This window comes from Tubulanus polymorphus, chromosome 7, assembly GCF_964204645.1.
Source record: "Tubulanus polymorphus chromosome 7, tnTubPoly1.2, whole genome shotgun sequence".
NCBI lineage: Eukaryota > Metazoa > Nemertea > Palaeonemertea > Tubulaniformes > Tubulanidae > Tubulanus > Tubulanus polymorphus.
The window spans coordinates 1,446,705-1,654,056 of NC_134031.1; the positions used below are offsets into that span (position 1 = coordinate 1,446,705).

Sequence of the window (207,352 nt, forward strand, 5' to 3'; positions counted from 1 at the left end):
TTTTTCTCATCTTTATTGTGCAAAACCCATAATGTAAAGCATTACGGAATAATAAAGATATTTTGAATTGAATTGAATACGATCGTAACCATTTGTCGGCACAGTTGGGAATGGATTCGAAGTTAAAGATCATTAATTTAAAAAAAATTTCTTTTCTCTTTCATACAGTCATTAGAATGTATAAGATATATAAGTGTTTGTTAGATTTGGCGGTTCGGTTGTGTTGAGTTTGTCAGGAACACTAAAAAAAACCTTGAAAACAATTCAGATCAGAGCAATCAAATAAACAATAGGGAACAGTCAATGATCTAAAAAAAAACTGTCGACCTTCTCCCACTGCTTGACCTTGCCGGAATCTCAGGTGGATTGAAAAATACGATGTTTTGCTGAAATTGATAGTTGAATATCGCGAGTTCGCGTCGGAAAGAATTCTCAGAAAAAAATCCTGACAACGAAGACGATCTATTTTCAAAGCCCCTCGAGCCGAACTATCGGGTTTGCGGCCCGTAATTGCTGTGAAGCTCTACCGATACAGGAAAATACATTCGCCATCCATCATTCGATCCGTTCGCGATAAATTATTACGATTTCCCGGTAAATCCTGACACATTTCTCGAACCCTTGACGATGGTGATTTGGAGAGAGGAAGGACACAACGGAAGGGCAGCCACGCGTACTTTCGGCCAAAAGAACAAAATGGTTCCGGTATGGGCTGGTTATTCCATCGACATCAATCAAAATTATTCATTGTATTAATAATTCCGCCAGTGAATGCGTCTCTGGTAAGCGATGTATATGAATAAAGCATTAAAACAGAGAAGAGAGAGGGCGAGAGGGGCGAGTGAGAGAGATTCGGTTCAACATCAAATATCATGTTGCGGTTCAATGAACAGAATCGTGATAAGAAAGTGTCATAAACTTTCCGAACTCGTGACGTCGCCAAATCAATGTTTGTTTACGCTAACGCAAGACAGGAGCACGTCATTATTATTATATATATGTGCTTGAATGATGTGTTCGTGAGATTGAGTGGGTTAAATATTGAGGTATTAATCAAAGACGTCGGATCAAGTCGGATATAACGAAGCATATGGTTTATACACGTAACATATGTCAACAAGAACCAATAACAGACACAGGCCCACATGCCAACCTGTCCAGCTTAATTCACTTCGATTGTGTCTGGCCAGACTTTACGTGTTAACCAGTGGTCACTGATCGCTCCAGCACGAGATGGTTTTGGCTTTCCAAATATTATCCCAATTGTATGAAGCCCGTTTTTCTTGCAGTCGTTCTGTATTTGAACTGATGTCGATTTTAGGGAAGCGTGACCACCGACCAAAACGATACCCTTCCATTAGACATCCAGTCAACCGGTCACCCAGTCCACCAGTCGCCCAGTCCTTCAGTCCTCCAGTCGCCCAGTACCATATCGCCTGTATAGTCGATGGGTCTTCACGTAAAAATGAAGAACCTAATCACTATCAACGTGTGGAACATGTTCATACCCTGTCACTATACTACCCGCATTCTACGCGTTGGGCTGACTTCAGCTTATAGCAGAATTCTTATTTGACTAACTTGCTGTACGGATATTTCGATGAAACAATCTGTCCGTGTTGTTCCCTGCACCAGAAAAGAAAATACGGTCCGAAATATTTATACCATATCTAATATTTTATTACCAATAATCATTAGTATTCTTGAAGATAACTATTAGGGTATAAACTTCTATATGATATCAACAAACTTCTAGCTCAGGAAACATGCTGTTTATGAATTGGTTTTGTGAATTAGAATAGAAACTCATCATAAGACTGGATTGAGGCGGATGTTTCACAGTGTCCGTGGCTGGAACACTCGCTCGTCAAAAGTCAGGCAACAGTTCATGGTGAAATTTAACTAAGCCAATTACAACACCGTCAGATCTCAGAGATAGCGCTGTCAATGTCTAAATTCTATCCAACCAACCTATCAAAGCCGCTTTTCTTATTTCCGGTAAACAAAGGCATCGGATTTTGTTATCACCGTTAGCAGAGCTGCCAACACTGTCCCTGATTGTCAGGGACAGTCCCTGAAAATGCCGCACTGTCTCTGCTCTTGTTTTTATGCTATTGAAAATCTATTGTTGATCTTGCAACAATTTTCTACTGCCCCTCTCTCTAAAACTGGTTCTAATTCTTCACTTAATATTTCCCTGTTTTCTTTTTATCCCTGATGTGACACGTAATTGATAAGTTGGCGATTGTAAAGTTTCGACTGCAAAATTTGAGAATTTGCCGTTTTTTCTAACAGCTTTCGTGTAGCTATCATTCATATCTTTACGATGTTGAACTTTTGCTAGAACGTTACAAGTAATAGTCGTAATAACCGACGATACTTTACTCGAAATTAGCTCGGAGTAAAATTACAAAATCAAACACCCTACAACGCGAATTAGCCTTTTGTCTTTTCTTATCTTCCTTTTCGACCATAAAACTTTGGGCCGTAAAACTTTCTCGTGTTGCTAAAATAAGTCCCGAAGGATATCGTTGAACTGGATACGCGAACTGGAAACGGCCAGCGAGTAATATACGTTTTAATCAGCACTTGCGGGGCTTTATTTCCCATCTTAGCGTAAAGTAACACGATATATTCGGCGTATGATGAATTATCACACATGTGGTTTATTTCACGTACATTAGCGGCGACCATCAGGAGGTTGACGATGATCGCACAAAATACATGTTTTATGAATGATGACTCAGAGGTGAAAAGCTTTTAAGACTTCGTAATTATGAAGATATGGGAATTGCTGTTCTAATCCTTGAAAATATTATAACCCCAAGGTTCTTCTAAGAACCCTTCATTCTACGTGAACAGGTAGGTTCTTTATCTGAGTGATAGTTCTTCGGGGAACCTTTGAATGGGGTTCTCCAACGACCCACTTAACAGTTTATTTCGTGAACAAGGGTTCCTGCGCTGAGGAAAGCCGAAAAACCCCTGACGAGTTTTCCAGAGGAACGATGGATTTGTTCTAAAGAAGAGTGCATAGGAGAGGTCATCGATAGAAGATGGAGACTTCAGTGTCAAAAACACACACGACTCCCGATCCATGTCCATCAGTAAGTAGAGGCGGTGTCTCAAAGAAAACATTTTCTATCCGGTAAAGAGAACTAGCGGGTAGTTAGTGTGGTTATATATGTACACTGTCAGTGTACGATGTATTTAGTAAGTAATTATGACGCGTAAATAGTGACACCCAGGCGGAAGTTGAGGTGATCGGCAGGCCACTCAGGATATAACGGCATAAACACGTAAAACTGACATCTTTCCAAAGTCTTTCGTATCATGGCCGTATTTTATACCACTTTCAAGGTCACGAATGTCATCTTCATCATACCGACAAATTTCTCAAGACCTTCATGTAAGCGATATGAATATTTCTCTAGAAATACCTGGATCGACTTTGAGAATAAGAAAAGAAGACAGACGAATGAATCGATTTAATCATTGTTGCAATAAGGCAATGATGAGCCGTCACTGCTGCAGACGACATCCGTTAGCGCGTGGGAGAATTCGGGTTTGTACCAAAAAAAAATTGGAACAGCATGCGCGACTGGCTGTGACAGCAATTTTGTCTAAATGACATAAGTCATGATTGTCGATCTCGTCGAAATTTTTCGTCACTCGTCTGGAAACTGCCGCATGCGGCGCCGAGAACACGAAGAGCAGCACGGTTTCTCGAGTATCGCTAGTCGATGTCGTACGACGAGTTTTAACGAAGTTTACAAATTAGCTGATAAAACAAGCTGCTAATAACTTCACAAATATTTGCTAATCATTTAATACGTCATTACTACACGGTGTATTGTTCGTCGACGTCGGGACGACGTTTATTAGACATTCGACATTCGATGTTCGATTCGGGCTCGTACGCTGATCCGTAATGGTTTGGCAAACAATTCAATCGTTTAATGAACCCAGTTGTTTCAATACAGCCTCGAAGTGCTACTCGAATCACGCCATATTACCCGCACGCATTCACTAATGCCTCGTGAACTTCACCATTTATATCTTGACAACTCAAAGTTTTGACGGACTGTCGTCGAATTGACGAAATCCAAATCAACTTGACGAAAGATACCGAGGTAACGAAGTAAATTCGATATCAGTTGCAAACGACAGCCTCAAGAATATCATCGCGTTTTTAATGAAATTTTTATTAGCGGAAACGATCTCGATAAATTCAACCAACACCATCAGATATTTTGACGACGTAAAGTAAACATGTCCCAAACATGGAGTCAATTGGTATCGATCCCATAGATATCTGTTGAAGATAAAATCCATTCGGGCCAAACGCTTAAGTGATATTTCTTTAAAAGAAATGTGTACAAAGTTTAAAAATCTTACTTGATTCAGCTTGATAGATTACTTTAATCAGATTACGTAGGAGTTAAGTGGGAGTCAAAACTGAGCCAAGGCTGCTTCCGTAAATCTACGGTTTCATAGTATATTTTGTTTTGCTAAGAAGCCCGCGCAACGTTACATGAAGATACTTGGAAGCCACGTGTAGTAAAATCGAGTTAAATAGATCGCGTGATTTACATGCTGTTTAAAAACCATTAAGCGAATACACTGGAATACACGGCCGAACGTAGTTTCTGATGCAAACTAGGCACGCGAAGTCAAATATTCGCTAAGATGCGTTTCAACCAATTAACCTGAAGATTCATAAAACAAACCCGCAATTAACCGCTGAAATATACTGCGATTACGCCGCCATTTTTTTAAAAACTTTCAAACCGAACGCACGTCAGACGTCACGGCGGTATTATCGATGTTATACATCAGGCTCTGAGTTTAGCCAGTAAAGTTTCTTAACCGTAAATTCTCATGATCGATTTTATTTATTGCCGTAATTTTCCTCTGGAAACAGTAGCAGTAATAAGTATGTTTGAGCGATGATGTACTATTTTCTATTTTGACAGTTGGGCGGAATCGATGCCGGCAAATTATAGACTTCAAAACGACTCGAGCATCGCTCGAAATTCGCAGACGCAAAATTATTTATATCTCTTTCTATTTCTAAGTCGATAAAATGCCGAACACGGCCGATGTTTATTCGACTAACACAAGACGATTTGTTTGGGAGATGACGTCGTTGATAGTAATTGTATTTTTAAAAATACCGCTTTATGTTACACACCCGAATAGATTACTCATCTTCACTCGTAAATCTACGCGGGAATTGGGTATTGTTTCAGCCAGCTCTTATCAACACGTATGCTCCAATGAACTGATGGACCTCGTAAAAAATCTTATTTCTCTGTTGCCAGTAATTAGTGTTCTGTGACTACGACCTGATTCAAAGGAGGATGTTTAGAAACCGGTAGCGACTCCGTTAATAATAAAAGAGTCGATACACAGGATTCTCCCTCTGGCAATTGAGGATATTATGGCATAATTGTTCTCTTGGAAAAAAGTCCAAATAGAAGCAGGCCCAAAATCTGCCCCACGAAAACTGTTTTTCATTCGTGGTTCGTTTATAGAGTTAGCGCTTAATTAGTGCCACCAAACATTTTAACATTGGAGTAATTCAATGATTACTGCTTTAACTGATTTGTGTGACAGATTTAAATCAATCATATCAATGATATGTTGTTATGTTTGGCAAGTCACCAGCTCTGTGAAGGATTCTACATCCAGAATAACCAACAGCGAGCCCCTCCCATTGCGGTGAAAAGTTACCGAAGTAGGTTCATCGATTTCGCTAGATTCTGGAAGACGGTCGTACTGTGAAAAAAAGATACTTGAAAAGCAAGTTAGGATAATTCTAAACTATAAATAGCTCGTCGCGCCGATAAACTGTTTCGTAATCTGGTGTGATCTCGTGTGATCATGATCGATGTGTATTAACTAACGTCCATCATGTGATCAAATTGAAATAACCACTCGTAAGATATATATATATATATATATATATATATATATACATATATCAATATTATATATTCGAATTTTAGAACGTTCGAGATTGTTGTGTCAGTGATTAATACCGGATGCCTTCCAGTAACAAAACCATTTACTGACGATCGAAATCATGTCTCTAATAGTTACAGAAATTGATAGAAATGTTATTCGAATTATCTACGCCAATCCTACTGTCGATATTTCCACGTAAACTTTACAACTTTTTTTAGTCTTCAAATGTTACAGTAAATGATTCCATACAACATTTTTATTCTGAATTTGATACATGAAGATACTAACATTTTGATCAAATTGAAAAGTTAAAAAATTGAAATAAAAGTTCTGGGGCTTCGTTTTATGTATCGACATGAACTTTGAGAGTTTTTTTCGATGATTCAATTTAAAACTGTTTTCATGCAGAATTACAAAGGTTTCTTTGTTTTGCGATACCTGGAAGTTGATGAGGATGGAAAAGAAATACATTTTTTCGTTCGTACAAAAAAGGCATCGACTGCAGGGCTTCGGCATCGACACATTCACATGCAAACAAGTGAAAAAGCTCTATTAATGGCCGACAAATAGTTGGCTTTTTGATCGTGACAGATAAGTTGATTATTCTCGACGTAGACGACAAAAATAGTCGAGTTGAGATCGGATAATGAAACGTTTCGTTGTTTGCTTCGTAAACGCGTCAAGCTACAGAGCCTGTGGCCACCAACAATAGACCCGTTACTATTGACAATCGCTGCAGATGTGACGCATTAATTCAAAGATAAACATCTTTGATTTTTAAATGAAATAAGCTTTTTGCAATCGGCGAATGATTCCAAGGAATCGGGTTTTACTTGTGGAGCGTGTTGGAAAAATGACCGTCTACGGAAATTCTGAGGAAATATCACAAAGAAGCTGGATGAAAAGTGTTCTGATTGTTTGCTTATATCAGATTAGTTCAACTTCTCAAATTCCCAAAGTAGACAAAGTACCCATTAGTTGTTTCCTCGTTTGTGGATCTAGATTTGAAAAGATACCAGATAAAAAGGATTTCGCCGAGCGAGTCACGCTGCCATGTACTTCATGCGACTACCCCACATTAACGGTCAAACACAATTCAAATGATTCTCACGACAGATTCTGAGAAGTTTGAAATAGTTTGTAAATCCTATGAGCCCAGTTGAACAGTCTAAGTCCAAAAGTGATCTAAAAATCTTGCAGATGGTCTTAGACTTGTATTAAATCTAAGCCATGGCTGAACAGCTGGTCCTGGGTCTCCAGCGCCGATTGACAAACAAAGTGTGACGTCACATGCAGAAGTTATACACGAGCGCCCGTGTCATTGGCCGTCTTATGGCCGTATGACAAATGACTTTTTACTAGTACCCCCTGCGCTTGACGGTCAGTATGATGCGCTGTGACGTCACGTACATAAGTCAGACTGATTTTCGATCGCGTGAGTTATAACGGGTGCAGTTACGAGGACGAACCGACGACCTTTTCAGTTAATCGCCTCTCACCCAGGCGTAGTCGATCACGTGATTCACGGGCGTATTCGATCACGGTCATATCGCGGTGATAAATAAGTAATGTCGTCTAGTAACCGAAAATCGGTATTTGTGTGGAGATCGTTTATCTTTTAGCGCCTACACCGAAGAGGTAGTATATGGAAGGGCTATTAGCGTTCACAACCGGCGTCATTTGCGTCAAGCTTGAACCACTTTTAGACGGAATCATCGCAATTTACGCCGTGGTGATAGTCGACATCCAGTACATTATTGATGATTTATAGATAACCATGAGTTAGTCGTATAATTGCCCGGAACGTGTTACATTATAGTTTACTATTCCCGAGTCATCGAGAATTTACGGTCACATCTCCACATCTTCTGATTCGATTAATTTCATCCGATTTACGACAATTAATTGAAATGAGGTGTTTAATTTATTCACCGTTAACTGGACTCAGTAGGGAATTGAAAGTGTTTTGAAATTGACTTAGTACAGAGGTAAAATCCCTTATGGGTTTCAGTGAAGCTGCGACCACATGGCTCACGTCAATCTACGAGGCCCCAGTCAAATTTGACCCGTTCACAAGTAAATCACTCACTTTTTGCTAAAATTCTATCAAAATGATGCCGTAACAAACGAGGCAATCGTCAGTTTCAAATCCAGTTAGCATTCACTTGGAATCATATGACCCTTGCTAGTTTTTGGCACGGGCCTGTGCAAGCTGGGGGTACGACGGCCAAATCTGGGTCGGAAACGTACTCGTGTGGTCACCGTATATCTAAATACCCGGCATCGTCTAGACCGAATAAACATAGTGAATTCTAGTGTTGATGTCAAAAACAAACTTTGATGAACATTTTTGATGAACATTTTCGTCTGGCAAAAATAAGTTTTTTCTCGAATCGTCTGCGATGTCATGATTGTATGATTTCTAGCGCTGTTTTTTGCGGTGTCGGAATTGACGAAATCAATCATTACACAAACAAACTGAGACTCGATCTACAACCAGAACAAGACGATACCATTCACACGTCACTAAACGGGCACGATTTTTTTCTACGAATTAAAACATGTTTGAAATTGATTTTCCGTGTTGCGTTGTGATGTTACAAATTCCGCAAGTACTGCTACGAGTCGCTGTTCACTCATTACCGAAACTGACTATGAATTTTTTTCCACCTGGCTTTGCTCTCATAAGATTTGCCGAACCCCGAGACTATAGACGCTTTATCCATCGTAACAGCTTTGAAATTTCCTCGACTGTTTCTCCCGTGATGTTCTTACGCTTCCTGCACTGTGTTCCAACGACGGAAGTGTATATTTCGTTTGCCTGGAGGGGAATTTGACGAAAGATACTATTTTATATAGCATTTTATATGTTTCCATTCTGTTGTCCATAACATCAAATGTACGTGAAACATATATATACGATATTCTATGTAGAAATTGGATTGATGAAAGAGCAAACTAAATTTTCTTATACAAAAGAAAAATTACAATAGCATATTCAGAATATATATGATTTTTGTAAGTTTTATGAAAGAAAATTTCATATATGAAGAATAAAACTTAATAAAAAAAATTCCAACGAGATTATTCCAATTTCTGGTCACGGGTCAAAGCAGGGTTCGAATCGTAGAAGTAGCAGAGTTTCTTGATTGAAGGTTCTTCTGAGGTCGCTCTACCAATCGCAGTGTAGCTCATTGGCTTGACGGATGATAAAACGAATTCCTCATAGTATTTCATATATTGCTGGCTTTGCTATTTCAAATTTGAAGATGTGCTGGAATGTTGGACCACGTGTACAGATCTAGACGGATTATCTTCGAGGTTATTCGACATTTACTGCAACGAATGCTTCACACGATCAGCGAACGCGTTTTTCCATTAGTAATCAAATACCAAATAAAATGTATCAAGTCAAATTGCCTTACTTCATCGAATCTTCGGAGACAGGTCTGCAAAACAGGTCTGAATTAAAAAGCAACCGAATAACAACCGTCTTGTATGTAGGCTATGTATTTACATTGTCGACATTTGTGAACTCGAGACCCGTAAAACAACGTAAGCTTCTATTTAGAAAAGAAATCCGTTTCTGATACGTACCAAATCTTCTTGAATTGTTAGAGAGATCGCGTGTTATCTTATTTTACCCTAAGCAAGTGTATCGTAAACAATAATTGGCAGAAACGAAATTCGCATCGAGGATTGCAGTGGTTTTATCTGTTTCTTGATTGATCGTTACAAGGCGTTAAAAATCATCGTTTTCTCCAGCGCTATCGCGTCGGAACTTCTCTAGTACACTGTCGACTAAGTATTACCATCAGTCGTAAAATAAATGACATCTCGCAATACTAGCTATAACATTGCGTGTAATTGATCGAATTCGGGACAATTTGTATCAATTTTCTTACGCTAAACTAACCCCCGACCAGCGGACTATCCGGGCAGCCGATTCACACGCCAGTTCCATGTTACTCGTGTATCACGATGACGACGGGTCAGGGAAAAAAATCGATACATCCGCGTCGCAGACGTACCGGAAGTAAATAATACCGTAAATAACAGGTGACAGTGAGCACGAATAGGGGTCGAGAAATAACAAAAAGGCCATTTGCCCAAAAGCTGGTTTCGTAAGTTGTCCACTGGAAAGTTCCAACCGTGGACGATTTATCAATTTTTAGAAAATCATTTTTGTCATCTGTTAACTGAAAAAAACCTAAAACTTTGAATATTCTGAGAAAAATCTCCTTTAAACCTGTAACTCAAGATTTGTCAATTCATTTATGACATCGTTTTTACAGATTTAGAAAAAAATAAATTCTGTACGGCTGATATTGGAAATCCTGTGCTGAAAATACTGTAAACTTTCCCGTGTCCTGGGAGGACACTTCCAGATACTCCAAAAGGCTCATATTGAAAATCCTATACTAAAAGAAACTGCACATTTTTTATGTTCCGAGGTTTTTACCTGTACTCGATGCTTAGTGAGTATCCCGTAGGTGCAACAAAAATAATCCGCTGATTACTTTATTCACACCTAAAGCATTCAATTTGTTTAGAAAATGAAATCCGAATCGACCTGGAGGGGAAGACTATGTTTCATGTATACTGTGTGAGGCGGGAAGAAAGAACGTGTCTACACTTTTCTTTAAACAATGTTTTTCAAAGCGAAAATGTTCATGTGAATATCGTGTTTCGGAAACAATGCGTCAAGGTTGCATTTATGAATTGAGTCCTTTTGAAAAAAACCTCATCAATGAGATCTAGACTGAGAAGAATTGATATATATATATATATATATATATATATATATATATATATATTTACTTACAGTGTCATTTATGATTTGATGAATTGTTAATGGAAAGATCGAGTGGTTGCACAATGCGTGTTAACAAGGGGAATATTGAGTTTGAATTATACTGGACATAATATTCATGCGATCAAACGTATCTCTTGTGGCCATCAAATTACCGACGTCCATCCGCCCGCTAGGACACCCTAACGATACCCGAGCCTCGTTTCGTCTGCTAAGGTCTCACGATAAGCACCTCAGGCAAGCCAACCCCTGTATTCTCAACGGACCGTCGTCATGTATAGTATGATAAATAAGATCAATTTGATACGGCCGCGACGGCAACTCTCCCGAGATACATCACCGGCTCATAAAAGCAGGGCAAATAGCACCGAAAAGCTGCCGTCTATATCAAGAAATCCGTGCGAATTAGTGTAGATTCTATTTAGTGAAACCGGCAGATGAAATGCTATCGATCGCCGTTTTCTTATTTGCCTTATTATCACTACTATTTTTGATATACTGAGCCGTCTAATGAGACGTTTCACTAGCCATGACTTTACTTGTGACCTTCCTAATTAGTAGCCGTCATTGGTTTTACATTTGTATTCGTTAGGGTGCGTCATCTCACTCTATAGAACACCTTGTCGTTGATTCGGGTGATGAGACACAGGACGTGTACGGCGACGTCTACAAGAATCTCTAAATATAATCGTACTCAAAACATGACGCAGTTTGAGTGCTTTTGACAGCTGAGTTTTGGACTGGTTGACTGGGGCAAGGTATCATCCGTATGGGTAACTGGGCCTTCAATCATCTGTCTGGACAAACTGGGGCAAGAGATCTTTCATCAGACTTAGCCTTGAATCTCTGCCCGGGCATCTGGGCCTTCGATCTCTCGCGGGGGGATGACTCGGGTAAGAGAGATTTGCCGATGTTTCACCCTCCAATATGATTTATAAATTTATCATTGGTAAACAATAAGCTTTCGGGTGTCCCATCATTCATTCTACAACAAGATGAAGAATATCCGAATGACGACATTTATGATCAATGAACAACAAATGAACAACACTAGGATTAATCATTAGAGAGAAGTCATTACAAACTACGTAACATGGTGACATATGAACTTTCTGTACTGATTTCCCCATCGATAAACATTTCGTATCCTATAATATGGACCTCATAGGCACAACCTTATATACGGTTTGTTGATTAAAGATTAACTATCATATTATAAATGATTAATCTTATACCACTAAATATATGCAACATGAATATGTAATACGTATGTTAAAAATCCATAGCAGCAAAAACAGTACAAATCTCATTTCTAATGAGTAACATATATTTATTATAGCGAACGTTTTCGGGAGTTACATTATCCCCTCTTCAGGCATAGCGCAAGTGATTAAATTTACATATCATACTGCACTACTAATAAATTCAATCTCTTGCGCTATGCCTGAAGAGGGGATAATGTAACTCCCGAAAACGTTCGCTATAATAAACATATGTTACTCATTAGAAATGAGATTTGCTATGGATTTTTAATTATCTAGACTCTCTTCCCAAGATCTACTTCTAATACGTATTGTATGTAATGTATTTGAAATTGTGCGGTTTGTAAGACTTTATAGGCTGGCTGATAATCTGTACGGGGAAATTTGCATTATCTAATTCTACTTCATTAAACCACGGCGTGTTTTATGTGTATTTAAGAGTTTAATAGTTTGAATAACCGTAACAGATTTCAAACGCGATGAAAGTAGATTCAGAATGTTAAAGGTGGAACTTTATTCTCCGTAACGAGAATATTCTTTACAAATAAAATCAACGCGTTGAGCGCTGAAGGCGACACGATAAGAAATTTATATAAATCACCGAATTGATGAGTTAGCCGATGTCATAAAAATATTCTCCGTATCATAATGGGACCGAAAATGTCCAGAGATCGCGCTCTTTCCCTCTTCTTATTTATCAGATAATTTAAAGGTCCCTCGATGCTACTTAGACGCACCGGCTCCGTACCGCCTTACCGGAGATAGGCGACTGACGGTGAACCCGGCACTGACGTGTATTTCCTCCCGCGACCAATAACCGTTCCTGCCGGCCATAATGAAGTATGATGGAACGAGGGAGACGCGTAATTCTCACGGGTAACCGTCGCGCAGCTGCGAAACCCACACTCGTCATCACTCGATCCATCCGTAAGCTCGGGCGCCATGGTGATTTACCGGTATATCATTCATAGCCCGCAACTTGTAGAATACCTCGTTTCAAGTGAGGATCTGAAAACCGAGTGACCACGGGAAAACTTCCTAACAATGGCTTCACGTGTAACCAACCCCCCCCCCCCCCCAACGTGAAAAACATAAATTCAAAAGTTTAATTTCTAAAAGAGAATTCCTGCTTTCGAATAATTTGTCATAGATTTTTTATCATACAATTCTACATTTTTTGTTCTGTAATCAAGAGTTCTAGAACAGCATTGAACATTCGGGGGAACTCTAGACGTCGTTTCAGCGATTGATCCTTTTTTTAAGTCAGTCGACCAGTCAGGTGGCGGCATTGGTCAAAAGAGTCTTTCCTAGCTAATGCGTCGTGGCAAAATTCCTCTACAAATTTTGTTAAAAGCTTTGCGTCAGTCATATTCTATATACTTTATTGGAGAACAATTTAGCCCCGAAGGACGCAATTTCTGTCAGCAATCTGCTGAAGAGAGACAGAGAGAGAGAACAGCTCAGTGCGGCCCGGTTTACGGAGGCTTCTGGCAACGGTGACGTCACCGTGCCATCGATAGCGTCGTGAATTGAATCGTCGCATTTTCTGAAATCAGATCTGCAAATAAAATTATTCGTAGATCGCCGCTGAAAACTGCTGTCTAACCACCACAAGTCGTGAATAAGAAATGACGACAATTAGATAGTTTTCACCGCCGTCTGAGGACCTAATCGATACACCACAGCGCAGCGCGACCAACGCCGTTTTTCTCACCTTCACGACGATTGCAGCGGCCGATTATTTCGTCACCGGTGAAGCGTATAAACCGGAGAACGGATTATAATTTGTCTGTACTCAAAATCATCTCGACGCTCACATCCGTTAAGTTTAATTCTCTAAAAGCATGAATAGAGTCACCTTAAAGATTGAAATCTGGCACCGAAAAATGACGAACTATCAGAATAGACGTTTTCCTCAGCATCCAATGATTCCCACGTCAGAATTCAGGTCGTTAATCTCCAGGGGCCGGTTCCATAGTCATGACTTAGACTTAAGACCAGTCTAAGACTCTCTTGTTATATAGCTAATCTAACAGCTTAAGACCAGTCTTAAGATTTAAGACCACTTTTGGACTTAAGTCTCGACTATGGAACCGGCCCCAGTATCCTTCAGTATTAACCTGAGGATATAGTCGAAACGTTGAATAAACTATTAGTTCACGGATACTATTCGCCTTTTTTTATTTTTCATTTTTCAATGAGGGACTTTCTATCACAATCCCAAGAAGACTTACAATATTCAGATTACGTACTGGGTATGGACAATTCGTATGGTTAATATTGACAATCCTCAACAGCGTCTTTAGAACAGTAACCAGACGTGGTTATATTATCGATTTAAACCGTTTTATGATAGAAACGACAATTTCAGCTATCAAAGAGCAAAATTGCACGAAAACGCTGTTCGGAAAACTGGCGCTGAAACATTCAGATCGATACTTTCCGGTTCACAAGTTTAATAGTCTATAAATTTCACATGAAAAGAGACGCGATTTTCGAAAAAGCTGTAGCTATATTTGTAAACCGCGGTATTTGGTGACTCGACGCGTTTATTGCAAATACTTAAAAGCACTCTTTCAATAACCGCACGAACTAAAAACCGACGAAGCTTCAAAAAGTCGTATTAAACGTAGCGTGACTAATTTGCGCACGGTTATCGTAAGAGTTTAAAGAATTTAAGTGGCTTATCAGTTCTCGTTGGCGCCTCTTAGGGATACGTGAATCGGTTGTCGAATGTCATAATTTCGAAACGATTTTTACATTTCTGATACCCGACTGAATATGCCTTTTCTGTAGGATTGAATTTAAACTCCATTCAGTGTCGATGATCTGGCGATTATCTATTTCCCCTACAAAAAAAATGAAATGGACACGTACGGAGCCCCGGAGGGGACATGGAGAGAAACAAATACATTTTTTCGTTCGAAAAGATTACTTCGTTCGAACGAAAAGAATATATATATTTCTCACCATGTCCCCTCCGGGGCTCCGTAGACACGAGTGTACCTTATCGCTATAGTTTTAGCAATACTTGAGCTTTTTAAAGAGCTCGAATGATCAATAGTTCTTAGAGCCGGAATATCGTCCGTTATCCAGCAGACGAACACGCTGCTACCGGAGTCATAATAGGAAAACACGTCGGAAATAAGTGTCAACACCTAAAAATGGCCAATGTGACAACGGAAACGACTGTCAATATTGTAAATGTATTCTAAAATGTATAAAGTAAAAAAGACTTTGACCTTGACACGTGGAAGAGTTTTTACGAAGTTCGTCCGACATTTTGTTTCCGTTCGTTAACGATGAGAATTTCTGTAGTCAATTAGTCTCGCACGGCGAGTTATGATAATTACTCGGATTCCAAGTCAGCGACTCGAGTTAGCGGTGAATTTTTGTTAAAACAGGTTGCGCGGGAAGAAAGAGATCGACGATGATTCTATCTCTGTGCGCGTTGGTTCCTTTCATTCGCAGCAGTTTCAAAATAAAAATATGATAGTTTGAATTGAAATGCCTCAGGCGGGAACTAGATGCTTAGTTTAATATTCGTATCGCTTATATCTCAAAACCCGCACCTCTTTTGTTAACAAGATTCACGAGGACAAAAAACTCACGGTTTTCGGTTCACTTACGAGCAATCATCTGAAGAGATGATCGCTCGTTGGGTTCACCCAGTCGGTTCACCCCAATCCGGGGTGTAATTGTATCCACAGCGATCTCCGTCGCTCTACGAAAACCTTCACTAAGAACATAATCAGACACTAAGTTTCTTGGTGAATGTTTTCGGTATCTTCTGAAACCGACTCGCTGATATTACTACACCATATAGATATTTCCTTCCATTCTCATTTTCCTCTCATCCAATCGTCATTTTTAATCTAACTCTAACAGAAATGTCATTTACAGAGAGTTGTATTTAGATTTGAATAATGCGCGAGAATTTGTCAAACGCTGCTGGCTACTACTACTGCTGCTGCTGCTGCTGCTGCTGCTGCTGCTGCTGCTGCTGCTGCTGCTGCTGCTGCTGCTGCTGCTGCTGCTGCTGCTGCTGCTGCTGCTGCTGCTGCTGCTGCTGCTGCTGCTGCTGCTGCTGCTGCTGCTGCTGCTGCTGCTGCTGCTGCTGCTGCTACTACTGCTACTGCTGCTGCTGCTGCTGCTGCTGCTACTGCTGCTGCTTGTCCAAATACTACCCTAGCGTATAAGCCTATAAAAGCATTAAAATACGACATTTTGACATGTGCGGCGGGTTCGTATTAAAAAACTGTCAGTTAAAGTTTTTTTTCTATGTTTGCTTCGCTTGACTGAATATCTGTGTCGTTTATTAGCGCGAGGTGAACTGCGCTTCAGTCGCGATTAAAATCGAGTGCTTAAAAATAAGTTCGTCTCGTAAAATGTGCTGCGGCATGCGAGGTTCATATGTGTCGATTACGTTGCTTGAACTGGTTCAAAATAAGGTTTCAGTTTTTGATGAACTGAAACATTTTGAAATATAGTAATAGTATTAAACCTGTCGATAAGATGCGCTCAAATTTCAATTCATCAGCCAAGATAGGGTTTCATTTACGGAAACAAATTTTAACGTCAAAAGAAACCAATGATTAATAAAAAAAAACTGATTTCTTTTTAGTTAAAAACGTTTTACACCAAACATCTTTCGGTCAGGATATTGACATCATTGTTCGCTTCCAGAAAGCCATATTCATACGAATACAGGAGATTATTATCGCATCATCCGGAATGGTTTAATGTGCCTTTCACACAAAACCGTTGTAACATTACGAGTTATTGGTTGGGGGCAGGCTACTTATTTCTATGACCCTCGATTGGATGAAGAGGCGCCTGAACGGCGTCTTATCCTACATATTCCTCTCACATTTAATCGCACAATGTAAATATGAATATAAAAGACCGGTTTCTCTGATGCATGGAACCTTTTTTTTATATATTCTTAGACGCAAAAAATGTGGTAAATGATAAACGTCTTTCTGCAGTGACGAATGCACTTAAAGGAAAACGTGATATTTTCGTTTACTTCGTAAAATTCTACGGTTGCAAATTTAGCTCGGATTCTTTGATACCATCATGCTGTGCGACTTGACACTAGATATGTATATTTGAGACTTTACGGGGGATCTATCAGAGTTTAATTTTCACTAACTCATAATGAAAAAGGGCCTTATTTCTGAAAGTGGCATTACAGGATTCAACCCGAATTCGCGGTATAAGGTATTTTCAACCCAAAAGTCATCAGATTTTCTGTATATAGTATGTCATTCAATCGGGAAATTTTGCCACATAAAACATTCCAAAAGTTTTCGAAGTAGTTCCGCAATTTTCTTCAGGATAGGAATTTCAGATTCTCACGTGGTGCTCTCACAGTGAGGCATGCGAGGCATCCTGGATCCGACCCGAATAGTTTTGGTCTTAACCATGAATTTCTACCGCTACATTTTCTCAATACCTTTTCTGTTCACTGCACGACGGCTTTTCTGTTCACTGCACGACGGCTTTTCTGTTCACTGCACGGCGGCTGCTGCATATTCGACGTTTAAACCGATGAAACAACACTGCAGCCGTTGGGCAAGTTTCGTAATTGGGCCAACTTTGAACGAGCCGGTGACATCCTGTCGAGACGCCTTTTGATAATGCGACAAGAAGAGATGTAAAAAGGTTGTAAAAAGAACATCGCATATAAGTATCAGAGATATCGAGCGAGTGGTTGTGTCGGTAAGATGCTCTTCTATCCACAAGTACAGTGTCACAGAAGAGAGAAGTGCTATGGTAGATCAGAAGGCAGTTTGGATGAGTTGCCCGAGCGTGAACTATATCCATTTTCCAGGAGAGAGAGAGAGAAATACTTGGATGATGGTCTAAGTATGCACATCAGACGCGCAGAACTAGTTCTTAAACTTTGTTTTACGAACTATTCACACATGCAGTTTGTTTGAATTACCTTTGAACCAAAACTAGGGCACAGTGTCTAGTGGTACAGTGCCGTAGCCGTGTAATTAAAGTTTCAACCTTGAAAGTCTGCAATGAAGTCTTGAAACTACAGATATACAAAAGAAATTTGAACGTTTAAGGGGGCGTTGAACGGACGATGATTAGCGTGGGATTGAGATGTCGCCGTAAAGGGGCGCTGATATCGTGCTGACGAGAGCGGACACGTGATGTGGGTGTCACCGTAAGCAGGCGTTTACATCAAACAGACGACGGTTACGTTAATGTCACCGTAAGGGGGCGCTGATATCGCGCAGACGAGAGTGGGTACGTGATGTTAGAGGTCGCTATATTTACACGAGCGATTGAAATATTCAGTTTGACTGTTCGGCGCCGAGAAAACGCATCAAAGGTTCGCGGTTGTATAAGAGATCAGAAAGACTCGGTAAAATCTTCCCCGGGGGTCGAACGAAAGTGCGTGACGATTTCACAACGATCTACGTGGCGTATGTCACAACTTATATCCACTCAGTCGTGACTATTCGCTTCGTAATTTCTTTCAAATCAAAGGAAAGTACGAAGTTCACAGAAACTCCTAAATAGCACCTATCTCTCTCTCGATTACGCCGGTATGACGGTGTTTGAATTATGAAGTTGTAAAATTCCAAAACTAAATTTTGCAACATTGTCCATGGCCCAGTTCCACAGTTCTCAGTTAAGATTTGATCAAGAATTAACTCATTCCAAATGAGTTAATTTCCATTCAAATTTACCTCTAACTCTGTGGAACTGGAACCTGAGTTGAATGTCCTCGCAGAACCAACCGCGTTCTCTTGTCTCTCCGTACATTGACATTTAAAAAACATGTCAGGTGTTTGAGATTGAAATTCGCTAACGCAAGTGAATGATTGAATTTAACCAGAACCGGAGCCGACCCACCCGCGACCGAATACCCTCGGCGTATTACTAGAAATTACATACAATGAATTTTGAGTTAGTTCAAACCAATCGGTGACATTTCGTGTCATATCTACTACTGCTAAATAAAATTTGCACACGACGAAAAATCCCCCGTGTAAAATACTCATTACCGTGACACAGATGGAATACCTTTTTGATAACTAACTAATCGACGGACATCGTTCATTTGGGGTTTAGTTTCACAACTCCGAGTATAGGCGCTAGACATTTTTAACTCGCTACCGCAATCGACAGCTACAATCATTCAATTATACTGTCTCTCCTCAACACGGGATGAAGTCGTTCACCGAGGTGAAGTCGTTCACCAAGCGTTGATCATTCACCTAAAAGCCTTGTTTGAAAAATTCCATCACCGAATTGGGAAAAAATCATCGAAAACTACGGCGCATTCTCTGATATGAAGAAACACTTTCGTTTATTGGTAATAACTGGCACACTCGCGGTCATAAACGCGACTTAGAAAATAGAGACGAAATGACAACAAATCACTTCCTAACGATGGCGAGCAATTTCTCGTGAAACTAGCGGCGAATTTTGTAAATCTAATTGTTCGATTGATATCTGGTCGAGTTGGCGCTGTATACAAATAACCAGATTCTAAAATAGATATATAAACATCGCTGAGTTTATTACATTCAATTTATAATGATTAAATTAGATATACATTTCTCCAATTCGAACCGAATGTGTTTATTTTTGTTTATTATGTGTGTTTAATGAATGTATGCGATGATTTGAAGAGCAATAAACAAAATCTTTTAGGTCTTCTAAATATGTGGTGAATTGGAAAACAAAACATTCAGAAGTCGACCAACTACAGAAGTGTCAAGGATGCTTTCGGTGTAAAATCGAATTCATTATCCTTTTAGTTCGGTTCAAACCATTTTTACAAAATACGTTTAACGTTTTATGAGAATATTTCACCAGTAATTTGTTACTTTTAAGTCATTCTGCTGACCTCAATTTGTACCGTCCTCGAGATGTGACATCCTCAATCAAGATAACACATTGAAGAATCTAATTAAACGTATAGTTTTAGTATCAGGGTAAGACCAGGGTAAAAAGAAGTACTAAGAAGGACTTTTTCGGCAATTTCGACCCCAAAAGGAGGGACTTTTTGACTCAGAAAGAAGTAATTTCCAGTAAAATGAGGGCCCATTAGGGAGCATTTTCGCAATACCTTTGCCGGAATACTAGTCATGTTGACCAGTCATATATTTCAGGGTAAATCCATAACACTTTCCTGTATATTCAATCTTACTGATAATTGAATTAACAGGCCCGAGTAAAAAACTTCAACAGTCGAATTCGCGACAAAATTACGCGCGACAATACATAAAAATCTAATTTGGAAGGACCTTTTTTATCAAAAGGAAGGACTCAGTGTCAAAAAGAAGGACAAAGATGATGTTTGTCCAAACATTCTCCAAAAGAAGGACAAAGAAGGACTTGGACGGACCGCTGGAAACCCTGTACAATCAAGTACCCTCGGGATACCGGGATACTGCTGGATTCTGACAAAATCGAAGTCCTGTTCTATTTGAACGACCTTCGTGTTTCGTGTCAATAGCTGTGATGTGATCTTAATTTCAGTGGCACTGGTTTCAGGATGTCTGAAAAACCGTTCCGATTATTTACCATAAGTGTTAAATCGTAGCTACGACAAAGATGGATCGGGCGAGTGAATTTCCATTTTCTTCGAATCGCTGTTTCAGATAAACCATTCAAACATACATACATACATATACATAGGAATAATGAACAATGTAAATACACTGTATCGGAATACATTGTGATCTAATGTTTTTCTTGTATTTGGCCGCATCATTAACAACCTTATATGATTTAGAATAATGTCGCTAGGTTTAATCACTTAGAGATTCAAGGTTTTTTATCTCGTCATTCGACAAATGACACCGATTATTTTTGCGGTGGAAAACCCGAATAAAACGTCATTCAAATGATAGAATATATACATTTAACGATAGCGTGTTTGGCTTTATTTATCGCCGTATCGCGTATACAATTGCTGTTTATTAAATTGAGATCTTTACCGCGGAGATGATCTTTTAAAATTCCTAGAAATAACCGTCGGGATTGATTTCAAACACGCGGGATCTTAGAATTTAAAAATCTCACAATGATTAATGCACTTGAATGTTTATAAGAACATAGAAATATTTCTTATGGTAACTTTATGGTCAATTTGTGGGATTTTTACGTTTTATTACATCATCGCGGATGTGAGTCAACTCTGGGGATCTCACTTGATGATCTAAACAGCAAGAACGAGATATTCAAATATAGAATTCGCATGATATTTTCAATTATTTAGTTTCGTCAAAAATGAACAAATGGATATCACTAGTGAGTTGGTTAATTGTAAAATTACATTATTATGATATAAAGCCGTTTTCTCAAGGGTTTCATCACAGATAATTATATCTATGATGCGCCTTGGATGACGATATCATCGCTGCATATACATGCAATAAAACAAACATATATATCCCGATGCGGGTTCCTCAAAGTGAGAGATCTTTTCGTCGTGAAATATCCCTCTCAATCTCAAGGTCGTACAGAAAGTGTTAACTATCGATTCTGAAACCGGGAGACAGTCAAAATTTTCAAATTGAAATGAGTAAAAATAACGGCATAAGATTCTTAATAACGGCATAAGAGTTATTTAGATTTATAAATCTATTTACCACGTCAGCGAATATTTTTCTCTATATTCATCCAGTGTTTGCAGACGGGATTTTCTAAGCGTCATATGGATTTATCCACGCAGAAATCAAAACCACATAAACCACAATTTTTAAATGCCATTTATGAATAAGCGTTATGTGCATTCGTATTGGCGTGAAGAGATTACTGAAGTGGTTAAGTGTAGATTCAGCCTTGTAACAACCATAGATGAAATTCGTTTTTTAGAGTCCTCAGTTTTAAATCTGTGACTAAACATGAGAAATATACACCCCGCAAGTTCCACCGGGTGGAAATGAAAACCTGAATGAAGCTAGTTTCGTATGTAGATTTAGACTCGTATCACACAACGATTGAATAAACGAAAATGAACTAATTCTGACGGCGTGTCTCAATCAACGGGAATCAACATCATCCACGACACCGATATCAGAATCTTAGATTCTCCTCATTCAAGTAATCACGTTGACAGTCGAAGATAAGGTCAGACCGTGATGATGACCGTAATGATCACGTGCGCATTACCATAGCAAAGTGACCACAGCGCATTAATGATCAGAATGACCATGGAGGTAAATAAAAGACCAAAGCCTCAGCTGAAACGATGATGGGCAGCGATTGAGTGAAAAATTACGACCATAACGGTGATGTACAGGTGACAGTGCTCACTGAATCTCTCACCAATACAAGTGATAAAACTGAAACTAATTTGTAAGAAGCGCTTTCAGGGACGTTAGGATACAATTCCCATATTGTATCTATCGGTCTATAGATCGGTCAAATTATCAAAGTCTGAAGCTTATTATCGATAGCAATAAAGTCTAGCAATTCACCGGGTTAACAAGACATTGATTAGGAATACATTGAATATGATCTTGTTTCCGACATGGTAACCGCGTCCAGATGACCTTGAGAATATCAGCAGACTATCTTTACTAGCAGACTAGTGGGGGATAAGATCTAACTTCATCCCTCGACACCGACTTCAAAAACAGCAACATCGAGTGTAGAAATCCATTACTTAAAAGATCGGCTTTCGCTGTCGCTGCGTCGGATTTTTCCAAAATGAAAGTGGTGTTTAAAAAACAGTAAAATGGTTTTCTCAATGTATATACATGTCATCAGTTCAGGATGCGACGATCGCCATTTTTCAAATTTTTAAAGGGAAGAAAAACCTAATTGTTAATTCTGTAGTTGAAAAATATCTGTTCATTAATCGCTCTGCCTGTGCCCTGCGGGTTGTGATTGGTCTAGAACTGGTCACATGATGTAAACAAACAGGTCACACCTAGGATTGCCATAGTTGACTGACCCTAGGATTTTGATTGGTCCAACGCTGTCACCTGTAATCAAAAGGCCACACCATGGGCTTATCATGGCTGACTTAATCTAGCGTTGCGATTGGTCGAGAGATGCCACCTGATGTAAACATACGTATGATGTCATTCATTTTGAAATTGTGAAGAGATCTTAACAAAAATAATTCAGGACTCCTTTTTAAAGTTGAAACAATGATAAGACCGCGGTTGATGTACGATTTGTTTTCTTCAAATCTGAGGATTTTTATCGTCGATGTTGAATGTAGAGTCGTTCGCGTAAATGTGGTTCGGGTTTTGTGACACAAACGAGCGATTGTTCGTCGCAATATTCCATTTTTCACAATCTAACGAGCGGAAAATAAAACGCAATGCGTTCAGAATCGGATACTAGACCGTGGCGACCGGTGAGAACAAAACACAACGTATTGAATTTCGTTTGTATCGAATCCTCAGCGGGTAACACTAATCCAGGGACATTGTTCTGCTATTGGACTGTTTCAGAACGTATGGGAATCGTTGACACAGCGACATTCAATACACTTCCACATCTGACGATACGTTCATTTCTCGTGTTCCATCGACAAAAAGGAGAACAACACATTTTGCGGGATGAATCTTAATCATGAAATTACTATTCATTTCACAGTATCAATGCTTACTTGATTAAGATCCAGGTTTAAAAATATCCGATAAAATGGCCCATTCATAATGACATGGAATCATCATTCAAACTGCTTATTATGTAGAATAAATTAAACGCTGTTATTCAACTCAATACAGTCATTCTCAACTCATGCCTACATCTCAAATCTATGACTCAATGCTGTCAATCTCAACTCATTCCTATATCTCAAATCTTTGACTCAATACTGTCAATCTCAACTCATTCCTATATCTCAAATCTTTGACTCAATGCTGTCAATCTCAACTCATTCCTATATCTCAAATCTTTGACTCAATACTGTCAATCTCAACTCATTCCTATATCTCAAATCTTTGACTCAATGCTGTCAATCTCAACTCATTCCTATATCTCAAATCTTTAACTCGATGCTGTCAATCTCAACTCATTCCTACATCTCAAATCTTTAACTCGATACTGTCAATCTCAACTCATTCCTACATCTCAAATCTTTAACTCGATGTTGTCAATCTCAACTCATTCCTACATCTCAAATCTTTAACTTAATACTGTCATTCTCAACTCATTCCTTCATCTCAAATCTTTGACTCAATACTGTCATTCTCAAATCTTTATCATATCTCAAATCTTTATATATCTATATCTCAAATCTTTAATACTGTCATTCTCAACTCATATCTCAAATCTTTATATATCTATATCTCAAATCTTTAATACTGTCATTCTCAACTCATATCTCAAATCTTTATATATCTATATCTCAAATCTTTAACTCAATACTGTCATTCTCAACTCATTCCTATATCTCAAATCTTTAACTCGAAACTGTCATTCTCAACTCATTCCTGTAACTCAAATCTATGACTCAATACTGTCAATACGACTGAGATATCAATCATTCCTACATCTCTTAATTTCAGCCTTAATTTCTTTACTTTTCTTAATACGTACGTATAGTACATATGAAGCATAATCAAAAAATAGTCGAGCGGTTTCGAAAAGCAATCACCAGGAAATTATCTCGACATGAAATTTCTGCCAATTTCCGTTTGGTCCGCGTGGAAACTTCCACACTCGATAGCGCAGCCTCCACCGCCGGGTTACATCGCGCTATTTAAGTTACATTTTCTCGTAACCCGAAGAAAGCGTACGCACTTCCGGTTTTATTGACATCCGCTTTAATGATGCCGATTTAAAATAGAAATGCCCGAAAAACTCCGCAGGCAATGTTTTACATCCCTTCCTCGCATTACCGTGACCAGAATAGCCGTTAAATTGTTCACCTTCCCACCGAGGGAACGTGACATTGAAAAGTCTAGACGCCGCGAAAATGAACTTTTCCGCGATACTTTTGAATCGTCATACCGTATAACAAAGCTTGATATGCCACAAGGGAAATTAATGTCAACTTCATGCACTTCAAACCGCACAGATTAACAGCGTGCTACAACATGACTATCATTGTTCGCATTATTTCCAAGATAAAGCGAATCAAATAAAGAGAAGAAATACATTTGCTGCTGTAAATTTTGTATTCGGTGTGTCTTATATATTAGTTAGTTTCGGCTGAATGAAAATGAATGTACACGATTCATAACAACGCATCATTCCAAATAATTCGAGGAAACACTCTGAGTCCGTATTGAAACGCTGCGATGAAAATCCCACATGACCCCTATTTCTTTTCTGGGATTTTACTGTATTACGGCTATATCATTCCAAATAAACTACACTGGAATTATTTTTTGTACGACCAGAGTTAATTAGGGGTGTTTACGGGCTAGTTTACTCAGGGGAAGTTGTTCGGTTGTGTGTATAAACAATTTTTTCTCATGTTTTCAATATGTCGCCGTCGCAGAGAAATCTTGGACGGGTTTTTCACACACTATTATTTTCCGCGTATCATAGAGCGAGAGAGAGTGAGAGAGATAATCATGGTGATTAGGAGAGACTGCGTTCGGAAATTCATCCGTAGTATCGCAGACGAATTGCTCGAGCTTATGGCTATCAATTTGCTGACCCCCGACGTACGTTACGTCAACATTATCTGTCAAGCACATCGTTCGCTTTTGTCCTTTTTGACGCGTCGTAAAAACCGTTAAAATAATGTTTTTATACGTGTCATTTAAGGGGTTCCGTGTGAGTCGATGTGCACTACGTCACCAATACTGGCTATGCTTTGATTCCAAAATCTCTTCCCCTTGCCAATCTAGTTATGAACCGATGGTGTTTTCATTATTTGTCACAATTTCTATTCCCGTAAATAAAGATGAGAAACTTTCATTTATAGATTGAATTGACGTCATAAGGAGATTTCATAGAGACGTCCATGTTTTCTGGTGGAGCTTATAAGGGAGGAAGTCGATTGTTTGACTCGGAAAAAACTGTAGGGGTTCTGTGTGAGTCGATGTGCACTACGTCATTAGTATTGGCGTTCCAAAATTACAATTATCCAAATTGATCGGATAAATCTAATGACAAATCTGATGTTGAATGAATTTGTTTGTGTTTTTGATAATGCATTTTCGAGTAGATGCGCACCACATCATTATTCGGGCTACACTCACTGGTTGCCGGTCAATTCAATTCAACTGACGTCAGAATTCTTTCAGCGCTTCGCGGTTCCGTCTGTCCTTGTTTTGTATGCGATTCACTTCGTAAGTTTATATCATCAGATAAATAAGAGAATAACAAATTGACCGTAAAATCAAAGATGCGTGACTGACTGCAATTCGACTTCACCCGAGACAAGCCGTTGGCAGTAATTTGCCAAGCAAAACCACGGAACTGTGAAACAGTACCGTCGATAATCTGAAAGATGGTAGAGCGCCGCCGATCTATAAAATACTTGAACCGGTTATCACCAGACCGACGAAATTTCCGAATATATTCATATATTGACGCACCTCAGATTCGTTGAAAGTGAAATCACGAAGTTGAAGACTGAAATATTTCGACTAGATCGAGTAGACGCCACGACGTTTTGGCGGTTTTCTAACAGACTTCATCGGGTGAAACGATTCAGTTTCCTCGATACAACTTTATTTTTATACAGTGATTTTCGAATATTCACTGCGTAATTAGTAAAAGTATTAGAAAAGAGTAAAAGTTTTGTGGTGCGTTTTAAAAACGGAATCAGTTGAGTTATCACAAACATTCTTCAGAAGGGAATTTTATCAAATATGGCGAAGCTTGTTCTCCCTACAGATTTGATCGGATGGAGCCCTAAAATTCGAAGTAAGAAAACTACGTGTCTAATCTATAGTTTAAATAGTGGTAATTTATGATTACATCTTTTTTATTTCTGTTAATTACATGAAGGAATCACATGAACAATTTATTCTATCCAGAAACGCAAGTATTTCACTGAGACCACGACCGAGTCGTATATATATATATATATATATATATATATATATATATATATATATATATATATATATATATATATATATATATATATATATATATATATATATATATATATATATATATATATATATATATATATATATATATATATATATATATATATATATATATATATATATATATATATATATATATATATATATATATATATATATATATATATATATATATATATATATATATATATATATATATATATATATATTCCAGTGTGTTTTGCAGACTTGTCGTGTGGGAGTTTAGTGCCGCTAGAAGCCGTTTTAATTAACAATATAAGAAAGAGAATATTTTCTATGTCTTATCTTGTGTAACAAATTACAAATGACACTAAAACGTCCTACGCGCAGGGAAAGACAAAAATCAGATAAAACGAGTGACCAATGATTTAAAACAACGGAAGAATTTGGCATTTTTCTGAGAAACCAGACATTTCGTTCAGGCATCCTAATCTATCTATTAATCGATTCTGGGAAGCGGCGTCAGTCGGAACATGATTTTATTTCAATTTAGCGAATCACGTAGGATAAGAGTGTGACCAGAAAACTGACAGACTGATCAGCTCCGGGGGTTATACCACCACAACGTCACACAATAAAAGGTCAAATTTTTAACGGAGTCGCGGCGAAGAATTCCGCTGCAGTTTTTCGTAGGTAAAATCGACCGATTTCCAAGTAAGTTTATAGAGATTGACTCCTGACGACAAAATGCGGTAAAGATTGCGAGCTCAGCTTAAACATCTCGTTAGGAATGTTGAAAAATATCTTAAGTAATTCCTGCAAACTCGATATTTCACGAATTCACATTCCCAGAATTTTTTTTGTTAAGTTGAAGATGCACTGACCACACATGTTCAAATGAAAAGATACATATTAGAGGAAACTATTGAATTAGTGAAATCTTTTCTAGACGCCTGTCGTATTAAAGGTTATTATTACCTCTGAATACACACGTACATATCGCAATTACATGGACTTCGACGTGAACTCGCTGCGATAGCGATTGCCATTAATTATTATGAACAATCGGATAAATTGTCTGAGTATTGCGATCAACTTCAGACGGGATACATGTATCTGTATGTATTCGCGCCGGTGTTGCTGGAGTAAATGGATTGTCAATTAGTTACAAACGATGCCATACGCAGCTCTCATCGGCCCAATAGTCATTGTCAATAAGATACCCGTCATTTCGGAAATGTCATAGCAACTATTTGCTATAAAGATAGCATTTATTCATTAATTGTTTCGCATACCTTCGTTACATGGCAATAAAAGGCTTTGAAATACAGATCCAGATCCAGATATCTTACCGATAATCGTATGACATATTGTACCAAGTAAAAATTAACCCACAATTTGTTTGAGTAGATAGTTAAAATCTTGAGATCTTGAAATAATATATACCAAAATGTTCGGTAAAGACTTTTTTAGAAACTGGATGACTCCTGGCCTTGACTGCAATTAACTGATATCAATCTCAGTGCAGAGTTAACAAATAAAAACCCACAGTTAGATCTGCAAAAACAGTTTATTTTCCTTGCAGTTTTTTAGGATTTAACTAAGCCTTATCATCAGAGGAACAAAAAACATTTTTTGTTCCTCTGATGATGAGGCTTAGTTAAAGCCTCTAAACTATAAGGAAAATAAACTGTTTTTACAGATCTAACTGTGGGTTTTTATTTGTTAACTCCATCGTCTTGTCGATAATACTGTTTATGAAATATCTTTTTTTAAATGAATCTTCGATGTTAAGAACACCAGACCCGCAGTCGCAATAAGATGTTCTTACATGATAAGACTAGTTTTAAGTTATAAGATTGGCTAGATAACTAAGTTGGTCTTAGAAAGGTCGTAAATCTAAGCCATTGTCATAACTGTATGACTGTTTTCCCCTGATGCTAAATTAGTATCGAAGACAACATTTCGTAATCAAACAAAATATCATCACACTAAAAACGTCATTACGTTCAGATAAGTATTCGTGATTGAATATTGTGAATGAAAATGATGCATACATTTATCTTTCTTAGAAAAAGCTTTTCGTGATGGTTGTCTAAACATTCGTTTACGACCGACGCAATCATCATAACAACTCGATAACGAATAGATCAACTTTTCGCGAATCAGCTGAAATCGTATTTGATAGAGCATGAAAAATAAGGATGAAAAATGATAAAAGCAAAAATACTCACATCGTCATCAAAAGCCAGAGATCCACAAATGAAGCCGAACAATACTAAAACAACAATTGTCGTCGATTTCGAATCCATTTTTAAATATTGTCGGTTGCGATTGAGTTTGTTTTTCTTTCTTAATTCACCACGTGAATACTTTCTTATTTCTTCTTCTTCGTCTTCTTCAACCGAAAAGTTAACGCAGTTTTTTTTTTGTCTCTAGTTTTATAGATTTGTTCCCGTTGTGTAAGCGATTACACTATTGCCCTTGTTATCTCGCTGTTTCTCCGGTCCTTTCTCTTATACCTGGTTCTCTCTTTTGAGTCGCGCTCGAAGTTTCGGTGTTTTTCGCGAAGTTTGCGGCCACGATCACAATCGAATGGTATTTATGAGGGAATGTCGCGAGTGTTGAAGAGTACGGTGTTACTGGTAAGCGTTAGGTTGCGTAGGCATTAGAACTGCGCGCGCACTGTGCGGACGCCTGGTACAGAATCACTAAACCTTTCAACTCTTCACTTCTCAACCCCACCCACCATAAAACAAATTTAGAAATGATTTTTAATTTCATCTTATTCAAATTTCATCGACAATCATTTCTTTATGCAAACATTGGAAATTTGAGATAAGTTTTGATGAAAATTGGTATTGCAATCAAGAACCGTTTGGTGTCAAGAGTTACGATTCTTTCCATCATTGAACTGATTTTCCATTTTTTGAAGATTTAAATTTAGCCCTAGAATCAAATCTAAACCAAAAACTGTGAATCCGGTTCGTAGTTTGATTTTTAATATTCCGCTCACATTTTTATCGTGTAACTTGACTTTACGTAAATTCATTCTCTTTAGACATATCATTGAGATTGTTTTCCTTCATTTCAACGTCATTGACAGTGACGTCACGATCTTCTGCAGCGCCCGTGACAAACGTTCTTTATTCGGGATAAACGGTTGTTATTCTAACAGCCCTAAAAAACCTCTGTAACAAATTCCTTTACGAGTTGCTGAAAATATAACTAGATTTGTAGACTATTAGCCATAAGTTATCACGCACACAAAAAAAACGATTTTTGAGTACGAATACAAGAGGATAATGATACACTGACGCAATACCTTCATGGAAATAACTTTCCAGTCACATCAGCACCCACACTTATCAATAAATCACTCTTCTATTTAGAGAGCTTTTGTGATTAGACACTATTTTTCTGTACGTCTTTTCACTATTACATTCATGGTAATAAATTAATTGATATCAATACAGGAATAATCATAGATCATTATTATTATGTTATCATGTTGCATTCGGCGATTCATTTATTTCAGACGTAAATATGACTCCGAAGATTTAGGGTACATTTGACCTTTAACATCTCGGATCAACCATCAACAGAATTATAGATTCTAAATTTGATGACGCTTATATCGCATGTGTATTTGGATTATGTGAGAGTCGAACACCTTATTTAAACCGATTTGTAGCCCGAAACCTTAATGGATCTTATCACGACCAATGTTTCGAGTTTTCATAGATCTAAATCAGTAAAATCTGGATAAAAGTGGTACATTTACGGGGATACCGTTTATTCATAATGAATGGACCTTTAAGTAGGGTATTTTGTTTTGCAGGAGTCCGGACAATGATTAGGATGTTGATTAATTAGTGAAACTCATCTTATGTTGACAGTAAAATGACACACCCCAGATTGAGATGTGCAGTCTATTATTGTTCCTGGCCGCTTTCGCCTAGAATACTAGTATACTATTTCAGTTTTGTAATCGAGTTTTGTACAGAAATTGAAATATTGATTTTATATCCAATTTCGCCCCACCTAAGACGTTACGCAGTTTAAATTAGTTTATTCTGCGTTTGACTCGCAATTTTAGACCGAACGTGTCAAACAGAGTGATCGTGTTATGTAAGAATTTGACTTTGAATTGATATTCCAGAATTTCCGATACATTTTCTCTTTAACCTTTGTTTTTTGCATAACTAAATTACTTCGCTCCGATAAATAAAACATTTTATACAATGTTTTCGTCGGAATCGCTGTACGATAAACGACAGGTAGCGGGGATCAAACAGAATGTACTTTGAGTATTCGTCACGACATGGCTGAACGGAAATTTGACTCTATCTACTGTTTCTAAAACGTTTGGAGAACCTCCTAATAACGAGGTAAAACTACGCAATGAATCGTGAGAGGCGGTTGAAATATAAATCCCACAATCCCGAGATCAAAAAGTTATTACAAAATTTTCGAAACTTTATAATTCATTGAAAACCCGAATTGCCGGTTTTACGCTAAAAACCATTATCAAGGAATTTTTGATCTCGTGATTGTGGAGAACCTCCTGTTTCATTCCCGGCAGGTGTCGCTGGTGGGTTTGTAAAAGGGACAGCGAATCAATCGAATAAATAAAAGGGGCAACGTCTGAATCGAGATAAAAAGATATTCACAATAAGTCAATTTCAATTCTATTGAGTCTGATAAACCGAGAATTGTTGACAGAATTCGATGCAGAGTTTTTGGAACTGAAAATAAACCCAATTTTTATACATCGTTAATACTATAATGAGACATGTTACATCTGAAATATTCCTAGGATATCGCGAACTAATTTGAGATGAACTTGCCGTATACAGGGAGTACACGTACCAGGGCGCCTTGAAGAACGACTGTAGTGCTGGTTTTTTGTTCGGTATTCACCTCTTTATTTTCTATTGTATAGTCATAGGCGATTAATCTTTACGGTACATGCCGTGAAAATCTGTAAAGGGCTTATGGTATTATCCGACACTTCCTGCAGCTACGTTTTCGCGTAGATCTAACGACTTAAACTGTTACTGGCTGTAAATAGACCCAAAATGCGCTTTGATCTTAGTAATATCTCAGTCCGCGGATAGGTATTCGAGAGCAGAGACCTAGCAAATCATTCATGAATAATATATTGTTAATGAAAAAAAAAAACATGCAATTTATTGGTTACAAAAATTCAAGTTGCATCATTATTCACAAATTGTATTGGTCAGCTGGTATCGGTCTTGCCATTATGATAGGTATATCGCGTTGCTTATGAGGATGGCTCCGAAAGCCCAACGCACACCACGATCGAAACAGGAGACAGAAACGTGTTTCCGAGGGTTTCCCCGAGTCGCATGCTTTGGACATTGAAATGAATATCTTCATATTACGTGGAAATTTAACCTCAAAATTTTACACGTGTCATTGAAACGGTAAATGAAAACTTTCTAATAAGTAAATCAAATCCTTCATTTGACGATATGATATTGGCTTTCCTGCAGTTGTTATTCTAATTTTACCACTTATTTCCGCCAATTCTTATTGTCATTTTACGACCGCACGTCAAACATATTTGATGTTTGGCATTGAGTGTAACATTCCCGGGTGAATGCGAATAAAATATTCGGTGACCATCGTTTTCGCGTTGACTCATTTAACGATGTTTAACACAAACACTCGGTGTAGCGGTAATATCGTCATATACGTTAATTGTGATTACAAAGGTATTGCAAATTACGTGTTGAGTGTGATCGCTGGAGGGTATAAAACTCATATACACACTCCCCACACGCCCCACACGCCCACTAATAAATCACCTTCCACTAAAAGCTGATTCCATTCTTGATGTTATTGCGATGACTTTTATTGGCACTGGCGATGATCAAAATGGACCGAAATGAGAATTTAAACAATTCTATTGTCTCACACAGACGGCTGATCGAATTGATTCCATCGCTGCATCGTTCGGATTAGTTTATAACTAGTATCGCAGACTGATTTAACGCCTGTCTAGCAGTACCATATAATACCCTTAAACCATATAGTCCTATCCATACCCCTAAACCGTACACCCTTCCGCTGGTTACATGTACATCACCGGTCATTTCTTTGTCTCTCGTTGATTTTTAAGATAAGCGTATATGTGAAAGGAACGTATTCTATCTTTAGTTTTGACACACTGCTTCTATTTCAGATCCTGTGAGTTTATATGCTTTGTTACTTGTTTTTCTGGTCATTCCACCTGATGATGGCTGTTAGTCAACAGCCGAAACGTTGTGGTTTCATAATGATAAATTTGATCGTATAATTTTGAATTCGAAGTGTGGGATTTCTTCATTTATCTACAGTATACACGGATTATAGTGTTTATTCGACAACTAACGTATTCTTAGTCGGGGTCCTGATTGTGTTCTCAGGCGCGGGGTCTTCTCCTGAGTGTTCAAATCAGCGGTTGCCAGAAAATTTCGCTTCATTTTCAAGTAAGTTTGAAAGCATATTTCAAACGAGAACTGAAAAAATGTCACCAATGAGGGAATTTATTTTCAATCGATGCTAATATTTACAACCCCTGAATAAAAATCCTGAAACACGTAGATCATCAAATGGAATACTCTCGAAATCGACTTCCAATTACTTCGTTTGGTGGCCACGGGTTCGGTTACATGTATTTCACGTGTGCAACGACTATAAGACAAATGATACAATAAACATTCATGTTTGAACTTCAGCGACAGAGTGAAGAATACTCGATTCATGACATTACGAGACTTTTTAATTCCGTATGAACTGATTCGATGTTCATCATTCGACAGTCAATGGTTCAATATCATTATGAAATGAGGCATAGGACATTAATCTCTAAAAAAAGATGTAAGCCTTATAAAAAAGGTGTAGAAGGCATATGTTTAATCGGACCACTGCGGTCTCCTCTGATGGGAACAAGCTTCCACTTACATTTCTACGATGCAACAGACGTAACCAGACAACGACTGAAATGCATCCCGATTGCGTCCAAATCGAATCGACCGTTTAATAATAGATCGAGTCTCGATTGATGTCGGAAAAAAGAAAGATCGTGATATTAATGAATAATGAAACAAAGCGCGGTGGCGATTGAGCGTTGGGAGATTTGGTCGCGGACGTGGAATTCAATCAACCGATACGAGATGTGAACTGGTTACAGCACTCTCAGCCGATGGAGAAACCTTGTCCTGTTATCAGTTCGCGAAAGTCATCTTCGCAATTCTAATCGGTTCCGCGGGCCGATCCATCCCTGGTAATTGGCCTAAGTGTCCAGATAGACCGTATTAACGAAGCACCCGTAAGACAGCGGCCCGGGTGAAGTTACGGGTAGCCGAGACTGCCCGTATATTCTTGCTAGATTTCCAGGCAGATGCACGTGACACGTATATTCCTTCGGAAGCTTCGAGACAACAGTTTATGACCAGTACGCGACGCGAATAGAATGGATTATACCTGGTCCAGATATAGACTGGTCACCGTGTGAATGAAACAGTTGACTGCTGGGGTCTGCGGCGTCTAAACAACTTCAGAAATGCGTTACGAAACCTGGTTCCAGTCAAACAATATAGGTAGAAATTGATAGCGCTGTTTAGGTAATACGGAAAACGAAGTAAATCGCGTATCCAACCTTCGAATGGATAAACACGAGTCACTCCGACCAGGTAGATATGCGATGGACTCGTTAGAACTAAATAAACGACACCCACAACGACTAGCATCATTGTAACGTTTCTTGACGTTGACATTTTATCTTTTGTTTGCGTCGGTCCCGTCGTGAGTTTTTGCCTTTGCTTCGAATCCATGTGTAACTTGGTAATAATTGCCAAGTTGAAGAGCATTAGTAAAGCGAATGGAATTATAGAATTTGTAAAATTGCAAATGGTTTGAAATTTTTTATATTCTTCTTTGTAATCATGTGCATAACACGATTTGTTTATAGACATATACACTAACGTGATACTATTGAAAGCTAAAGATGAACAGCAAACAACAAAAACGACAACTTTCCCATTTCGTAGAGAACAGATTATCTGTATTTTCAACGGATGATACACAGAAATCAACCTTTCACAGGTGATAATAACCAGGAGCCAACCGCAAATCTGCCCGAAAAAATGCACCAATAAACCATCGAGTTTGCAGGTGAGTAGATGCCAAATCGACCATCGGTGACCGATTGACGAACCGACTACGCGAGGAAGAGCGCTAAGCAGAAGATACCCGAGATCGCAAACAGCTAGCGATCGTAGATAGAAACTAGTCGATGAGCTTCTCATCGCCGACTGGCTCAAAACTACGATTGATAATATATTTCCAACTGCACCGATAGAAATGATAGTCATCATTCCGTATAAATAAATCTGTTCATTGACCGTTGAATTCTTCATGGCTGTTTTACTTTTACCGTTTGACGAATATGATCACTGATATATAAATGATGAGCGAATACATCATTTGGATGATATATTTTTTCGGGCTATGATTGAAATCGATTTGTAAATTTCCACTTCTCTGATTTTAACGTGATTACAGATAATTTATGTTTCAGCAAAAATAATTCGCGCATGTTTGAGCTTCGCGCACGATTAGAAATCCATATTTTTTATATTTTTCACGCCATATGATTTCGTTTCAGATCGGGTCAAAAATTTTTTTTCTGCGTTTCTTGTCACTTTGTACCTTTACTAACTGATTCATTTTAGTAGACAGGTATAACAACCCGAACAAGGTCTCGTCCGACCAAAACTAAAGTCCGAAATTTCACACGAATTTGAACTATGACCGACCTAGTTACAGGGACGTGATACTAGTGTTGATTGTAAAATACGCAGTAACTGACTCGATCCCGGACTGATTTGTGTGACGAATTCAAAAGCTCCGTTTCATTAATCGGATAAATTGTAACATGGTAATCTAAGGTAATATGTGTAGATATTTTTTTCATTCAGATGGAAGAGATTTTATATTCAATCTGTCCAAAATAAAATGGTTGCGATGAAACGAGTTAGTCGCTGGTTGGACTACGGACCAGGTTTAGACCAAGCGCACTCACACAGTGAGGGTTAGTCTCCTGTCCCTAGGCACAATGCCGGTATGCATGTGGAGGACGGGCTTCGCTCGACTGAGGGTTAATCAGCCAGATGCCATTAGATCGCGAGTCAGGGCACGAGTGCAGCTGTCACGGACCGTGTGCCCAGTTCCAAAGTGCCATTTCATGACATGGCACTTTGGAACACTGTTTTGAATTTATCACGACATAGGGCAAATTATGTATCCCGTATATCCATAATATCATATATCTATACATATCTATATACTGCCGTTTGTCACCCGGTACTGGGCCGCCCTCCGGGTGAACTCAGTGTAAGTTCATTCCGTCCGAGCCGGTGTCCGGCTAGTAGGTGGCAGCACTAACTGGACAGTGGCAGGTTGCAGGAATCTCTGCGATGTATGTATGATATAAAACCTTCAAATATCAGAAACCTGTCATTTGATTCACTTCATTCATTTAAAATATATTTGTTAAACGAATTTATCTTCCCATATAACTAGAATTCTAAACCAATTTCTGCTGAACTTTGACGTTAATTTGCGACATTCAATTCATTCGGCACCCTCACTTGCCAGTGTTTGCATGATCTTGTCACTTGTCAAAACTACACCCCCATAATCTGTAGCTTTTGGATTTCAACATTGAAATGAAGTACAGAATTGTCCTCGTTAAAAGAGAACTGTTCAAAGTAAATGAAATACTATCAACTGTTATTCAGATAAAATAGACATGTTTTTGAAGTGGCTACTTGACCTGCAAACCCGTCCTGGCTGGAGGAGATAGATTTAAAAACATGACAAACATTTGACTTGTGTTCAATTTTACAGAGTAACAACAAGTGAAAGAAAAAAGAAGGAATAAGTGAAAAAATGGCTACAACAACGCAAACAGTAAAAACCATAGAGAACAGTGCCGGGATCCCATCTATCGCAGAATTCTACGCTGGGCGTTCTATATTCATAACCGGTGCAACTGGGTTTATGGGTAAAGTTTTGATGGAAAAACTATTGAGATCTTGTCCTGATGTTGTATGTATATATATCCTCATCAGACCGAAGAAAGGATTGGACCCACGACAGAGACTAGAAAACTTACTGTCATCAAGGGTATGTACCTTTATGTATACACATCGACCCGCAACTCCACTTCAACCTGGAACCATCCCAGTTCAGTTCTGAACCACTACCTTCAACCTGGAGCCAACCCGCTTCAATCTGGGACCATCCCAGTTCAGTCCTGAACCACACCTGTCCTTCCCCCTAGAGCCAACCCACTTCAGTCTGGAACCATCCCAGTTCAGTTCTGAACCACTACCTTCAACCTGGAGCCAACCCGCTTCAATCTGGGACCATCCCAGTTCAGTCCTGAACCACACCTGTCCTTCCCCCTAGAGCCAACCCACTTCAGTCTGGAACCATCCCAGTTCAGTTCTGAACCACTACCTTCAACCTGGAGCCAACCCGCTTCAGTCTGGGACCACCCCGCTTCAGTCCTGAACCACACCTCCCTCCGTGGAGCCATTCTACTTCCGCCTGGAACCAACCAAGACTTCACATTATCCTGGAACCACCCTACTTCAGCGTGGGACCACCCCATAAGACATTCTGATTCACCATCGTAATTTGAAGCCTGGATGGGTACTTATTAAGAGTGTGCTGATAAAAATTAATGCCATATGCCTGTCTGGGGTGCAGGGTCCAAGCTGAAAATTGGGGTCTGTAACGAAATCTAGATTTATTTTGAACAATCAACTTTATTAAGTGCGCTGTCTTTCAATGAGGCCAAGTTTAAATGTCTCGGTTCAATTCATTCTCGATTGTTGTTTTATAGATTAATTCACCTTGGTGCTTGAATTGTGTGGCGTGATTTTAATCATTAAGTCTACAGTCTGTATTTGAACTGGATTAATCCTGATTTTTCTTATCAACTCGATTCATGATCGTTTTCTCTCGTTCAGATATAAATAGTTTTGCAAAAAAATCGATTGAAATCAGTTCATTTTGAGCAATTCATGCATTATCTCCAGGCAGTTGTCGATACTTGACCCTTCTCTCCCCTGAACCCTTTTATTGCTGACAGTTACGGCTGGAGATCATTTGAAAATTTCAGAAAATTCGACCCCAGTACTTTGTGTAACAGGCATACCACTAAGTGCATCTACCACACAACGCGGTGTATCTAAAGTTACATTATTTACTATTATTAGTACATTGTATAATAGAATAACATCACAATAAATGTGTGCGGTGTTTATCTATTTTACGTAGGTTTACGGAAAAAATTTAAGAACAGTTTTTTTTCTCCCCAAATATTCAGCTTTTCGATCAACTGAGACAAGAACAGCCGCTATTCGCCGAGAAGATTCAACCGGTACCCGGAGATATCCTGCAACCAAACATGGGTCTCAGTGAAGCCGATGAGGAACTGCTCATTTCTGAAGTGTCGATTGTTTTTCACTCGGCAGCCACTGTCCGCTTCGACGAACCGATGAAGTATGTTTCCCTTATCCCTGAAAAAATAGAAATAAGAACGGAAAAGAAATTAACCCTTTCAGTGCTTGCTAATTAATACACGAAAGTGCTGGAAATAATTTGGAAATGTTTATAAATTCCACCGCAGTATGATGAATAACACAATGATATTGTTATTTACTAATATTTCGCCATGTTTGACAGGTGCTGCTATCTTTCAATACAGATAAAAACTGATTACATCACTACACTGCAATGCGGTGTAATAGCAAAGGCTATCGCCGATTTGTACACCGCACTGCGGTGTAAACGCACTGAAAGGGTTAAGGAAGAAATCAGTTACATTTTTGTAGATACGTTTTGGCACGAGTACAAATTTCAAGAAATAGAATACAAAAAGTATTTTTGTACGCGATAGATCCCATGTGTTATTTTGCTGAAATGTTTGTTTATATTTTAGAATATCGATAGATATGAATGTAACAGCGACACAACGCGTTATAGATCTAACTAAAAAGTTCACAAAACTCGCGGTACGTGTGTAAAAACTAGTCAAATTTATTGAAAACGACTCAAGACTTTGTTCTGTAACTGTAACAATGTGTGTATTGTTGATTCGTTGCAGTCGTTTCTACACACATCGACAGCGTACGCGAACTGTGACCAAACAGAAATCAGTGAATCAGTTTATACACCTCCGATACATCCTCAGAAACTCATCGACGCTGTTGAGTAAGTCACTCGTAGATTTCATTATCTACTGTTTATAATATGAGATTAGAAATGAGTCAAGAGCCAGAAAACGGTCTTAGTGAGGGGAGAGGCCTCACTTGAATACTTATACTCTTTTTGATTGAGCTCTTCTGGAAGGGAAATTATCAAGTATCTTTTGTTTGCCCCATTTAGAAGTTTCTGCCAATTTTTGCATCTCTTTGAAGACAAAAGTCTCCTGCTGAGAAGAATATTCCGGCTTCCAGAAGAGCGCGATCTTACGTGGAAATCAGGGGATAGTCGGGGAATTATGTAAAAAGCTAATATTCAGGGAAACAGTTTCTGTCTATGCCTTACGTATTTGACTGTGTTAATGGATTGAATTCTTAGCAGAATCAGGGAAAACAATGTGCATGTCAGGGAATAGTCAGGGAAAAAAGTCAAGTATAAGTGACTGCTCTGATAATGAAAAAGGCCATTAAACTGTTCTGATTTTACAGATGGATGGATGAAGATGTACTGAACGCTTTAACACCTAAAATGTTAATTAATCGTCCGAATACATACACATACACGAAATCATTAGCAGAATTCCTGATCGCTGAGCAGTGTAAACAAATACCGACCGCTATATTCAGACCTTCCATCGTCGGTGCTTCCTGGAAAGATCCGATACCGGTCAGTGTAATATGTTTGATATGTCTGGAAAAAATCTAATTTCTAGAAGATCGATGTTTAATAAAACTGTGTATACTTTTTACAGGGTTGGGTCGATAATTATAATGGACCTACAGGAATTATAGCTGCCGTAAGTTACTTATTATGAATCCTGATAACACGAGTTGGAAGAAAGAGTTGAATTGTGTTTTGATGAAGATGGTTTATGATAATTTTCAGATGGGTAAGGGTATATTGCGTACGATGGTAGGATGTCGAGATGAGACCGCTGATTTGATACCCGTCGATACAGCTGTTAATATGATGATAGCAATAGGATGGCATACCGGTGTCTACAGGTAAACAACACCCTAAGCCATCAATAACCATTTAATACGGTTTAAATAGCGTTTCAGCCCGATGTTGATAAAACAAAGAAGTACATGTATCATATTGTCATTTAGGTGAATCAAATAAACCATCCAAACTCTGATAATGCTTCAAGTCTGTGAAATATTCACATGGTGATTAGAAATATCAAGTGAAGTCAACTGCATGAATCATAAACTCCTTTATTATATAAACATGTAATTTCAGGCCTGAAGTAATGAAAGTATATCATGGTACAACTGGACAAATAAACCGTCTAAAATGGGGACAAATCGGTACGTATACACATATCCATACACGAGTGACTTTTTAATTCAATTGAATAAAACTCCACAATTACGACACAAAACTAAATATAGGATTGATGTTTCAACTCGAATGATGATACAAACGATTTTCAAAATGTTTGGAAAATGGCTCGTAGGATTTGACTCAAAACACCAATTCTCAATTTAGTTTTACTGTAATTGTGGGTTGTTTTTCTTCAGTAGATTACGTTTGATGATAGTTTCTGCGTAGGTTGTTTACTGTTAGGTTTTACTTTTAGAGAAACAGATTCTGCGAGTATTTGAACATCATCCCGTAGACGGTATGATCAGAGTTCCTAACGCTAGTTTCACGTGTTCCAGGTACGTTTGAACTCGCAGCTGCGTCTCTCGTGTTGAATATCGTGAACAAAATGAAATACGTTGTAATTCAATTTTCAGATTGTGGCATGAAATAAGGGTACGGTTTGATCACATGGTACCGGCTTACATGATGGATCTGTTCTTGTGGATTACGGGCAGAAAACCGATGTAAGCGATTTTATTTATATTAAATTTTTCGTGAACAAGTTCAGTTTCTGTAAGACGTTTTATGTGAATATGAACTATGTTTTCAGATTTGTAAAAGTACAGGACAAATTATGCAAATCAATGAACAGTTTGGCATATTTCACTTCACACGGTTGGACATTTAGTAATGATAATATGTTTATGTTGCTCGATGTAATGACTGATACCGATAAACAGGTAATAACTCAATCTTACCGCGATTCTAAGATTCCCTGTTCTGAATTTCCATTTAATGATTCTATGCTATTCTATTTACAGGTGTTCGATTTCGACGTTAGTAAAATTGATTGGATGAAATACATTGAGACCTATTGTTTAGGAACGAAGGAGTTTGTGCTGAAAGAGGATCCAAATAAAACTAATCTCGCGCGAATGGCTTTAAAACGGTTTGTACCCCCATAGATACTGAATAACGAATGGTCTTCATCAATTAGCTTTACCCAAATTTATACAGTGGAACCTCGTTTTACAGCGAACTTCACGGGACCATAAAATATGTCCGTTATAACTGATAGTTTGTTTTATCCAGTATGAAATCTATCAAATTGTCTCACTTGGGTCAAAGTTTATATCGGATGAATCGTTGTACCTGAGTTCGTTATAACGAGGTTCCACTGTATTATGTTGGGTCATCCATTAGTCTATGACTAATCCACTTACAAAATTGATTTGAAAATACTAATTTTGACTGAAGAATAGAGATGACTTAGACCATGTTCACTTAAACTAGATAAACTGTATTGCCATTAATTTCAAGTCAAACACCTTCATCAAGACACCTGGTTCCACAGTTATGAGTAAGAGTTAACTCATAGTTGAAATTAGTTAGTTTCCTAATCGTTGGTGGTAAGCCTTATACCAACCTTGTGGTTTGTGAGAATATCCGATCGTGAAACTAAACCACAGACAGGTTACTGACTAAAGTTGAAATTAGTTCATTTACATTGCGAACTATGAATCAAATCTTATTTACGGAAGCGATAAAGGGCCTCGAGTTGTCGCGTTCAAACTCGACAAGTCGCCATATTTATGTCGATATATCGCGATATATCGCGTAAAGTCGACATGAATTTGTCGACATATCGTGACTTTTTCACGACAAATTTCGCTTTTTCACCCATTTTCCGCGGGACAAGCCGTCATTTGAAGACACGTCGAAATGTAAGATGAGGACGCCAGTGATATGACGACTGAGTTTCAAGTCGTCATGAATATGTCGACTTGTCGCGAGGAAAGGGGTCGTGAAAACGAAATATGTCGTCAAAACGTCACGATATATCGACATATTCATGTCGACTTGACGCGATATATCGCGATATGTCGACATAAATATGGCGACTTGTCGAGTTGGAACGCGACAACTCGAGGCCCCTTATAGGGTTGCCGTAGGATCCTGTTAAATGAAAATAATCTGACGATGATTTGTTGATTGTTTTCTAGGATGCAGAGAATAAATACGTTTTTGAACTGTGTAACTGTATTCGTTGTGTGGAGGTTATTGATGACACGGGTGAAGATCGCCAGCACTGTGTGGTATCGATTAGTGAACATCATCATGAAATTATACAATCAAATACCGAAAATATTCCTGTCCTAAACCATAAAATCAATCATCAGCAGTAGAGTAAGACACGGGTCAATACCCGTGTACCGCGTGTCGCAGGACTCTTCGGTAGGAAGTACCACATCGTTACTGTAGATCTACGATCGTGACGTCTGAAAATAACATTCACTGATCTCAATAATAAAAGTGTTCAAGAAAATCTCAACATCATCGTCGTCGACATGAACAGTTTATTCAGAGCTGATTCTTCCAATGAAACTCGGGACCAGAAACTGAAATGTATAGATACTAGACAGGACTCTATCGATAAATCTGAAATAAGCGAGTTTTCTTCAAGCGATTCTGTGATTATTTCATGTTTGGGGTAAAGCTATAATTAGCCTCCGGTGATTATGTTAATGTGCTATTTTTCGTATATTCATTGTATTCGGTTTTATTTTTGTCTGCATGCGTTCTGTGGAAGTAGTCGGTGATCTACACAGTCGGCAGCCAGCGCTCAGGCAGGCGCCTAGTGTAGATAATAGTATTCTAATATTTTGTCAATGTATTTTTATAGAATTTAGAGTTATGGGTCCACTATGGAGTAAACCTTAATTGATTATGGATGAATCATTAAACTGAGTCTTCGTTAGATTAAGCCTATAATAATCAATTGGTTTGAACACTTCAGATGGTTCAATTGTATTATTTTATACAATTTGATAATTTTCCAGTATTTTTTTCATATTTGTATGATTATGATTATGATTATGTGGGTGATTACTATCTGCTATTATTCCTATTGACTTATATAATTGTTTTATCTATTCTCATAATTTGCATGCGACTGAAAGCTAGAGTATTAACTAGTGTTATAAATGTTCTCGAAGCAATAAATATATGAATATTCGATCTCAAAAGTATTTCATATTATATTTCATTGAGGCTCAATCTATCGAGTAAGTTTTTATTACGGGTTGACAATCAGTCATGTCAATCAAACGTAGACTGGTTCCCTGTACTCGTCCGGTAACCAGTCAAAATAAACGCAACAAAGTGGCAGCACCATACGTTCACCTAGCGGAGTTTCTGTGAACTAATGTAATACTGCGGAAAGGTGATATGAAATGTTTATTTAGAGCGCTGTCTGTTCTTTAATAGTTTTGAAGGTGGAAATGGTGCGTTATTCGATTATTGTAAAGTGTATTATTAATCAATCGTGACTCCAAGGTATTACATTAGTTCACAGAAATTCCGCTAGGTGACCGTACGGTGCTGCCACCATAGACTGGTTACCGGTCTCTATCTTCCCATATTTAATGAGACAGGCAACCAGTCTATACCGCGGCAATCTCGATGCCTTCAGGTTCGAATCCCTCCCTGGGGGAGGATGGGCAAAAAACCTCTACCTTTCAACTTCAAGTGAAAAGCTCGTGGTGATTTCAGCGTCTAAATCTACCAAACGATACATCAATGAAGCACAACATCTTATATTTTGTTCATAACCAGATTCATCAAATGAATGTATTCTGAGCTTAGGAGAGCAAAATTTGCAGGTCAGGGGCGACTGGCAGGGTCGGGTTATGGGGTGATTTACTGGAAGGTCGGGCTATGGGGTGATTAACTGGAAGGTCGGGATCATTGGTGATTTACTGCTGAATAGAGGATGTACAGGGGGGTCCCGGGTTTGAAACCTAGTAATTACTGCCGACACTGATTCAGAGTGGTCCTGGTGCTGAATAGAGGATGTACAGGGTTGTCCCGGGTTTTTGCAGGTCAGGGGCGACTGGCAGGGTCGGGCTATGGGTAATTTACTGGTAGGGTCGGGCTATGGGGTGATTAACTGGAAGGTCAGGATCATGGGTGATTTACTGCTGAATAGAGGATGTACAGGGGTGTCCCGGGTTTTTTGCAGGTCAGGGGCGACTGGCAGGGTCGGGCTATGGGTAATTTACTGGTAGGGTCGGGCTATGGGGTGATGAACTGGAAGGTCGGGATCATGGGTGATTTACTGCTGAATAGAGGATGTACAGGGGTGTCCCGGGTTTGAAACCTAGTAATTATTGCCGACACTGATTCAGAGTGGTCCTGATGCTGAATAGAGGATGTACAGGGTTGTCCCGGGTTTTTTGCAGGTCAGGGGCAACTGGCAGGGTCGGGCTATGGGTAATTTACTGGTAGGGTCGGGCTATGGGGTGATTAACTGGAAGGTCGGGATCATGGGTGATTTACTGCTGAATAGAGGATGTACAGGGGTGTCCCGGGTTTGAAACCTAGTTATTATTGCCGACACTGATTCAGAGTGGTCCTGATGCTGAATAGAGGATGTACAGGGTTGTCCCGGGTTCGAACCCAGTAATTACTGATACTGATTCAGAGTGGTCCATATGCTGAATAGAGGATGTACAGGGGTGTCCCGGGTTTGAAACCCAGTGATTACTGACACTGATTCAGAGTGGTCCTGATGCTGAATAGAGGATGTACAGGGTTGTCCCGGGTTCGAACCCAGTAATTCCTGATACTGATTCAGAGTGCTCCAGATGCTGAATAGACGATGTACAGGGGTGTCCCGGGTTTGAAACCTAGTAATTACTGACACTGATTCAGAGTGGTCCTGATGCTGGATAGAGGATGTACAGGGGTGTCCCGGGTTCGAACCCAGTAATTACTGATAATGATTCAGAGTGGTCCAGATGCTGAATAAAGGATGTACCGTGGATTAGCGGATTTTTCATACACTAATGTGAATTGTCTCTGGCAACCTAGAGTCTACTGCCAGAGTCAGTTCGTGTTAGTTTATGCAAATCCAAGCATAGTGAATCTTAAGAATCGGCAGAACATAGCATCACAACCACTGACTGGTGAACAAATTAAGTTCAGAGTAGCTAATTAACTAAACAAACAAAGAGTTTCTAACAACTATGTTTACTCTCATACAACAATTATACGAAATGCCAGGTGTGCTCGAGGAATTATAACTTAAGTTCCTCAAACACGTGGACTGTATTTCAAAAACAGTCTCAATAATTAAAGTGTTCAAGAAAATCTCAACATCATCGTCGTCGACATGAACAGTTTATACAGAGCTGATTCTTCCAAAGAAACTCGGGACCAGAAACTGAAATGTATAGATACTAGACAGGACTCTATCGATAAATCTGAAATAAGCGAGTTTTCTTCAAGCGATTCTGTGATTATTTCATGTTTGGGGTAAAGCTATAATTAGCCTCCGGTGATTATGTTAATGTGCTATTTTTCGTATATTCATTGTATTCGGTATTATTTTTGTCTGCATGCGTTCTGTGGAAGTAGTCGATGATCTACACAGTCGGCAGCCAGCGCTCAGGCGGGCACCTAGTGTAGATAATAGTATTCTAATATTTTGTCAATGTATTTTTATAGAATTCAGAGTTATGGGTCCACTTTGGAGTAAACCTTAATTGATTATGGATGAATTATTAAAATGAGTCTTCGTTAGATGAAGCCTATAATAATCAATTGGTTTGAACACTTCAGATGGTTCAATTGTATTATTTTATACAATTTGATAATTTTCCAGTATTTTTTTCATATTTGTATGATTATGATTATGATTATGTGGGTGATTACTATCTGCTATTATTCCTATTGACTTATATAATTGTTTTATCTATTCTCATAATTTGCATGCGACTGAAAGCTAGAGTATTAACTATCAGAGAACTTTATTTGGACAGGAACTTTTTTCTAATTCCTAACTTTATTTTGTATGAAATAGTGTTATATGTGGCTGTTCTAAATGTTCTCGAAGCAATAGATATATGAATATTCGATCTCAAAAGTATTTCATATTATATTTCATTGAGGCTCAATCTATCGAGTATGTTTTTATTACGAGTTGACAATCTGTCATATGTCAATCAAACGTAGACTGGTTCCCTGTACTCGTCCGGTAACCAGTCAAAATCAACGCAACAAAGTGGCAGCACTATACGTTCACCTAGCGGAATTTCTGTGAACTAATGTAATACTGCGGGAAGGTGATATGAAATGTTTATTTAGAGCGCTGTCTGTTCTTTAATAGTTCTAAAGGTGGAAATGGTGCGTTATTCGATTATTTTAAAGTGTTTTATTAATCAATCGTGACTCCAAGGTATTACATTAGTTCACAGAAATTCCGCTAGGTGACCGTACGGTGCTGCTACCATAGACTGGTTACCGGTCTCTATCTTCCCATATTGAATGGGACATGCAACCAGTCTATACCGCGGCAATCTCGATGCCATCAGGTTCCAATCCCTCCCTGGGGGAGGATGGGCAAAAATCCTCTACCTTCAAGTGAAGAGCTCGTGGTGATTTCAGCGTCTAAATCCAACAAACGATACATCAATGAAGCACAACATCTTATATTTTGTTCATAACCGGATTCATCAAATGAACGTATTCTGAGCTTGGGAGAGCAAAATTTGCAGCAGGTCAGGGGGGACTGGTAGGGTCGGGCTATGGGGTGATTTACTGGTAGGGTCGGGCTATGGGGTGATTAACTGGAAGGTCGGGATCATGGGTGATTTACTGCTGAATAGAGGATGTACAGGGGTGTCCCGGGTTTGAAACCTAGTAATTACTGACACTGATTCAGAGTGGTCCTGATGCTGAATAGAGGATGTACAGGGGTGTCCCGGGTTTGAAACCTAGTAATTACTGACACTGATTCAGAGTGGTCCTGATGCTGAATAGAGGATGTACAGGGTTGTCCCGGGTTTTTTGCAGGTCAGGGGCGACTGGCAGGGTCGGGCTATGGGTAATTTACTGGTAGGGTCGGGCTATGGGGTGATTAACTGAAGGTCGGGATCATGGGTGATTTACTGCTGAATAGAGGATGTACACTAGGGGTGTCCAGGGTTCGAACCTAGTAATTACTGATACTGATTCAGAGTGGTCCAGATGCTGAATAAAGGATGTACCGTGGATTAGCGGAATTTTCATACACTAATGTGAATTGTCTCTGGCAACCAAGAGTCTACTGCCAGAGTCAGTTCGTGTTAGTTAATGCAAATCCAAGCATAGTGAATCTTAAGAATCGGCAGAACATAGCATCACAACCACTGACTGGTGAATTGATTAAGTTCAGAGTAGCTAATTAACTAAACAAACAAAGAGTTTCAAATAATTATATTTACTCTCATACAACAATTATACAAAATGCCAGGTGTGCTCGAGGAATTATAACTTAAGTTCCGCAAACACGTGGACTGTATTTCAAAAACAGTCCAACCATGGACGTATAAACTATAAACTAGAGTTTATACGTCCATGGTCCAAGCATAGACTCTAAAACAGACACGTCTATAGCACACAACCATGGACTCTAAACTGTGAGAGTCCATGGCTCCCCGCACTAAAACCAGAGATAAACCTGGCCGAATACCCTGGAAAGCGTAAGATTTAATGAATCGTTTACCTGGCCGGCCGCCTATCTACCTTAGACCTTACATTACTTTTTTAAAAATCATGATCAAGCTAACCATAACAGACGCGGCAGATTACAAATTTCATTGATTTATGAAATGACCCGGCCGATCAGGAAAAACAAGGTATTATCATTAGCCTTTTAATGGCTTAGATTATCCAAAATATAAGATTACTAGCTTTTAAGACTACTAGATAACATCACATATACTACATCATGGAAGGTATTTCAAGGTTTTATTCGCCAAAAACATTTCCACTGCAACTGATTCATACAATTTGAATCAATAGGAAAATAACAAAATTACACACAGAATTGTAAACCTGGATCCATAAAACACCAACATTTAGGACTAGTCTGAAAGTCTAAGACTATTAATTTGACATTCGTGAAGTCACTGGGCATAAGTGACACTTGGTTATTTCATGAAATGTGGAGTATTCAATCATATCAACTATTCAAATGACAATGTAAGAGAGATTTAAGATATTCTGTTTATACAAAAAACTGCATAACATATCTCCAACATATAAACATTAAAACTGGACATAAAACAAATTCACTCTCTCAAATAATCGATCCCTAATTTCATTAACATTATTTTTACAACAAAACTGAAATTTTGCAAACTTTGCTTTGTATTCAAGGAATTATCATGTAAGTTCTTCGTTAACAAATGGGTGAACTGTATTCGAAAAACATAAAAGCATTAAAACTATAGATAAAACCTACAGATTCACTGTGGAAAGCTTCAGATAAACTAATCAACTAATCAATCTTTATTTTCATTAACATTATTTTACAAGATAACTAGAATTTTGCCAACTTTGCCTGAGATTTTCAAACATTATCAACGTTATTTTCTCCACATTGTTTCGTTTAATGAAAAGTATTTTGAAGGTTTTTTAATTAAGATATATTGAGTATCATGATATAAATATTGTTCAACTATCCATATGAATATAGCTAGGTAAATTACAAATAACTGATTGCTAAAGTATTTACAATTATCTACAACTTTTTTCGATATTTGAAATGGTCTAGTGCCTTAATTCTAAGCACTGCCAGCTGGCTAGCACTGGATCCTCTATAACCATATAGCGCACATAAAACCTGTACAACATCGTATGCATGAGTTATGAAAAATAAATATACTATAGCCATTGTCAAACCGACAATCAAAACATAGCTAGGATAATTTACTAATCAACACTGTTCATATATCCTCATTTATAAAAACTACTGCTCCACTTTATTTGATAGGACATCAGTTTAGTGGTTGCTATAAACTGAACTGACCAATCGAAAAGTTTTAAGATGAATAATGAACACGTATGTGTCATTTTATTCTCAAGACAAAATTACACCTTGCTAAATGACAGGTATTTAATCGAGGAATTATCTTGTAGGTTCCTAGTAAACAAATGAACTGCACTTTAAAAACAGCCCAACATAAAAGCATTCAAACTAGAGACAAATCCTACTAAGTCATCCTGGAAAGCTTAGTATTAACTTAACGTTCTGAATTTCATTTTCATTAACATCATTTTCTAAATTACTTGATTCTCCTCAACAACTCCTCTCCGAATTTAGCGCCGCCTGTTTTTTAGGCGTTTTTGTGGCCGATAGATCGAGGGTAGATAAGCAGTGATGATATCGCGCATGGTGAATTATATGGAAGACCTGAAGGGACATGCCAGTTGCTAGTTGCTAGTTGCCAAATACCACTTGATAATTGTTCTCCGCCCGCTAGCGCCACCTGGGTATATACCATTTGTTATTCATTGCCGCGAAATAGCATGATCAAAAGTATGATCATGAACCCTATAAAAGTTGGTATCATACATCGATAAAATGCAAAAATATCCCATTCAATCGGAATGATATTTTTAATGATTATTTTGGATGACACCTGGACCGGACCAGGCCAAGAGCACTGCTGATCGACCAGACTGACTGAGGCGCGTCGTACCCACGACTCGGAGCTGTCGCCCGCCCAGCGGCCGTGCTCGTTGCTATTTCATTGATTTCTAAAACTGAAGAAAATGTTGAAATTTGGCCGATACGTCGTTCACTGCAGTCAGACTCGAGCTGCAGTTTTGGTATAACTAGTGCGCTTGCCGGTCCATATTTGTCTTAAATCATCGTTCCTGTTTTGAAAAAGGGGACAGTCACTTAATACGTTGAATGACTAAAACGTAATTTGCGACTGCGCCCGAGTGACGCGTGTGTGCCCGAGTAAAATTCCGTGACTATTTCGTATCGGTTAACCAACGGAGGCATCATATGCCTATTTCTAGGCATATAATGCCTGTATTTAATCAATGATTATGGGTACTACCATAAGTGCAATGGTGTTAGATGTGTAAAATCATAGTCTTAACCACTCCCCACTTCATCTCTGAGTCAGGGGTCCGCCTATGAAAAATTTCATGCATTCTCAGTCCGCAGATCGAGACACGACCCGAGAGAGCCGCGCTGCCAGAATCCCACCTTGTAGTACCGGACCATGTGTCACAACAGGGCTAGGTGGGGAGTTTTACAGAACCTAGTGGATGACAGCAATAAAATCACGACCACCGTTGATACAATACCGGACTGCCACAATTTGTCACAATTAATTTTGATGGAGGATGGATGATGGGCCAATATCCCTATATAAACAAGAATATTTTTCTTATTTAGGGATACTGGTATCATCCACTCCTCCATCAAATTGTGACAAGCCCGTCAGAACCCGAGCCTGACACCGACCCGCGTTGATATTATTGTTTGCGAATTTATCTGGTCAAATCAGATTTGATTTGCCTAATTATAATTTGCTAGTCACGTGTAATCTAATCAAATAAGAGGCGAATTTATCTTGTCAAATCAGATTTGATTTTCCTAATCATAATTTGCTAGTCACGTGTAATCTAATCAAATAAGATTTGCACAACAGGATGAATTTGACGTCTTGTTCCAAACAGCTGACAAGAAAATACTGTCCCACTTTTCAAAATATTATTTCCCATGAATGGGTTTCAGGTTTCTCTTTCAGTTTTGACATTAATATCAGTTTTTCGACAAAAAATTTGTGAGTCCACTATCTTCAAATCGCATCAAATCGCCTCCGGAGGTGATTTTACCTAAAATCAAATTTGATTTGACGTGATAAATTCGCCTAAGATTTGCACAACAGGATGAATTTGACGACTTGTTCAAAACGGCTGACAAGAAAATACTACCCCGGTTATTGAAATATTATTTCCTATGAATGAGTTTCAGTTTTTCTTTAAGTTGTGACCAGTTATTATCAGTTTTTCGAAAATATTTGTGAGTCCACCATCTTCATTCAAATCGTATGAAATCACCTCCGATTTGTGATTTGATGAATCGATTTGAATTTGATACCGTGTTAAATTCAAAGATTAGACCAAATCAAATTTAATTTTGCCAGGATGAATTATACGATTTTCCTTAAAATCAAATTTAATTTGACGTGATAGATTTGCCTTATGGTAAAAATCTTTAAGGAAACATATATTGAGGTGGCGCTAGCGTGAACGGATCGAAAAAATCTTCAACTAGCAAGTGGCATTTGACAACTAGCAATTAGCAACAAGCCCAACTAGCAAATGGCAACTAGCAACTGGCAGCTGGCATGCCGTCTTCCATAGAGGAATTGCCCATTGCACCTACTTGTCAGTCATGCTCCGTGTCACACGGAAGCGAATGCGTTCACGGCTTTAAACTGATTAAAATCTTTATTTGCCGAAAAAATGTCTAGCGTGTGAGAATTACAAGTGGAAGGAAAAGGCTACTTCATGTATTTCTAGTCAATGGAGCAAAGCCATTAGGTTAGTATTGACGAAGCTCCAACCCGGAGCGCTTTCCTGTTAGCGTCCAAACATTATGTAGACTGGTTACCGGTCTCTATCTTCATATTGAATGGCACAGGCAACCAGTCTACGGCCACCAAACTCTATTGGCTATTGAATTTTTTAAGTAAGGTCGATGTGGAGTCACTTCCGGTTTGAAGCAAACAAACTATTTTTTAGTAATTAAGAAATTGTAAACATTCTAATCGACGATGAAAGAAGACGAACCAGGTAAATCTACATCAATTAGATATCTATCTCTTAAAAGGAAAACTTGTCATCATAAACCACAACAACCACTGACCACCCTCTCCGTCCGGTCGCCAGCCAGTCGGTACTCTAAACTCTTCTGACTTTTAGTCTTACGTGTACGTACTACTCACTCGGCACCTTCCCTGTGTAATCTTTAATTAGATCTGACACTGATCAGAGATAACTCAATCCAGATAGAATCAAACTTGTCTGCATGTTTATGGATGCTGAATGAACTGTCAATCTGCATTCATCCTCATCCTGCTCTCTCATCACATCATCTCTGTATCACCCACAATTTATTTTCAGCTGCAGCAGAAGAGAAGACTCAACTGGCGTATGCCGCTATAGGTGTAGCTACAGTATGTTTATTAGTAGGAGTTCCGTTATGGTGGAAGACTACGACTGTTTATAGAGTCAATTTACCATACGATGATATGTACGCTCTCATCGAGAAGAAGGTCTGTATTTACTACTGTCTGTGAGGGTTTTAGTCAGTAACCTGTCTGTGGTTTAGTTTCACGATCGGATATTTTCACATAAGCCCATCGGATTATAGAAAGCTAACCACCAAAGATTAGGTAACTGACTATAGGCTACCGTGATTCTAATGATATGTTTTATATCTTTCTTTTCTAGCTGGAATATACAACTCCGTTTACTGTTGTATACATGGGCGAGAACCCTAAGAAACAAGATTTGGCAACGTTTGCAAAGGAACTTCGTAAAACTATGCTATCATCAGGTATATCATATCTACATGATGAGAATATTCGTAGAGTAGCCGTGTTAACCGGGTTTAAAATAAGTAACAGAGACGAGTAGTACTGTGTAGGTTAACTATTTATTTGACGCACGAGATTTCGCTTCTAATGAATAGAAGCTTCATCAGGTGAACGACTCATTGACCTGATGAAGCTTCTACCGTATGTCGGTATGTATGTAGCTTAAAACCACTCCCTTCAGATAGACAATCTGCAGCTCTGACCATTCCCCCTTCAGGCAGTTATCCCTTATAGTCTTGGTAGTGAAAGCGTGCTGATAAAATGTCTATGTCTGGTGTTTGCAGTTCATTTTTAATTAGAAATGTCTCCGGGTGAAGTACTGAACACATGTGAAGCGTGGACGATCAGTCTTTGAAATTGTGCTGATAAAATATCTGATGTTTGTAGTTGAAATTCAATTAAAAATGTCTCAGGTGAAGTTCTGAATACGTGTGAAGTGTGGACGATCAAAACTTGTTTTTGTGTTGTGACAGGGAGGGAGTCAGAGATCACCGCTGTGTATCGCGGTAACGTCAGACGATGGTTCGAGGAAGAGAAACAGTTATTCACGGCAGCCGTCGACGTTAATGATTTCACGGAGAAGATCGAAGCGGCGAAACTGATCGATGACATCGGACGTTATAAATTCTACATTTTCCCGTTGAATAATAAAATCAAACTGAGCCGATATCACATCACTAACAGACAAAATATTTATATATCTGAACCTGGTACGTAAACTAACAGTAGACTCGGGGCCTCATGAGATCTCACCTGTGTTAGGAGGTTGCGTTTTCATTTAATACTGATAATTAAATACGTTGTTTTTAAAGATGATTGGAGCGGACTTGCTGATGAAATTAAAGTGTTAATGAATAACGTACTGGTGAATGAGGATCTGCTGGAGAATAGTTACCAAACTGCGAAAGGTCATCGATTGAGTCTAAAGGTAAAAATGGCGTAACTGTTGCATTGATTAAACTGTCCTGAATGCACAGTTAAGTTGAGGATCAGTTGCTCAATAATTGGTTAATGTTTATCAATGAATGGTTGACATATGACAATACAAAATCCACTGTTTGTCTTTATCCTATATTTGCGCAACTGACCTCTAATCGTTTGCGGTTTCTATTTTTCAGCCCGATAAAGATAGCATGAGATCAGTAGGATATCATCCTAACTACGATCTGACGTTTACATTAATCAATCCACAGCCGGACATCATTAGAGTTTCCTGGAACATCGAGACTGCTGTTAAAAGTAAGTATATTTTAGGGCCATAGAGGCCAGATATGGAGCCAATTGTGATCATGTTAAGTGAATAATAATCAACTCTCCTCAATTCTAGATTATTTGAATCCATTTCTACAAGCGATGCAAGAATATTCGACATTTTCCGTAAAATCGCAGGTACATTTTTAGAGACGGTTTTGAATTTTTCGGTTAAAAATGTGTTTAATTAATAAATTGATGATATTGGTTTCAGGTTTTATATTATACATCGATTTCGGTTCGTCCAAGTAAAGATAATGCGGCGAACTGTTTCTATTTGAAACCACACGAACTTCCTCATTTAATTAATCCTATAGAAAGAGATTTAGGTAAGATTCAAATCAATCTTTATAAATCACGACTATTTCAAACTTCTTAAGATCTAAAATATGTTTTTCACTTCAATTTCAGCTTCATTCGCGTCAAAAGACCCGAGTTTGAATTTTATCTTGTACATTCCGTACAGAGGACATTCACCTTTACACATCTATACAGCACAAGGTATACTACCCTTCATACTTACTAGAAATAAAATATTCTAATGGGAAAATATTCAAATTCTCCTTTTTCATTTTTCCAGGGAAACCGGCTTCTACAAATGCGTTTTTAAGTCCGCGTTGGGGAGGCGTAGTCATCGAAAATGTACCGAACCCAAAAAATCGTACACAGCTTCCGAGTCGGGAGACGTTAAATATGCAGCCGATAATGGGCAAATTTATAGAACAGTTGAGACAACTGATAGGAATTCAAACTCGTCTGCCATACGCTAATATCGAGTTCCAATCAGCGGGGATAACTGCAGTTACGCAATGGGTAAGAATATCACTACTACCCTGTTCTACAGTTGTGTAGGGTTCACTGAGATCTAGTTTCTGTAGTTTGTTACTTTCCAGTTCACTTTACTGTGGCTCCGGTTCACTTTACTGTGGCTCCGGTTCACTTTACTGTGGCTCCGGTTCACTTTACTGTGGCTCCGGTTCACTTTACTGTGGCTCCGGTTCACTTTACTGTGGTTCCGGTTCACTTTACTGTGGCTCCAGTTCACTTTACTGTGGCTCCGGTTCACTTTACTGTGGCTCCAGTTCACTTTACTGTGGTTCCGGTTCACTTTACTGTGGCTCCGGTTCACTTTACTGTGGTTCCGGTTCACTTTACTGTGGCTCCGGTTCACTTTACTGTGGCTCCGGTTCACTTTACTGTGGCTCCGGTTCACTTTACTGTGGCTCCGGTTCACTTTACTGTGGCTCCGGTTCACTTTACTGTGGCTCCGGTTCACTTTACTGTGGCTCCGGTTCACTTTACTGTGGTCCCGGTTCACTTTACTGTGGCTCCGGTTCACTTTACTGTGGTTCCTTTCCCTGTTTTTAGGAATTGAATATTTGGCTGAGAAAACGAACGATTGAAAACATAGCGACGTCAGCGGCTACCCTGAAATCATTGGCCGATCTTTTGGGTAAAATTAAAAACATGGTCATTAACGACGACATTGGAAACGAGGTAAAGCCACAAACACGAACCTTCAGATTCAAAACTGACAGCATTCATCAGAGTTGAATCAATATTTGACTGGTTTCAGGTTCAGTTAGCAGTTGACTCAGTAACGAACGCGCATCAACACCTAAAACAAGGACTTCTACGAGACGCGTTTGAAGCATCGAAACAAGCACTGCAGGCTTCAGGTAACTATTCCTGCTAAACCTTACACAGGACCAGACACTTCACACATCAGCGTCGTATAGGAATAGTGTACATAATATATGTGGCCTTAAAGGTCCTCGATTAATAGAACTGAAATTGCATATAGCTCCAGAGAATTTAAACAGTGAGCAGAGTATCAATAATCTACCTATATCTGTGTAAGAATCTTTCGTTTTATATTGTATCGTATCTAATTTTTAGAAAAGGCATTTTTTGACCCGTCACTGCTGGAGTTACTGTATTTCCCTGAAGATCAAAAGTATGTAATATATAATACAGTCAACCCCCAATATTACCGCCCTCCCATTTACCGCCACCCGCCAGGTTTTCTCAATGTACATCACTATACAAATACAGAGCAAAACATCCCGATACACCGCCATACTCTCTACATTCTGCACCGATGTGGGCGGTATATCAGGGGTTGACTGTACTTCAATCAGTATCCTCATACTTTATCCTCTTGATTGACGACAACTTGTTTTGTTTTTGTTTCAGGTTTGCTATTTATATCCCACTGTTTCTGCCGATCAGTCTCCCCATACTCACTTCGCTGTATTCCGCGTTCAAATATTTCCGAGGTAGAAATCAACAGAAACAAAAATCGAGTTGAGGTTTTTCGATGTAACAAATAGATGGCGATAGCGTACGATCTCGGCTTTTTTCAAACCAACGAAAAACATTCACAGCTACATTGATCACGTGCTGTAAGCTTTAGACAATGACTCGCAGCTCTAGATAAATGTTGTAATTCAAAGGAAAGTTCAATTTTTAAGCTTCTATTGAAGTCTGCTGTAATTCGTTCCACATCGAAAAGACTCTGCCGCAAATTCATCATTGTTTTCATTCAGGGCGGTCGGGCTTTATATTCATGTACAGTACAGTAAACTGACTTGCCTCGGTTCTCGCAGAACCAATTGGATTCCACCGAGACAGCGGCAAGTGAAAATTCCGAGACAGTCTGAGCAGTCTACTGTACTTTTCATTCATGGTTTGTTTATATTTATGTCTCGATCGATGTCAAATAAAATACTGATTTTATAAGAAAAGACACAGAGCTTGTCTTCGATAAATGTAGGGTAGAGTTCATCGGAGTTTGAGAATTTCAGAAACCTGACAGAAACATCATTTACCCACAAGACATTTTGATATTTATTTCACGATTAGATTTAAAACATATTTCTACCATTTTGCACCTTTGCCTTTCTTCTTTTTCTTGTTGGCACCCTGAGGTTTCTGTTGTCGAGGTCCAGGGGTCGGGGTAGGTTGACTCGACTGTGAGGGTTTAGGAGAACTGATGTTACTCGCGCTCGGAGATGACATTACTCGAGTATCACTGGAAAAAAAATATGTAAAATAACATCAAGAATCAAGTGGTCAAACGTGAGAGGAATCGATCTTGCCACAGGAGTTTGTTTACATAACTGGGAACAGTTGTATAGTCGTGATCACTTAAGTCTGAAATTGGTCTCAAAGATTGACTATAGAATCCAAGATTAGTGTGATTAGATCTTGCAACAGGAGTGTGTTTACCGTGGGAACAGTTGTATCGTCTAGACAAAAGTCTGAAACTGGTCTGACTATAGAACCCAAAATGGCATTAGAGTGGTCTTAAATCTAAGCCATGACTACAATTGGCCTCATTGGTTTCAGTCAATCTGAATCCCGAATCAGGTAAGGTCTATTACATCTATGTAACTAACTACAAAATGTTTATGAGCAAAACACTGTTGACAATGATGATGAAATTTACTCCAAATAAACTGTCCAAATAAATTTTTATATCATCAACTGTGGTTTTTGCTCATTAACACTATCAGTCGAACAGTCAAAATGTTCGCTTTTCTTACCTTTCATAAGCAGACGAACCCTGGGTACCTTTTCCTAAAAACAGAACAAAATTATTTGTTAAATAATTGTAATTTGATGACGTCATAGGGGGATTGAGGAGGCAGCCATTAATAAAGTACCTATTTCTTTTCTCTTGTCTTTCCTCTTTCCGCGGTAGTAAGAACGTTCTCGTTTGGGTAACCATCGTTCCGGATCGATAACGGCGTTCGGGTCGTAGTCTTTTGGAAGTCTCTTCTTTTTCTTTTTCTTCTTTTTCTTTTCGATCAGTTCATCGCCGGCCCCACTGGAATACGAGAACACGTTATTTATCCCGGAAACAATGATGATCAATTATATAAACGAATTGATCCAAATGATGACAAAAACACTTAGTAAATTGACTTTATCCAAATGACTTTAAAATGACTTTATCCAAATGACAACTTAACCAAGTTTTAACTAGTTTTGCCGATGTAAAATTTACCGTTCCGGAGATTTCGGTGTTTTCGGACTCTGTTCAGTTTTGCCCATTTTTTTCACGTATCTCGTACCGAGCGTAGATACTGCTGATTCTAACGCGTCAACGTCTATATCGGCGCTAGCGTCCGCTACTGACGGTAGATCTTTACTAATACTGTATCAATAGAGCGTTAAGTTGTCAAAACATTCTCAAGTTTAGTGAAAATTGCTAAGGGCACAGTTCCACAGTTCTGAATCCAGTTCAACAGATCGACTGCAAGTTTTCCTCCGATCTCGAAATTTTCTCCGTAAAGCATCGATTGAATTCTGGGGCAGTCGGAGTCGGAGCGGGTTATTATCACATGAATTGGAGTACATCGGGAAATTTTAAATATTTTGCATCATATTTACGGATTTTCGATAGGCGCAACTGTGGTATAGATTTGAAAGGATACGCTTGAGCTTTCTTCTGGTCGAATTTAGAATAAGCAGAAATGAGCTGAGCCAATGTTTTCATATCTTGTGGATTCTTCCTACAAAAACAAAAACACTAAATTTGAATTTCTCTTTACGAAAACACGTTGCACAATGACCGAAGAGCTGCCTCTGAAGATGGTCTACTCACCTGTAAACTTCTTCCAATAATCTGCTAGCGTTTTCTGGTTTGCCGTGTTTCAGATGCATATCGGCACAAATCTGTATCATGGACGCCAGATCTTTACTGTCCGACTAGAAATAATATACAATTTCATTTCAGAAAATATGAAATACCGGTACATATTATACGATCAAATCAAAGGTTTTCCTGAAGCCTTGAAAGTTCTCCTTACATCATTTTTCTGATACCACTCGACAGCATTGTCTAAAACCTCGATCGCTTCGTCCATATCTTCCTGGTGTTTGTATAAAGTGACTAGTGATGAAACCTAAATAAACGCACAATAACAACAGAGTTTAGAAATATCACCGGTTAAAGATTTTCTCCTTTCTACCAGAACAGACCACTTGACATCTCTAATTGTAGTAATCATTACCAAAAGTAATTTGCCATCTTTAATGAAAAGATGAACTAGAAATAATTCAGATTTAATGAAAAGATGAACTAGAAATTATTCAGATCTAATGAAAAGATGAACTAGAAATTACTCAGATTTAATGAAAAAAGATGAACTAGAAATTATTCAGATTTAATGAAAAGATGAACTAGAAATTATTCAGATTTAATGAAAAAAGATGAACTAGAAATTATTCAGATTTAATGAAAAGATGAACTAGAAATTACTCAGATTTAATGAAAAGATGAACTCGAAATTATTCAGATTTAATGAAAAAAGATGAACTAGAAATTATTCAGATTTAATGAAAAGATGAACTAGAAATTACTCAGATTTAATGAAAAGATGAACTCGAAATTATTCAGATTTAATGAAAAAAGATGAACTAGAAATTATTCAGATCTAATGAAAAGATGAACTAGAAATTACTCAGATTTAATGAAAAGATGAACTAGAAATTACTCAGATTTAATGAAAAGATGAACTAGAAATTATTCAGATTTAATGAAAAACGATGAACTAGAAATTATTCAGATTTTGAGAGTATTTTGATATTTTAAGTAGTAAGTTGAGCTCCTAAAAAGAAAGTGCAGAAACTACTCTCACTAATAGTAGTTGTAATCAGGTGTGTTCTACTGATTGAATGAAATCTCTTACCACGCCAGGTCTATGATCGTCAGATCCGAGGTTTTTCAGAATATCACACGCCTTGTAAACGTGTCCTTGCGTCAGATACATTTGAGCGAGAACGAGTTTCGTACGTAATGAAATATCTTCGTTATCATCGACCGATTTCTGTAATAATTCCGTAGCTTTTTCCGTATGTTTTTCTCTACACAGTTGAGCTACTTGTATCAATCTCGGTAAATCACTGTCACGATTCTTTTCTTGTAATTCTTCGGCCATTTTAATGCACTGTTCGCCCTGTAAATAATGCCACAGCAGCATAAAAATAAATCAAGACCCAGTTCTAGAGTCAAATCTTATAAATTGACAGCTCTGTGGAATTGGTAGTCAGTACAAGTAACCTGTCTGTAGTTTAGTATCAAGGTCAAATATTTTCACAAACCACACAGTATAAGCCAATCTGATCATAAAAGCAAACCACGGTCAACAATTAGGTAACTAAATATGGAACTGGGTGCAGCTGCTGCAGCTGGTGTTTGTATTGTACCTGATTCATGTACATGTACAGTAAACAATGATTCATACTGATCACTTTACGCTGAGCGATCGTCAGTTTATGTTGAAGTCCGTCTGCCGTCGCGACCTTCATTTTCTTCTTCGAATCAAATACATTTTGATCCTAAAATCAATAAATATGACATCAAATATCGGAGGAGAGGAAATATACTGAAAATGTGACGATTGAATATGAATTTTACCTTGTTACAAGCGACAATGTTATTTGAGGCTACAGCAGTTAATCCAATATCAGTAGGTCTGAAACATCACACAAACAATCATTTCAAATCATCACCTTTATACTGTTAAATACTTTTACAATAATTTTCAACAAAATATTACCTTTGTTTAATGACTTGGTTGTAAAGTTTTAACGCTTGATCATTTTTACCCATCATTTGTAAAGCACAGCCTCGTTGTACTCTGTAAAATAATTGAAATGAGTAAATCTGAAGTCGAGCTTTCATCCAAAATAAAACGGGATTTCTGATTGGCTGATAATGACATCATCTAAGCTGCGCATGTAGCTGCCACTCGGACTAGTGCGGCAGGGTTTCGTACCGTCGCAATCTCGTTGCCATTAGGTTCGAATCCCAGCCGGGGGAGGATGATCCCCACCGGACGTAGGAGTTTTAATACAATACGAACCGGATGACTCCTAATTCAGCATCTATTTCCTCTTCAGTAACGTCGGGATCATCTTCCAAAAACTTACGACATAATTCTAAAATATGAGATAAACATCATTCACTCAATATTATCTTACTGCATGGGGGCTGATTTTTTGATGTTATAACACTATGAGAATTAGAGAAATTTCTAGGTTTATAACGTTTTAATTCATTTATTTTTCATTCAAAGTTTTCCAGGTCAGTAGCCACACTGTCAAAGATCATCTTTAGGTCTAAGTTTTTTATTAAGTATAACAACCAAAGACTAGGGGTCAGTTGCTCAAAAGTTGGTTTAGAGTTAACCAGTGGATAGTTGGCATAGTGACAATTAAACTTTCATTGTTACTATGGTATTTATCCACTGGTTATCTTTAACCAACTTTTGAGCAACTGGCCCTAGGCTTTTGAGACTGAACTTTTAAGTCATGATTATGCAAATGGAACCTGAATTTGCTGCATTTGGGCGACTAACACAAACATGGCTTATGAGTTAAGACTGGTCTAACTGGGTGGCGTCACTTTTCACCCATTTACAAATTCCCGGATTTTTTCTGATGTTACAAGACAAAGTGAATTAGAGAAATTTCTAGGTTTAAAACTATATTCAATTCATTCATTTTTCATTGAATCACGTATTGATAAAGAAACATGTGGTCAATTCAGTTATCTGCCATTATTTCTAGATTTTTCTGATTCCCTGAGTTTTCCAGGTTTTCCAGGCGAGTCACCACACTGTCAAAAACACTTCTGTTCTTTATTTAAGTCTAACATCCAAAGACTCTAGGCTTTTGAAACTGAATTTTTGAGTCATGATTATGCAAATGGAACCTGAATTTGCTGACTGTTAATACATAAATTCCGAACATTTCATACCTTCAGTTTCGTGTAGTTTAGCGACTGCTTCTGAGAACTTTCCGCAAGCGAGTAATTGACAAGCCGCGTTATAACTCAATTCATACGTATCCTCTCGAATCGGACAAATCACTTCATCATCCTCTTTATCCTGCTGTAGAGCTACGACAACCGCTGATAAATTAGTCTCTCGCTCATCTTCAAAATCATCCTGAAAATCATCACGAAATATTGAAAATCAGTTGATTACAGGTTGAGAATCAAAAACACGCGGATGAATTCGATTCTTACCGATGAATTACGAATGAGGTCTTTATAAACTTCAAAACATTCTTCATGTTCTTCTAATCTGTATAACTGAAAAAAATAAAAGAGGCAATTAACCTATTATCCACAACTCAGTTTTACAGGCAAAATCAGTTAATTTCCAATGTTTCAACACTAGAGACATAGCGTCTAAATTATGTTACACTTACAACTTGAGCCAAAAGTTCTTTAATTTTCAGGCTGGGATTCTGAACGGAACGCAGCGTAGTTAAAGCTTCTTTTGTGCGATTCAAACGATATTCGCAATACGCCTGTTCGAACGACAGATCGCTGAAAAACAATTAAAACATGCATTTCATGAGCCGTTAATCAATATCTATATATAGTTATAATGAGTATTACACCGGTACTGATATAATGATGGATTAGCGGTAGTAATACTTACACATCGACAGTGGCTGATTTACGAATCAGGTGCAGAGCATCGGTAAATCGATTTAAATGTAAAAAACAAACCACTTTACAATGAACGGCTTGAGGTTCACCGGGTAATTCATTCAATACTGAAATATATACATTTAAACATTAATACATCGGTCAATTAGAATTACAGGTCAGGCCATATGTCAGCAGACAGGAGCCGGACCGGAGGGCCTGAAAATGACTGCGACTGCGAGAGGTCCTATCTGGACTGTGTGCAAAGTATGGACACACTCCCAAATTGGTGTTCTGGAATTTTTTCAATACTAAAATCATTTGACCTTCATGGTGTTTGGTCTAATCATGGCTCCAACCACCCCAATAAAATTATCAAGCTGCTCCAGTCTAAAATGTATCTCTTTTATTCTTCTTCGTGGCTATTTCAAATCAACGACAGTAATTCCAACCCCAAATTAAGGACTTATAAACTTTTTAAAAAACGCTTTGAACTAGAAAAATATATTATTTCGAACTCTTTCCTTAAAAGACGCGAATTTTCCAAACTGCGTCTCGGTTCCCATCGGCTTAGAATCGAGACGGGGCGTCACTGTCGTCCATTTTTACCAGCCAATGAGAGATTTTGCCTCTACTGTACTGTAAATAAAGTCGTTGAGGACGAATCCCACTTTTTACTCGAGTGTCCCTCGCTTCATCCTGCCAGAGTCTCCATTTTATCCTCACTTGTATGTTTCACAGAGTTTGAGTCTTTTTGTGTTTTCGATAAATTCCTATTTTTGATGTCCTATAACAACGGAGACTATGAAATTGCCAGCCTTATGTGTAACCTAGTTAACTCTTTATTTGCCCTCCGTTCAACACTTTGATTCTTTTATATTATATTCACTTGATTGTATCGCCACCTAGTTTCCTTGCTGTAATATTATATTTTGTTTTACGTTTAACATATTTTATTTGTAAATATTCTCTATTCCTATGTTATCCATTATAAAAGCGATTTTAAATGTATGTCCACTCTTGTACTGTTTTCCCTGTGTCTTGATGTTAATATTTTATTGCATGTCATTTCCTATGTAACTTGTGTATTATATGGAGCAATAAAATTAAAGTTCAAGTTCAAGTTCAAGTTCAAGGTCCCTGCTCATCTGGCTTAGATTAGAATGGACCAGCAGGCAGGACACTGGTTTCTGGGAAGACTGACAGTTTTACTCACATTTATTGACGGTTTTTAAAGCGGCCTCGTAATTCTGATTCTGTCCATATTTATTCAGATCCGACCATAAACTGGCCACACCAGCAGTAGCAGCCATATTTACTACAGCAATACACTTTTAAACGGCGTCGAATCCGTGACGGTTAGTGTGTTAGAATCTATAGAATCGTGCTCGCTGCGGTACTCTAATACCCGGCGCCTTATCTCCTCCTTCATTTGGGCTCATTCTGTTGGTAGATTCAGACTCGATGATCAGTAGATCACGTGGTTCATTAGGGTTAGGGTTAAGGGTCCAGATTTACCAACAGAATAAGCCCCTTCAACGCGAACCAGGAAGTGAAATTCAGTAACTCCAGAATCATGGATGAATTAAAAGCTTCTTTCTCGCAGTTAATTAAAGATATCGACCCTGTTTTACTGGGTGTACTGACAGCTGTTGTTGTAATCTTTCTCACAATCGGTAATTATTTAAATATTTCCCCGATTTCTCCACGAAAACGTCACTTGATTACCGACATATGTTCGTCATATAGTCTGTGCGGGCACCTTTCAACAAATTCTTTTTCACTTTCAGTTTTGCTCAAATTTGCTAAAGGAGGCAGAAAAGGTTCTCATGTTGTTTTTGTCGGTTTATGCGATGCTGGTAAAACATTGATATTCAGCAAAGTAGGTAGTTTTGAATTCAATTTCAGTAATGACACCTGTTGAATCAGTAGTCTCGAACTATTTTCTTTTTTCAATGTTTTCAGCTCGCTCATGGGAGACATATTACCACTCATACCTCAATGAAAGAAAACCTGGGAAAATATACCATCTCAGAGAAGGTAAACTACAATGATACTGATATGATCTTATTTTGGGGACCAGGGGTCAGTTGCTCAAAAGTTGGTTACAGTTAACGAGTGGATAGTTGACATAGTGACAATTAAAAATTCATTGTTACTATGGTATTTATCCGCTGGTTATCTGTAACCAACTTTTAAGCAACTGGCCCCTGAAAGTGTCTAAATTCAGATCATTATACTTGCAGAATAAGACAGTTCAAATAGTCGATATACCCGGTCATGAAAGGAGTCGTCAAAAGTTTGTTGATCAGTATAAGAGCCTGGCAAGGTTAGTCTTAATTCTACTCCTGATAATAAACATTTATAACATTTGTAGCAAAGTAAATCTATCGCGAAAATCTTATTTACAGTAGATTTTACGATGGATTTTTCGATGATTTTCAGAGCTATAGTATTTGTAGTCGATAGTACGACTTTCCAGAAGGAATATAAAGATGTAGCTGAGTAAGTTTAACGACACCACATTTGTTACGCAAGTTTTCACCAAACATGAAAATCAATAATTGCTCGAAATCCCTGTTTTCTAGGTATCTGTACAACTTGTTGACCGATGCAGTCATTTCTAGAAATTGTCCACCGATTCTAATGTTGTGTAATAAACAGGATTACACGCTGGCTAAAGGTGCTAAAGTCATTCAGACTCAACTTCAGAAAGAAATGTAAGTAACCAGTTCAGTTCAGTCAAACTCAGTTTAGTCGTCATTAGATAGCTGCGTCAAATAAACTGAAATCACTTCTATGTTTAGATGCCTCACTTGATGAAATATCTTGTTTATTATTTAGCAGTTTTCAAAACTGCTTAAAAATGAACAAGATATTTCAAAATCCAAAACTTTTGGATTTTGTCTCCAAATCCCATCATCAGGGATCTAAATTCTGTATTCCTTCGTTACTCAAGTGACTAGTTAAAGATTCATGTTTTCTGATTTCAGAAATACTTTGCGTAAAACTCGAGCTGCCGCGTTAGATGCGACGGACGGCGACGTCGGAAATAATAACACATTCCTCGGAAAACGCAATAAAGACTTTGAATTTACGGATATAAAACCGTTCTGTGTTGAGTTCGCTGAATGCAGCGCGGGAACCAGCGCTGATGACTCTAAGTTAGACGAATTAGAACAGTGGATCGTGAAAATATCATAAATTTTAATGATCATTTTTCAGAGGAATTATATTTATGGAAAGTGAAAATGAGATTTTGATGTTGTGGTGAAGGGTTGAAACTCAAGAGCAGCTGCGCGGCATGTCTGTTTCTCTTCAGGAAACCAGACATTTTTTGGAAGCATTTTGAGAACTATTGCTAAGACGGAAGTGTTTACACTCGTATGTTCAGTCACAATGTGTTTAGTCAGTCACTGTATGGTCTCTCTCACTGATACAACACTAAGCTTGAATCGATGTTCATTAGGTTTACAATCAACGTGGCGACATTGTGTTATTATGAATGTATCTGTTCATGATGTTTGTTTTATAACCAAAGATTTGGAAATCAATAAAATAATATATACATTAAAATATGATTTGTCTGTATTTTAATGAAGTAACCGGGTACAGCTAAGTTATTCTTTAAAATCTATGACTGCCACAGTAGGATTCACGTGGAAAAGTAATGAATAGCCACGAGCGACACGTAACAGCGTTACATAATCTAGACCTGAAATACTCAGTTGACCTGGTGGAGTCTGGATAAAGAAAGTCTTCCAAGAAACGACGGCTGTACATTGTGTGATCCATATAGGCTATAATGATATTCAAATCCTTGTAGGGTCATATATATGTAGTAGGTCCAGGAACCGAGTTCAATGTTTAGGATAGGATTAGTGTGTTAAACGTGCGTTCAGTTGAATGATGATCAGTGGATATTGGTGAAAAGAGATTGAGAAAAAACAAACATAAACAACTCAGTTATAATAACGTATAAAAGGCTAGCTGCCTGTATTTTTGGAATATGTTTGATTTTTATCCACAAGATCTTAATATCGGAATGTCTGCATCTTACATGATTGATTGAAGAGCTGTCTCTGGTTATAACGTGTACCAAAACATCATATCAAAAATACAAAACAATACTGAGAATTACAAATAATACAATAACAACAGATTAATTTTATATATTTATAAATATTAATATTAAAACAATAATTATAACTATTTGATCGAAGGTAATGTCACTGGCGTCATGTCTATATACAGTACACTCCACCCAAGTCAGATCTGTTCAACCCTGATGTTTTTTAAATATTTATTGTGACGCTATATATGAAATATTGGGACAAACTCAAGTTATTACTCAAGTTGGACATATTTTTACGGCCCCAAATGATCCAACTTGAGCGAAGTCTACTGTACATGTATTAGGATCGTTTTATTTACAGAAGTTCAGAATAAATAAACTACACATAATTCAGAAAGTATTCTGATCGAAAAAAGATTTCAAATCGAAAGTGGCACTAATTGCTTAGTTGAGGTTAAACATCAAAAGGGTTTTGAATTGTTTAAGATTTAAAACCATCATGCATTAAGAATGGTCTCGAATCCAAGCCTCGACTGCATAACTTGCCCCATAAAAGACAAAAAGATAACCAGGGCCAGGAAAATCAAAACGCTTTCTCCGTTAGTGGCAGTCGAACTGGAAGAATTCAGCTGTGTTCAACTGTACTCGAAATGACATACGAAACGACAAATTTAGATAAAAACCACACCAAAAATCATCAATGATCTGGTTTGATGGCGTTGGGAAAAATTGCAGGAAGAATTAAATACTAAAAGATGCTACAGTAGGTGTACACATGTACATAGTTTCTAGTACAGATGTACATAGTTTCTAGTACACATGTACATCGTTCTAAGTTAGCTGAGCTCTAAAAACAGTAGCGATGATTATGAACTTATTTACAAATGAGACACATTAGAAGAGAGAGTAAATTACTGGATATCTATAGCACCGCAGCTTCAGTAGAGAGAAACGGAGAGCATCGAAACCATGGATTCAACGTACTGATCTCTGGACACCTCCTCTCTCAACCATGGCTATATCGGCACTCGACATACACAGCAGTGTTTCTAACTATATAGAAGTATCACAGACTAAAAATATCATCATTTCATTCAGCATTTTAAAATCTATTCCATGTAACAGTATTATTGCTTATCTCTATGAATAAATATATACCATCATACGACTCGCATTGAATTTGTTGAACTGATTGTTCATTTCTAGCTAAAATTGTATGAAAACAAAACATGAAACTTTAGAACAATCAGTTTAAAAAGAGATCTTTCAGTAACATGCATGTATCCTACATCAGGAAGTAACACCTCAGGACTCAGTTCCAAGGTTTTTGAGTTAGATTTTACTCAGAGTGTAATGAAGTATATCGTAGTAAATTGTAGAATGATATTTCAACTTACTGAGGAACCAAGTCCAGGTACATGTATATCTATAAACGAACTATTTAAAAGTAGCCCCTTGAATTCAATAGCACATTAAAACAAGGAAATCGTAAAACCCTCATGGTACAAAATGTCACCTTCATAAAAATCTTTTAAAAACGTTTATAAAATATTTGATCATCAGTCATGAAAGCACCCTTCAATTATTACTTTGTCAACAGTTTTAATGGTCTTGAGAAAAAGTAGAAACCTAAGAGCGAAATTCCAGAGTCCGATCTGAGTTGTAAAGTCGTGACTCATGTCCTGGGACCGGTTCCATATTCAAGAGTCAAATACAAAAATTCATCATAAATTCTAACACTGATTGTCTTACGTTGTTAGATTGGCAAGTATTGAACTGAGAAGTTCTTAGACTGATCTTTAATAAGTCTAAGCCATGACTATGGAACCAGCCCCAGAAGTCGTCATCAATCCTAAGACTATAGTCTTATCTTATTTGATTGGCTATAGAACGAAATTGGTCATAGACTGGTCCTGAATCTCGAGCCATGACTGTATAACTAGTCACAGTGCTGCAATTTTCAGTATTTTTCATTAATACTTTTAAACGTACAATTGTTGCATTGAAATCGATCGTTTGACGTCGTCGTGTAAACTATCACGTATTTTACCCGAATGTTGTTCGATATCCTTCGCTAATTTCACACAACTATCCAACAATAAACTGCTACCGGTTTTCACAGCATCTTTAGATTTCTGTAAATAGATGAAAAATTCATCCACATTTAAACGGCACAATCGAGCACAACATTAATCGAATTCATTAGTTAATTCAACAATGAAGTCAATACATTTACAGTACCGGGTAAATTGGGTTAAGCATAAAACTATTTGTATCAAAATATTACATTTATTGGTGAATGAGAAACTAAAAGCATTCACAGCAATTTCCATTAATTCAGTCATTATTTCAAATTAGGTGTAAATTCTACTTGTCATAGAAGGCATTTTCAAAAATCAAAATATAGTGTATGTATATGATGGTTATTTTCAAAGGGTAAATGATTACTGATTAGAAACACGAAGCAAACAGCAATGAATCATTAGAAAGAGAAAATTTAAGGGTCAGTTCCACAGTGGAGGTTCAGACCAGTCTAAGACCATCTTAGCTCAATAAATGAAACAAGTCTTGACTGTCTGAAGATCTAAGACAACTGTGGACTCGATGATTGTGCAACTGAGCCCCAGGGCTCTTGATTCTTAGAAAGCCTGATATATTAGATATTAAACAACAAGTGATCTGTTTAAATGCACTAGAGAACTGCACACGCACACACACACACACTAGAGGTCGGGTATATGTACCGTACTTACATGTGGTTTAATATTATGGGTTACACTTTCTGAAGCAATGCTTTCATTGTCAGAAGTAACGACACCCAACGAACTTTTCTTTAAATTACGCGGTAGACTTGCGCTCCTACATGTATAGTAAAAATCTATTACATGTACTATCGATACATGTACATGTGCACAATTATTGATTGATCGAGTGTAAACCAATTTAGTATTTTATAATTTTAGTAATTTATGTGATTGTGAATAACGTCTATCGTTTCCGTTTTTGTTTCTAAGTTACGCGGATTCTTAAGCTGTTCTATTTTTTTACCTTCTCGAACCGCGTTCGAATTTCGATCCGGTTCCCGATTTACGATCCGATCGTCTGCGATGACCGTGACCTTCGTTTTTCAACGATTCCGAATATTCGCGAACGAAATATTTCACGTCTTTTTTCTCCTCGTAAACGCGTAACGGCAACTGTATGAATTTTTCGGGTTCAGGTTTTTGAGGCGGTGCTGATTGCTGATTGGTGCTATATAAATATGCAAATTATTGATATATAAATTATTCGGGATTTAACGCATATATTATGATCGGTATTGTGTATGAAGCCGAGTATCTTACCTATGGACGGATGATTGTTGATTTAAAGATGGCTGATAGGCAGCTACGTATGATTGCATCTGTGGCTGCTGGTGCTGTGTATATGCCATTGGTACGGGCGATGCGCAGTATAAAACCGGTTGTTGCTGCATCTGTATTGGTACCGCTTGCTGCGCCATCCGTATTGGTACTGGTTGTGCTACTGGTTCAGGTGGTATATATGGCTGTGGCGATGGTTGTGGTGCGTACGGCTGTGGCGATGGTTGTGGTATATATGGTTGTGGCGATGGTTGTGGTATATACGGTTGCGGTATCGGTTGAGGTGGTTGCGCGATAGGTTGCATCATCACCGGAGATGGCGCCATCACATGTTGAACAGGTATCATCATAGGTGGCGTTGCAGCCAGTGCCTGTGTTGTTTGTTGCGGAGATGGTTGATAGGTCGGTATTTGATAAGCCGGTATATGTAGCGGACTCTGAGGAGGTGGATAAGGTGGATGGTAATAGTTTATTTCTGTATGCGAGTGTTTTCCCGATCCACCGCAGTGCGGACACGGTATCGATCGCGTCTGCGTCGACTGTCGACGATCACGTGATCGGCTCCGTCGTCCGTCCTCCGAGTAAGTATCGCTTCGTTTCTCAGATTTATGAATTTTATCCATTGAATACGAGCGTCTGAGATGTCGCGGGGTGCTGTGTCCCGTAATGCTGCTGTCGCGATCTCTTGATCGCCCGTCTCGTGATCGCCCATCTCTCTCCTGAGATCGCCCATCTCGTGATCGCCCATCTCTCTCCTGAGATCGCCCATCCCGATCACGTGATCGCCCATCTCTCTCCGCTCTATCGCGTGATCGCTCGTGATCTCTAGCCCGTTCATCTCGACTGCGATCTAGCGATTGCGATCGCGACAGGTACCGATCGTATTTCCTCAGATGTTCGGGAATCGCCGAACGACTCGGCGAGGGCGCCACCGGTGCGTCGTTTCGTCGAGCTCGTTCCGGCGACTCGTAACGTGTCGACGTTAGATTCGTAGCGAACGCTTTCATCGGAACACGTCTCGGCTCGCGGGACGTATCACGACCGACCGGCCCTGGTGGCGGGCTGCGGAAATAATCGAGGGAACTGTTTTGAAGTTTTTTCAACTGTCGGTGATCACGTTGCGATAAATGATCTCTGATTTTACGTTCACCTCGTTCGACTCCGGCGTCCGCGTCCTCGCTCAGATAATCATCGTCCGACGTGATTCGACTGTCCTCCGTTATACGTCGTAACCGTGACGTCGATTTGTTATTGTTGTTATTTCTCGTCGAGTATTGATCGTACGAATCGTAATCGTCTGCCGAAGAGTGACGCCCTCTACCGCGCTGATTTTCGAACTCCGGTTTTACGTTTTCTTTGATTTGTTCCCGCGACGATCCCGGTGATTGTTGAATATTAAACCGGCCGTATTGCTCCATCAGAGCTGGATTCCAGTATGGTGGCGTCGCTGGTACCGCCACGGCCGGTATCGTTATCTTATCCTGTTTTTTCTCCAGATCTTGTTTCAACTGATTTATTTCTTCTTTCAGCAGACGGATTCTCTCACTACAAATAACAATCAATCATTCAAAAATTGTGAAATTTCATATATCGGAGCAGCCACTTTGACTTCCTTCTACCCGACTATTCCCTGACATGCACATGTTGTTTTCCCTGACTTGATCTACTAAGATTCCAAGCAATGTAAGGCAGTCAAATACGTAAGACATAGACAGAAACTGTTTGATTATACGCGTGATCTAGCAATCTCAACAAGTTTCCCTGCTTTATGCATTTTAAAAGATTCCCTGATTCTTTGGAAAGAAAATTCCCTTACTTTTCCCCCATTTCCCGGTAATTGGCCACAGTGATATATAACAGTTTACTCATAAAGTTATAAAGATATATAAGCATAAGGATATTTCATCAGAATGTATTTTTGTTGTACCTTTTTCCGCTTCTCTGAGTTTCTGCTCCTTCGCTTTCCGAAGCGTCGCGATCGAAGTGACGCGAAGTCGGACGCGAGGCTCGTTTATGCGGAGGACTCCTCGTCGTGTGTCGATTCTTCTGACGACTCGGTGCACTTTCTGAAATCACGACGATAAACAATTAACTATCGAAGATGGAATTGAAAACTAATCAAACAAAATGAGGACACTTTTATTTGACTTTTCCCCGACTATTTCCAGACATGCACATGTCATTTTCCCTGACTTAATCTGTTAAGAATCCAATCAATTAACGCAGTCAAATACGTAAGACATAGATGGAAACTGATTTTATGCACAATCTATCAATCTCAACAAATTTCCTTGACTTTTCCCTTGATTTCCGATTTTTTTCCAAAATTCCCTGACTTTTTTTAAAGAAAAAAAAATCCAGATTTCCAGGCCCCCACCCTGTGAAGTTAATTTAGAATTAGATTATTACCGGAGGCGACTGATGAGAGGCTGCGTTGTTGTTTATTGCGTTGTAACGGAGGTCGCGACGTGTGATCACGAGCAGACGACATATCGCTATCGGTCCATTGTTGTTGAGGTGGAGGTCGTATCGCAGCGACCGGTAGAGCAGACGGACCGGGAGGAGGAATACTCGTAGGTTCGTCAGACGCTTCTTTAATCGGCGTCGTTGGTTGAGAACCGTTTTGATGCCTGTTTTTCAAAAACAAAAAAGATATTAAGTTAAATAACAATCGAAGAAACAATTCCGAGTCCGTGTTGTAATGCTAATACAAAATCCCACATTGAGAACAAAAAGAGTTCAAAATGTTTCCTTGAGCTTTAATCAAACTTTTCATGATAACCTGAAGTCATAGTCAGGATTTCACTTAAAGTCATCTTCAGGAATATTGTATTCCTTGAGCAAGTATTTCGTTCAAAGTTTTGACAATATCCTAATAGTCATCTTAAGGAAAACTATGAGGATATAGTGGAAAGGTCCAATTAACTATAGCTCAAGTAAACTTGTAATCCTGTAGATGAATATTAGGATCTAGTCCAAACATTGAAATAAACTTCTAGTTCAAGGAAACATTTTCAGACTTAATTTCTTAATCTAATCAGGGGATTTTATACCATTCAGGTTTTTCAGTAAAGATTTAATTCAGGAAAGATTTATTGATACCTTTCTTGAAGCATCTGTTGATATTTAAGTCGAGCCGATCTACTGCTCTCTGAACCGATGAATCCACTATCAGCATCCAGTTCTCCGGGTCTCAGCGTTTTCTGGCCCGGAGTTGACTGACTGAAACTATCCGGAGGACTACTGTAACTGTTACCATCACTCGTCTGAAATAAACATTTAAATAGAAGTGATCGGAAAAAAAATATAAATTCAATTCTAGACTTCGAAAGATCAACAATACCTTTGGTTTATTCTTCGTTAAACTGTCATTGCCAGGGCGACCGAGACGTTTATTCAGATGCTCCGTCGAGTACGGGTCATCGTCTATGTCATTGGCATGGTAACTCATCAGTGTTGCTCCAACCGGAATCTGCATACCGATTTCATTGCGTTGACTTGAATTCATTGAGAAATTCGGCAACTCCTACAAAATCGAAAAACGCACCCGTGAAATTAGAATCTCTCAGCTGTAGTGAATGCGTGTAATTTGTCAGTGTATGCAGATATACTATGAACAATGGTTTACGCACGTTTCCTGCCCCTAAAGGCAAATGTAAATAAATGCTGCCTAAGCCGGCATGAAAATATTTTATGAGGCTTGAAAATCATTCCGATTAAATATCTTTAAAGATATTGTATTTTTCTAATACCAACTTGATTAAAATTTTGATAAAACCAAATCCACCTTTAATAATCTAACTTTTTTAGACGAGTGAAAGATTATCGGACAACTTCAACAATATGATTTAGAATAGTTGATCATGTATGTAAGGTTGTATAGTTTATTGAGTGGAGAGGGAGTTATGGTCGACCATAAAAAGGATTAATGAAATAAACAGTTAGAGTTGATAATAGTAGGGATTGTACCTGTGGAGTTCTCACAATAGCTTATTCTAAAACAGTTCTACATTTTATATACCCCAATATAACCAGTACATCATACAATTAGAAATAATCCGCACTCATTGCTTGGATTTAAGATCAACTACCGGTAGTTGTATAGCCAATCTAACAACTTAAGACCGCCTTTGGACTTAAGCCTCGACCATTGAACTGGCCCTGGAATCTGAATCAATTCATATCATTTTAAACTGATTTGTTTAAGTACATGTAATGCTACAAACCTCTTTATAAGACGAATCCTGGTTCAGATAATTAGATTCCGGAGGTGAGACTGCACCGGGACTGAGTTTATGATGATCTCCGGGAGTTGATTTCACCGGACTAGATGGTTCAGTCAGCGTACCAGTACTGTCAATCAAAACACAAACATAGTCAAAACTACTTCATTCAGATTAAATCCTAATCTAGACAGTATGAACAGTCTACTGGTAGACTGGTGCATAATTATCAGCTATGATCCAGATTAAGTTGGTTTTACCCGATACAAGAAACACTAAAACAATCCAAATACTACAACATACAATGCTACTATTGTTACTTGAATTCACAGATTAAATATGAATTAGTTATGCCTCAAAATCGTCCTCATGTTTTCTATATATCAACCACAAAACTAAGGAGAATTTAGGGCAGGCATATACAAGATTCATATTGTCTTATTAGATATTAGGTTTGAGGCGTCTGCCATTTTACTAGGCATACTGGGGCATGTTTGAATAGCTCTGGTTTTTTCATTCATATATTTCAGCTTCGGCGAAGTTTGTATTCGCGAAAAGCTGAAAGAAATCTGATGCTTGTTTTAGAAGTCGTTTATCTAGTAGTACTACCCGGCGGTATCTATACACTGATTCATTGATTCAATGTCTATCCGTATAACGACATTTCTGAATAGTGAAAATATATTTGCCGAGGGAAAAAAACTTGTTTGCGCGAAATCAAGTAGGTCGCTTATAGAAACGCTCCAACAACGGATCAATTATCGAATATAATGGAAAAACGAGCTAATTGGTGGAACGGTATAAAAGACACCGGAAACTTTCTCTTTCATAATGAAATATTAAGCAGTACTCTATCCATTGACAAGAGCTTCTCGCTGAACTGGACTAACCTTTCGTCATCAGATAGTGAAGGCAATCGGTGTAATAATGATGGATCAGGAGCCTGGTTATATAGACGCAGCAATTTCTACAAAATAGAAAACATTTCTAAAATTGCTTGGAATCAGTTTTGTTAGAACCACCTACACAATTACACAAAATTTACCAGGTGCAAGAAATTACAGAACCCGGCCGGGTATCATAAGACTGTTGCATTCAAATTTCAACCTGGCCTTAATTTTAAAGGGATCATTAATTCCAAAATCAAATTAACATGAACTGAATTCATGAAGAAATTGAATGAATAAAAGATTTACAGGGATTGTGACAGATATGTCTAAAATAGTCATTTTGAAAATCAGTCACAATTTCTTAAAACTTTTAAAGAACTTGGTCCAGCGCGTTCAATATGAAACGTATTCCGTTACCTTCGTCAATGCATCAATGTCTTTATCTCTTTCGGGAGTTTTCGGCATTTTCTTCATTCGTCGATACAAATCTAACAGAGCGTTATAATCTCGCTGTAACTGACGCCATTGAGGGTCAAGGTCAGCGCCGTCCATTGTCGTTTCAACGGCTGCGAAAAAAAAACAAAAGTCGAAATTCAAAATCGTTCTGACGTCTAGAATTAGAAAACGGTATCAGGTTCAAACGTCACGTACCGATACGGTCGCCATCTTGCATCACTTTATCAATGGGTGTTTGCGGTTGGCTGTACGCGGAGGTCGCCATGTTTGATTTACTAAAAGATGGCCGCTGTAGTTGCGACATCGGGCGACCCATATCCTGAAACGGTGTCCGTCGTTTCGCCAGTTTTATGTTATCTTCAACTTTCTCGTGTAAATCATCGAGTTTCATTCCCAACCTGAACAGATCACCTTGAAGTGTCTAAAAATAGAAAATGGAAAGTGCATGAGGTAAAAGTTCAGTGTTAGATCATAGTTAAGATACCCCTGTCCAAAAATTCCCTGATTAGATTATAAGATATTCTTCTCTATGGGGGCTGTTTCTTATCAAGAGGTTCTTTACCTAAGATCTAAAAGAACCCAGTAAGGTCTATTGCTAAGTCTGCTGTGATGTTTATTGTAAGGACTACTGTAGGATCTACTGTATAATCTACTGTAAGGACTACTGTAGGATCTACTATAGGATCTACTATACCTTATCATCATCGAATTCATTCTCAGGTCCCGACATATTGAGTCGTTTCAGTAAATCTGTGTCGTCTTTAGCTTGTTTGTAATCCTCTTGTAATTTCTCGTAATCGGCTTTGATTTTATCCCAAATACGTTCTTGTTCTTCGACGGACAATTGTTCTTCCTCGAGCAAAACACGAAATGATTCCATCTGAAATAACGACAACGAATCAGTTACATTAAACGATTCATGGATTTTCCAAGAGGTCTAAATACGATTAACAAAGTCTTTCCTAGTTAGAAGCAATAAGATATTTGCAGCTTTCTGAGTCTTAAATAAGCAAAAACTGTATAAAGCTAAGGCCTGCATATATATTAGCAGTGTACTGACTGAAAGCCCCTTTCATAATCTTGTTACTGCATTAAGAGTCAGGATTTTAAATATAGCTAATACTGAATCTATAAAAAGACTTGTTCATCGATCAACTTGTTGTGGAGCTGTTCTCAGCTGAACTACGGTAAGAAGCTTATGAGTAATAACTGTAGCAGCTCGTTTATATTCACACACATTACCTGTTCAGCTAAACTTTGAGCCTGGAACATCAAACTCATTTTGATGCTGTCGCCACTACCGGTTACTTGAACGACGGGATCGCTAGAGAACTCTGACGGTTCCTCTAATCCATCCATATCAAAATTCACCGGAGTCATCTGAGTGCTGTGAGATTGTGCGAAGCCGTTCTGTGACTGCGGACGACTGCCTCCTAAAAACAACACAATCATCGTGTATTTCCTCTACATCTAGTTTAAATGGTAAAACTTAATTCCGAGATATTTTATGACTTTAAAAATTGAAATATAGCTCCATCCATTGAGCATGTGTATGTACCCAGTGTTATGCTGGAATCCTGCATTATGATATCGCGGCTGCTAAAAGAAGCAAGGCTTTCAATCCGCCCAAAAATACAGAAACTTTAACTTAATCTTGATGTAATCTTACATTTTTCACATTAGCTCAATATATTTCAATGCAATTATCAGCATTGATTGAATATTGACATCCACCCTGTTAGGAGCAGCAGATATCTTATAAGAGCTGGCTGATTCTGATTCTGAGAGAGGTGGATGCAAAAATGAAAGGGGTTGCTGCCCCTTTAAAACCTGTAGTGGAAAACACTGAGCACCGGTACTGAGGGAAAACCAGGTCGATCTATGAAACCCCTTCTTGTAAAAAGCCATCATTATGTGGCCTACCTGTAGCGGTGTGATGAATGTCACCCATTGAGAACGCTTTCTGTTTACTAGGAGTAGAAGCGATCATTCCGGCCTGCGTCATGTGACTGATATTGAACGCCGATACGTGGTGAGCAGACGGAACGTGACCGGTCGAGAACTGAACCGGCGTCGGAGAATCGGAATACAAGTTCAGTTTAGCACCTAATCTCAACTGATCGATCGTTACCTGAAAAACAACACAAAATTCATTTCATAATAATAATCTTACGTATATAGCTCACTCCTATAAATTATAATCAGTATGATTTACATCGGTTTTCTAGATAAACATGAGCTGATTAGAAAAATGATTTAAATAAAACACTTTGAGCATAAATAATACTTAAAATTAACAGGGCCCGTATTTATAGACTGGTATAACTTTTAACCCGGGGGTTAATACAATTCATTGTCAATTAAGTTAGCCCCCCCCCCCCGGTTAAAGGTAATACCAGTCTATAAAACCGGGCCCAGGTGACTAAGATTAATAACAGTCCTTTTTCTTTAAAAAAAAACTTAGTTTTCAAATTCTTCTTAAAACGTTGAATTGATTTACTTTATCTAATACTTAAGGGCAGTTGGTTCAAAAAGACAGGTGCTATAAATCTATATGCCCTGTCACCTCTTTTAGACTGGTTTAACTGGGCCTACTAAATGACTTGTCTAAAACAAACTGTGTAATTGGAATTTAACATGGATGTTGTGTATATTATTGGATGATTATGTGGAAAATTTTGTGTTTAATTAGAAATTTGATACGTGTATCAAAAAACACAGAGGAATGATAAATGAGTTTTAGAAATCAGTGATAATTTGACCTGACGACACGTGACATGTGACACACCGACCGACCGACCGTTATTAAGAATTTGTTTCGCTTGCTTGAACTAACAGTAAAATCACATAAAGTGTAGATTTAATTTTCAAAAGACGAAGACAAACTGTATGTACATATGTGATAAATGAAGCGAATGCTTTTGAAAGGAATTCGGATTATAAACGAACAATGTCGTGAGCTGCCTTATACCGACCAGTACACTGTTCACATAGCTGCCCGGTTTGTGTCGTTAGCTGGCTGAATTTCAAATTCATTTCGTCTTCGCAGCAAATGTACATTGAAATATGGGCAAAGTCATTAAATATAGCGAACACCTTACTTCAACTTATCAACACACAAACACCATACAAACTGAATGATTTCAAATGAAATTTTTTAAATATCTAAACATAACTTGTCCCCCCTTTAACCAACTGCATCCAGTTCCACATGTCTTACCTCAGTTTGACTCTGGAGTCATGAATTTTGGAACTGAATTCCCGGGTATAAGTCTAATATGATCGATCTGATTTCTGATTGACAATGTGGGTTTTATATCACGCTACATCAACTGCTACTAATGTCTATTTCAACTATGCTTCAGAAGACGTTGGGTGGCCCTAGCTCAGTCAGTTTTGGTGGTACGATGTACATACCTGATATACGTGTCAATAGGACCAGTACAATTATGGGCAGTTGAATTAAAACATCTATTCTTAATCCATTTATACTGTATTGAAGGATTGCAAAAGAGTCTTCATTGAAAAGGGTTGAAGAGAGAAAAGTAACCCGACACCCTCTCGAGCCGGGTTGAAATAAACATTTAGTCTAAATTGATTTCGTCAGACTTACCTCGGCTAATGCATATTTCGTAAGTAATTTATCGTAATCATCCTGTAATTGTTGAATGACTTCGTCTTGTTGTTTTCTCGTGTGACCCTCCGCTTTCAGACGTTTGCGTAAATCACGCTGCGTTACGTCTAAATCGGACTCGGAGTTTTCGCCGGCTAGCGCCGTTTTATCTAAATCTAAATTCGGAACTCGTTGCTGCGATCCGCCGCCGCCGCTGCTCCTAGTTTTCATCGGCCCCGTTTTAGATTCATTCTTCGGTTGCGATCGTATTTTATAAGACGACGGCGTCGTCAACGGGTCGGATTTCTTTTTTGGCGGAGATTTCTTCGTCGTTTTATTGTCCTTTTTCGCGCTCTTTTTCGCCGGGGTACCCTTACTACCGTCCGAGTCGGACGCGTGCGAACTCACCTGACCGCCCGCGTTCTTACCGGTTTCCGTCGGTTTCAATTTCAAATTCGGTATCAAACTATCGCGAGAACCGCGTCGAGAACCGCCGCGACTCAGGTTTAAACTCTGTTGCGAATTCGATCGCGATCTCGCCGGAGACTGACCCGGTGTACGTCGTTTCAACTGCGGGATTTTACTCAAACTCGGCGACATACGCCTGGATCCGGGCTGCGACCCGTGCCCGGAACGCCCCGAGTGTTCGGCGGGCGACGCTGATTTCGCGTTGTTGTTGAACTCGGTGTTTTCGGTGTTCTGTAAGAATTCTCCCAGTACGTCTGCTTCGTCGTTTAAACGTCGTCGTTCGGCCTCGATGTGACGCTGAACTTCGGTCGCTTCGAATTCGATCAACGAATGAGCGATATCTCCGGCGTGACTGATCTCGGCTTCGTTCTCCGCGTGTTCTAACATCTGTTGTTTAATCAGCTGATCGACGGTTTCCGCGCCGTCCTCGCCGCTCTCGATGAACGGAATCGACGCTCCGTAATCGATACTCATCGGGAACGCGGAGACCTCGGTTTTCACGGCCGCGACTCGGTCGTCGTCGTCCTCGCGGATATGACTCATATCCTGGAATTGATACGGCGGATCTAAATCCGAAGACGGCGATTGTTTTTTCGAGCTCGTTTTCGGAGATGGCGCCACCGCTGCGTACACGCTGTCCTGCGACGGTCCTTCCACGTGGATTTCCACCGGTTGAATCATTATTTCATCCTCAGGTTCCGTCGTCGTTCTATTCGTCTCATCGTCTGCGAATTCGTTCTCCGGCTCCGACGCCGCGACTCGTTCGTTCGCGACCTCCGGCTCCGCTTCACCTTGAGAATTCAGGTATTTATCGAGGAATCCTTCGTCGCGATCGTTAACGGTAGGATTCACGTGACGACCATTCGGAACGCGTTGATCGGGCGACGGATCGCGATCGTAACGCTCGAGATTCGCGACCTCCAGATCCATCTGATCCTCGTCGGCCGACGTGTCGCGACCTTCCTCTGACTCGGAGCGCATATCGACGGAGACGGCCGACGATCGGATGATCGCGTCGATCACCGCCTCCGATTCACGTTTCAGTTCATCGATCGGGGAATCGAGATCGACGCGTTGTTGTCGCTGCTGCTGTAACGCCGGTACCGGCGGAGACTGCGACGCACGCGGAGATCGTATCGGAGTCCACGTCTGCGGAGTCGTCGTAGGTGGCGCCACTTCGAATACGCTATTGTTGCCGTGCGACGGCGTGCGTCGTTTCAACAATAACGGATCTAAGAAGTGATCGTCTTGCGGATCGGAATGTTCCTGCGAACTCTGCGTTTTCGTTCCGTCGCGACTATCCGGAGCAGACGCCGCATGCTGGTGCTCGAGGTAATTATGAGGATTCACAGACCTCAACGACTCTTCGAAATACGAGATTTCCTTCGTCGAGTAATCGCTGAGATTCAGACTCTTCTCGTCGAGGGGGTGCGTGCCGTCCGATAGGAACTCCGGTGCTGATAACGCCGGTTTATTAAACGGATCCGATAGTTTATTAGACGGAGTACGTCCGATACCGGAGTCGGTGTGCTGTGTTAGATACGGTAACGGTTGACTGCTATCCTGATATATACCATTCTCATCCAGCGGGATTCCTGCAAGGCACGACCAAATCAAATCTATCAATCAAATGTTCGAAACCGATGGGAGATTAATGAGCTTAAGTAATTTTTGCGGCCAGAAGCAATAAATATTGGGAAATCACTATCAATTCCGTTCACATCACATCAATATTTTATAGTCATCAATAATATGAATATTTAGCAGGATATAAATGATTGCAGCGCAGGACGTTATAGATCAGAGAATCATTGAAAAACACATCGTTAATCAATCAATAATTTCTATATGAAGTGATTTCCTATTTAATATTGATCTGTAATGAATCGATATATTCCATTAATAGCTACGTGTATTTCATGAGCAAAGAAATCTAGTTGAGACCAAAAGTAAATACGTTTTGTTTATTGACTCTGAGGTCTTATGAAAATATTCACTAATCACGGAACTGAGCCGCGCACTGAGTATACATATAATGATTATTGTTGGAATACATGAAATTCCTGTGACGGTGCAAAACACTTGATAATGAATAGAGACCGGCGCAGGCGGAGCTAGTCTAGGTTCATCTGAGAGGAAATAATATGTTTACGCAGGCCTCCAGTTGGGATTCCTACTAAGTTACCAAACTTCTTTGATAACAAAAACCTGTTTGTCATGACAAATATCTAAAAGTTTGACATAAGAAGAGTTATGGAAATAAATACCGCACATTTTTTGGAAAATCTGATCTGACTTCAAATAAATTTGAGTTTCGCTTTTCTTGAAACTGTGAATCCAGTTCTACAGTTACGAGTTTACTAAACTCTTGTTCATTTTTAGAGTTAACTCTAATTGAATTTTTAGCTCACAGCTGTGGAACAGGATCCTCATTCTGCATCAAATTTGAGTTTCCCTTGGCCTTATTCTTTAAACTCTTGATCTGATTTATTAAGTTAAAAACATTAAACTTTCCACAGCAAAGAACTCGAAACTCACCGGAACTTTGTCGACGCCGAAGATCTTGAAGAATTCCGTCTTCATCGACATCAAAGTCGTCCAGATATCGAAATGAAGCCATAATTTATTTGAACCCTTTTTATCACAACATATCATAGAACTTTACATCCTGAAATATGAATATAAAACTAATTGTCACAATCATTTAGAAAGAGTGAGTGAAATCAATGTGTGATTCAGAGTGCACAAGTTACTTGACATTTCTTGAATAAAATACATTTACATCATCTGAAAAATCAGCACTTCGAAAACTTAGATTTTACGTCTTAAGAGAAATGATTTTACCTTTGAGAAAAACAACTTTGCTCAGGAAAAACTCATTATTAATCCATTAAGAAATATTTCAATTCCATTTTTATGAATTCGCTATTTTAACGACCAAAGCGCAAATAACTGCTTAAATCGAAAAACGTTTTAAAATCGTTAATATTTCGCAGGGAACTTCGTTAATTTCCCAAATCAGTTTAATTCCACTTGACACGACAAACAGCGCATAGCGAATAGCTGAATACCTGTGCTAGATCAGTGAAACATGAATTGACTTGCGCAGTACACTTAAAGGTTCTTTATGACACCGGGCCACGCACATAGACAATTACACACTGGACTCCTGCCAATCAGTACATACTGATCCTGTATTGTCAAAAAATCAGTTATTTACAAATTATGATGACTACTCACTTGAAATTAGCGGTCGCTTTGTAATTAATGAAATTATAGCCATAGGGGAAATCGGTGGTTGGCCTGATGTTTGGCCTGGAGTATTTGTGGTTTTAAATCGCCCAGGGGCGATTCCGATCCATGTCAACTCATATACTATCTCGATCATAGAAAAAATAGTGTTTAAGAATTATTTGGGAAAATGAGAAATTCACAATTCATTGAAGACAGTGAACTGTCTTGGGAGACTCGATGAAGTATTTCCCAAGAAAACTTTAGTCAACATTGTCGTGTTATGTCAAAGTTATGAGAAAAAAGTAGTGAATTGTGTAAAGATTGACAGACATGCACTGATTGAGCCAACCTACCTAGGTTAACATAATAGTGGAAGAGCCGTGTACTCAAACAGGGAGAAAAGATTAAATGATAAAAAACCCCTGATTTCTTAATAATAAATCATGCTTCTAGATTTGTACGTAATGAGTTTTTATCATATAGTTCTGTCTTCATTCTATGGGAGAGAGATTATTCAATTTCTTCTGAATTATTAATTACTCTATAAAACTGAGTTTTTATAGAACTCTAAAACGAATAGTAAATCAATGCTAATTGAATCCTATAACCTGTGTGTTAGAATAGAAATGTTTATGACACGTTTGATTGGAACGCCTCAAAACAATTCATTCACACTTCAATCCTTTCAGACAAATACTGAACTACTGTTTAACCAGGGAAGTGTCTCATCACACTTCCCTGGTTTAACCAACAACAATATAAGGAGATTAGTTATCATTTTAACCACAACAGAAACCATAACAAAATCATCATGATTGAGCAAAGCCAACAAGGCACCTCCCCGGTTAAAACCCCAAAATTAACACAGTTTTGCCTAAAAAAAAATCTATAAAACCTGAAGTACTCTGATTCTTAAAGGGTTGATTGCTAAATAATATAGAATTCCTCAAAATTCTTATAAAATACCTCATTTACCCAGCACAATGACAAAGTAACTTTAACCTAGACCCATTTTCATGAAAAAGAGTTCAACTCAACTTTTGGTTCAATCATGAATTTATTAAACCAGATTAGGCCTATACGTCCATGGTTTAATTGCAATCAAGACCTACTTCACAATGAACAATTTCAACTAAACCAATTTAAACATAAACTTTCTCATACTGAAACCCTTAACTTAAAATTCAGCGTCTAAAACAGAATAAGACCTATTCCTATAATTTTTTTCCTTTTAAAGAACTTTTGAACCAGGCTGATTAAAATCTAAGCCTTCCTTACCCGACAAAGTATAACATTCACTCTGTCAACAATCTATTCTCAGAGATCAAGTCTTGATTTCTGACTTAAAGAAAACAGGCAAAACTCACTCTTCAATAGAAAGCAGCTAAATTTGGCCTAATTAGTGCGTCCTGGTAGAACAGACTATGAAAACAGCTTTTCAACGCATAAAAAATACACACACACACTATAGAGGGTATACATTCTAAAGGAATTCTAATCGGAAATTCAATAGGAAAGATTTTTAATAGAATACCCGTAGAGCGCGAGTAGTCATTGTGACAGTGACGACAGCTACTAGCTTCAATAGAAAAATTCTATATATGCAAATATCACTCAAGGGAATCCACGCTAATCTTTATCTAGGATTCTAGCTAGGGGTAGGCCGAAATATTAATTTGCATTCAGATAAACTTTAAGGTAGGCTATCCAATCCAAGCTAAGCTGAGAAAGAATTCAACTACTTTATCAATAATTCATAATCCTTGTTCCTCTATATAAGGAATGCATTTTGAAATTGTTTCTGTGCTTTTGGCCCCAAAGTCAACGACTCGAAAGTTGAAAAAGAGAGGCTTTTTACCATTTAGTTTTTGGCCTAATCTTGTACATTATTTCTTAATTTTTAAGTAAATACGATAAGAATATACTATACCTAATCATTTCAACAGTTTTAAGACGGCAAACACATGTAAAGCGTCGTAGAATTCAAAATATATCCAATAACCCAAATTTCTATTTTTTGATTTCCCGTCTTATACCGCATCACCACCTGGCGTCAAAAATCGGCATCACTTTATTTTCGACGATCCTGGTTCAAAAACAACTCTTCTAAATGTTTATTTTAGATTAATTTTCATCATCGTCGATTCTTACTGGTATTGATTATCAGCGAAGATGTCATTTTTGGCGCCGATTCGTCGTAATTTCCTGAAAGTTTCGCGTCACGTCGTCGCGGTCGGAAAGTATAATTTTAGTATCAGCCAGGGTCGTTGTGTGGAGGTCACTGATAAACGGTCTACAAGCTCCTCGGTTCCAGGTAAATAAACCTCTTATATCTGCTAAAATAAACGTCTTGAAGCGTGAATTAATCGTGCACTATGTAAAAGAAATGTTAAACTAGTGTTGCCGATGTTCGATTCTGCTCGAAATTGTTTTTGTTTGGAGAATTTCCACTTCAAATGATGCCGGTTTTTGACCTTGTCACTGACACTGAAACGGTGACATCCTGCTGGCCCAGCCTCAGCTGGCCGGCTCTGTCGTATGTCGCTGTTTGTCTGCTTCTTAAAGTCAGCCTTGTTTGTATATTTTGCAGTTAACGTTGTGAAGATGAGTATCGTAAAAGTTCACGCCCGACAGATTTATGACAGTCGTGGAAACCCAACAGTCGAGGTCGACCTTACAACCGATAAAGGTGGGTAAAAAAAAAAGTTGCGATCATTTTGCATTGAAATACAGATTCTCTGGTGAAACTGTAGTTCAGGGAAGCGCCTTTCCGCTTTCTGGTGCTACAAAGGGTCGGGTTATGGTCAGATTATTAGATTAGAGACATAACCTTTCTCAAAAAGTCAAAGAAAGACCTCAAATCCTTTTTCATCATAGACGGCTGCTTTCATTGGAACTTTGAACCCCATATTGTTAACGAGAAAATTAATTTTAATAAATTATTTGACGCCTGCGAAAAAATGTAAAATTTCTGGGATAAGCTAATGTGGAATTGCAAATTTGAAATCGAAGTTTTAAGAAATTTTGGGTATGAGATTTGACAATTGGGTAGATGATACATGTCTTCGACTGGAGTGGATGATAGATGATAATTCAGTTCGTTTTTATTTTGAAGGTACGTTCCGAGCTGCTGTCCCGAGTGGAGCATCCACCGGTATCCACGAGGCTCTCGAACTCCGCGATAAAGACAAGGCCGTACATCACGGTAAAGGAGTTCTGAAAGCGGTCCAGAATGTGAACTCGATCATCGGACCAGCGTTAGTATCGTCTGCTGTGAAAGTCACCGACCAATCAGCAGCCGATAAAATGATGTTGGAGTTGGATGGAACGGAGAATAAATCTAAACTTGGAGCGAATGCCGTTCTCGGAGTTTCAATGGCTATTTGTAAAGCCGGAGCGGCTCATAAGGTAAAATACAATCTGAAAATCACTGTATTCTGAATAATATTCTTACTGATCAGTAAAAATCAGGGAATTCCAGATTTTTGATGTCTCAGGCCTGATTTCGAAATTTGAGAATTAGTTCCCACTCTTTTCAACAGCTTGACTTCTCAACGAAAATATCGAAATATTTTCGAAATCAAAATCAGTTTCTTGTGCTTTTCCAATTAAACTACTATTTTTGATGTCAAATTATTCCCTCTCTTAGAAATGAGGGAATTTGAATTTTTGGTGTCTTGTTGTTCTTGCTGTTGACAAGTGGGACAACGAACATCTTGAGAAGAAACGGACTCCACTGAGAATATCTTATGATTTAATCATGGAATTTATTGGCTAGGGTCAAGGAAATATCAGGGAATTTAGGATTCACCAATCTGTAAGAACCCTGGGAAGATCTTGATGGAAACAGCTTCCACGAATTTAGGTCGAGGAATTGAGTATGATGCGTTAATGATGTATTTGTAGGGAATTCCGTTATATCGTCACATCGCTGACCTCGCCGGTCATAAAGACGTCATTTTACCGGTCCCAGCGTTCAACGTTATCAACGGTGGAAGCCACGCCGGTAATAAACTAGCCATGCAAGAATTCATGATTCTGCCGACAGGAGCGAAGAATTTCACCGAAGCCATGCGTATGGGATCGGAGATTTATCATCATTTGAAAGCGGTGATTAAATCCAAATACGGACAGGACGCGTGTAACGTCGGAGACGAGGGAGGTTTCGCTCCTAATATCCAAGATAACAAAGAAGGTTAGATGAGAATTTTAAATGTCGAATATCAACAAATGAATGTGACACTCAGTATTGGTGTTATTACCCCTAGCCCGGTCAGGTGCTCACTTAACTCCTGGGTCCAGTTTCACGAAAAGGTTTAACTCTTAAATCGGTTTAATTTCTTTGTTAATTCAGTTTATCTTAAATCGATTTAGGCCTTAATCATCTTTGTGAAACTGGGCCCTGGAGAGACTCTTGGGGACATTAGAGCCACCAAATTGGATCTCCCATTCCTCATATTGCATGATTTAATCTTGACCTTAGACCCTCCCTCGCTAATGAATGTATTTCTAATGTATAGGTCTGGAATTGTTGAAGACCGCGATTGCGAAAGCCGGTTACACCGATAAAATCAAGATCGGAATGGACGTAGCCGCCTCGGAGTTCTATAAAGATGGCAAGTATGATCTAGACTTCAAAAATCCAAACTCGGACGCGAGCAAACACGTGAGTTATTTTCTATCACTATTAAAACTACAGACATTAGACATTGAAAAACTGAAGAGTTCACAATCAAAACTAAGGGCTCTGGTTGAGAGCTGCAGATTGATAATGAAAGTAATGACCTGTAAGTTTATTATTGTTGTTGTATGATTTCAGTTAAGTGCTGCACAGTTGGCTGATTTATATAAAGATTTCGTAGCCAATTACCCGGTCGTTTCCATTGAAGACGCTTTCGATCAGGATGATTGGTCGGCCTGGTCTGATTTAATGAAAAGTCTCGACAGCAGTGTTCAACTTGTTGGGTAAGAGACCAGTACAACTTGAAGTCTTAATCATTCTAGAAAAAGAGATGTTTATTTCAACATTGAATTCCACTTAATCCGGTCTTGGCAGTTTCATACTCTGGAGCCAGTTTCATAGTCATGGCAAAAACCTAAGACGAACTTAGTTCTATAGCCAATCTAGCAACTTAAAACCATTTGTAACATTTAAGATCACCTTTGGACTTAAGTCATGACTGTGCAATATCTGTGATGAGATATTATGAGAATTTTGGAAAATATAAACCGAGCACATGCCATTGTATAATGGGAATTGGGACCGCTATATTGCGTGTACCCTGCAATGCTGTGTATGAATACATTACACCACGGATATATGCAATTTAGGATGGGTGGATGATACACCTCAGTGGACTAAAGGGGTTGTATAAATTCCTTCTAATTTCTGTTTCTAATTCAATTCAGGGATGATTTAACGGTGACCAACCCGAAACGTATTAAAACGGCGATCGATAAGAAAGCCTGTAACTGTTTATTGTTGAAAGTGAATCAGATCGGATCGGTTTCGGAATCGATTGAAGCTTGTAAACTATCGAACGCCAACGGCTGGGGCGTAATGGTGTCTCATAGGAGCGGTGAAACTGAAGATTCGTTCATCGCTGATCTGGTCGTAGGTTTATGCACCGGTCAGGTACGTCCTCATTAACAAACGCACTATCTCTACTAGACTGCACCTAGTATGGTAGACTTTCACTCGACTAGGATTTCTTCAGACTGAAAATTTGCCTGACTTAGAAGTGATGTCTGAGTTTGATGATGGTATATGATTCATATATTTTATACTGTGCTGAAGTCAGAACTTTTTGGACTGTAAAAATATGTTTGACTTGAGAGTGATATCCGATGTGTTGAATATTTCATATCATATGGTGGTCACTATAAAATATCTCAACAACAAACATCTGCATTAAACATTTAAACTTCAAGGTGATCGGATCCTATTTGAACCCTGTCTACTGTAATAATGTCAGAAAGATATTTCAACAAATAATCTCTTGGGTTAAACATTCTTAGGTTGATTGGGTCCATCTTGAGTCTAACTACCAACTATTGCTGATCTTCACACATGTCATTAGATATACACTTTGATAAACTCGTTAATTTGTGTTGTTTATTTCTCTTCAACAGATTAAAACCGGCGCACCGTGTCGCTCGGAGCGTCTCGCCAAATACAACCAGATCCTGAGAATCGAAGAGGAACTCGGTGGCTCGGCGAAATACGCCGGAGAAAAATTCCAACATCCACTTAAATAGATCTTCATCTCGTCGATTACTCCCTGGTACTCATAGAGTACTCACTCACACACAGACGAGACAGTACTCACTCATATCATCAGCTATCTAGCGATATATGTATTACAACAATACAAACTAACGTTTTTTCAGTCATTTCTAGAGATTAATTAGAAATATGTTTAGAATGGAAGAAAAGTATTTTAAAAAATCAACTCGTTTAATTTAGATATAGTAATATTTACTACTCAGGATTTTTCTGATAAGATCGTGATGTATTTGGAATAGTTCTAGTTTCTTACATTCAGATTATTTCAATCTACTAGTAGAATGCTCAATGATTTATTTATTGAAATTCCTGGTAGCTTTAACGTGTTGTAGTAAATTGTTTTTGAAGTTGGTAAATATCGATACTGAAGTGATGAGTGTCTCCGAAAACATTCAACAGTCGGTTGATATTAGGCCATCTTGATCTTAACATCGTAAACTGTGAAAGATCGTTGTAAGATTCTGTGATAAGGAATTTAAGATTGTTTCCATCAGAATCGTGTTGTCTATATATAGTATCTAGTTAGTAGTTAGTGCTGCTGTAGGGAGTATTTTGTATGTATATAATATGTGTTGTTTTATCCTTCAAATTATGCTTTAACGATACTATTCTTAGGGAAAATGGTCACAAACTGTTCCATTCGTCCGCGGAAATGGTTTTCCAATGGAAAGATTTGAAATGTGCTCCGTTGAAGTTTTGAATTCACTGTTTTGGTGCATTATAATAATGACACACAATGTTGTATAGTAATTATAATATGATTATAATTAAAGCTATTAATATAAATCAGTAATTCGTTACTGTACAGGAGGATATCTAATACTACCGAAATCAGAGATATAGTTAATGACCTGGATCCAGTTCCACAGTTCTGAGTTAAGATTAGACTCAGAGTTAACTCTAACTCACAACTGTGGAACTGGGTCCTGAGTTCACAGTTAACTCTAACTCACAACTGTGGAACTGGGTCCTGAGGATCATTGTTAAACCTACTCTCTACTCGACTGTCATGTGCTTATTTACCTTTGCTTTCGAACATTTCTATATTTATGTTGCCCGTTCAGATTAATAAACTGATAAAACTTATTAAGTAGGATAAGCTTATTTTGGATTTTTTTGATTCATCGTTGGTTTTACTGGAATCGTTGTAAAGGTGGAAGTGCTGCAACAGCTAGTGGTTGTTAGCCGAAGTTGAGAAGTTGAGAAAGATGACTATGCCCCGGATTGATGATCAAGCACTGTAGCTCAAGAGGAGGTCTGATACCCCGAAGGAATTACTGTTACAAGCTTATCACAGCAAGTGGAATTCAAAACTAAGGATGGAGGCTTGATGGGTTGGTGCGTTATTGAACCAAACAAAAACTTCAATTATCGAAAAATGATGATAGTGATATGACAATCAATAACCTTAGATTTGAACCTCCAACCTTTAACTTGCCAGTCAAGTGTGCTAACCACTAGACCACCAAGTTGTAGCAATTGTCAGGGTTTGAAAGTTTGATTTGAATGCTAATAGTGTGGCGAGTGTTATGTCAATGACCAGTCAGAAATGACCAGTGAGGTGCGACTGCTCTACTCAATGGTGGTGTTTGGTCTCATTCAACACCACGGCACCATTCCCCTCTGGGGCCGGTTCAGACTTAACACCAAGGCCATGTTACTTCTATGGAGATTCTAATAACTGAAGACCATTCCTTAAGATTGAAGATTAATTTTGGACTAAAGTCTCAACTATGGAACAGGCACCTGAGTTTTAGAGTTGGATTCTCCTTGAATGATAGATTGAAAACAAACATGTATTACTTTTTTATCCATAAAATAATATATGTATATTTATTTTCTCAAAGGTTTTTTTTTCATTTCAATGGCATAAACTTTTTATAACCAATAAAACAGTGAAGAGCAGTTGTCATGCATAAGCAAAAATGGCAGCAGAAGTCAGAAAAATTTCATTTTTTATAAAAGATCTTCTATATTACACGTAGGACTGAACTATCAGTATAAAATCCATCATAAATCTCAAATTACAACACCGATATAAATACTAAATTGTTTAATCTTAGAATCAAAAACTTTCAACTTTTTTATAAAAAATCTGATGCCAAACTTGTCAGAAATCATGCAAACATTGAGAACAATATTGGAAGATTTTTTTTCAACAATAAAAACATACAAATTAAACAACAACAAAATAACGATTTCATCAAATTTCAAATTACAGGCCACGTATAGACATCAGTCGTAATTAATTGATCACCACAAAAAGGAAAGTTATTTTAGATTTTTACCTAGAATACAAAAATGGTAATTAAAAATACTTCAGCTTTTTAAACTGACAAATTTTTTGCATAGGTCGTGTAAAATACCTGGCCTCTTACTGGCCGTAGAAAACTTATATCTTTTTAATTTGTAAATATTAAAACTACAAATATTATCCAAAGTTATCCGCGTGCAACAGTAACAGGGAATTGTTACTTCATTTAAAACTTCATAAGTTGAAATTGTTTCTATAGAACATCAGTGACGAGTATTGAAATTTTTCTGCTAATCTGGATCGTTAAAAGATTACTCATCGACTAGATTTAAAGTAGCAATGAGTATAAGGTATAAAAGTAATCTATTATGCCTATTTACACAAGAGCCAAGTCATGTACATTGTTTAGTATTTTTCATAGTAAAGCTCTATTTTTTATCCATCAGATACTCGCTAATTAGAGACTTATTATATTAATTCTTTCGAACAGCAACGATTAGGACCAGTTTTATAGTTCTTTAAAACTCGGGCCAGTTCTGCAGCCCAGTCCGAAACATGCTACACTATAAAACTGAGCCCAAAGCGCGTGTCAGACATCACAGCACCAATACAAATATCAGAATAATTAATTCCTATCTTTGATAATACTTTCTATTCATATTTATACATATTTATAATATGTCTTCTCTTTTGAAACAAATTACATTATTTACATCCTGGTGGCCTATTCATAAACTAACTTGTAGAAAATTATGTACACATTCTTTGAGCAGGGAGTGACTTTATGAAAGTTATTAGTATTACTATAGTATCTTGAGTATTACTGACGTGACCTTTTGATGACCTGAACTGCTACATCATAATTCAATCACAGCCTTATAAAAGCAAAAAAAATCAAAACAGCAAAATATCAAGATGACATAATTCCATATTCGCGATCGTTAACTTTTCGACGGCTGAGGATTTTCATTTTGTTGCTGAGCAATTTTCAGTAAATGTAGTTGGTCTTCTTGTAATTTCTGTAAAGTTTTCTCACGTTTTGAAACGTGTTGATCGAGTGTTTCATACTTCGACGCGTAATGCTCCATCATTTCATGGTCCCGAGCTTGTACTTTTTTATTTTGCGCGGCCAAACTGAAAATAGACAGCATCGACGTGAAAATCATCATCATAGTTAAAGCTGAAGTTGAAATCATGAATTCAATGAATTACAAACCGGAGTTTCTTTAGTTGAACGATTTCGCGCTTGGTTTTTCGAATTTCCAGATTAACATCCTCTGAAAAACATTAATTCATTACATTCAATATAATTCTCTATAAAAGTAACTTCTCACGAATTTCACACATAAGTTTCTATTGAAAGTATTCCGGTTTAGGGACATCCAATCCCGATTATAAACTCTCTACCGGGGCCGCTTCTATCAGGTTTACAGATTACAAACTCTCTACCGGGCGCTTCTATCAGGTTTACAGATTACAAACTCTCTACCGGGCGCTTCTATCAGGTTTACAGATTACAAACTCTCTACCGGCCGCTTCTATCAGGTTTACAGATTACAAACTCTCTACCGGCCGCTTCTATCGGGTTTACAGATTACAAACTCTCTACCGGCCGCTTCTATCAGGTTTACAGATTACAAACTCTCTACTGACCGCTTCTATCAGGTTTACAGATTACTAACTCTCTACCGACCGCTTCTATCAGGTTTACAGATTATGCTATTCCTCAATAGGTAAGGTGTATTCTGGTCAAAGCAAACGATGATTCCAGAATCAGTAGAAACCGATCGAAACCTGTCATTATAAGTCTTCAACTTAATGAAACTTTACCTATTTTCTGAAGTCGTTGTTGTTTTTCTTCAGACGTTTCCTCTTCGTTTTCGAATTCACTTCCCGACGTTTCAACCGTTTGTTTTCTCGTCTCACCGGCCTCGGTCGTCACGCCGACGTTTTGCGGAAATTCGACCGGATCGTAATCGTCGGAATCTTCGGTCGTCGTCGAAGTCGTCGCCGCCGAGAAACTCGAACGCTCCGATTTCTCCAACAATGACATCTGATCGCACGACGACGACGAATCTTCATCGAAACTTAAATCTAAATTGTTTAAAATATCCGAAGTGACGCTTCCGAAACTACAAATACTGAATTTCTTCACGAGTTTACGTTTCGGAGAATGTTGTTGTTGTTGTTGTTGATTGGAATCACTAACGGCAGACGTCGCTCCGATCAGATCATCGACGTTAAACGTATCGTCGTCCTCGGCGTCCGCGTAATCGATCTCGATCTGATCGCGATTAGTTCGTTCACTAGAGTCTTTATTCAACACGTTTAACACATTGACCGCACTATCGCGTCGCACGATAATCCCCGTAGCTTTCATCTCCGTCGTGTCATCGTTATGACGACTATTGTCTAAACTGTTCGCGTCGATATCGTCGTAATCGTGATCGGATAATTCGCTCTCTGCGATTGGAGCGACGAAACTCATCTTTCGAACCGGTTCCATCTGCTTGGAGTCCTCCTCCGTTTGCTCAGTGGTCTCTGTTATCTTGGAGTTATCCTTTGTCTGCCCAGAGTTTTCTTCCGTCTGCTCGGAGCTCTCCGAGTCTTTCTGCTGCTCACAATCTGTGGAATGATTGACTTCTACATTGTTATTTTCTACATTTGTCTCTCCCGGTTCGATCTTTCGAATGTTTCCATCCGATGGTTTCGGAGGTAAGGGTGGCACCGGCGGAGGCGGCAGACGCTTTTTCTCTGTCGAATCGACGCTTTTCGATCGTAAATATTTCACGACGATACTCGGCTCGCTCGGTTTAACGCCACGCGGAGGTAACGCCGGCGGCGCAGACGGCGTTTTGTCCTGATCGGATTTCAGACCGCGTAGATCTTCGATCATTTCGTAATCGTCCTGGTAACAATCATCCGATTGCGCGACACAACCAGCTCCGGCGCTTAATCTATTTTCTAATAAAGAATCATCACAATCAATGCCACTGTCTTTTTTACGACCTTCCTGATCTTTATCAACGCTGGAAGATGCAGTTTTTTGAGAATCTTCCACATTTTCTACAATTTCCACATTATTCCCATTTTTCAAATCATCCCCATTTTCTAGATTATCCACATTTTCCACGACAGTTTGATCGTGTTTATTATTATCACTGATATCGTCCCCGGACTGATATCCGGACGCGACCGAATCTCGTTTATCGTTATCACTCGGAACCGAATCGAAAACAACATCGTCACCGACGCTATCTCGATTACTCTCTAAAACAGCGCCATCTACGACCGGAAAATCGGTTTCCATCGGCGACGACACAGCGTCGAGATTCTCCAGCGAAAACTGGCGATGTATTTCTAAAACGGCGTCGAGTATTTCGTCGTCCTCGGCGTCGTCAACCGCCGGAATGTCGAAATCGGAACTGACCGAAGCTGATTTACTACGAACGCTACTCGAACGCTTCTTATCAATATCTACCATCGCGTAGGGCGCAACGAGGGGGGTCATTTCAGAATCACAGGGCTCTCCGTCTGCTATGAGAGGGGTCATCTCAGAATCACCGAGATCCCCGTCTGCAACAAGAGGGGTTGTCTCAGAATCACCGCGATCCCCATCTGCAACAAGAGGGGTCGTCTCAGAATCACCGCGATCCCCATCTGCAACAAGAGGGGTCGTCTCAAAATCACCGCGATCCCCGTCAGTTCTATCATCACAATTATCATCAGTTTGTTTTTTACTCTGCACCGCGTCGTATGGAGAAGTCGAACCAGATTTTCGTTCATCTCGTTCGTCGTCATTGTTGTCACGACGACGTTGTCGCGTTTTTTCGTAGCCGCTGTTCGTTTCATCGGTTTGTTTCGTCGTTGCGAACACGTCGAGATCTTTCGTCGAACTGCTTTCGGTCGACGAATCTTTCAAGAAGAATTGTTCCTCGTACGAGTTGATGCTCATTCGTTGCGCCCACTCGTCGCTGGTCATCGACGCCGGTGATTTCGGTGAGATCGTACTCTGATTGTCATCGTCTTCGTCCGATGATTCCGGTAAAGGTTGACCGATTCCTGTCTCTTTAATCAGTATCGCGATCCATTTACCCTGTTCTATTGTATTCTGGGGCTGAAAAATAAATACGTTACATCAATAAAACCTTCAAGTACTGGACTCAGTCGTCACAAATCTCAGGTTAGAATTACAGTAAACTTCACCTAACACGGACAGACTAGGATCGAGTTTAGTGAAGTATGAATTCAGGTTCAGAAATCTGAAATAATTTTGCTTTTGTCCAAGTTAGTGAATGTACAAATTGATCATGTTTGGCGAGGTTTATATCTGTTTATTTCATATGTATTAACATTTGAGTCAAGCGCTAACTGAAAACTGTGGCTCTGGATCGAGGGTACAATTTATAGAAAAAGTTTTAACTTAAAAACGGATCAGTTTGAATTGTTGCCAGCATTTAAAAACATGAAACAAGCAACAGCAATCAAATTAATTCACGTTTTCACTGAAACTGGTCCCTGTTCTAAATACAGGGAAGTCCAAAAATCCATTCGCTGAAACTTCAAACTGATTTATGGCTCTTACCTCAATAAATGCCTTCACTTTGTCGCCTTGGAATATTTTAATCGAAAGCGGACGATTCATTTCCTCCTGAGCAGACGTGATCTCGCAGCCGAGCAACGGAAAACAGAATTCGTATTTATAATCGGCGATATTACGGAAACATTCAAACAGACCGTTTTTAATGCGACAATATCGTTTACTCCAGTCGGACATGTTCGCTAAACTGCTCAATATATTCACATGACCTGAAAAATCAAACAGTTTAAATGATTAAACCAGCCTGAATTTTCGAATTACATACTGTGTTATCACTATTTCCTATGCTTTAAATTTGTTTATTTTACTGTAAGATATAGTCGAAACATCGAATAAACTACTATAGGGAGACGGCCACTTTCCACCAATTTACCAAATCCCTCAAGTTTTCTCTGATTTTTCCATGTTATTACACAAAATTCCCCGAGTGACTCAAAGAAATTTCTAGGTTTAAGATGTTGAAATGTCGTAATTCATTCATTCTAATGAATCATGAATTGATAAAGAATCACATGGTCAATAGACTATCCGAATTCCCTGAATTGAAATTGTCAAATTTTTCCAGATAGTTTTCCAGCGATATTTCTGATTCCCTGAGTTTCTAGGTTTTCCAGGTCAGAGGCCAGCTTGTACTACCCTGCACTACCTCAAGAAAACATGTCGAAATAAATGTTACATATATCTGAACATTGTCGATTTTTCTACACACACACACATACCTGAAACACGAACATCGTAGAAATTCGTATCAGCCGCCACTTGTTTAATGAGTTGAGCGCCCTCTATATTCGTAGCCGTCAGTAAACGTCGCGCTTTCTTTTTACCCCAACTGCTGAACATGTGACTGGCGCGACGCTGGAAATTATCGCTAGACGTGCGTCGCGATTTACGGTTAGTGGGCGGGAGAGTGGTCGACGCCGAACGATCGATCATGTGACTAGTCGACAATGACTTACGCTGTTCTAGTTTCTGTAGTCGTGGAGACGGCGGTTCTTTAAATCATAATACAAACAATATTAATTCAACAATTCAAACTGTTACATTTAAATATACTCGATATCTGTATGTAATATACAACTGTAACTATTTAATAGCTTCGGACAGAAAGGGTTAATTGAAAATACAGTAAACTCTGTACCGGTCAACTAGAGTTAAAATGATCAAGTCAGTGTATCTTACTAAGATCTAATGAAAAACCTATTTTATACCTGATTCTCAACTAAGGTGAAATATTTAGTCGTGAAGCTACAGACTGATTATATACTTATAATATATAAAAGATTATAAACATAATTTCTTTGGATATAATTTCATAAATAGGTACATGTATAAGAAGGACAACCCCAAGCCCTAGGGAAAATAATGTTTCATCCGATGAACTGAGGCATAGTTAATGAACCACTGAGTAGATGTTTCATAGATAAATAGGTACATATATAAGAAGGACAACCCCAAGCCCTAGGGGCTGAACCTGACAGAGTAAGATGCAGTTTAACTGTAGAGAGTGGCTAGTTTACCTCGTAGACTATCTCCTTCACTGCTGATCTGAGATATATTCGATAACGAATTCTGACTGGAATAGTATCGTTTTTCCGACAGCGGGCTAGGCGTCGCACCTGCTGCTGACAGCGGACTAGCCATCGCACCTGCGGGCGACTGTTCTTCCACGTACACGTTCTGAGGAGCTATAATGCGTACCGGAGATTGACCGAAGAAAATTTTCGCAGAAGCAGCTTGAGTTAATTGCTGTAAGAAATATGAAATAGTTAGAATATCATTTGAATGGCATGTACACACTTAGAGGGGGAGAATAGATGAGATTAAGATGTACCATATACAAATTTTGAGGAAAAGAAGCGAAATTTATTCATCAAGAAACAAAATCAAAAGTTTAAAAACACAACATTTCAGACTCTCTCTCTCCAGAGTATTACTTCAAGCCTCATAAGCTGCTAATCACCTAATCTCTCCGAAATTCACTCAAGTTCCCCCTGTATAAGTGTACCCCTCATTTGTAGTTATTTCTTTGCACCTGATGATGGTCTCTGAGTCCAAAAATTTAGTGCCTTTTTACTTTTGTTTTCATTTCTTGATAAATGAATTTCGCTGATTTATAAATGAGTTCATTCTAACGTTTCGAGGTTTTAACTAAACTTCATCGGCAGAGAATCGAAAATGATTATCATGAAGATTAGTCAAACCCTTGAAACATTGGAATAATAGATTTATTAATAAATCATTATTCCAAATCCTTAATTATTGTTTCACACCTGCCAAAATGGTCTCTAGAGAGAGTTTGAAACATCGTGTCGTTTCACTTTCACTTTTGTGTCATTTCACTTTTGATTTCATTTCTTGATAACATTTTTTGTGGGTTTAATCTTATCAATTGAAATATTGGTAATAAGGGGATGAAACGTTGACAATTATACAAATGTTGTACTTACATCGATCCACATGATAGCTCGATCGTGAGTTTCCGTGCTGAACAGATACGTTTTATACCCGGGTTTCGACATGCGTATAACGTGACTTCGTTTCAAATCGTTTTCGATATATTCCAAGTCGAATCCGTCGAGACGAATATCGAACTGCGGATGACTGTCGCGTTCCGATTTATAAATCACCATCCGACTCGGCGCGATCACGCAGAAACGTCTGCTCCACGTTAATTTACCTTTGAACGTTAATTCACCGGAAAATAAAACGTTTCGCAGGAAATCCAACGAGAACTCGTCGTCGAAAGATTTATCTTTGTCGCGATCTTTTTCGCGTTCTTTTCTTCGTTTCGTTTTACTTCGTCGTAAACTTCGAAATCTGAAAAAAAAGAAATCAAAAATAGGTCGCTACAAACAACTCACAATCCGTGTCCGCAGTTCTAGGCTAAAGATTGACTCCTGTTGACCAGTTCCATTAGAACCAATCCAACTCCCTATCAGTTCTATAGACAATCCATCAGTTTAAAGATCGTGATTTCAGTCTAAAAGTGGTCTTTAATCATAAGACTATTCAGAAGTTTTGTTAGAATATATAACTAAGTTGGTCTTAGACTTGAATCTAGGCTATAACTGCAACTGGCCCCTGGGGCTAGTTGCACAGTTGTGACTTAAGTCCAAAAGTGGTCTTAAATCTTAAGACTGGTCTTAAGTTGTTAGATTGGCTCTAGAACTAAGTTGGTCTTAGACTGGTCTTAAGTCTAAGCCATGACTATGCAACTGGCCCCTGGGGTTTAAGATCAGCCTAAGCTCATCTTATTTCTATAGCCAATATAACAGCTTAAGACTTATTGGTCACAAGTACGCAACAGGGTTTAGGGTTAAATGAAACATTGGAAATCAACTACCGGCCGGGTAAATGTAAATGAGTGGAATTGTGGAACCTGCAGTCAGAATATTTTACCTCGTGAAAGTAGAAGTTAGTGAACTGGTGCTTTGTCCTTCCTTTAAGTTGTGTGACGGGTCTAATAAATCCTCGCGACTACTCGTGTTTCCTCTATTCTCATCATATTCCTCATATGAAGTATCATCTGTAACAACATGAAACCCATGAATAACATTGGTCCAAATCAGGGTTGGGTTTCATAGATGTGGAAGAAAGATAGTCCCTGGGAACATTTTGAAATTTGTCAGTTATATCCATGGTTTCTCATTGTTATTATGGTGGTTGTCACCCAAATTGAGGATTTACCCCTAGGGATAACTTGGATACCCAGTCTATAAAACCAGGCCCTGGGGATTTGCTGCTTTATTGTGAACAGCAATATTCTACAATTAATCATAAATTACGCGGTAACGGAATATTCAACTACGAATATCTGTTACACTGAGGCATGCTTCTTGTGGCTACCCTCATCCCCTCCTCCCTTCCTCCTCCACCCCCTCTTTCACTACTCCCTTCTACCCGTCCTCTTCGTAACTCTAGCATTACCTGATTGTTCGTCGATTGAAGGCGTTTTAGTTCGTCCGTTGATGAAATCGTCGGGATCTTCGGGAATTTCATAAACTTTAAACTCATCGTCGTCATCATCGTCATCTTCATCACCATTCTTCACCTGTACAGCCTCAGCAAACATACCATTCCTGAAATACACACAGCAACACATCATTAGATATTAATGAATTATCGTGTTATTAGTACGAGGAGCTGTCCATAAAGTACATATACAAATTGTTGCTGATTTTCATCTGTATAGGGAGAAGCAGAGCCCCCCTTGAATCGCTCCGAGGTTTCTTACAAAAACTCATTATCTTAAAGAACCGCAAATTGCGCAATTTATCAACATGGATTTGAAGAGCCTCGGAATTTTAATATCGTGTTGTAAAATTTCATAATGTTTAATGTTACGTATGATTGCGGTCGGATTGTACGTTATCGTAACTATGATAATGTCGACGATCTCCTTGACTTTATACGTCAAATAAATTCACCTGAATAAATTATATCTACGCAACCCTATATATATGTATATGTATATATATATATTGCCAAATAGATAATTTGACAATGATGAATTGCTAGTGGAAAATCTAATGTTCATAATCATCTAAACATATACATTTTGACATTTAAATAAATCATCGTTATATATTAACTATGTATACTTTTATATTAGTCGATTACTTGACTACCGCAGTATGCTCTATAGATGAACAATAAACATCGAACCAGGACGGCAGCTTCAATGCAGCTAACTTTCACTTTCACATTTTTGATTGTGAAAGGGAAATCTTTTCGATCGTTTTGGATCATCGCGGTCGTTATAGGTGAAAGTAAGCCAGAGAATTTTGAACACTTTTTTATTAGTATTTTATGTATATGTAGGTTTTATGTTTACAGCGCGAGCAATTAGTAACACATGATCGTCTGTCAAATCCTAGAAACGACATTAAATATTATAAACAAAACATAATACACTCAGTGTAATGGTCAAATAATTATGTGAAAGGCTGGAGAGCTGTTTGTGACTGTAGTTACTCTGTGTAATTACGTCCAAACTGCAAACATGAATAATAACTCAGAAATAGATGCATTTGATTTGGGGAAAGCACTCGAAAAGGTTTCTAGTCTGAGCAAACATATGATAGAGACCACTTCAGACACTGTATGACCGACAGTTGACAACCTCATAACCACCACTAGTATGTCGAGATTCAGATGGGAACTCAGTTATTTTTTTTGGAAAAGACGTCAATGACTAATCTACTCGTGCTAAACGTCACCTTTTGAACTTTTTAAGTGAACTCCGAGATACAGTGGAGACCAAGATTCCTGATTTACCCCCCAATAAATGACAATATTGTCAGTGTTAGAATTGCGAAATTCTATTATATAACAAAATATATCCAGGGCCTTAAACAAAAGTATAGTTCACCGAGCAACACCTCCCCGATATTACTGCCTATAATAACATGACATTTCATATATATAGATCGAGGCACTTGATCAATGTCTCATGTCTTCATGTTAAGATTCACGCAGACATGTATTTAACAGAAGAGGTTTCTACTTTCACTACAAATAGATGAATTTATATCTATGTATATCGAACATCGGTGAATTACCAGGTGTTGATTTAAGTTTCGTGATTCCGAAGTTCAAAATTCCACATTTTTTCAGCGCGACAAATCAACAACAGGAAGATTAAAACGACAAAGTGACATTTTAATGACGAAATGTACATATTTTTATCGCTGGAAACCAAATTCAAAATATTGAAGAAAATGATGAATAGCGTCCAGTGACAGTTCCAGTTCGGTCCACTGTTCACGCTGCCGAAATAGAAGTCAAATTGTTTTCTTTAAAGTCATAGGTTAATTGTTTTCTATCCACTACAGACAAACAGATGACGATGCTAAAAACATCCAAATATTTTGATATGCCCAAATTGAACTCGGTGAACAAATTTCTATCTGTTTGTAAGTCATAAATTACACTCAGCACCGAGACAGAATAGGCAGAATATTCGTGAAAAACAATCCTGAAAATATACGATGACGATGATGGTCTGGGTGCAGACATAGACTGGGTCGGGGGTCTTAACGATTAACAGTATGTACACAGATCATTATGCGTTTATTCAGTACTAAGCAAACGAATATGAAAAATGGAAAAAACCCCGATGAATAGATTAATAACAGTACGATATAATCATAATGGCTGACAGGAGATCGAGGACTATAGTGTGTAGTGAACCGGCGTACAATCAGAGGTCAAACTCAATACATCCATACAGAATAGCTGATCATATTCAAGTACATGCTTTCATATTTTTGGTAAAATACAAGTTCTCCGTCTATAGAAATAGCCTCGATGAAGCTATTTTTTATGAAGTATTTTGACCACGAGTAGAAAGAGTTGTTTGACCGTGATCATAATACACGATCGTAGTAATTTCAATGAGTGAATGGTCATACACTACTACACGTATCTTCAATAGCGGTTACTTTATAACTTGAACTGTGCGCGACGAGGACAAAAGTTCACATACTGAACATTTGAACACTTTATTACTGGTGGCACATATATATATATATATATATATATATATATTGTATTGATTGAAAAAGGTATAGAAAAGGTGGCAAAGTTTGGTGCCATAAATGACTCATTTGAATTATCAAAAAGAACATTCTCTTACTTTTCATCCTCACCATCACAGGAATCATAATCACCTTCTTCCTGAAAGAAATTATAAGAAAAAAACATAAATCATCAAAACTAAAAAACCTACTGAACATACTTGAAGACCCTGAAAATATTGTGGAAAAATGAATGCACATTTATTATTGACATCTTGAAAATGACTCATTCAGGTTTTCGGGAATAATTCGAATGAAAAAATGTTCTACTTCTTTAAACGGGTAGTCTAATGATTTGAAGGAGCTGGAGACACGCGTCAGACTAGATCAATCAATAAATGTTTCCGCGGAATTTCGAATGAAAATATTCAATAGTAAAAACAGCAATAATCGCAATGAATCGTCGAAGAAATCTTTGAGGAAATCTTTAGAAAAACGAGTTGTAGAATGAACCGCAGACATGTCTATTGATTACGTGGTATTCCTTTCATTAAATGTTTCAATAAACAACATTTCCTTTTGAAATCATATTTTGCGCAATCAAAATTAAACCAGATGAGTTTCACATTTGAGTGAGTGATGTAGCTGTATAATACAAGCATAGATTTTCAGTAGATATGTGTTTAACAACACTAAATATCACTGATAATTGTTATACATATTTCATCTATATTTCGTATTTCTTTATTGTTTTATGTCTCCATCTTATTACTCATTGTCTTCTGAGACTGTTTGTCTGTGTCGGAATGTGTTAATTGTTGTTTGTCTCACTGTCATGTCACTACTCGTCACCTTTGTTTTTGTATCATTTTCCATGTCTCAACTGTCTGAATCTGTGTTATATAAATAGCTATGTGTAAAAATAAAGTCAGTTCCAGTTTTGGTATTCCAAACTGATAGTTCGCTCACTCGTTACTCTTTCGTTCTGCTCCGGATTTCCGACGTCGACCATTCTTCGAGAATAGGACAGAATATAGCTTTGCTAAATGTGTAAATCATTTCCTCGAGTGAATCCCAGTTACTTCAAGATCTCTGGAGATATCACATAGATAAGCATTCACGAAACACTCCGAGTTCGTGTAGTAACAAGAACATTGAAAATCTCAGCAAACTAAGAAAGAAAAGTCTGAAATATCTCATTGAGCTTATAGTTTATTGAATATCGATTTCATAAACTACAGCTCAAGGAAACATCTGAGACTATATCCTCAGTGCTGGGATTTTGTACCACATTACCGAGAAATTAAGGTTATAAGTAATTAAGAGAATGATTAATTGTAGAATCTTATACGAAATGATTAGATATTTTTTAAATTGACACGTACAAACGTTAGCTATAAATAATTATTCAATTATCCATTCTACTAGAGTGAGAGAGGGAGAGAGAGGGTGAGGCCGCTGTTCTTTTGTTCGAGATTTTTTATTGGACGTGTGGAATTTTTTCTAAATAGATCTAAGGTCGAATATCAACTTCTATAATATACATATTCCCATTCAGAATTTATTACTATATTAGATTCATCGTGAAGGTCATGAACATTGTTTTTGTCACCTCACTTGAGTTAAGCAGTAAATGTACATGTAATAGAGAATAGTATTGCGTACTGAAATTGGCATTGGACGTGTAATTGTATTGTAATTATATGGTTGAATAGTCCGGACATTCAAATATGAGTTGCTGGTTTAGCAATAAGGTTTTTAGTTAGGAGACATGTCATAATGATTTGATTCATAAGAGGTCAATCGGAATTTTCGATTGTAAAATCAGAATTATCCATATGCTGTAATTGTAAAGGGGCTGCATTCATTGTTAAATGACATCGTGGCTGCTGAAGTAGCAACGCTTTCGATCCCCCCCAAAAATACAGACGAGACAATAAGCTTCATTTTGGTGTTATCTTCTATTTTTCACATTGCTGAATATATTTCAAAGCATTACTATCAGCATTGATAGAACATTGATATTTCGTAAGGGGGTGCTGATTTTCAGAGGGATGGATGTAAAAATGAAAGGGGTATAAGCCGCCCCTGTAAAACCTGTTGCGGAGAACACTGACTGAGAACAGTGAAAGGTATATACTGACCTCATCAGCCTCTAGTGGTTTCCTACGCGATGAAATTGTTATATTCGTTCGTGAGATTTGTCTTTGTCGCGCTGCAAATACAGTCTCCTCCTGAGGTATCGGAGGCAAAGCTGAAAGAAAATAAAATTTTATGAAAAAAAAAAAAAGATTTTCGGCAGAAAATTGTTCACCTTTTTAATATAACCTCACAACCTGGAAATTATTGAAACACTTCATCTATTTTTACGAATGGCTGAGATTTAGGGCACGAAGGCTATCGGTGATTCTATCAGGTAGAACAGTAGAGCAGCAGCGATGATGTATAAGAGTTCTTGAAAAATTACATCAAACATAGTTGGAACAAAGAAAAACCACAGGAAAAAAAGTCGAATGATCATTAGCTGATATCAGAGACAACTGTTTAGTGTAAAACAGCGTTTGTTTACATTTTGTTTATAACGACCGACGCCCCCCTCCAACCCCTTCACTAATCGCTTACATCATCTCTATAGGTAAAATACCTCAACAGCAACAGCATCACACTGAACTTCACAGTACAAATATTTGCCGCTTGAAAATTTTGAAATTGGAAATATTTTGAAACTGAGCTCAGGGGCCAGGATCAGTGAAATTGTCCCTAAGGCTGTTCCAGGTTCCTTCAGTACGGTCCCTTCAGTACGGTCCCAGCAGCCTGAGTGAAAGTGTTACCCTCCCAGAATCAGTCCTTTTATAACTGTGGTCCTCTCTGTCGAGATAAATACGTCCCAGCAGCCTGAAAGAAAGTGTTACCCTCCCAGAATCAGTCCTTTTATAACTGTGGTCCTCTCTGTCGAGATAAACACATCCCAGCAGCCTGAGTGAAAGTATTACCCTCCCGGAATCAGTCCTTTTATAACTGTGGTCCTCTATATCGAGATAAACACATCCCAGCGGCCTGAGAGAAAGTGTTACGCTCCAAGGCCCTCTCCCTAGTTATAAACACATTGTGTACTGGTTATGCACCCGATGCAAAGATCTAGAAGCCCCAGATATCGGTCAGTTAGCCATTAATAGACCTAATTTAAATGCCAAACATTAATGATAATAGTTGTGGTAATTAGCAGAGTCTATCGAGTAGTAGTGTATAGACACTGTACTCGGAGCTGGTGGTTCATTCCTAACTAAATAACAACCATACTCTGATGCGAAAACTCAGATTTTAGTCTCGCAAAGAATGCAATATATGCATTATTTCATAACTTTATGATTTATTCGGGTACTCAATTCTGTTTTATTACATCGGGTTTTCCCCCTTGTGACATGTGATATGAGTCATTATTCAACCCGCCGAACCCTTACTAAAATCGAACAACCTTCTGGATAACCGTGGATCCAGTTACTATTTTTCCCTATATTATAGTGACCTCGTAACACCAGCGATGTTCCATGATATTTATTTATTTGTAACAATTGTTACCCCGGTAATGAAGCATATAAATCTTCAGCTTCGGCAAAAAGTGTAATGAATGATTCGATACCGGTTACAAACAGCTGCCAAATAGATCATACAACACCTACTCACTACATCCTCTCATAACCTATAAAACTTTGAACTCTCGTTATCAGTTCCGAAATATAAACAGCTCCGAGGAAAAATTCTGCATTTTTATGACTAGTGGTTTCTAACATGTTTTTTTTACGAGACCTCTGGGCAGTAAACGCTCAAACACTCATAAAACATATTTCAGGTACGGGCTGCGAGAGCGTGGTTACGTTCTGAGAAAATGATATAAATTATCATTATCATCATCAGTTATCCAGACCTCTACGCCGCCGGGTATCAGTAACAACTGTGTGTACAGTTACAAACTAGATAAAACTGAAATGTTCAACGTATTTTCATATTACTCCGACTGACTCTACAGACTCCTCCGGAGAGAAACAGATCCGGAGTGGGTAAAGAAACATATGTTCCCAGCAGGGAAATTCCATTCTGCTCGACATGTGCAACCACTTTCATGGATGAATGAAAATTCAGTTCGGTTTCTGGATTTTGACCTTTTTATACTAAACATTGACTCGGTCGATCTCTTACCAGACACTGATTAGTTTTTTTTTTTATGAGACAGAAGCTCTTTGAACATCCTGATAAAAATCAGATGTAGATTTTTTGCATGTTTAGGAGTCAAATTCAACAACTGTCGATGTCGTTCTAGCTCTTGTATGCTTTTCGAATTTTTAAAAAGATGATGGCAAACCAGTTGCAGTTCTCTTCAAGAAACAGCGTCCAGTATTACATAACTTTTACCCTGGGATATTCAAGACAAATCAATTTTCCGTTGATGAAAACCTCCCTCATTCAGTTGCCACTCATATTATCGGATGATACATAGTTACTCTTGAAAACCAGACCAGACTAACAGATAGGCCCTATTTAATTGTAGTAGTTTTCACCAAAAATGGAAGTAATTTGAAATCAAAAATAGTAGTACAACTAAACCCTGGACCTACAGGTCATTTAATATTAAACCATGCAACATTCTAAATATTTTAGAATCCAAACATGCATGAATTGAGATAGGGTTAATAATACCTAGGGTGCTAGGGTAAGGGGATAGGGGGTAGGGGGTAGGGTTAGGGGGTAGGGGGTAGGGGGTTGGGAGGTAGTACGTACCTGTATTAGGTCTGTGTTTTGGTAGTGCAGTAGGAGTAGATGAAGGAGGAATGTGTCGAGGAGGTAAAGGAGGAGGTAAATCATCGGTGATTATCTCCGCTTCACGACGTTTACTGCGAGCTCCGTTCGAGAAACTCTTCGGTCGTTCCGGCAACAATGGAGGTTCAACGTCATCGTCGACCTTCTCGTCGGTTTCCGTGACGACGATCAGCGGAGCAGACGTAGTAACTAAATCACGTTCTTCAGAATGTTTCTCGATGGAATTTTCGTAATTAGATTTTTTCTCCTCGATGATCGTATTGTAAATATTTTCCTCTTCAATTTTGCTGTTTTTATCAGTTTGTTGCGATGATTGAGGATTGTGACGATGTTTTAAACGATATTGTTCGATCAATTGTGTGGCTAAAGTGCGTAAATAAGGAGGTTTCGGGGGTATGCTGGGTTTGTCTGTAATAGTGCGAGTTGTATTTTGATCACAAGATGCCGAGTTCAATTTTTTACCATCATTTTCAGTAACTGCTTCTACGACTGGATCGGTGATTGGTTCTCCCATTGGTTCTCTGCACGGTTCTCCATCTGGTTCTTTATCCAATTCTCTATCTGATTCATCGACAGGTACTCTGATTGGTTCTTTGAGCATTTCTCTGATTGGTTCTTTGAGCAGTTCTCTGATTGGTTCTCCGATTGGTTCGTAATAATCGTCGGGATCGGAATTATCGTTTTGAGAATTCGACGGTTCGCGTCTGTCAGCGACGTTCTGCGAGCCGCGTCGTCTAGGTGGCACCACCGGTGGTACGTCGCTCACCGGCGCCACCAGTCCGCCGCCATCGTCCGGCGTTTTAACCGATGTTTCGACCAGTAGCGGCTCCTCGCGTATTCCGTCGAGGCGATCCGCGAACGTCGACCGACGTTTAGCCGCATCCTCCGAGAGTTTCTCTTTAGCTAACGTTATCCGTAAATATTCATCGAGTCCAGGAAGAATTTCTACAACAAACAAATAATCAAACTGTTAAATATTTGAAAATTTTCAACTCTAGACCGCTGAGTTGTAACCTCTAAAACATCAAAACGAGGCCATTAAATTCATGAGACTGGTCTAATAGAAAAACTGGTCTTATAGAAAGTCTCGTTTTAAGACTGGTCTTAAGTCTTGACTGTGCAACTGACCCTGGCATAAACTATCTCATCTGAGGTAATTTTGAAGATCAGATAGTTTGATTGACTGACAGTATGATTGGATACTAATCAATTTCAATGAAGGATTTACTGATCTACAGTTTGAGGTCTGCCTAATTTTCTAAATTAAGATAAAGTCTTCTGATCGAGGATGAATGTGTTTCATTTTAAATGATGCGTGAAACAGAAGAACAGGAGAACGTTCAGTTGCTGAAGTTGAGGGTCAGGAGAGTTGGCACTCACTCACTCAGTCCGTCTGTCTGTCTGTCTGCATGGTCAGTGAGATAACCTTGAGACTTATCAACGCACAAACATACAGAAACTATTTCATTATCGCAAAGATAAGTTTCAACCATTTCAGAACTATAAATATTGCATAATCTCTTACTCTCAATAATCTGATCATGAAATATTCTAAAATCCCGAAACCAAACTTTCAGAGCAGCGATACAAATATAATCATAAACACACATTATATAAACACGACATTTTCCTAGAAAAACGAAGTCAGCGATAAAAAACTAGTTACGCGCGTCGTGTGTAGGGTCTATGGGTCTAATTTCAGATCAGCCACTTGAGAGTGAATGTAAAAATGTCAAAACACCTCTTTACTGGTGCTTGACAGCAGACAAATTCTCTCTAGTATAATCGAACGCCACGTATGAGTTCAGATATAAGTAACCATCATTTCCCTCCAAATGATCAGTCTCAGACTGGAGACATTTTTAAAATCTGTCTAGTGCGGACAGAAAAAAGCTTTTAGAGAGCTTTAAATCTTTCCCTCCCCGACAATGCGATACATAGACAAAGAGCAGTTTGACAAACCGCGTTTAGACCTAATTCCGGCTAAAATTTTTAAAACTAAATTGAAAACGTATTGGGTGATTTTTAAACCGATAGGTCGACATTTGTATAGAGTGAATATCTGTGGTTTCTTCAGAATCAACTCCGTATGAATCATTGCCATTATTTTCAACGTCGCTCGCATTTTTTAGAACCATTTTTAACGTAAAATACAGTTACAGCGAGCAACTTGTGTTCTACATGTCTAAATCTTCATCGACACTACACTGTTTTACCGCTCGTCTAGAAACAGACAAATGGCTTTCAATTTTTAAGAATATTTTTTTGTAGGCAGCACTGCTGAAAATCGTAACATATACATTTCACCATTTGCAAGACTATGAGTACCGCAAGCCGTCAGACAGGTAGAAAAAATATCCGGTAATTATTTACACAAAGATTTGTAACGAAATTTTTTTAAAAATTCTCATGTTATTTCATTCATGTTATAGCCCTATATTAGCGCGGTATTCAAAGAACAAAGTGCAAGCAATGCGGGATATTTCACATCCCTAACTGCGAACAATAACACACTTATAATGGGCCGAAATTTTTCTGGTTTTTTTGCGTCATAAAGACTTTTTGATTAAACAACCTCTCATTGAGAGAATTTCTGAAGGTGTGTTCTCGGACTTTCTTCATAAGTACCGGTAGCCTGTCGAGTAAAAAACAAACGGATAATGCGTTATTTGGTTGCAATAGAAAGCCTTTCAATCAATCGGAAAAGTCACAAGGACAACACCAGCACCTTGAAGCACCTTGCATCCAACTCTCCTTCCTGAACAGTAGGTGATAATTATTATCAACATTTATGAAACAAAACACTGTTTACTGTTTACTCACCGCTGATGAGTGCTGAGGGTTAAGTGGCAAACATTTGACTTTATTATTTCACGAGGCGTTACACAAATAACTCTCTCCCACACAGATCATCTCCCCATTTAACTTACTATTTTCAATTCTGATATTTTTGTAAGTCGATACGGGAGTCATAAAATATGTTCAGGAAAACCGGCGGCCAAATGCGTGACCTACACGCGATGACCCCCTAATGACTGGTCTAATCCGGAGTAAAACGGTCGGATCTCAATAGGAGGGGAAAATTAGGAAAAACATACATTGAACCGATAGTTTACACAAGCCGTATATAGAAACTGATAATAGAGAGCGCGAAATCAGACATTATTATCATAAAACTAAATAAGAGTCTCACAGTCAGTTGGCCTATATGCCAATAATACCTATACACCATATCTCAATACACGCCAGGCACCGATACATTGATACCGACGAGAATAGTAGTTCTTCACGGATTTTTTTCTGATGGAATAATTAGCGATATAATACACGTGTATAAAGTAATTAGACCTCGTTAATATCGTTTTCTAATAATTTGATCCATTTTTAGGTAATTACGATTTCTATAATGTATTCTTTACGGAAGATCGGGCATTTTTTTTTATCGTCATGGATACAGAGAAGGTCGAATGCCGTCCGTTAATTCAACGGATGACATCATCGCGCGGAATTCTAAACCCGAACGATTCGGCACGCGACGACCGTATGTAGAACTGAGGATGAGCTGAAATATTATCATCGAAACTATCACGAAGGTGGTGATGATCGCGTTAACCTAAATATACAACCCCGGATGAACAGAACGAAAAAAAACAATATCGTAAAAATTAACGATGTCTCTGACAGGAAAACAGTCATCAGTATAGGCTGTAATATATAATCGCTTATTTCCTCAATACTTCACCATATATGTTTCCTGTAGTAGATATAATATATATATATATATATATATATCCGTTTGGAAAGGTATAGACTTACTTTATAATTATGATTTCAATCTATCATTCATTTAATCCTATTATAAATAGCCCTGAAATCGACGGATTCTTTTGGGCTGAACATTCATTTTATGGATTCATGGATTATTTCACGGTTTTACAAGAGTAGGCCTACTATAGACTAGGCCTATGAGGCTGTTCGAAACACATTTTTGGGGAAATTTTGATACCCCTCCTATCCCCCCTTTTGTAACAAGCTGTCATTTTGGCAGACCCCTATAATATTACGTAATAAATGTTACACCCTCCCCTTAATGATTTGCATCTTTATCACGGTTTGAAACTGTGGCTTTCAATGTGTTATGAGGAGTTGTCTTTCCAGTTAAAATAAAGCTAGAAAACGGTCCAACTTCACTGCTAGTTTCACTTCAAAAAAGTTGCTCATGATTCTTTACTTCAGAGAAATTCCAACAGTTTGTTAAGTAACAGATGCTGAGACTCTCCCTCTCCTTGCAACAATCTGTAAAAACTTTTTGAACCCCAGACGCGTAACGTAATTTTTGAACAGCCCCTACAGGGCAAACTGGATAAATTTCTGTTCAGTACAAAATAAACGCTATGCCTACTAGAATGAGGTATCGGTTGAATGTATAAACCACTATTCCAAATAAACTTTGATCCTTTTGTGTCCATATCGTGTATCAGGCTTTCCCAGAAATTTACGATACCGAATGTATCTTTAAACACAAAAGAAACTCGCGCTTGATCATAAATAAAAATCAAAGTAAAAAGCGCCCGGAAACAGCTATAGGCTTATACATCGATACCAATAAAAGGAATCTGCCCACATGAATTTCCTCCGAAGTCAAAACAAGTTTTCTATTCGAGTTTGAATTTTCTTTTTATTCCTGGAAACAATTTATGGGCATTAAAATCGTGAAGCGTTAAAATTTCAACTTGGAGCATGACCTCACTGAACTTACTTCTTACTGCTTATCTGTTAGGACTGGAAAATATGCTGAAATTTTGAATGCTAATGAATAGGATAAAAAAAGCGACAAAAAAATTCTGTAAAACGGCTACTAGGTAATTTAATAAAAAACCCAAATGGAACTGATACAAAATAAAAGGCTTCTAAACTAAAAACAAACTCTTTCACTGATGCAATTTCCTTATCTTATTTAGGGCCTACTCATTATCTGTCTGTATTAATTGCTGTATTTAACAAGCCATAAAAAATACAATAAAAATTGTTTTCTCAATTTTCAGCAATAAAATCCTTTGTACAGTAAACTTGTCTTTGAACACTTATATATGACAAGTATTAGCTTACCACTTTATTAATTGCAGGTAAGAAGAAAACAACTGTTTAAAAGAGTTAAAAACAAACTGAAACCCGAATAAAACTAAATTGGATTTTACTTTAAGAAGTGAGATTTAATTTGTTTTTACCTTCGATTGTCTCGATAGAAACTTGTAAAAGCTGACGTCGCATTGTCATTTATTATTCCCCATGTTTAACTCATCCTTTCAATGATATTCGATAAATCCAGCGCCTGGTGATATCGACGACGGACCAACTCTCTCTCCTCCGTTTACTACCTGTCATTCGAATAAACTTCCATCAACTTTTGCTCTTTTAGTTCAGATTTCTGCCAACAGATGGTGATAGTATTCAGTGTCGAATTGATTATTCTATCACTGCGGTTTATCACTTAGTTTTAGACACAGCAACTTTTATAACTCTTGACATTCTCAAAACAATTAAAACGTATAATACTCTCTGATCAGCGCGTAATAGGGACAGATTTTAAGTTAATTAATAATCCATTATGTATACAGTTTTAGGAAGAAAGGGATTGATTTTGACAATATCAGTTTGATGGACCAAGTTGGGTCTTGACAAATATCTGCAAATTATCTTCATTTATCCATTGAGAACCGATAGATTTTACCCTGCAACGTTTTATGCATGAACTATATTCAATTTTTGATTGTAATTTCTACTTACCGAATTGATCCTCGAAAACACTAAAATACTCGACCTTTCAGAACGATATATACATTTCAAAAATCCAACTTCACAACTGGCCGCAATTTATGAAAATAGGTCTAAGTGTATAACGGTCCCTCCAGTGGTATAGCCTAGGGTATTGTAAAAAGTATAGGCCTAATTGTGTGTTGTGCAAGTGCCAACTGGGCTGCCGACAAGCTTAGATGTGATTATATCAACAGCACAAAAATCATACGTTCCGACACTGCACATTTACACTGGGCCCGTTGACAGTTGTTGACGCTCAACTCGCAACTACTAAAGCAACTGGCAATGTCGTCTCAGGGCTTCCATACATAAGATCACTAAGAATTCCAAAAATCCTAAGAGCAACACAATAAAAGAAATGGCGTAGAGATACAATCATTTATTACACCAAGCCAGCAGACAATAAATGAGTAAAATGACAAAATCGATATAAAAAGTAAGGTCTAAGCCAGCTTAGAACCTAATGCGTTAAAATGTTTATGCTAAATCTATCTTAACTAATTACAATCTACAGGGTCCCTCCAGCTATCAGTCGTTTTGGATATAATAATGAGTTTTAAAGGAGAAAGCGTCTGCATCACTTTCATATCCCAATTACAGTAGACTCCTCCTAAATCGGTGCTGTTTATCTCGGTAAACCATTAATTTGGAGGTTTTGTAACAAAATTCCTATCCTTCCTTATTTGGTAACCGCCTTTGTTAGGTAAAAACAAATCCTTGTATCGATTTAGGCACAGTTACTGTATAACTTCTAAAATTTCTAAACATTGAAGGAGTTTTAAAGGAATTTATGGCATTTTGCTCAAGTCAAATGAGTTTCAAGCTTTTTAAGGAATCAAGGAGTTGTAGGGACCCTGATCTAAAATGTTATAAAACTGATCTCTCTCTCTCGAATGTAAGCGAAGTTCTTTAAAACTCACACAGTTCTAAAGAAGAGGATATTTAGTTGAATTTGCTGCCGATTCTTTGTCGTGATATTTTCTCTCGATGGTTTGAAGTTGATGACGAATCGCATGCGACGTATTCAATAATCCGTCTGTTTTCAGGCGTCTGCTCGTTCGTCCGTCTGCTAAATCGGGACAACGTTTCCGAAGGTCGCGTGTCGCCGTTTTCGTCTTGCGAAGGTCGTCTGGTTCGCGGTAAAGGCGTTTCGATTCGCGTACGATCTTGTTCACTTCGGATTCGTTCTGAAAAAAAATATTTCAAGTTTTCAGCTCAACGAAGAGAACCACCAAATTCAAATAGCGGTAACTGTTTACTTACTGTATCCATTTTCGCTCGAACTCCTTTCGCTGCGTGTTTTAGATCTAGGTTTTTGGCGGCGGGTAAAGTCGCTGGTCGCGAGCTATCGTAGCCGGCTAAACAATGCTGAAAATATACATTCGAAACTACAAGTTTAAAATAATAGCCGACACAGGTCAGAGTTCTTACAGATCAAAGTAATTCTCTTGTTTTTCCCAGATCCTTGACCAAAATTCTATGATTAAGTTATAAGATATCCAAAGTTGAGGCTGTTTCTTATCAAAAGGTTCCTTATGCCATCTAAGAACCACAGGACTCTGAAAAATTGAAATTTTCTGCCTTTTCCCTGATTTTCAGGAAATGAATTCCCTAATTCTCGCTGATCTGTAAGAACCCACACTATATCCGAATTGAAATCGTTTTGCAGTTTGATTATGAATCACCTCGGACAACGCGCAGGAATCCGACGGTTCGAAACTCTTACGTCGATGTGGCCTCCGTTTTTCAACAGCTTCGAAAACATTCGAAGGAATACTGATTCTGTAAATATAGAAAAGATCAAACATTTTGATTCCGATCTACGTTGCATTTAAAACCATCTTCACTCAAGAGTCGGACTGTTTACCTGACGAAGCCGGGAGATTCAGAAGTCGGTTGTTTACGTTTACTACGACAGATCGGACAGTAACTAGCGCCATCTTTAGCCTGATTGATCGGAACAGTGAATAGACGACTGTTTACGTTGTACGTGTGAATACCTGTTAAATACATTAAATACCGCATTAAATACCCCTAAAATACACACAAATACATTAAATACATACCGGTACGCCAGTCACATTCACTGTATTCTTTATAATACAGTCGAACTTGTCCTCTGTCACATTACCGCAGGTGTCTCTATCTTTTTGAGTATTTTAATTTACTAAGTCATTATTTAGATAATTCAACGATTGACTAATGTCATCTCTACTTTCTGATTACTTGAGTCAAACTCGGTTTAATCATCATTTGGACAAGTTGTCACATTCCATTTTGTGGTCCCAATTGTGTTTCTAATTTGATTTACAAAGTCTTCATTTGGATAATTCATCCCTTGACTGAAGTCATTTCTACTTTCTGATAAATTAAGTCACACTCAGTTAAATCGTCATTTTAAGTCGTCGCATTCCATTTTGTGGCCCCCAATTGTATTTCTAATTTGATTTACTAAGTGTAAGTCGTTAATTGTATTAGTCGTCATAACTACTCAGACTTCAACAGGTTTCACTGTTTGACCGAGGGAAGCTTTGAAATGAACTTACAAGTGTGTTCAGGATCTGGAACGATTTCTGGGTTTGGTTCCTCATCATCTACAACTGGACTTCTGAAAATCCAAATATAAACTGCACTATGTTAAACACTATAACACAGTAGTAGTTACTCTGGACTCAGTTCTAGGGCTGCAGTTGCTCAACAGTTGGTTAGACAGGGTGGCCACTTGCTTTTCCCTGACATGCACGGTGTTTTCCCTGACTTGATGTGCTAAGAATCCAATCCCGTCAAATATTTAAGACATACAAAGAAATTGTTTGATTTTACACGATCTAGCAATTTCAACCAGTGTTTACTCTTACCAACTTTCAAGCAACTGCAGCCCCTGGATTAACACCAAAGAGTTAAACATTTGGATATGAACTCAGAGTTAGCTAACTCTCTAACTCACAACCGTCGAAACTGGATTCTGATATTTACTTGAGTTCAGGAATCGACGATTTCACGCATTCTTTTTTGTGTCGATTACGAAACGCTTTCATCTCCTCGAAGTAAACGTCAGGTTTATCATCTAAAGATTGTTCGGCGTTATCTAAAACACCGGCGATCCAGTCGTAACCGAGGAGAGGTCGTTCACCCTGACGATGTTTAGCCGTTCCGTTCAGCTGCTGCTGCTGGTCGTCAATCAGTTCTGAATACGTCTGTGATAATGATTCCTGGAACGTCACACGCGTCGGTGTCTGAAAATACACCACGTATATATATATATATTATTAACTACTTCATTTATTTTCTGGGACCCGATTCAAAAGTTGTCTGTTAAGATTTGATGGTAGAGTTAAAATAAGTTCATTTTTAGGGCAACCGACATTTGCAAAGTGTTATCTCCAACAAATTGAATTTTCTTCAGGAAGATGTTCGCATTAATCCTTTATCGACGTTAAGACCCTTTGTAATGCCTTTCTCATTTCTGTGCACATCAAACAAATCAAATCAGTTTGAAGCATCCCTGCTTTCAAATGCTTTAACTCTAAAGCAAAATAATCTTAATCAACAACTCAGGAACTGGGAAAACCTAAAATATCAGTTTAAATTCGTTTCCTCAGTCGCAGATCTCAATCAATTATTACCTTCTTAGCTAAATCTTTTGCTGGTGATAGTAAACAGGTGCGGTTTGTCGGATCGGTTTTCAACGTGGCTATTTTACGGTTGTTACCGTCGTCGTTCAGTAAAGACGGTTGTTGAATCGAACTGACTCCGACACTGGCTAAAGTGTTAGAGGACGACGCCCTGAAAGAAACAAGGTTTGCATAGACTGTTAGGTGGATAGACTCATCCTTAGCATTTATAATACATTGGACCTGATTCCACAGTGTTGTGAGTTAGAGTTAACTCTGAACTCAGGATCCAGTCCCACAGTTGGGAGCTAGAGTTAACTCTGAACTCAGGATCCAGTTCCGCAATCGTGGATAAGAGTTAACTTTGAACTCAGGATCCAGTCCCACAGTTGGGAGCTAGAGTTAACTTTGAACTCAGGATCCAGTCCTACAGTTGGGAGCTAGAGTTAACTCTGAACTCAGGATCCAGTTCCACAGTCGTGGATTAGAGTTAACTCTTAACTCAGGATCTAGTCCCACAGTTGTGAGTGAAGAGTTAACTGTGAACTCAGGATCCAGTTCCACAGTTGTGAGTGAAGAGTTAACTCTTGAGTTGAAAATACTTCATTTTCAGTTATAACTCATGAGACAAATTGTTAGTCAATTTGTGGAATTAGGTCCCAGGTTCTTTTGAAGGTCAGGGATTGGAATCCAAAATTCCCCTGATATTTCCATGTGAAGCAGCGATTATTTTATTGTATAGCGCTATATAAACGAATCAATAATTACCTGGTCGGGTAGCGATGTTGACTCGAAGGAGATTTTCGTTTTTCCAGTGAACTCGGCGTCGCGTAAGAGAAATTGAGAGTTTTACTCGGATTAACGGGCGTCGCTCGTAAACTCTTATCGAGACTCGGACTAGAATCGACCGTCACGTTACGATCGATGATAGCTCGTCGTTTCTTCACCGACGCTGGTGTACGAGGTCCTCCGAGGTTTCTACGACCTCGCGGAGACTTCCTCTTCGTTAATACCGGGGTACTCGTGAATTTCCTCGCACCTCGTGATCCCGAACCCGGGGATCCAGCGCCGTCCGGGGATCCGGCTTCGTTGTTTGAACCGGTTTTTAAAATACTTTTCGATTGTAATTTTTTTCGTGCGCTAGAACTCGAACCGGCTATAATTCTACTCTCACCGCTCGGAGTGCTTCGTTTAGCATCGACGGCGCCATCTAACGGTATTTCATGGCATCGTTTTCGAGGGCGAGAAATATTTTCTTTGCCGTCTATTTTCATTTCTTCGTTTAACTCGACCGATAAAGATGTTTTAAGGTGTGATAACCCGCGACGGTTTAAAGCTTGTTTCGCGTGTAATGTTTCCAGTAGTTTAGCATTTTTAGCTCGTAATTCATCGACTTCATCCATTATAAACTGAAATCAGAGATAAATAACAACAAATTACTAACAGCCACAAGGAACAGAAAAATACAAGACTAAGAACACATCTCCCAAGCTGAATGCAGCAGGTCGAAAGTGATCATATCTGCTCAAGTCTGGCTCTATATGCGAATCTGAAAATACCAGACTCCAGATTCCATCGGCATCGCGTATTGATTGTGACTGAGCAGTGACAGGGTACGCATACAAGTTATGTACGGCTCAGGCCTGCGACCGCAGCTTAAGTTAGTCAGAGGTAAAAAAGTTTTTTTAACATAATACGATAGGGATATTGTGGTTGGTCAAATAGACCCTGACGTGCACCACTAACTACATGTTACTCACAGAAGATTCAGACTCGATGCTAAGTAGTAGAGTGAGTAGGCCTATCTATCTATCCGGTCATCCTTTATTACCGAGATGCCGTATTTTACCGAGATGAACCGAGATGAAATTAAATATATCATATTTATTTATTCCGGTCATCCTGATTACCGAGAATAGATGCCGTATTTTACCGAGATGAAATTAAATATATCATATTTATTTATTCCTATCTATCTCTTTTTTTTCTTCAATTAAATTTGATTGATTCCCCTATAGTAGCTCTGAACGGCCCTCCCGTTTGAAATTTAAAGCTTAAATCGACAAAACAATGAACTACAGGAAATAAAGACAAAGATTAACACAGAATCAATCACCTCTATCTTGAGAAAGCGCGCTATAATTTAGATTAAAAACTCGACTAATTCACTTCAAAATTTTTGAAATGACCGCGGCCATTACGAGTATTGCTAAATCGCGGCAGTCGGATTTTATTTTCACTCGCTTCTCTGTGTATACTATCAAGCCTTCCGTGAAATAGTGTTCTCACGAATGACCCAGTCTCGGGTGCTGTAGATATACCGGGAATCCCCTAGAAAATGGCGCTGATCTGGAGATTGATCGTTAAACTTTCATCGATAAAGACGTTGATTTCTGTCGGATTAGGATTTGCTGTTTTATTTACGCTACTTTTAACCTATAAATCGATCTCTTCAAGGCCGAATCAGACAATAACCGACTTGATTCGAGGTTCGCAAGCGATGCGAGAACTGTACAAACATGGTCAAATCGAAGAGGTTGAACATGTTGCATTCAAGTTTCCTCTACAACTGAATCGGAGCGAAAAATCTATAAAATCATCTCAGTCCAGTGAAATCAAACCACTAGATGTCGTTATAGTATTCACTAATGCCGAGGATGATTGGAATTTAAGAGAAAAACTAAATGACAATATTAAAAGTTTATTATTTTATTCCTCGGCTCCGATCAACTTCTATTTCATCGGAGACGAAATCAGTCAAACTATCGCTAATAAAGTGGTGGCTAAATATGCAGCACAATTTCATATTACATCTCAGGTATTTACACAATGCATTATTGTCTATTCCGAAACTTTATTTATAGATAAACTGAAGGGCAAAATATCCACATCTTCGATGTTTCTTGATTATTTCAGGTGGTAAGAATTGATGTGTTCAGTATTGCTAGAGGTTTGGGTGAAGTGATCCGTCCAATGCAGCAGCATTTCAGCTTTAAACCGGGAGCTTATTACAACAATGAATTATTTTTCCTGTCTCTAGCCATACACCGCGTGATGCCTCTTAAAATCGATCGAGTCGTCATGTTAGATGTCGACCTAATTTTCAAAGACGACATCAAAAAACTTTACGACCACTTTGAGAAATTCAAAAGTACGAATTTGATCGGATTGGCTCGCGAGCAGCAGCCCGTTTATAGACACGCGTTCTGGAAATACCGTAAACATCACCCGAGCACGCGGGTCGGTGAACCGCCACCAGGGGGCCTCACAGGCTTCAATAGCGGAGTCGTTTTACTACGGTTAAATCGAATGCGCGAATCGAACCTTTATAATCGGTTATTAACTCGAAGCGCTGTTCAGAATCTGACGGAGAGTTTCATGTTTAAAGGACACCTCGGTGATCAGGATTTCTTCAGTATCGTCGCCATGCGATACGACGAATTGTTTTATATTTTACCGTGTTCTTGGAATCGTCAACTGTGCCAATGGTGGAAGGATAAAGGCTACGAAACTATCTTCGATTTATATCATAAATGTGATCTAGATATTCATATCTACCACGGTAACTGTCGCACAAAGATTTATAACTGAATCGTCCTCGGTTCTTTTATACAGTAATTCTTTTACTCCTTCTAATTATACCACTTGCCAAATGTGTTCATTTTATAAAAATGTGTTGTTTATGATTTAGTTTGAACTTATAACATGTTTTCCATATCTTCACGTAATCGATGTTCATTTTTACATTTTTCACCGTATTTTATACAATATTTTGTATGCATTTCATTCAATTTTAATACGAAGCCTTAAATGTTTGTATCTTGTTATAATACTCATCAGTATGCAATTAAATATGAGTTAATTAAGACTTTTTTCTTTTCGATGTTTTCATGGTTTTTTCTGCGGAACTCCAAATAGCCGCCATCCATATCAAACTTATTAAATCGAGAAACTGAAAACATTTTAGGAAAGATTATTTTTTCTTTTATTACATTGAGATTAATTTTTACAATATCAGTCCACGAAAAATTTCTCGAAAAACATCAACGGGCTGTTCACAACTAGACATGTTTAATCACTACGACAATAATTAAGAGATTAATTAAATTATCCCTGGTAGAATTTCGGTAAATCGTCGTTAAGAATAAGACGTCTTTCGACACCTTTCTCGGTGATTGTAGCAGTTCTTATAACACCGCCACTCGATCCATCACGAATCATCGCCAGAGCAAGAGCTGAAAAAAACAACATCAAACTTAACCTGCTGTCAATCGGAGGAGGGGGCAGGAAAACCCTGTTAGCTTAACTTTGGCTTATCTAGCTAAACAGCTTTAAATAAGAGGCCCCATGAAATCATAACAATAGTTTGGTTAACAGCGTTTTCCTGCACCCATTTACGTCCAACCACAGTGAGCACTAACAGGGGGGTTTTCCTGCCCCAGCCATGTGATACTCTGGGGCTGCAGTTGCTCAAAAGTGGGTTACAGTTAACCAGTGGATATTTGACATATAGTGACAATGAAAAGTTCATTGTTTCTATAGTATTTATCCGCCAGTTACCTTTAACCACCTTTGGAGCAACTGACCCCTGGCAGTCAAATACTTACAGTTTGTTACGAAATCTTCACATTCTTTTTTGGTCATATTTTCCTTGAAATGTGCATCGACGTAACCCCAGATATACGTGCTGCCTGAACCTCCGACAGCTACTGGTTGTCTGATCAATGCTCCCCCTAGTGGCACTGAATATACCTACAATTACAAATACCGAGTTATCAGCACCTGCTCACAGAGACTGCTGTAGATGATGAGAAGCAGGGAATCAGGAATCACGAATTCATACCTGTCCTCCTTTTTGTTTATCCCAGCCGGCTACGATAATTCCGGCTGATATTTGATCTCTGTATCCGTAGCACATATTCTGAAAGATGCGCGCTGCCGTGGCAACGGTTGGCTCATCATTCATTTGCATCCTAGAATTAAATAAAACATACTTTAACTGAAACACTTTAGAAATATCTCAACGCAATTGCTTTGTGTCTAAACTGAATTTTCAACGAAGGAACCCGTAATGTAACTAGGCGAGTTAGGCAACTAATGTGTAAGAATGAAACCTTGAATGATGTTTGTTGTAAAAACTTACTTGTAAAAGTTCATGTTATATTTACAGATATCGGCGACAGCTTGAGTATCGGCTGATGAACCAGATCGACAACAATAAATATTATCAGTTATACATGTCAATTTATCAGTCACACGATTCGGGATATACGACCTACAATGGAAAGAGTCAGATGATAATGGAAGCAAGAAAATAGATGTAGGGCTAACCTAAAGTGATACGGATTTAGACTGTGGTCGGTCCTTCTCGGAGTAACACTAACCCCGTAGTTGTTCGTGAGTCTGCCCCAATAACGACTCCACCATCGAATTCAACAGCAAAAATTGACGTCTGCAAATACATAAATAAAGTCTTATCAACAAGTTACTTAGCGTTTAGAAGACAGACTATTTATTGATCGTTGAGCGACGATTCGATGCCAATTAAACACGTAATTAATCAGTAAGACTTATTTAAAGCTTCTCGTGAATTAAATTCAGTTTCCAATTACCCCTGTTGTGTGTTCAGAAGTCCAATCGTGGGCTCTGAAAGAATGTTGTGATGCATTTTTACATCCCAAATTCGGCTTTATCATCATTGAGGCTGCCATTTTACTGAATTGAATTTGACTTGACAGATGGCGCCACCGCCTTGTCCTTGTTGAATGAATACTCTCGCTTGCCAGAGTATGCCTCACGTTTAGATGATTTTTTCCTATGAGAGAAGAGACCAGTCATTGGCCTGGGACCTGTAGCTCTAGAGTTGGATAGACTGGTAACCTGCATTCTGTCGGAAATATGAATAAAAACGGAGAATCTTTCCAAAAATGGCCAGATGCAATTGTGACTCACAGACTATAAAATTTGTCCAATAGCTAAGTAACTACTTATGTGCGGCAGTGATGGCCTTGTCAATGTCATGAGAAATCTGACTGCTCCATACAAATGCGTCCTCGTATAAATAAATGATACAAAGAAACAAGATTTCAATTTCAATTTTGTGACAGCAACACTGTATTTATCTTATCTGCACTAAATCTTTACAAAAACATAGATTATTTCTTATTACACAACTACAGCTTTGAAAACATACAACAAAGGCTGGTTTTCATGTGGGGAGACCTGCTGCCAGCCTTGAACATACATACATACATACACAATATAAAAAAAAATATCAGTACTCAACCCACAATGGTTGTCATAATTACTATATTATTTACAAAGTATTCTGTTATCACTAAAAAAAAATTTTTACTTCGATTGTATTCATTCAATGCATGAAATTACGATTTTCCAAACAACTGTGAAAATATAATCAACAAAGAGAACATTAATTGCATTAACTCTGCCTTAATTAGTTTGTATGAAGTGAGTCATGAAGATAGAAGGCATTGTATGATACCCAGATCAATTACTGGCGATGAGACCAAAGCACAAATAAATGCCATCAGAACCTGTGAAAATAAAAAGATATTTCATTAAGTAAAAGCCTTATGATAGTCACACAATAGTCAAACACAGGGTTCTTACAGATCAGGGAATGGGAATCTTTTCGGAATCTGAATTTTTGGTGAATTGTTCTTGCTGGTAACAAGTGGCCCGAGGAACCTCTTGACTTGAGACAGCCCCTACTGATGATATCTACTTCAGGGGATCTGACTCTTTTCTTGAAATCAGGGAATTTGAATCTTTGTGTTGTTGTTCTTGCTGGTGATGAGTGACACAAGGAATCTCTTGATAAGAAACAGCCCCCGCTGAGGATTTCTAGTAATCTAATCAGGGAATTTATTGTCACAGGTCACCGGAAATCAAGGAATATTGGATTTAATTCTATTTTTAAGGACCCTGTAAACCAGATACGGCACGTAAAATCAACTTACACGTTTATTTCTTTAAAGATGAACTGTAATAAGGTGCGGAGGCAGCGGGTTGTACGACTTGCGGTTGCCCGGGTGACGGTTGTTGTACGATAGACTGTGAACCGGGGTTGACGAGACGATTCAGTATCGTACGCTCGGACATCTGTAACCTCTGAGTAACCGGCGGGATGCGAGCCAACGTCGCAGGAAGACGACTAACATCCTGTTTCATATCACTCAGTAACTCTTCTAATTGATTCAGTACTGAAAAATACAAATAGAAAAGTGTGTGTTAACAACCATAGATTTAGAACCAATAAGATGAGGGAGCAATGAGATATAGAACCAATAAGATATAGAACCAATGAGATTTAGAACCAATAAGATGTAGAATCAATGATTTATAACAGTATTTGTTTCCATTTGGACAAAATATCAAATTTTTCAGTAGAAATTTGAAGAAATAAATTGCTACTGTTTAGTTCTTGGACAAAGCTTTACTTAAAAATTTTTAAACGCTTGAGTAGGCCGTACACTTGCTTTAGATCTCGCAGGACCAATAACTCTCCTCTGCAAGGTCATGCGGTCATAGGGCATGCGCTGCCAGCTAACTATCAGTCACTTACCTTTATGAAGTACAGCATTGGCTGGTTTGTTTCCAGCCAGAGATTCCTTCGACAAATGCTGATGACTTTCAGCGAGACATTCGAGCTCGGCGAATCGAGCGTTTAACGCCATCGCCGGGTGATTCGGATCCTGAGTCAGATTCAGATACGCGGCACGGCGTAACTGTTCCTCAATTACCAGGGCTTGTTCCAGTAACTGAAATACAATCAACGATATCAATGATACACGACCTGAACAGAAAATAAAAAGGCTTAAGCGTGGATTTAACTGAAGTTAATGTAACTGCGACCGGGCTATAGATGTTCGCTTATAAAAATCAACAAACACCATGCATCTATCACAGATTACTTAGGAATTAATATCAGCCCATGTTTTCTCTTACAAACTGATTGACAGTAACAGTTGTTAGTTTAGCGATAGGGCTATTATTGGCTTCTATTTTCATGACTGAGGTTGATTGATATATTTGTATATTGATGTATCTGCGACCGGTCTATAGATGTTCGAACAAACACCAACAAACAAAAATGAACAAACACCATGCATATATCACAGATAATCAATATCAGCCCATTAAATAAAATGCTCTTACAAACTGATTGACTACAGTTGTTAGAGTTAGCGATAGGGCTTTTAATGGCTTTAATTTTAATCACTTAAGTTGATACATTTGTATATTGATGTACCTGCAACCGGGCTAGAGATGTTTGCATATGAATTCAACAAACACCATGCATTCATCACAGATTACTTATAATCAATATCAGCCCATTAATCAAGATTCTCTTACAAACTGATTGACTACAGTTGTTGGAGTTAGCGATAGGGCTTTGACACAACGTTCTGAGATAGCATTACAACTATAGATTTCACATACCTTGAAACGTCTGGCTAAGAATTTATTTTTGATTTCGAGGAAGTTTGTTTTTCCCTGTTCAGTTTTGAAAGGTTCATTGATGATCGCGAATCGCGTATCGTTTTGAATATCTTGCCATCGGCCGTATCCGTGACTTCAAAATAGAGGTCAAGGTCTCATAAACGCGATACAAACATCAACGAATCATCGATACAAGTTTTTAACAATTGAAAAGGATACGTAACAATTCCAGCTAGGAGCCAGTAGTCATGGCGACGATGCCATACTTCGTGTTCTCTGTTGATGACTAGCGCCCTCTGTTCGTTCTGCCAGAGCGTGTGTAACTCGGTAAATCCACCGTCCGCGATATTGAACATGAATTTCTGTTTTATTTCCTCTTTCTTTACATCTTCTTCTTTCAACTCTTTTTTCACTTCTTCAGGAGCTGTTTCTTCGGTTTTCTCAACTGTAACCCGCAAAAAAAAAATAATTATACATGTAACATCAGAAAAGAAATACATCTTATTTGTCATTATTGTTATTCTCTTCACCTTTCTTTTCCTCTTTTTCTTCGGCCTTTTCCTCTTTTTCTTTCTCTTCTTTCTTCTCCTCTGTTTTATCATCGCCACTTTCTTTGTCTTTATTTTCGGCGTCGACTTTTTCCTCTTTTTTGACCTCTTCTTCCTTCGTTTCTTCTTTCGGAGCCTCCTCACTTGTCGTTTTCGGAGTTTCAGAATCTAAAAAAATTCGATTCGATTATGAAATAAAATCCACACAAAATCGATTGATCAGAAAAGAGAAATGAATAAAATGATTAATCACCATCAGTCTTTGTTTCAGTCTCTTTCTCTTTCTCCACTGTCGTATCCATTTTTTCCTCATCCGTTTTCACCTCCTCAGGTTTGACGTCTGCTGTCTTGGATTCCTCACTCGCCACTTCTTTCTGATCCGTTTCCATTGCTTCTTCTTTCGCGGTCGGCGTTTCCTCCTTTTCAGTCTTACATTCCTCCTCTTTTTTCTCCTCTTCTGTCGCTTCTGTTTTCTCTTTTTCCTCTTTAACGACTTCAGTTTTGGTTTCACCATTTTCTTTCGGTTTTTCTGGTTCGTCGGGTTTCTCTCCTTTCTGACTAGGTGCAGGTGATGGTACCGCTGAACTATTCACCGATTGAGGTCGAGATTTCGTCTCTTTCTCTGTTTTTAATTTCTCGATCACCTCTGTTGCCGTTAGATACGGCATACTGTGAGTTCCGTTGATCGTTTCAAATTCTTGAACCTACAAGAAAACGAAAAATCTCCATAATTCTAGGAAATTCTAGGATTTTTCTAAAGATGATTTCAGTGAATTCCAATGAAGTCTTCCACCAAAATCAACTGTGCTCACTGATTACATTCTAGAGGCTACAGGCATCGCATAGTAACCTCGTAAGATCATTACAGCTGCTTTTGGAAAATAAATCTGTTTTGAAAATGGCTGATAGAGTTGAAACATGAATCCTCTGTGGGTTTTTAAATCAACTCAATCACTCTCTAATTCTTAGTAATGCCATTTCTTTCACTTAATGGATTAAACAAAATTACCTTCTTTCGGACTAATGACATTATTCCGATCCTGGTGAGTACATGTTGTCGTGACAACCCTTCTCGCGGTACTCCGTCGGCGAACGTATCCGAGTTATCGGCTCCGGGTTCACAGAGATGTCTCATAAACAGCGACACATAAGCTTTGAAGACTTTCTCCGATTTGTTGCGTAAATCTCGTACGAGCCATTGAGAATTGAACGCGTCTTGTGGAGGCATTCCGTACCTCATTACAGCGTTCAGGAACGCTTTCCTCTGTCGAGCGTTGAATCCTAACACCTGCAACAATGAGACAATACGTTGAATGAGATCAGAATTCAGCGGTAGATATTCTCCTCTTTGCTCTTGCTCCGGTAAGGAGTGAATGTACACAGTCAAATACTTCAGACATAGACAGAAACTGTTTGATCTCAACAAATTTTCCTAACTTTTAGCTATTTTACAAAATTTCCTGACTATTCCTCGAATTTTTTAAAAAGAAAATTCCAAGACTTTTCCCTGGTTTCTAGGTTAAGCGGCCACTCTGCCTGGTGGGTAAGTTGCGAATGTACCATGATGCCTTTAAAAATTGCACTGAAAATCGCGCAATTTCCTAAATACATGGTTAGATTTTTTTCTACGTCTGACGTTCACTACAAAGTGATCCGAGTCTCGAGAAACTTTGCTCAGCCTCATCAGACGATGTTCGTAGTAATTTAGAGATGTGTTTTGCGTTCATAGATGGCAGCACCATGAAGAGAGGTATTGCCCAGTTCATACACAAACAATTATTATGTATGTCACATGAAGAAGGCACTATAACAGATACTTCACTGTATAATACTCGATAATTCACGTGACAATATTCAACGCTGCAATAAGAATATGGATTGAAATGAACGTACCTCAATTTGTCCATTAACGCGAGCCAATAGAGGGGGTAACGGTCGATCTCTGTCTCCACGACGTTTACTGCTTCGACCTTCAGTTTTCTCATCAAAGTCATCATCATCTTCCTCATTCTCTGCAATCAATGTTAACAGTGTGAAACACGGACGATTTATCCAGATGGAATGGTGAATTGAGAGAGGGGCAAGATTATCACCTCTAATAATCAAGACCCAGTTCCACAGTTGTGAGTTAGAGTTAACTCCGAGTTAAGATTATTTCACTTTCAATGAGTTAAATCAAGAGTCAAATCTTAACGCAGAATTGTGGAACTGGATTCAAATCATTCACAAATAAATGGTTAGACCCTCTATAACATATTTTACATTTCTGAACACATTGAACAAATCAGATCAGTATTCCCCGGAACAAGATAGTAACAAAATACTGAAAATCAGCAGCAATTGGCAGTTCTGGGTTATCAAAACCGAATAATCCTAAATTCCGTAATTCATTCAGCCTTCATTATCTTGGTGCCCAAATACCGATGACCCACGATATACGGATGATAAACTCACCTCGACCGGTCTGACCGCTGAAATCCGAATCAAAGTCCGATAGATTCTCGTTCCATTGATCCTCATCGTTCGCGGTCATTGCGTCGTTATAATTGACTTGTTTACGAACTCGTTTGCCTTTACCGAGCGTTCGCGCGAGATCCTCCTGTTGCTGCTCGTAATGATGTCGTAATAGTTTCTCCCAGTACGCCGGATCGGCAGTATCTGCTTCCTGTTTGATCACCTCACGTTCTTGCTCCTCCTGAAATCAACAGAAAAATTATCAATGAACAATTTCTGTCGAAGACAAAGAAAACTTCAGGGGCTGCAGTTGCTTAGAAGTTGGTTAAGAAAACTGGCGGATAGATACCATAGTGACAATGAACTGTTACTTGTCACTATGTCAACTATCCACAGGTTAACTCTAAACAACTGCTGAACAACTGGCTCCAGGGTTTGTTACAGATCAGGGGATCCAAAATTTTCTGATCTTTGACCAAAAATTCCCTTTGAATCATAAGGTATTCTCAGGAATATTTCTTCAAAAGAAGTTTCTTGTGCCACTTGTCACACTGAAGAGTCTGAATTCCCTGATTTTTCTGCTGGGAACAATAAATCCAGAATTCCCTGATTTTTTTTGGATCTGTAAGAACCCCGAGGACCACGTCACAAAATCCACAAACCTCTTCCTCTGTTTCTTTCACTTGATATGTAGCGACCTTGAACGAACTGAGATATTCGTTCATCGCTTCGATTTTCTCGACCTGTCCAACCTGCGACCGATCGAGTAATTTCGATATCGCCTCGTCGTCGTAGACGATACGATTCTCCTCATTGTTGTCGGTGGTTTCCTCTTTAAACAGTTCCTCCGTACCGAACTTCAGGATGTCGTCCAGTTCTTGTTTAGACATACTGGCACCTTTAGCTCCCATTCCCGGCCGTACGACCAAATGAGTCAACATCATTTTTTTCTTGGCGACCTGAGTGATACGTTCCTCGACGGAACCCCTCGTTACGAATCGGTAAATCATAACTTTGTTTGCTTGACCGATTCTATGAGCTCGACTGAATGCCTGCAATCAAAAAACGAATTTCAATGAAACCATGATCAGTATTTTAGGGCTGAAAAGTGTTATCAGTAAACATCCATTATATATATATCGCTTATAGTCTTACAGTAAGAATTGAATTTTTTTCAGGAAATATATTTCATTGAAACATGAAAGAATATTTAGCAATTATCAGTAATCAATAGTGAGACCCTCAGTAGCATATTTCTTATTAGCACCTTTCATATTTCTGTATGCATCAAACAAATCAAATCAGTTTTTACTTGTTACATAACAAATACTGAAAATATCAGGAACAGCTGTTGGCTTATTTCAACCAGTTTAAATATCACATTAGTTACCTGTATGTCATTGTGAGGATTCCAGTCAGAATCGTAAATGATGACAGTATCAGCTGTAGCCAGATTAATACCGAGACCTCCGGCGCGAGTGGACAACAGGAATACAAACTGAGGAGCATTTGGAGCTGTAAAAACAACAATCATCACAATCACAGATACAATAAGAGACCTGATTCACTCTCACTCGCCAGTGGTGGTTTTACACTAACCGTTAAATCGATCGATAGCATCTTGTCTCATTGATCCAGTAATTCCACCATCAATTCGCTCGTATTTATATCCTTCACCTTCCAAGAAATCTTCCAATAAATCTAACAATTTCGTCATCTGAAAATAAATCAAGAATCTTCTTTGTCAAATCTCACAGACGTAAATCTGGGTCAAGTTTCATAGTTGTTGGGCAAGTTTGATTCTATACTTCAGATTTGTTCACTTATGGTGTTGTAACCTTTATCAAATGTTAGCTGACAACAATTATACTGATATTTGTGAAAGGACGAAATGTTAGTTTCATACCTGTGAGAATATAAGCACGCGATGCCCCTGTTCTTTCAACATCTTTAACATTTTCGACAATAGTTCTAGTTTTCCGCATGCTTTAATCAGCGCGCTGATTTCGTACGCTCCGTTCATCATTTTCGGAGCTTCCTGTAATGGAAATATATATTAAATTTGATTAAATATCACCTCAAACCAGAAGTATGTCGAGCGGTATGTGCACAGATCATCTACTAACCTCAGCTGCAGTTGGAAACAGATACGGGTGATTACAACACTTCTTGAGATCCATCATTATATTGAGTAATGAAACTTGCGTTCCACCTCGCGAGTTCAATGCCTCGAAATTACGAGTAAGAATGTACTTGTAGTATTTCCTTTAAAAGCAGAACGAATAACAACACAAATCAGTATTGAACTCGAAAACGAAATTCAATTCATGAATTGAATAATGCTTACTTCTGCATGGAACTCAATTCAACACGGATGATGAACTCGGATTTTGTCGGCATGTTTCTCAATACGTCTGCTTTCAGTCGTCGTAGTAAATGCGGTCCGAGCAGATCGTGCAGTTTTTTCACTTGATCCTCTTTCGACAGATCGGCGAACGTGTCTTGGAAACCTTGGAGATCACTGTCAGGAATAAATCGGATAATCTTAAGACATCTAGCTTTCCATGAATATATGAAGTTAAAAAATTTCAATTTTGTCGATAGAATTAGTTAGAAACGAGAAGCTTACTTGAAACGGTCAGGACTTAGGAAGTTCAGTAAATGGAACAATTCTTCGAGGTTGTTCTGCAGAGGGGTACCCGTCAATAACAGCTTGTACGCGATTTTATAATTACTGAGAATTCTGAAAAACTGCAGATGCAGAAAAAAGAGAGGAATATTTTATTATCCCAAACCATAGATAAATGTGAAACTCAAAAGTTAAGATAGCCATTGATGAAACACTGTGAGTCTGTTTTGTAATGATAATATAAAAATCTCTCACAAGCAATCAAAAATATAAGTCTGAAATGTTTTCTTGAGCTTGTAGAAGATTGAATAAACTGGGAAAAGTTTCAGACTTAATTTTTCATTCTTGTGCCAGACCCAGTTCCACAGTTGCAAGTTAAGATTTGACCAAGAGTTAACACATGAACTAATTCTAACTCAAACTCACAGCTGTAGAACCGGGTCCTGAATTTGTATATTACAAGAAAGAATGTTAATGATACCTTTGATTGGTTATTTTTAAGGCGATGAGCCTCGTCTACGACTAAAACGGCCCAATCAACCGAGCCGAGGGTCGCGTTATCGATACTGATCAGTTCGTACGACGTTAACAGAACGTGGAATTTTACGGCGCAATCTTTCTTCATACGACTGGCTTTAGAACCACCTCTTATCGCGCCTTCTTCGAATGAGAACTCGTGCTCTCTGAAAAAAATTCGAATCGAGTCATTTTAATTCATCGCTTCTTCAGATGAAGACATTAAGTTAGTGTGGCGCCACTTTCCGTCCATTTCCCCTGAGTTACCCCAGATTTTTCCACTGACTTCACAAAATTTACTGAGCGAATCAGAGATATTTCTACATTTAAAATGTTACAATTCATTCATTTTTCATTGAATGATGTATCGATTAAGAACCGTGTTGTCAATAGCAGTTTTCCAGATTTTTGATAAAACTTGTCAAATTCCCTGTTTTTTTCCCTCATTTCATTTAGATTTTTCTGAATCCCGGAGGTTCCTAGGTTTTCCAGGTCAATAGCCACACTGTGAGAAGAGATTATACGAAGAACAGACCTGGACAGTATTCATACACATACCTGATAACAGTTCTACTGTCTTTATCTCCGCAGTATGTCACCACGTAGAGATCCGGCGCCCAGAATTCAAATTCTCGTTCCCAGTTTATAATCGTAGATAATGGAGCGCTTATCAAAAATGGACCTTTACTGTGACCCTGAAAAAATGAACAATGTCGCAATCAAACGTCAAATCAAGATCTGGTCTATGATAATAAGTGCAGTAATCAAGAGACATACCTCTTTATACAGCGAATATAAGAATGTAATTGTCTGGATTGTTTTTCCGAGACCCATTTCATCGGCGAGGATTGTATCGGTGTTAAATCCGTACGAGTATCTCAACCAGTTGACACCCTCTAACTGATAAGGATGTAAAGTTCCGCCGGTTTCTTCAACGTATTCTGGCTGTTTTTCCCATTTCGTTTTACGCAACTAAACATGAAATACATAATAGAAAACTTTACTACAAGATCTCGTTAAAATAACAAAATTAGAGCGAAATAACCAGCAAGAATAATGAGACATCAAAAATTCCTCGATTTGTATTAAGGATCTGTCGGAATTCTGTGGAATGAACTTACATCACAAATTGGCCGATCCGGAGGTGACTTCGATACGGCACTGTCATCTTCTGATTTCTTTTTCTTTCCTTTTCCACCTTTTCCTTTCTTTTTCGGGTCGCTGTCTTTAGAGCCTAACATCATATTCCTACAAATCAAAGGCAAAATTTAGGATCCTTCAAAAAATTAAATTCCAATGAATGATGAAATGATAATCAGTGAGAGGTATTTTTACCGGTTCGCCCAATATTCATCGACACTTTTAGTGAAATCGACAATTCCTGATTCTTCTCTTTCCCAAGTCGCCTGATCATACGGTAGATCTTTCCATTTTACTAAATACCAGGTGGCACCTTTAACACTCCTGAAAAACATATACGACATTTGAGTCAAAATTCACAGGGTTCGAACTGACCAGGGAATCAAATATTCCCTGATTAAATCAAGAGATTTCTGCTCATGAGATTGCTCTCTGGCAAATTCCATCCTGCAGGAAAACATAAACATCACCAGACAGCGATGATCTGAATGAAGTACTGACCTATGATTGATAATTCTATGAATCATTAACCACTCCGGGCGAACGCCGTATTTATAAAATCGCTCTTCTAAATTATGAGGATCTTCTCCGCGTTGTTTTCCCTGTTGTCCGTAGCTGGAGCCATCCTCTAACGGCGGAGGTTCGTCCATATCGTTACGCCTCATGTAATTACGATATAAAGCAGGATGGAACACGTCTAACTGAAATACAACAATGAGTAGAATCATTTAAATGAATCTAGTCAAACTGAACTCTGAACTCTGGAACTGGATGCTAACATACCTGTAATTCAGTGATCCAGCTACAATGCCAATACGACATATCCTTCCATTTAATGAAGAATTCTCTCGATGGTTTTGTGCCGAACTAGAATAGAAAATAGCGCCGTTTAAACATGCTTGACAGAAAATCTCGAATAGCACGGTTTTCCAGCTGACACTGCTGTAAAACGTACTCGTTTCTTGTCCGGTTCGTGATGAGTGTGATCTAATGAATCGGCGTCTTTCGGAGGAACTGTCCATTTCCAGGTCAACAATTTACCGACTTGACCTTTCAGTTGTTCGCACTGAAAAAACAAACAATCTTTTTCTTAGATATAGAATATCTGGGCGGTGTTTTCAATTTTTCTACTAGTCGTATACTAAGAACCTGTTCACACTAAGCATACACGTAAAAACTTATAAGCAAAATACAAAAAGATCAAAATAAAGTATAGTAATTAAAGTAAGAAGTACATCACTAGCAGCAGTAGAGCGGAGCTAAAGAGGGTTTAGTTTTAGATTGAAAATAAATAAATAATAATTCACTAGTACGAGGGAGGGATAAACTTACAGAACATCGCGGACAATGCCAAACTCCTTCCGGTACGTCCTTTACAGGCGGATTAAGACAATGCGTGTGATAGGCAGACGGACACAGATCACAACACAACAATTCACCACCGTCTTTACATACACGACAAAACTCCATGTGTTCGTCGTTTTCCTGTTCTTGAACACCTTCCCCTTCCTGCAAAATAATATAATCTACAAGTTATTGACGAAAAACTGCCTTCTTCAAGTCAAAAACAGTTTCATACAGTAGAATGCGCTTGCCATGGCGACAGTTGTCTTGGATTTAAACCGATAATCCATTATTGCGTGCTGTCTGCGTGACTGATAAGATATTCAAAATTACCGGTACGCTCAAACTGGCCATGAATTCACCTGCTGTCTCATTTATTGATCTTGCGTCTTATGCGAGATACGAGGCAAGCAAAGTCTACTGTACTGAGCTGAGCGCAAAATATAAAGTTTAGACTTTTAACGATATTTAGCTTACACAATGGGGACAGCTCCATTTTCCTTCGGGAGCCTCTTCGAGTTCCGGCTCGAGACACACTAGATGATACGCTCGCGGACACGTATCGCACAAAATGATTTCACCTCCTTGTTGACAAACCTCGCAGTAATCCTGGTGATCCGTCTGCTCAAAACAAAAACATTACTTTTTATACATCTTTTTCTGACAACTTCATCTATTTTTCTTTTGTAAGATGAGAATCAATATAAGCAGGGTTCCTACACAAATCAGTCATTCTTGGATGAGGAGTTTTAAAGGAGGAAATCTCAAATTTTCAAGGAAGTGCCCGCATTTAAACTTTCTTTTCTAATTCAGTAACCCCCTTATTTGGCAACAAATCATGGTCCTAACTGCACCGATTTAAGTATATTTAGTGTACAACTTCTAAAATTTCTAATTGCCCAAATTAAAGGAGTTCCAAGCATTTTCCATTTAGAAGGAGTTTTTAAGGAATCAAGGAGTCGTAGGGACTTAATTTTTTTTAGAAGTAAGAATCAAATCATCTATACCTCATAACCCTCTCCATCTCCGTCGTTAGGATACGCATTTGTCTTCTTCAGATGTTTATTTTTCTTCGCGTTGCGGCCTCGGCCGCGTTTCATTTTTGATTTTTTTGGAGCCAGCTCGGCGAGTTCTTTCTCTACGATGATCGTAGCTTCGGCCTCTTCGAGTTGACGTTCGAACTCTTCGTCGCTCGTATTAAATCCTTTAGCGTCCTCATCCTGCTTTACAAACACAACGCAACAATATCGATTATTATTCAGTCTCCAAAAAATCTTCACTTTTTTCCCTCTATACTTTATCAAGGATTTAATCAAAATCAATTAGAAAAGGTCACTTACTGAAGCCGGTTTTCTTTTCTTCTTTTTCTTGGTGATTTTGATTTTTAGCGGAGCCACTGATTTTTTGCCTCCTTTCCTTTTCTTGCCGTCCTTATCATCTTCATCATCATCGATCATTTCTTCCTCACCAGCGCCACCTATACATGATAACAGTAGCATACACCAAATCAGTCTTTTATGAATTTTGCAATTTTGAGAGCAAACTAGACTAAAACTCCTAATTCTCAAAATTGAGCGAGTTTCTAAAGGAGTTTCGGGCATTTTGTTCAAATTGAAGAAGTTTTAAATGCGTTTAAAAGCATTTTCTGTGTAAAGGGATTTTTCAAGGAATTACAGTCGTAGTCGTAGGGACCCAGAAGAAGTTTAGGAAATGACTACTATTACGAAAGATTGACGGCTTCGAGGTTTGGTTTAGGATTCAAGATCTTTGTATTTCAGTCACTGCGAATGTTCTTACCGTCAGCTGCTGGTAATGATTCTGAACCGGTCGCTACTGCTGCTCCTGATCCTCCTGCCGTGTCTCTCAATCGAGGATTAATTGTTTGAAATTCGCGCCATTTCGCCGCGACGAGAGCCATGATCTTCGTTTGTTTCTCTTTCGGATTTTCGTTCATCACCAACGGTTTGATGTTCGTCGTGAACGCTTTAAAATTCGTCAACGTTTCGTAATCTTCGTCTTCGTATTCGATATCTACGTTCATCAGTCCGAGTTCGACGCAGATCTCTTCCGCTGTTCGTGTATCCTACAAAACATAATTCAGTTCTTGGTCTTCATCTTCATTTACTCTTCCAGGGGCCAGTTCACTATAGTCAAGACTCAAGTCTAAAAGTTGTCCTCAGAGGATAATTCCACAGTCGAGACTTAAGTCCAAAAGTGGGCTTAAGTCTTAAGATTGGTCTTAAGTTGTTAGATTGGCTATAGAACAAACATGGTTATAGACTGGGCTTAAGTCTAAGCCATGACTATGGAACCGGCCCCTGAAGTTGCTATATTGTCTATAGGACTAAGATGAATTTGTCAAATTCCCTGGGCCCGGTTTTATACACTGGTATTAACTTTAACCCAGAGGTTAACTCAATTGAAAATGTAATTGAGTTAGCCCCCGGGTTAAAGATAATACCATTCTATAAAACCAGCCCCTGAATTTTCCCTCATTTGTTCTAAATTTTTCTAATTCCTTGAATTTTCTAGGTTTTCCCAATCTGAGGCCACCTTTTTACTTGATTCACTCTATTTTACAAGTAATTCAGTTGAAAGATGGAAATGTTTCACAATAAATTACATTTTTAAGAAAAAATGATTATTTACATTTTCGATATCGTGTTCTTTCTTTTGTCGACGTTTCTTCTTTTTCTCGTTAGATGGCGTTGTCTCCGACACGTAGTCTAAATTCTCCATTTCGTTGCCGGATCCGATCGGCGATGGTTGAGCGATTTCAGACGTATCCGCGATCAAACTATCGATCGTTTCCTAAGACAAGACAAAAATCATTTCATTCAACTTTGAAATGAATTCAAACCACAGAATTTCTCGATTTTGAGCTGATCAAGATTTGTAGCGGTCCGACTGAGTCAAAATTCGAAAGTCACAAATTTCTACTGAATCCAAAAACGAGTTCTCGACATTTTCTCGAAATCAAGGATCGAATTGTGAAAAAAGAATATGTAAAAGAATATATTCGCAAAATCAAATTCAAAATCTATTTCGAAAGAAACAACCATTCCAAATTTTAACTAAGCTGTAACTGCAAAGACAGAATGCGATGAAATTTAAAGGTAGAAATTTCCTGTGGAGACATCGTTTCAAGGAAGTTGCTTTCAGGGATTCTAATGTAAGCAGTAATCTGCGGGGTCTATATTCTTTTTTCAAAAAGTAAGCACTCCTTAGAAATAGTCAGACCGGCTACAAACCCTGCAGGACTACGAAATAAGAAAATGAGGGGTAAATACCTTATAATCGACACTTACATCTAAAGCTCCGCTTTCTTCTTTACTTTTCTTCTTTTTCTTCGACTTTCTCTTGCGTCCGTCCTGATCTTTCAAACGACGTTTCTTGCCTTTTTTCTTCGGTTCCGACGAATCGCCGAAACTGACTTCGGGATCGATTTCATCGTCGCCTTCAGCCGCTTCGTTCTCCTCCATTTGTTCTGGAAAATAAAAATATCACGAGTCGAACGTTAAAACGAGTAAAATAAACGAAAGCAAGGACTGTAAAACTGGGTGTAACATTCTCTCTCCTAATCCGGTTAGGAAAGGGGTCATGTATCAGCCCAGAGTAGAATACACCCGTACCGTGACTCAGACGTGGAGAATTAATAAAACATCATTATCAAAAAAATTTGAAAAGAAATCAGTAGTTATAAGGTTCCAGGCTTAGATTAGTCTACTTTATAAATCAATTAACTTCAGGAACGATACAAAAACTTCACTCAATAAAAATTATTTATTCCTAAATCGACAAAAAATATCAAGTTCCCTTCAATCATGTCAGTTTATGAAACATGATGATGATTGTAGTCACACGCAAGAGACTTGATTCTAGAAAGCTCTCGGTGAAAATAAAAGAGATACATGTGAAATACATACATATATATATATATATATACCAGATATAATACACAGGGGTACACACACATAATAACACAATAAATCATGTAATATATATATATATATATATATATATATATATATATATATATATATATATATATATATATATATATATATATATATATATATATATATATATATATATATATAGTTATTTATGGTACACAAAAACAATTGCCAGGCTGTTCTAAGAAAAAGCTCAGGAGACGCTGCCAAACACACACACACACACACACACACACACATACATATATATATATATATATATATATATATATATATATATATATATATATATATATATATATATATATATATATATATGAATTCAATCAAGCATGTCTCAGCATATGCAGTAAACAATCCAATGAATACTAGATGATAATAGATAAAGCGTATTAACATTATGGGGGAAAACATAACCTTTATAAGCGATAAGTTCAAATACGGAATTTCTGTTGGGCATATGGTATCTTTTTTGGAAAAAAAGCAGCTCAGATGGTGGGAATATGAAAACCCTTTCGAAACAAAAACTAAGATACCACCAAGCAGATGTCAAAACATACATTTTATTTCGTTGTTCGGTTAGAAACGGTGACGACATTCGAAACGGTGACATTTTGAAACTTAAAATTCAATACACAAAACGTACAGAGCCCTAAAACGCAGCGGAGATAAATAAAATAAAAATATAATACCAAAAAAAGAAAAAACACAAACCATGCAGGCGAAACAGCGCTTCTAAAATTCCACGAAAGGGTTGTGATTTATAACAGCAGCGGAATTCATTTATTGTTACCTTTAAAAGACACAGAGGAGGTGACAGCAGTATGAGGAGAGGCAGTCGCGGAGAGAGGAACCTCGGTATCTTCATCCTCATCCTCAGCGGCAGACGGAACGACCGTAGGAGACGTGGATAACGACGCATTTCGATCTTTAACAGACGTCGGAAAAAATGACGGAAAAAGTTTTTCAAAAACGACATTTTCAAAAAAGAGTGAAATGTTTACACACGCGATCAGATGACACATAGCCGATTGAAAATATACATTTCAGAATGGTAGGCTAAAATGCGACAAAGAGTTTTAAAGATTTTTGGAAATTAACTGCGTTAGATCGAATCAGGAATTCAAAATATCCCGATAGATTTATATCCATGAAACTTGACAAAAACTTCCTGGATTAAATTATAAGATATCCTCAGTGGGGGCCGTTTGTTGTGCAACTCATCACCAGCAAGAACAACTAGATACCAAAAACTCAAATTCCCTGCCAGGGAAAAGCAAATCTAGAATTTTCTGATTTTAAGAGTCAGAATTCCCCACAGGTAAAAATATCAGATCAGAAATTCCCTGATTTTCACAATCTGTAATAACCCTGACCAATTGCGTATAGCTTCAAAGAACAGTAGGCAAAAACTAGTACTGAACGGTTAACAGGTTTCTATAAAACATTCAAAACTACTTTTTATAATTTCAAAAGGTTCATGAAGTCGAAAACTATCACTTTGAGAGAAAGTTATTTGAAAGAAAAAAATTTGACGCAAATTCAGATATAAAAGATTGAAGTAGATTTGGATGATTTCAGAGTTTACCACAAAATTAGATAAACTGCGTACATTAATCGTTTCATTCAGTTGAAAATGAAGAAAAATTCTGAAAATCCTTAAAAAAATTATCTTTGGAGTAATTTGACAGTTAAATAATTATATGGAACAATTACAAATGAAAAAAGAGAGACAAAGAAGAAATGTTCTGAAATATAAGGCTACTCCATTTCATTTGATGTAATATTATATATCTGAGATGATTAATATTAAGATATGACATTATTTTTTCATTATTGATACAATGTCAGATAAATCTCGATTAATAAAAAAAATTCAGTATTTTTCTTGTTATTCTCAAGGAGAAACCAGAATTGTACAATAAAAGTGAAAATGTCAAATGAATCTAAAAATAAAAGACGATACAAATTAATGTATAATGTAGGTCAAGTCTACGACGCATGCGCACAATGGCTCTGAAAACTAAATATTAATATTAATCTCGATATATATCCACACCGAAATTTTGCTCGATCCTGACCGTTCAAAAGCGCTCAAAACGGCCAAAAAATGCGATTATCGCTCAGAATGGTTAAATTTGACGCTGAGCCGAAGGTTAAAACGCGTTAAATACGGGGAAATCCCAGTCAAAGCGACAAAAATAAAATCTCGGCAATTTGCGCCAAATTACGAAGCACCGACTCGCTCTTATTCAACATTACATACATCACATTAAATATTCTACTATATTTCACTGAGAACGAATACAATAACATTATGAAACACGATATTTAGTGTAGATTTCATTCAAAAACAACGAAATTAAACGTCTTCGAAATAAATAAGGCCGTATCAGATTCAGAGACATCGGCGCCGGCATTTCAAATCTGTCTTCAGAGAACTCGACAAAAACTGCATTTCAAAATACGATACGAAAAGCGAATTTACCTTCTTGTTGCGTCTGTTCGATTGGGTCGTTTTCATCGCCCGAATCGTCATCGCCGCGGCCGTTTTGAGCCATTTTTCGCAGTATTTTCAGTATCCTAAAGCTCAAATTTTAGTATCTCATGCTCTCGCGTTTCTCGGCCTTTGTTGATTGACAGTGCGAGGAATCGATGACGTCACCGTCTAATCAATTACCAATTAGTACTCGAATCCCATAATGCAAAGCAAAACATCTCCTACTAATAATTAACTAGTCCATCCAGTTAGATAGGCAAACATGAATTGGTATTAAAAGGCCTCTTACGAACTTTTAAAGTTCTATGAAAGTTGTATATCATCGTCTTATTGCTGTAAATACGGGATTCGAACCCTGGCGAATTCTACCATTTTTATTTTCATCATTCAAATATTTAACTTCATCGAGTTTGTGTATATTCATTGTATTCAGTTAATTGCATTTGTGGATTTTGGAAATGTTTTGTATCAATTTGGGTCCAATAAAGATACATTATACTTTGCGGTACGGAATTTGAACTTCCCCGTACAGCCGTCCTTCATTTCGATATGTCCCTGCTACGCTCGAATGCGCGCGGATTTGGATCGTCTATCTGGAGCTATCTTTCAATGACACGGTGAGGAGATTTTAGTATTCTTAGCTAGAAAAACACGTGAAAAAATGTATCAGCTATGAAATTAGGTCGTCACGGTTTTTCGTAGATATCTTCTTCCTTATCTTGTCTCGTCGAGGAAATCAAATAACTGCCTTCTTCGATTCGAGTTCGACTTCGAGTTCTTCTTCGGCGGTTCGGCTTCCGCTCCTCTTCTAGCAACTTCCCAGGATATAATAGGATGAATTTAGTAAATGAAAGTAGGTGTCGTGTTTAGGGGAAATCTAACTCTATCTTTTAACAATGCAACTGCAGAAAAGATAAGTTTTACCTAAAAAAAAAATTCACCCCTTAAATTGTTCACCAAAACACATTATCATCCACATAGCCCTAATCCTGTAGTGTTGCTGGGATTGGAACCTTCAACCTCTTGCATGCGAATCGAGCATGCTAACCACTAGACCACCGAATCAATGTGTCAGACTTTGGAAATTTGTTTTGAATGAAATCAGTGACCAGTCAACAGTGGTAACCAGTCAGGTGTAGTGATCAGTGGTGACCAGTCAGCTGTGCTGGTGACTCTATTCACTAACATTACTCTGTTATTGCCAGGTTTATTCAGTAAAACAATTCTTAGTCCAGACAGAAGTTTATTATTTAGGCAAAACTAGGACATGAAGAAAATAAAACTAAAATGTTAAACCCAGAATGACTTTCTAGAAAATCATGCTTCTCGGTCCACGGAAAAACAATGTCTCCATATCTTATCAAATATTCTAAGAATTTTCATTCAAAGTAATGATTTGGAATTTTAGAAAACAAATCTAATCTTTTTGATCAAGTTTTTTTTACATTATGATATTAATGTGTATTGAATTTGTGTAATTTTTTGAAAATATGTGAAATCAGTTTCATTCACACATATTTCTGTAGATCGTAAGTGTTTCGGTTGAAGAAATGAAAAAAAAAAGGTACTCAAAATCTAATGGACTTGTAGCCCGTGGGTCTGAGCCTGACAAACAGATTACAATGCTGTTGGTGTCCTATAAAAGCGGTCGAAGACTTGGGGAATTACAATACTTGTAAAAATGTCAATTGTATTTTGGCGTCGAACAGTTTTAGAAATTAGTTTTTACATATAATTGAATGACCTTTCGTCAAATATATCCATATGCAGAGATATCAATGAGGACGGTGACGGCGACAGATGTTCGTGAGATAATGAATAACGATTGATTCACTATCGAACGTAGGCCTATACCCGGCGTTCCCTCGCGTTCCCTCGATCTGATCAACAGCGTTAGTGATCATATCGATTTAATCCTGTTCAGCTGTCATCTAACGACGTACTGCATTCTGGGAGCTAGCTGTAAACGACAGATATCCAGCCAGCCTGTCGTCTCTCTCCGCGCGAGTAACGTATGCTGCTGCTGCTGTGTTTCCTATATGATCGATGATTCGTAATCTCGTCCCGGGATGAAGCTATAAACAACCAGAAAAATAAAACTGGTCCGCCGGAATTTCGATTCGGGATTTATATGAATTTTTAACGCGTTTGTTGATATCGATGATGTTTCGTCGTTTTTATTCGTCGTCGGATTAAAACGTCGCGTTGATTAACGGAATATCAATTCAGCGTTTACTTCATCGAAGGTAAAGAGAAAACTGAAGAAAGCGATGAGAAAATAATTTCCTTTTTATTAAGATTCGTTTATTCGTTATGATTAAGATAATTTCTACATGAGCTGTTGTCATTTTTACAAGTTTCAACCTTATATTTGTGTGTGCAGTTTCCATTTACTGCGGGAATTTAATTTAACATTTTAACATTGATTCCGGGTGATTGTAAATTTCATCTGAAACAAGCCTTCTATTCATTGAGGAATAGGGAGGAGTTGTACTTCGATGAGAAATACTTCTGAATCATTTTCAATAATTGGCCCGAAGATAAAAGAATAATACGTGCAACAGTTTTAGAATTAATGATGAATCATCATGTGACACGGCGAGAACCGATCACTTATCGATCATTAAATTCCGTGTAAATCCGGAATCTTGTTTTAAACTTGAAACTTTTGAACAAAAAACCATAAAACTCCTAGTTGTTTTACTAGCGCAAAATATTTGATTATCGTCTCAAATCGTGATCGGAATTCGATGTTGTACGCAAAATTGTATTGATATTTTCGTCTAGATTTAAACAAACATGCCCTCTAAATTTCCTGGTGCCATTTTATTCCAATTATTTGACATATCGTTTTAGACTGAAGAAACGTGGCGTAGAAACCACACGAAATATTTCTACATTTAACTTCATTCAATTATCGTGGGATTGGAATTTAGAAATCACGCTACGGAGTGAATCCTTTATAATTGCAACATTTTACTGACAGTTCTCTCGTTTCCTGGGGCTGTGTTTACCCCCAAACAGGACGCTTGCCTCTGGAGAATATGTAAGATATACATATAATGTTTAATGCATATAGAATTATTGATTTTGTTCTATTAAATTGAAAATTGGCATATTTTTAATTGTACCATATTGTATTGTCTGCCTCACTATGGCTATGTTTCGTGTTGCTACGCGGCTGCATTTTTTAGTAACGGGTATTTTAATGAATCTACGTAAAATAGAGAATTTTTAGTTCGAGTTTGATGTCGGTACTTATTACTTGCATAAAAGAATCGGTGTTTATTTCAAATAATTGAACGTCGAGTGAAATCAACCATGGCAACAAGGTAGATCCAACAAGGTAGATCCAACGAGGTAGATCCAACAAGGTAGATCCAACAAGGTAGATCCAACTAGGTTAATCCATCTAGGTAGATCAGATCCTAGTGGAGTAAGAAAAATGAATGTTAGTCGCTGTCTTCAGGAACGGATCCAGTGACTTGTCACATCTCAACAGGTTGTCTTCATTGACAAATTAGGAAAGGGCGCTCAAAAATATTTGAAGGACTTCTACAAGTCTCACAAGTGCCGCTGGATCCTCACAAGTGCCCTTGGATCCTCACAAGTGCCCCTGGCCCTAGTCTTTGTAACATAGTAGATATTATCCCTGTGGAGTCGTTTGGCAGTCGTCGAGATGATTCCGAGATTCTCACAATGACCTAATTAACTGTCTCACATACAAATTATACCTAGACCAAAAACATAGCATAAAGGATTCTTATATTCAAGATAATTGATATATGATTAGAGACTTAATTGAGTACGTTGATAATGGAAATTTAGAATCGTTTTTGATTCCTTGCCCTAAAAGACATGTAGTAGAGGAATCATTGAAGATATTGGAAGTAATTGTCAGTTGTCAGGCATTCTTGTTGAATCAATCGAATCCAGGGACGGATTCAAATGAATGAGTCATTTTTTCGCGACGTATTAATTTTCTAAAAATAGAATTTGTTACCTCAGCACGAAATAATTGTCAATCAGGAATTCGGTCGAATTGATGACGGGGGACGACAGTGGTTACCGTGCGAGTGAGCGGGTAACCGGGTGATTCATTGATCGTGTTTGAAACGTGTTAACAGCTCTGTATTCCTCCTCCTCGTCCTCCTCGTCCTGTTAGAACAGGATATTATTGTCCGTTTCTATTATTCATCTCTGTCGATACGACACAATTCAAATAGACTTGCATCAGTTGGCTTTCATTTATATCTAGAACCAACACGATTGACAGCTAGCTGCTGTTTTAGTGTAAATATGAATTATTGTCATCGCGCCAAATAATCATAAAACTAGGGCTAAAAATAATACCTTGTTTCTGATAATCTGCTTCAAGTAAACTGCATGCAATTTGTAATCAGTTCATTTCTATAATTGCCGGGTTCGTTTTGATAAAGCTAAGAAATGATATGTTGTTTCTCCTAATCGGTCGGGTCACTTCGTCAACTGCTGTCTGTAATGTTTAGGTGAAAGTAATGTTTAGGGTAGATAGGCGCCTGTTCAACTTTTAAGCTCAGCAAAAATGAGAAACAATGTATCAATTTTTTTAGCCTAACGTTTGGATTTTCATTTGTATGAATTCAACTACGGCTGCAGCCGAGGGCGTGTAAACCACTTAATAGGATTTCCATGAAGGAATACGCGACATTTGTGAACATGAATGCAGTTTTGCATAAATGCACGATAATCCCTTCGCGATGAAGAGAGAATTGTTAATGTAATGGATTATAGGTTTTTACCTTGCGTTTAAAAGGCTAAAAAATTGATACCTTGTTTCTCCTAATCGACCGGGTCATTTTGTAAACTAAAATAGAATTTGTCATCAGTTCATTTCCATAGCTACGCGGTCTGTTATGGTTAGCTAATGGACGCTTCGTTTTAGAGTTCATGGTTAGCTTGATCCTGATTTGAAAAAAAGTTATGTACAGGGTAGATAGGCGGCCGGCCGGGGCAACTTATAAGTTCAGCAGAAATGAAAAATAGGGTATCAATTTTATTTAGCTTTACTTCCATATTTTCCTTAATGGACGGGATCTTTGAGAGTTTTATAATTGGACCAGAAAAAAATATCAGAAACATACGGGACTATGACCATCTAAGTTCTGTAGTCGATCCAACAACTTTACTTAAGACCTACGTTTAAGACCTTTTGGACTTGAGTGACGATTTTTCAACTCAATTGTGAAAATTGGTCGCCATGTTTTTCATATGTTTCTAACCTCAGGGATATACTATGATAGCGATATATGACAGGATTTGAAAAACAAAGCTGCTTGTCATCCTTTTGTTACTGATAAAACACATGCCTCCAGCTCTGAAAATCTGTGACAGATTTCTATAAAATGAATTGATAACACGTGACATTTCAATCAGAATATCCATCTGACATTTACATCTCTGTAGTGGTGGTATATGCGTTAGCACGACATTCTCCACTCGACCTTGTCCTGTTTAGCCCATAAACAGCATCTGCATTTCTTATTAATTCATCGGGGTTCGATGACATTTAAATTTGCCTTGGAGAGAAACGATAAGGACAGAATTCTGCTGAACAAAAAGCTTAAAGTTGCTGGTGACAGCCTTCTCAATTCATTGAAATTATGATAGTCATAAATGGGCTTCAAGGCAGATTGGTTCGTATCAATTCTGGAATTCTCTTCTGGCGTGCTAGAATACGCTATACCTATCCCGGAATAGCATCATCTGTAAACCCTGAAGCTGCTGTTAAGTTATTAGAGTCTGTGATCCAGAATTGATATTCCTAAACCAGAAAACATTCAATTGAAACCTGCCTTAAATATCAACTTTTAAAAACTAAATTCTGACTTATTACAAATTCATCAATCGATAGATTGAAATAATATTCACTGTCATTTATGATTTGTGTTTAATTTCAGGATGGGTAACACAGAGCTCCAAGTTCCGTCAAATAGAAACTATTGCTCGATTTTAATAAGAATTTCTAGATAGACGCACTATGTCAGGATGGCACAGCCTTTCCGGTTACCTCGGCTTCAAGCAAGGAGGAAGTAAGAATCTTTTACACAAATCTTTAATATGCATTGTAATAAACATCGTTATCTGTCACATAGATCTTCAATATAAAACCACTAAATCCTCTAAACCGAAGAGACAGACATGAATCTCTCAAGAAATAGTTTCAATATTCCTCTTATATCTGGATACCCCTTCTTTCATTTCTATGGACATAAGCAAGAACAGCATTTTTGTACATCCAGTATTTCTCTGATAGGTATACTGCAAATTATTATAGAAGAATCAACAAATGGAAATTAATATTAATGCTTGTTCCAGCACTTAAGTTGTTGATTATCCATAACCAGATATTGGTTCATCTAATTACACATTACAAACAGCAATGATTTTAATGTTTCTTGTTTTTAATGTTTCAGCACTCGGTCGACTGAAAACACAGAAACGTTTGTGGTATATATTTGAAGAAAGTCGTTGTTGTTTGTTGTATTATAAGAATCAAGAGGATGTGATTCGTCGGCCTCCGCTCGGTTCGATTGATATCCGTGGAGCATCGATTTGTCTTAATCTCGATCAAAACAATCAGTTCATTATCAGGTACCGGTAAAAATTATTCGAAATATCGATCTGCGCAGCTGTGTCCGTTAAACCCCTAGACTGTGAACTGTGTTTGAACTCCTTTAACTGCATTTCAATCTTGTGTTACCCATATTCTATGTCTACAAAATAATAGTAGTCCAGGAGCTAGCCCAACTTTAACTTGAGAGAATCCCACATACAATGAGAGAGATGAAGTCGGAAAAATTTCCTTTAAGCTAACAATTTATTCAACATTTCAGCTACCCCGGTATAACCTAATGATCTTCAGGAATACTGGGTATACCTTATAATACTTATATCAGTGTAGGATTCTTAATTATGGTTAGCCCCACTTTATTTAAAAGTTTGAGCACAAAAGGTCTATTGGTCTACTGGTTAGCACACTTGCTTTCTACGAGACCCGGGTTCCATCCCCGGTCAGTGTGCAAAATTTCACTGTCACGGTTAGAATTCTGTGAAACACTTCCCTTAGTTTCTGGGGTTTTTTTCAACGCAGCTTTCGAACCCAACTTCTAGCAGCAAGCTTCTAACAGCACAGTTTTTTTAATTTCAGTTCAAAGAACACAGATTACATATTCACAGCTGATAACCATGAATCTATGATGATATGGCTTCTCGGATTACAGGTAGATTGCTTCATCATTTTCAAAGTGTTTGACATTTTTCTAATAATCGCTTGATGTTTCGATTTCTATTTCATCTCGTTTTTCAGTCAAAACGTGATGCGTATTCACAGAGATCTCCAGACAAAACTGAGGTTAAAGATAAACCACGGTGTTCGACGTCTGTTGTTAAAAACAGCGGATTCGCGAATAGAAGGGTGAGAAATCATGAGACTGAAACTTTATTTCACATGGGAATTAACCATAAACAACTGACTGAACCTTTATTTCACACAGGAATTAAGTATAATAAACAAACAAAAAACTAAATTCAGTTAAACTTTTTCTTTACAATGTGCAAATAATCAACCTCTTCTCGAAGGTTCATGTAAATGCCAAAATTACTGACTATGATATCATTTTTAAGGTTTTACGATGAAACAATTTATAGTTTTTTCGAATATTGAAACATAATTTTCATTCAGAAAACAGTTACACCGGATACATTATATATGTTCCATATATCGGGGTAGTTATAACTAGATATGACTGTGTACATGTATATGTGAACACTGACAGGTGATTTGTGAAAACGTATTAAGGATATTCTGATAATGATATGTGTGAAACGCTGATAATTTCTCGATATTTTTAACACTATATTCTAAATAGTTTCGTGCTAAAACAACTTCTAGTACTCCGCTCTCATGCTGAAATGTGTACGGGTGGTTTCTTAAAATGTATTTATTTTTTCATTTTGACGAATTATGAGCTGAAATGTTCAATGTTTTTCTTTCGTTGGCAGGGAAACTCCTTATATAGATCTATGACGTGGGTAATTAGTCTATTCTTCAATAATTCGATTAATGGAAGATGATGAAGTTTTCCTCGGCGTGGAATTCTGTGAAGCCCGAAATAAGCTCTGAATCTGTGAAATCCTCGCTTCATGGAATTAGTGCTAAAATGTGTTGATCGGTTGTGGGATTTCGTTGTATCTCGCTGCTTCTCAAAGTTGATCCGAGTTTTGACTACATAGTTTATTATTGGACTCTTAAGACCCCCAACTCCATAACTGTTGCTTAGAATTTGAAAATGAATTAATTTTTGAACTCTTTAGTTGCAATTTCAACCAACAAAATGTAGAGCTGGATCCATAGTTTGAATTCTTAACTCATTCCGAAGAAGACGTGGTTGCTGAATTTTACATTTTTATGGATGCTGGGCGCAAGAATCCGATGACTACAATATCTATTGTTATAACTGTGTAGGATGTTTGAATATTTCTCAGATGAGAAGCAGCGATCTATAATCGATGAAATGGGGTCGGGTCGTTGCATGTTTTAGTTCTGTTTCGTATTTGCATGTTCATGTTTCTGAAACCTTTCTTCTGTTTGAAAAACGAATCGTTCTTTTCCAAACTGCTACTCAATACACGTATGATCACCGCCTACGTTCGTATCGTTTTTGTCGCCTTTTTTTATCGGAAAATATGAAGTTGTAACAACGTCCATAAACGGTGTACATGTTTATTGCCTAGTGACGGAGCTCTCACCTATCGTTGTGTCGTCATGACCAGATTTCAAGTGTTTATTCTGTCTCAATAATCATATAGAATGTCATAGGTTACCTTTATATAATAAATCCATTACGTGTAATAATTATTTATGATTTGATATTTACCGGTAGTTGTTCGCACTGATATCAGAGTTAGAGTTGTAGAGGAACCATGTTAACCTGATATCAATCAGTAAATGAGAAGACTGGTATTGTTGTGTGGGATCGATGATTTTATTAGAAATTATCAGGTTTTACCACTTTCGCATAGAATAGCTTCATCAGGTCGATCAGTCAGTGGAGAAACAACAGTATTTATAGGGAGAGTGACACTAGAGGGTACAAAGTGCGACTTAGCACCCAGTATTCTCAAATAAGTTTTTTACTCTCCCCATGAAGTTAACTTATTGGAGAGTACTGAGTACTAAGTCACACTACGTACCCTCTACGGTCACTCTACCTATAGATACTGTTGTTTATTCATTGACTTTACTCTTATGCCCGATGAAGCTGCTATGTACTAGAGCAGAGAAAGCTCGTAATTTCTCATAGAATCACTGTAACTACAAAGCCAAACTCAGGTAACACTAAGATCCTTACGGGTCGGATCTTTTGCCACCTGAGTTAGGTTTAACGTCTTCTTCGTATTTGCTGGATTTGATATCAGTAGTGTAATAGTTTACAGCATTAATGAATGGTTTATGAAGAGGTTTATATGATTAACTATGACGTCAATTATAACCGATATACGGGGTGTGTGTGTGTCGTTGATATTGTTGAGTTTGTTTGATTATCTGTTTAATCAGGTGGTTCTAGTATGTAATAGGCAGATGCTGTCTATTAATCATATACCTGAATTATACCCTGGGATCCAGTTTAACTGTCAGTTAAGATTTGATTAGACTTGTTGGAGTAGAGTCGAATTTAATCGAGGACTTAAAAAACTGGCTCAGGGAGGGTTTATAGTAATTATCGGTGTTAGATCTCCTAGAGTATAAGGACCTACCGCATCCATTCCATACATGTAGGTTAGATATAGGCTATAGGTATCAGGAACCCTCGATCAATAGTCTTAAGCCTAGCGCACATCGATGTGAGCGAGCTTACGATTGGTAAGCGTCGATCTATCTCCAGTTCCAGCCAGTTGCCCATGTTCTATTTTTGAGCAACTGGTTGTACTCAATCGCAGTCATATCCGTCGATGTGCGCGCTCTGGATCTCGACGATCGACACGCGCCATGCAGTTGCTGCAACTGACCGGTTGTAACTAGATTTCGATGTGCGCGGGGTAATCGTTCGGTAGCAACTAGTTGTCTCCGATCGCAGTGTCGATGTGCGCTAGGCTTTAGACCGATTGAGGAATTCATTGAGTGTAGAGTTAAACCTGGAGTCAACTGGAGATGGTTGAACAACACCTGTGTATTATATAGTATGTAACAGATGTCTGGACTAGTCTCAGTTCTATACGTTTGATAAGCAAGAATCACTTCGATAATCTTCTCATATTCACTTATAAACAGGAGTAGTAAACACTATAGGATTCAGTTCCACATTTCTTACGGTTAGAATTTGACTCTTAGGTTTGAAACGACGGAAACGAACTGCGGTTTATTTTAACTCTAAGCGAACTTGACTACGAATACTAGTTGAAAGTGGTTTCTACTTCTTTTTTAAAGATCAGCGACTAAAAATATGAAAATACTCTGAATCTGAATAATTTCTTGTGGATTTTCAATCAAATGACTTATCGTTATCAAATTGCTCTCATTTTTGGTGAAAACTACTATATTTAGAGATATCAGGTTGTCCGGTCTACAATTAGAGATATCAGGTAGTCTGGCCTATAATTAGAGATATCAGGTAGGCCTATATAGTCCGGTCTGCTTTGAGGGTCAAACTCTGAGAACTGTGAATCTGGATCTCTGTATCTAGTGATTGGTTGATGGTAGAACTAGGACCCAGTTCCATAGTTCTGAGACATGAATGTCAACGTCAGTTCACTCATCAAAAATTATCTCGAATTCTATCTTAGAATTAACTCATAACTGTGGAACTGGATCCTGAATATTGTGGTCTCGAGTTCATTCTGTAGGATTCTATGATAGTTTCATTCAGGCGTCTGTTGTACAACTATGATCAGTAATTCTCACGTTTTTTTTCTGCGTTTTAGAGAATTTCCGAGCCGAACGTTTCACCGATCGTGCGCGGAGGCAGCGTAAATAAAGACGACAGCCATGTTTTTACGCGCGGAGGCTCGTTAAAGGCGTCGACTCGGTTATATCGTATGAAACGTGAATCACACACGCCTCCCGTTCTGTTGCAACGAATGGATACAATTGACAGCGAGAAAGATTGCGATTCCGTTAAAACTATTAATATTCCTACGCAAGGTTTGTTACATAATTGGTTTGGTCCGTCTGTGGACTCAGTCCTACAGTTCTTGGATCTGAAATAAACCCCTGTTTCATTTTCAGGGGCACAATTCAAATCAATGAACCTAGTTAATAAGAGGGATAACTAACTGGGTCTGTTTAAAGATGAAATTTGATTTGAATTGAACTAATTTTTTACTCTTAGTAAAACTTAAGTGACAAATGGGTCTCGTGGCGGAAATGGGTCTCGTTCTCTAGATAATAGTAAGACTCTCAGAATGCAGTTGAGACCAAGTCACAAATAACTGATTTTATTACAGCTTTCCTTATTAAACTGTGGCCTTTGATAACCGTCTTCAAACTAAATACAATACCGGACAAACTCAGTTTTACTGTTGTTCTCAAGTTGATATTTGACTTGAGAAGAGTCAGAATATTGGAAACAAACCAATTTTGACTCCAACACCAAGTCTTGGTGTGTACTTCTAAAACAAGTTCTATGGCCATCATTTTTGTCTTAAAAAACTGTACATATAATCATACATGTACTAGTCCTATATGTAATGAATGTTTGTCTCGTGGTAAACTATCAGACAGTTGGTGACATGTTGTTGCTTCAGTGTGTCATACATATCAGCCTGCATCTGCTTGGTCATAAATATGAGTTATATTAGAAATAATTTACACATCACACAAGAATAACCAAGCTGAACACATGAAAATCCGTATATTCTTGTGAAATGAATACCGGTATTTCTTTACGCGGCTGGGCGCGGGGACGACTGTGACAGCTGCATAAACACAGCGAACACACCCCTCAATTTTCATTCCGAGTTTTCAGTCCCTCGGCAGACGCGCGATACACGACGTAATTACATCAGACGCTCCTTCAAAAATACAGTCTTTATTTGCAATCGATGAAACACTTTTGTTATAACCGATGAAATCGCCATTTCTCAATACGTTTATTATTGGAGCTTGTATCGTATTTCATCAATTGAAGAAATGATGATGAATTTTGTTCTGAAATGGGAAACATTCTTTAATATAGTGTTAGATCGAGCTCTAACTGAATCATGCTCCGTTTCTAATGAGTCAACTTTGACTCAAATCTTAACTTAAACAACTGTGTAACTTGGTACTGAATGGTAAATACCTGGTAATACTACGTCTGGGGCGGATTTAGGGGGTCCGGACCTTGCCTTTTCATTGAAGTGGCTCTTTTCGTCAAGACAGGGGTTGTTAAAACCTGTAAATTTGATACTCATTCTTTCAGAAATTGCAACCTTTTGCATGTTTTGCTTCAAAAATATCTAACACCGTACCAAGGGCAGCCTTTAACTAGGCAGCTTCATGAGTGAAATGCCTTTCTTCTGGACCCCACCTTCCAATTTTCCTAGATCCAACCCTGATAGTTGATCATAAGATTTTTGAATATTTCCTATATTTAGGAATGAGATACGAGGATACAAGTGGACCGGATAGTCAACTGAATAGTAAAAAATCAACGGATAACGTATCGAGTATCGGTGGATCGACGAGGGACAGCGATGACGAAGCAGACGTATTCGACTACGAATCGATGTCGATGCCAGAAGTTTCAACTCCGTGTCACGAACATTTGAAGAAGAAACTTTCCGACACTTCAGATTATCACAGTAAAGCATCGACGAGTACGGTTCCTGACGCTCACGAGCGCTCCAGGTAATCTTTGTCTGAATATGAATTTTGTTTTGCAAAATACCTTTTTTTGAATGTGGTATTTGAAGAAATAAAAAGGTAACTACATGATGCAGTCATAGATCCAGTTTGTTTCTAATTGAATCCAGTTCCACAGTTGTGAGATAATCATTGATGAAACATTCTGAATCCATGTTGTGACAATGATGTAGAAAATTCCAGGTATTCATTGAATGTCGATGCATATTTGAAAATCGATGTTAATTATTGCCTGGAACATTTACCAAAACCTGAATAAGAGTTTTATTGCACAAAACACCTCTTTTGAATGTGGTATTTTTGAAAGGTAAAAGGTAAACTACATGTTACATTTTGCTACATTTAGTTTCTAATTGAATCCAGTTCCACATTCGTAAGATGAAATTTCACTCTCAATAATCATTGATGAAAAATTCTGAGTCTATGTTGTGACGATTATATATAGAAAATTCCGCTATTAGAATGAAAAATAAAATCTGAAATGTTTCTTCGAGCTGTAGTTTATTTGAAGTTTCGACTATATCCTGATATTCTCCTTCAGAAAATCTTCTGATTTTTCATTAGTGTAGGATTTTCTATATTGACTTTTGATAATTGAAAGTAAACCAATAATTTAAACTGATGAGTTAAATGCATTTCACAGCTGTCGAACTATATTTCCTGATGTTCATATCTTCAAATCAGATTTTTTCTTGTTGACTGAATTTTAAGCAGTGTTCAGCATTGATTTGTTCTAAAGACCTATTAACCGAGTACAATGTAGGCGTAGAGTACTGTCGCACATCGGGCGACCATTCTACATCTCACATCCCTAGAGGCTGATTGATTTTATGATCTATTATTGGATATTGTTTGATAAGTTACAGCTGTTGCCGCAGTTTCAACGTTCAATCTTTTGTAGCAGAAATTATTGAGAGAAATATAGGATCGGTCTTTAATAGAATAGCTGTATAGTAATGTACATCGGTATTCTATCCCCCAATCCCTGTTCTGCATTTTCATTGGCAGATCTCGATTTAGAACCATTGCATCAGTGATATTACATCATATTTCATGATGTTACATCTGATTGTAAAAAAAAATCAGTGGCAACATTTAGATAATGGATCTTTTAAAGTATAGGGAAAAGAAAGTATATTTATTGTAAGGGACTTTCCCTATGACTTTCCCTATGGATCCAACTTGAAGTAGATATGGTGACCAAATTTTGATAAACCCTCCCCCATGAATGTGTACTTAGAATGACTCATAAGAGATTCTCTTTCCCATTCATTCTTTCATAAAGAGATCATTTTGATGGTTTTCATTCACATATTTTATATTTTTCATGTTTTCACAGTTCGTGGTCCGGTCAATCATCTTGTGATTCAGCTATTAATATCGACGGTCGTGAAATGTCAGTCAACGATATTCAAACGAGACTTCAAGATATGGAACAAGAACTGATGTGAGTATTCAATATCCTCGATGCCCAGTGCTGTATCAGGTTTGATGTAAGCAAGAGATACTAAACGACCCAATTCCATACGTCTGAAGAAAACCAACAGTTGATGATTTAACAATTTATTCTGACAGTTTTCAAAGTTCTGTTTTTTTCATTTCACGGATGATGAAGTTTCGTCAAAACTTTGAAACTATCAGAATAAACTATCAAATCATCAACTGTGGGTTGTGCTGATTAATTCTGAAATATTGAGATCAAGATCAGTCTATCAGTCATGTTGAAATTAGTTCATTTCCAAATATTGACATTCTAGTTAAATTTTTACTGGATCTGTGAAACTGACTTCAGAACGCAAGACTATTCTATAGAGTTTAAATCAGTTCATCTCTGATGTTTTTATCGTTAAGAGTCCCTAGATTTAACCGAGACCTATGTAACTGGGTCCAGGGTCTGAAACCGAGGGTTGTAAATTGATCGTTTATTTTTTCCTGAATCGATACGATCTACTTCACAGAGATTTTCATTTCGACGTAACTTCTTTATTGCGCCATTATTTCACATTATAAAACGTTAATCGACTAACAGCTAATAATACAGTCCACATTTCATCTTTATGCGACGCGCAAATTATGATGATTATGTTTTATTATGAAAACGGCGGAGAGAACTATGAAATGCACCTGGCTGCATGCAACGCTGCAGTAATTACTGAATATTAACTACATTCACAGTCAGTAATGTTCGTTAGTCCATTCTGATTTTTATTCGACCCATACCTGGAACGGACCAATTTAGTACAGTCCAAGTCAACGCTGTGCATTCACTTATGCAGACACTTGTTTTCACTTTTTATCGCTGGTCCAGCTAGACTGGTTACTAACCCCCCCCTCACCCAACACTGTTTCACAGACAATTATGACAAAGTTTCTATTCACACGCGACGAAAGGGTCTGTTCTAAGATTTAGAAACAGGATCAGTCGTTTCGGTCGGTCTTCATTGGTCAGTTTTAAAATGAAATGGACCGGTTTAGAACGGATTTTTTGCTAGTGTGAACTAATGGACTAGATTTATTACCCTTTAAATAACGTAGCGTGAACGTAGCTATAAATGCTGTTAATTGTTAGCTGAGATTATGTTAATGACTATAATGTTATCTCGTTTCCGGTCCGATCGACAGCGAAATAAGTTTCTCACCGTGCGCACTAAATCACGTACGCCTCGTTTGTACGCTCTGTTCGTCGAACCGTAGATAAATGAATTCATCGCGCTGTTTGTTAGTGTTAACCACGCGATAAAGAAATAAACCGGACGCGTGAGATCCATCGTATTCCTACCTCGAATAGCGGCGATCATTTCGTGAGTCCAATACGGTATCCAACAGATTAGGAAAACCAGTATGGTGACCGTGACCGTTTTAAGCGCTTTGTAATTTTTCCAACTCGATGTCAGACGTTTGTCGTGCGTGTTTATCTGTCGTAGGTGGCGCTGCGTAATGCGTAATATCTGCGCGTAGTTAGCGACGACGATGATTATGGCCGTCCCGAGCGCGATCGTAAAAATGATAAACGAAGATTTCTGCGAAGTGTCGATATGACTACCGAAAATAAGCGGGAAAAATCGGTACCGTCCGACGCCGAACAGCGGCATCACGGCTTGTACGAGCGCGACGACCCAAATCGTCGTTAAAATGGCGACGATTCGAACATTCGTAAAGCATCGATCGTAACGCAGCGGGAAACGAATAGCTAAATACCGGTCGGTGCTCATCGTAACGAGAGTAAAAACTGATACGCCGCATAACAGCACGGTTAACGCACCTACCGCGGCGTTAGTCCGAGGACTACGCGGCCACATTCCCGTCAACGACTTCACAAACGCCGACGAAGTCGCTAATAGTCCGACCATTAAATCGGCGATCGCTAAATTGATCATGTAAAACCCGGTGTTATTGCGCAATGATCGCGTACGTATTAAAACGATCAAATTGATCACGTTCGAAATAATGATCGAAATCGATATAAATCCGGTCGGAATCGAGTACCATTTATTCCAAACACACGACGGTAAACCGTATCCATCGCATTCAACATCAGCGACTGGATCATCATCGGTCATCGCACTTCTCAACTTCGTTAAATGTGTTATCGCTAAAATATATAATATCATTGTCAAACTATTTGTGCCGTAACTCTGGACCCAGTTCCACAGTTGTGAGTTAGAGTTAACTCCGAGTTAAAGTTAGTTCATTTTCAATGAGTTGACTCAGAGTCAAATCTTAACTCAGAACTGTGGAACTGGACCCTGACCTTGTGACCTCGGTTCATGTTTGATGACCATTTAATAAAAGATAGATAATTAAAACAAATTGATTTTAAAATTCGCTTTGAACCTATAGTAGAAATGATATTTGAATTAAAAAACAATTTACATTAACTCAATCCTAGAATAACTAACTTAGTTTATCTAACTTTTGATGAAACACTCTGAGTCGATAGATACTTTAAAATCCTGCAGTAAGAATGAAGAGTCTGAAATGTTTCCTTTAGCTGATTATTCCACATTCCGATTCAGTTCTCAGTATTCCAGATCATGTATAATAGAATATAGTCGAAATGTTGAATAAACTTTTAGCTCAAGAAAACATTCCGGACTTTTTATTGTTAGTGCGAGATTTTATAGAATCCCAGATTGTATTCAGATTTTAGAAAAAAGGTAAAAATCGCCGTAATAGCCTTACTCAAATTTCTAAAACTTTTTCTGATATTTTCTAAACTCTGAATAAATAATCAGTGGTCAAATTAACAAAAGTTGTTTACCTGGTCCCTCACTTCTCTCTGAAACCCTTGGCAGACGTTGCGCGAGTTGTTATCTCTTGAGTTTCTGAATGAATGAATGTCTCGTCGTCGTTTCTCTCTGAAACCCTTGGCAGACGTTGCACGAGTTGTTATCACTTGAGTTTCTGAATGAATGAATGTCTCGTCGTCGTAAACGAAATGTTTTAATATTCATCGTAAAATTGATTTCATGCTGAAAGTTTCCGCCATTTCGTCTGCGTTTGACATTAAACAAATGTTTTCATTGCGAGCGTCGTTGATTTCAGTTTCTGTCCCGTTCATTCATTATTCTCAGTCTGCGTTCGATATGACTTGAAATTCGTTTTCCAAGAATGATCGTTCCGTTGTTTAACCTACGAGCAATCATCTAATCTATCGAGTTGATTGCTCGTATAAGTTTACTTGGGTACGAGTGCGAGTTGACTATCATTTCATCATAGTTCAACACTTTCTGACGTATCATTTAAAGAAACCCACGATATCAACGTTTAAACGACTGTTATTATTTTCTTACTTTGCGCATGGAATCCTTCCATTCACTTTGAAAAATAAGATTTAAAATAAACGAAATAAGAATAAAATGGAATTTAAATAAATCGATAAGATAACATTTTTCAAATAGAAGATGGGAAAACCCGGGTTTTTTAATTGGCAGAAAGTGGCGCCACCCTGTGTAAAATATGATTTTAAAAAGAGTTAAATCGTCTGATTTGGAAGAAGGAATTCTTGCGCTTGAATTCTAATTAAACCAGAGAACGGAAAACAAAACAGAACCATTTGGAAAATCCCAGTTTTAATGTCGTTAATCACGGAAGGTCCTTTCATGTCACGAGCAGGCCGACCGGCCGACAGGCGTGGCGACGACCCTGGATGACGATGTTTACAGCCTATAAGCCTGTGTTTGAAAAAATTCTCATATAAGCAGCAGATGTTTGAATGCAGTGACGATGAGCCACACACACACACACACACGCAACGTGATCCATCGTTCATTTTCAGAGATATCACTCGGTTTTCTATAATGAATATCTTTAAGATTCATAAAGCCCCGGAACGGTAATAACTCAACGATAGTTTATTTGATTTATGTAGCGTTTTGCATCCGGAGAAAATTGAGTGAAAAACCCATGAATGAATAAAACGTGTATATGAATTTCTATATTGTAAATGTATCGGGAGTATTGGGTGTATCGGGAGTATTGGGAGTATTGGCTGATATGAATTCCAGTACTATAATGGTAATGATAATAATTTATTTTCTTATATAGCGCTGTACTAATGGAATTTAATCAAGGTGCTTAGAGCCTAGCGCACATCGACACTGCGATTGGAGACAACTAGTTGCTACCGAACAATTACCCCGCGCACATCGAAATCTAGTTACAACCGGTCAGTTGCAGCAACTGCTTGGCGCGTGTCGATCGTCGAGATCCAGAGCGCGCACATCGATGGATATGACTGCGATTGAGTACAACCAGTTGCTCAAAAGTAGAACATGGGCAACTGGCTGGAACTGGAGATAGATCGACACTTACCAATTGTAAGCTCGCTCACATCGACACATTCAAGCAACTGATCGTATCCAGCCAGTTCCTCTCATGCGCAGAAAACTGCCTTGCAACTAGTTGTCTCCAATCGCAGTGTCGATGTGCACTAGGCTTTACAAACCATAAATACATAAGAATCATTTAGATACAATAAAACGTTAAGAAGTGAGTACTGATAGTGCCGAAGTGTTGGTTGAAAATTTGAGGATATTTGTATAATCCAAAGCGACATCAGAGAGAATTTTTGAGGTGTCTTCAAACCCAGCTACAAGGAGCAGTTCTCATGTCAATCTGCTGAACCATGTTCCTTAGTTGATTGATTTTGACTAGAATAAAATTTAGTTCATTTCCCAAACGGTTAGATAGTTACAGTAAATATGGCACAACTCAGCAGTCGTGGTCAATTGAGTTACCGTCTGACATAAATCAATAAAATTAGTTATAATTTTCAATGTATTCGTGTTACACGATTAAAAAGATCAATTCAATCCATTGATAATCGACTTATTTAATAAATTCCCTTCAGCAGCCTCACAGCTGTTGCTTTATTTTGAGAGAAACAATGAAAGACTGCGGGCATTTTCACATCGATATCTCGATATATTTCATTCTACCCTCTCAGTTGTCGATATGTACGTCTGCTTCAGAATGTCGTGAAGTGTAATCGAACAAATCTTTCATTTTCAGCCTTCTAATCGAATACAAAAAACAATTGCTCTTTATTATACTGAGTGTAATCTGCCTCTTGTAATCTCTCTAATACTGATTACCTCTTCAAACGGATATATAATACATGTATATTAGAAATTCTGTTGAGAGATTCATCTCACTGATGTGAATTGGTATCAAATTAGTTCATTTTCAATTAATTCTTTAAATCTTTACCAGCAACTGTGGTCATGAAGTCCTTGAATTCAAGTCGTCCTACAGTTCACGCTTCTATCATCTGTAAATCTATGTTTAGTTTGTTGTACTATCATCTGTAGTTTTCAGCATCTTCTGCGGCTCATGGTGACAAATAATCATTTCATTGTTCATCGTAGAAATTTTTTCATCAATTTTTCCAGGAATACGAAATGTGAATTGGCGAAAGTTCTGAATCGCGAAGCGTGCTACAAACAAGTTCTACAAAAACGTGATGCAGCGATTATGGATCTGGATGAAAAACTGGAACGTTTGGAGCATCTGGAACACTCCGATAATAACAATAAGTAAGAATTCAGTTGTCGGTTTAGATTTGACTGCGGAGAATTCAATGATTGAAAATGAACTAATTTCGAATCCACCACACGGACATTTAACCCAAAATTGGGTCCAAAATCTTAGTTGCTTGATGTGAGAGTGCTTGTAGTGTGAATATTACTTAACCATGTATGGTATAATGAACGTTTTTGTAATTCAGGGACCCTTTTACAAGGTTAGATTAGACCATATCAATTCTAGAGATTTGGCTCAGATTTGTTCAGTCAAAATTAGTTAATTTTCACTTATTCAATTCTTGCCTTAGTCTTGTTCATAGGCCTACTGGTAGCAGTTACTCAAAAGGGTTCAACTTGATTGCTTAAGTGCTTAGTCTTATGTTTAACCCCAGTCAGGCTCCCGGTACGGACAATATCCCAAACCTTGGAGATTCTAACAGTTATAAGTTGTTTTCTAGGTCGATTTCAGATCTCAGTTTCTCATTTTCATCGTAAGTAGAATAATTGAATGGGCAAAATAATTTCACCGGACAATCGACAGTGTGGTTGATGGCCTCAAATGGTTCTTCATGATTCTGACATCTTTCTCATGATTTCTCTCATATCAATAAACTCTTCATTGTATCTACTCTATACTGGAGGTGCTAGACAGTCAAATAAACTGGGGTTTTTTCTTACCCCAAAAATGTATTTTTGGAACTAAAATTTGCATGATAACAATATTCACTAATGTTCATATACAATTTACAAGATTAAGTCCATTTGAATGTTACATCAAGTCATTTCCATTCATTTCCACCTCAAAATTTCAGGCAAAAAATTGCATTACATCACATCACTCCTGCTTTCAGATTTTCATTCAAGCCATTTAGGTCAAGGTCAGTGACCGATTTATCGCCGAAGTCATGGTAAGCCCGTCTGCCTGCCTGAACAAATGGATTCTGGGATATATGCATATATATACCTATACCTATCATAATGCACGTTATATTATCATCGGTTTGAGTACTTTACTTCTTATAACTCATTATGATATAACTCATTATAATGTAACTCATTATGATATAACTCATTATTTCCTAATTGATCTGAAACCATGTGTTCTTTGTATTATCTATAAATCAGCATATAGCCTATGGAGTATTTGATTGAAGAGCTCTAAGGGTTTGGTCTCTACTTATACTCTTAAACATGATGGTCGTGTATTGTACATATATGGTACATGTACTAAAACAGGTGTTTCATATTCATTTACTGATTCTTCAGATTGAAAGATAAGTTTCATTCCGGATCCAATTGCGAGTGTATTTTTAGTCGAGACCCTGCATTACAATGAGGGCTTCATTTGATTCTGTTCCACAGTTGTGAGTTGACTTTGATTTGTTTGTTAATTAATAATACGTCAGCCCCATTCTGTCTAGCCACGGTCCCGACAAATCGGTAGCATGAAAATAATAGGTTATTTTGCAGCTGGTGGATATAAACAAAAAGCGTCTGCTGTAATCTTCTGCGACATCAAACTCGATGACGCATTTTATCACAATCCTGCACGACATCAAAACAACCTGGATGATCTATTTTATACTTGTTTACACTAAATATGTGCATGTGGAACCGGCCTACTTCTTGATGAAATGTTGAATTTGTATGTGAACTGGTTTGTTGAACGGGATCCGCACTGGATTCAGTCTCAATTAATTCCTTTCTATTCATACTGCTTCTATTATTACTGTACTTTCTCAACAGGATAAAGATGTCAAAACAAGTCATGGGTGTGAGAAGAATTCATGGATGAAAATCTGAATCTTAGTCCTTCGCATGAGAAGATTGAATTCAAATATTTGTCTCTTTATTTTCCTTTAATCAGGGTTTCTGTATTCTAAACACTAAATATCTTTTAACGATATCCCCGGCCTTTTCTATGAATGAACACGATGCCAGTTTTGCTTCCTCTAATTATCTGTTTATATTTTGCAGGTCGGGTATAAAGACGAACGTCGTTTGTTCTCACACGCAGAAATTAAAGGAACAAGTTCGAGTTTTACAAAACCAGAATCGTTTTCTGAACGAAGAGATTAAGAAGATAACGAAGATTCGCCAACAAGAAGTCGTTAAATTCAATGAACAAGACACGTAAGCATAGTATGAGATATGTAGCATTGCTATTGTCGTTTAAAAGGACTGTTGTAAACAGGCTGCTTCTGAGTAGGAAAACCTGAAACACTATGGCAGTCAGAAAAATCTTGGAAAGTTATTAACTCTGTGACACATTTTTGCCACAAACCTGGAAAACTGGGAATTCGGACAATGCTAATGACCACGTGGTTCTTTATCAGTACATGATTCAATGAAAAATGAATGAATTGTTAGATTTGAAACCTATAAATTTCTCCACTTGACTGCAGATTCGCTCCACTCACCTGTCACTGATTCATCATGAACAAATCAGGGATACCTCAGGGAATTTGTAAATGGGCGGAAAATGGCCACCCTAGTAACTGTATTTTCATATCTTATTGTAGGAAAATACACGAACTGCTCGCCACCATCGAATGTTGGAAACGAGATTATTTGATGTTGTTACAGTCGAGTATAAGTGTACCATCAGGTGATATACTGGACGGCATGGAAGTGAATCTATTCGGTGGTAATCGGGTAAGAAGGTCATTCATACTTAAAGCTTTCCAGGAAATTTACATTGCTATACCGTATTGGTTAGCCTTTATATTGATTTCAAATTCCTGGTATCGTCAATAGCAGATGTATTGACACATTCATGTGTACTTTACCGTATGATATCGAGGATTTCTATAGAACGAATCATCCTGAAATTGCAGGACATTTCATTAAGAGCAAATCCATCGTCTGCGTAATCTGTTTAATAGAATCAATCGATATTTCAGCACAAGTATAAAATTCAAGAACTACTCGACGAGGCAAGAAAAACAAATCCCACTTTACCAACGTATGAAAGGTACATAAAGCACTGTCGGAATGATAACTCCCGTTGTTGACTCGGTCTAGAGACTTTGCTACAGAACAACCTCTTTATTCAAAATAGATGATTTATTTATCCTTTTCTGGTCCCTTAAAACAACCAGATTATAGTGTTATAAACCCATACTATTATAGACTAAAAAATGATGGTAGAATATTTTCTTATTTCCACCCAGAATATTTAGTGTTTTAATGAACTTTTTAGTTCGATTACAATTGTGCTGATCCGTGTAGGTATTTTAAGGGCCCCTTAACGCTGAATTATATTTTTTTTATGTTGACAGTTTAACTCATTCTGAAACGCACGTCGATGTTTACGGATTCAAACATTCGTACGATAACGAGGGTTTAGCGATACACTATATCTGTACACAGTTACACGAACATTACTCTCAAGAGCTGGCATCATTTGAGAAACATCAGATTCAATGGAAGGATTACCTTCGTGAGAACAAAGATAATATGTATAAAACGGTCAGTGATCGGTGAGTCCTCGCCTTGTAGATCCTGAAGTAGATTCTTTTCTTCAGTTTTATAGATTTTCTTTTGCAGAAAGAACTACGAACTCTGTGTCGCAACGGAATTCCAGCTCAGTTCCGTGGTGAGGTTTGGTCGTTACTGATTCGACATCAAATATCCGATACTATAATACTAAAAGGGCAGCATTACTACGGTAACCTCGTTAACACAATGACCGATTCACAGGTAAAATACATCTCTATAACCCTAACACTGATGGCGTTTAATCCACTCATGGGTCAATGAGAAAAAAACTGACAGAGCTTTCCATCTTTCAGACTGCAGGACGGTATCGGAAACAAATTGCCCTTGACCTCTTACGAACAATGCCGTCCAATGTACGTTTCGATTGTATCGATGCAGATGGCGTAAGTGTACAACTCTTCTTTCAAACTGATGGAATTATGAGTTAGGAATTTATTTACACTCCGACATTCTCCATAATTCATGGTCGATCATGCCGCCTAGTGGGATTCTGAATTACTTTATATCTTACTTCACAGGTACAAAAGATGCAAGAAGTTCTGCAGGCATTTTGTGTACACAACAGTAGCCTGGGATATTGCCAGGGTATGAATTTCATAGTAGCCATGTGTCTGCTATTACTGGAACGAGAGGACGCCTTCTGGTGAGAGAAGTTCCTTTATTTCGCAATAGTTCTCAATTATAGATCATTGGTTGTTGTATTTGATATGTAATTGTGTGTTATATATCTATTCATAGGGCACTGGCAGCCATGACAGAAAAATACTTCACACCTCATTATTTCGATCATAATTTGATCGGAGCTCAGGCCGATCAGGAGGTGCTGAAAGATTTACTCAAAGAGAAATTACCGAATCTATATCATCACCTGGATGATCTCGATATTGAAATCTCGACTGTTACGTTGAATTGGTTCTTGGCCGTGTTCTTTGACTCTGTTCCCATGCAGGTAAGGGCCACGTTCACCCTCCAGCAAATAATGATAAGAAACCAGATTCCTCCTTAAAATCAGTCGTTCCTCTTTAGAATCAGTTGTTCCTCTTTAAAATCAGTTGTTCCTTTTTAGAATCAGTTGTTCCTCTTTAAAATCACTTGTTCCTCTTTAAAATCTGTCGTTCCACAGCATAAAAATGTACTTTACAAAGCCAGTCAAATCCTCTCAGAAACATTCCGTTCATGATTTAGTCAGAGATTATTTACCCTATGCCAAGAAGTCGCAATCGTAAACAGAAATCCTAGAAAACATGTTACATATATGTATATTTTAGTATTAGTACTATGAATGTGTTCTTTATTTACACTGATTTACAAAGAATGGAATATTGGGGTAAAATGACGCAATCTATTTCACTATTTCTCATATCATAAAATAATATACATGTACATTACATTATAAGACAGTCTATTTATGTATAAAATATGTTACAATGTCCTCAAATCATTCAACAGGCTTCATATATAAAGTCATCACACACTGAGTCCCTGAGTCGTTGTTTAAACATTTAACTTTTCAAACTTGGTTTAAATGCTGAATTTCTAAAAAAAAGAAGCTCGATTTTGAAGAACAAAAATTATGAATAACCAGAAGGTTACAAGTATGAGTAGCTCACACTTTCATTGACTCAAACTACTAAAACAGCACAGTTGAAAATTTTATTTCAAACTATCAGTTTTAAAGTTGATGATTTCGTTTGATTTTCATTTCCGAATGTTTAAGTTCGACCCACTCCTCTTTATCGTAGTTGAACCAAACGATTCCTTTGTTGAAACGTCCGTTGAGATTCGAGTAGTGACAATGTTTATACCACCAGCCCGACGTATAGTGTTTACCGCAGTGCGTGCTGCTCGCGTCGTTATCGCGATCGAGCGTGCTGAACTGCATGTTCGTCGAGTACGAAAACGCGTCCGTTGCATTACCGTGGTAACCGGTGACGTTTAAGCGGAATCCGGATTTTTCATCGTCGACGAAGAAAGAATCGTAGATGGCGTACGTGTAGACATCTTCAACGTCCCATAGACCGATATACAGCATGTATTGATCCTGCGCCGTTAACCAGTGAAGATATTCATTACCGATCCAGAATTCAGCAGACGGATCTCCGAATCCGAACTTGTATTCGACCCAGTCCTGCGCGAAGTCAACGGAACCATCAATTCTACGTTGAATATACGTCCAATCATTGGCGTCTTCCAGCTCGCAGTAAGTTTCCACGGAATGTTCGCTGTTTCCCGGTCGAATCAACTGAGCTCCATTTCTCTTGATTCCAGTTCTTTCTAGTACGTCGGAACAATCTGCAAAAAAAACACATACGAATTTATCAGACTCGAAAGCGATGTGAATTTAGAACAAACATTGATGAACAATTTGTAGGAACGATGCCCTCTCACCACAATTGACAGATATATGTCAGATATGTCAACAAATGAAGACAGATACAGATGATAAGATTACTGAGAGAAACCAGAGATTTTAAAACCAACACCATATTCTATAGAATTAGTTTACTGTAGTTCATTTTCAAATAGATAGATTCATATTTAAACTCTGAACTGTTGAACTGAGTCCTGAATATTTTGGCTTCAATTAAAATCAGGTTGGGGTTGAATTTAGCCTTCCTTCAAAGAAAAGCGTAACACCTGTAAATGTATGTGTATATATTTTTACGTACCTTTAGGTAAATGCCGTACAAATTTATTCAGTTCGACCTTCGTATCGATGACGTCTGGAAGATGTTTCGTCAGATTACGACTCAAATCGATCATCATACCCAACGTGTTTCCCATTTTATTCGTGTTATTCTTCACTTTATCGACGTAGTTTCGTTGATCTTTCTGTTCTCTCGCCAGACGGCGCACGCGTCCGTCGAATAGCGACATCCGATACGACAGTTTACCCATCGCGGCGTCCTGATCGTTGTCTTTCATTTGTTTTTTACATTCGAACAACGACGCGTTCAACACTTTCACCTCGACGTGCGCCAGACGGTTATCGATCGCGAACGCGCGACTTTCGAGCTTTTTAAAATCGGACGAGATCATGTTCTGTAGCTGTAACGCGAGGTTCGTATGTTGACGTAGTTCGCGTTCGTTCGTCGTCGAAGTCTTATTCAAACTACGTATATTTTCTCTGATCGTTCTGAAATTAGCGTTGACGGTTTTTTTATCGTGACCGACGACCGCGAAGAGATTCTTTAATTTCTCTTTAACGAACGCGATCGATTGCATTAAACTCTCGATCTGACGTCTGTTCATCTCGGTGCCGTTCACGTGACCGCTGTTCGCTATGTGCCATTGTTGAAGCGATAGAATCTGCTGCGTTACGTTCAGGAACATCTTCTGCACCGATTCAACGTTATCCTCGATTACCTTCTGTTTCGTACGGACGACTTCGTTTTCTAATTTCATCATCAGCATCGTAACGTTGGTCAGATCGGATCGCAGTTTCATCACATCCTGCTCCTGATTCAGCAACTTCTTCTGTAAACTCTCGACTACCGAGTCGGACTTCTCTTCTTTCTTCGCAACGGGAAGAAACTCCTCTTCGGAACCGGAACCTTCTTCGAATATTTTCAATCTTTTCGAGGTTGTAACTCGGTGTTGAGGTTGTTTTCGATGGTGTCGCCCACTGGTGGCTCGTTTCGACATGAATTCGGTTAATTTCGCTTGCGTTTCATCGAGTTTCACGTCCCTGTTGACCGCCTGTGTTTTTAACGTATGAACGTCTTTGATAATCTGAGTAATGTAACGACTGTTTAAATCAGTTCTTTCACTTTCTCTCATTAAACGTATTTCGAAAGCTTTCACGCGATCGTTGAAATCTGATTGGATGTTTTTCAAATCTCTTAGATTTTGTTGTAACTGAAATGAAGAAGTTGAATGAATGAAATCACAGTAGATAAGAGTGTTTGATACTCTAAGTGGTATGGATATGTGAAGAAAGTCCAGGACTGGGTTTCTAGGGCTACATCAAAGATTTGAATTGTAAATCATTTTAATTTCAACATTGAATTCAGTTGAATCAATATTAGAGCTACAGTTCTATGGACCCTGCTTAATTTGGATCATTTGGACCCATCAAATTCATCCAGTTTATTCTCATCCAGAAATCCGGATTAAACGGTGGATTTTACCGTAACTCTTTGTGAAACCAGGGTTCGGTTTAAGAGGCTAGTATTACCTTCAACCCGGGGGTTAACTCAATTCATTTTCAACTGGATTAGCCCTGAGGTTTAAGGTAATACCAGTCTATAAAACGGACCCCGAGGTTTTATCTCTCAGCAGCGAGGTTTCCTTACCTTCTCTTGTTTGTCTTTGACTTCAGTAACGGTCCAGTCTATATCAGCGACTACATTCAGCTGTGTTTGTACGCTCGACATTTGCACGTCAGATTTAGCTTTTTCAGTTTGTAAATGAGACACTTGACCCATCAGAGTATTAATCGTTCGATCCTGAGCCATCACTGTGTTCTTCATCTCTTGCATGTCAATTCTGTCAACACAATAAAAACATGTGAAAATTAATACAAAAATTCTCAATGATTGAATTTCTTCCTCAAATTTGTGTCCCTTATATGATAAAAATCTCACAATATATAAGAAAAATGGGTTGAAATGTTTCCTTGAGAATAGTTTATTTCAACATTTCAACTATAATGCCCTAACAGTCAACTTCAAGAATAGAGTTCCTTGAGCTGGAAGTTTATTCAACGTTTCAACTATATCCTAATAGTCATCTTCAGGAATGCTAAAGTTACAACAAAATTTTTTTCATCCTAAATGCAAAAAACTTCAAGGAAACATTTCAGACTCTTCTTTTATATTCTGTTCATCAAGATCAGGTTTCATCTAGTGTTTCATCAAAATTCTTGTCCCTTACCTGTCCTGAGTTTGTTTATCGAGAAGTTCAGCGACAAGCGATGCCAGAGATAAAGAATCGAGTTTTCCATCTTTAATGTCGCTGGTTGTGATTTGCTTTCCGTGCGATTCACAAATATCATTGAGGACGAACAGCATCAGAATACAATATAAAAACTTCATCTTACTAGACGCAGGAATAGATACCATTAAATCTGAAAATACAGAATGAGAAATAATGATTTAACACTCTTGAGTCTGTGATGTTGTCATATATCAAATCCTTACACTAAGAAAGAAATAAGAGTGTGAAATGTTTGTTTCCTTGAGTTGATGATTTGTTTTCAACATTTCAAATATATCCTCATAGTAATCTTCAAGAATATCTTTATACCAGTATTTGAGCTGAAAATAACCATTAGTATTGATGAAACTCTAAGTCTGTGATGTGAAGATATGTAGTGAATATAGAGAATCCCCCAACTAATATAACAAGAAAGGATTCCGAAAAGTTTCGTTTAAGTTGAAAATTTAGTGATTATGGAAAATTCTGAAAACTGAGTCAATCCTAACCGTGGTTTTTCCCCTAAAAACCAACTTATTTCTAAATTTCTCCGCAATTTAGTTAAACTCTGATGTATCGAAACTTTAATCAATCAATTGAAACTTTTCAGACTCCATCTTTCTCATTATCATTAGTGTGGCATTCTCTATATCACTATTAGGATCTCTATATCACTATTAGGATATAGTTGTAACATACTAGCTCAAGGAAACATTTAGAACTCTTGTTTTTCATATTTAGGAAAAGTGAATCTGCTTGTTACAATTTTAGTTCTCTAAAAGCATCATATGGTGCTCGGATGTTTTTTTCTGGGGGTTTATTTCTGGGTGGCCACACGCTGTTTGTTTGCTAACTCGTATATTGAAAAACACGCTGTGATTTTGACACAGTGATAATCCATGTGTATATTGTACGTGTGTATAAACGGTACACAGAAAATCCATCAGCTATTCTTCAATTGTATAAACACAATCAATCAGCGCAAACAAAAAAATAGCCGATTCTGCCAGGTATTCAAAGGTTTAGCTAAAACTATCCATTTTAGAGGAACTGATTGAGGGGCCAACTTTGACTACCACACTAAAGCAATTTTGCATTTTGTTAAAAAGAGGCACCAACCCTAAAACATCAACCCTTGTTCACGGTATAAGTTATATTGATGTTTCCGTAAGAAGTTGGACTCAAATCTAGTGATCCATTTTTTCGTCATAAAATGTTTCAACTATTTTAAGGACATATAGAATTTTTTCTGCCTATTTTCAAGAAGGGCATTTCAGATTTATTTAGGCACCCTGGGTCTGCCCCTGTTTGTAATGATTTTAAGTAGCTCCTACTATTCAATGAAGATATTCAGTATACTGCTCTGTGCCACATCGCCACAAAAATATTACCCGTTTCTTATTTAGTTAAATGAGATTGTCTGCTGAAGCGGTATTTTCTCGGCTGGCGCCTGTTACGGGCGAACAAAAATTATCCAAGAAGAAAATAAAAACTGAGATGATTTTGTTAATGGAATAATATTATGATTAGTGTAAACAGAAGCTTGCTCCAAAAAGATTGGCCTAATGACATAATAATGATGCAAGTAGTAGTCGGTATAGGCTACTGGTAATACATACACTAACACATTATTACTGCATATGGACATACGATATCAGCAAATTACTGTTTGTCCAGAAATCAGTTTCAAAGTTGAGAATTTTAGAATTAGTTCAATGGCTAGAATTTAATTTATATCCCAAACCGTGGTTTCAAAGTTGTAAGTTTGAGTCCTTTGAGTTTAGTTCAACTGTTAGAATCATGATATTTCAAACCCTGAACTGAGTAACTGGGACCTGTAATTCTGTGTTCATATATCAATGGTTAGAGTACAGAGTAGCTTACTTCAAAACCGCTAATCCATAAATATGAACAGCATATCATATCAACATATATAGGTGTATAGGTGTATATATCATTTTGTTCAAATGTTTTGATCAATAAATAGCTAGTATGAATGAGGAATGCTTATCTAATCTCCCAAACTGTCAGGACTAAGGCATGAATCAAAATCATTCCTTAAAAATGAAATGTGAGAATTCAAGTGATTTAAAGTACCATGTCACAAATATTACCTTATATTGTATATAAAGCTGTAGAATTGAAATAGTTCACTTACACGTTTTATAGAATGTTTTATAATCCTCGGTTTCCCCACTGATAAATGCTACAATGACTTATCACCAAGTCTTCTGTTCGGTTGGCCTACTAATAAATGATAACTGTGATTACCTAAACCGAATGGCCTCTCCTCCTCGTCGTCAGTCGGTCGGTCGGCTGTTATCAACCAATAGAATGATTGCTGCTAGGAAAATGTAACCTATCAGCACCTACAAACCTACTTATATAGATATACTCTCTGACTCTGACTCCTGCCAGATTTGAGATTGTTCAGGTGTCCAAATGAGTGGTCATCACATATATATTACGACACAATTATTCCTTCTATCATTATATTAATTAAAGGATTTACTAATTGAGATTGCGTTAATTAGATAGTAATTATCCTATATTAGGCACGATGACTACTGAATTATCATAATTTGCCATTCAGCTGATGACTGGTTAATTGTCGCAAACAACAATCATCATGTTTTAGAAGTTGCCAATTTCTTGAACTTTTAATCTCAGACATTCAGACAGACAAAATATGGCCGATTTTTCTTTTAAAAACCATTAAATATATCGCATCAAAGATGTGAGTTTACGATGAATTTTTCCGCGCAGACGTTTACTAAATACGATTGATATTTTCTCACACGCGTCGCAGACAAAATAAAGCATTCCTTCGCGTAATCAATTATGAAATCGATCCTAACATTTACGAGTTTTTTCAGATCAATTTACAATTAACATCAACACAGATGACTAATTACAGCCACGTTTTGTAATTAGTGGTTTTCGATGTGTTTCGGAGGGTTTGTTGTTTTCGCTGATGAAATGTATCACACTTTTTCTGTGAAATGAATCTACGTTTTGTTAACCACCAGTAATCAGGATGTTTATGTAATTTCGTCGCGTGGTTTCACAATGTTTAGTGTTTATTATTAGTTTGTGATAGTTGTGTGTGTAAACTGACCTGAGTTTTCAATTAGTGATATTTAGAAGATCGTAGTCAACCGGTCTCAACCGGTCTCCGCTTGTTGAGAAGATCACAGAGAAAAAAGAAATAAACTTTATCTATAATACGGAACCCCTTTATTGGTTTTACGTGTCGTAAAATGCAACAAATTATTTTCATTTTGTCTCTATTTGTTTTTTTTTACCAGACGTTGCTTCGCGTGTGGGATTGTTTTCTACTCGAAGGTCCGAAGGTTCTTTTCCGATTCGCACTGGCGATATTGAAGATTCACGAGTCGGTTCTCCTCGAAAAAGAAGACACGATAAGCATCATGAAACATCTGAAACTGTGCGCGAGATTAACGTACGACGCTGAGGGTTTGATCAAGGTAGAATAATAAAGAGAATCAATTGCTGTCAAATTTTTCATAAGTATATCTCTTATTTCTGCTGGATAAGTAGAAAACGCTCCTGGGTCCAGTTTCACGAAAAAGTGTAAGCCTAAAACAGTTAAGTTTGAATTTTTGTCCTCAATGTAAACATGAAGTAACCAATGGCAATTACATCAAAAATTTGAGTTTAACTTTTTTGTGAAACTGAGCCTCTATTATTTAACAAACACTTTTGCCGTTTTCTGCAATTCAGAATTTGTTGTCAATTTGTTGATAGGTCGCCTTCGAGGAATTGAAGCCATTTCCGAGTCGTAAAGATATTTCATCCAAGCAGACGTACTATATCAATTTGCTGAAAGAGCAAGTGAAAAAGAGAGAAGAAGAAAGAAAAGCAATCGCAGAGAGAGAGGAAATGGTATGATTTTTAGCCCAAAAATTCTGAGATGTTTCTGAGGGTTTGAGTCAAAAATTCTGAGATGTTTCCGAGGGTTTGAGTAAAAAATTCTGAGCTGTTTCTGAGGGTTTGAGTCAAAAATTCTGAGCTGTTTCTGAGGGTTTGAGTCAAAAATTCTTATTTCTTGTTGATTACAGTTTCGTGAATTAGAGTTGATACCGCAAAATGCACTTGTTATTGAGTGTGCTGCCGTGTTTGAAGAAGGTTAGTCGCATTCCCAACTATTGCAGTTTCAAATATATCAGTTTCTGGATTTAACGGTGACAGAATCGTTGTTTTTCAATTCAGGTAAAATTTGGATGTGTCACGGCGAACAAAACTCGGGTAAAATCTGCAAGATTAATTGTGAGGAAAACTTGATGTATGATCTGAATTGCGAGGTAATTAAATGAACTGTTTGTGATTTGAAATCCCCTGAAGTTTTTACTCCGTGCTCACCGCCTGGAGTCTATATTTCAGTTCGATTCACGTATCATGGCTATTGTCGCGATGTCAGAAGAACTCGTTCTAATCGGAACTCTGTCACAAAATCTTTATGCCTTCTCTACTGCATCGAGGTTAGTTAGTGAAGATCTGAATGAATTCATGCTGAATAAACTGTTATCAGATTTACCATGAATTTTTATGTATTTTTAGAGAACAGTTGTGGAACATGCGTCTACATGATGTCATATTGTCGCTGGTACAACATGTCGAAATGGGTGGAAACAAAGTGTTTGCCGCTCTTGGTGACGGAACCATTGCAATCATCGAGGTAAGCTTCATTTGGAAAATATTCTTAATCTCCTGATAAGAATGACCACAACCTTAAATGCACCTAGTCGTAGCCTATAAGTGGTGATCAATTGAGACCATTCACATTGGGTTAGGGTTAGGGTTAGGGTTAGGTCCATGCCTGCTCAGGCCAAATTTCAGCACTGATCAGTTTGATCACAGGTATAGTCAGAGACGGTATTTCCTCGATGTGAATTGTTGGTGACTTCATTTATCTGAAGATATCTCAGTAAGATTTATCTCTATTTGCTCTTCTCTCTCCCCCGTCTGTTTAGGATGTTGGTTTAACTCAACCGAGGTCAGATGTATTTTACATTCCAATCGGACATTCTCCGGTCACGTCGCTGCTCATATCCGACGGTAAACTATGGTGTGCATCGGGTAATGCTGTGCAGATTCTACATGCCAGGTAAACAGACGCATATCAGTCTAGAAAAACCCAGACCTGATTTCAATTTACTATTGAGAGTAGTTTCTACCCTTTTTAAGACCTCAGCTTCTCCCAAAAATATCAAAATACTTTTCAACATCAGGCTCCAGTTGCACAGTTGTGACTTAAGTCCAAAAGTGGTCTTAGATTGTAAGTCTGGTCTTAAGTTGTTAGATTGGCTATAGAACTTAGTTGGTCTTAGACTGGTCTTAAGTCTAAGCCATGACTATGCAACCGGCCCCTGAATAATTTCAAGTAAAGTTAATCTCACTTTTGGTGCAAACTAACAAAATTTAAGTTATCAGGTAGTCTGGTCTGTAACTGCTCAGTCCAGTAATATTTCAGACTAGGAACACGATATATTTATATGTTTCAGCACTTTGGATTCTGTTGATAATTTTGTCGTATCATCGAATCCGTTTGATCACGTTCTGACCTTGAGTCAAGGTGAACACGGAATCTGGATGGCCGTTAAAGGTTCGTCGTTACTGGAATTGTGGGACATGCGACAATTTACTTGTCATCTGCTTTTTGATACGAAAGAAAATCGATACCAACACAGTAGAAAGGTAAATCAGTGAACAGTATATGGTGTAAATCAGAACATTATACAGCGTAAATCAGTTAAAAACAATGCAATGTTAATCAGTGAACAATATGCAGCTGTACAGTTCTTTATTAAATCTGAGTTATGTTAATTCATTTTCGATATCTAGACTAAAGTCTTATGCAAGAGTGTAGAACTGGATCCAGTTTCATATAGGATATAAGTTTTATCAATCATATTCTGGTCAAAATATATGTCATGTTATACCATGGTAAACCTGGTCCTGAGGAGCCATTTCGGTGTGGTATCAAATAAAATCACACAAAAACAGGCAGTACTTTGTAGGTTTACTGAATTTGATAAAGAAATACAAGCTTTCTTGATAAATGAGACATGAGTCATGTCTTCACATTAAACTCATTTACCTGATGAAGCTGCTATGCACTAGCAATGAAAGTTCATGATTTCTGATTAAATTAAGTTAATCAGCTCATTACTACCTCTTTTCATGTTCATTTATGATGTGGTTCATTGAATAGTAATCGTCAAATTTGTAAAATGAGATGTTTGTTGTTGTTGTTGTTGTAGGACGAGGAAGACTATTTCAACCCATGTCGTATCACCGCGATTTTACCGTACCAGAATCTACTGTGGGTCGGAACGGCTCGCGGAGATCTGATGATCTACGAGGTTCACGAGCGTCGTTCGAGTAAAGTGCCGACGATGCAGTCGTCGGTGAGCAGCGCATCGACGTCTCCGTTCGCGGCCGGCGACGCCCTCAGTCGAATCACTTCGATTAACACCGTCGAAGAGAAGGTGAATGCACTATATTTCCAGCGCATGGAAAACCAGGTGATGATACACGCAGCGATTGACACATTGCTAACGATAACTAATTCATCATCATCGCTAAAAGTCATGATCATGCTAACACCTGGCTAACCATACCTTCATGGAATTCAATGTTATGTTGTTCGTACCCTTTACTTAAATAAGATGGTTATTTCTATGATTTCTGATCTGTTTTAGGCAGCCATCTTTCTGTATTGCATGATTTATTTTATTTTATCGTCTTAGTGCATGTGACTCCAATAGTTATCATTGTCTCTCTCTATTTCTCATACACATTTATGGTTTTATTGTTAGTTACACTACTCCGGAGTATCCATACTATATGGATAGATTTATGATATATGGTATTTTTATGTGATTTACCTCATATTGACTCTAACTGGTTAAGTGAAGATACCAGACCTGGCTACCTCGTTATTTTCCTTTGAAATAGTTTTCAGGACAAATGACAGACAATCAGACAACGATAATAGTGCATGTGGTGTGGTAGAAAATGCTTAAGAATTCATTGTGATTTTGAGAGTATTTTGATAATTTTTATCATTAAATTGACCCTCTCTACTCCCAAGTAGATATAACTAGTCAGGTCTGAGATACTGAGTCTTTGAAAACACTGTATGACGTATCTTTTCAATTTTATTTTTTAGTCTTCCACATTGAAAACCAGTCCGCAGAACAGCTCCGCGAGTTCGAGGTCGCCGATACGGGGTAATACCCCTCCGGTGAAATTCGATTTAGACACCGATATGCAACGATCGCCGAAAGTCTGCGGTTCGCCGATAATCTGTACATCTCCGATGCACAGTCCGCGATTCGTGAGAAAAAAACGACTTTGTCAACAGCAACAACTGTCGCCTCTGAAACAACCGACGAAACAGACAGTTGACGCCGATAATTCGAATAAATCGGAGAATTCCGATTCGTTGAAAGTCGAAACTCATAAACGCGTCATCGAATATTTGTCGTCCCAGCAGATGAACGGAAAACTGTCGAATAGCGATGAATTTGAAGATTGCGTCGACGATTCGGAGGATTCTCCGACCGCTGAAAATAATAACATGACCGAAAATACTGAGATTACGTCATCGAGTGTTCACGATTCCGTTCCGCGAAGTCCGAGCCGCGGCGTTAAAAATATCGTATCCGATAGCGACGTTATAGAAACTGATGAAACTTTGACTGAAAACGAAATTAAAAATGTCGTCGCGACAAAAATCACGTGTAGCAAGAAAAAACCGTCGTCGTTTAGCGATCTGAATTTCGGTACGGATTCGCGGACTTCGCTTCATCATCTCGAGAACAAATACCCGGCAGACGCGCTTTCAGCAGACGCGCCTTCAACGGCTACAGAACTGACGCCGGATATAACGATACATCGCGCGTCAGAGAGCGCGGAAAACCCGACGAATAATGAAACTACCGTGAACGCGGAACTGCTGCGTCCGGAAGGAATGACCGATTCGAGTTCGGTATTTTGGTCGAGCAACGAAGACGTATCGGGTCCGTCTCAACGCGATTACGATTCGAAAGACGAAGACGAGGATACGGATATGAACGGGAAGGAGCCGTTGTCGCCGGTGATTACAGCGTTACAGAGATACGAACGTATGATGACGGTCACATCGATTCAATCGGGCGGTAGCGACTTCCCGTACGGTTTAGAGTTACAGCTACTCGTCAAAATGAAAATATCTGATAAACCGATTCGTTGTCTGCTACAGACCAGGTAAACATCGCTCAATAATGATTGAAACTTCTAAAAACCTCCAGATCTTATTGTGATTTCTGTATGACGCTTACAAATTTGAGTGCCTTATTGAAAGGCACTTTATATCAAAAAGGGCACAATGTCGTTGAAAAATACCTGAAAATGGCACTTGCTGTAAATCAAAGGTGTTTAAATCAAAAGTATCTTTCCTGTCAAGGGCATTACTGCCAGAATTCCATTTTCTAAATACGTTCTTAGATATGTGATCAGATTTTGGATCCAGAATCTGACCCTGGATCTGCCTACCCCTTAACTTAGGGCTTAGTGAATATTCCTAATTCTATTTCGCTGTTATTTGAATTATTTTAGATCAAATGATGAGGATGTTGTCGTATCATGCGCTGGTTGCTATGGTGATGATGAACCGGTCCTGAAATGGCGGCGAGAACCGAACGAGGTATATAATGAACCCTGCGTAGAGCACCCGAACCAACCCATGTAGAATGTTGATATCAGTAGTTTGAATACGTGTGTATTTGAGTGTCAGTAGCGAATGAGTTTATCCTAAAGTTTGCACATGCATCAGAGTAGTTAGTCATCATACACAGCTAAATACCATACATATATATATATTATATTCCAAACCTACTTCTGTAGCATGCTGTTTAATGTCTGTAATATGAACTCTTCAGAAAAATACTGAACTCAGGAATACCTATAACCATCTGTATAGTCTTATAACCTCCTTTTCAATTTTTACATCGAACTTCAAACCAACTTTTCACAATCTCCTATTTCGGCTTGTAAAATATTCACAAAATCTGAACCCGAGGGAAATGTGGCATTTACGTACTTTGATATCGCTTATATTATGTATTGTGCCGCATGCTAACCGTTTCGAAACCAGGAGTTCATCATTGTTCTCTACGACAGAGCTCGGTCCTCGTATTTAAATATGCTGCTTGTTCTTTTCTGATTTCAGAAAATATGGAAAAGTGAAATGGTTTTCACTTTATTGAGTATATAGACTAGTGGGTACTACTACTTAATTTTCCTAATTTACGGGTGCTTTATGTTCCACTAAACCTGTGCTATTCCATCAAAGAATACATGTTTTATTCATTATCCGCTGTGGATAACGTGGATACCTCCACGCCTCGAACACGATTGAACGCGGTGGCGTAACCTCGTTAGAAGTTCTGTTGTCATGGTGACGGTTTAACTAACTTTAAATCTGACGAATATTTATATAGTTGTACTAACCCAAAGTTACTGTGTCATATATTCTACCTGCGACTAGAATCCTTGCCTAATCATCTAAAAAAACAAACTATTTCATTGTGGTTTTGGTTTGCGCTAAAAGCCAGCAAAAATTTTACCCTTACGTTGAAAAGTGAACTCCTGGTCTCAGACGTTGAATTCATGTAAAGACTCCTCAAATCTGAAGTCAATAACAGGCATTTTTGGATATGGTTTACCCGGTATAAACCCGGTTCTCAGGTATAAACTAAATATGGTTCTTCGCTGGGAAGGGAATGCTGCCACTGTTCATTTACGATAAAATACCACAATATAAAAGAAAAACTCATCTGAAATGTATCCTTGAGCTGCAATATATTATTTTGACATTTCACCTATATCCTAATAGTCATCTTCAGGGTCCAGTTCTACAGTTCCGAGTTGAGATTTAGCTCTTGAGTTTACTCATTGAAAATGAACAAACTTTAACTCAGAGTTAACCCTAACTCACAACTGCGGAAAGTACTAAGATTAACTTAATCATGAAATATTATACATACAGTCTCGAACAAGGGACCAGTTGCATAGTCATTACTTAGACTTAAGACCAGTCCAAGACCATTTTAGTTCTATAACAAATCTAATAACTTAAGACCAGTCTCAAGATTTAAGTCTACTTTTAGACTTAAGTCTTGACTATGGAACTGGCCCAAGGGGACTAAGTTCAGAAGCTCAAAGATACCTTTTGGACTTGTTTCATTGCGGGATTTTATCATACCGGTATTCGTTACAACGTGGAGTGTTTCATCACGGTTATAACGCCTGTTACAGTTCATATGTTATACTCATCTGTATCTACAATCGATTTGATTTCTCGTTTCAGAAACTGTGGACGAACGAACCAATTTTCGACATATGTCCGATATCGAACATGCCTCGAGCTCCGTCTTATATGCGACATCGATGGTCGAGTTTTTCGTCGTCGTTGGATAATTTATCATCGGAAGAACAAGTCGTTTACAGAAAAACAAGCGAGTGAACTTCTGTAGATACGTATGGCTAGCATTGATTTGAACAAATTACAGTTCCACAGTTCTACAATTTTCAGTTCAAATTTGACTCTAGGCAAAGTTCGTACTAGCCCTTAAAATCATGGAAAAGTTAAAGCGATGAGTGGCTTGGTAAAGTTATTTGTTGAAATTTTGGTTTGAATGAATTTTTCTTGCGGTTTTAGAACTGTAGGTCTAGTAGTGCACGTATTTAGTTTCATAAATTTCATCACTTATGCCTTAGTGAATATAAGCTCATGCCTAATTTAGTAGCAATGGAAATTTGGATATTTCGCCACCGTTGCAAAAGGTATTGAAAATCGAAAACTGCAAATGGTTCGAACTCTGTCGAGGGTCAAACATTTGGAAATGAATTGATCCTTACTATTGAGTCAAGCGCTGAACTTGTATCTATGGAACTGGAATCAGGTTTATAGAATTATAAGTTCATTGTCATCATTAAGAACTGGCAGCAAATTTGAGGGATTTCTGAAAAAGATTGGTCGAGGAAACAAATGTAAATTGTACGACTTATTAATATATGTATTTATGCCTGGAAATTGTGAATCTCAATTTCCAGTTACACAGTTAAATGATTGTATAGTTAATTGAAGAGAAATGATTCTGCATCCGTTCTAGAAACTCTTGAACTACTGCTGGTTCCATTCAACTCCACGGTGTATCGAAACTGTGGTGTTACAAACTTTTCTCAGAGAAATAATTTGCTTTTGTGTAATTAGGCAACACCACTGTAAAATTTGTATGATTACGCTAAGGTTTAAGGGTACAAATAATATGTAAATAACAGGATAAGCATTTTAAGTCACCATAGTTAGTAGCTAGTCTAGTACAAAGATATGCTAAGGTCAGATTGTGATATGACTTGTGCGCGCATGGGCAACAGCCTTGAAGATTCTAATGAGAACATCCCTACTGTGCGGAGGGGGCCTAAGAGAAATGGTCCAATCTACATGGTTACATATACTAGAGGCATTTCATTTTCTGTCTGTTGTGAGCAGCAGCCTGCTGGACAGTCCTGACAATCTGTTACTACTTGCTCAGAGTTGAGTTCAAGTGTTTACAAGCTGACCGAAGCATATTAGTACAAACAGAAATCGATGGTGTCTGGGACCAAATCAATCAATACTTCATACAGAATGAGATTATAGAAACGTGTGAAATAACAGTAGCTTTCAAACTGGACTCGGGTTTAGAAGTTTAGAAAAATAAACAATGAATTGACATAAAAATGCCACACCTTAATCATGGTATGTGTACTTGTATATTAATGTTTGTCAATTGATATAAGAAACTATTGATGAGATGTGAATGATAGAAGCTGGATTCAACTGTTCCCGAATTGCAGTTCTTTAGAACTTCTTATTTTGAATAAAGTTTAGATAAAGGTTAGATGGGCTCCATTTGAGGGGATACTGTACTCCTTGCGATTGTTCAGTTGTTGCTGCTATTTGCGACTTCTATTTGCTGAAAATTTACATTTCAAAATTCCTGGTCATTGCTCAAAAACCTGCACAGTGTTTGAAAATACCAGACTTTTTTGTTAAAGTCACATGTACGATAGATTGTGATCTTTGGGTTGCAGTGAAATGCTCAATGTGCAGTTTGACCATGCGAACACAGACTCCATACAATACCTAAACCTTCAACAGATAAAAAGAATATTTAAGTCATTTATTCATCATTGAAATATATTTCACCCCAGAAATGAAATAGTGCATTATACTTCAGAATTATTGAATTCACTGATTGTAGTTCGATTTGTTAAGTTTTGAAATTTTATTTACAGAATACGATTCTGTGAAAAGTGATACATTTATAATATGTATATTCTGTGATAGAAGGAATTTTCTTCGGCAAAATATATTTATTTTTGAAAGCATTCCGATGAGGGCTTGTACTTCATACTTACACTTCTTAGTACTTACACATTTACTAAAATGATATCTTCTGCTTCCATAGAAATCTCCGTCCCACGATATATAAATCTATAACTCTCTGACTGTACTGCTGCTGCTGCTGAAATGACAAACCAGGCCATTTTCACAAATAATTAGATCCAATTTTTACAAATGATAAGATGTGTGAAAAAAATACATTTGAGACTTCAGATTTTTCTGCTGGGATATGTGTGCATTTCATTAAAGTCTAGTTTAGCATTTAAAAGTCATGTGTTCCTTGCCTTCTACGGCTGTTTCATAAACAAGTTCACAACCAAATATTTCGTTTGGTTCTTTTCAAGTGTGAAAATTTACTATCTTAACCTTCAAACATTTTTTTGTAAAATTTTGTTGTGAGCCCCTTAGTAGTCATTATATCTTTCAATTTATGCATTTGTTGTTTTTTCACTTTTCATTTTTTTCAATTCTTTGTATACTTTATATGATATATTCTGGAAACAAATTACGCTATATGAACCACTGAAAATCTTGTTTTCAATCTTATCTGTCAAATTTTGTAAAAAGTCTTCAGTGCATTTAGATTCATACGATACATGTACTGATGGAGCAATTACTGATTTTTGTGTCTCAAAAAGATACCGATCTCAAATTATGTACAAATCTTTCTGTTTCTTTTATTCCAAGTTTTCAATGGATATAAGTTTCAACTTTGGATTTTTCAGCTGTCGGTTTTTAGAGTCCTTTAATGACATGAAAACTATCAGTGAAGTTACTTTCATTTCTCAACTCGAAAATCATGTAATGCTATAATAAATATACTGTAAGTAGTTGTTGAAATAGTTGTTATATAATTATATATTTATGTAACTGGGGGAATTTGCCAATATAACGGCTAGTCAAAACAATAAAATATTAGTTCAACAGTTAAAATTGATCAGGGTTTTTTTTTTATTTGCCAATAATGATGCATGCAGTATTCCACTGGGCCAGTAGCCAGGATTTGTTTAGGGCAGTTCTTAATGGGGAAGCAGTTATCTTCGAGGAAAAACAAGAACCTGTGTAGACCTAACTAATATTTTGAGTAAGGTTTGAAAGTCTATTTTGGCTTAAGTTCGTAGTTAAGGGCAAGAAAATAATAGCCCTACCCCGTGCTGACCCATACCCAAACAACTAGACTTGATCCTCCAACCTCTAGCATGATGTCCACAGAGTCATAGTGAGTGACACGCATTCTTATAGTCGCCTGTATTATGTTACTATCGCATATTTGTCACTAAGGCCAGTGTAAAATGTGTGTTTATTAGCTGTTCATGGTGAGGGGCGCGTCCCGTCTATCCGGAGAGTGTTGTGAATACCATTCTATTGAGTTATCTAAGTGACAGGTGAACTCGGTTCTATTTACACTGACAGTCAGCGGGGAGTTTGTTTTAACAAGTGCCCCTTGAGTGCATCCGAGGTGTTACTTTGGTAGTTTTGAAGTGTGTTGAATGAGACCAGTTTCATAACCAATCAGCTGTTGTACCAATTGTCAAATGCTATATTCTCTTAGACTAGCACTACCATAGTTCCTTATCAGATGCATTGCTGGTTTGCAAGAGCAGTTCTTTAGTGCGTAGAAGGGATTTCATACGAATGAACTCTTGCAATCATATGAGCAAGTGGATTTCTATCACAACTCAAACCATTTCCGAGGCCAGTCCTTTCAGGAGAGTCAATACAAAATATAATATTTTCAAGGAAACTTAATCTGAATAAAATTGCAAAACAGGAAAGGAAAATCTTTCTTAACAAAACTGGTAGAAATTTATTATTCAACAATAATATAACTAATGACAGATGATAATTATTATTACAACGGTCAATGAAAATATGATAATAGAATTCACGACTGTATAAATCGAATCCCGGTTTCGCAGATTGTGAATTTTCTCCCACACGTTTTTGAAACGCAGCAAAACGACTGATCTTCGGAAGAATGTTCAAATCGAATTCGATCAGTAACGAATCTCGTCCACGCGTCGCACATATAATCCCACTCTACGCCGGTCTGATGTCGCTCTACGCCGGTCTGCTGTCGATTCGACGTTTCTTTCGTCGCTCGGTTTTGAAAAATTAAAGTTTTCGTCGCGAGCACCGTCAGGTTATACGATTCGACTAATCTCCGTAAAATATTCACGATTCTGCGCGTGTTAGCTTCCTGTACGGCGCGACAATCGCCGCCGTTCGAGCGATCTAGCCAATAGAACGCTCCGATACTGTCGACAAAAATACCGGCTATTTCCGGTCGACTGGAGATGAAAGATTCGATCGAAAGCAACGTTATCAATAATTGGCTGCTGTTCGCGCAGCGTAAAATATGTATATTTTTCAGTGCGTTTTTAACGAAATTTTCCGTTTCCTCTTCGGAGAATTTTCGGCCGTCGCCGCTCGACGAAACTCGTTCGTTCACGAATGTCTCGATTAACGTCGCGAGTTTTAAAATCGAAAATTGATAATCGGTATCGATGAAAACCAGTTCTACGCCGAGTCCGTATAGAGGAACACCGTTCCATTGTTCGGGTAAGATTGCGCGCGTTATCAGATGTAAAAGCGTTAATGTTTTCGCGGTGCCCGCGTCTCCGGTCAGTTCGTACACGCAACCGGCCTCCGGACCACTTTCTCCAAACAGATCGACGTGTAAACCTTTCAACGTCGATCGAGTCCCGAGCCTTGAAAAAAACTAAAACGAAAGAAGTTGAAATGGAAGAAGAATCGCACATCCAATAGACAGAGGAATCACTCCATTGTCATAAACAGTACAGTGACAGCCAGGGCAGATCCAGCCGGTCAATTTGACTATATTCCTAGAAATTACTGCAGCTATGATCTGCCAACGGCTACCAAGTATAGGTAGCAAGCATTGTACGTGTGAAGCTCATTAAAAGGGGGTTTGGGGTCCCCCCCCCAGGTCAGGAAACTTTTAAAAAATAACTTGTTTTCCAGAGAATACAGTACACAGTACAGTGGTCAGTGGAATTGGAATATAGCTTGTTGAATATAGCTTCCGTCCCTGCAGAAGAGAGTGAAACGGTGAATCCTGTCAAATTTAGAGTGGCTTTTCATTCTTTTTGATTCGTTCGAGGTAAAAACTGATCTGGAATTCGATTAACGTTACAATCAATGATTACCTGAATTCCAGATTCCATTCTCGCTAAAATGAGTTTCAAGTTTATAACCTCGCTGTCAAATAATTTGCGGCTCAACGACCTTCAATTTGATTGATTTAGATTTCTAAACTCAAAAAACTCGATTTATTGAGGGCAGGTTCCTGCCCTGAGAAGCAAGGTGGCCTCTCAGGGCAGGTTCTGGAAAATCTGCAGAATGACTCATATCAGATGAGCTTAGATAATCCTGGTTGCACCGCCTGTTTTTGAATAATACATTCAGAAAGCACTACGATATGTTCTTTGTATTCTCATCGGCTATCATGTGTTCTAAATCCGCGCCTATCATGTCTTCTAATCGCCTATCATCGGTTCAGTCATAACGATTTCCATTTTAGCGAATCAACCTGTCACCTGAGGTCCCATCATGTCAGGTCAGGTCTTGGGCCCTGACATGACAGGTTCTGGAAACTCTGCAGACAGACCTAAATTCACTACTGCCGCCGAAACAGGTTAAACTGCAGCTATGCAGCATGTCCCGTGAGAGGACCTGGGGCCTGTGACGGGACAAGGATGTCCCGTCACAGGTCCCGATGGAAAATGAAAACTTTGCATTTCGTAGACGAAATGTCGAAAGAAACTGCACTGGAATGGTTACTATATACACTCAAAATAATGTTAAGAACATGTTAATAATCGAAATTTGTTCGTAATTTTATTATTTCAGATCAATGATATCATCAAATCGAAACATTAAATGTAATAATGAAGATCGGATCAAGAGAAGACAGAACCACAGCTATCGAAATTTCAATTTTTAGTGTATAGACTGACTCATACTATCGAAAATAAAGTGAATGTATCTTGACAATTTTGGTGCCAATGGTGTTAGTAACCGTTTGTTAAGCGTTACACTGCAAACAAAAGTAAAAGTGGAGGGGGCAACTTAATGGCCCTAGATCACTCTCGAGAGAGAATTCAAAGTGAGGGACCCGATTCAACACACTGTCCCGTGAGAAGACCCGATTCAACTTACTGTCCCGTGAGAGGACCCGATTTCAAATACTGTCCCGTGAGAGGGCCCGATTTTAAATAATGTCCCGTGAGAGGACCCGATTCAACACACTGTCCCGTGAGAGGGTCCGGTTTTAAATACTGTCCCGTGAGATGACCCGAATCAACTTGCTGTCCCGTGAGAGGACCCGGTTCAACACACTGTCCCGTGAGAGGGCCCGATTTTAAATAATGTCCCGTGAGAGGACCCGATTCAACACACTGTCACGTGAGAGGACCCGATTTTAAATACTGTCCCGTTAGAGGACCCGGTTCAACACACTCTCCCGTGAGAGGACCTTATTTTAAATACTGTCCCGCGAAGGAACCCGATTTTAAATACTGTCCCGCGAGAGGGCCCGATTCAACACACTGTCCCGTGAGAGGACCCGGTTTCAAATAATGTCCCGCGAGAGGGCCCGTATCAACACACTGTCCCGTGAGAGGACCCGATTTTAAATACTGTCCCGTGAGAAGACCCGAATCAACTTGCTGTCCCGTGAGAGGGCCCGGTTTCAAATAATGTCCCGTGAGAGGGCCCGATTCAACACACTGTCCCGTGAGAGGACCCGATTTCTAATACTGTCCCGTGAGAGGACCCGAATCAACTTGCTGTCCCATGAGAGGACCCGGTTTCAAATAATGTCCCATGAGAGGACCCGATTCAACACACTGTCCCGTGAGAGGACCCGATTCAACGCACTGTCCCGTGAGCCAAACGTTGTTGAATGAGTATCTTTATGACAAATAGTGAATATTGGTGGAATATTTCTCTATTTTGATTTATAGGTATCCGGCGAACGACAGGACCAAGACGACGACGTGGGCGATGATATTTCAAACGTGAGCCAAAAGTTGTTGCATGAAAACTTCAATGTACAATATGAAAAAATGATCAAATATTGAAAAAAAATATATTTTACTGTATGAAATTACAGGTGTCCGCAGAAGACGGCTGGCTTAGATTGTATGACGACGTCTTTGACATACAAAATCTCACCGAGGCAGAACAGATTAAAATCAGTATGGAGTTATCACTCAAAGAGTCACATCTCCGTCAGAGTGCAGAGAAAAGGCTTCAATCTCTAGTTTCCGAATCCAATCTGAATATTGTGTCGGTCGCGGATGACGGAAGCTGCTTTTTTTGCAGCTGTTGTCGAACAATTGAGGCGAGAAAACGTTGACATAACAGCACATGAGCTACGATTAATGGCTGTTTCATACCTTTCTGAAAATAGGTATTGCGCTGTAAGTAAATTAAAAACCCATTGATATATCAAGACAGCACTACAATAAATATTATATACACATATTATGGTTTGCTTCGCTGGATGGGGCTGATAAGGCCGACTTTCTGGAGTCTCATCTGACATGGCCATTATATCTTAATAAAATGAGACAAAGAACCACCTGGGCCGATGCTTTAGTTGTCCGTGCCACAGCTGACTGTTAAGGGAGACCAATGGTACTATATACCAGTTCAGAGCAGTCAAACATCAATATGATAGATCCTGTCGAATGTAAAAATGCTGAACCCATCTTACTAGGGCATATTCAAGATATTCACTACGTTGCCCTAGTAAAAAGGAGCTATATCCCAAGACGACGCGTGTCAGTCGAGAGTGTCAGAGGGTAACCTTGCGGCCTAACCCACGGAAGACGGTAAGTTGATAGTATATGCCACCCCTTCTGACTATTTGGCAAAAATAATACAGCCATCAGAAGCCTTGTTCATGTCAGCTAAGGGTTAATTAATTGAATTTCATAGCGTCAAAGTGACAGTTACCTCTGAGAACCGCAGAAAAAAAGAAGACGGGTTGTCGATAAAGGAATCTACTGCGTTTGCAAGAAACCAGATGATGGAAGGTAAAGCTTAATTATATCATATAAGATCAGGCTGTTGTTTTAAGATTCAGTCGTCATTGTCGAAAAAATCTTTTACCTTCACTTTCACTTTCACTTACCTTCACTTTCAAAATTTTCTGCATTTGCATTTTAGGAAGTATTTGCAATGCGATGAATGTAGTGGGTGGTTCCATCCGAAATGTATTGGTCTGAACGAAGATACTGTGGAGAAAATTGACTATAGATGCGAAACGTGTTTTGCAGGTAAGCGATGAACTAAAAAAATATTTTGATCAAATAAGCTATGCCAATATCCTTGCTATGCTATCCTTTTATACAATGTGATTGCATTCTTTTTATATAGGTACCTAAACGATTCATTAAGAGTCAGGTATGGAATCCGATACATAATGCATACGAAACTCTTGCCATTTTCCACTAGAAAGCAATGAATCAAATGTTTTTCTTTTCGCAGCTTGGCGCGGTTGAATATCACGTTTCTCGTATAATTAATGCCGAGATAAAAGACAAGAGGTAAATATTGTACCTTAGTAGAAATCTCGCCAGTTTGTTGAATTTTTCAAACTTTTGTTGATAATATACAATCTTTGGTTTCAGAAGGCCGGAATTCAGGAGACATTTGGACTTGATTAACAAAGACCATGAAAGAGCCGAAAAAGAACTGAAAGGATATGGCTATGGGCTTTTAACTGATGAGGTAAGCATTGATAACAGAAAATATGAAATGCGTACAAATAAATGAGCTTTCTTTCGATCATCGTAATATTCAATATTTTAAAGGGCCATGCATATCTCTATAGTGTAATGAAATCATACGTCAGCCCTACCTTTGCGGACAAATCGTAAGTATATACATGAATCAGACGTGAAGTTTTTTTACTATATTTCGAAATGATAATCAATTCATTTCAATTACAGGAAACCATATTCAACTCGCTACATGACCCTCCGACAACATCATTCTAAAATGCTGAATTCAGTTTTTAAAGAAGGAAAGACGTAAGTTCATTCTCATCTTCTATTGCTAATTTCTTAAAAGAATTTCATCCATGTTATATTCATTGTATTAAAATATTTTTCAGGTCAGCAGTAACGTATGTTAATGACGTTTTGCTTAAAGAGGCCATTTGTTTATTGGTGTCAACCTACCGAAATATCACATACAACGAGGCTGATATTCTTGGAAGAAGAACAGAGGCCAAAAAACTAAAAGATGTACAACGACTAATGTCCAAATACTTCTTGCCAGATTATTGAAGAGTGAAGCAGTTTTCGATTCTTAAATGGGAGCTGTTGTAGATTGGTTATCCCGTAATGATTGTATTCTATGGAATAAGTTTTCTTGTTGCGATGAATTTTTGGATTGCTAGAGATGGTCTTTGCTGAATTTTGGTAATGGTTTTAATAGGAACCAGATTGTGACATGGATGTTTGAATTGTTGAAATGCTGTCCAGTCTTCTAATAGATGTGTGTAGTATATAGCCTATAGAAGTTCTTTGCAATGATGTTTCAGAAGTTATGAATGATGGTTGAAAGATTCCAGCCGGGGCCGAGATGGTATTGTAAATTGTTGTTAATTAGTGGATCGTTTTATCTGCCTGGTTTGTTGTCGATGTCTTATGCTGTGTACTACTTCGTGTTAAATATTATTTTTGTATTGTGTCTTAACAGACAAGGGCGTTTTCTGTCATCCAATATGAAATGATAATTTTTGGTTCAAATTATAATACATCTATCCGGAATTGGGAAATATTGCTGAAGAGTAAAAGGGGAAATATGAAAGAATTGATGATAACCTTTTTTACCGTGTAAAGTAATAATTAATAATTAAATGATAAGTAATAATTTAGTTTGGCGACAAAGATTTAGTAATCTAAAATGCTAAATTGATTTCGAATTCCAACGTATGTTGTTTATGTTCAAATATGAATAATATAGTCTTCGAATGTAATATGGTTTACAGATTTTGATAAATAAATAACTGAACATAATTTCACATATATACGATTTGTTTTATGTTTTAAGGGGACATAGCCAATTTGGCTTTTAGTACGTACATCCAGCCATCATTGTACGCATATTGTTGAAATAATAATTTCTTGTTGTAATTTTTATATATGGCAAAAATGCATTATCATTATGAGCATGGGACTCAACATTGACAAAGTGGACAATTTCATTAGTCCTCTCACGGGACAGTGTGTTGAACCGAGTCCTCTCACGTGACATTCTTTGAAACCAGGTCCTCTCACGGAACAGTAAGTTGATTCGGGTCCTCTCACGGGACAGTGTGTTGAATCGGGTCCTCTCACGGGACAGTATGTTGAATCGGGTCCTCTCACGGGACATTATTTAAAAGCGGGCCCTCTCACGGGACAGTGTGTTGAATCGGGTCCTCTCACGGGACAGAGTGTTGAATCGGGCCCTCTCACGTGACATTATTTGAAACCAGGTCCTCTCACGGGACAGTGTGTTGAACCGAGTCCTCTCACGTGACATTCTTTGAAACCAGGTCCTCTCACGGGACAGTAAGTTGATTCGGGTCCTCTCACGGGACAGTGTGTTGAATCGGGTCCTCTCACGGGACAGTATGTTGAATCGGGTCCTCTCACGGGACAGTATTTAAAATAGGGTCCACTTACGGGACAGTGTGTTGAATCGGGTCCTCTCACGGGACAGTGTGTTGAACCGGGTCCTCTCACGGGACAGTATTTAAAATCGGGTTCCTTCGCGGGACAGTATTTAAAATAGGGTCCTCTCACGGGACAGTGTGTTGATTCGGGTCCTCTCACGGGACAGTGTGTTGAATCGGGTCCTCTCACGGGACAGTATTTAAAATAGGGTCCTCTAACGGGACAGTATTTAAAATCGGGTCCTCTCACGGGACAGTGTGTTGAACCGGGTCCTCTCATGTGACATTATTTGAAACCAGGTCCTCTCACGGAACAGTAAGTTGATCCGGGTCCTCTCACGGGACATTATTTGAAACCAGGTCCTCTCACGGGACAGTGTGTTGAATCGGGTCCTCTCACGGGACAGTATTTAAAATCGGGTTCCTTCGCGGGACAGTATTTAAAATAGGGTCCTCTCGCGGGACAGTGTGTTGAATCGGGTCCTCTCACGGGACAGTATTTAAAATCGGGTTCCTTCGCGGGACAGTATTTAAAATAGGGTCCTCTCACGGGACAGTGTGTTGAACCGGGTCCTCTCACGGGACAGTATTTAAAATCGGGTCCTCTCACGGGACAGTATTTAAAATAGGGTCCTCTCACGGGACAGTGTGTTGAATCGGGTCCTCTCACGGGACAGTATTTAAAATAGGGTCCTCTAACGAGACAGTATTCAAAATCGGGTCCTCTCACGGGACAGTGTGTTGAATCGGGCCCTCTCACGTGACATTATTTGAAACCAGGTCCTCTCACGGGACAGTAAGTTGATTCGGGTCCTCTCACGGGACAGTGTGTTGAATCGGGTCCTCTCACGGGACAGTATTTAAAATCGGGTTCCTTCGCGGGACAGTATTTAAAATAGGGCCCTCTCACGGACAGTGTGTTGAATCGGGTCCTCTCACGGGACAGTATTTAAAATCGGGTTCCTTCGCGGGACAGTATTTAAAATAGGGTCCTCTCACGGGACAGTGTGTTGAATCGGGTCCTCTCACGGACAGTATTTAAAATCGGGTTCCTTCGCGGGACAGTATTTAAAATAGGGTCCTCTCACGGGACAGTGTGTTGAATCGGGTCCTCTCACGGGACAGTATTTAAAATCGGGTTCCTTCGCGGGACAGTATTTAAAATAGGGTCCTCTAACGGGGCAGTATTCAAAATCGGGTCCTCTCACGGAACAGTGTGTTTAATCGGGTCCTCTCACGGGACAGTATTTAAAATCGGGTCCTCTCACGGGACATTGTGTTGAATCGGGACCTCTCACGGGACGGTAACTTGAATCGCGGGTTCCCGGCCGTTGTAAAATCCTGCGTGAAAAACGTGCATTCATATCCCCTATTGTCCCCCTGGCCCTGCAGTAAATTAGAATTTTTCGGTAGGCCCTTATGTATTTATAAATGAAATCAAAATGGAAAATGTAATAATTACAATCGATAGTTGAATTTATTTATTCATAATCGTTATAGGCAGAATACATAAGAATATATAAGGGACTCGAAACCGCTAGCATTGGAATCGACGTTTCATGTAAGAATTCTACATTTGTCCCGTGAGAGGACCCATGTCCCGTCACAGGCCCGGGTCCTCTCACGGGACGCTGCAGTTTAACTCATATGCTGCCGCCTCGACGTCCACACCGGTACGAAGTTGCAGCTCTGTGCAGTGAGATTGATAATCCTCGTCCAGAGTAAGTGAAATTTGAGAGAACAACTTCAACAACACTAGAGTCTTTTCGACTTAACTCGCTTCCAGACCTAATCCTTTTTCACTCGCTGTGTTACACTTACACAGTTAGTTACAGCTACTTTCTTTTTTCTAACCGAACGCCGCAGGACTGCTGTGGGCCTGGCCCCTCCTCGGGCCTGCCTGCCTCATCCTCACTTGCCAGCTCTTAGTACACGCAGTATATACAGAGCGCCGTGGTGAACACACCATCTTATCCCAGCTACCGAGGCCGCGTACCTTAATTAAACTGCCCAGGATTGTTTAAGACGGCCCCAGGCAGTCTAATCTAGCCAATCAGGGTGTTTAGATCAGAGCCAGGGTTGTGTGGATCAGAGCCAGGGACTGCCGGGGTATGTGGATCAGAGCCAGGGACTGCCGGGGTATGTGGATCAGAGCCAAGGACTGCCGGGGTATGTGGATCAGAGCCAAGGACTGCTGCGGTGTGATTTTACATTCATATTTTGTTTGTTAATTTATTTTCAGATGACCCTTGTATTGAATAATGATCATTACGGTTGGGCGTACGAGGCGCCCCCTGTCGAGGAAGGCGCTACCCCGTGTTCTCTATGCTACGGTCGTGGAATATCGAAGTTACCGGATCTGACGAGTCTTCGCCCTCCCAGAGCAATGACTGTACGTACCTATACTACCTAAAGCATTTATCTCAACCGAGAGAGATTTTGTTTAGAAATACTAATTGAGGCGATTGTTTTTTGCAGCCCGGTCAATCACCGAGTTTAGGTAAGAAACCGAGTCGAGGACGAGGTCGAGCGAAGATTTTAGCCGATGTTGTCCACTCTGTTCAGTCAACAGTAAGTAAAAACAAACAATCCCTCTTTACATTTTATAATTGTCCGGAATCAGTTGCGCTGTTTTCCTGTTAAGACTCGATGATTTATACGTATTGGAAGTGAATGAATTTTTACTCCACTGTCGTCAAACTGAACTGAAAGTTTTCTCTGATTGATCAGATCCCAGATAAGCGCAGTCTTGTGTATTCAATACCCTTTAAGTATGTGCTGCTAATTCTTTAACCCCTAAACTGTCTCAAATTCCTGAGCTAACTCACTGAGGCCAACTTTAACTCTCCTGTTTAAGATTTCACAATTATAGACCTGTTCTACTGGTGTTTCCAATGACTTAATTTGTTACTATAATGGAACCTTGTGGGAAAAAGTGAAATTACTGAATTTAACGGGTATGAGCCAAGAGAGAACGGCTATCTGTGTAGCCTATCCGCCCCCAGGTCACCATTGACCCCCAAAATTATCTAAAAAATCAGAAACGTATTTCATTGAACACAAAACAACATAATGATTAATTTCAAGCATAAGACCTTGTTTTAGAAGAAAGTGCAACTTCACTAAATTTAATTGGGGGAGCCACTTAGACCTCATTAATTCATCCGTTAAATGGTTTAAAGGGACTCGCATTAAGATGTGTATTTTGTTAAAGTTGTTAAAAGGTAAAAGAAAAATCATTGACATTTTTTCGCAGAGTAACAAATCTTTGTCGCGCGGCAGTTCCTGTTCGAGTCTCAATCGCCAACAAATAACAGCTAACAGCACCGGTACTGCAGGTGCCGGCGCTGGCGGTTTTGGAAATAACACGGGATTCACCTCGAAAAATGTGGACGTCAAAAAAGACGAACGAAATTCGTCGCAGTCGCCGAATTCACGTCTTCTTCAAGAAAAAGACTTCGCCGATCAGTTCGAAGATGCAGTTAACGATGAAACTGTTGACAAGAACTTTCTAGTCAAATCTGATGAAATTCCATCCAACTCGCAGATCTGTGATAGTATTTATAGTATTGATAGTACGGCTGCTAATTCTATGATTTATCACGCTCCGTCCTCTGATCAAACGGCGTCTGCCGATCGTCGAGTCGTCTCCTCGTCTGCTGGTTGTGAAAGAGGAGTTTACCCGAAGGCCGTTAACGGAACGAGTCTTTACGATCGATTATGTGAAGAAATTAAGAACAATAAAACGACGACGACGAAATCAAAACGCGAATCTACGAGAAGCGAAAATAAACGATCGGTGAAAAACTCCGACGTGACTTCGCTCGTCGAGCAGTTGAAACTAGCGGCAGCTGAACGAACGGAAGATGACGAAAACGATGACGATCTTGACGACCTTCCGAAAAATGATGAAAAGTGTAGCGATTCTAGTTACGATCGTATTTTAGCCGATCGTAAAGCAACTCCGAAGTGGCGCCCGTCGAAACAATCCGACGAAATCGTCGCGATGAAAACGGACGAGATATTTTTCGGCGCGAATGAATTCGCGAACGACGACGGATTCGAGGACGATCTTTTTTCGCGAAGTCGAAATCGTAATTTATTCTCGAATTCGGCGCCGATTAAAATCGATTGTACGAATCAGTTTCCGGATTTAGGCGCTGATCAGCGGCAGACGTATTGCGAGCAGACGGAGCCATCCTCCTCATCGGCGTCGATATGGACTCCGAAATCCGTCATCGATTGGAACGACGACATCGATATAAAATTTGTCTCGTCGAAAAAATCGTCGAAGAAAAATCGCGCCTCAGATAAAACTGAAACAACGACTCAGCAGCAGCCACAGAAGCAGCAGCAGCCGCAGCCTCTCAGAAAAACATCATCAATCGGCAAGAAGAAACTAGTCGCGATGTCACCTGCAAAAAATCTGGAGAAAAGCAATTCATCCTCGACGGGACAGCAGCAGCAGCAGCAGCAGCATCCGAAAACGTTCGCAGGTGCGGTAAAAAAAACAGACAATAGCGTCATCGTCAATAGCGATAATAGCGGTAAATCTACAAAAAAATCAGCAGCCGAACGAAATCCACGAATTCGTATCGATAATTTACCGAGAGGTTGTGAGAAGCAGACGCTTCGAGAATTCTTAGAACAATTCGGACAAATTATCGATATTCACATCGAGAAAAGTGGAAAGTTTGATTCGGCAATCGTTAGGTGAGTTGACTACAGTTTTACCGACAATTATTCGAATTTTAATTTTCTTGCTGCGAACAACTTTTTGTACGTATTTCGTCGATACTTTTGATTTGTAAACTTGTAATTACAGTTTAAGTAGTAGTGAAGCTGTCGAATGGGCGTTGTCTTGTTTACACGATTGTGATACATTATTTCCTGGTATGTACTATTACTGTAAGGTGTCTGACCAGGGAGGGAGGTGTCTTCTCGAGTCCTACCTTCCTCGTCTAACTATACCAACTTTTGGTTTCGACTCATTAGTCAAAACAAGAACTGTGCAATTGAGTCCAGATTTAACTTTCAATTAAACCTCTCTAAATTCCAGACCTAGTTCTAATCTACAGTAGTAGAATAGCTACAATCAAACACGGAGAACAGATAAAACCCACTGTATATAGACTGATAAGTTTTAGAATCAAGAATTCGTTTAATCAAAAATTAAAATGACACAACGCAGTGAAGTCTCACTTGATGATGATCACCTGTTGGTGATCTCTAGTGAGTTTGAAATGTCGTGGCGTTTAAATTTTTGATAGAACAAATTCTTGATTTTAAAACTGCATATAGTAGGTCTTTATCTTTCTAGTACAACAGTGTTGAAATTATGTCATATCGTCGACCTTTTCTATGTGATTTAATACGATTAATGTTAAATTGTCGTTCGAATGCGTTGAAAGAACTTTATCATGATTGACTTATTATTAGGGTTCTTTATTTTGATAAGTTTTGATAAGTTAATCTCATTATAGGATAGACCTGTGCAGATCGGTAATGTTTGTGTATCTAATGTAGTGGCATATACAACACACGTAGCATGCACTTGTAAAATTGTGTACATAACAAATGAAAAAGAATTGGTTTGAAAAAGTTTTGTCTGAAAAAAAATGCATTTATTTCTTTTTGACAAGCGACAGATCGGAAATAGATCAGTTGTACTGTATTTATTTATGTTATGCCTCGAGAATGAACAATTTTGAATTTATTTACTTTTTTGAATTTTGCAATAATAAGCATGTTGTCCGAGATGCAGATAGATTTTCATGTTTTGTTTGAAACGAATGTAATAAATCTTTACGTTTTGAAGCCTCTAGAAAATGGGTTCTCTTTTCATTGATATGAAGTTTCTGTGGAATCGCTGCAGGATTTATAGATTTGTTTAATTTGCGTTTTTTCTTTTGTTATTTCAGACCAACCGCTTCCATTAGCTGTTGTCAAATTGACAAAATGACGGAGGAAAGAAAGAAGTGCGTTTTACTTGTGGAGGGGAGGGAGGAGGGTTAGATTTTTTAAGTAATAAAGAATTTTTCATCATTCAGAAGTCGACAATTAATCTCAGTAGCCTTGTGTTGAATTTATTTTGTGGAGAGGATCATCGTTGAGGATGGACTAAATGTCTACTTGTATTTTCTTGATTGCAACAAACCAAATTCCGAGGACTGACGCAGGGCATGCAACTGCTAACAAACCCAAAGTGATATTCCAATAAAAGCCCTAGGGTCCAGGGTAAGTTCATTTCTGAGAAAACGATTTGAGGGACCTCGTACATAAAAATCTCGTGGCACCAATTCATGGAGCTGAATCTGGCCCGCCACTCTACTGTCAGAACTTCACCGTTAAGTGCTGCCGCTATCTATTTCATAAGCGGTAAACACTGGAACTAACTCGATCACCAGATGTTCTTGCTGCGGCATGCGAGCCATTACGGATTCGCCTTACCGGAATGTGCTGCCAGTAGTCATTGTGGTCGAATGCGACATTAACCCGGAAATAGGGATCTTTTTGTAAAAAAAATTAATAAAATGCGAATTTCGGGTGATTGCATCTTAATCGAACAACGTAATTAGCGAATACTATTAGAAGACACTTTTGGATGATTGCATTTAGACGACAAGACATTTCAAAGGTCAGATATGAAGGGATAGAAGGAGTATGCCCATTAAATTCAATTATAAATATATTTTATTGAATGCAATGGCTTTTACGACGTTCTTAAATATACGTATTTCGTCCCCTGTGGCTCAAATTATTATTGTTTATTTAGGATATTTCAATCACTCATGATTCTAGAATTGTTCCACACTCAGAACATATGAATTTCGGAAATGCCTCTGTTAGATAACTTCTTGGTCGAAACAATTGAATAAACATCATATATTTTTCTCGACACAACACTAACAGAGTCAGAGAGGTTAGAATGTCGGCTGCTGGAAGAACTCAACAATCTCAAGGAAAGCGGAGAAAAAGATCTCATCCTCCGGTTTATAATGCAATCGGAGTTTCATTCGAAGATAAAGATAATGATTTTGTCTGGTAAATAAATAAAATACTCTTCTTAAATTTGTCAAACTTTGACTCATTTCCTAATCATTTTCTCACTTTATTTCAGCCCGATTTGTTTTGATATGATTGAAGAAGCTCATATGACTAAATGTGGCCACAGTTTTTGGTAAGAATCAATTCATGAATTCTATGTGAAAATCAGCTTCTCTCTCGACTTATGATTTCATCGTTTCTCATTGTTTCGTTTCTATAGTTACAAATGCATCCATCAAACTTTGGAACAAAGCAATCGATGTCCGAAATGTAATTACGTCATCGAAAAACAGGATCAGATATTTCCGAATTTCCTGCGTAAGTCGAGACAGCCTCAGTCAATCAACCTCCTCCACATCGGACAGCCTCAGTCAATCAACCTCCTCCACATCGGACAGCCTCAGTCAATCAACCTCCTCCACATCGGACAGCCTCAGTCAATCAACCTCCTCGACATCGGACAGCCTCAGTCAATCAACCTCCTCCACATCGGACAGCCTCAGTCAATCAACCTCCTCCACATCGGACAGCCTCAGTCAATCAACCTCCTCGACATCGGACAGCCTCAGTCAATCAACCTCCTCGACATCGGACAGCCTCAGTCAATCAACCTCCTCCACATCGGACAGCCTCAGTCAATCAACCTCCTCCACATCGCACAGCCTCAGTCGATCAACCTTGTAGACAATCAATAAATAAGATTCTAAGCCGATTTTTGTATATTTTCAGTAAATGAACTGATTTTGAAACAGAAACAACGAATAAATGAGAAGAAAATTCGTATCGATCAACAGGTAATAATTGCAGGCAAAGTCTACTGTATTAGTTATTGTGTCAATTTCAACTTTGCTTGAGAGGAAATCAAGTGGCCTAGCTCAGTCTGTTTTAGTAGTACAAACCTGATATTGTTCTTAATAGGACCATCACAGACTGGCAGCTAAACTAAAACATCAAATATAATTCATTTTATAGGTTAAACCGTAACCAAGTTGATGTTAGTCTGACTTTATCTGTATAATTTACTGACCATGTCTAATATCGTTTATAGAATTCGAATGTATCTTTGAATCTCGAAGATGTCATCAGCGATCAAGATAACCTTGACATTGCTAATATAAACTTGATGCTCGAAGTTCTCGCGCAGAAGAAACAGCAAATCATGGCGGTAAGCGCTTCAATCATTCTGCTTCGGTTTATTTTATGATCTCTAAAAAGATTTTCTGAAATATTTCTAAATTTATCACGATTGATTTTCAGGATTGTCGAACGACTCAAAATCAAATATTGAAGGAATTTCTGCAGAAAATTCGCACAAAGAAACAACAACAATTAGAACAGTTGACGAGAGAAATGAACGTTCTCGACGAAGATTGCGCAAGAGTTGACGTGAGTGTAGATGTTAAAGATGAGTTTCCCGGTGATGCAAGTTGTCGAACCTGTTCCAGTATTGAAATTAACCATTTCTCGTATTTATATTTCAAATAACAGTTAAAGTTACAAGACGAACGAAAAATACTTTCCCATATTGGGGTAAGTGACTGAAAGCTTATATCATTAGAATTTGACAATTTCGCCCTGATGTGTTTAATGATATTTCGTCGTTTTGTTTTGTGTAGGAAACAGTTGTAAATGGTATCCATGGAGACGCAGCAGCCGGTCCGTCCACGAGTACAGCCTCACCTTCAACTTCTACAGCCGTCGTTTCTTCCGATAATAGTTTACAAGAAGGATTTAATGGCAGTAAAAATGTAAGCGATAAGTGATTCCGGGCCGAGGACTTTCTCAGCCTGTCTACCGTTTGAAGACTGTTGTTCATTTCGATTTGAATATTTTAGGTAAATAGACAAAGATGGTTACACACAACGATGGCAGCCAGACGTAAAAAAGTTAATCATCATTTCGATGATTTGGAACAATGTTATTTCTCTACGAGATTGAAGGAATTCGGCAGTAAGTTCGTCCTAACTATCGACGATACTCAGAAATTAGTGATCGACAGTAAAACTTGCTTAAATTTTCATGGTTGGGACGATCATTTTACTGTCTGTTGTTCTTTCAGATCAGAATGGCTGCGATGGTTTAGATGAATTCACCGATAATCTGTCCAAATTCATAAAGTTCAGCTCATTTCGTCCTCTCGCGTCTCTCAGCTACGCTAGCGACATCTATAACGGCTCCAGTATCGTATCGAGGTAGAACAGACGGATAGTTTATATCGTATACAGAATGTTGTAAATTGTTTCTGGTGAATTCTTCGTTTTTTTTAAATTTTAGTATCGATTTCGACAGAGATTGTGAATTTTTTGCAATTGCTGGCGTTACAAAGAAAATCAAGGTATGGCTTTAATAGACGCCCACTTTACTGACCCCCTCTCTCACTCTTCTAACCCCCCTCTCCCACTCTACTGACATGTCCTCTACCCCTATATTTGTTTGTTGTAGGTATTTGAATATGGAAGTATTATTCGCGATGCCGTAGACGTACATTATCCTGTTAATGAAATGTTGTGTAACTCAAAAATCAGGTGAGAATTATCTTAAGATACTTTTGATTTCACTGTAAATCGCGCAACTGTTTTCTCTATTTTCCTAGTGATATTCTGATGTGTTTGTTTGTTTCAGTTGTGTCACATGGAATTCTTATCACAAAGGTCAAATGGCAAGTGCCGACTATGAAGGTACTATAACGCTGTGGGATGCATTAGCCGGTGTGAAATCAAGATTATTGCAGGTGAATCATTCACACACAAACAAAATTCAACTTTCTCTGAAAGACGGCAGTTTTCAATTGATGTCTCGTTATATTTATTTCAGGAACATGAGAAGAGATGTTGGAGCGTCGACTTTAATCGCGTCGATCCTAAATTACTCGCTTCCGGTTCCGATGATTCTAAAGGTAAATATCGGTCAGTAGACGGCTGTTCAACTCATCGCAGATTCCCCTCTCATCCTAGAATCCCTCTCACTCGTGACCCTCCTCACCCTAGACCCCCTTAACCCTAGAAACCCTCTCACTCGTGACCCTCCTCACCCTAGACCCCCTTAACCCTAGAATCGCTCTCACTCATGTCCCTCCTCACCCTAGACCCCCTTAACCCTAGAATCCCTCTCACTCATGACCCCCTTAACCCTAGAAACCCTCTCACTCATGTCCCTCCTCACCCTAGACCCCCTTAACCCTAGAATCCCTCTCACTCGTGACCCTCCTCACCCTAGACCCCCTTAACCCTAGAATCCCTCTCACTCATGACCCTCCCCACCCTAGACCCCCTTAACCCTAGAAACCCTCTCACTATATACTCTCCTCACCCTAGAGTCCACTCTCACCCGAGATCCACCTACTCAAGCGAGTTAGAATGAAGTTTATTGATCGATGGTGTTTTCTAGTGAAACTCTGGTCGACAAATACTGAACATTCAGTCGCGTGTTTAGAGGCGAAGGCGAATGTCTGCTGTGTGAAATTCAACCCGGAGAGTCGATATCACTTAGCGTTTGGTTCCGCTGGTTCGTACTCACCGACCGTTTATATTACACTAACCCACAGTTGAAAGTATTCAGTTTTATGTTCACGTTTGGAATCCTGTTTTTTGTAGATCATTGCGTCCATTATTTCGATCTCAGGAATCTCAAACAACCCGTGGTAGTTTTCAAAGGTCATCGTAAAGCGGTGTCTTACGCTAAATTCGTGAATACTTCTGAATTAGTCTCGGCGTAAGTACAGTCGAACCTGATACATGTATTAAAATCAATTAAGACAAGTCGCTGTCTACGTAGTGTAAAAGATCCTCAATATTGATGTTTTAACAATGAAAATCTCTCTGATACTGACACTTCAGGAAGAATGCTTTTACCTGATTTATTGAAAAACAATTTTAAAAAAGTATTTTCTTATAAATCTCTGAAGATGGATACGGTAGATGCATCCTACCGGAATCAGCGTCAGTATTGTTCATCTTGTATATAATGAGCCTTAATCATAATCGGAATACTATCATTAATTGATGTTTCATGTTTTTCTCGTGTGTTTTATAGGTCGACGGACAGTCAGCTGAAGTTGTGGAGTTTAACTAATAAACCTCATTGTTTACGCACATTTAAAGGACACGTGAATGAGAAGAATTTCGTCGGTCTCGCGTCTGATGGAGATTACATCGCTTGTGGTCAGTCTTTCACCGAGTTCTCATTGAAAATGAACTGAAGTCGGGAATCGATCAGCTACTGTAGACATTGATGAATCATTCTTTGATTTCTCTTTGATTTAGGGAGTGAAAATAATTCACTGTGCATTTACTACAAAGGTCTTTCTAAGCAGTTGTTGAACTATAAGTTTGATACAGTTCGCAGTACTATAGTTGGGGTAAGCAGTGACAGTAGATTCTTTTCTTCAACGTTACGTTAATAGATCAGTATTTATCACTAATTGTGATGTTCTATTTATTCTCAGGAACGCGATCGTAAAGATGATGAAGCTAATGAATTTGTGAGCGCTGTTTGTTGGAGACCTGTGAGTGGAACTTTCATTCATATCTGAAACGGTTTTAGCATCAATTTTCCTACAAAATTCTTATTCTTACGTTTGTTGAAATTGTTTTGTTGTAGGGTTCCAATGTTGTTGTAGCCGCTAATAGTCAAGGTATCATTAAGGTAGGTTTGGTACCTGATTTTGAATCTTGCGGAAACCTCGCAGTTTTACTGAGAATGAGAACTTTGGTTGGATTTCGAACATATTTTCAGGTATTGGAATTAGTATGATGATGTTGAATGAAGTGATGATAACTAGTCAAACTATAGTCAAACACAGATCTTCACTACACTGACACATGTGAAGATTTTCTAGTGTATATTGATTGGTTGACATGCGCATGTTATTACATGCAGGTACATGTTAATGATACACGCGCACATTATTTTCTATTTTACTGTGGATTATATTCAGATTGTACGATGTTTATTTATGAATGACACGTTGAAATGATGAATTGTTCGTTGTATGAAATAAAACTTACTGTAAATAAGAATGAATCTACTCGGATTTGTAAATAAATTCTACCGATGAAATTCATGTTACTGAGTTCAGTTATTTGTTGTATCTGACCGTATTGTACTTGTCTATCGAATAACACTTGATTAAAGAGATATGCCCTGTAAAATCTGCATCTTGTGTTTGTTTTTGACGGAATAAAGCGAAGGATGTACAATATTCTCGGAATACGATTGACCATTAATGACCTAGGAGCAATCAGCCAAGACCGATCGACAAAAAAAAAAATTCATGCACCTTTCGATGGCAAAATCATCAACTGGTTGAGGTGGCCATAAATTGGTAGAAGTAGAAGTAGAAAACCTATTCTTCACTTAGGTCACGATTTAGTTATAGTCGGTGGTTCCTATTACGTGGTTTATGTTACGCCATCTATAAACATTTCGTAACACTACGGGGTCTAGAAGACGACGTACAAACGCCTGAAGCTCGCCCCAAAGTTCTCGAGCCCCGAGATTTCCCCTCACATCTTCACCCGTCAAGAGATTCGAACTCACTAATCTAAAGCCGTTTCCCGAACTAAACGAGTTCCGGAGCGATATCAGACCACTTGCAAGCGAGGATGCTCCCCTCGACGTTTTAAAAGAATTCCGAGTATCAAGTATTCATTATGAATTATTTTATTAAGTAATCAAGCAGTGAATTCTATTGATGGACGTAGAACAAAAATATCATAAATAAATTTAAGTAGCTAAAGTTCTTCTGATCTAAGAATTTGGAATTGTCGTTTCCTAAGTATTTGTTCTCTAAGTTTCTTCATTTTTTCTCTTCGTTCCTTCACCTGTTTTTTGTATTCCCACGTTTCTTCTAGTTTATGAAGACGCGGGGGTGTTGTCGGCTTCGGGTCCTCGGGAATAACAACGTCCCACGATTTGGCGCAACGAAATCCGATGTTCTGAGCCGACTCTTCCAATGGAAGCCCTTTCCTTTTTAAAAAGAATGGAAGTGGAAAGAAGACAGTTTTACGAACAATTGACAGCTGACTAAGACATCAGAATTAATCTAGGCATTTCATCAGAACCGGGTTAAACTGGACGGTCCTGGATTGCTTCGAGTTCAAGTTCAAGTTCAAATTTATTTCACGGATAGCATGACTGGCGATGTACAGAGATTGAGGGGAAAACAAACAAACAATAGAATTTACAACTTTTTAAACAAGCGCAATTATAAAAAGAGAGAGAGAGAGAGAAGTAGCTTTCTGTGCGGGCCAAGCAAGGCCGCTGTTGCAAGCACCCAGTAAAAAAATAAAAACCAAAGGATAATGAAGGGAGAAATGGAAAGGAAATGAGAGCTTACCTCGTGGACGCCCTGACTGGGTGATTGGCCGTCGTTTCGTGGTGATGATGATGGTCGATATTGTCGACAAAACTTCCGCCTTTCAACACTTTACGTAGTTGAAATTTCTCACGAGTTGCACCGTATTCTAAATAGTGATCGTTCGTCCATTCCCAGACGTTACCCACCATGTCGTACATACCTAGAAATACATCACGAAGTAAGAACTTACAATCTGTTGACAGGGCTGACCGCGAGAGACAGTTTCTTACTGATCGGAGTGAGACTGACCTCTTTCATTCTGTGGCGGGAATGCGTTCACTGGCGACGTAAACTCGTAACCATCTCCCAACTTATTTTCAGTCGGGAACGTTCCCTGAAAACAGAATTGCATAGAAATTCATTACAAGTAGCGGCTACTTTTTCCACTGTTCATTCTTCTACTTTACAGCAGAATTAAACTTATATCAACCTGCCACGTATTCATGCTGCCACGCCTAAACGTATCACCCCAGGGGTAGGTCCATTCTAGAAAACAAAATAGTATTTATATTCAGTTCCCCCATTAGAATGCATCTAAAAATTTCAATCTTGGCTTAAGAAGATATTACCTTTAGTACTCGCCCTACAAGCTCTTTCCCATTCGGCTTCAGACGGTAGCCTTTTACCTTTCCATGTACAAAACGCGTGAGCATCGTGGTAACTAACATGTGTAACTGGATGATCCAGTCGCGACATTATATCAGAGCCTTCTCCTTCTGGCTAGAAATATCCAATAATTCAGAAAGAAAATAATTAGTTAAAACAAACACGCACGCACAAGATGATGTTAGAAATATGAAATGTTTTGGCAGCGAAATGACTTCATCTTGTGATCAAAGTCGTCGTCTTTGAGACGATAAGTTTGTGGACGGCGACTTTATCCAAACGATGACTTTCACCTTTTAGTTGATAGAATTGGAAATATGAATTGTGGAGACTCGAGAGAAGAGACGACTTCAAAAATATGACGGTTTTCAGACGAACCGAGTTTGGCTGAACTGATCGCCAGAGGTACCATTACCAATGAAATGAATATCATTCCAGGTTTATTTGCATAATCTGTCGTTTTACGTACCTGGTTCCAGGTTGCTCGTGGTAAATAAACCCACCACGGTTCGCCTTTTTTCAGTTTTTTAGACAATCTATTCACGTCCTTTTGGTCAACGCGTCCTCGCAATGCTCTCAGTAACACGTAGCTGTGACCGTTGATTTGGGCGTCAGTTTTGAAGGATGACTTGGCTTTTAGAAATTTTCTGAATTGATATGAAATTATAAATTGAACGAAATAACGGAAAAACCGTACATAATAATTGACTATTTTATTTGTATTTAGTAAATATCTTTTTCGTTGCGTTCAAAATATTTGACTGAACTCACTGAAATTCTTCAACGGTCACCGGATATCGGTCGATTTTAAATGAAGCGACGCGCACCGTTCTCGGTGGATATTCCAAAATCCGTTTGTATTTCGGGTCGTTTATACCCATTCGGAAATCACCCTCGAAAAAGCGCACCATTCCGCTGAGTTCCCCCTTCGCACCATCTTTGAAATAGAATATTTATCAGAAATTTATACTGTTAACGCCTTTTCTATAGATTGGGTTTAACTTTGATTAGGTTCGAAGACGTTGGCCAATCAGATTTATCCAACAGAAATATACAGATTGGGCGAGCTTCGGATTTCTTGGTTATAGTTGTAACTATAGTGGTCGGAGCTAAAATTCGAACGCTAGTTCCGTGCCATAATGTCGGCCATCTTAGAGCTAGTTCGGAGTATCTACGCATAAACTAGATAGACTAGTTTACTTTAGTTTAAACGCCCATAAGTTCTAACTGACATTAGGTCTCACTCCTGGTGGACTAACTCCGATAACCTAAGTTCGCCCTAGTTGTATATGGAGCCTAATGAGATGAGCCTGGTCGATGCCACGGGTCACGTGGTTCCGCATGATCTTAAAAGTTAATGTTTTAGCCACGTTTTTGATCTATTACGAAATGTAAATGTACCGTCTTCATCTGGTCCAGTCAACAGATCTTCTTTTGTTACTTTTTTCCTTTTCACGTAAATTCGTGCTGAAAATAAAGAAACGATGCTGCAAGTCAAATTATGATTTGACTTTGAGTTCTGAGGTCTGCAAGGTTTTGTCGGGAGATCACTTCTGAAAAGATCGGTTATTGCTATTCGCAAAATCACAACAAAATGACAACGATACTGTAAATATAGAAACAATAGGCAGCACAGATAATTTTGTAATATTTTATGGCTATTAAAATCAATGCTTTCAGAGTTGCTGTATGGAACATGTGTCACTGGCATCTATCATCAGACATCGTACACAGTTGTGTCGTTAAATCTGTTGCGCTATCTTCCGCATACATCAAACTTAAATACACAGATCTATGATACTAATGACTATTCTCAAATTACAAAAAAAGTTACAGGTTTTTAATGCATCAAATGAAATAGTTTTGAAGAAAGTTTTATTTGTCAGGAAAGAAGGCTTTACAAGTTTAAGACAATTGATCAAGTTGTACTTGACTAAAAACATTGAAATAAATGTGTTAGATTGAAATCTGATATATGAACATCTAAAATCACGCATTCACGAAACAAGCAAAATTCTTTATTTTCAATAAATATTAATCTAATTTCTATATAATCGTCTTCGGAAAAAAAATCTTATAGGCTTAATCGCGAATTCATTTCCTCGCAAGCATCTTTTGTAATCCATTTTTTGAGTGCATCATTTTCAATTACGTAGGTGCATGTTCACGGCAGTTTTAATTAGAATGTTTAGCTTCCCTGCGCTTTGTGTAAAACGTTAATTTTCTTGTATTAAATGCAATTGAAATAAGAAACATTGCCGGTGAATAATTTGACTTAAACAAAAACAATCTTATTGATACGTACCACTTTCGGCAGATTCATCGAATTTCTTTTTTGCAGAGTGCGATTCTAAAACTAAAAAAGCGACTATTAAAACGATAGTCCGTATAGTCGAATACAAGGCGGCCATTTTGGATGAGTTGGCCGTTTCTTCTCTAGTGAATCAGTGTGTACCTAATGAGAGCTCGGGTACCGGGTGGCGTGTCGTCACTATGGACCCTGTCACAGCTGTCAACGTTGTCACAATTGTGTCTTATTTTTCGGGATGAGCGACACGTTGCGAAATAATGACGTTGATTTTATAGTCGAGAATTAAAGTCTCTATTCATCGAGGAGAGAGTTAGGCCAGAGAGCGGTTCGGGGATTTGCTTTTTTCACATTTTTTGAATTCAAAAATGATGTCGATAGTCAATATTGAAAATATACAATGACGTTGTTGCACTGTCGTCGCTGAAGTTCAAAAGTGGTCTTAATTAAATCTTATAAAGACTGGTCTTAAGTTGTTACAGAACTAAGATAGTCTTTAGATTGCGTGGTCTTGTCGAAGTCATGACTGTTCAACTGGCTCAGTGCACTACAACTAATGCCTCCCGCTGAGATACACGCGATAATGCTCTGTTTTGAATCAAAAGAAATAAGATGAAAACTTCATGGTATGATTAAAGTTTCTAAACATTAAACATTAATGCATATACCTACATTTACCATAGATGTTGTTGCTGAGTACAAGAAATATAAACAGATTTATGACGTTACAGTGACAAGCTTTATTGATTCGGGAAACGTTATATCTCAAACTAAACTTTACACGCAACATTTCTTCCACATTTTTTCTACAAATTAGCAAAAGATATTTCTTAAATGAATCTGTATTTATTGGAAGTTGAAATGAAAGTAAACGATGAAACATCATACGATAGAAATTGATGACACATTCAGAAAATTGAGAAATACTAATCAATTCTTTATAGTGTAAATATCATTTAATTGATGCGTTTGTAATAGTTAACTTTTTCGATGCCTTTTAAAGGTC

At 38.3% G+C, this 207,352-nt stretch overlaps 18 protein-coding genes across 24 annotated transcripts; 9 read left to right on the forward strand and 9 right to left on the reverse strand.

Annotated features, from left to right (window-relative positions):
* Positions 1-35,881: 35,881 nt before the first annotated feature.
* On the forward strand, positions 35,882-43,597 carry LOC141908879 (fatty acyl-CoA reductase 1-like). 2 transcript variants are annotated; one of them, XM_074799143.1, is made up of 14 exons: positions 35,882-35,977; positions 36,939-37,217; positions 38,428-38,603; positions 39,043-39,115; positions 39,208-39,314; positions 39,794-39,971; positions 40,057-40,101; positions 40,191-40,309; positions 40,548-40,615; positions 40,888-40,969; positions 41,048-41,137; positions 41,224-41,353; positions 41,435-41,562; positions 42,617-43,597. In XM_074799143.1, the coding sequence occupies exons 2-14, from the start codon at positions 36,981-36,983 to the stop codon at positions 42,771-42,773; spliced, it is 1,590 nt and encodes a 529-aa protein (XP_074655244.1). In that variant the 5' UTR covers positions 35,882-35,977; positions 36,939-36,980; the 3' UTR covers positions 42,774-43,597. The 2 variants fall into 2 exon arrangements, with proteins under 2 accessions (XP_074655244.1, XP_074655243.1); XM_074799142.1 differs by lacking the exon at positions 35,882-35,977 and adding an exon at positions 36,391-36,507.
* An 8,585-nt stretch (positions 43,598-52,182) lies between these two features.
* LOC141908393 (GPI-anchor transamidase component PIGS-like) lies at positions 52,183-57,028 on the forward strand. Its single transcript, XM_074798432.1, has 14 exons — positions 52,183-52,259; positions 52,590-52,741; positions 52,920-53,025; positions 53,539-53,775; positions 53,878-53,993; positions 54,184-54,304; positions 54,393-54,454; positions 54,531-54,645; positions 54,728-54,817; positions 54,897-55,129; positions 55,685-55,813; positions 55,893-55,995; positions 56,216-56,273; positions 56,513-57,028. Exons 1-14 carry the CDS (start codon positions 52,241-52,243, stop codon positions 56,625-56,627), a joined length of 1,656 nt encoding a protein of 551 aa, XP_074654533.1. The 5' UTR covers positions 52,183-52,240; the 3' UTR covers positions 56,628-57,028.
* Positions 57,029-57,149: 121 nt separating this feature from the next.
* Positions 57,150-64,122, reverse strand: LOC141908877 (signal recognition particle subunit SRP72-like). Its single transcript, XM_074799139.1, has 17 exons — positions 63,985-64,122; positions 62,779-62,896; positions 62,543-62,663; positions 62,358-62,423; positions 62,088-62,277; positions 61,192-61,267; positions 60,886-60,966; positions 60,744-60,801; positions 60,533-60,664; positions 60,016-60,282; positions 59,134-59,229; positions 58,929-59,032; positions 58,759-58,836; positions 58,329-58,478; positions 57,985-58,148; positions 57,865-57,898; positions 57,150-57,350 (listed from the first exon to the last, which is right to left on the reverse strand). The coding sequence occupies exons 1-17, from the start codon at positions 64,079-64,081 to the stop codon at positions 57,197-57,199; spliced, it is 1,986 nt and encodes a 661-aa protein (XP_074655240.1). The 5' UTR covers positions 64,082-64,122; the 3' UTR covers positions 57,150-57,196.
* Positions 64,123-64,303: 181 nt separating this feature from the next.
* Positions 64,304-66,310, forward strand: LOC141908718 (signal recognition particle receptor subunit beta-like). Its single transcript, XM_074798880.1, has 7 exons — positions 64,304-64,444; positions 64,559-64,650; positions 64,734-64,808; positions 65,015-65,097; positions 65,214-65,273; positions 65,357-65,488; positions 65,762-66,310. The coding sequence occupies exons 1-7, from the start codon at positions 64,345-64,347 to the stop codon at positions 65,970-65,972; spliced, it is 753 nt and encodes a 250-aa protein (XP_074654981.1). The 5' UTR covers positions 64,304-64,344; the 3' UTR covers positions 65,973-66,310.
* Positions 66,311-66,770: 460 nt separating this feature from the next.
* On the reverse strand, positions 66,771-82,475 carry LOC141908433 (uncharacterized). Its single transcript, XM_074798482.1, has 17 exons — positions 82,394-82,475; positions 79,388-81,450; positions 77,698-77,905; positions 77,017-77,207; positions 76,469-76,654; positions 75,970-76,195; positions 75,736-75,884; positions 75,319-75,395; positions 74,432-74,558; positions 73,549-73,731; positions 73,308-73,471; positions 72,615-72,835; positions 72,133-72,271; positions 70,188-71,750; positions 69,892-70,095; positions 69,597-69,702; positions 66,771-68,978 (listed from the first exon to the last, which is right to left on the reverse strand). Exons 1-17 carry the CDS (start codon positions 82,473-82,475, stop codon positions 68,826-68,828), a joined length of 6,042 nt encoding a protein of 2,013 aa, XP_074654583.1. The 3' UTR covers positions 66,771-68,825.
* Positions 82,476-85,229: 2,754 nt separating this feature from the next.
* LOC141909352 (alpha-enolase-like) lies at positions 85,230-89,644 on the forward strand. The gene is made up of 8 exons (XM_074799777.1): positions 85,230-85,403; positions 85,680-85,778; positions 86,205-86,497; positions 86,996-87,284; positions 87,610-87,755; positions 87,909-88,054; positions 88,499-88,724; positions 89,222-89,644. Exons 1-8 carry the CDS (start codon positions 85,262-85,264, stop codon positions 89,345-89,347), a joined length of 1,467 nt encoding a protein of 488 aa, XP_074655878.1. The 5' UTR covers positions 85,230-85,261; the 3' UTR covers positions 89,348-89,644.
* Positions 89,645-91,220: 1,576 nt separating this feature from the next.
* LOC141908319 (uncharacterized) lies at positions 91,221-112,955 on the reverse strand. The gene is made up of 13 exons (XM_074798320.1): positions 112,791-112,955; positions 107,524-108,507; positions 104,892-105,001; positions 102,867-102,907; positions 100,157-100,308; positions 99,629-99,755; positions 98,677-99,046; positions 97,747-97,975; positions 96,949-97,221; positions 96,215-96,438; positions 93,460-95,746; positions 92,846-92,906; positions 91,221-92,763 (listed from the first exon to the last, which is right to left on the reverse strand). Exons 1-13 carry the CDS (start codon positions 112,837-112,839, stop codon positions 92,571-92,573), a joined length of 5,100 nt encoding a protein of 1,699 aa, XP_074654421.1. The 5' UTR covers positions 112,840-112,955; the 3' UTR covers positions 91,221-92,570.
* Positions 112,956-113,801: 846 nt separating this feature from the next.
* LOC141908710 (uncharacterized) lies at positions 113,802-119,188 on the reverse strand. The gene is made up of 9 exons (XM_074798862.1): positions 119,110-119,188; positions 117,762-118,402; positions 117,006-117,165; positions 116,356-116,615; positions 115,926-115,987; positions 115,247-115,379; positions 115,065-115,161; positions 114,643-114,747; positions 113,802-114,566 (listed from the first exon to the last, which is right to left on the reverse strand). The coding sequence occupies exons 2-9, from the start codon at positions 118,394-118,396 to the stop codon at positions 114,306-114,308; spliced, it is 1,713 nt and encodes a 570-aa protein (XP_074654963.1). The 5' UTR covers positions 118,397-118,402; positions 119,110-119,188; the 3' UTR covers positions 113,802-114,305.
* A 143-nt stretch (positions 119,189-119,331) lies between these two features.
* Positions 119,332-120,686, forward strand: LOC141908435 (xyloside xylosyltransferase 1-like). The gene is made up of 2 exons (XM_074798484.1): positions 119,332-119,811; positions 119,910-120,686. Exons 1-2 carry the CDS (start codon positions 119,332-119,334, stop codon positions 120,582-120,584), a joined length of 1,155 nt encoding a protein of 384 aa, XP_074654585.1. The 3' UTR covers positions 120,585-120,686.
* Positions 120,687-120,991: 305 nt separating this feature from the next.
* Positions 120,992-122,713, reverse strand: LOC141908440 (proteasome subunit beta type-6-like). The gene is made up of 6 exons (XM_074798490.1): positions 122,606-122,713; positions 122,378-122,445; positions 122,137-122,268; positions 121,837-121,966; positions 121,601-121,745; positions 120,992-121,228 (listed from the first exon to the last, which is right to left on the reverse strand). The coding sequence occupies exons 1-6, from the start codon at positions 122,702-122,704 to the stop codon at positions 121,101-121,103; spliced, it is 702 nt and encodes a 233-aa protein (XP_074654591.1). The 5' UTR covers positions 122,705-122,713; the 3' UTR covers positions 120,992-121,100.
* Positions 122,714-123,077: 364 nt separating this feature from the next.
* LOC141909299 (chromodomain-helicase-DNA-binding protein 4-like) lies at positions 123,078-140,701 on the reverse strand. The gene is given in 33 exon segments (XM_074799701.1): positions 123,078-123,547; positions 123,974-124,216; positions 124,579-124,774; positions 125,457-125,589; positions 125,676-125,896; positions 125,955-126,172; positions 126,258-126,708; positions 127,014-127,292; positions 127,898-128,016; positions 128,459-128,699; positions 129,121-129,510; positions 129,849-129,973; positions 130,058-130,175; positions 130,365-130,496; positions 130,585-130,723; positions 130,806-130,979; positions 131,088-131,209; positions 131,569-131,770; positions 132,162-132,298; positions 132,381-132,575; positions 132,725-132,851; positions 132,939-133,067; positions 133,245-133,444; positions 133,527-133,610; positions 133,699-133,809; positions 134,076-134,252; positions 134,565-134,708; positions 135,095-135,310; positions 135,428-135,564; positions 135,885-136,170; positions 136,737-136,898; positions 137,378-137,574; positions 140,532-140,701. Coding segments are annotated over 32 exon segments (5,874 nt in total). The 5' UTR covers positions 140,605-140,701; the 3' UTR covers positions 123,078-123,547; positions 123,974-123,977.
* Positions 140,702-141,100: 399 nt separating this feature from the next.
* LOC141909369 (TBC1 domain family member 2B-like) lies at positions 141,101-179,940 on the forward strand. Its single transcript, XM_074799817.1, has 30 exons — positions 141,101-141,160; positions 146,483-146,614; positions 146,999-147,176; positions 147,733-147,805; positions 147,892-147,999; positions 148,587-148,616; positions 151,506-151,725; positions 153,159-153,411; positions 154,766-154,873; positions 160,320-160,463; positions 162,429-162,584; positions 162,974-163,106; positions 163,355-163,425; positions 163,733-163,926; positions 163,987-164,153; positions 164,246-164,335; positions 164,471-164,595; positions 164,691-164,901; positions 172,178-172,357; positions 172,638-172,775; positions 172,952-173,018; positions 173,103-173,194; positions 173,274-173,371; positions 173,451-173,568; positions 173,864-173,997; positions 174,395-174,587; positions 175,154-175,417; positions 176,065-177,143; positions 177,495-177,582; positions 179,248-179,940. The coding sequence occupies exons 2-30, from the start codon at positions 146,563-146,565 to the stop codon at positions 179,401-179,403; spliced, it is 4,920 nt and encodes a 1,639-aa protein (XP_074655918.1). The 5' UTR covers positions 141,101-141,160; positions 146,483-146,562; the 3' UTR covers positions 179,404-179,940.
* On the reverse strand, positions 165,257-171,193 carry LOC141909368 (uncharacterized). Of its 4 annotated transcripts, none has more exons than XM_074799815.1 (5): positions 171,141-171,193; positions 168,828-169,020; positions 168,248-168,440; positions 166,622-167,810; positions 165,257-166,244 (listed from the first exon to the last, which is right to left on the reverse strand). In XM_074799815.1, exons 2-5 carry the CDS (start codon positions 169,013-169,015, stop codon positions 165,625-165,627), a joined length of 2,190 nt encoding a protein of 729 aa, XP_074655916.1. In that variant the 5' UTR covers positions 169,016-169,020; positions 171,141-171,193; the 3' UTR covers positions 165,257-165,624. The 4 variants fall into 4 exon arrangements, with proteins under 4 accessions (XP_074655916.1, XP_074655914.1, XP_074655913.1 ...); XM_074799813.1 differs by lacking the exon at positions 171,141-171,193 and adding an exon at positions 171,028-171,051; XM_074799812.1 differs by lacking the exon at positions 171,141-171,193 and adding an exon at positions 170,754-170,817.
* A 3,274-nt stretch (positions 179,941-183,214) lies between the features above and the next one.
* Positions 183,215-184,517, reverse strand: LOC141908436 (DNA repair protein XRCC2-like). Its single transcript, XM_074798485.1, has 2 exons — positions 184,500-184,517; positions 183,215-184,051 (listed from the first exon to the last, which is right to left on the reverse strand). The coding sequence occupies exons 1-2, from the start codon at positions 184,515-184,517 to the stop codon at positions 183,215-183,217; spliced, it is 855 nt and encodes a 284-aa protein (XP_074654586.1).
* A 386-nt stretch (positions 184,518-184,903) lies between these two features.
* Positions 184,904-196,080, forward strand: LOC141909047 (uncharacterized). Its single transcript, XM_074799378.1, has 7 exons — positions 184,904-184,972; positions 191,678-191,748; positions 192,270-192,419; positions 192,506-192,598; positions 193,284-194,740; positions 194,853-194,920; positions 195,949-196,080. The coding sequence occupies exons 3-7, from the start codon at positions 192,270-192,272 to the stop codon at positions 195,987-195,989; spliced, it is 1,809 nt and encodes a 602-aa protein (XP_074655479.1). The 5' UTR covers positions 184,904-184,972; positions 191,678-191,748; the 3' UTR covers positions 195,990-196,080.
* On the forward strand, positions 187,822-188,844 carry LOC141908437 (uncharacterized). Its single transcript, XM_074798486.1, has 5 exons — positions 187,822-187,907; positions 187,992-188,091; positions 188,175-188,236; positions 188,313-188,393; positions 188,477-188,844. The coding sequence occupies exons 1-5, from the start codon at positions 187,822-187,824 to the stop codon at positions 188,649-188,651; spliced, it is 504 nt and encodes a 167-aa protein (XP_074654587.1). The 3' UTR covers positions 188,652-188,844.
* Positions 196,081-196,510: 430 nt separating the features above from the next.
* On the forward strand, positions 196,511-202,175 carry LOC141908118 (E3 ubiquitin-protein ligase COP1-like). 3 transcript variants are annotated; one of them, XM_074797968.1, is made up of 22 exons: positions 196,511-196,664; positions 196,803-197,071; positions 197,148-197,207; positions 197,295-197,392; positions 197,804-197,868; positions 198,123-198,239; positions 198,332-198,460; positions 198,563-198,604; positions 198,691-198,822; positions 198,910-199,024; positions 199,134-199,266; positions 199,349-199,409; positions 199,517-199,599; positions 199,697-199,805; positions 199,889-199,970; positions 200,462-200,578; positions 200,668-200,785; positions 201,107-201,234; positions 201,337-201,425; positions 201,519-201,578; positions 201,674-201,718; positions 201,809-202,175. In XM_074797968.1, exons 2-22 carry the CDS (start codon positions 196,956-196,958, stop codon positions 201,824-201,826), a joined length of 1,917 nt encoding a protein of 638 aa, XP_074654069.1. In that variant the 5' UTR covers positions 196,511-196,664; positions 196,803-196,955; the 3' UTR covers positions 201,827-202,175. The 3 variants fall into 3 exon arrangements, with proteins under 3 accessions (XP_074654069.1, XP_074654067.1, XP_074654068.1); XM_074797966.1 differs by having other exon boundaries at positions 201,337-201,431; positions 201,809-202,172; XM_074797967.1 differs by having other exon boundaries at positions 196,940-197,071; positions 201,337-201,431; positions 201,809-202,171.
* Positions 202,176-202,759: 584 nt separating this feature from the next.
* LOC141908846 (inactive C-alpha-formylglycine-generating enzyme 2-like) lies at positions 202,760-206,555 on the reverse strand. The gene is made up of 9 exons (XM_074799073.1): positions 206,344-206,555; positions 205,440-205,505; positions 204,810-204,975; positions 204,508-204,685; positions 204,002-204,152; positions 203,863-203,918; positions 203,682-203,766; positions 203,412-203,592; positions 202,760-203,041 (listed from the first exon to the last, which is right to left on the reverse strand). The coding sequence occupies exons 1-9, from the start codon at positions 206,447-206,449 to the stop codon at positions 202,807-202,809; spliced, it is 1,224 nt and encodes a 407-aa protein (XP_074655174.1). The 5' UTR covers positions 206,450-206,555; the 3' UTR covers positions 202,760-202,806.
* Positions 206,556-207,352: the final 797 nt, after the last annotated feature.

What these genes read in the sequence shown, in the direction of transcription:
- LOC141908879 (XM_074799143.1), top strand. Translation starts at nt 36,981, where the DNA reads ATGGCTACAACAACGCAAACAGTAAAAACCATAGAGAACAGTGCCGGG. An exon ending in CTACAGGAATTATAGCTGCC is followed by an intron (nt 40,102 to 40,190) that starts GTAAGTTACTTA and finishes GATAATTTTCAG; the next exon opens with ATGGGTAAGGGTATATTGCG. An exon ending in TCTAAAATGGGGACAAATCG is followed by an intron (nt 40,616 to 40,887) that starts GTACGTATACAC and finishes TTTTACTTTTAG; the next exon opens with AGAAACAGATTCTGCGAGTA.
- LOC141908393 (XM_074798432.1), top strand. An exon ending in TATTTATATATCTGAACCTG is followed by an intron (nt 53,776 to 53,877) that starts GTACGTAAACTA and finishes TTGTTTTTAAAG; the next exon opens with ATGATTGGAGCGGACTTGCT. An exon ending in TAACTGCAGTTACGCAATGG is followed by an intron (nt 55,130 to 55,684) that starts GTAAGAATATCA and finishes CCCTGTTTTTAG; the next exon opens with GAATTGAATATTTGGCTGAG.
- LOC141908877 (XM_074799139.1), bottom strand. Translation starts at nt 64,081, where the DNA reads ATGGCTGCTACTGCTGGTGTGGCCAGTTTATGGTCGGATCTGAATAAA. An exon ending in ACCTCATTCGTAATTCATCG is followed by an intron (nt 62,278 to 62,357) that starts GTAAGAATCGAA and finishes GATGATTTTCAG; the next exon opens with GATGATTTTGAAGATGAGCG. An exon ending in AGTGGTATCAGAAAAATGAT is followed by an intron (nt 59,033 to 59,133) that starts GTAAGGAGAACT and finishes TATTATTTCTAG; the next exon opens with TCGGACAGTAAAGATCTGGC.
- LOC141908718 (XM_074798880.1), top strand. Translation starts at nt 64,345, where the DNA reads ATGGATGAATTAAAAGCTTCTTTCTCGCAGTTAATTAAAGATATCGAC. An exon ending in CAGTATAAGAGCCTGGCAAG is followed by an intron (nt 65,098 to 65,213) that starts GTTAGTCTTAAT and finishes GATGATTTTCAG; the next exon opens with AGCTATAGTATTTGTAGTCG. An exon ending in GAATATAAAGATGTAGCTGA is followed by an intron (nt 65,274 to 65,356) that starts GTAAGTTTAACG and finishes CCTGTTTTCTAG; the next exon opens with GTATCTGTACAACTTGTTGA.
- LOC141908433 (XM_074798482.1), bottom strand. Translation starts at nt 82,475, where the DNA reads ATGGCTTCATTTCGATATCTGGACGACTTTGATGTCGATGAAGACGGA. An exon ending in ATGAATTCGATGATGATAAG is followed by an intron (nt 76,196 to 76,468) that starts GTATAGTAGATC and finishes TTCTATTTTTAG; the next exon opens with ACACTTCAAGGTGATCTGTT. An exon ending in CCTCTCATCAGTCGCCTCCG is followed by an intron (nt 72,272 to 72,614) that starts GTAATAATCTAA and finishes TCGTGATTTCAG; the next exon opens with AAAGTGCACCGAGTCGTCAG.
- LOC141909352 (XM_074799777.1), top strand. Translation starts at nt 85,262, where the DNA reads ATGTCATTTTTGGCGCCGATTCGTCGTAATTTCCTGAAAGTTTCGCGT. An exon ending in CGACCTTACAACCGATAAAG is followed by an intron (nt 85,779 to 86,204) that starts GTGGGTAAAAAA and finishes TTTATTTTGAAG; the next exon opens with GTACGTTCCGAGCTGCTGTC. An exon ending in TAGGTTTATGCACCGGTCAG is followed by an intron (nt 88,725 to 89,221) that starts GTACGTCCTCAT and finishes TCTCTTCAACAG; the next exon opens with ATTAAAACCGGCGCACCGTG.
- LOC141908319 (XM_074798320.1), bottom strand. Translation starts at nt 112,839, where the DNA reads ATGACAATGCGACGTCAGCTTTTACAAGTTTCTATCGAGACAATCGAA. An exon ending in TGTGATGGTGAGGATGAAAA is followed by an intron (nt 100,309 to 102,866) that starts GTAAGAGAATGT and finishes TGTGTATTTCAG; the next exon opens with GAATGGTATGTTTGCTGAGG. An exon ending in CTAACTTCTACTTTCACGAG is followed by an intron (nt 99,047 to 99,628) that starts GTAAAATATTCT and finishes CTTTTTTTTCAG; the next exon opens with ATTTCGAAGTTTACGACGAA.
- LOC141908710 (XM_074798862.1), bottom strand. Translation starts at nt 118,396, where the DNA reads ATGGATGAAGTCGATGAATTACGAGCTAAAAATGCTAAACTACTGGAA. An exon ending in TCCAGATCCTGAACACACTT is followed by an intron (nt 115,380 to 115,925) that starts GTAAGTTCATTT and finishes TGTATTTAACAG; the next exon opens with GTATTCACACGTACAACGTA. An exon ending in ATTCCTGCGCGTTGTCCGAG is followed by an intron (nt 114,748 to 115,064) that starts GTGATTCATAAT and finishes GTATATTTTCAG; the next exon opens with CATTGTTTAGCCGGCTACGA.
- LOC141908435 (XM_074798484.1), top strand. Translation starts at nt 119,332, where the DNA reads ATGGCGCTGATCTGGAGATTGATCGTTAAACTTTCATCGATAAAGACG. An exon ending in AATTTCATATTACATCTCAG is followed by an intron (nt 119,812 to 119,909) that starts GTATTTACACAA and finishes TGATTATTTCAG; the next exon opens with GTGGTAAGAATTGATGTGTT.
- LOC141908440 (XM_074798490.1), bottom strand. Translation starts at nt 122,704, where the DNA reads ATGGCAGCCTCAATGATGATAAAGCCGAATTTGGGATGTAAAAATGCA. An exon ending in CTTCTGAACACACAACAGGG is followed by an intron (nt 122,446 to 122,605) that starts GTAATTGGAAAC and finishes ATGTATTTGCAG; the next exon opens with ACGTCAATTTTTGCTGTTGA. An exon ending in TGAAGATTTCGTAACAAACT is followed by an intron (nt 121,229 to 121,600) that starts GTAAGTATTTGA and finishes TGTTTTTTTCAG; the next exon opens with CTCTTGCTCTGGCGATGATT.
- LOC141909369 (XM_074799817.1), top strand. Translation starts at nt 146,563, where the DNA reads ATGTCAGGATGGCACAGCCTTTCCGGTTACCTCGGCTTCAAGCAAGGA. An exon ending in TATTAATATTCCTACGCAAG is followed by an intron (nt 151,726 to 153,158) that starts GTTTGTTACATA and finishes TCCTATATTTAG; the next exon opens with GAATGAGATACGAGGATACA. An exon ending in GATACCAACACAGTAGAAAG is followed by an intron (nt 174,588 to 175,153) that starts GTAAATCAGTGA and finishes TTGTTGTTGTAG; the next exon opens with GACGAGGAAGACTATTTCAA.
- LOC141909368 (XM_074799815.1), bottom strand. Translation starts at nt 169,015, where the DNA reads ATGGTATCTATTCCTGCGTCTAGTAAGATGAAGTTTTTATATTGTATT. An exon ending in GATAAACAAACTCAGGACAG is followed by an intron (nt 168,441 to 168,827) that starts GTAAGGGACAAG and finishes TTGTGTTGACAG; the next exon opens with AATTGACATGCAAGAGATGA. An exon ending in TGTACGGCATTTACCTAAAG is followed by an intron (nt 166,245 to 166,621) that starts GTACGTAAAAAT and finishes TTTTTTTTGCAG; the next exon opens with ATTGTTCCGACGTACTAGAA.
- LOC141908437 (XM_074798486.1), top strand. Translation starts at nt 187,822, where the DNA reads ATGAATCAAATGTTTTTCTTTTCGCAGCTTGGCGCGGTTGAATATCAC. An exon ending in ATGGGCTTTTAACTGATGAG is followed by an intron (nt 188,092 to 188,174) that starts GTAAGCATTGAT and finishes AATATTTTAAAG; the next exon opens with GGCCATGCATATCTCTATAG. An exon ending in CCTACCTTTGCGGACAAATC is followed by an intron (nt 188,237 to 188,312) that starts GTAAGTATATAC and finishes TTTCAATTACAG; the next exon opens with GAAACCATATTCAACTCGCT.
- LOC141909047 (XM_074799378.1), top strand. Translation starts at nt 192,270, where the DNA reads ATGACCCTTGTATTGAATAATGATCATTACGGTTGGGCGTACGAGGCG. An exon ending in GCCCTCCCAGAGCAATGACT is followed by an intron (nt 192,420 to 192,505) that starts GTACGTACCTAT and finishes TGTTTTTTGCAG; the next exon opens with CCCGGTCAATCACCGAGTTT. An exon ending in TCCACTCTGTTCAGTCAACA is followed by an intron (nt 192,599 to 193,283) that starts GTAAGTAAAAAC and finishes ATTTTTTCGCAG; the next exon opens with AGTAACAAATCTTTGTCGCG.
- LOC141908118 (XM_074797966.1), top strand. Translation starts at nt 196,956, where the DNA reads ATGTCGGCTGCTGGAAGAACTCAACAATCTCAAGGAAAGCGGAGAAAA. An exon ending in GCGTTACAAAGAAAATCAAG is followed by an intron (nt 199,410 to 199,516) that starts GTATGGCTTTAA and finishes TGTTTGTTGTAG; the next exon opens with GTATTTGAATATGGAAGTAT. An exon ending in ACTTCTGAATTAGTCTCGGC is followed by an intron (nt 200,786 to 201,106) that starts GTAAGTACAGTC and finishes TGTGTTTTATAG; the next exon opens with GTCGACGGACAGTCAGCTGA.
- LOC141908846 (XM_074799073.1), bottom strand. Translation starts at nt 206,449, where the DNA reads ATGGCCGCCTTGTATTCGACTATACGGACTATCGTTTTAATAGTCGCT. An exon ending in GTGACCGTTGAAGAATTTCA is followed by an intron (nt 204,686 to 204,809) that starts GTGAGTTCAGTC and finishes ATATCAATTCAG; the next exon opens with AAAATTTCTAAAAGCCAAGT. An exon ending in TTGTAGGGCGAGTACTAAAG is followed by an intron (nt 203,919 to 204,001) that starts GTAATATCTTCT and finishes TTTGTTTTCTAG; the next exon opens with AATGGACCTACCCCTGGGGT.